This window comes from Syngnathus leptorhynchus, chromosome 9, assembly GCF_054491065.1.
Source record: "Syngnathus leptorhynchus isolate UIUO chromosome 9, UIUO_Slep, whole genome shotgun sequence".
Taxonomy (NCBI): Eukaryota; Metazoa; Chordata; class Actinopteri; order Syngnathiformes; family Syngnathidae; genus Syngnathus; species Syngnathus leptorhynchus.
Window position 1 is genome coordinate 1,275,776 of NC_141203.1, and position 241,106 is coordinate 1,516,881.

General features: G+C 44.3%; 4 protein-coding genes, 1 long non-coding RNA gene and 3 pseudogenes across 14 annotated transcripts in view; 4 read left to right on the plus strand and 4 right to left on the minus strand.

Moving 5' to 3' along the window:
• The window catches only part of LOC147050571 (interleukin-10 receptor subunit beta-like), a 38,326-nt gene extending 32,529 nt beyond the window's left edge, over window positions 1-5,797 (plus strand). For 3 of the 5 annotated variants that reach the window (XM_085920045.1, XM_085920044.1, XM_085920041.1), the window contains exons 7-9: window positions 62-162; window positions 1,482-1,531; window positions 5,302-5,797. In XM_085920045.1, the coding sequence (XP_085776171.1) occupies window positions 62-162; window positions 1,482-1,527 (147 nt within the window). In that variant the 3' untranslated portion in view covers window positions 1,528-1,531; window positions 5,302-5,797. The remainder of the gene's footprint in view (window positions 1-61; window positions 163-1,481; window positions 1,532-5,301) is intronic. The other 2 variants (XM_085920043.1, XM_085920042.1) reach the window with 2 other exon arrangements.
• A 3,155-nt stretch (window positions 5,798-8,952) lies between these two features.
• On the plus strand, window positions 8,953-47,968 carry LOC147050573 (interferon alpha/beta receptor 1a-like). 5 transcript variants are annotated; one of them, XM_085920036.1, is made up of 9 exons: window positions 8,964-9,138; window positions 23,365-23,494; window positions 28,038-28,064; window positions 28,182-28,225; window positions 29,200-29,360; window positions 30,734-30,887; window positions 32,020-32,177; window positions 35,353-35,519; window positions 46,508-47,968. In XM_085920036.1, the coding sequence occupies exons 1-9, from the start codon at window positions 9,063-9,065 to the stop codon at window positions 46,719-46,721; spliced, it is 1,131 nt and encodes a 376-aa protein (XP_085776162.1). In that variant the 5' UTR covers window positions 8,964-9,062; the 3' UTR covers window positions 46,722-47,968. The 5 variants fall into 5 exon arrangements, with proteins under 5 accessions (XP_085776164.1, XP_085776162.1, XP_085776161.1 ...); XM_085920035.1 differs by having other exon boundaries at window positions 8,965-9,138; window positions 28,038-28,225; XM_085920037.1 differs by lacking the exon at window positions 8,964-9,138 and adding an exon at window positions 9,184-9,321 and having other exon boundaries at window positions 28,038-28,225.
• Window positions 35,526-46,501, plus strand: LOC147050574 (uncharacterized; annotated as a pseudogene).
• A 33,237-nt stretch (window positions 47,969-81,205) lies between the features above and the next one.
• LOC147050575 (uncharacterized) lies at window positions 81,206-213,054 on the minus strand (annotated as a pseudogene).
• LOC147050576 (interferon alpha/beta receptor 2-like) lies at window positions 86,080-109,024 on the minus strand. The gene is made up of 6 exons (XM_085920054.1): window positions 108,562-109,024; window positions 108,174-108,259; window positions 107,730-107,859; window positions 102,172-102,347; window positions 87,332-87,480; window positions 86,080-87,253 (listed from the first exon to the last, which is right to left on the minus strand). The coding sequence occupies exons 2-6, from the start codon at window positions 108,220-108,222 to the stop codon at window positions 87,206-87,208; spliced, it is 552 nt and encodes a 183-aa protein (XP_085776180.1). The 5' UTR covers window positions 108,223-108,259; window positions 108,562-109,024; the 3' UTR covers window positions 86,080-87,205.
• Window positions 141,831-188,977, minus strand: LOC147050577 (uncharacterized). Of its 2 annotated transcripts, XM_085920819.1 has the most exons (8): window positions 188,767-188,977; window positions 186,534-186,636; window positions 176,330-176,450; window positions 169,379-169,542; window positions 168,579-168,745; window positions 163,516-163,672; window positions 162,361-162,488; window positions 141,831-142,570 (listed from the first exon to the last, which is right to left on the minus strand). In XM_085920819.1, exons 2-8 carry the CDS (start codon window positions 186,580-186,582, stop codon window positions 141,875-141,877), a joined length of 1,482 nt encoding a protein of 493 aa, XP_085776945.1. In that variant the 5' UTR covers window positions 186,583-186,636; window positions 188,767-188,977; the 3' UTR covers window positions 141,831-141,874. The 2 variants fall into 2 exon arrangements, with proteins under 2 accessions (XP_085776945.1, XP_085776946.1); XM_085920820.1 differs by lacking the exons at window positions 186,534-186,636; window positions 188,767-188,977 and adding an exon at window positions 175,759-176,000.
• On the plus strand, window positions 150,394-155,980 carry LOC147050578 (uncharacterized; annotated as a pseudogene).
• Window positions 213,055-222,291: 9,237 nt separating the features above from the next.
• LOC147050579 (uncharacterized) lies at window positions 222,292-227,718 on the minus strand. The gene is made up of 2 exons (XR_015067280.1): window positions 226,504-227,718; window positions 222,292-222,681 (listed from the first exon to the last, which is right to left on the minus strand). It is a non-coding gene; the product is annotated as an uncharacterized LOC147050579 (long non-coding RNA).
• Window positions 227,719-241,106: the final 13,388 nt, after the last annotated feature.

A 241,106-nucleotide genomic window follows, 5' to 3' on the forward strand; every position in this document is an offset into this window, starting at 1 on the left:
TTTTAACCATTTGTATGTTGTTTTAACTCCCAGTTTAACACAACGTGTTAATTCTGTCAAGAACCTGTTGGCGGCCCCCAGCTTACCTCTCTCCTGGGCCACGCACAATCATGACCAACTTGAGGAGATATACAATTCAGTCAACGTCATTGCAGAGAAAAGGTCTGTGGAAGAATTGTGAGCCATCTTCTGCAGAAAGCTTGTTACAGAGACAAGACAGAAAAACTACCTCTAGAAGCAAACGAAAACCAGATTAATTGTAACTGTGAGAGGTGTGAAGTGTTTTTCAAGACACCGATTTACAGTGAAACCCAATCACAAAAGCACCATTTTTTCATTCCATGGGTTTATCTGCCTATACTGTGTAAAACTTCCTGGCAACAGAATTTGATTCAAGCTGACTGAAACATACAAAAAAACGTCAACTATTCCTTAGAATATAAGTGCAAAATTTCACAAATGTTTGGTTGTTGCCAGATAAAGGATATTCCCCAATATGCTAAGTTTGTAATTTATTTAATGATGTATTTATTTTAAAGGGGCCACAATAAATTGACAATTAATGGATTATCAACTTAATAAGTATTATGTATTTGTAGACATTTGAAATTGTCCAACCGCTTGGAATTTGAACTTATCAACAGTATCAGGTTTCTGAAATCTTCAATTAAAGCGGACTGATTTACTGTGTTGAATTAAATGGGCAACATTTTTTCCTCTTTTCTCACATTACAGACCAAACCAGTAACTAGATCATAATTTGTTTGTGCACTCTTATTTTTTAATCAAGAGTTGGAAATGCACATTTAATTTTATTTGTCGATTACTTGACAAGTTAATCAATTATCATTAGTTGCAGATCTAACCTATATATATATATATATATATATATATATATATATATATATATATATATATATATATATATATATATATATATATATATATACACACACACACACACACACACATTATCTGTACCGCTTGTCCCCATGGGGGTCGCGGGCGTGCTGGAGCCTATTCCGCCAGTCATCGGGCAGTAGGCGGGGGACACCCTGAACTGGTTGCCCGCCGATTGCAGGGCACACAGCAACCATTCGCACTCACACCTAAGTACAATTTGGAGTTCTCAATCGGCCGACCAAGCATGTTTTCAGGATGTGGGAGGAAACCGTAGTGCCCAAAGAAAACCCACGCGGGCACCGGTAGAACATGCAAACTCCATATAGAGAGGGCCAGAGGTGGAATTGAACCTGCACCCTCATAATTGTGAGGTTGACGTGCTAACCAGTGCAAACCACTGTGCAACCCCCATTTATTAATTCTAAAACACAAATAAAAAAAACAGCTTCAGGGTTGTATTTTCCATTTTCTCATTTAAAACAAAAATCAGATTGTTGACCTTTTCTTCAAAAAAAAATGTTTTTTTTCCTCACATTTCCGTATTTATACATTTTCAATGTGCAATTTTCCATTTTTAGGCCATACCCCCTGGTTGATTCACAGTGCAAGAAGCTCAGGAAGTAGTGCGGTAGGTAGTCCTATAGTGTAGGTAAGGTTAACAACTTGTGTACAATGGACTTGAATTCTGAAAACAAAACTGTGCACATTCTCTCCTCACACTCATTTCTCTTATTACACCCTTAAAAATGCTTGGTTAAAACAACCCAATTTAGGTTCGAAATTGGATCAACCCAGAAGCTGGGCCAAATTGTTTAGCACAAAACAACCCCCCTCCGTGAGTCGTCACCTTATCGTGGTGGAGGGGTTTCCGTGCCCCTATGATCCTAGGAGCCATGTTGTCTGGGGCTTCATGCCCCTGGTAGGGTCACCCATGGCAATAGGGTTCTAGGTGAGGGGCCAGACCAAAGCATGGCTCATCCAAGCTTCTTATGATGAAAAACACGAATGGACCTCGTTTTCCCTCGCCCGGACGCGGGTCACCGGGGCCCCCCTCTGGGGCCAGGCCTGGAGGCTGGGCTCAAAGGCGAGCGCCTGGTGGCCGGGCCTTCGCCCATGGGGCCCGGCCGGGCATAGCCTGAAAAGAAAACGTGGGTCCCCCTTCCCATGGGCTCACCACCTGTAGGAGGGGCCAAAGGGGTCGGGTGCAAAGTGAACTGGGCGGCGGCCAAAGGCGGGGACTTTGGCGGTCCGATCCCCGGCTGCAGAGGCTGGCTCTAGGGACATGAAATGTCACCTCTCTGTCTGGAAAGGAGTCCGACCTGGTGTGTGAGGGAGAAAAGTTCCGTCCAGAGGGAGACGGGGGACATTGAGTCCGAGTGGACCATGTTCCGCGCCTCCATTGTTGAGGCAGCCGACCGGAGCTGTGGCCGTAAGGTCGTTGGGGCCTGTCGTTGCGGCAATCCTTAGACGCGCTGGTGGACACCGGCGGTAAGGGATGCCGTCAAGCTGAAGGAGTCCTCTCGGGCCGTTTTGGCCTGCGGGACTCCGGAGGCAGCTGACAAGTACCGGATGGCCAAGCGGAACGCGGCTACGGCGGTTGCTGAGGCAAAAACCTGGGCGTGGGAAGAGTTTGGCGAGGCCATGGAGAATGACTTCCGGACGGCTTTGAGGAAATTCTGGTCCACCATCCGGCTTCTCAGGAAGAGGAAACAGTGCACAGTCAACACTGTTTACAATGGAGATGGCGTGGTGCTGACCTCAACTCGGGACGTCGTGAGTCGGTGGGGAGAATACTTCGAAGACCTCCTCAATTCCACCGACACGCCTTCCATTGTGGAATCAGGGCCGGGAGACTCTGAGGCACACTCTCCAATCTCTGGGGTCGAAGTCACTGAGGTAGTTAAAAAAACTCCTCGGTGGCAAGGCCCCGGGGGTGGATGAGATCCGCCCGGAGTTCTTAAAGGCTCTGGATGTTGTGGGGCTGTCATGGCTGACACGCCTCTACAGCGTGGACATCGGGGATGGTGCCTCTGGATTGGCAGACTGGGGTGGTGGTTCCCCTCTTTAAGAAGGGGTACCGGAGGGTGTGTTCCAATTACAGGGGAATCACACTCCTCAACCTCCCTGGTATGATCTATTCAGGGGTGCTGGAGAGGAGAGTCCATCGGGAGGTCAAACCTCGGATTCAGGAGAGGCAGTGTGGCTTTTGTCCTGGCTGTGGAACAGTAGACCAGCTCTACACTCTCGGCAGGATCCTCGAGGGTGCATGGAAGTTCGCCCAACCAGTCCACATGTGTTTCGTGGACCTGGAGAAGGCGTTCGACCATGTCCCTCGGGAGGTTCTGTGGAGGGTGCTTCGGGAGTACGGGGTGCCGAGCCAACTGATAAGGGCGGTTCGGTCCCTGTATCACCGATGCCAGAGTTTGGTCCGCATTTCCGGCAGTAAGTCAGATTCGTTCCCGGTGAGGGTTGGACTCCGCCAAGGCTGCCCTTTGTCACCGATTCTGTTGATAATTTTTATGGACAGAATTTCTAGGCGCAGCCAAGGCGTTGAGGGGGTCCGGTTTGGGGACCTCAGCATTGCGTCTCGACTCTTTGCAGACGACGAGGTTCGCAGCCATGCTTAAAGCGACCCAAACCCTAACCCGAGTGTGAAGCGGTCGGGATGAGGGTCAGCAACTCCAAATCCGAGTCCATGTTCCTCGGTCAGAAAAGGGTGGCTTGCCCTCTCTGGATCCTGGATGAGATCCTGCCCCAAGTGGAGGAGTTCAAGTATCTTGGAATCTTGTTCACGAGTGAGGGCAGGATGGAGCACGAGATCGACAGGCGAATCGGTGCAGCGTCGGCAGTAATACGGACTCTGTACCGGTCCATCGTGATGAAGAGAGAGTTGAGCCAAAAGGCAAAGCTCTTGATTTACCGGTCGATCTATGCTTCTACCCTCACCTATGGTCATGAGCTATGGGTTGTGACCGAAAGAACGAGATCTAGGAATAAAGCGCCGAAATGAGTTTGCTCCGCGGGTGTCCGGGCTCTCCCTTAGAGATAAGGTGAGAAGCTCGGTCATCCGGGAGAGACTCGGAGTAGAGCCGCTGCTCCTCCACGTTGAGAGGAGCCAGATAAGGTGGCTCGGGCATCTCATCAGGATGTCGCCTGGACGCCTCCCTGGGGAGGTGTTCCAGGCATGTCCCACCGGTAGTAGACCCCGGGGACGACCCAGGACGCGCTGGAGAAACTATGTCTCTCGGCTGGCCTGGGAACGTCTTGGGATCCCCTGGGATGAGCTGGATGAAGTGGCTGGGGAGAGGGAAGTCTGGGAGTCCCGCTTAAAGCTGCTGCCGCCGCGACCCGACCCCGGATAAGCGGAAGAAGATGGATGGACAAAACAACCAGGTTTTTTTTCAAAAACACCCAAGAAATTGGTTTGTTTTTTTCAAAACAAACTAAGGTTGAGTCAATTTCTTTCTGGGTTCGGTCAATTTGTTGCTCGGCACTTCTAATGGTGGAAATTTTCATCGAGTTCGAGGGACGCTCTCTCGCCCTACAGTCTTCAAACACAGACATATAATGGGCCCATTCGGAAATTCATCCTGACGTCCGTACACTACTCTGAATTGGCATGTTCGGAGAGAAAAAGCGTGCATTGCTCCCGTTCATTTCCGAATGCAGCCAACACTGGCGCATCGATGCGTTAGCACGTTCAGAAATTCACTTTGAGCGTACGCAAGTTCAAGTGTGACCATTGGGAAATTCGGTGCGTTGTTCGATTTTCTCATTCGGAAATTCAGATTGCACTAAAAATGGAGCGACATTGCTTCCTTTTATAAAAGGACTGTTATAATACATGTGATTAGCTAGGTAGCTTGAGCTATGCTGTTATCTTGCTGTGACCCCTCTTTCACTGGCTTTCCCTTCTCCATGACACTCTTTGCACAGTCTTTGATGAGTTGGTCACACAGGCTAGGCAGAGTCGCCCCCTTGAAGGAAGGCGGCCAAGAGTAGTATAAGAATTAGGGGGACCTTGGTGGTGGGGGTGACCAGATGTCCTCTTTTTCCTGGACATGTCCTACTACTACGGGCATGACTTTACTTTTAAGCCCTAAAAAAATGTCCGGGTGGGGAATTTAAAAAATCGTCCAGGATTTTGTTGGACTGCATACATAATACAAACATAATACATGTACAGTACATTGTCAATAGAATTGCCTCTCCGTTCCATTTCACTCAATTCCAGGTTTTTCTGTATCGTTCGCAAAAAAGTCATGCCCTTCCCAAATCTAGTCACTTTGCTACAAAGTAGGGTGGGCTGGCTATTCTATACTGAGTGTTTACAAGCAATGCCGAAACAATGCACGTTCACGGAGTAGTTGAATAAAAATATTCCCTTGCTTTTGCCAGGGTCGTGATCCTTATGAAGCTGAGTGCTTGACATGCGAGGCAGGCACTTGCGTGTCTGTGGCAAGTAAAGGTGCCTACGCACCCCGCAAGAGGAGGACTGAAGAGGAGCCCTTCTTTTTTCCTTCAAATGCACCGATGGCCAAATTTATTTTCTTTTTTTTCGTAGTGTACCACTATAAAACAAAAAAAATGTCAGTGTACACATGTTTTTGTTAGTGTAAATGTTTTTGTTATTGTATATATGTTGTTTTGTGTTATTTGGGCCAATAAATGCAATAGGTATACAGAAACCATGTCATTTGTGTCACAACATGACACAAATGACCCCGTCCCCCCCTCCAGAAAATGACCATGCCCCCCTCCAAAAAAGGTGTCCTCTTTTTCAGAAACCCAAATCTGGTCACTCTAGGATAAACCTTCTTCCGCGACCTTGCAGAGAAGGCTCTACAGCTGTGTATCGATCTTTCTGGCATATATTAAATAGTTCAACTGAGAAGGCAGCCTCTTGGTGATTACTATTAGCATATTCAGCATTAAAGATAAAGAACTGGGACATAATCTAACAAATGGTGCCGTGACCCGGATGTTTTAGATTAAAGATAAAGAACTGGGACATACCGTATTGGCCCGAATATAAGACGATGTTTTTTGCATTGAAATAAGACTGAAAAAGTGGGGGTCGTCTTACATTCGGGGTCTAGACATGATAGAGACTCAATACAGGTCGGAGGTCGACCTTCTGGCCACGTGGTGCAGGGACAACCTCCTCCTGCTGAACGTCAGCAAGACCAAGGAGATTGTTGTTGACTTCCGGAAGGGTCACACCCAACACCTGCCGCTGACCATCGACGGTGCTGTGGTGGAGAGAGTGAGCAGCACCAGATTCCTGGGGGTGCACATCAGTAAGGACCTCTTCTGGACCACCAACACTGCGTCACTGGCGATGAAAGCTCAGCGCCGCCTGTACTTTCTGCGGAAACTCAGACGAGCAAGTGCTCCTCCTGCCATCATGACCACATTCTACCGTGGCACCATTGAGAGCGTCCTCTCCAGTTGCATCGCTGTGTGGGGTGGTGGCTGCTCTGAGTACAACATGAAGGCCCTGCACCGCATAGTGACCACTGCGAGTAAAATCGGGGCTCCACTCCCCTCCCTGAAAAAAAGTTTACGCCTTCCGTCTCACCCGCAAAGCGGCCGCGATTGTGTGTGATGTGAGTCACCCCGCTCACTCTTTGTTTGTACTTCTGCCCTCTAGGAAGAGATACAGATGCCTGCGCTCCCGTACCACCAGACTCAGAGACAGCTTCGTACTCCAAGCTGTCCGGATCCTGAATTCCCTCCCCCCTCCGCTACATGACGTCCTGTTCTTTTGCGCTATGATCTGGCTGTCTGCTATTAGTGCGCTTGCTCCATTTTGCTGCTCTTATTTGTCTATGTATTTATTTATTGTTTATTTATTTGGGTTATTTGCTTATTACTTATTCGTTGCTCTTGTCTGTTCGTTTTTACTCTTTGTGCTATTTGATGTGAGTGTTGTGTTCTGTGTCTAGTCACCGTGGGACGGTGGGAAACGTAATTTCGATCTCTTTGTGTGCCTTCACATGTGAAGAAATTGACAATAAAGCGGAGTTTGACTTTGATACTCCAGGCTGTCAGGATCCTGAACTCTCTTCCCCACTGCGCCCTCTGCTGCATAACATCCTCTACTTTTGTGCTATATTCTGGCTGTCTGCTGTATGCATGCTTGCTCCATTTTGCTCCTCTTGTTTATTTATTTATTTATTTGTTTGTTTAAGTTATTTGTTTATTACTTATTTATTCGTTGTTTGTGCCTTCTTGTTTTTACTCTGTGCTATTTGCTTGTATGTATTGTGTAATGTGTCTAGTCACCGTGGGACGGTGGGAAACGTCATTTCGATCTCTTTGTGTGTCTTGATGTGAAGAAATTGACAATAAAGCAGACTTTGACTTAACTTTGACTTTTATAACCATTCACAACACTAGATGACGCCAGATATCTTTAAAGTTAAGTTACGTCACCGCGCCTTGAGTCTCCCGTGAGTTACCTCAGCTTATCACGGTTGTTGGAGCTTGTGCGCAGCGGTAAGTTAAAGGTTGCAGGTATCGGACTGAGTATGTTGCTGTGATCGTGTGCATCTTTGACAAAAAGTGAGCATATACATTTCATTGTTACGACTGTCCACTGTTGTGCCGTTTGACCAATCGTGGTTTGCTTCGTGTGCACGCTGTTTGATTACACAGCGGCACGGCGACTAACGGTCGCCAGCAAATGTATTTTGTTTTCTCGATGACTTAAGTTTGATGTGTTGCCGAGAGTATTTCATTTATGGTTATTTAGTATTGCGGAACCGTTACGCGCAGTTAGTTATGTATTGCGTGCTGTCTACAAGCGTTGACTTACGTGTTGTATTTCTGTTTGTTGCAGAACCACACGCACACACCCCACAAACCACACACACCGTTCACACGCTTCACACAATACCCTTTTGCCAATTTGCTTGTATGCCCCTATGAGCCACAGTGCATGTTACCATTGTTAATTCAGTAAACCAATCAAAACTGAACCATGTATTCCCTTCTATGTTCTGACCAACACCCGGGGGCGAAAAAAGCATAACCATCCGAGCCAACCCCCTATACAGTCCTCAGGCTTCTTATTGTTGGGAACAACAATAGCGGTAGCAGTTTGCATTATTTTATTGCAATGTTTTTCCTTATTCAAATTTTTTTCAAGACTACAGTTATAGTTAGACTTCACTTTGATGGTTAATGCAGTTATTGCAATTTTGTTGTTTTATCACAGTAGATTGGTTGATTTACATTTTAAAAACCAGAAGCCATTCATTTACAAATGTGATTGCACTATAGTTTACATATTTAAATGTTCAGATATTAAGATGTGATAGACAGTTTTTGCATAATTTGAATGAGGCAAAATATCATGCTTTTTCTCTCGAATATATTGTTATAATGATTTGTTTCTGATGTACTGTTATTATTTTCTGTATAGAAATTAAATTTGGTATTTAAAAAGTAGTTTTTCAAACTTGATTCAAAAAGTCTTTTTTCAAACTTGAGTCTTGAAAAGGAGGGGGTCATCTTATAATCGGGGTCGTTTTATATTTGGGCCAATACGGTAATCTTACAGTATCAACGTCTTTGTCCAGACTTGTTTCATGAATTGAATTTATTATAAAGCAACGACGACTCAAATGTTTGATTTTCAGATAATTCTTCAATACTTTTTAACTACTTTAATTTAATTTCATTGTTTTATTTCTATTGTTTTTTGAAAAATATGTACCAATAACCTTTTCCAAGTGTTTGGATTGCATTTGTGAAATTTGGAACGTTGATTAATTATTATTACAGAACACTATACGTTATCTTTAGACGCAACGCTATTGCCATCTCCTGGTCAGTATGAGAAATGTGAGCAATATATCCCGGGAATCCAAGACAGACCAGCTGTTTTTTTTATTTGCGTCTTGTGTTGGATCCTATTTTATTTTCGAAATAAAAGCTGAAAATCAACCTGTTCCATGTTTGTTCAAGGCAAAAATTCATCTCTGTGCCGTTTTATCCTCAAAATAGTAATCCCACTCCAGTCCACACGGTGGTAACGCACCAATGTTAGCTCGCTTAAAAAGGGAGAAGACTTGTGCCGTCGAGTATAAACGAGGACGCAGTGGGATTTCCAAAATACAGCCACCTTGAACTTTAAGAGAACACTCGAATAGATGACATTCCTTAACGGCATGTTCTGTGACCATGTTTTCCTTCTGCTCTCTTTTGTGTGGATCAATGCAATCAATGGTAAGGTTATTTTGTTTATTAACGTGACGTTTGTGCGTCTGTATTGTGACTTAATGCTGGCACTAAACGTGTTTGGCTTTGAAAACAAAACAGGACCTACGCTTTGGGTATTTTTTGTACATTTCACATAATTTCGAGTTATATTTATCACGCTAAACAACCCGGACACGCTGATATCCAATGGTAAGGTTATTTTGTTTATTAACGTGACGTTTGTGCGTCTGTATCGTGACTTAATGCTGGCACTAAACATCTTTGGCTTTGAAATCAAAACAGGACCTACGCTTTGGGCGTAAAATCCCATTTCCAAAGTTTTTCGTTTTTTTTTTTTTGTACATTTCACATAATTTCGAGTTATATTTATCACGCTAAACAACCCAGACACGCTGATATCCAAAACCCCACTACAAGTTACCAGCTCAGTGGCCTAGTAGTAGAGTGTCCTCCCTGAGACTGGAAGGTTGTGGGTTCAAACCCCGGCCGGGTCATACCAAAGACTATAAAAATGGAACCCATTGCCTCCCTGCTTGACACTCAGCATTTAAGGGTTGGAATTGGGGGGTTAGATCACCAAAAATGATTCCCGAGCGCGGCGCCGCTGCTGCTCACTGCTCCCCTCTCCCCCAGGGGATGGATCAAAATCACATGGGGATGGGTTAAATGCAGAGGACAGAGCCCTTTGAGACTGCTTGTGATTTAGGGCTATATAAACTTGACTTGATTGATTGATTGATTGATTGAAGTGTCAAATGCGGGAAGCAATAACACGGAAGTAAATTCAATACGAGGTATGTCATAAAAGTTGCATGACTGAGCGAACAAAAGAAAGACGTGAAGGCTACTGTCGTTGGAATCAGAGCTACCGTTAAAATCTTCGAATTTCTTTTGTCTCGTGTACCCCCAAATCTTTTCACCAAACCACTAGCAGTGGTGAGTAAGGTTATTTTATATTAGTTACTTGAATTTGAAAATAAAATTTTTCCAATATTACTGTCTGCGTGGAGCAATAAGTCAGTTTTTCAATTTTAAGTTACTTGTAATGAGGAACTTTATCTGCGGGTTATATTAATGTGGTGGTTAATCATTGCCTTTGATTAATGCATACAGTGCCTTGCGATAGTATTCGGCCCCCTTGAAAACCCTTCAACATTTCGCTACATTTCAGGCATCAAACCTAAAGATATAAAATTTTACTTTTTTGTCAAGAATCAACAAGTGGGACACAATCGTGAAGTGGAACGAAATTTATTGGATAATTTAAACTTTTTAACAAATAAAAAACTGAAAAGTAGGCCGTGCAATATAATTCAGCCCCTTTACTTTCAGTGCAGCAAACTCACTCCAGAAGTTCAGTGAGGATCTTTGAATGATCCAATGTTGTCCTAGATGACTGATGATGATAAATAGAATGCACCTGTGTGTAATCAAGTCTCCGTATAACTGCACCTGCTCTTTGATAGTCTCAGGGTTCTGTTTAAAGCGCAGAGAGAACCATGAAGACTAAGGAACACACCAGGCAGGTTCGAGACACTGTTGTGGAGAAGTTTAAAGCCGGATTTGGATACAGAAAGATTTCCCAAGCTTTAAACATCTCAAGGAGCACTGTGCAAGCAATTATATTGAAATGGAAGGAGTCTCAGACCACTGCAAATCTACCAAGACCCGGCCGTCCCTCCAAACCTTCATCTCAAACAAGGAGAAGACTGATCAGAGATGCAGCCAAGAGGCCCATGATCACTCTGGATGAACTGCAGATAACTACAGCTGAGGTGGGAGAGTCTGTCCATAGGACAACAATCAGTCGTGCACTGCACAAATCTGGCCTTTATAGAAGAGTGGCAAGAAGAAAGCCATTTCTCAAAGATATCCATAAAAAGTCTCGTTTAAAGTTTGCCAGAAGCCACCTGGGAGACACACCAAACGTGGAAGAAGGTGCTCTAGTCAGATGAATCCAAAATTAAACTTTTTGGCCACAATGCAAAACGATATGTTTGGCGTAAAAGCAACACAGCTCATCACCCTGAACACACCATCCCCACTGCCAAACATGGTGGTGGCAGCATCATGGTTTGGGCCTGCTTTTCTTCAGCAGGGACAGGGAAGATGGCTAAAATTGATGGAAAGATGGATGGAGCCAAATACAGGACCATTCTGGAAGAAAACCTGTTGAGTCTGCAAAAGACCTGATACTGATACTGTTCGAAGATTTATCTTCGAACAAGACAATGATCCAAAACATAAAGCCAAATCTACAATGGAATGGTTCACAAATAGACGTATCCAGGTGTTAGAATGGCCAAGTCAAAGTCCAGACCTGAATCCAATCAAGAATCTGTGGAATCTGCTGTTCACAAACGCTCTCCATCCAACCTCACTGAGCTCGAACTGTTTTGCAAGGAAGAATGGGCAAGAATTCCAGTCTCTCGATGTGCAAAACTGATAGACATACCCCAAGCGACTTGCAGCTGTAATTGCAGCAAAAGGTGGCGCTACAAATTATTAGCGCAAGGGGGCTGAATAATATTGCACGCCCCACTTTTCAGTTTTTTATTTGTTAGTTTAAATTATCCAATAAATTTCTTTCCACTTCACGATTGTGTCCCACTTGTTAATTCTTGACAAAAAATTAAAATTTTATATTTTTGTTTGATGCCTGAAATGTGGCAAAATGTTGAAGGGTTCAAGGGGGCCGAATACTATCGCATGCGTGCGTATATATGTGTACGTGTATACATGTATGTGTGTATATATATATATATATATATATATATATATATATATATATATATATATATATGTATGTCAAAGTCCGCTTTATTGTCAATTTCTTCACGTTAAGGCACACAAAGAGATCGAAATTACGTTTCCCACCGTCCCACGGTGACTAGACACAGAACACAACACTCACATCAAATAGCACAAAGAATAAAAATGAACAGACAAGAGCAACGAATAAGTAATAAGCAAATAACCCAAATAAATGAACAATAAATAAATAGACAAATAAGAGTAGCAAAATGGAGCAAGCGCACTAATAGCAGACAGCCAGATCATAGCGCAAAAGAACAGGGCGTCATGTAGCGGAGGTGGGAGGGAATTCAGGATCCGGACAGCTTGGAGTACGAAGCTGTCTCTGAGTCTGGTGGTGCGGGAGCGCAGGCATCTGTATCTCTTCCTAGAGGGCAGAAGTACAAACAAAGAGTGAGCGGGGTGACTCACATCACACACAATCGCGGCCGCTTTGCGGGTGCGACGGAAGGCGTAAACTTTTTTCAGGGAGGGGAGTGGAGCCCCGATGATTTTACTCGCAGTGGTCACTATGCGGTGCAGGGCCTTCATGTTGTACTCAGAGCAGCCACCACCCCACACAGCGATGCAACTGGAGAGGACGCTCTCAATGGTGCCACGGTAGAATGTGGTCATGACGGCGGGAGGAGCACTTGCTCGCCTGAGTTTCCGCAGAAAGTGCAGGCGGCGCTGAGCCTTCTTTGGTGCTGCTCACTCTCTCCACCACAGCACCGTCGACGGTCAGCGGCAGGTGGTGGGTGTGACCCTTCCGGAAGTCAATGATAATCTCCTTGGTCTTGTTGACGTTCAGCAGAAGGCTGTTGTCCCTGCACCACGCGGCCAAAAGGTCGACCTCCGATCTGTAGTGAGTCTCGTCGCCACCGGTGATCAGACCCACCACAGTCGTGTCGTCGGCATATTTCAACACGCGGTTGCTGCTGTAGGTCGCAGTGCAGTCATGCGTCAGCAGGGTGAAGAGCAGCGGACTGAGCACGAAGCCTTGAGGGGACCCCGTGCTCAGCGTGATGCTGGCAGAGACATTGTCGCCCACACGCACTACTTGAGGCCTCTGACAGAGGAAGTCCAGTAGCCAGTTGCAAAGGGAGGTACTGAGGCCCAGCTTGTCAAGTTTGCAAATGAGACGCTGTGGAACAATGGTGTTGAATGCAGAACTGAAGTCCACAAACAGCAATCTCACATACGAGTCCCTGTTCTCCAGGTGGGTGAGGGCAGAGTGGAGGGCAGAGCAGATGGCATCCTCAGAGGACCGATTGAGTCGGAAGGCAAACTGGAAGGGGTCCACGGTGGGGGGAAGAACAGATCTGACGTGCGCCAAGACAAGCTCTGGGGGTCAGTGCCACAGGGCGGTAGTCATTGAAGCAGGAAGGAGCAGGATATTTTGGCACAGGTATGATGGTGGCAGCCTTGAAGCATGACGGGACAATGGTCTGCTGCAGGGAAATGTTAAAGATGTCCGTGAAGACATCCATCAGCTCCTCAGCGCAGTCCTTCAGCACCCGTCCCGGGATGTTGTCCGGGCCCGCCGCCTTACGGGTGTTGATAGCAGCAAATGCCCTCCTCACGCTAACGGCAGAGAGGCACAAGGGCTGCTCGCCCGAAGGGGAAGGGGTCTTCAGCGGGCAAGTGTTGTTCTGAGCGTCGAAGCGAGCAAAGTAGCGGTTCAGTTCGTTGAGCAGAGGGACGTCGCCCTCACAGCTCCGCGGTGCGGGCTTGTAGTCTGTGATGGTCTATATGCCTTGCCACAGGCCCCGAGCATCACTGCTGTTATTGAAGTGGGCAGTGATCTTGGAAGAGAACGCCTTTTTCGCATCCTTGATGCCCCGGGACAGCTTCGCCCTGGCTGATCTCACGCCCGCTATATCCCCAGCCCTGTAGGCTTTGTCTCTGGTCCTCAGGCGCCCGAGGACAGCCCCTGTCAGCCATGGCTTCCAGTTAGCCCGAGCGACGACGTACTTAGTGAGGGTCACATCATCAATGCACTTTGCGATGTAAGAGGTCACAGAGTCAGCATACTCCTCAATGTCCGTCTGATCGTTGCATGTGGCCGCCCGCTTAAACATTTCCCAGTCCGTAGTGCCAAAGCAGTCTCGAAGAGCATCAGAGGCCCCCTCAGGCCACACTCTAACTCGCTTGCGAACCGGCCTGGAAGTTCTTACTCTCTGTCTGTACGTGGGCGTAAGCAGAACAGTGACGTGGTCAGAAAGTCCGATGTGGGGGAGGGGGGTGTCCTTGAAAGCTCCTTTATGTGCAGTGTAGACCAGGTCCAGAAAGCTGTCACCACGAGTTGGAAAATTAACATGCTGGTGAAGCTTTGGAAAGACAGACTTCAGGTCAGCATGATTAAAATCACCAGCGAAGATGATGAAACAGTCAGGGTGCGCCGTCTGCTGGTCACTGACAGCTTGATACAGTTCACTTAGGGCCGTGATCCTGTCACCTCCAACGTTGGAAGGCGGGATGTAGACCGCGACATGCAGAATCGCAATAAACTCCCTTGGTAGGTAAAAAGGACGGCACTTAATGATCACAAACTCCGCCAGTGGCGAGCAGTATCTGTTAGGGATGTTCTGACTAACTTACTTTGCAAGAACCACACGGGAGACAGTATGCCCTTTGAACACTTGCAAGTGGAGAGTTTGTTCGTTACTGTCGATACAGCAATGTTCGAACAAAGTCTGCCGTTGGATTCATGCAAGAGCGTATTTATTGAAAGAAGAAGGGTGGGGGTGAGAGTGGCCAAGGTGGGGGTGACATTTGACATGTGTGGTGGTCACCTCAGCAAATGGTTAACCAGTGCAGAGGGTCCCAGTTTATTGTTGTACGAGGTCGTGGAAATAAAACCTAGTGGAGCAAAACAAGGATGTTTCCACACCATTTGGAAAGTTTCAACAACTGAATGGTTAAACTTTTCAGAGTCACGGAAAGGTAAAAGGTTCAAACAAAGTTCATCATTCTAGTCTACATCCCAACATAATCATACGATCAAGATAGTTTATAAATCCTAACATATCCCTCCTGTTTATCATATGATTATCCCCACCCCGATCAATCAAACACAAGTAAGAAAATATAATGAAGAAAAACAATAATAAAATCAGAACACAGAAACAGCACATCATTGTACCCATCACTTGCGAAGCATTTTCGATGGTCAAATCATTAAGCTTCTGTAAAACATGCACGGCTAAACATCTACGCAATCTACGTAGATCAATTTTTGTGTGTGAGTGAAAAACCTGCGGCAAGATGTTACAATGCAAGAAAAGTCTCACACGGTCCCTCTGCCTTAGGCAACCATAATGTTATCAATAACAACAGTCAAGACAAAAAATTGCTCGTGATTGTTCAGCCGTCCGGGGCTTGGCACGCCCACTGTTGGAGGGTGAGCACAATTCTCACCCCCTTTGCAGCACTGCTTCGTCGGGGGAGAACCTGGAAATGTCTGCCGCGCGGTTGTCGTCTTCAGTGGCCAGGGTAGACTACCTGGCCACCAAGGGGGAAGAGGATTTTTCTGCCTCTATTTGAACTGGGGGTGGGGACGCTGTCGATGGTGGATCTGCTTCCTTGCTGGAACCGTCGTGTTGCAGTCAACAAGTCCAGAACCATCCTGTTTTGCAAGACCATTTGGTCAATAGCCTGAATCGCTCTGTTTTGTCCATCACTGACCCCAGACAGGATCATGAGAGTCAAAGGTCACAACAGCCCTGCGTCGACGTCCAGAAGAGTTGCGTGCTGTCGTCAGCTGATGATGTTGTATCCTGTAGGTCTGGTCTGTCACCCACACTGGTGCACACACTCCTGTCCAGTTGGCAGGCAGCATCGGACAACCTTTTTGATCACAAAGCCACCAGCCATTCTGTATGAAGTAGGTTCTGTTTGATGGCGCAGCCATGTTGGTAGGAGAGCCCTCACCACTTGAAATGGCTCTCTCATCCTGACACTTAGCAGTGACATCCAAAGCTCCCATCCAGTTTCTTCCTGGAGAGCAGTCGTCGTTGATGCATTTGTGGGTCTCGTTTCCTTGGCTGTAACGTGTTGTTCACTCCAGCTAGTCTCTCTGTGTAGGCCACTTGCGGCAATGTTCATCCTTTAACAGTTGCGTTGACATTAATCCAAAAGAGTTCGATCACAGGTTCTTTTCTGTGAGTCCAGGGCGGAAGGGGTAGCATCACAGACTGTGAGAGCACGGTGTTGAAATCCAAACCCCTCCCACAAAGGCCATGCATTTGCTTCAGTGACAGTCATTGTTCTTGCCTCCAGGGAAACTTTTGTGGAGGAAGGGGGGGAGTTTGGAACACACACATAGCATCCCTCCTGTGTGTGAGCTCTCACAGTGAACTTCACATACCGGTACCAAGTGTTGGTTTTGTATGGGTTTCTGGGGTCCCATGACCAGTCCTCAAAGTTCTCATCATGTGACCATCTTTGTCCTTGGTCGACATTGACACATACTGATACCACATGTTGTCTGCATGTGGTATATCTGGGTTTAGTTTTAAATACTTTGTCAACAGTTCGGTCGTCATTCTCTTGATTCAAGCGGAAGTTCCACTTTCCCCTTTGGGATCCTGGACACTCCATGTTATTTGCAAGCATGCTACAGCCACAGCACAGACAAGCACTCCTCTGAGTGCCATTTTCTGTTCAGTTCCACAAAGACACCTGAACCCCTAGGTAGCTAAATGGCCAGGGTTCTGAGTGTTTCACTGTTTTGAGACTGATGCCAAACTATAATTGAAACCCCCTTTGTAGCCAGACTTCACCCTGACCAGGGCCTAGGAGCCAAGCACTCTCTGCAGCTTACAGTGGCTGAGATGTATCCAGCTGGGTCTTTCTGCAATCTTAACGGCAGTAGGGTTGGCGAGTACGGCTTGGAATGGTCCCTCCCACCATGGTTGGCCTAGTTTGTCCTTTTGACGACCTTTATGTCAACCCAGTCTCCTGGTTTGGAGCGGGTGTTGACCTGTGGGGAATAAAAATCAAGCGGCAGTAAATTTGCATTTAACACATCTTTCATTTTGAGCGTTCTGATCATGTAATCTGCCAAGGACTGTTCATCTGCTTTTTGCAAATCTGGAGTGAACACGGGTAGTCTATATGGTCTCTCATGGATGATTTCAAAAGGTGATAGCCCTTCTGAGTTGGGGGTGATTCTCATATAGAGTTTCACCAATTCAAGGCACTCCAGCCAGGCTCTGCCTGTTGATTCCATACATTTTTTTCAACCTGCTTTTGATAGTAGTGTTTGGTCGTTCAACCATGCCTGCACTGGATGGGTGCCAACACAGTGTTTTTTTTAACGTTATCCCAAGGTGTACAGCCATGTTTTGTACAACTTGGTTCACAAAGTGTGGACCATTGTCACTGTAAATGATCTGCGGGATGCCATGAACCGGTATGATGGTTTTGCAAATGGCTTTTGCCACTGTTCAGGCATTTGCCCGTTTAGATGGAACTATTTCAACCCATTTGGAAAACGCATCAATCATCACTAGGCAGTATTTGTGAGGTCCACTTTGTGTGAGTTCAATAAAATCCATGTGCATGATTTGGAATGGGTAAGACGGTTTTGGAAAAGAGCCTCTCTTAGGTCTCATGTTCCCTTGTGGATTATGTTTCACACAAACAGGACATGCTTTACAATTTTTTTTAAAGTAAGCATCTAAACCAAAGGTAGTGAATTGACCTCATCCCTCCTCTCGACACATGGCAAGGCCCATGTGTCGCAATTGCTGCTGCCTTAAAAAGTGTTTAGAAGCGTGTATGGGTCAGGCACATTAGGTGCTGCTTCATTTACTACTCGGAAATCTTGTATCATTCGCCAATCAATTTTATTGGCCTTTTGGACTGGAAAAACAGGAGTCTTGCAAGGAGAATCCAAGCACTTCCTAAAGATTCCTCCTGACAAAAGACCATTTATGACAGGGGCTATCCCATTTATTGCCTCCTGGTTTAAAGGAGATTCTCTGATCCCGGTTGGATTTGGATGTTAAGTCCTGTAACAAATGGTTCCTTTGACCAGTCAAACAAATGTTGATGAGCCAGGGAAGCGCATAAGCGCGTGCCCTTCTAAACACCCACACCACTTCCTCATAGCTTCGTTAGTAATTAGCAATCCAAAAACGACTTTTTCTTTGGGTTTTTTGTTTTCTTAGCATTTAACTTGCACAAAATCACTCTTTCGTCAAAGTTGCTCCACTAATTTCCCATAGTAGTCTCCAACAACTTCAACCATTCAACCTATATTTTCCTTTCATACAGGAAATCATTCGTCCCTGCTCATTTGCATCTCACACACAGTCACCAAAGAGGAGTCTTTTCATCACATTGGTCTCAAGTTATCCAAGTCCTCAACACAACATTCATATACCATTCGCAACACAATCCCTTTCGTAATTATTCCTAATATTCCCGATAGAACAGTTCACCAAAAAAAAGAAACTCAATACAAAAAAAAAACAGCTGGCGAATTAATCAGAATTTTTTTTTTTTTTTTTTAAATTAACCAACTCAATCTCTCGGATTTAACTAAAATATAGAAGTTTGTAGACTCTTACAACACAACTAATCTTTTTTTTTTTTAATTTAGTTTTGCAATGTGTGCAATCCACAATTTTGCTTCATCCAATTCCAGAAAACATGTTTTCTCTGTCTTTAGAATTTGTCATCAGGGTGAGACACTAATGAGCGCTAGTGTAAACCAGTTTCTGCCTACAAACAGATTTCTTTCTTTTCCTCTCTTTTTTATTTATTTTTTTTATTTTTATTCTTCAAAATAGTTTCTGTTTTGCGGTGCAAATTGGATAGACCACAGTCTAACAAATTTCTTTGTACACAGGTTTAGCCAATTTTATCAGTTTAACACGTATGCACACACATGCACAGCTCTCGGTGCGAGGGGAGGGGACCTGGCATCAATGATTCGTCACAAGCTGGCCATTTCTTGCGGTTGATCATGAAGCTGGTTCCACCCACGCACGCGAGGACAGCACGTTCTAATTTTTCAATTTATCTTTTAGAAACAAGTTGTATTTCTTTACCACTTGATTTGCAAATTTTAACTTCAGTGTGCACACATAACTTGACCCCTTGTCATTTGTCGTTGGGCATACAATCAGCATTGTCATACGTCTTGTATGTACAGGAGTTCTAATAACCTAAAAGAATGACATGTTTTGCTGTCGTATGGGGAAGGCTTCAGGTCTTTTAAATTTGGACACCTGATTTGCATAGGAGCGGAAGCTCCTTTTGCACCTCTGCTTGAGCCGCGCCTTGAGCTGCGGCCTTGCGCCTGCGCACTGGGGCCTTATTGTGTTCTGGTCTGACGAACACTTGTGTCCTCATCACTTTTCATCTTTCCATTTTTGGTCTTTTGAATTTGTTCTCTTAGCTCTTGTGAAGTTTTCAACCACACTCTAGCACATTGCAATTCTCTCTTTTCTTTCCTTTCTCAATCCCTTTTGTCTTCCTAGCCACACTCCTCCAAAACCTCTATCACGTCTTCCACATTTCAACTTTCAACTTCCCTTCTACTCCATACTTTTTCTTCCACTGTGGCATGTATCGCATACAATTAAGAAATCTACTTGCCATGTACTTCTCATCACCTTCAAGAGCTAGAGGTTTACCGTTTTTATTTCCCATCTTAACTTGGTATTTTTAGACTTTTCCAATTTTTTTCAAATTTTTTTTCAAATTTTTTTTTTTGAGGATCCTCAATGCAGGATTAAATTGACCCTTCAACAAAATTGCCTCTTAGTCAAGTTATCCTACCAGTCACACACTCAAACACACAACTTAGCGCTTTTTTACTTTACGGCCTATCTCGGATGGGTATAAAACCCTTCCAAACAGCTGGGAAAAAACGGACAAAAAAGAATCTACGCCCTTCTCCAATCAAGAAAAAGAAGCGCTGTCTTTTTTAACCCATTCCTTCCACTGGGTCTTGGACCCAAGCTGTTCTTTGGCTCGGAAAAACGTACAAAGAAAAATCTACACTCTTCTTTGAATCACAAAAAAGAAGCTCTGTGTTCCTTAGCACGTTCCTTCCACTGGGACTCCAACCCAAGCCAGATTCCGCAGCTTGGAAGAACAGACAAAGAAGAACCTACGCACCCCTTCGATGAACGAATAGGAAGCTCTGTTTTTCTTAGTCTGTTCCTTCCACTGGGACTTAAACCCAAGCTATATCTTTGTGCACTTTCCACTCTTACGCGTTTCACAACCAACACAATTTTAGGGCTTTAACTTACTTGTCCCCTGGTTCGTTGCACTGCCGGATCCCGTCAATCCACTGTTGTCAGACGAAGGCAGACCTAAGATGCTGGCCCAGCGAAGAATTTTCTTGCCAGGTCTTTTCTTTACCAGGTCCTCCTAATGGACGCTGGCTTGTCGACAATGCAGCACGTCGTCCTCCGTCGATCAGCAGTGGGTATGTTGGAATCCGGGTCACGGCACCAAAATGTTAGGGATGTTCTGACTCTAACTTACTTTGCAAGAACCAAGTGGAGAGTTTGTTCGTTACTGTAGATACAGCAATGTTCGAACAAAGTCTGCCGTTGGATTCATGCAAGAGAGTATCTATTGAGAGAAGAAGGGTGGGGGTGAGAGTGGCCAAGGTGGGGGTGACATTTGACATGTGTGGTGGTCACCTCAGCAAATGGTTAACCAGTGCAGAGGATCCCAGTTTATTGTTTTACGAGGTCGTGGAAATAAAACCTAGTGGAGCAAAACAAGGATGTTTCCACACCATTTGGAAAGTTTCAACAACTGAATGGTTAAACTTTTCAGAGTCACGGAAAGGTAAAAGGTTCAAACAAAGTTCATCATTCTAGTCTACATCCCAACATAATCATACGATCAAGATAGTTTATAAACCCTAACAGTATCTGCACACAACTACAGAGTCCCGGCACCATTCGTCGCGGATGTAGACACAGATACCTCCTCCACGCAATTTTCCCCCTTTTTCAATGGCCCGGTCCGCCCGATAGCACGCTAGCCGTTCCAGTTGCACAGCAGAGTCCGGAATGTTGACATTCAGCCAAGTTTCAGTGAACACAGAAGTTACTCACTGCCCGGTATTGCTGTGTGGGGTGGTGGCTACTCTGAGTACAACATGAAGGCCCTGCAGCGCATAGTGAACACTGCTAGTAAGATCATCGGGGCTCCACTTTTTTCCCTGAAGGACATTTTACGCCTCCCGTCTCACCCGCAAGGCGATCGTGATTGTGTGTGATGTGAGTCAGCCGTTGGATTCATGGCGGACCCCGCTCACTCTTTGTTTGAACTTCTGCCCTCTAGGAAGAGGTACAGATGCCTGCGCTCCCGCACCACCAGACTCAAAAACAGCTTCGTACTCCAAGCTGTCAGGATCCTGAATTCCCTCCACCCTCGGCTGCATAACGTCCTGTTCTTTTGCGCTATGGTCTGGCTGTCTGCTATTAGCACGCTTGCTCCATTTTGCTGCTCTTATTTGTTTATTTATTTATTTATTTGTTTAGGTTATTTGCTTATTACTTAGTCATTGCTCTTGTCTGTTCGTTTTTACTCTTTGTGCTATTTGATTGTAAGTGTCGTGTACTGTGTCTGGTCACCGCGGGACGGTGGGAAACGTAATTTCAATCTCTTTGTGTGTCTTAACATGTGAAGAAATTGACAATAAAGCGGACTTTGACTTATATGGCTCTGGAGGGCGGGACATTGCTGCGGAGGCTTGATAACTTGGTAGTCGTCTTCCCTCTCCTCAGTCCTCTGTTGAATCCCAACAATTGGGGAATTGTGACTTGTCATATGTTAATTGTTTCTTCTTTTACAGCAACTGTGACTAAATTGTGGCTTTTCAAATAAAGAGCGATCTGACATACCTGTTTCTAGGTGGTGTCATGTTGGTATGAACGACGGAAAGTCTTGTGTGCTTCCTCTTTGCCTGTATCGGAGCTGGGCATGTTAACTGTGTTAACAGCATGTCTTAAGACCACAAGTACCGACATTTTTGGTCTATAAGTCGCGTTTTTTGTCACTTATATATATATATATATATATATATATATATATATATATATATATATATATATATATATACGTATATGTATATACATATATACATATATATATATATATACACACACAAAATTCAAAAATCCACGATGTAGTGAAACCGCAAAAAACGAACCGCGATGTAGCAAGGGATTACTGTCATTTGAACTGCAAGTGACGTCACCCGTGCTGCGCGGCGGTTGTTTACATAAAGGCCAAAGGATTCGATCACGGGATGACGAAGATGACTAAGGGCCCCACGTACTACCGGCATCATTAGCGGCTTTGTTTGTAAGTGACACGGAGGACGAAGAGTTTGAAGGATTTAATGATTTGGAATGACACAGAAGGTTTGAAAAACTATAATGGCTTTTACGCACGCCCGGTCCTTCTCGACGGGAGCTCTCTTTCACCTCCGTGGATGAAAGTCGGGGGCCGGCGCTCGGCCGGGTGGCTGTCCGTGGATGGTGGATGAGGCTCGGACATGGCTTTTACGCACGCCCGGTCCTTCTTGACGGGAGCTCTCTTTCACCTCCGTAGATGGAAGTCTGGGGCCGGCGCTCGACCAGGTGGCTGTCCGGGGACAGTGGATGGGGCTCGGACGTGGCTTTTACGCACGCCCGGTCCTATTTATGGAGCCCTCTTCCACCTTCGTGGCTGGAAGTTCAGTAGTTGTTGGCTTGTTGAACTCTTGTTTTGTTAAATAAAGAGACGTTTACCAAACCCACGTCTTTCCTGGTACATTGTTAACGCTACAATATAGTTATATACTAGATCTCTGCAGCGCACGCACGGCGTTGTTGACATAAAGAACGAGGAATTTGATCAATGGATTTAATGATTTGGAGTGACACAGATGGTTTGATAATATTGTTTTAATATAATAGTTATTTGAAATATACTTTATATATCGTTATCGGTCTGCGGAATAATTAGAAATGCAACTTACATTGGGTCCGACCTGAGCATATGTGGCGCATACGCGGCATTGTTTACATAAAGCACGATCGAAGGATTTAATGAATTGGAGTGACAGATGGTTTGATAAACGTGTTATTTATGTAATACTTACTTGAATAACTCCGGATCTTACGTCAGGCCCATTCTCAGCTCCTTGTTTGTCTATATGTCACGTTAGCATACCGTATCGTTTAGCCTATTGTTGCTGGTTCATGTCGGTTTTTGGTGTTGGATTTTTACAAATAAATTTGCCCCAAAAGTGCGACTTATACTCCGGTGCGACTTGTATATGTTTTTTTTCACTTTATTGTGCATTTTATGGCTGGTGCGCCTTATACTCCGGAGTGACTTAAAGTCAGAAAATTACGGTACATAAAATGGGCTTTGAGGTCATGTGTTCTCCTTTTTTGTTTGTTTCAGTGAGTGAAGACCTGCCTCCGCCCCAGAAAGTTGACTTCATTACCTTGAACACCAATTACACACTTATGTGGGAATGGAACAGGGCGACTTCAAGGAGTCAAGCTGTTTCTTTCTCTGTACAATATATTTCGTAAGTAGTGCTGCACATCACAGTTTTGAGTCTTGTGGGTGTGTGGGTGTGTGCGTGTGTGTGTGGTTGTGTGTGCGCGTGTGTGTGTGCGCGTGTGCGCGTGGTTGTGTGTGTGTGTGTGTGTGTGTGTGTGTGTGTGTGTGTGTGTGTGTGTGTGTGTGTGCGTGTGCGCGTGCGCGTGCGTGTGCGCGTGCGTGCGTGCGCGCATGAGACATTTTTGTTGGCTACAAGTGGTATAGAAAATGGATGGATGGATGGATGGATGGATACACAACAAATAAAATAATAATTTTTGGGAACTCGAACATTTTTCATGCGAGAAAAAGTATTGCAGCTCGTCACAGTCATGTTTGTTGCGCCAGTGACCTTTTCCATTGATTTTTAGACTCAGTTTTAGGGTTTTACCGAGAAAGACAAAAATTCTAACTCTTTGGTTTGACAAGCAGAAATTTGAGACCTTCCTTGAGGGAAAACAACTCAAACTGAAAGAAGGTAAAGGTCATCATTCGTGCCATTGTACAAACATTGGCTGTAGAAAATACAAGTGTGGAGTGTGTAGAACCAATGAAAAGAAATTCTAGTGTACCAAGACATTGGAGAGCTACATTAGGGAAAACAGTATTTACGGCATTAAACACATTTTGAGTTGTCCCTATGAACCTAAAACAATGTCAGCAACTACCTCCAAGTTGAAGGTAATGAACATGAACTAAACTACAGATACTTCACGAGAAGATCCAAAATCCTTATTAGCAAGACAAATAAATAAGCTAGGATGAAAAGTCCAAAAGTACTTCAGGTAAAGTACAAAGCTGAGCTTAAAACTCAACCCAAAGTTTTCCACTAGTCTCGCAGCGTGAGCCGTCATTGGTGCCCTACGTCCTGAACAACTGTGATGTCATTTTCAGTCGCCAGCAAGTGGCAAAATTGCTGACTGCTTAGATGGATAAAAACAGGGACTTTTCTGCTTGATTCACATGACATTTCCGCAACATTAGTTAGAATGCCATGCTTAGGCTAGTGAGGGCACATACAGCATATTTTTGCAAAGATTTTATATTGTTCGCTTTCTCTTTAAAGAGACAAAGATTAGCATTTGAAGGAAAGTCCTAGGTTTGCAGAAAAAGGGAACATGAGCAGATCACATACAAGCTCAACTGTGAAACCCCTCGGAGGTGAAAATTGAAGCGTTTGGTGATTTCAGTGGGCGTGATGCATTGCACTTCACCATGAGTCTATACTTTAACTCCAGTACAAATGCTCACCTATAATTTTAGATTGTCGTGACAAATACTGATTCTGCAAAGCCAATGCTTTTGTTTCTTGTGTATCTGACACATGCCCATATTGCGGACAGATGATGTCAAAGTTGAAAAAAAATGGACTAAGCGCTGATCCAAGTGGATTTTCTCTGTAATTGTCACAAACTTTGTCAAGTACTGACAAACCTCTCAGTCAGTGAGAGATGCCCATTTCACTATGGCTGACAGGAACAGCCTGTCTGGCATGTGTTTGCTATAAGGGCAAGCTTACCCAAATAGACTGCACAGTACAGTATTGTACAGTAGCCGGTATGCACCAAAGAGAGAAGAAAGTATGCAGTAGTAGTAGTAGTAGGAGGAGTTTTGAGTTTTTCCTTGCCCTCCTGGGAGTTTAAGATCAGAGGATGTTTGAGAATATTTGTCAATTTTTGCACATGTCCTGGGTGTTGATAGTCACCTAAATGTTGAACAGAGGCTGAGATGTACCAAAGTCAAATTTCTTGTTTGGCATGATCAAACATGGCCAATAAAAAATTTTGGAATCTTGAATTAGTATCATGAGTACTGTGGGACAGGAACTAATTATTGCGCTATGTATGATGTACAAAAGTAGCTTAAAATACTCAGCATGATTCACAGGCATATTCTCTCTGCTTTGTTGGGAGCACAATGCGGCACTGTAGGAAACTGAAGATGCCCAGCTCTTAATGTGTGAGAAATGTGGCTGTAAATGGGAATTGGTCTTATATTTGTATTGTGCTTTTTTTCCACCTGTTGAGGCTCTCAAAGTGTTTTACACTGAATTCCTCCTTCATGTACTAATGACTAGATTGAGAGCAACTAGGGGTTCAGTATTTTGACCTTTGTAGACCTGCTCTATATGTAAAGTACCCTGAGCAGGGATGAACATTTTCCGTGGATTTCCGTGTTTTTTTCCATCCGAAGTATCATTTTTGTGAATTGTGTAGATCCGTTGAGAATTTTTTTTTTATATGCGGGGGGGCGGCTGGCAGCAGTATTGAGACAACATCCACCTTATTTTCGGCAGGATTTTGGCGCTACTTTTGTCACATCATTTGCCTACTCATTTGCCTAATCAGCAAATGTTTTCGCCAGCATGGCAAAAGTTTTAGAGAAAAAAGACAAGGATCATGGCAGGGAAATAGACAAGTCGAACGGGATCAAGAACTGCTTCAGATGCGCATGGCTCGAGAGCAGCGTCATCTTAGAACTCGGAACACAGTCCGTAACCACCTGCCTGACGGAACATATCCGTAAATTAGATGTCCCGGGGAAGGTTTTGTGCATTCTTTGTCAAGATGTGATAAGCTATGGAGGTCGCGGCGCTAGGAACATTCAAAAGCACATCGAAACAAAAAAAACACAAAGGTATGTTTTTACTACAAACGTGGGTTTAGAAAGTAACATGATGTTACATATAAGCTAAAGTTAGGCTATTGTCATGATATTGTTAAAGAATAAATCTTCAATGATTTTCTATCCTATCTATCTATCTATCTATCTATCTATCTATCTATCTATCTATCTATCTATCTATCTATCTATCTATCTATCTATCTATCTATCTATCTATCTATCTATCTATACTCCCTTCAAGCACAACAAATAGACACAAGAGGTTTTCTTTACAGTTGGTTTGTTCAATCTATACTCCCTTCAAGCACAACAAATAGACACAAGAGGTTTTCTTTACAGTTGGTTTGTTGAAGGCGTGCCTTTCCTCAAATCTACCAGTGTAAAAACTGAACAATACACACACCCATGAAAGTTTGATAGCAACAGGGATTTAACGTATCCACACTCTGATATTCATTGAAAATACATTGAATTATAAACAATATTCATCTTATAATGAATACTTAATGATCATACACTTTCAATGAGAACACCCTCCAAGGATGCCAAAAAAGGGTGACAAAAAGGGTGACCAGAGCCCAAGCTGTTTTTAAAAGGCAAGTCCAACTATGCGTAGTCAAAATTTCTCTGCCTAGCACACCAGATCGGGCTCCTTCCCTATCAGAGAGATGTTGTTCCATTCCCCAAGAGCAAGCTTCTGTAGCCGGGGATTGGACCACCAAGCCTTTGGCTGGCACCAGCTCACAAGGCATCCTACCCCCTATGGCCTCTCCCACAGGTGGTGAGCCTGTGGGAGAGGCCATAGCCCATGTTGTCTTTCTGGGCTGTGCCCAGACGGATGCAGTGGAGATTAGCCAAAGAGCCGCACCTCCAGGCCTGGTTCCAGAGGGGGGGGCCTGGTGTCCTGTGTCCGGGCAAGGAAAAAGGAAGCCCATTCTTCACAGTTATCATTAGGGGTCTTTTGAGCGGTACTTTATCTGGTCCCTCACCTAGCACCTGTTTGCCATGGGAGACCCTGCCAGGGGAATAAAGGCCCCCAGACAATGTTTTTCCTAGGATCATTGAGACACAGATGTATGTACAGTGATCCCTCCTACTTCGCGGGGGTTACGTTCCAGACCCAACCGCGAAATGGGAATTTCCGCGAAATAGAAACTAGATTTTTTTGAGCTATTCTTGGAAGATATTCTATTTTTATCGCTGACATCAACCAGCTCGCTGCTAGGGGACTTTCATATCAATGGACTGTGCGCTCCGCATTCATGCCTTAGCGACGAGACTAACAGTGTATTGCTATGTCCAGATGAAGGCCACCGCCGGTGGAGAGTGTTATATCTTTACTATTTTCCAGGTTCTGATGTAGCAAGCATGGTTCGGACAACGACGTGATGGGTACTGCTTTATTCCTTTCATCACAGTCAGTTCACTGGCCGTACATCGCGACACTGAACGTCCCCGAAGCTCCCCCTCCCACATCCGGGGTTTTCCCACTACGGAACATGAGTTAGTCCAAAATATACAACAGCGAGAACGCCCTGAAGTCACATGTGACGATAAAGTATACTGTACTGACTCTTTAATTTATTCATTTCACTTTTAAACGTAAGCTATCATTATTAAAGGAAAATGAAGAAACTCAAGTGGCCGCGAAACCTCGTGAAATGATGAAATTTCTGCGATAAAATAATTCATTTCCGCATTTTTGAAAACCCGCGATATAGCGAAGCCGCGATAGTTGAAGCCGCGAAGTAGGAGGGATTACTGTATATGTATGAGAGTACAGTCAGAATAATAAACTTAATTATAAGAAATAATAGCATGAACATGAACTTTCATTCACCAACTGCCAGAATGCTGCACTATTGTATGCAAACAGTAAATACTTTTTTGTTTTGTCTTTACAGGAAATACAAGCTAGAATCCAAGAAAAGGTACTACTGGTCAAATGCCTGTGACAGGACGTTTTCCAAGTCATGTGACCTTACTGCACATAACCTGCACTATTTTGGCTTCTACATGTTGCGTGTGCGCACCAATGACAACTTCAGTCACTCAGAATGGGTGCAGAAAGAATTTTGTCCTGAGAAGCATGGTGAGAAATTGTGGGAAAGTGTGGTAACGTTACAGAATACTCCAAAATTAGGACCCTTCAGTCCCTTGTATGTACTTGGTTTTGAGCTAGGCATAAATTTTTCAGGGCAGTGGTATGTCTGAATTAGATAACCATGCCCAGGAGGTTGAATGAGTGGACCCTTTCAATGGTTGTTCGGTAGAAGGTCATCGGCAGCTGCTTCTAAAGATAGTTTAGTGGCTAAACTTCAGCCACTTAATTCATTCGTGTGTGTACCACAAGAGTCCTACCTAGTACACACTTATGACGAGAGTCTCGCTATAAATTTAATTTACTAGATGTTCCCATGTCTTTGCTTTCTCATAGGCTACTTCTGTGTCATGCACTGATTTGCTAGTTAACGGCCAATGACATTTTGAATACTGTGATCAATGGCTCTATCATTCAAATCATACTTAAATAACCCAGTCATATAAAAAAACATTTATTCTTCACAGATTTGAACCTGCTTGTTGTTGAGCAAGATTGATGTTTGTGTATATTTTGTTTCATAAAACCGTGACAGTGTGATGGTATGATAGACATACAATGACTGCCATGTTTTTGGCCGACTGTAGAATAAATGTAATGTTTTTGATTGACATTGTAAGATTGAAATTACTTTTACATTTTGCAATCAGATCAATTGAAAGTTCATTATTTAAATATACAAAAGTAATTACTTCCACTTGTGGCAAATCAGTGTCAAGGGGTTGAAGAATGCTACATTCATGTGAAAATTGCAGAAAAATCATGATCCTAAATCTTCCCTTAAATTTGGGGATGGCCAGGGAGTGTGGCCATAGCATCGCCCCTGCTGTAACCCCATACTTAACTGCGGGTTGATTTCACAGTTCCTTGTGTTGACTGTATTTGTGCCAACGTGGATTTAATGTTCTAAATAACAATACTAATAGCCACCAATTCTCTGATTTCTTTTGTCTTCTGCCTTATAGCTGCAATTGGTCCACCATCCAAAGTGGAACTGGCTGTTGCTGTAAACAACATTGATGTTTTTATTTCCGATCCATTGACCAGTTTAAACCGCTCCATGAGGCAAAATCTTAAAAGGTTGTACTACTACATTGTGTACTGGGAACATAATGTAGACAAGCAGGTAGGAATTTAGATTTATTTATTTCTCTAATCCGCATAATTTGAAAGTTCATTAAAATCTGATCTTGAGGCAGCTGTGGTTCAGGTGGTAGGGCGCATCGTTTGTTCCCTGAGGGTCGACGGTTTGTATCTCGAGTCACATGTGTTTGTGTCCTTGGGCAAGACACTTCACACACCTTGCCACAAGTGTTACACTGGCAAATCCTTGGGTGTGAATCTTTGGTGGGAGTCTGAGGGGCCGTAGGCACACGCAGGCAGCCACGCTTCTGTCGGCTTGCAACAGGGCAGTTTTGGCTACTTGTGTAGTTTACCGCTACTAGAGGGTGAATGGGTGTTGCATATTGCACCTATTGTGAGCGCTTTGAGGCACACAAAATTTCTTGGCTTCTATAGAAATGCGCGCTAAAAATCCTATGCATTATGATAGTCATCTTATAGGCGCAAATTTAAAGTATTCTACAGCAGACACGCTAGTTTGTTCTACACTAATTTACCTTATCAGAATAAGATGGTTATTTTTTTATAGTAAAACCTCAAAACAAACCCTTTTGATGAAACTAAATATATGAGAACAATATTCAACGTCCTTGTTAGGTTTGTTCCCAATTCTTTATCTTTAATGCTCGCTATGCTAACAGTAATTACCAAGAGTCAACCTTCGCAGTTTAACTCTTTAATGTATGCCAGGATGATCGAGACACAACTGTGGAGCCTTATCTGCTGGATGCTGAAGAAGGTCTAACCCTGACCACTAGGGTTTCTGCTCTTGTACTACTCTGGGCTGCCCTCCTCCAAGGAGGCGACTCTGCCTAGCCTGTGTGATAATGTGTGACTTTGTAGTTTTAACTGAGAGCGACCTCTACGTATGTGCAAAGAGTGTCATAGAGAAAAGAAAGCTAATAAAGCAAGAGAAGGGTTACAGCGATAACAGCATAGCTCAAGCTACCTACATGTGCCAAAGAGGCCTATTCTAACATCCTCTTTTGTGGAACAAAAAATATATATACATACAAGTATTTACTTTGTATTTTTTTCACATTCAATTGACCTGCTGCTGCCATTTTTCTGCATGTAGAACAGTTGTATGTAACGGCAAACAATTTTGCCAAAGACTTATTATTCACTAACTATGTTTGTACCAATTTGTGCACAAAACGTACGTATGGTTGCGAACGACTAAAAAGTTGAGTAGTCTGAGAAGGCCATAACTTATAGGACGGGTGTCAGGAGTTTTTTTTTAATTCTGCATACGGTGTAAGCTGTTCTCTCCAGACAGAAAACAAGTGTGATAGCTTGCAGAAGAAATGCCATGCACTGTCTACTCTATACAGTACTCAATAACATAATGATAATTAACTGCTATCTGTCTTTCAGGTACTACAACCCCAAATCATAAACACAAGTGCTAAGATGGTAACTTTGCCAGACTTGAACTATTGGACATTGTACTGTGTTCGGGTCCAGTCACGCTCTGACCAACCCGATAAGAGGAGCAAATTTAACTTACCATATTGCATTCAGACTGATGGTAATCTTAATCTTAGATAGCTGTCCCCACACCCACACAATTTTGCATCTCATATCAATATTTTTGAGGCAAACTAACAAATATAACTACAAAAACTTGTAGAACCGTATTTTTCTAACTAAAAGTCGCTCCGGATTACAAGTCGCATCAGCCATAAAATGCACAATAAAGAGGAAAAAAACATATGTAAGTTGCACCGGAGTTTAAGTCGTATTTTGAGGCAAATTTATTTGACAAAATCCAACACCAAGAACAGACATGAACCAGCAACAACAGGCTAAACGATACGGTATGCTAATGTGACATAAACACAAATGAGGAGCTGAGAACGGGCCAGACGTAACATTAACAGTTATTCAAGTAAGTATAACATAAATAACACCTCTATCAAACCATCTGTGTCACTGCAAATTATTAAATCCATCGATCGAATTCTTCGTCCTTTATGTAAACAACGCCGCGTGTGCACCGCTGACGTCGACAGTTGCAGTTCAAATTATTCCACAGGCCTATATAAATTATATATCAAATAGCTATAATATAAACAATTTTATCAAACCATCTGTGTCACTCCAAATCATTAAATCCATCGATTGAATTCTTCATCCTTTATGTAAACGCCGCGTGTGCGCCGCGCCGCTGACGTCGTCAGTTGCAGTCCAAATTATCCCACAGGCCCGTATAACGATATATAAACTATATATCAAATAGCTATAATATAAACAACAATTTTATCTAACATCTGTGTCGCTCCAAATCTTAAATCCATCGATCGAATTCTTCATCCTTTATGTAAACAATGCCACGTGTGTGCCGCGCCGCTGACGTCGTCAGTTGCAGTTCAAATTAGCGAGTAATCCCTCGGTACATCGCGGTTCATTTATTAAGGTTTCACTACATTGCAGATTTTTTAATTTAGAAAATTTGGAATAATTACACATAGGTTGCTCCTGAGTATAAGTCGACCCCCACACAAACTATGAAAAAAAAAACATGATTTATACTCCGAAAAATACGGTACTCTTTATTTTAAAACTACTTTACAGCTAGAAACAACAGCATATATACTGAACATTTATATGATGCATGACAAAACCGTACAGTGATCATATTTGTTTCTTTTTTTCAACAGGCCATACACCTTGGTGGCAAACTGTTATGTATTTCTTGGGCTCTTTGCTGATGGCGTGTACAGTTGTGCTGCTAGTCTTGTATATTCTCTTTAGGTGTTACAGCATTTTCAAGGCAACCTTCTATCCCATGATCCAGCTTCCATCATTTTTCAATAAGGTATGAAATTGCAAGACAAAAAGACTAGAACAAACATTTTCTGATTTTCATTGTTCTTTCAAAAGTTTATATCACACACTCACACTTACCTTGTTACAACCCTGAACTGATCACAAGTCAATACCACCACACCCTGGTTTATTTGGTAACGGGCCGAAAAGAAAGATGAACCTTGTTTAAAATAATTTACGGGGATAGAGACTAAGCCATTCCATGAATAGTAAAAATTGGCACAGAATTGATGCCCATTGAAATTAATTTAAAAAAAGAACAGATCCTTTTCAAGAAAAGCTGATAAAAAAATGTTTCCCACAAAAAATAAGAACCTCATCCCCCAATTATATATAGCAATTTTTTGTTATTGTCAAGTTGTTGGTTATCAACTCATAAGTTGGTTATCAACTCTCAAGTTATCCTCTCTTTTTCCCCGGTTCTTTGCCCCAACTTGAAAAGTGCCTTGGTCCTTGGAACAAATTCTTTCTCTTTTCTTTTTGCAGTTTATTTCATAATAACTAGAATTTGCAATTTCTGGAGAAATTGCGTGTGAAGGCGAAGACACTTCACACTATTGTGGGAGTCGAAATTATGATAAAATGAAATAAAAATGGCAAATTAATTGATGATGATGAATGAAATAAATTATTAAAATGATGTTTTAAAATTAAAAAATGAATAACGTTAACGTTATAAAAAATAAATACCAAGTGAGATTCGAACCCACTCGGGAAAATGGCTCGTGTTGAATGTGCCATTCTTTACTAACTGAGCTAAGCAGTGACTTACTATTGAAGCGTTGGAATCATTCTAAATCATGAGAAATAAAATGATTAAATGAAATAAAAATGGTAAATTAATTATGATGATGTTGAATGAAATAAATTATTAAAATGTTTTAAAATTAAAAAATGAATAAATGAATGAATAAAGAAAAAACGGCCAAGTGAGATTCGACCCACTCGGGAAAATGGCTCGTGTTGAATGTGCCATTAAGAATGAGTGGGGGATTTTAAGGCACAAATTTGCTAATTACGCAAAAACTGTAAATGTTATGAACAAATAAAATGGTAGCAAACATGCCGTGAATTTTTGGAACGTGTGAAAGTTGGAATGGGGTGAATCGGTTAAAGCATGTGGGAGTAGTTAGGTGTCAAAAAAGTGGGAGGAATAAATTGTTTAATAATAATAAAAAAGACTAGAATTGGCAATTTCTGGAGAAATTGCGTGTGAAGGCGAAGGCACTTCACATTATTGTGGGACTCGAAATAATGATTAAATGAAATAAAAATGGTAAAGTAATAATGATGATTAAATAAAATAAAAATGGTAAATTAATGATGATGATGAAAATAATTATTAAAATGTGTTAAAATTGAATGAATGAAAAATTAATGAATAAAAAATAATGGCCAAGTGTGATTCGAATTCACTCCTCAATATTGCAAGCGTTCAAAGCACCATTCTCTTCTAACTGAGATAAACAGCGACTTAGTGTTGCTGTGGTGGAATAATGCTATTAAACGAGAAATAAAAATGGTAAATGCCGTTAAAACGGTAAAATGATGTTTTTAACTTAAAATTAAATGAATAACTAAATGAATGAATGAAAAATAAAAAAATAAAAGAGTTAAATAAATGAGTTAGGCAAAGAAATCATGAAAAAAGTTGTCAGATGTCAAAATTCGAACTCGGTCGTATACGTCGCTCGTGTCTAATACGCCATTAAGAATGAATGGGGGATTTTAAGGCACAAATTTGCTAATTATGCAAAAACGGTAAATGTTATGAACAAATGAAATACTAGCAGTCATGCCGTGAATTTTTGGAACGTGTGAAAGTTGGAATGGGGTGAATCGGTTAAAGCATGTGGGAGTAGTTAGGTGTCAAAAAAGTGGGAGGAATAAAGTAGGATAATAATAAGAAGAAGAAAAATAAAGTAGAATAACAATAGTGTGAAGGCCTTCGCCTTCACACTAATAATAATAAGAAAAATAAAGTAGAATAACAATAGTGTGAAGGCCTTCGCCTTCACACTAATAAGAAGAAAAATAAAGTAGAATAACAATAGTGTGAAGGCCTTCGCCTTCACACTAATAATAATAATAATAAGAAAAATAAAGTAGAATAACAATAGTGTGAAGGCCTTCGCCTTCACACTAACTAGAATTGGCAATTTCTGGAGAAATTGCGTGTGAAGGCGAAGGCACTTCCCACTATTGTGGGACTCGAAATAATGATTAAATGAAATAAAAATGGTAAATTAATAATGATGATTAAATAAAATAAAAATGGTAAATTAATGATGATGATGAAAATAATTATTAAAATGTGTTAAAATTGAATGAATGAAAAATTAATGAAAAAATGAAGGCCTTCGCCTTCACACTAATAATAAGAAAAATAAAGTAGAATAACAATTGCGTGTGAAAGCGAAGGCACTTCACACTATTGTGGGACTCGAAATAATGATTAAATGAAATAAAAATGGTAAATTAATTATGATGATGATGATGAATGAAATAAATTATTAAAACGAAATGATTAAATGAAATAAAATGGTAAATTAATTATGATGATTAAATAAAATAAAAATGGTAAATTAATTATGATGATGATGTTGAATGAAATAAATTATTAAAATGCTATTTTTAAATTAAAATTAAATGAATAAATAAATGAATGAATAAAAAATGACAGCCAATGTCAGATTCGAATCCAGTCGGGGAAATGCCTCGTGTTGAATGTGCCATTCACTACTAACTGAGCTAAACAGTGACTTAGTGTTGCTGTGGTGGAATGATGCTATCAAACGACAAGTAAAAAATGGTAAATTGATGATGTTGACTGAAATAAATTATTAAAATGATGTTTTTAAATTAAAATTAAATGAATAAATAAATGAATGAATAAAAAATAAATGAGTTAAGGAAAGAAATCATGATAAAAGTTGTCAGATGTCAGATTCGAACTCACTCGGGAACATGGCTCGTGTTGAATGTGCCATTCTCTACTAACTGAGCTAAACAGTGACTTAATGTTGCTGCGGTGGTATATTGATGATGTTGACTGAAATAAATTAAAATGAAATGAATAAATGAATGAATGACTTAGTGTGATAAAAATCTTGGATAAAAACGTTACCAATCAAGTATCCTAGTATGGAAATTTTTCTTCGCAGTATCCTCATGACTACTTTGGATCTGATAGTCCGTGTCTCTTGTCCATGGAATCTGAAGCTGAACTATTTTGTGATAGAGTCACTATATGTGAAAAGACAATGGATTGTCATTCTTCAAAAGTTCCACCGATGCCGTCTTTAGTTCTGGAACCAGCGAATGGGTCAAGGTTAGTTCACTTTACATTGTTTACATAATGATCACTTCAAGGCAAAATTGTTATGTACATGTCAATGACTAAACAAGTAAGCACTTGGATCAAATGAATGCTGAAATGTTGTGATCTCTATTATAGTGGTGTACGGTAAGGCTGAACGATTTAACAGTTTGGGACGGAAATTGCTATCCTAGATGTGATTTTTTTTTTCAAGTGCTACTATCCCCATCGCTCACACAAACCAGCGCTGAACTAGTTAAAAAAAGAGTCACTCTACATCATGCTCCCGGTCATACCCACGGTAGTCTTTTGATTGATGGCTGCTTGACGGTGGGTGGATGGATGGACGAATTCCACTTTCACAAAATAGGAGTCACGCACAATATGGATTGTGTGTGTGTGTGTGTGTGTAATGCTTGTTTATCGCAGATAATTGGTTCCCATAAACCACCCGCAATAAGTGAAATCCGCGAAGTAGGGTCACCCGCTCATCTGTACATTTTGTGTTTCAATAAATGTATATTAAAGCATTTAAGTGCATATTCTATTTTTAGAACATTAAATAATTATTTCAAACATGTAAGTATTACATTAATAGTATAAATAACAGATAATTTGATATAAATATTGAAAATATAAATATTATACTTGTGTGCGTGTAACATGTTAACAAGAAGTACTGGGCAGGCTAACGAGTTAGCGGAAAGATGCTAATTCGCGATCGTGCTAACACAAGAAAATGGACATCTAAAGGAATGTGAACCAACATTTGGAGCAATACTGCATTGTCCTAAAGGTTAGACATATGTGATCATTCATTTCTCTTGTTAGGAGACCCACTCACATCGTCAATGACTGCTATACCACTGTAACATGTATGTACACGAACATGAAACAGGAAGTGGTATCGCCTGAAAACAGCCTTCAAAATAAAGCACCCTACCTCAAATCAAAGCACGACTCCATCCATCCATCCATCCATCTTCTTCCGCTTATCCGGGGTCGGGTCGCGGGTGCAGCAGCTTTAGGAGGGACTCCCAGACCTCCCTCTCCCCAGCCACGAGATCCAGCTCATCCCGGGGGTTCCCAAGGCGTTCCCAGGCCAGCCAAGAGACATAGTCTCTCCAGCGCGTCCTGGGGTCTCCTACCGGTGGGACATGCCCGAAAGACTTCCCCAGGGAGGCGTCCTGATGAGATGCCCGAGCCACCTCATCTGGCTCCTCTCAACGTGGAGGAGCAGCGGCTCTACTCCGAGTCTCCCCCGGATGACCGAGCTTCTCACCCTATCTCTAAGGGAGAGCCCGGACACCCTGCGGAGGAAACTCATTTTGGGCGCTTTATTCCTGGATCTCGTTCTTTTGGTCACGACCCATAGCTCGTGACCATAGGTGAGGGTAGGAGCGTAGATCGACCGGTAAATCGAGAGCTTTGCCATTTGGCTCAGCTCTCTCTTCACCACGACAGACCGGTACAGAGTCCGCATTACTGCCGACCCTGCACCGATCCGCCTGTCGATCTCGCGCTCCATCCTGCCCTCACTCGTGAACAAGACCCCAAGATACTTGAACTCCTCCACTTGGGGCAGGATCTCATCCCCGATCCGGAGAGGGCATTCCACCCTTTTCCGACCGAGGACCATGGACTCGGATTTGGAGGTGCTGACCCCCATCCCGACCGCTTCACACTCGGCTGCGAACCGCTCCAGTGAGAGCTGGAGATCACGGACTGAAGAAGCCAACAGCACCACGTCATCTGCAAAAAGCAGTGACGCGATGCTGAGGCCCCCAAACCGGACCCCCTCAACGCCTCAGCTGCCTAGAAATTCTGTCCATAAAAATTATGAACAGAATCGATGACAAAGGGCAGCATTGGCGGAGTCCAACCCTCACTGGGAACGAATCCGATTTACTGCCGGAAATGCGGACCAAACTCTGGCATCGGTGATACAGGGACCGAACCGCCCTTATCAGTTGGCCCGGCACCCCGTACTCCCGAATCACCCTCCAGAGAACCTCCCGAGGGACACGGTCGAACGCCTTCTTCAAGTCCACAAAACACATGTGGACTGGTTGGGCGAACTCCCATGCACCCTCGAGGATCCTGCCGAGGGTGTAGAGCTGGTCCGCTGTTCCACGGCCAGGACGAAAGCCACACTGCTCCTCCTGAATCCAAGGCTCGACCTCCCGACGGATCCTCCTCTCCAGCACCCCTGAATAGACCTTACCAGGGAGGCTGAGAAGTGTGATTCCCCTGTAATTGGAACACACCCTCCGGTCCCCCTTCTTAAAGAGGGCAACCACCACCCCAGTCTGCCAATCCAGAGGCACCGTCCCCGATGTCCACGCAATGCTGTAGAGGCGTGTCAGCCATGACAGCCCCACAACATCCAGAGCCTTTAAGAACTCCGGGCAGATCTCATCCACCCCCAGGGCCTTGCCACCGAGGAGTTTTTTTAACTACCTCAGTGACTTCAACCTCCGAGATTGGAGAGTCCGCCTCAGAGTCCTCAGGCCCTCTACATCTCCACTCTAAACAGTGTTGACCGTGCACTTCTTCCCCCTCCTGATACGCCGGATGGTGGACCAGAATTTCCTCGCAGCCGTCCGGAAGTCATTCTCCATGACCTCGCCAAACTCCTCCCACGCCCGGGTTTTTGCCTCAGCAACCGCCGAAGCCGCGTTCCGCTTGGCCATCCGGTGCCTGTCAGCTGCCCCCGGAGTCCCGCAGGCCAAAATGGCCCTATAGGACTCCTTCTTCAGCTTGACGGCATCCCTTACCGCCGGTATCCACCAGCGAGTTCGGGGATTGCCGCCACGACAGGCATCAACAACCTTACGGCCACAGCTCTGGTCGGCTGCCTCAACAATGGAGGCGCGGAACATGGTCCTCTCGGACTCAATGTCCCCCGCCTCCCCCGGGACGTGGGAAAAGCTCTGCTGGAGGTGGGAGTTGAAGCTCTTCCTGACAGGGGATTCTGCCAGACGTTCCCAGCAGACACTCACAGAGCGTTTGGGTTTGCCAGGTCGGACCGGCATCTTCCCCCACCATCGGAGCCAACCCACCACCAGGTGGTGATCAGTTGACAGCTCCGCCCCTCTCTTCACCCAAGTGTCCAAAACATGCGGCCGCAAATCCGATGAAACGACTACAAGGTCGATCAACAAACTGCGGCCTAGGGTGTCCTGGTGCCAAGTGCACACATGGACACCCTTATGCTTGAACATGGTGTTCATTATAGAAAATCCGTGTCGAGCACAGAAGTCCAATAATAGAACACCGCTCGGGTTCAGATTGGGGGGGCCGTTCCTCCCAATCACGCCCTTCCAGGTCTCACTGTCATTGCCCACGTGAGCATTGAAGTCACCCAGTAGAACGATGGAGTCCCCAGAAGGAGCGCTCTCCAGCATTTCCTCCAGGGACTCTAAGAAGGGTGGGTACTCTGAGCTGCTGTTCGGTGCATAAACACAAACAACAGTCAGGACCCGTCCCCCCACCCGAAGGCGGAGGGAGGCTACCCTCTCGCTCACCGGGGTGAACTCCAATGTGCAGGCGCCCAGCCGGGGGGCAATAAGTATGCCAACACCTGCTCGACGCCTCTCACCGTGGGCAACTCCAGAGTGCAAGAGAGTCCAGCCCCTCTCGAGAGGGCTTGTACCAGAGCCCAAACTATGTGTGGAGGCAAGTCCGACTATGTCTAGTCGGAACCTTTCTGCCTCACACACCAGGTCGGGCTCCTTTCCAGCCAGAGAGGTGACATTCCATGTCCCCAGAGCCAGCCTCTGCAGCTGGGGATCGGACCGCCAAGGTCCCCGCCTTTGGCCGCCGGCCAGCTCACTATGTACCCCCTTTGGCCCCTCCTATAGGTGGTGAGCCCATTGGAAGGGGGACCCACGTTTTCTTTTCGCGCTATGCCCGACCGGACCCCATGAGCGAAGGCCCGGCCACAAGGCGCTCGCCTTCGAGCCTCACCTCCAGGCCTGGCTCCAGAGAGGGGCCCCGGTGATCCGCGTCCGGGCAAGGGAAAACTACGTCCATATATTTTACTCGACATAAGGGGTCTTCTGAGCCGTGCTTTGTCTGGCCCCTCACCTAGGACCCTTTTGCCATGGGTGACCATACCAGGGGCATGAAGCCCCAGACAACATGGCTCCTAGGATCATAGGGGCACGCAAACCCCTCCACGATAAGGTGACGGAGGACTCACGGAGGGGCACGACTGAATAACATAACATGGAGAATTCTTAACACATACTGTAAATATTTTTTTAGAACAGCTTTTATTATAATATTTTTTTATAACAAGGTACAAGTGTACATACTGTAAATATGTTTTTAAAACTCTTTTATTATTGTAACAATTTTTCTACAACAAGGTACAACACTTTAAATATGTTTTTAGAACTCTTATTATATAAAAAATTATAAAAAAGGTACAAGTGTAATCACTGCGATTGTATGGGCACTCCCTACCTTCTGTTGGCGTGTTGGCAACTTTCGTGCCGTAATTCCCCAAATTAGAAGTTTGATTTTGAATTTTCTTCTAATTTGGAAAAAATTCTGTGATGTAGTGAAACCGCAATAAACGAACCTCGATGTCGCGACGGATTACTGTACTGGGTTTTGAGAGCCACATAATAATGTCTCAATTATTTACGTTCAATTGAGCTTTGCTATCTGAGGTTTTTTATTTATATATTTATCTATTGATTTATATCTAATTTTTTTTAATAAAAGAACATGAAAATGCAAAAAAGAAGCTGAACATTATACTTTCTTATCCTTTATCAAAAGAAATATTTCCCTTTTCACATTTAAATTGTCTACAATACTCTCTTAATATTTTTTTTACACTATTACACTCACCATTGCCATCAGGACCAAAAGATTTAATTAATACAATGTTTTAAATTTCAAGCCATATCGCTAAGCCTTCAGTCTCTGGCGAGAGCGAGGTGCAATCCTATCTCCATAGGTTCAGGCCCACCTGGCTGGAGCGGAGCGCTGGCTGTCTAAGACAGTGTCCCCGATGGGCGACAGGCAGAGCGGAGTGACAGGGGGTCTTCATTACACCCGAGGCATTGAGCTGGCGTCACGGCAGCGGGGGTAGGGAGTTGACTTCATCTCCTTCTCATCCGCCGATCCACCCGTGCGGCCAAGTCCATGGCATCCTCGAGGGTCCGGGGGTGCTTGAGGACACGATTTTATGCTTGACGTATTCCGTGAGGCCGTGGAGAAAGGCATCCACCAGGGACGAGGAGTTCCAATTGCTCTGGTGTGCCACCGTCTGGAATTTTATGGAGTACTCCGCTACGAACCTGCTGCCCTGGTGCAGCGTCATTAGTTCCTCAGAGGCGTTCTCCAAGGCTGAGCCCAAGTCGAACATGCGCAGGACTTCAGCTGCGAAAGCGTTGAACAAAGAGCAGGCAAGTTCTTGCCGCTCATTCGGCGGTTCCCCACAGCCGCGCCTCACCCGTAAGGTGAGTGAGGACGGACGCCACCTTTGCTCATTCTGTGGCAAATGTGAGGTTGAACAGGATGCGGCAGTTTGTCAAAAAGGCCCGGTCATACTTGAAGTCGCTGTCGAACCTCTCAAGGTTGCCAAGTCTGGGCTCCGGGATGTTCACAAGCTGCCTGGGCTCCGGGTCAGGACGGGGGATGGATATGACAGCGGGCTGATCGGTGGGGCTGGGTGGGATGGCCGTGGACAAGGCTTGTGCAGATTGGGTCGCAGCAGCCAGAGGAGCGAAGACTTTAAAGACTGTGAGAGCTTCTACAAGCTCTTGGTGGAGCTGATGGTGCTGCTGGAGCTGCTGTTGCTGCAGCTGAATGATTTTTGTTCATGTCGTCATCTCCTCGGAGGTCCTGCTAATTAATGTCCCACTCAGCGTGGGACAGGCGGTCCAGGGCAGAAGGTCCGTGCGCTGCTCGTATGATGGGGAGTTTGTTCTATTAGGAACGGAGACAGGGCAACCAAATGCGGCACGGATCTTTATTGAAAGAGGGGAAATGGGAAGTGGAAGGCTGGACTGCCGGCTTGGCTGGTGTGGCTGGGCAGCGGAACAGGAACCGGCGGTGTGCTGGCCTCCGAGCGACAAAGTGACTGGAACCAACCTGACAGAGAGAGCAGTAGAGCAAGCGCGCCGGGCAAAAGAGCGCAGCGTGTGGTCGTGGTCAGGGGCAAGCAGGTGATCAAGGCAGGCGGTGATCAAAGCGTGGTCAAGGACGGGCAAATGGTCAGGACAGGCAGCGAGCAAGGCGAGTCATGTCGGTACACGAACAATGTCGGCAACAGGAATTGTTTGGACAGAGCACATGAGCACAGTGGTGGCGTCACAGGCAGGGTAAGGAGACGAACCGACAGCCCCTGGCTTGATTCCCAGGGTTTAAATAGGGCTGGCCTAACAAGCAGTGGCAGTTGCTGGTGATTGGCTTGATTAGGGGCAGTGGCTGGAAGGCAGATGACGCCACCACGTGACATGTCTTCTCATGAAAATGCTTTTGTTTATTTAATTTTTTTTTTTTTCTGGGTTTAGAGCTAATCATTCCACTGAGACAGCACTTGCTAAAGTGACTAATGATCTCCTCTTAGCTATGGATTCAAACACTTCATCGGTATTGTTACTACTCGATCTTAGTGCTGCCTTCGACACTGTTGACTTCGATATTTTATTAGAGCGTCTTAAAGGTTGTGTTGGTATTTCGGGGTCAGCACTAGGCTGGTTTCATTCGTATCTATCAGACAGGACGCACCGAGTGGTCCATGGCAATGCGTCCTCTGAGCTCTATAAAGTTACGTGTGGTGTCCCACAGGGATCGGTACTAGGACCAATTCTATTTAATATTTATATGACTCCGCTTGGGAACATAATACGTAAATATAATATTAGTTTTCAATGTTATGCGGATGACACCCAATTATATATGCCTTTATCAATGACAGATCCGCGGGACTGTTGTAATCTTGAGGCATGCCTTGCAGAGATCAAGCAATGGATGTCTCTCAACTTCCTTCGTCTGAACCCAGATAAAACTGAGATGTTGATAATTGGTCCAGCTCGTTATCAACATTTATTTAAGGAAACCGCTATTACTCTAGATAGCCGTACTATCACTCAGAGTGATACTGTAACTAATCTCGGGGTAATATTTGACCAAACGCTCTCCTTTCAAAAGTACATTAAGAATATAACCAGAATAGCATTTTTTCACCTTCGTAATATTGCTAAGATTCGCCCAATCCTCTCGACCAGTGATGCCGAAATTATTATACATGCATTTATCACGTCGCGCCTGGACTACTGTAATGCATTATTCTCTGGTCTTCCCAAGTCCAGCATCAAAAGTCTACAGTTAGTACAAAATGCTGCTGCAAGGCTGCTCTCACGGACAAGAAAATTTGATCACATTACCCCAATATTAGCCAATTTACATTGGCTCCCGGTCCATTTAAGATGTGACTTCAAGGTTCTTCTATTAACCTATAAATCATTGCATGGCTTAGCGCCTTCATATCTCGTCGACTTAGTTGTTCCTTATGTTCTGTCTCGTAACCTTCGTTCGCAAAACGCTAGTCTTTTAGTGACACCGAGGGCCAAGAAAATGTCTGCAGGGGCTAGAGCATTTTCCATTCGGGCTCCAGAGCTCTGGAATGCCCTGCCAATGGATATTAGAACTGTTACCTCAGTAGAAACATTTAAGACACGTTTAAAGACGTATTTCTATGATATGGCCTTTAATTAACCTCTCCCCGACCCCACTCCCCCCACCCCTCCCCGGCTGGGGAGGTGGTTAGGTGACACCCAAGCTGACGATGGCTATCTAGATTCTCGTGGACCAATTCAGCATGAGGGAACTGCAGCGGAATACCCTCCTGGAGGACACTGCCAGGACAGTCGAAGGCACCTCCGACAGCTCTTGGCTTTGGCCTGGACATCCACTTTTTGATTTCCATATTATGTATTTTATGTGCCCTCTTTGCATCCATTGCAGCCTGGTGATCCTGAAAGGGGGATCCTTCCATCTGTGGTCCCTTCTCAAGGTTTCTCATTTTTCCCCTGGTAGGGGTTTTTGAGTTTTTCCTTGCCCGTTTGGGAGCCTAAGATCAGGGGATGCTTTGAGAATTATTGTCAATTGATTGTCTATGTGAAGCCCTTTGAGACTGCTTGTGATTTAGGGCTATACAAATAAACTTGACTTGACCTAAAAAAAAGCATGCATGTGTACAATGTGCACTGTTGAGATGTCACTACAAAGTAAATATTTTAATTTTTTATTGATTTACTCTTTGTAGCATTAACATTTATCTGTTCAAACCAATGCCATGATCATAGCCGTTAATGCCATTGTACTATGGGGCGGCTGGAACTTAGCAGTGGAAGTTGCTCTTTGGATAAGACGTCTCTTGCTCTGTGGTTCATGTTCCTTGTTCAAACTTTTTGAGACACTATTATTTTGACCCAAATTGTGACCAGTGTGTCAATCGTGCACTTTTTTGATGTCAGTGACCGGCTCTCCGTTTAAAGGGTAAAATTCTGTACTGTAGCCCCTCTGTAGGAGAGACAAGAATTGATTTAAGCCGGCACGGAAAGAAGATTCGTTCCGAGTCTAACCGCTGTTCAGGTAACTAATATATTGTTAGATTAATTCCGTCATTTCCGGACGCCAGTCCCGCTGAAATCAAAGAAACCCAAGGGTTGAGTAACTACTTTGTCAAGACCCAGGATCTCCTCGATCGCGGACGTTTCATCGGAATAGTTTAGCTGTCTTTGTTAAGACCGCAGGAACCCGTTTATTTTGACTAGCGTGCACCCACACTAACTGAGCTCAAGTTAACAGTTTCGAACCAGATTCTGACACTCCCTGATGTCAAGGATTAAAGCTGTCTTCATTTAAAAAAGAACTCAACGGTTTAAAGTATGACTATGATAGAGAAACAAAAGATCAAAATAATCATTAATCCAAATTAAATGATTATAAAGTAGAAATTTAATGAATAAGCAAGAAAGAGAATTACAAGTCTTGATTGTTTGAACAACTAACAATAATTTCCACTCACCATTCTCAATACAGCAAAAATTATTCAGTCTCTAAGTTCTCTCAATTGAAAACTAAAAAATATAGTAAAAAAGGGTAAGAGGCTCGAGGTCTAAAATGCTGTTTGGTGGAAAAGTGGAGTGATCAGTTCTCCTTGTTCCAAAATTCGAATTCTGTTTAAAAGAACAGGCTGGCCTAAAGGATGGAGATGACGACGCCCTAAAAATGGCGCCTCTCTCCTGCAACAAGGTCTGCATCTCCTAGCCTGTCATTAAGCTTAAAATTTAACTAAGTCCAATTTGAAGAGAGTATAAATTCATTTTAACGGACCTTGGGTTAATCTCAGAAAGAATTAAATCTATCTTTGTCTAATCGGTGTTCTCGACCCACGGCATTAGCCGCAGGGGCCAAGCCTGATAGGGAGAACCCACCAAGGGAGAGCCCTGCTCTTTGCCCGAACGAACCTTTTATACCAGTCCAGTTCGTGGGTAGGTACGATGCCTGCTTGGTCACGTACATTAAGTAACACACATTAAGTAAATGTAAGGTAACTTGTATGCAGTTCCTTAAACAAACATTGAGTAAATATGGGATAACTTATATGCAACTCCTTCAAACTGTACGTCTTGTCTATAACACTTACAAAAGAAAACCGGTTCCGATCAACAACAATCTATGAATCAAAGCTACAGTTAACTAAAAGGAATGAAGTTCCTTTGAACTAAACAAAGAACATTTCGCCTATGCAAAGAAGCTCTGCTCATTGTTAGTGAAGGCCTCTTACAGTAACAAAACACTAAGATAAGATAAGATAAGATAAGATAAGATAAGGACAGGAAGGTTACATAAAACTGACGGGGATCAAAAGACATCCCTGGAGCTAGATAGGAAGAACTTAGTTAAACACAAAGATGTTCAACTCGTAAAAGATGAGGCCCCCAGGTCTGGCAGGCCAAGACTTCACCTAAATTATTCCAACAGTATCACGAACCCTTTTTGACTCCTTGTCTTTGCTCACATTTATACATTCATGTGTAAATGGGACATCAATATTACATACATGTTTGATACTGATTAAACATTATGACAATAATAACACATACTTTCAAAATAATCAGTTTAACACATAATCATAACTATGATCGTGAATTCTCTCAGTTAGCAGGTTACAACACTCAAGCATCTTCAAAACGTATTTTGACAAGCTGGTGACCTAGGTCAAGCTCAAGCGTGGGATTTCAGTCTTCCACCCACGGTATCACTGTCAACTCTTAATACATTCATGTGTAAATGAAACATCAGTGCTATGATGCTGCTCAAGTTGCTACTAACTATACAATATTGCAAAGCAGAATAAAATAAAGTATATTGGAGCTTACTCTAACTGTGATTAACATGTCTCATTCTCGTTACCGAACAATGAGCATGGGCTTCCCTAGTTAGCAAATTAAAATATTGAAGCAGTTTCAAAGTATATTATGGCAAAAAAAAGATATATAATCCAAAATTGTGTGTTGCTGTGCTTCAGAACAAGTCTTCATCTAATCGATGACTTTTTAAACTATTAATTTACTACGTTAGGTCAATCTGACTTTGGCACCATCTTTTGGTGAAATTTGGAACGGGAATGGAGGTTTACTGGTTCAACCAAAAAATTACCAATTTAACAATAGTTAATTTTGAAGAACTAACTTTTAAGTAACCCCTACTCAGGCCCCCTTCTTCAGGTCTTCCATGTCAAGCTTTGAAATTTGGAATTTCATCTTAGCCAATTCATCTGGGCCAAATGCAATACACACTCACGCACCATCTTTTACCATCCTATCCACCATGTAACTCAACAAGTGCAAAACGTGAATTACAGAAATCAGAATCAAGATCTTTGTGTAGATATTGATGTCGCGTACAGCAAAAAAATATAGTATGCAAGTTGTAAAAACGTGCATTATGTTCTGTGTCTCTTCCAGTGGTCTGTACAGCTATCAGGAAATGAGAAGAAACGAAGACTCTGGAGTTTACTCCACAGAAGGCAGCGAATGCCAACACCAAAAGCTAAACAGCAGTCATTCCTCCTTCATGGCCTGCCGAGGCCCTGATCTAGATTCTGTGAAAATGCATGACAAAAGGCACAACATTCTATGTGGGATTACATTTGAAGATTTAGTAGACGGGCTTTCCTGAAGCTATAAAGAAACTCTGAGGTGAAACAACTGATTTCCCAACCATGTCATGGCGTCTTATGTCAAAATGTGTTCATACAGTAGCAAGGGATTACTATTACTACTACATTGTCAGTTGCGGTTCCAATTAACAGCCCCAAAACATCACTGCTCGAGAGGAGATCTGCATGGAGGAATGGGCCAAAATACCAGCAACAGTGTATGGAAGACTTGTGAAGACTTATTGAAAACGTTTGACCTCTTGTTATTCCCAACAAAGGACATTCCTAACAAAGTATTAATATGAACTTTTGTGTGTACTTATGATGGAAATTACAGGCATCTCTCATCTTGTAAGTGGGAGAACTTGCACAATTGGTGGCTGACTAAATAATTTTTGCCCCACTGTAACGATATACAAGCTATATATCAAATAATTATAAATCCAAATCATTAAATCCATCGAAATCTTCATCCTCCATGTCACTTGTAAACAACGCCGCTGCTGACATCGGAAGTACATGCGGCACTGAGGTCAGACTCATTGTCAGTTGTGGTTCCAATTATTCCACAGGCCTAGTGCGCCCTCCTGAGCTTTAAAGTGAAAATAAAGTGAAGTGATCAACTATTCTAGTAAGTAAGTGACATATTAATGATCAAGTTATAAAGTCTTAATAATTTCTCATATACGTCACTCCTACTTATAAGTCGCACCCCTGGCCAAACTATGAAAAAAAACTGCCACTAATAGTCTGAAAAATACAGTACTTGTTTTTTATTGATATAATGTGGAAATGTGATTGTGTAAAATATTTTTATTGATTTCATATGTGATTATAATTTGTGCTTATGCACCTTAATGAGATGTAAGCATCTCTGGACTTTTTGGGACAAGAACCTCTGTTTGTTTTTTTGTTTTTTTTTCAGCGCTAAGGTTTACACGCTAGTCATTTAGCTCCGTAAGGTCCATTTCAAATACGACTTGAAAATGTATTCATGACAAAATGAAAATGGGATCCATGACCAAACTACAGACAGAAAGTTGCATGGGTTCAAAGCGAGGAAAATTGAGATTTAGGATGAATATTCATTTACACAACATTTAGACGAGCATGTTCATTTACATGTTGATTTTTTTAGAGGAATATTAATTTTATGTGGTGCATTTGCCTTATATTTCGATTCTTATAGAATCTACAGTACATTTATTGTCATTTTGTTTCTATGCAATATGATTGTACGTATTAAAATAATAAAACGTGGAAAAAATACTATTTTATGCTTCTGAAAATTTACCCATGAGAGAAAACAAGTTTTTCTATCAATGATTTTGCAGCTACTTTGACCAAAGTCCACTTTGGAGCTACTCTCACTTCAAAACTAAATACAGTGGAGCCTCGGTTTACGAACGTCCCGTGTCTCGAACAAATGGGTATTCGAACAAAAATGTTTAGATTTTTTTGCTTCAGATGTCGGACGAAATTCAGTTGTCGAACCTTGCGAGATGAGCAGAGAAGACCCGCATGCCAAGTGACTCCGTTCGTTATTACATTCTCGTTACTCTGAGGATTGCATCAACTCTAATCATGCCTCCATAGGAAGCAAGTGGGAGCAGTAAAGGCCCTGCAGTGCATAGTAAACACAGCTGGTAGGATTATTGGTGCTTCAATGCCCTCCCTGAAGTACATTTACGCCTCCCATCTCACCCGCAGGGTGACCTCAATTGTGAGTGATGTGAGTCACTCCGCTCACACTTTGTTTGATCTTCTGCCCTCTGGGAAGAGGTACAGAAGCCTGCGCTCCCGCACCAGACTCACCAACAGTTTCGTACTCCAAGCTGTTAGGATCCTGAACTCTCTCACCACTCCACCCTCGGCTGCTTAATGTCCTGGCCTTTTGGGACACGTTGGCTGCCTTACACTACTCCTCCTGTGCTTTTGCGCTATGTTCTGACTGTCTGCTGTATGCACACTTGCTCCATTTCAACTATGTTGCTCTTACTTATTCATTATTTATTTGTTATTTATTCATTGCTCTTATTTATTCACTGTATGTGCCTTTTTGTTTTTACTTTTTGTAAGAGGGGCTGGACTCTCTTCCACTCTGCAGTTGCCCACGGTGAGAGGCGTCGAGGAGGTGTTGGCATACTTATTGCCCCCCGGCTGGGCGCCTGCACATTGGGGTTCACCCCGGTGAGCGAGAGGGTAGCCTCGCTCCGCCATCGCGTGGGGGGACGGGTCCTGACTGTTGTTTGTGTCTATGCACCGAACGGCAGCTCAGAGTACCCACCCTTTTTGGAGTCCCTGGAGGAAGTGCTGGAGACCGCTCCTTCTGGGGACTCCATCGTTCTACTGAGTGACTTCAATGCTCACATGGGCAATGACAGTGAGACCTGGAAGGGCGTGATTGGGAGGAACGGCCCCCCCGATCTGAACCCGAGCAGTGTTCTACTGTTGGACTTCTGTGCTCGACACGGATTTTCTATAATGAAACACCATGTTCAAGCATAAGGGTGTCCATGTGTGCACTTGGCACCAGGACACCCTAGGCCGCAGTTCGTTGATCGACTTTGTAGTCATGTCATCGGATTTGCGGCCGCATGTTTTGGACACTCGAGTGAAGAGAGGGGCGGAGCTATCAACTGATCACCACCTGGTGGTGGGTTGGCTTCGATGGTGGGGGAAGATGCCGGTCCGACCTGGCAGACCCAAACGCTCTGTGAGTGTCTGCTGGGAACGTCTGGCAGAATCCCCTGTCAGGAAGAGCTTCAACTCCCACCTCCGGCAGAGCTTTTCCCACGTCCCGGGGGAAGTGGGGGACATTGAGTCCGAGTGGATCATGTTCCGAGCCTCCATTGTTGAGGCAGCCGACCGGAGCTGTGGCTGTAAGGTTGTTGGTGCCTGTCGTGGCGGCAATCCCCGAACCCGCTGGTGGACACCGGCCGTAAGGGATGCAATCAAGCTGAAGAAGGAGTCCTATAGGGCCGTTTTGGCCTGCAGGACTCCGGAGGCAGCTGACGGGTACCGGATGGCCAAGCGAAACGCGGCTTTGGCGGTTGCTGAGAAAAAAACCCGGGCGTGGGAGGAGTTTGGCGAGGCCATGGAGAATGACTTCCGGACGGCTTTGAGGAAATTCTAGTCCACCATCCGGCGTCTCAGGAGGGGGAAGCAGTGCACGGTCAACACTGTTTACAGTGGAGATGGTGTGCCGCTGACCTTGACTCTGGACGTCGTGAGTCGGTGGGGGGAATACTTCAAAGACTTCCTCAATTCCACCGACATGACTTCCATTGTGGAAGCAGGGCCTGGAGACTCTGAGGGGAACTCTCCAATCTCGGAGGTCGAAGTCACTGAGGTAGTTAAAAAACTCCTCGGTAGCAGGGCCCCGGGGGTGGATGAGATCCGCCCGGAGTTCTTCAGGGCTCTGGATGTTGTGGGGCTGTCATGGCTGACACGCCTCTACAGTATTGCGTGGACATCGGGGACGGTGCCTCTGGATTGGCAGACTGGGGTGGTGGTTGCCCTCTTTAAGAAGGGGGACCGGAGGGTGTGTTCCAATTACAGGGGAATCACACTCCCTTAGAGATAGGGTGAGAAGCTTGGTCATCCGGGAGAGACTTGGAGTAGAGCTGCTGCTCCTCCACATTGAGAGGAGCCAGATGAGGTGGTTCGGGCATCTCATCAGGATGTCTCCTGGACGCCTCCCTGGGGAGGTGTTCCGGGCATGTCCCACCAGTAGGAGACCCCGGGGATGACCCAGGAGGAGGGAAGTCTGGGAGTCCCTCCTAAAATTGCTGCCCCCGCGACCCGACCCCGGATAAGTGGAAGAAGATGGATGGATGGATGGATGGATGGATGGATGGATATGTGTGTGTGTGTGTGTGTGTGTATATATATATATATATATATATATATATATATATATATATATATTTTGTCACCGTGTGACAGTAGGAAACCCTATTTCGATCTCTTTGTGTGTCTTGACGTGAAGAAGTTGACAATAAAGCAGACTTTGAAAAGTCCACAAGTTTTTAGTACACTCAAAAAATTGTTGGTCTTAATCAAAATACATGCATTTAATTGTTTCTAGCCTATTGTTTTTTTTTAAATGGTATGCCTCTCATGGGAAATCATTTGTAAAAAATGGGCATGTATGGCTCTGTCCACCAAAAAGGTTCCCGACCCCTGGTCTAGTTCATTTGATCCCAGCCACAGGCAGACATTAAAAACTTCTAAGCCTGTGGTGAGGACTGTGAGGAAATGGACTGTGGAGTCAAAGCAGGACCTCCAAGCCTGCTTTGACTGCACCGATTGGGGTGTTTTTGAAGCTGCAACTTCAGACCTGCATGAACTCACCGTCACTGTGACATCATACATCAGGTTTTGTGAGGACTTCTGTGTGCAGACTTCTGCACGTATAACAACAAACCGTGGTTTAGACCAAATCTCAGGATGCTGCGCAAAGCCAAGGAGGGATGCCTACAGGAGTGGGGACCGTGACCTCTTCAGGCAGGCCAGGAACACACTGACCCGAGAGATCAGGAAAGCTAAGAGGAGCTATGGGCAATGCTTGGAGAGACAACTCTCTTCCAACCCTGGTCCCTTATCCGAGTGGAAAGGCCTGCAGAGCATCACAGGCTTCGAGACCAACTCTCTCTGCAGAGAACCCAAGGCTTGCAAACCAGCTAAACAGGTTTTACTCCAGGTTTGAATGGTCCAACCATACGACAGGACCTCCTGCTTCACAATCAACATCCACACCTCCCTCCACAACCCCCTTGTTCACACCTCTATCGCAGTTAACATCTACTCTCTCTCTTTCAGAACCCGTGCCCTCATTTCAGATCCACGAGGAGGAGTTGTGTCAGATGTATCGGAGACAGAAGATCAGGAAAGCCCCAGGCCCAGACGGCGTGTCCCCCTCCTGCCTGAAAGTTTGTGCTGAACAGCTGGCACCCACCTTTGCACGGATCTTCAACCGTTCACTGGAGCTGGGTGAGGTGCCCTCGTGCTTCAAAAGCTCCAACATCGTACCGGTGGCCAAGAAACCAGCCATCACAGGATTTAATGATTACAGACCTGACATCTGTGGTCATGAAATTTTTTGAGAGGTTATTGTTGAGCCACCTGAAGGACATTACAGGCCCCCTGCAGTTTGCCTACCGGGCAAACAGGTCGGTGGATGATGCGGTCAACATGGGATTGCACTACATCCTGCGCCACCGAGACATCCCAGGGACGTACGCCAGGATCCTGTTTGTGGACTTCAGCTCAGCGTTCAACACCATCGCACCCCATATCCTCCACCAGAAGCTCACCCAGCTTGCGGTGCCTGCCTCCACCTGTCAGTGGATCACCAGCTTCCTGACCAACAGGAGACAGCAGGTGAGGCTGGGGACCATCACATCCGACACCCGGACCACCAGCACTGGCGGCCCCCCAGGGGTGTGTTCTCTCCCCATTGCTCTTCTCTCTCTACACCAATGATTGCTCTTCAGGCGACTCTTCTGTGAAGCTCCTGAAGTATGCGGACGACACCACTCTCATTGGACTGATCCGGGACGGTGAGGAGACTGCGTACAGACAGCAGGTGGAGCGGCTGGTCCACTGGTACAGCCAAAACCACCTGGAGCTGAACCCGCTCAAGACCGTGGTGATGACAGTGGACTTCAGGAGAGACCCTTCGCCACTTCCACCTCTCACCATCCTCAATAATGCTATTCCCACCACAGACACCTTCAAGTTCCTGGGATCCACAATCACCCGGGACCTGAAATGGACCAGCCACATAGACTCCGTCCGGAAGAAGGCCCAGCAGAGGTTGTACTTTCTGAGACAGCTCAGGAAGTTCAATCTGCCACAGGAGCTGCTGAAAACCTTCCCTGCCATCATCCAGTCTATCCACTTCCATCACTGTCTGGTTTGGATCGGCCACCAAACAAGACAAGCACAGACTGCAACAGACAATTAGGTCTACGGAAAAGATAATCGGGACCAATCTCCCATCTATCCAAGACTTGTACCTGTCCAGTACCAGGAAACATGCAAGTAACATCTCCACAGACCCTTCTCACCCAGGACACAGTCTGTTCAAACTCCTCCCCTCCGGACGGCGTTACAGAGCGCTGTACGCCAAAACCAACAGACACAGCTTCTTCCCCCAGGGTGATGAACTCACGCCTCTCATAGAGACTCAGAGACATCACTGTGCAATAACATCCTGCTCTCGCCACTTAAATATTGTTAGTTACCTGAATGTTGTCAGTCACTTAAATGTTGTACAGAGGCTGAGCTCAACCGGAGTCAAATTCCCTGTTTGGCATGCACAAAGTTGGTCAATAAAGCTGATTCTGATTCTGTAAAGCATAATAACTTGAGGTGAAATGTAAAAATGGGGCTGCTTTGTTGAAATTTTGTAGCAGATGCTACTGAGCCATCTTTTAAAAATCACGTACTAAATTAATACATAATTGATGATTTAGGCAGCTGTGTGTGGAAAGTTTAATGTTTTCTTGCAAATTTCATATTGTCTTCTTGGGGAACACTGTGTGACATTCGCATTTTGTGAAAACGTGTGAACTTCATAGCCATTGTGTTCCTTTGTTCAGACAAATTGAGCAGGTCTTACCTTAACAAAAGTTCTTGACAGTTTCGGCAGCAACTTCCGCCTTCTTCTTGTGGTGTTACCATTCCTACGTTTTCTGTCTTATTGGTGGTTTTGTTTGGTTCTGTTTCTTTTTTTTCTCGTGCTGCTCCTTTTTTTTTTATTGCCAATTGTGGATATTGACATGTCTTTAGTGCTTGTTGAATGGGCTCTTCTGTTTTTTCTGTCTTCTGGGTCCGTGATTATTGTTGCGCGTTTGTGTAGTGTTCTGATGACTGAAATTTTGTGTGCTGTGGGGTCTTCTGATGTCCATAATACATATTGATCAGTGTGGGTGGGTTTTCTGTGAATTTTTATCTTTGTCTCTGCTGTCTGTGTGCTGTATTTTGGTATCTAAAAATGCAATGGTATTGTCTATTTCTTCTTCATGGGTGAATTGTATACTTGTCTATTGTGTTAAGGTAATCTGTGAGGTGCTGCGTATGGCCCGTTTTTATTTTTTCTATGATGTCGTCTACGTGCCTTTTCCACATTGTGGGTCTGAGTGCTTCGAGTGCTGTTGTTAATCGCTTTTCCCTCCAAGTCCTCCATAAAAGAGCAGCACATGATGGCCGGCAGGGGGTCCCCCATCGCGAAGCCTTCTTTTTGCCTGTGTATTTGATTCCTAAATGTGAAGTATGTGAATGTGGCAATAAACTGTAGTAACTATATTATGTACTGAGTGGTGAGATTGGTGCGTTTCTTGAGAGTCTTGTCTGTCTGCAGTCGGTCTCGTACAAATTTTAATGTTGCTTGTACTGGTGTTTTGGTGAAAAGGGATATGATGTCATGTGATATGAAAACTTTCTCCTTGCCCACCTTAATTTCTTAAGGTTGAGTTCTTTTGCTAGTTCTTTTGAATTCTTGCAAAAATTCTCTTCCGCTCGTCCGAGTATGGGTTTTATTATTTCAGTGATGGTCTGACAAATTATATGTGACTGATCCAGTACCGTCGACTATTGGGCGTAGTGGTGTTCCTGGTTTATGGATTCTAAATAAAATTGTATTTAAAATTTTAGATAAAATTATTAATTAAAATTATTGTTATTATATCACAACAATATAATGTTGCTGTGGGTAAAAGATGGTTGTATGTTTGTCTAGTTTGTTGCCGATTAGTAGTGGTTTCAATTGTGCCTTAAGTTTTTTTTTTCTTTTCTTCTGTTGGGTCTTTTTTGAGGATTTCGTAAGTGTTGGTAGCGTTCAACATGTCCTGCATTTGTTTTTCATATTTTTCTGTGTCCATGATGACTGTGGTTCTGCCTTTGTCTGCCGGTAAAATAGTGATATTCTCAATTGCTCTTGCTTCCTGTCTGGTGATGTTGCTGGGTGGCGGTCGCGCTGTTTAAAAAAAAAAAACGCTACCTCGTTGCGTAGTGCGGCTTTTTTCCCGAGTCCAGTATTTTTTCGCAAGTGAGTTCAGTTGCTAGAATGAAATCTTCATATGGGATGTTTTTGGGTGTGATTGCGAAGTTGAGTCCTTTCGATAAACTTTTCTTTCCGCTTCTGTCAGCGTGTGCTTTGATGCATTGTGTATCCAATTGTCGTTGACGGGTGTTTTTTGTTGCGCTTGTTTCCGTGTCTTTTCCATCAGTTTCTTCATCTTCTCTATGTGTCGCGTTTTTATGGCGATGAATTCATCTTCGTGCCCTTTTGTTGAGGTGCTCTTCTATCCGTTCTTCCGTCTCGTTATTTTGGGGTACCGGTGTTTGAAGTTCTCCAGCCGTTGCCGCAGATCCGTGCTGATGTTGTGTAGTTTGTTCGTTGTGCACCCAATTCGTTCTTTTACCAGAGTCATTCGCATTTTACTGATTAATTTTTCTGCGTTTTTTGTTGGGATGGTTTTTTTTTATGTTCAGGCTGTTTGAGATGAAGCCCTCGTCTCGACAACGAAGGTTGAATCTGAGGTGTTATATAGCGTGCTTGTTTTTTAAGGGTGGTTTCAATGCGGCGAAAGTCTTTGACGCTTTCTTCTCCATGAAGAAGGCGGAAGTTGCTGCCGAAACTGTCAGAAAGGTTTGTTAAGGTCAGACCTGCTCAATTTGTCTGAACAAAGGAACACAATGGCTATCAATAATGGAGACATAATGAACGGAATTCAACACGTTTGAGGACTTCCACTTATGTTTGGCAAATAGCTTTTTTTTGTTCTTTGGTTGTAACACAGCGCCACATTTTAATAGCTTGAGGTAAAATGTACAACTGGGGCTGTTTGTTGAAATTTTGTAGAGGATGCTCCTGAGCCAATTTTTAAAAATCACTTACTAAATTAATAAATAATAGATGATTTAGCCAGCTGTGTATGGATTCGTCCTTCCAATTCACAGTGAAGGCTTCATTCGTCATCTTTTTAACGTTACGTTAGTTTCGTATATGTAAATAGCCACCACAAATGGCAACTTCGTTGTTACGATAGCAAGCCATGCGGAAGGATCAGTACAGGGATGCAACTAATTCAATCTGGTTTGTTTGCAAATGCACGTATTGATAGGCAATTTCATTAATAAAAAAAATCAGATTTGCCTGCAGTCTGAACTGCATATAGACAAACAATCAATCAGACTCACACCTATAGGTGGGCAACTCAAAGTGTTCAATTAACCTAACATGCAAGATTTTGCAATGCCACAGGAAACCATTACAATCAGAAAGAACAAACTCCACAGAGAAATAGTCAAATTACATTCCAATGTGGAACCTCTGACCAAGCCATTTTGGGCCCTGTTGGTTTGGGGTCGACCTCTCACCATTGTTATGTCATCTCTATAAGTGATACAGTAATTGTCAGCTATTTTGTTTCTTTAATGTTTGATGTGTTTAAAAAAAAAACAACAAAAAAAAAACATTCTTTTTGGGTGTCCATGGGCAGGCTCTTCCTCCGACCGTGACAGATGCACTGCATATGGCACCATGCTGCTCAATAAAAGTGTACCGTATTTTCCGGACTATAAGTCGCAGTTTTTTTCATAGTTGGATGCAATTTATAATCAGGAGCAACTTATATGTGGAATTATTAACACACTATTACTTGATCATTAACACATTACTTACTGACTAGTAAAGTTGATCACCTCACATGTTATTTCCACTTTAAACCGCATGAGGTCGCACTAGGTCTGTGGAATAATTGGAACCACAATGAGTCTGAATCCAATCACTGACTTCAGGAGTTGTTTATAACACAGAGGACAGAAATTGACAGAGGAGGAAGATTTAGATGGATTTAATGATTTGGAGTGACACGGATGATTCGATAAATTTGTTATTCATGTTATAAATATTTGATATATAGTTTATTTAGTGTAGCAACTTATATATTGTTAGAGTTCAGTAGTTTGCTGAGGGAGGCTGTGAAGGCAGCAGGGGGGAGGAGACAGGAAGAGAGACGCTTTGTTAGAGGGAGGCACAGTATGTGTAACACTGTTTGTTGGCTTGTATGTTGAGCTCTTGTTTTGTGAAATAATCAAGCCCAAGACTTGTCTGGTACTTTGGTAACGCTACAATATAGTTATATAGATCTGTGGAATAATTGGAGCCGCAACTGACGACGAGTCTGACGTCGGCGTCGCATGTACTTCCGGAGTCAGCAGCGGTGTTTTTTTTGTTTTGTTTTTTAGGTGACACAGAGAATGACGAGTGCGATGGATTTAATGATTTGGAGTGAGATGAATGGTTCAATAAAATTGTTATTTATATTATAGTTATTTGATATATAAAAATGTAGAATTAAAAGATCAATGAGAAAACCAAACCTAAATATATACATAGTTATTGTTAGGGTTGACAAATTACTTTGATTGTATGATTATGTTGGAATGTAGGTTAGAATCATTAACTTTGTTAAAACCTTCCACCTTTCCTTGACTCGTTGAAACTTTCCACAATCAGTTGTTGAAACCTTCCAAATGATGTTGAAACATTCTTGCTGAGTTAGTTATCTAAAATCCTCCACGAGTATCTGTTTCCACAACCTTGTAGAACAAAGCGCTAAGACCCTCTGCACTGATTAACCAGTTTGCAGAGGTGACCCCCAAAACCTGTTCACTCTCACCCCCACCCTGCTTTTCCTCAATAAATATTCCCTTGCAAGAGGTAAAAGTTAGACTGGTTTCAAGCACCTCTGTACCACACAGGGGTGATGATGGCTTGCTCCGCTTTCAAGCGTAAAATGGGCTAACTGTCTCACGTGTGCTTCTTGCATAAATGTTAATAGAGTGGGCAAAATTATCTGTTATATAGGCCTATGGAATAATTTGAACTGCAATTGATGACGAGTCCGACGTCAGCGCCGCATGCACTTCTGGGGTCAGAAGCGGGATTGTTTACACAAAGGACAAAGATTTTGATGGATTTAATGATTTGGAGTGACACGGATGGTTTGATAAATGTGTTACATTGTTTGAATAATGGTTAATGTTACGTCAGGTACGTTCTCAGCTCCTCGATTGTGTTTATGTAACACTAGCATATCATACCGTTTAGCTTGTTGTTGACAGTTCATGTCTGTTCTTGGTGTTGCATTTTGTCTGATAAATTTCTCCCAAAAATGTGACTTGTACTTGCAGCTTATATGTTTTTTTTCTTCTTTATCATGCATTTTATGGCTGGTGCGACTTGTACTGCGGAGCGATTTATAGTCCGGAAAATATGGTGTATATATACACAGACCAAATAAGAAACGTGGTAGAAAATAACTAAAAATATAAAAACATATAAATAAGTGAATAAAGAAGGAGGGATATATTGTAATGCAGTCATTAATTATACAGAGAAATGTTTTATGGTGGTGACAGTTTTTTTATTTATGTACTATCCCAATCTGAGTTACACCGGGACCCCTGAAGAGAGTAAATCCACTTTCAAAGTTCCATTGGATTATCTTTTCGAGCTGTCACTCCAAGGCAGCTCGTTTTGGGATTCTTCTCTGTTCGTGTAAATTTAGGTTCCAGTGAGATTTTGACACCCAAAATGTGTTTCTTATAATTGTGTAAAACGAGTTTTTAAGTATTTGTTGAAATGGGGGGGGCACGGTGCCCACCGGTTAGCATAGCTGCCTCACAGTTAAGAGGGTGCGGGTTTGATTCCACCTCCAGCCCTCCCTGTGTTGAGTTTGCATGTTCTCCCCGTGCCAGTGTGGGTTTTCTCCGGGCACTCCGGTTTCCTCCCACATCGCAAAAAACATGCTTGGTAGAGCAATTGTCCCAAGGTGTGAGTGCGAATGGTTGTTTTGTCACTGTGTGTCCTGCGATTGGTTGTCAAATGATTCAGGGTGTTCCCCGCCTACTGCCCAATAACTGCTGGGATAGGCTTCAGCACGCCCGTGGGGACAAGTGGTGTAGAAAATGGATGCATGGATGGATGTTTAAATGGGTTTAGATAAATGCATTCACAAGCTGACATGAAACAGATCTACAGTCTATACAGAGTTGCCAAGAATTCCCTTCCATAGCAATTTGTCTGAATTTTGGTACTTTACTATGGGGCGGTTATTGTGAGTATACAGTGGAGCCTCGGTTTTCGAACGTCCCGGTTCTCGAACAATTCGGTATTCAAACAAAAAATTCGAGATCAGATGAAATTCGGTTGTCAAACCTCGCGAGATGAGCCGAGAGGACCCGCATGCCAACTGACTGTTCGTTATTACATTCTCGTAACTCTGAGGATTGCATCAACTCTAATCATGCCTCCAAATGAAGCAAGTGGGATCAGTAAAGCCATCCAAAGACGCTCCTAAAGCAATGAGACAGTGAGCGCCCGGCCGGCGTGCTGCGGTTGCGCGATCGGACCAAATTAAGTTCTCTGGACCCTGAGATCCACTTAAATTTTGGAAAGTCCATTAGGACTTTAAAAATATTTTCTAAATTTTAGCGACCAGCGCGGTGCAGTTGCGCGTTCGGCGGTGCGCTGCAGTTGCGCGATCGGACAAAATTAAGCTCCTTGCGCACTTACATCTTGGAAAGTACATCAGGACTTCAAAAATATTTTCTAAATTTCAGCAGCCGCTCTGTCACAATAATACGACCAGCGCGGTCTCGGCGACTTGCTACGGTTGCACGTTTGGCGGTGCGCTGCAGTTGCGCGATTGGACAAAAATGCGCAAATGAAAAAAAAAGACGTTTTTTTTTGTTTGGAACGGATTCAAGTCAAGTTTATTTGTATAGCCCTAAATCACAAGCAGTCTCAAAGACCTTCACATAGACAAACAATTGACAATTATTCTCAAAGCATCCCCTGATCTGGAGCTCCCAAAAGGGCATGGAAAAACTCAAAAAAACCCTACCAGGGGAAAAATGAGAAACCTTGAGAAGGGACCACAAATGAAAAGATCTTCCTTTCAAAATCACCAAGCTGCAATGGATGCAAAGAGGGCACATAAAATACACAATATGGAAATCAAAAAGTGGATGTCCAGGCCAAAGCGAAGAGCTGTCGGAGGAGCCCTCGATCGTACTGGCAGTGTCTTCGAGGAGGGTAATCCGCTGCAGTTCCCTCATCCTGAATCCGGTCCACGAGAATCTAGATAGCCACTGTCAGCTTGGGTGTCACCTAACCACCTCCCCAGCCGGGGAGGGGTGGGGGGAGTGGGGTCAGGGAGAGGGAGCAAAAACAAACTCCAGCCGAATCGGCCACTACAGGTTAATTAAAGGCCATCTCATAGAAATATGTCTTTAAACGTGTCTTAAATGTTTCTACTGAGGTAGCAGTTCTAATATTCATTGGTAGGGCGTTCCAGAGCTCTGGATTAAAAAAAAATCCATTATTTGTAATGGGAAAACATGATTCGGAATTCGCATGATTCACTTCTCGAACAACCTTCTGGAACGGATTGTTTTCGAAAACCGAGGCTCCACTGTATTTCAAAATAGGATAAAACAAGAGGTGGGCAATCACTCATTTTGGTGCTTTACAACATGTCACAAAAGACGGGCAAATTAGCATGGTCTCCATCGTTCTCCTCCCATCATGATAACGATGATAAAAGCGTAGCTTATTCACAGCCTATGATTCTGTGTCGACACCTGTGTTACAGTATTGGCGATTTGTAACATTTGGCAACTGTATAGTACCGTACGTCCTATATGACAGAAAATTAGTGCCTCATGTATGAAAACTGTACATCTTGTTGCTGTTCATCATCAGAGCAGGAGGTGCTTTGAATGGGTGCCTCTTTGGTATCCCAGGTTTCTGGCAGCATTGCTGAATTCCTGTCATGCTCCTCCAAATTAATGATATCCACATTTGATTGGTCAGAAAATGTTTTATCCCATTCCTCCACATACCTACCCAAAATTAGAGAGCTGAGATTAACATCTTGGTTGTCTCTTTTTTCAGCCTCCCAGTTTTCCACCTCAATTGGCTGTGTCCTCTCAGCCATGTAACTAGCTTGGTCTAAAAATGGACTGTGGTCTGAATTCACAAGAGTATCAGAAAGTGAGGCTGTTATTGTGGATGTATGGTTTGATGCAGCATTTAAAAGTCTGTCATTCCAAATCCATGTTTGAGGCAGGGAACTAAAAACATCTAAAGATAAAAAAATTGAGTTTGAAGTGTTGTTTAACCGTGATCCAGGCTGATATGAGAAAGGAAGGGAAGGAGATGATGATGAGAAGGATGGTAGGTTAGAATTTAAACGCATTTTGTAACCACTTTCATTTCTTGAAGTCCTTTCTCCGTCTTGAAGACCTGACAGTTGACGGTCCTTCTCTTCACATGGAGAGTACAGTGTTGGTCTAATTGCGAGGGAAGACAAGGATGCTTTGTGGGGCACAACAATCAGGACCTCCTTAGTGTGATGGACGGATGTCTAAAATAAAAAAGCAGAGAAGAGAATAGCATGAAAAAAGATTGAAGCAAAGGTCCCACATATAAGCTAAATAAAAGACACAAAACATTGTGACATTAACATATAAACAACCATTGTTAACAATAGGGTGGCTCGGTGGGGCAGTGGGTAGCACGTCCGCCTCACAGTTAGGAGGGTGTGGGTTTGATTCCACCTCCGGCCCTCCCTGTGTGGAGTTTGCATGTTCTCCCCGTGTTCGCGTGGGTTTTTCTCCGGATGTGTCCTCCCACATCCCAAAAACATGCTTGTTAGGCCGATTGAGCACTCCAAATTGTCCCTAGGTGTGAGTGTGAGTGCGAATGGTTGTTCGTCTCTGTGTGCCCTGCGATTGGTTGGCAACCAGTTCAGGGTGTCCCCCGCCTACTGCCCGATGACGGCTGGGATAGGCTCCAGCACGCCCGCGACCCCCGTGGGGACTAAGCGGTTCAGAAAATGAATGAATGAATGAATGTTAACAATATTTAGGAAGTGAACAATTGCCTAGAGTAACAGTATCAAAGTCAATGGCAGTGAAACTCCAAAGTAAAACAGAAAATTTGGACTTCGTGTGACATCACAAGGCATTCAGTAATGTTTTTAGACTCCATCCATCCATTTTCTAAACCGCTTTATGGGGACGGGGGTCGCGGGCGTGCTGGAGCCTATCCCAGCTGACATCGGGCAGTAGGCGGGGGACACCCTGAACTGGTTCCCCAGCCAATCGCAGGGCACACAGACCATTCGCACTCGCACTCACACCTAGGGACAATTTGGAGTGATCAATTGGCCTACCAAGCATGTTTTTGACAAGGCATGTTTTTGGAATGTGGGAGGAAACCCGGAGAAAACCCACGCGGACACTGAGAGAACATGCAAACTCCACGCAGGGAGGGCCGGAGGTGGAATTGAACCCGCACCCTCCCAACTGTGAGGCGGACGTGCTACCCAGTCCACCACCGAGCTGCCCTGTTTTTAGACTGACAAGAAAATAAGCATCTAACTCAGAGAATATTTTATCTTTACTTAGACATTTTTTGATTTTTGTGATACCAACCAGAATGGTGAGAGAAATGCAAAGACCTTGAAATAGCGCATGCAACATGGGAATGTTGTAACCAACACAAGTTATATACAGTACAGTAATCCCTCGCTACTTCGCGGTTCACCTATCGCGGCCTCACTCTATCGCAGATTATTTTTTTAAACAAATATTTTTTTTTTAAAGTCTGCCACACACACACATTCACAGTATGCAATGAAGCACACAAAACAGGCAACAAGACAGGCAAGTGCACCCCTACACCATCAACGAATCCCCGATGGTCGCGGCTTTTTGCGGCGTCGTTGGAGCACAGGGCTTTGTCTGCCCATATGACACTAATGGCCAGAGGGAACATATTGATCTGTGTCCTTGCAGCTGATTGGCTTAGCAGTTCTAACTAAACTTTATCTCAGCCTCCCGCAATTTATTCAGTCCGTCTGCGTCAACATATCAGCAGCACCTCAATCTTGCACTTCATGACACACATACAATCATGTCTCCGCTCCTCAATCGCCAAGCGGAGTAGAACTGCGTCTGCTTGTCACTCCCAATCGGATCGTCCTGTTTGCCCATCATAAAATTATTAAAGTCTTGTGCGGATGCCCTCGTGCTGGGCAGCAGGGGCGCGACAGCTGGTCAGCACGGCAAGAGCAGGGCCGTTGCACGTGTACACTTTAAAATGACGAGCCAGTCAGCGAGCTCGTGTCGTGCAGGCATCTTGTAACACAGCGGATCAGGCAAATGAGAATCAGGTGGGAGGCGCGCGTGTCAAAACAGACGAAACTGTGAGGACTAACGATCAACAGTTCCATATTGGCGACGCGCGTCTCAGAGGTCTAACGCGAAGGGCGCGCGATGCCATAGGCCAGCAGGGGAAGAGCGGAGACATGAAAGGAAAAATGCACTGCCGTGCAGAAACAGTCGGGACTACGGCAGTGAGCGTAACCGTGGACGTAGGAAAAAAAAGCACTGCCGTCCATGATATGGGACAGCGGCCGACAATGAGCACTAAGCGCAGGGCGTACTTCTGAGCAATGCCCTCGCGCTGGGCTGCCAGGGTGCGTCAGCCGGTCAGCACCGCAAGAGCAGAGGAGCCAGACACGTTTACACTTCAAAAAAGTCTTGTGTGGATATTGTAACAATATATTTACTCATATTTATTTTCTTATTTATATAAATGAATAAGAATGTTTCTGCAAGTCAGTTTGACTTAAAAAAATATGTGTTCAAAAATACAAAAAGTGTTATAAAAAAATTAAGTGTGTAAAACTACAAGAAAGGTTCATAAAAGTCTTGTGCGGATAATGTATATATTTACTCTTATTTATTTAAATAAAAAATGTTTATAAAAATCAGTTTGACTTTAAAATGTTTACTAAAGTGTTCAAGAATACAAAGAACATTTAAAAGTACAATATATAGTGTTTAAAAATACAATGAAATACAATAAAGGTTAGTAAAAGTCTTATGGATATTGTAACAATATATTTTCTCTACATCGTGGATTTTCACCTATCGCAGGTGGTCTTGGAACCAATTATCCGCGATAAACGAGGGATTACTGTATAACCACAATGTCCATCCATCCATCCATCCATCCATCCATCCATCCATCCATCTTCTTCCGCTTATCCGGGGTCGGGTCGCGGGGGCAGCAGCTTTAGGAGGGACTCCCAGACTTCCCTCTCCCCAGCCACTTCATCCAGCTCATCCCGGGGATTCCCAAGGCGTTCCCAGGCCAGCCGAGAGACATAGTCTCTGCAGCGCATCCTGGGTCGTCCTCGGGGTTTCCTACCGGTGGGACATTCCCGGAACACCTCCCCAGGGAGGCGACCAGGAGGCATCCTGATGAGATGCCCGAGCCACCTCATCTGGCTCCTCTCAACGTGGTTGAGCAGCGGCTCCGAGTCTCTCCCGGAGGACCGAGCTCCTCCTGCGGAGGAAACTCATTTCGGCCGCTTGTATCCTGGATCTCGTTCTTTCGGTCACAACCCATAGCTCGTGACCATAGGTGAGGGTAGAAGCATAGATTGACTGGTAAATCGAAAGCTTTGCCTTTTGGCTCAGCTCTCTCTTCACCACGACGGACCAGTACAGAGTCCGCATTACTGCCGATGCTGCACCGATCCGCCTGTCGATCTCGCGCTTCATCCTGCCCTCACTCGTGAACAAGACCCTAAGATACTTGAAGTCCTCTACTTTTTCAAAGTCAAAAGTCAAAGTCTGCTTTATTGTCAATTTCTTTACGTTAAGACACACAAAGAGATCGAAATTACGTTTCCCACCATCCCACAGTGACTAGACACATCAAACAATACATACAAGCAAATAGCACAAAGAGTAAAAACGAATAGATAAGCGCGATGAATAAGTAATAAGCAAATAACCCAAATAAATAAATAAATAACAAGCATAATAATAATAATATTTTGGGGCAGGATCTCATCCCCGATCCGGAGAGGGCATTCCACCTTTTTCCGACCGAGGACCACGGACTCAGATTTGGAGGTGCTGACCCTCATCTCGACCGCTTCACACTCAGCTGCGAACCACTCCAGTGAGAGCTGGAGATCACAGCCTGAAGAAGCCAACAGCACCATATCATCTGCAAAAAGCAGAGACGCGATGCTGAGGTCCCTAAACCGGACCTCCTCAATTCCTTGGCTGCGCCTAGAAACAATTATGAACAGAATCGGTGACAAAGGGCAGCCTTGGCGGAGTCCAACCCTCGCTGGGAACGAATCCAACGTACTGCCGGAAATGCGGACCAAACTCTGGCATCTGTGATATAGGGAGCGAACCGCCCTTATCAGTTGGCTCGGCACCCCGTACTCCCGAAGCACCCTCCACAGAATCTCCCGAGGGACACGGTTGAACGCCTTCTCCAAGTCCACAAAACACATGTGGACTCGTTGGGCGAACTCCCATGCACCTTCGAGGATCCTGCCGAGGGTGTAGAGCTGGTCCACTGTTCCACGGCCAGGACGAAAGCCACACTGCTCCTCCTGAATCCGAGGTTCGACCTCCCAACGGACCCTCCTCTCCAGCACCCCTGAATAGACCTTACCAGGGAGGCTGAGGAGTGTGATTCCCCTGTAATTGGAACACACCCACCGGTCCCCCTTCTTAAAGAGGGGAACCACCACCCCAGTCCGCCAATCCAGAGACACTGTCCCCGATGTCCACGCAATACTGTAGAGGCGTGTCAGCCATGACAGCCTCACAACATCCAGAGCCTTTAAGAACAGCAGGCGGATCTCATCTGTTAGGGTTTACAAACTATCTTGATCGTATAATTATGTTGGAATGTAGACTAGAAATATTAACTTTGTTTAAACCTTTTACCTTTCCTTGACTCTGAAAAGTTGTTGAAACTTTCCAAATGGTGTGGAAACATTCTTGCTCAGTTAGTCATCTAAAATGCTCCACTAGTTTCTATTTCCACGACCTTGTAAAACAATGACCTGGGACTCTCCGCACTGATGAACTGTTGCTGAGGTGACCACCAAGCATGTCCAATGTCACCCCCACCCTACTTGTTCTCAATAAATATGCTCTTGTAAGAGACTAACGGCAGAGTTTGTTTGAACATTGCTGTACCTACAGTAACGAACAAGCTCTCCACTTGCAAGTGCTTAAAGGGCATACTGTCTCCCGTGTGGTTCTTGCAAAATAAGTTAGAGAGGGAACATTTGATTGGAGAGTCCACCTCAGAGTCTCCAGGCGCTGCTTCCACAATGGAAGGCGTGTCGGTGGAATTGAGGAGGTCTTCGAAGTATTCTCCCCACCGACTCACGACGTCCCGAGTCGAAGTCAGGAGCACGCCATCTCCATTGTAAACAGTGTTGACTGTGCACTGCTTCCTCCTCCCGAGAAGCCGGATGGTGGACCAGAATTTCCTCAAAGCCGTCCGGAAGTCATTCTCCATGGCCTCCCCAAACTCCTCCCATGCCCGGGTTTTTGCCTCAGCAACCGCCGAAGCCGCGTTCCGCTTGGCCATCCGGTTACCTGTCAGCTGCCTCCGGAGTCCCGCAGGCCAAAACGGCCCAATAGGACTCCTTCTTCAGCTTGACGGCATCCCTTACCGCCGGTGTCCACCAGCGGGTTCGGGGATAGCCGCCACGACAGGACCCAACGACCTTACGGCCACAGCTCCGGTCAGCTGCCTCAACAATGGAGGCGTGGAACATGGTCCACTCGGACTCAATGTCCCCCGGGACGTGGGAAAAGCTCTGCCAGAGGTGGGAGTTGAAGCTCTTCCTGACCGGGGATTCTGCCAGACGTTCCCAGCAGACTCTCACAGACCGTTTGGGTCTGCCAGGTCGGACCGGCATCTTCCCCCACCATCGGAGCCAACCCACCACCAGGTGGCAGCTGACAGCTGACAGTTGACAGCTCCGCCCCTCTCTTCACCCGTGTCCAAAACATGCGGCTGCAAATCCGATGATACGACTACAAAGTCGATCATTGAACCGTGGCCTTACAATAAAGTGTTTAAAAGTATAATAAAGTGTTTAAAAATAAAAGTCTTGTGCGGATGCCCTCGCGCTGGGCCGCAGGGGCGCGTCAGCTGGCATGGTCTTTGGCACATAGCGTATTTCTCCTGTTTTAAAAATGTTTTGTTAAAAGGTGTCGAGCGTTTATATGTTTTCTTTACTGGCCTGTCATCACCTCCTGTAGCAACCTCGTCATCTGTCGCTCCACCCATTTTAACAATACAATTTCACTCTTTTTAGTCAGTGGATCATTTCCTTTGTGTCTCTCCTTATCCTACACACTCTGTTTCCACCTCACCATTTCCAATGAGCCGCTGCGGCCCGCCCACCCGACCCTAGCACAAATGAGTATGCCACGTCATTTTTCTAGAGCCAATAAGGCTGTGCACAAGTTTATGGTTGTAGGTACACTACAATTAAACTGAAATACACATTTTGCACAACACACACAAAAATCAGGGACTTCTCAGAGGCCCAGTTTTTATTTATTTTATTTTTTCCAGGACAGAGCATGAAAACATGTTCAACATGTTCCCATTGGTCTCCTACCGGCCAATAGTGTGCGGTTAAGTCATATGGGCAGATAAAGCGCTGCGCTCCAAGTGACCGAAATATTTGTTTACATAAAAATTAGCGATGCACCGAGGCCACGATAGGTGAACCGCGAAATAGCGATGGATTACTGTATGTATATGACAAAGTTGTGTTTGCTATCAGATAAACATTAGGTGTGTATGTGAATTTGTGTGTTTACTCATTGTTTTAGTTACAGTTTAACTTGTTCGCTCAATGCTAGCATTAGATGTAGTTGGCTGATTAGTATGCCAGTGGAGACAAGCTGTTGTGACCTTGCAATGCAGCTTTGGCGGCAGGTAATGCTGTGCCCCATGCAAACTTCCTTTGTTTGTGCTTTTTCCACACGGCTAACTTGAAATTGAAAGTTATCACAGTAACTGACAAATCTGAACCATAATGAAATTCTCGGACCCATTTGACTCCTGATTCTCGATGCTTCAATCCACTTTGGTGTACAGCTTTATGAGAAATGGTGTGACGACATGTGATGTGTGATTCCCATCCCAAATACAACGTAACATACCAGCACTGATGGTAGATGAATCTTTCTCAGACATAACAATCCAGTATAGATGAGAAGAATCACAATGATGATAACAGCAATGGATACAATACACAGCAAAGCTGAGATCACAGAGTCTAGAAAAAGGAGAGACAAAGGTTTGTGAGAAGCGTTTTTTTCTTTAGTAAAATAAAATCTAAAAAACTCAATTTATTGACAAATATTTATATGAAACAGATGGAAAACAATTTTGATAGTCCACCTGGGATAGCATTCAGAAATACCTTTCAAATACACACAAACGCTCTTCACACACACAACTCACAATCATCAGATTTTTTTTAAAATTCAATCTTGTTTTCAATTAATATGTTCAAAGGTAAAAAAAAAACTGAAATGAGTTGTTCAAAACAATTGATAATGATGGATAAAATTCGGTTCCACCTCCGGCCGTCCCTGTGTGGAGTTTGCATGTTTTCCCCATGCCCACGTGGGTTTTCTTCGGGCACTCCGGTTTCCTCCCACATCCCCAAAACATGCTTGATAGGCCGATTGAGCACTCCAAATTGTCCCTAGGTGTGAGTGGGAGTGCGGATGGTTGATCGTCTCTGTGTGCCCTGCGATTGGCTGGCAACCTGTTCAGGGTGTCCTCTGCCTACTGGATGGATGGATAAAATTTGAAAACGTGAACTTTTTTTTTTTTTTACAGATGCAGCTATTGACCATTCATTATTTCTTGTGTTCTCCACAGGTTATTTTAAAGTTGCAATGATGGCAATGATGAATTAATTAGGGATGATCCCATCAGTGGCTTATCATTATTGGCTGATATTTATATACGTGCTGCTTGAATTTGATCAAAGTCTTTCATGGCCAATCGTTCACCTTGTCTAATTCTGGTGAAGGAATGACCAGAAATATTGTCTAGCATTATTATATATGTTTAGAACGGTAACTGCGGCTATACTCTATTATTGGTAACTAGTGAAGAAATTTACATTTAAAGAATTTACATGTATGCCAACTACGTAGTTGCCATTTACAAAGTTAGTACTTTACATGTATGCTCATCATGTAGTTGCCATTTAGAAGACAAGTTAACTTAGTACTGCTTGCAATAATTGCTTTTCATTTCTCATTCACTGAGAAGGTCTGGAGAGGTTTGCGTGACCTCAGGTGGAGCTGTGGCAGGAAACACCCATGGCAGAGGAGAATGGGGCCCGGACAAACAAACCATGCACCAATTAAGACAACTTCAGCCTTATGAAGGGAGGACACAACCACTCCTGAATTTTCATCGCAGCAGGATCGGGCTGACCAATGCAGCCATAGGGGGGTACAAGGGAGTGTCTTTCTTGTGCCAGTCCCAAGCCCGAGTAAATGCAGAGGGTTGCGTCAGGAAGGGCATCCGGCATAAAAATTTGCCAAGATAGCTCATGATGTGTACTCAGTCTGTTAATTCCATACCGGATCGGTCAAGGCCCGGGTTAACCACGGCCGCGATCAGTGCTGTTAACCTACAGGGCATTGGTGGAAATTTGACTATCCGTAGATTCTTTTTTTCCAGACAAATTAAATAACTTTTTTTTTATTGACTACTGTAGGTCGAAAAAGGAGAGGAGGATAGCGTGTCCGTAGGCAGGTGGAAAACAGAAAAAGCACGAGTCTAGGACTGAGAGTTGGGACTTTGAATGTTGGGACTATGACAGGAACATTTAACTCCAAATGGACCCAAAATGGTACTGATTGTTTGTGCCGCAAAAATTTTTTGTTTGCGCTCAGTGAATCATTTAATTTGTCATTTATTTAACATTAATTTATTTTCTAGAGATGTCAAATCCTTGCTCCATAAATCATTAATTAACCATTTGTTTGTGCCATTGCAATTTTTCATTATTAAAATCATGCATCTTCATTAACCCCGTCATGTATTTTAGTCTAACAATTTTTCACTTGACATCCTGATAACTCCTCAATTCTTACACATGTACATATTATCCAACTAATTACCATGCAAAGTGACCTCTGCAGGGCGGTAAGACATATCGCAACAAGGTGGCAAATACAAAGACGTGCAACTTTTTCAAGCGACAAATGCACAACTATCTCCGAAGATTTATTAACAGTGAGTGACAGAAAGCGTTTTTTTTTCTGGGAAGTGACCATCTAAAAAAAAAAAAAAACGAATTAAAAACACCACATTTCATTTCAGCTTCATATTCCTTTTGACAAGTGGATGGAATTTATTCCGGAAAAAGCTGAATACAAAGATAAGAACTGTCGAACCCGAAAAAAGAGAATATACAATTTTGAAGCCTGGCACCTGGACCTACATCATAAATGAACAAATCTGGAAAACAGTCAAAATTCCTTGCACATTTGTTTTTAAAAGAGCCAAGGTCTATCCATTGGTCTCAAATAATTACATTGAAATCAGAGAATACTGCAAGGAGTGTCATGGCCTTCTCAACATTAATTGTGGCAGAGAGCCAGAAATTAACAGCCCAATAATATTGAACTGTTTCATTAAGAACAGTGATGACTCCCTACACACTGGTAGCTCAAAGCGGTTTCTATCTGGACAGTTGCGTGTGCAGATAGCCAAGGAACTTTGTGAGGGCAGGATGGAACCACATGTATGGCGAGCATCACAGGAAAATAAACTGATGGACTTTGGAGACTCTGAGCCAAGCCACCTGCCAAATTTGGCCATCCTGCGCAACGCAAAGCAAGAGAAAAATTATTTGGCATTAGGTGACAAAAATCCAATTTTCTCATTGCAGATGTTGAAATACAGTGCACTTCACAGTGACAACATCAAAGACATTGGACTTGACAAGTTTTTCTGTCACTATTGGAGTCAAACACAAATGCATGTGTACAAGAGCTTAAAGAAATCTCACCCAATATTATGTGTTGATGCAACTGGCTTAATAGTTAAAAAACTGATGAGACCGAATGGCATGTCTGGTCATATCTTCCTGTATCAGGGTGTTATGATAGGGCATACCAGCTCCAGTGTCCCAGTCGTGCAGATGCTGTCAGAGAAGCATGATGTTAATGCTGTCACACAGAAGGAATGGATCCATGCAGGTGCATCTGTTCCTAAAGAAGCAGTGAGTGACTTTTCTCTCACGATTCTTGGAGCTCTGTGAGGGCGACGTCCCTCTGCTCAACGATCTGAACCGCTTCTTTGCTCGCTTCGACGCTCAGAACAGCACTTGCCCACTGAAGACCCCTCCTCCTCCGAACGAGCAGCCCCTGTGCCTCTCTGCCATTAGCGTGAGGAGGACGCTTGCCGCTATCAACACCAGTAAGGCGGCGGGCCCAGACAACATCCCGGGTCGAGCGCTGAAGGACTGCGCTGAGGAGCTGATGGATGTCTTCACGGACATCTTTAACATTTCCCTGCAGCAGGCCATCGTCCAATCATGTTTCAAGGCTGCCACCATCATACCTGTCCCGAAAAAACCTGCTCTTTTCTGCTTCAGTGACTACCCCGTGGCACTGACACCCATCATCATGAAGTGCTCCACTCTGCCCTCACCCACCTGGAGAACAGAGGCTCGTATGTGAGATTGCTGTTTGTGGACTTCAGTTCTGCATTCAACACCATTGTTCCACAGCGTCTCATCTGCAAACTCGACAAGCTGGGCCTCAGTACCTACCTTTGCAACTGGCTACTGGACTTCCTCTGTCAGAGGTCTCAGGTAGTACGTATTGGCGACAATATCTCCGGCAGCATCACGCTGAGCACGGGCGGCCCCCCAAGGCTGCGTGCTCAGTCCGCTGCTCTTCACCCTGCTGATGCATGACTGCACTGCAACCTACAGCAGCAACCGCGTACTGAAATATGCCGACAACACGATTCTGGTGGGTCTCATCACCGGGGCGACGAGAGTCAATACAGGTCGGAGGTCACCCTTCTGGCCACGTGGTGCAGGGACAACAACCTCCTGCTGAACGTCAGCAAGACCAAGGAGACTGTTGTTGACTTCCGGAAGGGTCACACCCAACACCTGCCGCTGACCATCAACGGTGCTGTGGTGGAGAGAGTGAGCAGCACCAGATTCCTGGGGGTGCACATCAGTGAGGACATCTACTGGACCACCAACGCTGCGTCGCTGGCGAAGAAAGCTCAGCGCCGCCTGTACTTTCTGCGGAAACTCAGGCGAGTAAGTGCTCCTCCTGCCATCATGACCACATTCTACCGTGGCACCATTGAGAGCATCCTCTCCAGTTGTATCACTGTGTGGGGTGGTAGCTGCACTGAATAAAACATGAAGGCCCTGCAGCGCATAGTGAACACAGCTAGTAAGATCATTGGTGCTTCACCCCCCTCCCTGATGGACATTTACACCTCCCATCTCACCCGCAAGACGACCGCGATTGTGTGTGATGTGAGTCACCCCGCTCACTCTTTGTTTGAGCTAAGTCTGGAGCTAAAAGAGAAGACTTTTACTTTGAGAGCAGTAATTGCCTTTGAATCAGGACTGATCCAGGATTCTCTTGGGCATTATGTGGCATACTGCAGGAGGACTGCATATGCCTGAGACCTAATGGCAGTCAGACTGCCGTTCTCTAGCCTGTAGAGGTCTGTTCGTCCCTCCATGGAATTGCCTCCCCAGACCATCACTGACCCACCACCGAACCGGTCATGCTGAATGATGTTGCAGGCAGCATAGCGCTCTCCTTGGCTTCTCCAGACCCTTTCACATCTATCACAGGTGCTCAGGGTAAACCTGCTCTCATCTGTGAAAAGCACAGGGGGCCAGTGGCGGACTTGCCAATTCTGGTGTCCTATGGCAAATGCCAATCGAGCTCCACGGTGCTGAGTAGTGAGCATAGGGCACACTACAGGAAGGCCACCCTCGTGAAGTCTGTTTCTGACTGTTTTGGCAAAAACATTCACACCAGTAGCCTGCTGAAGGTCATTCTGTAGGGCTTGGGCAGTGCTCAACCTGTTTCTCCTTGCACAAAGCAGCGGATATCGGTCCTGCTGATGGGATGAGGACCGTCTACGGCCCTGTGTAGCTCTCCTAGAGTAACTGCCTGTCTCCTGGAATCTCCTCCACGCTCTGGAGATTGTACTGGGAGACACATCAAATCTTCTTGCAACAGCACGCATTGATGTGTCATCCTGGAGGAGTTGGACAATCTGCGCAACTTCAGGTAGGTTAAGAATAGCCTCATGCTTCCAGTCGTGATAATGACTCTTGCTAAAGCCAACACTTGTGGAAAAACAGTTAACAAAGATCAAGAGGGAGGAGCTTGAAATGGCCTCCACCTGCAAAACCACTTGCAAAACCAGTCCTGTTTTGGGGACCATCTTGTTGTTTCCCCTCTAGTGTACCTGTTGTTAATTCCATCAACACCACTGCAGCTGAAAGTTATTAACAACACCCTCTGCCACGTGCCTGACCAAAACCTTATCAGAAAAGTGTATTTGAATTCATGCCATACCCTGATAAAAAAAACTGTTCCTTTAATTTTTTTGAGCAGTGTAATGACCTGGGAAATGGAGTGAAAGCATCAGTAAATACTAAGATCTTCCCACATGCTGTGGTCTAAACAGTGCAGTGATGCATTGTTTGAATTGTTGGAAAAAAAAGTTTTGATAATGTACCCTTTGACAAATACAGTTATTTGTTCACGTTTTCAAGTTTCTTTTTCTGGCTGTAATCAACTTATTTTGGAATCGGGAGGGAGGTTATAAGTTAAGGGGGCATCACAACTTCAAAATCTTAAACATAAGAACAACTTTAAAACGTTTCTGTATAACTATAACCGGGGTCAAACTATGGAACAATCTAAGTGAGGAACTCAAGCAAAGTCCAAATATCCACAAGTTTAAAAGAATGTACAAAAATATGTTGTTTAGCGAGTACAAAGGCTAAAAGTGCCAAAGGGCTACATGCAAGTAAACATGAAACAGAAAATAAGTGTGAAAGTGTGTCTACTTGCGTTCTGTTGTAGAATTACAGTATATGTTGAATCACTGGTTTAATGGATAAAGTGAAAAAGGGTAGGAATCTAAAAAGCTATGCTTCCTCCTACTCCTTTTCGAGCATTCTTTATTGATCTATTTATTTATGTATTACTATTATTATTATTTATTTATTTAAAATAATTATTCTTTCTGTTTGTTGGTTTATTTTTTGTTTGTCTGTTGTATGGACTTATATATGGCACTTCAAAGTGTTATCTGTTTTGCTTAATTTTATTTTTGTTTTGTATGTTCGAAATAAAGATATCAATCAATCAATCAATCAATCAATCAATCAATCAATCAATCAATCAATCAACTTCACATACATGTATTAATTGTTGCATTAATATATGTTTTAGAACAGACAGACTCACCAGGTATTTAGGTTGCGGTGAACTTTTTTCACGTCAGATGTAATTGAAATGAATGATCATATAGGCTTATTGATGACAAGGAAATTAATCAATGACCACGATAAAAACATAATTACAGAAATATCCTCGTACTGAAAACCATTTCCCACAGTGAAAGTTTTCTGTAAGCTAAAAAAAGAAAAAAAAAGAAAAAAAAAGGCTAAGAACATATTTACCTTGTATTCGTCCTGCATCAGGAGCATTCCAGGAGCTTGAAATTCGCGACAAAATACAGTGACGTCATCGCTATAAATTAAATGTGTAATATCTGCAAAACCGTAGCAGCACAAACAAAACTTTTTGCAGCACAAACCAGCACAAACAAAGCACAAACGAACTGTACTACTTTGGGTCCATTTGGAAGTAAATAGGGGGGCGGGGCTGAGTGACGTCATCGCTATAAATTATTTGTGTAATATTTGCAAAACAGTAGCAGCACAAACGAAACTTTTTGCAGCACAAACCAGCACAAACGAACGGTACCATTTTGGGTTCATTAGGAGCAGATGGGGGGCTGGGTGAATTCTGGATGACCTATAAAATAATCTTTCATAACTAAAAACCGTAGCAGCACAAACGAAAGTTTTTACGGCACAAACCAGCACAAACGAAGCACAAACCTACGGTACCATTTAGGGTCCATTTGGAGGAAACTGGGGGGCTGGGTGACGTCATCGCTGTAAAATAAATGTATATTATCTACGAAACCGTAGCAGTACAAACGAATGTTTTTGCAGCACAAACGAACTGTACCATTTTGGGTTCATGTGAAGCAGATGGGGGGGATGGGTGAACTCTGGATGACCTATAAAATAATCTTTTATAACGAGAAAACCGTTGCTGCAAAAATGAAAATGTTTACGGCACAAACCAACACAAACAAAACAGAATTTTGCGTGGGGTGGGGGGCCAGCTTCACGCAGATCTAAATGCGGGTAACGATTCCGCTGTACTAAATAACCATGAATGAAATACTCTCGGCAACACACCAAACATAAGTCATCGAGACGTCAAAATACATTTGCTGGCGATCGTTAGTTGCCGTGCCGCTGGTAACAGCTGTAGTCATGCGTGTACGCTGCTCGTACAATGCGAGGCAAACTTAAAGGACCGTGCTGGAGTTGTCTATCAAACGGCGCGCACATGAAGCAAACAGTGATCAGACAAACGGCACAACAGTGGACAGTATCCATCCATCCATTTTCTGAACCGCTTTGTCCCCACGGGGGTCGCGGGCGTGCTGGAGCCTATCCCAGCCGTCATCGGGCAGCAGGCGGGGGACACCCTGGACTTCTTGCCAGCCAATCGCAGGGCACACAGAGACGAACAACCATCCGCACTCGCACTCACACCTAGAGGCAATTTGGAGTGCTCAATCGGCCTACCAAGCATGTTTTGGGGATGTGGGAGGAAACCGGAGTGCCCGGAGAAAACCCACGCGCGCTCGGGGAGAACATGCAAACTCCACACAGGGTGGGCTGGAGGTAGAATCAAACCCGCACCCTCCTAACTGTGAGGCGGACGTGCTACCCAGTGCGCCACCGAGCCGCCAACAGTGGACAGTAGTAACAATGAAATGTACGTATATACTCACTTTGTGTCAAAGACGCACACGATCACAGCAACATACTCAGTCGATACCAGCAACCTTTAACTTACCACTGTGCACAAGTGAATGGGTATAATGTCTAGATCCCGAATGTAAGACAACCCCCACCTTTTCAGTCTTATTTCAATGCAAAAATCATTGTCTTATATTTGGGCCAATACGGTAAAATAATACAGCTCAAGTTAAAAAAGATCAAGAGGGAGGAACTTGAAATGGCCTCCACCTGCAAAACCAGTCCTGTTTTGGGGACCATCTCGTTGTTGCCCCTCTAGTGCACCTGTTGTTAATTGCATCAACACCAATGCATCTGAAACTGATTAACAACCCCCTCTGCCACATCCATGACCAAAACCTTATCAGAAAAGTGTAATTAAATTCATTCCATACCCTGATAAAAAAAACTGCTCCTTAATTTTTTTGGGGAGCAGTGTAGTTTAAGAGTTATTGTCTAAATAAACATGTTCTGAGTGACACAGCAACACACAATCTTGGATTATTTCATATTATTTTGTTTTGCTATCATATACTTTGAAACTGTTTGAGTATTTTAATCTGCTAACTAGGAGAACCCATGATCATAGACAAGATATATGTTATTATTGATGCTACTGTATGTATTGATGGAATGTTTAATCGATGTCAAACATGTATTTATATTGATGTTCCATTTACACGTGAATGTATAAATGTGAGCAGAGACAGGAAAGGACAACAAGGGTTAATAGTGATACTGTGTGGTGGAAAACTGCGATCCCACGCATGAGCGTGACCTGAGGTCACGTTCACCCAGTTGAGGCCCGGGCAGATGTAACGTTAACAGTGATGCTACTTGGTGGAGTACTGCGGATGACTCATGAGCCTCACCCAGAGGTTACCTTATCCGGTTGAGGCCGGACCAGCTGCACCTGCAGTCTATTCTAGAAGCATTTTGGGTCGTATGAGGACAACATATGACCTAATGGAAAAAAACTGGTACATGACTTCACGCACATACGGCATGGTATATAAGGTTCGTTCTGAACGAGAGCAGGGCTCTCCCCCCCGTCAGGGCTTTGCCCTGCGGGCTGCCCGTGAGCCAAGAACGCTGATTAGACGAAGATAGATTTCTCATTCTTTTTGAGATTCAACCAAAATCTACTAAAATGAATTTCTAGTGTCTTCAAATTGGACTTTGTCAAATTTTAAGCTTCGAGATAGTCGAGGGGGAAGCTGATCCTGTGGCAGTAGGAGGGAGATGCCATATTAAGGCATTGGCTTCCTTCTCAAGACCGGGCTATCGTTTTGAACCGAATTCAGATTTTTGGAACAAAGAGAACTTATCACTCGACTTTTCCACCAAATAGCATTTTATACCCTGTGTCTTTTTCCTCCTTTTGCTATATTTTTTGAAAGTTGCAATTGAGAGAACTTCGAGACTGAATAGTTTTGCTTATTGAGATTGGTGAGTGGAATTTTTGTTGTTTGTTCGAACAATTGAGACGTGTAATTCTTTTTCCTGCTTATTCATTAAATTTCTACCTCATAATCATGTAATCTTCATTGATGATTGTTTGGATCTTTTAAACTTTAAATCTCTTTTGTTTCTCTATCATAGTCATATTGTAAACCGCTCAGTTCTTTTTAAAGTGAAGACAGCTTTAATCCTTAACATCAGGAATTGTCAGATCTGGTCTGAAATAGTGATATTAAGCTCAGCTGCGCACAGGTGTGCGCTAGTGTAAATAACGAATCCCCGCGATCTTAACAAAGATAGCTAAATATATAAGAAAAGCTCCAAATTGCAGGAAAATAGCCGGCAGGAGAAGGAACGCAATCATTCTGACATCGTGTCTTGACCTTAGTTACTCTACACGAGTGTCGCTTGATTTGAGAGGGATTGGCGTTCTGAAAAGATTAAATTGACTCCTTCAGAGTTGATTTCTTAGAGGCGGTCAGCACTCGGACTAATATTTTCAGAATTCCGGTTGATTTAACTCTCGTGTCCCCATGAGGGCTGTGTTACAGCAGCAGGGGTAAAGGAGAATTTTGACCCTTTAAACGGAGAATTGGTCGCTGTCAATTGTGCACATATCTTATGTAAGTGACCGGCTCTCCGTTTAAAGGGTAAAATTTTGTACTTTAGCCCCTCTGCAGTAACGCAGTCTGTAGGGGAGACGAGAATTGATTTAAGACGGTACGGAAAGAAGATTCGTTCTGAGTCTAACTGCTGTTCAGGTAACTAATCTATTGTTAGATTAATTCCATCATTTCCGGACACCAGTCCCGCTGAAATCAAAGAAACCCGAGAATTGAGTAACTACTTTGTCGAGACCCAGGGTCTCCTTGATCGCGGCCGTTTCATCGGTTCTCCTTTCCTATTAAGATTGTTGCTTTTGTTATCCGCTCGGAATAGTTTAGCTGTCTTTGTTAAGACCGCAGGAACTCGTTTATTTTCACTAGCGTGCACCCACACTAACTGAGCTCAAGTTAACGGTTTCGAACCAGATTCTGACACTCCATGACGTCAAGGATTAAAGCTGTCTTCATTTAAAAAAGAACTGAACGGTTTAAAGTATGACTATGATAGAGAAACAAAAGATGTTTCAAGTATAAAAGATCAAAATAATCATTAATGGAAATTAAATGATTATAAAGTAGGAATTTAATGAATAAGCAAGAACAAGAATTACAAGTTTCAATTGTTCGAACAACTAACAATAATTTCCATTCACCATTCTCAATAGAGCAAAAATTATTCAGTCTCGAAGTTCTCTCGATTGAAAACTCAAAAATATAGTAAAAAAGGGTAAGAGGCTAGAGGTCTAAAATGCTGTGAGGTGGAAAAGTCGAGTGATCAGTTCTCCTTGTTCCAAAATCCGAATTCTGTTTAAAAGAACAGGCTGGCCTAAAGAATGGAGATGACGACGCCCTAAAAACGGCTCCCCTCTCCTGCACCGAGGTCTGCATCTCCTAGCCTGTCTTTAGGCTTAAAATTTGACGAAGTCCAATTTGAAGATAGTATAAATTCATTTTAACGGACCTTGGGTTAATCTCAGAAAGAATCAAGTCTATCTTTGTCTAATCGGCGTTCTCGACCCAAGGCATTAGCCGCAGGGGCCAAGCCCGATGGGGAGAACCCACCGGGGGAGAGCCCTGCTCTTTGTCCGAACGAACCTTTTATACCAGTCCAGTTCGTGGGTACTATGCCTGCTTGGTCACGTACCAGTCTTTTCCATGATGTCATACATTGGCCACAGATGACCCAAATGCAACCAAATGTTTTTTCTCAGACTTGTGTTGCGTCAAACAGCATTTTGTTTAGTCTCCAACTGGATAAACGTGACCCCGGGTCACTTTCATGTGTGTTCCACCATTTAGTATCACCATTAACCCTTTCCGCCTCCTTCTCTTCGCTCACATTTATACATTCATGTGTAAATGGAGCATCAATATTACATACATATTTGATATTGATTAAACATTATGACAATAATAACACATACTTTCAAAATAATCAATTTAACACATAATCATAACTATGATCGTGGATTGTCTTAGCAGGTTACAACACTCAAGCATCTTCAAAACTTATTTTGACAAGCTGGTGACCTCTAGGTCAAGCTCAAGCGTGGGATTGCAGTCTTCCACCCACGGTATCACTGTCAACCCCTTGTCCTTACTCAACTCTTAATACATTCATGTGTAAATGAAACATCAGTGCTATGATGCTGCTCAAGTTGCTACTAACTATACAATATTGCAAAGCAGAATAAAATAAAGTATATTACATCTTCTGTGATTAACATGTCTCATTCTCATTACCTAACAATGAGCATGGGCTTTCCTAGTTACCAAATTAAAATATTCAAGCAGTTTCAAAGTATATTATAGCAAAACAAAATAGTACAACATAATCCAAAATTGTGTGTTGCTGTGCTTCAGAACAAGTCTTCATCGATCAATCGATCGATCCATCCATCCATCCATCCATCCATCCATCCATCCATCCATCTTCTTCCGCTTATCCGGGGTCGGGTCGCGGGGGCAGCAGCTTTAGGAGGGACTAACAGACCTCCCTCTCCCCAGCCACTTCATCCAGCTCATCCCAGGATATCCCAAGGTGTTCCCAGGCCAGCCGAGAGACAGTCTCTCTAGCGCGTCCTGAGTCGTCCCCGGGGCCTCCTACCAGTGGGACATGCCCGGAACACCTCCCCAGGGAGGCGTCCAGAAGGCATCCTGATGAGATGCCCGAGCCAACTCATCTGGCTCTTCTCAATGTGGAGGAGCAGCGGCTCTACTCCGAGTCTCTCCCGGATGACCGAGCTTCTCACCCTATCTCTAAGGGAGATCCCGGACACCCTGCGGAGGAAACGCATTTCGGCCGCTGGTATTCTGGATCTCGTTCTTTCGGTCACGACCCATAGCTCGTGACCATCGGTGAGGGTAGGAGCATAGATCGACCGGTAAATCGAAAGCTTTGCCATTTGGCTCAGCTCTCTCTTCACCACGACGGACCGGTACAGAGTCCGCATTACTGCCGACGCTGCACCGATCCGCCTGTCGATCTCGCGCTCCATCCTGCCCTCACTCGTGAACAAGAGCCCAAGATACTTGAACTCCTCCACTTGGGGCAGGATCTCATCCCCGATCCGGAGAGGGCATTCCACCCTTTTCCGAAAGAGGACCATGGACTCAGATTTGGAGGTGCTGACCCTCATCCAGACCGCTTCACACTCGGCTGCGAACCGCTCCAGTGAGAGCTGGAGATCACGGCCTGAAGAAGCCAAAAGCACCACGTCATCTGCAAAAATCAGTTTTTGCCTCAGCAACCGCCGAAGCCGCGTTCTGCTTGGCCATCCGGTACCTGTCAGCTGCCTCCGGAGTCCCGCAGGCCAAAACGGCCCTATAGGACTCCTTCTTCACCTTGACGGCATCCCTTACCACCGGCGTCCACCAGCGGGTTCAGGGATTGCCGCCACGACAGGCACCAACAACCTTACGGCCACAGCTCCGGTCGGCTGCCTCAACAATGGAGGCGCGGAACATGGTCCACTCGGACTCAATGTCCCCCGCCTCCTCCGGGACGTGGGAAAAGCTCTGCCGGAGGTGGGAGTTGAAGCTCTTCCTGACAGGGGATTCTGCCAGACGTTCCCAGCAGACCCTCACAGAGCGTTTGGGTCTGCCAGGTCGGACCGGCATCTTCCCCCACCATCGGAGCCAACCCACCACCAGGTTGTGATCAGTTGACAGCTCCGCCCCTCTCTTCACCCGAGTGTCCAAAACATGCGGCCGCAAATCCGATGACACAACTACAAGGTCGATCAACGAACTGCGGCCTAGGGTGTCCTGGTGCCAAGTGCACACATGGACACACTTATGCTTGAACATGGTGATCATTATAGAAAATCCCTGTCAAGCACAGAAGTCCAACAATAGAACACCGCTCGGGTTCAGATCGGGGGGCCGTTCCTCCCAATCACGCCCTTCCAGGTCTCACTGTAATTGCCCACGTGAGCACTGAAGTCACCCAGTAGAACGATGGAGTTCCCAGAAGGAGCGCTCTCCAGCACTCCAAGACTCCAAGAAGGGTGGGTACTCTGAACTGCCGTTTGGTGCATAGACACAAACAACAGTCAGGACTTGTCCCCCCACCCGAAGACGGAGGGAGGCTACCCTCTCGTTCACTGGGGTGAACCCCAATGTGCAGGCGCCCGGCTGAGGGGCAAAAAGTATGCCCACACCTGCTTGACACTTCTCACTTTGGGCAACTCCAGAGTGGAAGAGAGTCCAGCCCCTCTCGAGAGGGCTTGTACCAGAGCCCAAACTATGTGTGGAGGCAAGTCCGACTATGTCTAGTCGGAAATTTTCTGCCTCACACACCAGCTCGGGCTCCTTTCCAGCCAGAGAGGTGACATTCCAGCCTCTGCAGCCGGGGATCGGACCGCCAAGGTCCCCGCCTTTGGCCGCCGCCCAGCTCACTTTGCACCTGACCCCTTTGGCCCCTCCTACAGGTGGTGAGCCCATGGGAAGGGGGACCCACGTTTTCTTTTCCGGCTATGCCCGACCGGACCCCATGGGCAAAGGCCTGGCCACCAGGCGCTCGCCTTCGAGCCCCACCTCCAGGCCTGCCTCCAGAGAGGGGCCCCAGTGACCCGCGTCCGGGCTAGGGAAAACTAGGTCCATATATTTTACTCATCATAAGGGGTCTTCTGAGCTGTGCTTTGTCTGGCCCCTCACCTAGGACCCTTCTGCCATGGGTGACCCTACTAGGGGCATGAAGCCCCAGACATGGCTCCTAGGATCATAGGGGCACGCAAACCCCTCCACCACGATAAGGTGACGACTCACGGAGGGGTCTTCATCTAATCGATGACTTTTTAAACTATTCATTTACTATGTTAGGTCAATCTGACTTTGGCACCATCTTCTGGTGAAATTTGGAACAGGAATGGAGGTTTACTGGTTCAACCAACAAACTCCCTTTTACCAATTTAACAATAGTTAATTTAAAAGAACTAACTTTTAAGTAACCCCTACTCAGGCCCCCTTCTTCAGGTCTTCCATGTCAAGCTTTGAAATTTGGAATTTCATCTTAGTCAATTCGTCTGGGCCAAATCCAATACACACTCACGCACCATCTTTTACCATCCTATCCACCGTGTAACTCGAAAGATTAAATTGACTCCTTCAGAGTTGATTTCTTAGAGGCGGGCGGCACTTGAACGAATATTTTCCGAATTCCGGCTGATTTAACTCTCGTCTCCCCATGAGGGCTGAGTTACAGCAGCAGGGGTAAAGGCAAATTTTGACCCTTTAAACGGAGAGCTGATCGCTTATGTTTGCAGGATTTGACACTAGAAGGTGTCATGCTCAATGTTGTCAGTCGTTATGCCCCACAGGTAGGATGTGAATTAGAAGAGAAGGCAAAATTCTGGAGTATGATGGATGAGGTGATGCAGAGTATTCCCAGAGCTGAGAGGGTAGTGATTGGTGCAGACTTGAACGGACGTGTTAGTTCAGGCAACAGAGGTGATGAGGAAGTGATGGGCAGGTTTGGTATCAGGATAGGAACGCAGAAGGACAGATGATGGTTGACTTTGCAAAAAGAATGGATATGGCTATAGTGAATACTTTCTTTCCGAAGAGGCAGGAACATTTGGTGACATACAAGAGCGGAGGTAGGAGCACACAGGTGGATTACATGTTGTGTAGACGATATAACCTGAAGGAGATCAGTGCTGCAAAATGGTGGCAGGTGAAAGTGTTACCAGACAGCATAGAATGGTGGTGTGTTGCATGACCCTGGTGGTGAGGAAGATGAAGACGACAAAGGCAGAACAGAGGACGAAGTGGAGGAAACTAAAAAAGGAAGAGTGTTGTGTAACTTTCAGGGAAGAGTTGAGACAGGCTCTGGGCGGACAGGAGGCGCTTCCAGATGACTGGACAAGGACAGTTATGGTGATCAGGGAGACCGGCAGGAGAGTACTTGGTGTCTCTTCTGGAAGGAAAATCGATATGGAGACTTGGTGGTGGAACGAGGAAGTGCAGGAGTGCATACGTGGCAATAGGTTAGCAAAGAGGAAGTGGGATACCGAGAAGACTGAAGAGAGGAAACAGGGATACAGGGAAATGGGGCATAAGGCGAAAGCAGAAGTGGCATAGGCCAGACAAAGAGCATACGATGACCTGTATGCCAGGTTTGACGGTAAGGAGGGAGAGAAGGATTTATACAGGTTGGCGAGACAAAGGGACAGAGATGGGAAGGATGTGCGGCAGGTTATGGTGATTAAAGATAGAGATGGAAATGTTTTGACAGATACAGGAAGTGGGATAGGAAGATGAAAAGACTTTGAAGAGTTGATGAATGAGGAAAACGAGAGAGAGCAATGAGTGAAAGAGGTGGCCACTGTGGACCAGGAAGTTGCGAAGATTAGTAGGGGAGAAGTAAGGAGGGAACTGATGAGGATGACGAGTGAAAAGGCAGTTGGGCCGGATGATATACCTGTGGAGGTATGGAAGTGTCTTGGGGAGGTGTCTGTAGAGTTTCTGACCAGATAGTTCAATGACATCCTAGAGAATGAGCGGATGCCGGAGGAATGGAGAAGTGTGTTGATACCAATCTATAAGAACAAGGGGGATGCGCAGAGTTGTGGCAACTACAGAGGAATAAAGTTAATGAGCCACACAATGAAGTTATGAGAAAGAGTGGTGGAAGCTCTACTAAGAGCAGAAATGAGTATCTGTGAGCAGCAGTATGGTTTCATGCCTACAAAGAGTATGGGAGGAGGATTATGAGGATTCTGATGGAGAAGTACAGAGAGGGTCAGAAGGAGCTGCATTGTGTCTTTGTAGAGCTGGAGAAAACATATGACAGGGTGCCCAGAGAGGAACTGTGGTATTGTATGAGGAAGTCTGGAGTGGAAGAGAAGTATGCGTAAGTATGGTATAGGATATGTATGAAAGTTGCAGGACAGGAGTGAGATGTGCTGTCGGAATGACAGAGGAATTCAAGGTAGAGGTGGGACTGCATCAGGGATCAGCTCTGAGCCCCTTCTTGTTTGCTATGGTGATGGACAGGCTGACAGATGAGGTGAGAATTTCCATGGACCATGATGTTCGCGGATGACATTATGATCTGTTGTGAGAGTAAGGAGCAGGTGGAGGGAAATCTAGAGCGGTGGAGGTATGCCCCGGAAAGGAGGGGAATGAAGATTAGAGAAAAGAAGATAGAATACATGTGTGCAAATGAGAGGGATCCAAGTGGAATGGTGAGTCTACAGGGAGTAGATATCCAGAAGGTAGAGGATTTTAAGTACTTGGGGTCAACAGTCCAGAGCAACAGAGAGTGTGGAACTGAGGTGATGAAGCGCATCCAGGCAGGGTGGAATGGGTGGAGAAAAGTGTCAGGGGTGATGTGTGATAAAAGAGTATCAGCAAAAATTAAGGGAAAGGTGTACAAGACAGTGGTGAGACCAGCGATGATGTATGGTTTAGAGACGGTGGCACTGGGGAAAAGACAGAGGTGGAGGTGGCAGAGATGAAGATGCTGAGGTTCTCTTTGGGAGTGACGCGATTGGATAAGATCAGGAACAAGTACATCAGAGGGACAGCACATGTTAGGTGTTTTGGAGATAAGGCCAGAGAGGCCAGACTGGGATCGTTCGGACATGTTCAAAGGAAGGAAAGTGAATATATTGGTAGAAGGATGCTGAGGATGGAACCACCAGGCAGGAGGTCAAGAGGGAGACCAAAGAGGAGATCTATGGATGGAGTGAAAGCGCACATGAAGTTAGTTGGGGTGAGAGAAGAGGATTCACAGGATAGGATGAGATGGAAACAGACGGTTTGCTGTGGCAACCCCTGAGGGGAAAAGCGGAACGGACACGAAAAAGAAGAAGGATCGGGCTGACCAACTTCAAACACAGTTACCCACGTGGCAGCCAATAACAAAGAACACACATACAAACTGCAGAGTCCACCTTTTTTGGTGAAATGTCTTGTTTAAAGTCTGGGTCAGGGAAAGTCGTTCTTTGTCACTCTGCATCACTACACTCGCTGTTAGGGACGGACGGATGTGACCCACAGCTCCTCTTAGAGAACTGGCTTGCTTGCTGTTATTAGACAATTTTGGTAGGAATAAATACTTTGTTGTGTCGCTGACGCGATAGACGAGTGCGTGTGTTGATTCCTGTATCCACCTAACAAGCACCTCGAAACTCCACAAAGGGATAAGGCTTTTTTAGTTCATTGATCATTTAAAAAGATCGACTTTGACTTTGAAGATGCTGAATGTGGAGATCCTAAGCTAGTATGGTTACACGTGTTCTGCGGTTGTGAGGCTAGTTGAATGTACTGCCAGATTGTCTGAAACGTCTGTCTCTAAAGACGTTTCAGACAATCTGGCATGGTGTAGAAATGCTCTGGTGGACATTCCTGCAGTCAGCATCTCAATTGCACTCCCTCTCCACACCTTGCAACATCTGGGGCATTGTGCTGTGTGATGAAACTGAATATTTCAGAGTGATCTTTTATTGATTTTTTGGCCATCCAAAGGCACGCCTGTGCAATAAATATGGTGTGTAATCACTATCTTAAATACTCCTTATAAATTGTGCTTTGTAACCAATGTTGTAATTTGACACATTAAGTTGTACTGAATTTGCATACATCTAATTAGAAATTTAGAATGGAAATTGAACGCGAGAATGTCAAATCAAAAGGAGAGCCATTTACCTGAAGTATAAATCCCTGGGGTAACGACACAATGAGGCTGGCTGTAGTTGGATTGTCTTGGGATAAGGCTGTCAGAAAATCGAACTGAGATGCAGTAGTTCCCGGGACCAAGGTTCTTCAGAACAGTTTCCTTCAGAGATTCGGGTTCCTGAAAAAACTGTCCCCACCAGCATAGACCACATAGATACAGTACAGTACATGATTCGTGGAAGGAAAATAAAAGCTTTCACCCACATGAATGTAAAACTGTTAGGGATGGGCACCAAGCCAGTGCACTAAACTGTCATGGTTAGCAGTCTTGGATTACTTGATTTTTTTTATTTATTTGTTCATTTAGGCTACACTGGATATGCACTATTTTGCACCTTTGACCTCTCTAACCTAATTTCTAACTTAAAATAAAATTAAGATATTTGTTTAAGCATTTTTGTGAGTAGAGACGTGTGCCTGTGTGTGTACATACACACACTTTTGCATGTATTCGCATCAACCTCATTATCATGCACTGACTAGTAAAACAGAGAATCAAACATCCATTGTGGTAGTACTGTAGTAGTAGTAGTGAAGTGTTTTGGGAACCGTTTACATGTTCATTTCAAAGAGGCAGCAAAATTACTAATTGTCAAATACAAATTTTCAGATTTTCAAATTTGTCACTGACTGTACAAAGGCTATGTAATCAAAGAATAGTGAAGAAAATGAGGGACAGCAGAAAAAGAAGTCAGCTGATTAAAAACATTTTTGTTCTCAGTGCCAGTCTTAACTCGACAAAAGTTATCTGGATGCAGTTTTTGTTTTGTTTTATTTGTAAGATTTTTTGTTCTCTCTGTCTGCAAAGAGTAAATAAAGGCATACATTTTATTTTGTAAAATTAAATTACATAAGATTTTTTTTTAATCAATTTAGCTTTGCTTCTAGAGAAGAAAATTTAAGGAATAGAAACGGTTTATTCCCGGCGTAAAAAAAATGTTTATTTCTTGTCGCAATTTTATTGTTTAAAAAATTGCTCCACAAAGTTAGAAAGTTGCTCCTAAATAGGTTGTTCATTCACGAACTGCTCTGCAAAGAAAAACAAATTACAGTTTTGGAATAGGACAGGCGGGAAAGAGAGCAGGACAAGAGTACCTGCCCCAGCAGTTCAATTGGACTGTGGTGGGAGTGGCTATGTAATTTCTAAATATCTAGAGTGCAAGTGAAGTGCTAAGAGTGTACGGCAGATAGGAAGTGGCCCCACACCAAGCAACTAGCCTACAAACACATGAAAGCGAAACATACAAGTAAAAAGTAGATTCCTTAACACTTGTGTACGTTAGTTCTCAACATTACCGGAGTTCTGCCTGCGTCACTGTTCTCGATCCTGAGTTCATAGCTGAGTGAGTTGTAGAATTCCCATAGATGCTGCGTTTGAGGCAGAAGATCCACACACAGATTTTTTCGACATGGAGTCACAGCCACCGCAGGCAAGTCCAGATGAGCTAAATCATAAAAGTTGAAGCCAAATCAAATGTATTTATATCGCCCGAAATCACAGAAAAGTCTCAAAGGTTGTCACATGCACACAGTAGACAAATGTTAGTGACACAGTTGACTACATCCCCTGATCTCAACCCAGACATGGAAAAACTACGGCCCGCGAGCCGCATCCGGCCCACGGGGCCATATAATCCGGCCCGCCAAACCTGAATTATTAAAAATGTTTTTGGTCATTTTCCCTGCAATGACTGCAATTTCCAGTAGATTGGGAAGCACCCGCCCGCGCATTTACTCCCGGAAGCCGTGTCTGCACACTCACAAGTGCATATACGTACTCAGTAGTACATACCCGGCGCATTTCGCGCTCTACAATGGAGCCTCGGTTTTCGAACGTCCCGGTTTTCGAACAAATCGGTATTTGAACAAAAAATTCGAGATTTTTTTTGCTTCGGATGTGGGACAAAAAGGTTGTCGAACCTCGTGAGATGAGCCGAGAGGACCCGCATGCCAACTGACTCGGGTTGTTATTACATTCTTGCTTTTTCCCCTGGTAGGTTTTTTTTGAGTTTTTCCTTGCCCTTTTGGGAGCCCAAGATCAGGGGATGCTTTGAGAATAATTGTCAATTGATTGTCTATGTGAAGCCCTTTGAGACTGCTTGTGATTTAGGGCTATACAAATAAACTTGACTTGACTTGTTACACTGAGGATTGCATCAACTCTAATCATGCCTCCAAAGGAAGCAAATCCATCCTAAAACACAAAGACGCTCCTAAAGCAATGCGACAGTGAGCGCCCGGCGCGCTGCGGTTGCGTGATCGGACCAAATTAAGCTCCCTGCGCACTGAGGTCCACTTAAATTTTGGAAAGTACATCAGGGCTTTAAAAATATTTTCTAAATTTCAGCGACGGCTCTGTCACAATAATACGACCAGCGCGGTGCAGTTGCGTAGTCGGCGACGCGCTACGGTTGCGCGTTCGGCGGTGCGCTGCAGTTGTGCGATCGGACAAAAATGCGCAAACGAAAAAATGCTGAAACAAAGGCGTTTTTTTTGCTTGGAACAGATTATTTTTTTTCCCATTATTTGTAATGGGGAAACATGATTCGGAATTCAAACAATTCACTTCTCGAACAGCCTTCTGGAACAGATTGTGGTCGGAAAACCTAGGCTCCACTGTATTTCTATCAGTGCCGAATTTTGAATGTGGGCTGTGATGTTAGCATTCTTGTAATTCGTGCGCTGAGCTTTCAGACAGTTTTACTCTAAAGCCACCCACAAACCTTCCCCTGGAATCCTTTTATTAAAACGAGTGACCCAAGGAAAAGAATGGTGGACACTGAGTGCCAAGTGTTTAAAAAAGAGTGAACAGAAGTCAGATCAATGCCGGTTTGTCTGATATCCCAAGAAATGGTTGCAGTATTCAAAGAGTACAATATTAGCCGTCACTTTGCTACGAAACATGCTAACTATGCTAGCAGTCAACACATGAACGGGTGGCTACATCGGAGAAGTTGACAGCTAATTTGAAGACTCAGGAGAACCTTACTCATCGACAAACTGCGGATCAAAAGTCAAGTACAAAGGCAAGTTTTTGTTGCACCACCTGTTTCCGATTAATCTGAACTTTTAAAGTTCTTAAGGCCAACTTTAAGGAAGTGTTTCCCTTTTCCTCACCTCTGTCACCAGGTGTTTGTGAGTTAAAGCTCTGCTCTGATTTTCAGATATCCGTCACCATGTTGCCGTTTTGATTTCTTCATTACTTTATTTAGACGTATTCTTTCAGTGATTCTTCAACATGATGTATTTGCCGTTTGATGTGATTTCGCCTCATAAGATAAATATCTTTCATAAATCTGACCTGCAGGCTCTGAAGTGATGGAAACTCCATCCATCCATCTTCTTCCGCTTATCCGGGGTCGGGTCGCGGTGGCAGCATCTTTAGGAGGGACTCCTAGACTTCCATCTCCCCAGCCACTTCATCCAGCTCATCCCAGCTGAGAGACATAGTGTCTCCAGCGCGCCCTGAGTCGTCCCTGGGTTCTCCTACCGGTGGGACATGCCCGGAACACCTCCCCAGGGAGGCGCCCAGGAGGCATCGTGATGAGATGCCCGAGCCAACTCATCTGGCTCCTCTCAAAGTGGAGGAGCAGCGGCTCTACTCCGAGTCTCTCCCGGATGACCGAGGTTCTCACCTTATCTCTAAGGGAGAGCCCGAACACCCTGCGGAGGAGAATCGTTTCGGCCGCTTGTATCCTGGATCTCGTTTTTTCGGTCACGACCCATAGCTCATGACCATAGATGAGGGCAGGAGCATAGATCGACGGGTAAATCGAAAGCTTTGCCGTTTGGCTCAGCTCTCTTTTCACCACGACGGACCGGTACAGAGTCCGCATTACTGCCGACGCTGCACTAATTCGCCTGTCAATCTCGCGCTCCATCATGCCCTCATTCGTGAAAAAGACCGCAAGATACTTGAACTCCTCCGCTTGGGGCAGGATCTCATCCCCGATCCAGAGAGGGCATTCCACCCTTTTCCGACCGAGGACCATGGACTCGGATTTGGAGGTGCTGACCCTCATCCCGACCGCTTCACACTCGGCTGCGAACCGCTCCAGTGAGAGCTGGAGACCACGGCCTGAAAAAGCCAACAGCACCACATCATCTACAAAAAGCAAAGACGCGATGCTGAGGTCCCCAAACCGGAGCCCCTCAATGCCTTGGCTGCGCCTAGAAATTCTGTCCATGAAAGTTATGAACAGAATCGGTGACAAAGGGCAGCCTTGGCGGAGTCCAACCCTCACTGGGAATGAATCCAACTTACTGCCGGAAATGCGGACCAAACTCTGGCATCGGTGATACAGGAACCAAACCGCCCTTATCAGTTGACTCGGCACCACGTTTCCCCGAAGCACCTTCCACACTGCTCCTCTTGAATCTGAAGTTCGACCTCCCGACGGATCCTCCTCTCCAGCACCCCTGAATAAACCTTACCAGGGAGGCTGAGGTGTGTGATTCCCCTGTAATTGGAACACACCCTCTGGTCCCCCTCTGGAACCACCACCCCAGTCTGCCAATCTAGAGGCACCGTCCCCGATGTCCCAATGTTGTAGAGGCGTGTCAGCCATGACAGCCCCACATCCAGAGCCTTTAAGAACTCCGGGCAGATCTCATCCACCCCCGGGGCCTGGCTACCGAGGGGTTTTTAACTACCTCAGTGACTTCGACCCCAGAGATTGGAGAGTCCGCCATAGAGTCTCCAGGCCCTAGTTCCACAATGGAAGGCGTGTCGGTGGAATTAAGGAGGTCTTCAAAGTATTCTCCCCACCGACTCACGACGTCCCGAGTCGAGGTTAGTAGCACGCCATCTCCACTGTAAACAGTGTTGACTGTGCACTGCTTCCCCCTCCTGAGATGCCGGATGGTGGACCTGAATTTCCTCGAAGCCGTCCAGAAGTCAGTTTCCATGGCCTCGCCAAATTCCTCCCACGCCCGGGTTTTTGCCCCAGCAACTGCCGAAGCCGCGTTCCGCTTGGCCATTGGTACCTGTCAGCTGCCTCCGGAGTCCCGCAGACCAAAACGCCCTGATAGGACTCCTTCTTCAGCTTGACGGCATCCGTTCCCGCCGGTGTCCACCAGCGGGTTCGGGGATTGCCGCCATGACAGGCACCAACGACCTTACAGCCAAAGCTCCAGTCGGCTGCCTCAACAATGGAGGCGCGGAACATGGTCCACGCTGACTCAATGTCCCCCGCCTCCCCCCGGGACGTGGGAAAAGCTCTGCCAGAGGTGGGAGTTGAAGCTCTTCCTGACAGGGGATTATGCCAGATGTTCCCAGCAGACCCTCACAGAGCGTTTGGGTCGGAGCGGCATCTTCCCCGCCATTGGAGCCAACCCACCACCAGGTGATGATCAGTTGACAGCTCCGCCCCTCTCTTCACCCGAGTGTCCTAAACATGCGGCCGCAAATCTGATGACACAACTACAAAGTCGATCATCGAACTGCAGCCTAGGGTACTCTGATGCCAAGTGCACACATCAAACTCAAAGTCCGCTTTATTGTCAATTTCTTCACATGTTAAGACACACAAAGAGATCAAAATTACGTTTCCCACCGTCTCACGGTGACTAGACACAGTACACAATCAAACAATCAATCAAACAATCAAATCGCACAAGGAGTAAAAATGAACAGACAAGAGCAATGAATAAGTAATAAGCAAATAACCCAAATAAATAAACAATAAATAAATAAATAAATAAATAGACAAATAAGAGCAGCAAAATGGAGCAAGCGTGCTAATAGCAGACAGCCAGACCATAGCGCAAGAGAACAGGACGTTATGCAGCCGAGGGTGGAGGGGGGAGCGCAGGCATCTGTACCTCTTCCCAGAGGGCAGAAGTGCAAACAAAGAGTGAGCGGGGTGACTCACATCACACACAATCGCGGTCGCTTTGCGGGTGAGACGGGAGGCGTAAATGTCCTTCAGGGAGTGGACCCCGGATGATCTTACTAGCAGTGTTCACTATGCGCTGCAGGGCCTTCATGTTGTACTCAGAGCAGCCACCACCCCACACAGCGACAAAACTGGAGAGGACGCTCTCAACGGTGCCACGGTAGAATGTGGTCATGATGGCGGGAGGAGCCCTTGCTTGCCTGAGTTTCCGCAGAAAGTACAGGCGGCGCTCAGCTTTCTTCGCCAGCGACGCAGCGTTGGTGGTCCAGGAGAGGTCCTCACTGATGTGCACCCCCAGGAACCGGGTGCTGCTCACTCTCTCCATCGCAGCACCGTCGACGGTCAGCGGCAGGTGGTGGGTGTGACCTTTCCTGAAGTCAATGCCAATCTCCTTGGTTGACGTTCATCAGAAGGTTGTGTTCCCTGCACCACGCGGCCAAAAGGTCGACCTCCGATCAAGGACACCCTTATGCTTGAACCTGGTGTTCATTATAGAAAATCCGTGTCGAGCACAGAAGTCCAACAATAGCACACCGCTCGGGTTCAGATCGGGGGACCGTTCCTCCCAATCACGCCCTTCCACGTCTCACTATCATTGCCCACGTGAGCATAGAAGTCACCCAGTAGATTGATGGAGTCCCCAGAAGGAGCACTCTCCAGCACTTCCTCCAGGGACTCCAAGAAGGGTGGGTACTCTGAACTGCCGTTTGGTGCATAGACACAAACAACAGTCAGGACCTGTCCCCCCACCCGAAGACGGAGGGAGGCTACCCTCTCGTTCACTGGGGTGAACCCCAATGTGCAGGCGCCCGGCTGAGGGGCAAAAAGTATGCCCACACCTGCTTGACACTTCTCACTTTGGGCAACTCCAGAGTGGAAGAGAGTCCAGCCCCTCTCGAGAGGGCTTGTACCAGAGCCCAAACTATGTGTGGAGGCAAGTCCGACTATGTCTAGTCGGAACCTTTCTGCCTCACACACTAGCTCAGGCTCCTTTCTAGCCAGAGAGGTGACATTCCGTGTCCCAAGAGCCGGATTCTGCAGTCGGGGATCGGACCGCCAAGGTTGCCGCCTTTGTCCGCCGCCCAGCTCACTTTGCACCCAACCCCTTTGGCCCCTCCTACAGGTGGTGAGCCCATGGGAAGGGGGACCAATGTTTTCTTTTTGGGCTATGCCCTGCCGGGCCCCCATGGGCCAAGGCTCGGCCACCAGGCGCTCGCCTTTGAGCCCCACCTCCAGGCCTGGCTCCAGAGGGGGGGCCCCAGTGACCTGCATCCGGGCGAGGGAAAACTAGGTCCATTTATTTTACTCGTCATAAGGGGTCTTCTGAGCCGTGCTTTGTCTGGCCCCTCACCTAGGACCCTTTTGCCATGGGTGACCCTACCAGGGGCATAAAGCCCCAGACAACATGGCTCCTAGGATCATAGGGGCACCCAAACCCCTCCACCACGATAAGGTGACGACTCACGGAGGGTGTGATGGAAACTGTTATTCATAATAACGGTGTCTTATTTAATGAGAATCAGTGATAGTAGTTTTTTGGTGAAATATTTTTTAATGCTTTTAATAAACGCATTTGTTTTCAAATTTGTTTTTTTGAATATCCATGCTTTACTACCTACTAAAGGCCAAAACCTTTTATGCAATGACCTTTAAATGTCGTTTATATTACTTCACACAAACACTAAATCCATCTGCTCCTGGTTCGGCCCCCCGGTCAAAATTTAGAACCCAATTCGCCCCACAAGTCAAAAGGTTTGCTCACCCCTGTCTTAACCCAATGAGGTCAAGAAAAAAAGTCGAAAGATAAAATGAAGGTTGATTAAGCAAAACAGTGTGTTTCATCATGAACACTTCTGTAAAAAAAATAAAAATTTACACTCTTCCTAATTTCTGGTAGTCTTTTTTTTGGGGGGGGGGGGTAACACACTTGAATGTTTCAGTGTGATGAAACAGTGTGTTTTATCATAAACACTGTTGTGCCACTCATCCCCAGTTCCTCTTCTGCATGCCAAATAAGGGTAAAGGCCAATCCACTTCCTCCTCAGCCTGAAACCAGCCTCACCTGTGCTGGCTGCAGTCAGCCCAGCACAGGTGTGGCTCATCTCAATCAAACAAGCTGTTCCAGATCATCTCGTCAGAGGCTGTCTACAAAACCCCCTGAGAGACGGTGCTCGAGGCTTCGACGTTAAACCTCGGTGGTCAGCGCTCCCTCCACGTCAATCCAGTGTCTCCTCCCTCAAATCCACCTTTGGATCACCTTTCGTGAGAAAGATAAATATTTTATTTTTTCCCTGAAACCTCAGTCTCTGTGTCTTGTCTCCTGGGTCCTCGGCACTTTTGGCTCACCACTCCAGTTGAGCGTAACAAACACTTCTGTAAAAAAAAAATTACACTCTTCCTAATTTCTGGTTGTCTTTTTTTGGGGGGGTAACACTTTTCACAGTTTCAGCTCTTCATGTTATTTTAATATTCATTTTAATGTCTCACAAACAAAATACAAGTACAGTAATCCCTCGTTTATCACAGATAATTGGTTGCAAGACTACCCGAGATAGGTGAAAATCAGCAAAGGAGTGTCACCCTCATTTTTAACATACCTTATTTTTCGCACTATAAAGCACACTGGATTATATGGCGCACCGTCATTGAATTTTTCATTTTTGAAATATTTTCATATATAGGACACACTGGATTAAAAGGCGCATAAAATAGAAACTATACTGCATCAAACTGAGGTTAACTAGGGTTGCGGTATGTATTCACTAGATGGTGCTGTGCTAAAGGGTATGTCAACCCACTCGATGAGGTAAAGTTCAACTCCCTTTCTGTATGACACTGATACGCTTTGGCTTCTTGGTCGGGCAACCCCACTCATTTTTTTATGGTCATAAACTTGCTTTAATTTAATTTGTATCGTGATAAACCAGTCAAACTCAAACTTTATGCACAAAAATTGCACAATAACCAATGAGCCCTCAGTAAACAATAGCGTTTCTCAAACTAACTCGTATAAAAGTGATCGGGACTGACTAAAGTTCACATTTACTTATGTTTCCCTTCTATATCGATCCGTAAATTTACTCGAAAACATTAATGTAGTAGATACTTTTGAAATGAAAGAGCCTCGTGGGTATAGCACCTATCATGATAGCATTATCTAACCGCAAACTCCCATGAGCCTCAGCTCGCAGATTCCCATGAGCCTCAGCAAAGTGTCATGGCAGCCTCCTGTAAACAATCACGTTTCTCAAAGCCTCTCCCATAAAAGTGATCGGAACCAACTAAAGAGCGATTTAACACATTGGTGCTGCTTATTTATGATTCCGTTGTATATTGATCCGTAAACGTACTTGAAAATATCAACGGAACAGCCTATTTTGAAATGAAATAGCCTTGCGGGTAAAACAGCTATGACGCTCCCTGACCACTGGTGCCATAATGCTGCGAAGTGATGCGACCTTGTAATTTACTAGTCGTACTAAAACGTACTGAAACATTTGGCAGCGCGTTGTGTACTACCAGTATTGATCAACAAATTCATCATTTGATCCATATATGAGGCACTCCGCATTAACAGGCGCACGGTGTTTTTTTTGGAGTAGATTTTTAGTTTTTAAGTGCGCCTAATAGTGTGGAAAATACAGTACATACATTTTTTGTGTATCAATAAATGTATATTAAACCATATAAGTGGACATGTTATCATTGGAACATTAAATAGTTGTTTCAAACATGTGAATACTATATTAGTATAAATGACATACAGAAAATAATGTATAAATAATATAAATATGATTGTGTGTGTGTGTGTGTGTGTGTGTGCGTGCGTGCGTGCGTGCGTGTGTGTGAAGGCTCCAAGCGGTATAGAGGGAGGATGGATGGATGGATGGATGGATGGATGGATGGATGGATGGATGGATGGATGGATGGATACACAACAAATAAGAACATAATTTTTGGGGGAACATCAATTTTTCATGTGAGAAAAAGTATTGCAACTCATCACAGTCATGCGCCAGAGTGACCTTATCCATTGATTTTTAGATTCAGGTTTAGGGTTTTACCGACAAAGACAAAAATTATAACTGTTTGGTTTGACCTTGGGGGAAAACAACTCAAACTGAAAGAAGGTAAAGGTCATCCCTCGTGCCATTGTACAAACATTGTCTGTAGAAAATACAAGTGTGGAGTGTGTAGAAGCAATGAAAAGAAATACTAGTGTAGGGAAAAGAGCAATGAAAAGAAATACTAGTGTAGGGAAAACAGTGTTTGGGCATTAAACACATTTTGAGTTGTCCCTATGAACCTAAAACAATGTCAACAACTACCTCCAAGTTGAAGGTAATGAACATGAACCTTATACAGATACTTCACGAGAAGATGCAAAACTCCCACAAAACATGCAGATTGAGCACTCCAAATTGCCCCTAGGTGTGATTGCGGGTGCAAATGGTTGTTTGTCTCTGTGTGCCGTGCGATTGGTTGGCAACCGGTTCAGGGTGTCCCCCGCCTACTGCCCGATGACTGCTGGGATAGGCTCCAGCACGCCCGCAACCCCCGTGGGGACAAGCGGTACAGAAAATGGATGGATGGATGGACAGATGGATGGATTGATTTTGGGTTATGTGAGGTCAGCAGAGAAGGCCTTGATGGCCCCTTATGGCCCACTGGTGCTGTGACTGATTGTCTAACTGACTGGCAGACTTCAGTCCTCAACTATTTACATGCTTTAATGTCAATAATTTCCCCCTGGTGATCATAATTGGTTTCACCAATTTAAGCCGGGAAGGCACTACCTCGCTTGAACCATGAGAGCCGGGAGCGCTGTTATGCATTTCTACCTCTAAGACAGAGAATGCGGATGTGTCATTTTGTCTTACTTGACTCATTGATCTTGTAGCCAATGAAATGCATCAGAATTAAAACATGATGACGCCGTGGGCTACTCAAATTTCCGTAGATTTGTTTCAAGCATCGTAATAGCAGGAATTTCAAAATATGTGACAAAGTGCTTGAGGACTTTGAACCGGAGGAACCATTAGATCGGGTTTTGTGGCTAAAAAATATTTATTTGGACAACAGGGAAGAAGATTTTTAAGGCTTTGAGTCAGAATGGAGATCTATTTTTAATAGAGGCTGACACACTTGTTCCCAAAGGTAGAATCTTTTTAAATTATATTGAATGATATAAATCTAAATGTATTGAACGTTAGAAATTGAATGTACCGCATTTTTCTGACTCAAAGTTGCTCCGTAATACAAGTCGCATCAGCCATAAAATCCACAATATAGAGGAAAAAAACATATATAAGTAGCTCCGGAGTTTAAGTCGCATTTTGGGGGAAATTTATTTGACAAAATCCAACACCAAAAACAGACATGAACCAGCAACAACAGGCTAACGATACGGTAACGTGACATAAACACAAACGAGAAGCTGAGAACGGGCTTGATGTAACATTAACAGTTATTCAAATAACTATAACATAAATAACACGTTTATCAAACCATCTGTGTCACTCCAAATAGTTAACGCCATCGATCGATTTCGTCCTCCTTTTTGTAAACAAGTCCGACGTTAGTGGCGCGTTGCAGTTCAAATTTTTTCACAGGCCCATATAACAATATATAAATTATGTATGAAATAACAATAATATAAACAATTTTATCGAATCATCCGTGTCACTCCAGATCTTTAAATGTATCGGAATCTTCGTCTTGCGTCACTTGTAAAAAAAAGAAAAAAAAAAAAAAAAAAAAAGCACACACACACACCAACCGATCGGTGTTTTGTTCGTTTAATAAGTGTCTGTCAGACAGTTTTATGTGTTTATCTGATCCTACCGCGTCGTGCTACAAGTACAGCAGGCAGGTTCCGCTCAACATCGGCAAGAGCGAGTTTTGTGGCGTTTTGAACTTTGATACGGGGACATTAAAGGCAGTGGGACTACTCTGGCCTGAATCATCGCCGGACTCGTATGCTACTCCTTCCCCGGATAGGCAGCGTCGGAAGCGGTGTGCGAGGAGGCAGAAGAGGGGCAAGCGCGGAGGCGTCTGGGCCAGGCTAGCGGCGAACCCAACTCGCCCGGCCGTACCTTCCATTCTTCTGGCGAAGGTTCAGTCGCTGGACAACAAAATGGATTACATTCGTCTGCTGAGATCCACGAACCGGGCAGTGAGTAACTGCTGTGTGCTAGTGTTCACTGAAACTTGGCTGAATCTCAACATTCCGGACTCTGCTGTGCAACTGGAGCAGCTGGCGTGCTATCGAGCGGACCGGGCCATTGTAAAAGGAGGAAAATCGCGTGGAGGAGGTATCTGTATCTACATCCGCGACGAATGGTGCCGGGACTCTGTAGTTGTGTGCAGGCACTGCTCGCCACTGGCGGAGTTTGTGATGATTAAGTGCCGTCCTTTTTACCTACCAAGGGAGTTTACTGCGATTCTGCTAGTCGCGGTCTACATCCCGCCTTCCAACGTTGAAAGTGACAGGATCACGGCCCTTAGTGAACTGTATCAGGCTGTCAGTGATCAGCAGACGGCGCACCCTGGCGGTTTCATCATCTTCCCTGGTGATTTTAATCATGCTGACCTGAAGTCTGTCTTTCCGAAGCTTCACCAGCATGTTAATTTTCCAACACGTGGTGACAGCTTCCTGGACCTGGTCTACACTGCACATAAAGGAGCTTTCAAGGCCGCCCCCCCCCCCCCCCCCCCCACATCAGACTTTCTGACCACGTCACCGTTCTGCTTACGCCAGCGTACAGACAGAGAGTGAGAACTTTCAGGCCGGTTCGCAAACGAGTTAGAGTGTGGCCTGAGGGGGCCTCTGAAACTCTTCGAGACTGCTTTGGCACTACAGACTGGGAAATGTTTAAGCGGGCAGCCACTTGCAACAATCGGACAGACGTTGAGGAGTATGCTGACTCTGTGACCTCGTACATCGCAAAGTAAATTGATGATGTGACCCTCACAAAGTACGTCGTCACTCGGGCTGACTGGAAGGCATGGCTGACAGGGGCTGTCCTCGGGCTGCTGAGGGCCAGAGACAAAGCCTACAGGGCTGGGGATGAAGCGGGTGTGAGATCAGCAAGGGCGAAACTGTCCCGGGGCATCAAGGATGCGAAAAAGGCGTTCTCTTCCAAGATTACTGCCCACTTCAAAGACAGCAGGGATGCTCGGGGGCCTGTGGCGATGCATACAGACAATCACGGACTACAAGCCCGCGCCGCAGAGCTGTGAGGGAGACGTCCCTCTGCTCAACGAACTGAACCGCTTCTTTGCTCGCTTTGACGCTCAGAACAACACTTGCCCGCTGAAGACCCCTACCCCTCTGGACGAGCAGCCCCTGTGCCTCTCTGCCGTTAGTGTGAGGAGGACGCTTGCTGCTATCAACACCCGTAAGGCGGCGGGCCCGGACAACATCCCGGGATGGGCGCTGAAGGACTGCGCTGAGGAGCTGATGGATGTCTTCATGGACATCTTTAACATTTCCCTGCAGCAGGCCATCGTCCCGTCATGCTTCAAGGCTGCCACCGTCATACCTGTGCCGAAAATTCCTGCTCCTTCCTGCTTCAATGACTACCGCCCTGTGGCACTGACCCTCATCGTCATGAAGTGCTTTGAGCGGCTTGTCTTGGCGCACGTCAGATCTGTTTTTCCCCCACCGCAGACCCCTTCCAGTTTGCCTTCCAACCCAATCGGTCCTCTGAGGATGCCATCTGCTCTGCCCTCAGCCACCTGGAGAACAGGGACTCGTATGTGAGATTGCTGTTTGTGGACTTCAGTTCTGCATTCAACACCATTGTTCCACAGCGTCTCATTTGCAAACTCGACAAGCTGGGCCTCAGTACCTCCCTTTGCAACTGGCTACTGGACTTCCTCTGTCAGAGGCCTCAAGTAGTACGTGTGGGGGACAATGTCTCCGGCAGCATCACGCTGAGCACGGGGGCCCCTCAAGGCTGCATGCTCAGTCCGCTGCTCTTCACCCTCCTGATGCATGACTGCACTGCGACATACAGCAGCAACCGCGTGCTGGGGTGGTGGCTGCTCTGAGTACAACATGAAGGCCCTGCAGCGCATAGTGAACACTGCTAGTAAGATCATCCAGGCTCCACTCCCCTCCCTGAAGGACATTTACGCCTCCCGTCTCACCCGCAAGGCGACCACGATTGTGTGCTCACTCTTTGTTTGAACTTCTGCCCTCTGGGAAGAGGTACAGATGCCTGCGCTCCCGCACCACCAGACTCAAAAACAGCTTCATACTCCAAGCTGTCAGGGTCCTGAATTCCCTCCCCCCTCGGCTGCATAACGTCCTGTTCTCTTGCGCTATGGTCTGGCTGTCTGCTATTAGCACGCTTGCTCCATTTTGCTGCTCTTATTTGTCTATTTATTTATTTATTGTTTATTTATTTGGGTTATTTGCTTATTACTTATTCATTGCTCTTGTCTGTTCATTTTTACTTTTTGTGCTATTTGATTGTAAGTGTTGTGTACTGTGTCTAGTCACCGTGGGACGGTGGGAAACGTAATTTCGATCTCTTCGTGTGTCTTAACGTGAAGAAATTGACAATAAAGCGGACTTTGACTTTGACACACACACACACATATGCACACATACACAAACACACACACACACACACACACACACACACACAACTGCTGACGCCGGAAAAACTACGTGCGCCGCTGGCGTCAGACTAAATATATCATATAAATGTAATATAACGAACAATTTTAACAAACGATCCATGACACTCTAAAATTTAGAGTCTAAATCATTAAATCCATCGGAATATTGATCCTGTGTCAAAAAAAAGAAGAAAAATACACAGCTGTTGACGCCGGAATTACATGGGCTGCTGACATCAGACTAGATACGTACATCAAATAAATGTAATATAGCCAAGAATTTTAACGAACCATTCGTCTCACTCCAAATCATTAAATCCACCGGAATATTCATCCTCTGTGTCCCAAAAAAAAAAAACAGCTGTCGACCTATGTGTGACGCTGACGTCAGCGTCGTCGTCAGTTGCGGCCCCAATTATTCCACAGATCTAGTATATAACTATATTGTATCTTTACCAAAGTACCAGGCAAGACGTGGGTTTGGTAACCGGCTCTTTATTTCACAAATCAAGAGCTCAACATCCTCCGGCCCTCCCTGTGTGGAGTTTGCATGTTCTCCCCATGTCCGCGTGGGTTTTCTCCGGGCACTCCGGTTTCCTCCCACATCCCAAAAACATGCTTGATAGGCCGATTGAGCACTCCAAATTGTCCACAGGTGTGAGTGCGAATGGTTGTTCGTCTCTGTGTGCCCTGCGATTGGTTGGCAACCAATTCAGGGTGTCCCCGCCTACTGCCCGATGACGGCTGGGATAGGCTCCAGCACGCCCGCGACCCCCGTGGGGACTAAGCGGTTCAGAAAATGGATGGATGGAAGAGCTCAACATATGAGCCAACACACGCAAGCGCCCTGGATCGCTCTTCCCGCCCCTTCCCCCCTCCCTGCTGCCTTCACGGCCTCCCTAGACAATTGGAAACTACTGAAGTCTAACAACATACACGTTGCTACTCTAAATAAACGATATGTCAAATAACTATAACATAAATAACAAGTTTATCGAATCATCTGTGTCACTCCAAATCATTAAATCTCCCGACTCCGGAAGTCAGTGAATGGAACTCATTGTCAGTGAGGCTCCAATTATTCCACAGCCATAGTGCACCCTCATGCGGTCTAAAGTGAAAATAACATGTGAAGTGATCAACTATACTTGCAAGTAAGTAATGTGTCAAGTAGACATTTTTGAAAAATTTCACATGTACGGGAGTCGCTCCTGAGTATAAGTCGCCCCCCCCCAACCTAACTATAAAAAAAAAAACGCGATTTATAGTCCGAAAAATACAGTAATAGAAAAAAAAATTTTTTTACATGAAAGCCAGAAAGTGAGCTCTCAAATTTTTGGGAATTATCCTTCTATCTGCTACAGGGACTCAGACATCAATTATTTATTAGGCGTTGAATTTCCAAGAAAATCTGTGCAAATCTGTGTGCATTTCAGTCCCAAAAAATACAAGTCAAAATAAGTAATAGAGCCTTAGGTTTTAGAGACGTATTTTGCCCAACGCTTTAGGCCATAAAAGTTAACACATACTAAGTTAATTTAATTAAAATAAATAATTAAATAATAATTACATAATTAAATAAGTAAACAAAAATAAAGTGTCACTCACTGTCTTTGACAGGCTGGAATCCAGGGTGCGTCAATGGCCGAGAGGCCTGAGCTCGCAGCTTGGCTGTAACCTGGGTTATGTAGAACTGCCATGGGTCAGAGAAGGCTTCTGTCATGTTGCAAACCAATGGGTACTGGACATGCTGACAGGCAGCCACTGGGACCCAGGCAGTTCCCCTACAGGATCAAAACATAGGAATGCAAGCAATCTTTAAGGGAAGCCAAACAGCTTCTAGTTTTGGAAAAATAGAGACTCATGGCTCTGTGTATACAAATTCATGGCGCCGTGTGTTAAACGACAGAAAGGGGGGTTAATTTGGCAAATACAAGACAAGACAAAGAAATTATAACACCAAGTATTGTAGTACACTTCACAACCCTAACCCTTTCTCCATCAATACCTCAATGTGGGATTACCAGAGGTACACTTTAAGATGCCGTTGAGGGTCTGGTTTGGTGCAAGGTTTGGTGATAAAAATATACAAATCAACAAGAAATAAAATTATTTTGATGATATTCACCATTTCTTCATAATACGATAAACAGATTATTTTGTTCAGGCAATAACAATTTTAGATGTTACCTGCTAACAGTCCCCTCCATGAGTCGTCACCTTATCGTGGTGGAGGGGTTTGCGTGCCCCTATGATCCTAGGAGCCATGTTGTCTGGGGCTTTATGCCCCTGGTAGGGTCACCCATGGCAGAAGGGTCCTAGGTGAGGGGTCAGACAAAGCACGGCTCAGAAGACCCCTTATGATGAATAAAATATATGGATGTCGTTTTCCCTCGCCCGGACGCGGGTCACCGGGGCCCCTCTCTGGAGCCAGGCCTGGAGGTGGGGCTCAAAGGCGAGCGCCTGGTGGCCGGGCCTTCGCTCATGGGGTCCGGTCGGGCATAGCCCGAAAAGAAAACGTGGGTCCCCCTTCCAATGAGCTCACCACCTATAGGAGGGGCCAAAGGGGTTGGGTGCATAGTGAGCTGGGCGGCGACCAAAGGCGGGGACCTTGGCGGTCCGATCCCCGGCTGCAGAGGCTGGCTCTAGGGACATGGAATGTCACCTCTCTGGCTGGAAAGGAGCCCGAGCTGGTGTGTGAGGCAGAAAGGTTCCGACTAGACATAGTCAGACTTGCCTCCACACATAGTTTGGGCTCTGGTAAAAGCCCTCTTGAGAGGGGCTGGACTCTCTTACACTCTGGAGTTGCCCACGGTGAGAGGCATCGAGCAGGTGTTGGCATACTTATTGCCCCCCGGCTGGGCGCCTGCACATTGGGGTTCACCCCGGTGAGCGAGAGGGTAGCCTCCCTCCGCCTTCGGGTGGGGGGACGGGTCCTGACTGTTGTTTGTGTCTATGCACCAAACGGCAGCTCAGAGTACCCACCCTTCTTAGAGTCCCTGGAGGAAGTGCTGGAGAACACTCCTTCTAGGGACTCCATCATTCTACTGGGTGACTTCAATGCTCACGTGGGCAATGACAGTGAGACCTGGAAGGGCGTGATTGGGAGGAACGGCCCCCCCGATCTGAACCCGAGCGGTGTTCTATTATTGGACTTCTGTGCTCGACATGGATTTTCTATAATGAACACCATGTTCAAGCATAAGGGTGTCCATGTGTGCACTTGGCACCAGGACACCCTAGGCCGCAGTTCGTTGATCGACCTTGTAGTTGTGTCATCGGATTTGCGGCCGCATGTTTTGGACACTCGGGTGAAGAGAGGGGCGGAGCTGTCAACTGATCACAACCTGGTGGTGGGTTGGCTCCGATGGTGGGGGAAGATGCCGGTCCGACCTGGCAGACCCAAACGCTCTGTGAGGGTCTGCTGGGAACGTCTGGCAGAATCCCCTGTCAGGAAGAGCTTCAACTCCCACCTCCGGCAGAGCTTTTCCCACGTCCCGGGGGAGGCGGGGGACATTGAGTCCGAGTGGACCATGTTCCGCGCCTCCATTGTTGAGGCAGCCGACCGGAGCTGTGGCCGTAAGGTTGTTGGTGCCTGTCGTGGCGGCAATCCCTGAACCCGCTGGTGGACGCCGGTGGTAAGGGATGGCGTCAAGGTGAAGAAGGAGTCCTATAGGGCCGTTTTGGCCTGCGGGACTCCGGAGGCAGCTGACAGGTACCGGATGGCCAAGCAGAACGCGGCTTCGGCGGTTGCTGAGGCAAAAACCCGGGCGTGGGAGGAGTTTGGCGAGGCCATGGAGAATGACTTACGGACGGCTTCGAGGCAATTCTCGTCCACCATCCGGCGTCTCAGGAGGGGGAAGCACTGCACGGTCAACACTGTTTACAGTGGAGATGGTGTGCTGCTGACCTCGACTCGGGATGTCGTGAGTCGGTGGGGGGAATACTTCGAATACCTCAATTCCACCGACACGCCTTCCATTGTGGAAGCAGGGCCTGAGGACTCTGAGGTGGACTCTCCAATCTCTGGGGTCGAAGTCACTGAGGTAGTTAAAAAACTCCTCGGGGGCAAGGCCCCGGGGGTGGGTGAGATCCGCCCAGAGTTTTTAAAGGCTCTGGATGTTGTGGGGCTGTCATGGCTGACACGCTTCTACAGCATTGCGTGGACTTTGGGGACGGTGCCTCTGGATTGGCAGACTGGAGTGGTGGTTCCCCTCTTTAAGAAGGGGGACCAAAGGGTGTGTTCCAATTACAGGGGAATCACACTCCTCAGCCTCCCTGGTAAGGTCTATTCAGGGGTGCTGGAGAGGAGGATCCGTCGGGAGGTCGAGCCTCAGATTCAGGAGGAGCAGTGTGGCTTTCGTCCTGGCCGTGGAACAGTGGACCAGCTCTACACCCTCGGCAGGATCCTCGAGGGTGCATGGGAGTTCGCCCAACCAGTCCACATGTGTTTTGTGGACTTGGAGAAGGCGTTCGACCGTGTCCCTCGGGAGGTTCTCTGGAGGGTGCTCCGGGAGTACGGGGTGCCGAGCCAACTAATAAGGGCGGTTCGGTCCCTGTATCACCGATGCCAGAGTTTGGTCCGCATTTCCGGCAGTAAGTCGGATTCGTTCCCAGTGAGGGTTGGACTCCGCCAAGGCTGCCCTTTGTTCCCGATTCTGTTCAGAATTTTTATGGACAGAATTTCTAGGCGCAGCCGAGGCGTTGAGGGGGTCTGGTTTGGGGACCTCAGCATCTCGTCACTGCTTTTTGCAGATGACGTGGTGCTGTTGGCTTTTTCAGGCCGTGATTTCCAGCTCTCACTGGAGCGGTTCGCAGCCGAGTGTGAAGCGCTCGGGATGAGGGTCAGCACCTCCAAATCCGACTCCATGGTCCTCGGTCGGAAAAGGGTGGAATGCCCTCTCCGGATCGGGGATGAGATCATGCCCCAAGTGGAGGAGTTCAAGTATCTTAGGGTCTTGTTCACGAGTGAGGGCAGGATGGAGCGCGAGAATGACAGGCGGATCGGTGCAGCGTCGGCAGTAATGCGGACTCTGTACCGGTCCGTCGTGGTGAAGAGAGAGCTAAGCCAAATGGCAAAGCTCTCGATTTACCGGTCGATCTACGCTCCCACCCTCACCTATGGTCACGAGCTATGGGTCGTGACCGAAAGAACGAGATCCAGGATAAAAGCGGCCGAAATGAGTTTCCTCCGCAGGGTGTACGGGCTCTCCCTTAGAGATAGGGTGAGAAGCTCGGTCATCCGGGAGAGACTCGGAGTAGAGCCGCTGCTCCTCCACATTGAGAGGAGCCAGATGAGGTGGCTCGGGCATCTCATCAGGATGCCTCCTGGACGCCTCTCTGGGGAGGTGTTCCGGGCATGTCCCACCGGTAGGAGACCCCGGGGACGACCCAGGACGCGCTGGAGAGACTAGGTCTCTCGGCTGGCCTAGGAACGCCTTGGGATCCCCCGGGATGAGCTGGATGAAGTGGCTGGGGAGAGGGAGGTCTGGGAGTCCCTCCTAAAGCTGCTGCCCCCGCGACCTGACCCCGGATAAGCGGAAGAAGATGGATGGATGGACCTGCTGACAGTTTCGACTTCATGTAAAATTGACAGGTCTGCCAAGCCAGCTAATGGATAGATGACACGTCAGCAGCACGTCGGATGATGGCTCTGAAGACTGGAGTAGCAGTTGGAACTGTCAGCAGGTAACCTAAAATATGTATTGTCTGAACAAAAGAATCTGTTTATAAAGAAATAAATTTGATAAAACACTAAATTAATGAATTAATAGCGGCCTGTCCCCAGATATGCAAAAGCAAACGAATGGAACATGTGCTCATACTTAGGACTTACTTTAAATATTGTACGATCAACAAGGATGAGAAAGGCAAATGTGAAAAAGCGCGTAAAATTAGCGGGGGGGATATATATATATATATCAAAATATATATGCCATCGCAGCGGATGGGGGAATGCTCGTGAGTCGCAGAGGCTAACGTTGCTCCCCCATATATAAAAAATAATTTTCTCAATGGATTTACACGATTCACGAAAATACTTTCGACAGAAAAAAAACACGGAAATCAGCGGATCCGCGGAAGATTCTCATCCCTAGATCAATCGCAATCACGTCAACATTGATTGAGCAATAATTACATATCAATATAAATCGCAACAGATACCTAGTACAATATCAATAGAAATTGCACTCAATATTCATTCATTCATTCATTTTCTGAACCGCTTTGTCCCCACGGGGGTTGCGGGCGTGCTGGAGCCTATCCCAGCCGTCATCGGGCAGCAGGCGGGGGACACCCTGAACTGGTTGCCAGCCAATCGCAGGGCACACAGAGACGAACAACCATGAATCGCAGGGCACACAGAGACGAACAACCATCCGCACTCGCACTCACACCTAGGGGCAATTTGGAGTGCTCAATTATAAAAATAAAATTCAGAAGCAAACCCTGACCCTGAAATTTAGCGTGTTGTAGGAAGAGGCTACAGCATGACATTACATTCATGCCATAACTACAAGCACACCCAAGAGGAAATATGGAACACCAAAAGATCTTACTACCACCTACTATTTTGAATAGGTTTTTTTTTTATGGCTGTTTTATTTAAGATCAATTAATTAATCTTTAATCAATTGATTTGTTTTTAATTTATCTTTTTTAATTGTTTTTTTATTTTAAATAGATTTCAAAAAAATCAATAATTATCAAGACTATTATGAAATATGTACAATGTGATTTGCCCAGCCATACACTAAGCATATTTTGTGTAAAAAGATGTTTATTTAATCTTTGAATTGTCAAGTTAATTTGACATTTTCATAGTTGTGCTGCCCTCTTTTATGAGGTTAATTATTATGTTTTAAAATGAAATTACCTAAATTTGGCGGTCCTTATTTTAAAGAGTAAAAAGATTCAATATATATTGATAGACAGATATAAAATATTTAAATCATCACATACTTTTCAATCATATTGCAGAGCCCTATTGTCAACAGTTTGAGCTCGTGAACTAATGCTATCTAATGTTTTGAAAGACTGGTTGCAGTTATACATCAAGGTACCACTCACTGTACAGTGCTTAATACCCTTGAAGCTCGAATAGATCTGTGATTCATGTCATTGAACTAAAATATTACATTAAAATAAACAATGAAGAAACTCACATATTTGTACTGATACAGATTTGGTAATAAATATCCGCAGGTGTGCCTGGTCCATGTTCCCATGTTAACGTATGAAGGAAATTAGTGGAGGTGATTGCCACGTTGACTGGTTGGGGAAGTTCACTCAAAGCTGAAAAATAATAATAATAATAATAAATTATTGTGTAATTTATTGTGTATTTATTGTTACAAATTACAAGACTAATGTGATATTTCATAGGCTGTAGACATTAAATGTTGGAGCTACTGTAGATGGAAATGTTAAAAGCGTAATCAGCTCCCCACAACACCCCCATAATTTGTTTGTTACAGAACTAATCTAGGTGTCACAGTGCTGCTTGTCGTGGCTCTGAATATCGAGAGCGTGTTACTGTTTTACCTCATGTCACACAAAAACTAAAACATTTAAAATGCAAAACTAAAAAAACAATGTACAGTACACACCTGGGAGAAGATGGGGAAGTGACGTGAACGTCCAAAAGACAAAAATCATGTCGGGGCGGTGGCCTTTCCAGTGCTTGATATACTCTCTGAAGGGATTCAACAGTTGGGAGAATGACAGTGTTGTTGAGGTAAACCATAAAACCACATTATGTTATGTACATTTACAAGTAAATTTTAGACTGCTTGGACGACGACCCAATGTACCTCTCAACAAAAAAAGAAAATAAGAATAATTAATACTATTAAAAAAAACTCGTAAGCTTATGCTTAGTTAAACTTAGCGAATATAATATATAATATGACACGTTAGAAACAAAATGTTCATTACAAGTTTACGTCAAGTGGAGTGAAATATCAGTGAATAAATGAAATATGACATCGGAGCTACCTTCAATGGAAAACCATCCATGCAGAGTATATTTGTCATGGGGACCTTCACACCCTGGGTTGGTGCTCGTAAAATCACTGCATTTAAAAACGTACTATTCAAGGAAACTCCATAACTAGTTGATCTGACAAGATCCAGTATATATTTCACATACGTCAAAATACTGTTTGGTGGAAGAATAATAAACAATAATAAACAAATCAAAATATTACCGGCAATAATTAACGGCTTAATATACTGATAGCGACATTTTGCAGAGGTCCAATTGCTTGCTTGGTTGGTTCGAAGGCATAAAATAGGAAATCACATGAAATCAGGAAATCACGTCAATGTCGTAACGTGCAGACATACTCATCTACTAGATAACTTCTTAAGCGTGTTGGCCAGTTGCTGGAATACGCCATCGTATTAGCCGTATTGGATGTGGCACATCTTCCCGTGAATTAATGTAATGGACTTCCCCAAGAGCCCGATAACAGTCTCTTCAGACAAAGTCGCTCATTAAATAATTGCCAAATATTTGGAAATGAACGACATTGTCGTGATCATGTAATTTCCTATTGAGTGCCTTCACAAACCACCAAGCAATTGATCCTCTAAAACATTGTATGTTGTAACAATAGGATTTTTAGATTGTCTGCGTGTCCCCACATGCGAGGCGGTCGGTCGCCGTGTCCAAATTCGCAGGCCAGTTCGGAAGCTGGGTGCTTCGCTGCCCTGGAAGCTCTGCCTCCGTGGACCACATAAGCCGTGGAGAATTTGGGCAGGCAGACTTTATCTGCAAAAAATAAAAATCAAACATTTATTCAAACACAAACAAAATAGGTATAATAACATCCCTTAGCATCTATAAACAACTACAAACAGACAAAAACAAAATAAAGCATCCACGAAAACCAGAAAAACACATTACAGGGCAAGTGCAACTTATATCCAGAGTATACAGCCAGAGCAAACATCTTACAGAAAACGCCTTTCAATAAATGAAGCCAGTTTCACGGCATTCTTGGTATTAAGTATTTACGAAATGTTATAGGATTTCAGATCAATTTTCCAATGAAGAATGTTTTATTTTGTTTTAAAGAAGTGGCATTTGTGTATATAAATTGTTTTGCCAACAAAATATTCATAATAAAAAAAAATTACCATTGTGAAAAAAAGCCAAATTTAGCATCAGAGACAGACAGAGTAAGAAAGAGTAACCCTTTTGAACAAGCCCATTGATGAAACTCAAGCCAAAACCTTTGTACAGACTCACACCAAAACAAAATGTGGTCTAAATCTTCAATTTTACTTTCACAAAAACACAGTTCCCTACATCCAATTAAAATTTTGTCACCAAAAGTCATTGGTATAATTGATATGTTTAAATTGAAGTTCCTTTGTTTTTGGTGGGACGGGAATTCTGAAATACTTACATCTAATCACTTTTATAGCTCATAGTTTTAAATCTCAGAGTTATATTTGAATATATTTTATTTTGTTTAACCATGCTTATCAGGGATCATGGGAATGTTTTCACAATTTGTTTGTACTTGGCGCAATGGGTAGCACGTCCGCGTCACAGTTAGAAGGGTGTGGGTCGATTCCACCTCCGGCCCTCCCTGTGTGGAGTTTGCATGTTCTCCCCGGGCCCGTGTGGGTTTTCTCCGGGTACTCCGGTTTCCTCCCACATCCCCAAAACATGCTTGGTAGGATGATTGAGCACTCCAAATTGTCCCTAGGTGTAAGTGCGAGTGCAAATGGTTGTTTGTCTTTGTGTGCCTTGTGATTGGCTGGCAACCGGTTCAGGGTGTCCCCCGCCTATTACCCGATGACAGCTGGGAGAGGCTCCAGAGGTTCAGAAAATGGATGGATGGATGTTTGTACTTGTTTTGAGTTCAAGAAATTTTAAATCGCAAAAATCAGCATGGTGCAAAATTCCTCCATCCTCATCCATAAAGTCAGATATAGCCCACACTCCTCCAGAGGAACAAAAACAGATTTTCTATTAATCAAAATATACCTATTGTTCTGAATTGGTGTGTTGTGAGGTGTAAAATTATGTTTCAAAATAAGTCTCCAATAAAGTAGAACTTATTGATGAAAGTCTGATAGTTTTAAAGGAAGCTTTTGTGGATCAAAATCACATTTTAAAAGGAATTTGATTCCACCTATTTTTTTAAAGATCAGATAGGGTATAAGAAACCATATTAGTCAAAGTCAAAGTCCGCTTTATTGTCAATTTCTTCACGTCAAGACACACAAAGAGAACGAAATTACGTTTCCCACCGTCCCACGGTGACTAGACAAAGTAAGCAACACTTACAATCAAATAGCATAAAGAGTAAAAACGAACAGACAAGAGCAACGAATAAGTAATAAGCAAATAACCCAAATAAATAAACAATGAATAAATAAATAAATAAATAAGTGGACAAATAAGAGCAGCAAAATGGAGCAAGCGTGCTAATAGCAGACAGCCAGACCATAGCGCAAAAGAACAGGACGTTATGCAGCCGAGGGTGGAGGGGGGAGGGAATTCAGGACCCTGACAGCTTGGAGTATGAAGCTGTTATTGAGTCTGGTGGTGCGGGAGCGCAAGCATCTGTACCTCTTCCCAGAGGGCAGAAGTTCAAACAAAGAGTGAGCGGGGTGACTCACATCGCACACAATCGCGGCCGCCTTGTGGGTGAGACGGGAGGCGTAAACGTCCTTCAGGGAGGGGAGTGGAGCCCGGAAGATCTTACTAGCAGTGCTCACTATGCGCTGCAGGGCCTTCATGTTGTACTCAGAGCAGCCACCACCCACACAGCGATACAACTGGAGAGGACGCTCTCAACGGTGCCACGGTGGAATGCGGTCATGATGGCGGGAGGAGCACTTGCTCGCCTGAGTTTCCGCAGAAAGTACAGGCGGCGCTGAGCTTTCTTCGCCAGCGATTGTGGATTTTTATGGAATTGTTTCAACCAATTAGTTTTCAGCAAACTATTCACAAACTCAAAATCTATTGCATTACCATAGGGTCTGATTGAATCCTGCTTTGATATGTAGTGATATTTGTTTCTCCAATTAAAATCAAAATTTAGCCTATCAATATTTTTAGTTATGATGATGCTGATAGATGATGATGATAGAACTTTATTTATCCCACAGCGGGGAAATTTACTTGTCACAGCAGCACATACGAATGCAAGAATACAAGTGCCAAAATTTCAAAAAGGATAAATAACAGACAAGGACAAAGACAAGTGCCGCTAGCAGAGACAAAACACAATTTTATCAGCACAGCACCTAAAACCAGACATTGACACACTGGCAACGAGAAAACTGTGTCAGACATTTGGTCAGAAAACACAGGTAAGCTTTTTTTTTTTAAATTGAATGTAAATATAATAAAATGTAATTCAACCAAGAAGAAAAACAGTTAAACTGCAAATTATAATTTGTTCATTGTTCAAATGCAGACCTTCAATTGTGGATTTTTAACCAAAATGGACAAAATCTCTGCCACTATTATAATTAATAAAGGGGAGCTTCCACATCCTTGTCTGATTCTTCATTGTACACTAAGTCTTTTACAAGTTCCATGGCCTAAGGACTCACAATTATTTATATCAAAGTAGAGCATAATAATATCTTTAAAATGTTCCCCAAATCATAAATAAATAAATAAATAAATAAATAAATAAATAAATAGTGTTTATGAAATGAAAACATGTTCAACAGACTTTCACCGGAAACACTAAACACAGCTTTTTCATCTTCATTTTCGACAGCTAGGGCAAGTGGGCGCGTCAAGCACTATTAAATGCAGGGTATAAGAAAGCCAAAGGTCTGCTACGAAACCACCGTCACAAATATCTTTTCAAACTGGGGATCACTGATGGTGTCGGGGTACACTTGCCAGTGTGCCAACACCGTGAGTCCGATTTCAAATATGACAGTGTGCACGTGTGTGTGACCCAAAAAAAAAAAAAAAAAAAAAATATATATATATATATATATATATATATATATATATATATATATATATATATATATATATATATATATATATATATATATAATATAGACAGTGGAGCGTGTCCCTCGAAAGGCTTACACAATTAGTTAGTGCGGCTAAACAAACAACCCGCTTCCAGCCAAACTATTTAAAGAATTATTTCAAATCTTAGGACCGTCCGTTTTAAATATAATTAATCTGTCTGTCTCTTCTGGGATAGTGCCAACAGCCTTTAAAACCGCCATCATTAAACCGATACTTAAGCGACCAAATCTTGACCCGGACTGTCTCAGTTACTATAGGCCAGTTTCAAATCTCCCATTCATAGCAAAACTTCTTGAAAAGGTAGTAGCGCAGCAGCTTATTGATTACTTGGTCGCTAATAATCGATATGAATCTTTTCAGTCTGGTTTTAGAGCTAACCATTCCACTGAGACAGCACTTGCTAAAGTGACTAATGATCTCCTCATAGCTATGGATTCAAACATTTCATCGGTATTGTTACTACTCGATCTTAGTGCTGCCTTCGACAATGTTGACTTCGATATTTTATTAGAGCGTCTTAAAGGTTGTGTTGGTATTTCGGGGTCAGCACTAGGCTGGTTTCATTTGTATCTATCAGACAGGACGCACCGAGTGGTCCATGGCAATGCGTCCTCTGAGCTCTATAAAGTAACGTGTGGTGTCCCACAGGGATCGGCACTAGGACCGATTCTATATAATATTTATATGATTCCGCTTGGGGACAAAATACGTCAATATAATATTAGTTTTCAATGTTTCGCGGATGACACCCAATTATATATGCCGTTGTCAATGACAGATCCGCGGGACTGTTGTAATCTTGAGGCATGCCTTGCGGAGATCAAGCAATGGATGTCTCTCAACTTCCTTCGTCGGAACCCAGATAAAACTGAGATGTTGATAATTGGTCCAGCTCGTTATCAACATTTATTTAAGGAAACCACTATAACTATAGATAACCGCACTATCACTCAGAGTTATACTGTAACTAATCTCGGGGTAATATTTGACCAAACGCTCTCCTTTCAAAAGTACATTAAGAATATAACCAGAATAGCATTTTTTCACCTCTGTCATTGATAACGGCATATATAATTGGGTGTCATCCGCGTAACATTGAAAACTAATATTATATTTACGTATTATGTCCCCAAGCGGAGTCATATAAATATTAAATAGAATTGGTCCTAGTACCGATCCCTGTGGGACACCACACGTAACTTTATAGAGCTCAGAGGACGCATTGCCATGGACCACTCGGTGCGTCCTGTCTGATAGATACGAATGAAACCAGTCTAGTGCTGACCCCGAAATACCAACACAACCTTTAAGACGCTCTAATAAAATATCGAAGTCGACATTGTCAAAGGCAGCACTAAGATCGAGTAGTAACAATACCGATGAAATGTTTGAATCCATAGCTATGAGGAGATCATTAGTCACTTTAGCAAGTGCTGTCTCAGTGGAATGATTAGCTCTAAAACTAGACTGAAAAGATTCATATCGATTATTAGCGACCATGTAATCAAAAGGATGCTGCGCTACTACCTTTTCAAGCAGTTTTGCTATGAATGGGAGATTTGAAACTGGCCTATAGTTACTGAGACAGTCCGGGTCAAGATTTGGTCGCTTAAGTAGCGGTTTAATGATGGCGGTTTTAAAGGCTGTTGGCACTATCCCAGAGGTCTCATTAGGAGCATGCCGCAACATGTTAAGCATGCATACAAGCATGTGGGGGCTACACAAGATATTGAAAAGAGTTTTGAATTGCAGAAATTGAATTTAGGCAAAATGGACGAGCCTGCCACATCGCTTTTTCACTTTCATTTTTGGGGTGTAAAGAGAAATGTACTTTTAGGAGTTTGCAAACATATTTTTTAAGGTTGTGTTAAACTTATGATCATATCAATATAATATCTAGTATTGGAGTGCTTGTGTGGATTGGTGGGGGAGAAGAATGTGCAGGCACACTGCATGACCTTGCTTTCTTCAAAGAGTTGTGGAACAGGGAATACCGGACAAAGGGAGTGCCGGACGAAGGGAGTACGGGACGAAGGGAGTACCGGACGATAACACCTCAAGGTCGGTGAGGAACGAGAACAAAGAACAACACCACTTCCAGGTGGTTGGGCTTCGAGAGGAAAAATACCAACCGCCTGATAACACCTCGACGGGGAGGAGATGACCATCGACCAATCATCACACAATGTTATGCATGTTTTAATATTCATATTGTGTATCTTTAAAACTGGGCAACCCGGAAGAATGTGTCGTCTTTTGGTGGTCACAAAAACGCACGAGTTTTAGTGTGAGGGACCCGGGACCCAGGCCTGTATTAGTGCGCTTTGTTAGGAATAAACAATTAGTAGATTTGGTCTGATTGATCTACTGGTCTTCTCTTTGACAGAACCAACTCGCAAAATTGTTAGGTGCGCCAGTGTGTGGATTGGGACATAGCAACTTGTGTTAAGTGTTGATCGCAATTTGGAGTCAGATCAATAGCTAAAATCCGTAGCCTAACAATTTCTTGGTGACCCCGACGTGATGTCAAGAGAAGGGTAATTGACAACTCGTGGTCTGTATTCAGGACACCGGACAGCGTCTGGGACGCTGTCTCTCGGTTGGCGAACCGTTTGGAATAAGTGCACAACGTTGAGCTGGTACGACGTCTCCTCAACCCTGAGCGCTCATCACTGATAAGGTAAGCAGAATACCTGTTACTATAAGTCGAAATTCTGCAAATTGAAAGATTTTAAGAAATTTAAGAGGAGACTGTTCAGATCAAATAAGGTGTGCAAGAAGTTAAGATACATACGGTGAATAAGCTTGGAACTTACGTGTGTCGCGTGTACGGTAAAGTCAGGGACTTACGCGTACTACGGATAGGTCCGGGACCTAGCTTCGTCGTGGCGGACAAGAGTACGTTGACGAGCGTATTCAAATAGCTGGGGTTTTATTTAGAGATCCCCGAGGGGAAGTGAGGCCTCCTCAAAAAATATCCAGTGGTAACAGTTCCTCCTGTGAGAGATCAGACCGCTAAAATATCCAGAATGGACACAATTGGGGCGAGTGTGTGTGTGTGTGTGATAAAAGGAGTGTGTGTGCTGAGCGGAATGAATGGAGTGAGATTGTGTGTTTGATGAGAGGAGTGTGTGTGCTGAGAGGAATGAATGGAGTGAGATTGAATGAATGTATGCTGATGTGGTAGCGCAAATTGTGAGTGGCATTGACAGTAAGAAAGTGGCAAAGGAGCGTGTGAGACACCGAAAGGTTTTTGCGAAATTGGAAGCCGACAAATTGTTTCAGGGCTTTTCAACAACTTGGGACATGTTGTTGCCTGGCACGGCAGTTGCAGCAAAAAGAGACATGTTAGAGGACGAGCAGAAAGGCGCCGGCTGGCGTAAGCGCAAGGTGCTCGAGAAGCACATTAGGGAGAGGGAGGAAGAGCAACGCTCTTTGCACAATATAATATTAATAATAATACTTTTTATTTGTAAGGCGCCTTTCAAGGCACTCAAGGACGCCGTTCAAAGATAAAATAACATACACAATCAAGTATAAAGACAGTATAAAAATAAGGAAACATCTGCAGCAGAATGGGGGGGTTCAACTATATGCTTGCTTAAAAAGGTGGGTATTTAGGTGGGATGCAAACTGTAAAATGGAGTCGATGTTTCGAATGTCAGGGGGGAGAGAGTTCCAGAGACGAGGGGTAGAGCAGGTGAAGGCTCTAGCTCCCATAGTGGACAGACGGAATGGGGGGACGGTGAGGGTAATAGAAGATGCAGACCTAAGAGACCGGGTGGGAATGTTAATGTGGAGGTCAGTCCACCTGAGGTTATGGATGGCCTTAAATGTGTAGAGGAGGATTTTATAGTTAACGCGGTGTTTTATAGGAAGCCAGTGAAGTTGGAGCAGAACAGGAGTGATGTGATGATGGACTGGCGTTCTGGCGATGATGCGGGCAGCAGCATTTTGAACCAATTGCAGTTTATGGAGGAGTTTGTGAGGGAGGCCAACAAGGATGAAGTTGCAGTAATCCAGACGAGAGGTAACGAGGGAGTGGACCAAGATAGCAGTTCTGTTCGGAGTGAGTGATGGACGGAGGCGGTTGATGTTACGGATGTGGAAGTAGGACGAACAGATGACATTATTGATGTGAGTGCAAAATGATAGGGTGCTGTCAAGGACGACACCCAGACTCTTAGCCTGAGGGGAGGGAGAAACCAAGGAGTTGTCTATGGTGAGCATAAGACGGGGTTGTTTGTTGAGGGATGATTTGGAACCAATGAGGACTACCTCCGATTTGTCACAGTTGAGTTTGAGGAAGTTTGAGGTGAACCAGGATTTAATTTCTTGAAGGCATGCAGTGAGGGAGGAGGGTGGGAAAGTGTAGGGGGGTTTGGAGGCGACGTAGAGCTGGGTGTCGTCCGCGTAGCAATGAAAGTTGATGTTGTGTTTTCGGAAAATCGAACCAAGCGGAAGGAGGTAAATGGTAAATAAAATTGGACCAAGGACAGAGCCCTGGGGAACACCAGAGGACAGGGGGGAGGGATGTGAAGTCAATGATTTTAACTGGACAAATTGTGAGCGGCCGGAGAGATATGAATGGAACCACTGCAGGGGTGTGTCTGACAGTCCAATAGAAGCTAGCCGGTCAAGGAGGATAGAGTGAGAGATGGTGTCGAAGGCTGCACTTAAATCAAGGAGAATGAGAATGGATAAAAGACCAGAGTCGGCTGCAAGAAGAAGATCGTTTGTAATTTTAATAAGGGCTGTCTCTGTACTGTGACGGGGACGGAAACCGGATTGGAACTGTTCATATAAATTGTTACTGGAGAGGTGAGTGTGGATTTGTGATGCGACAACTTTTTCAAGTATTTTGAAGAGAAACGGCAGGTTGGAGATGGGGCGAAGGTTACTGAGGGTGTTTGGGTCTGAGCTGCGTTTTTTAAGGGTTGTAACAGCGGCAGATTTAAAAGGTAAAGGGACAGAGCCAGAGGTGAGGGAAGAATGAATGATGGCAGTGATCAGGGGCAGCAGAGAAGGGTGAGAGGCTTTGAGCAAGGAGGAAGGCATGGGGTCAAGAATACATGTAGATGGCTTTGAATTCCGGATGAAATTAGAAAGGTCAGAAGCAGAGGGAAGTTGGAAGCAGGAAAGAGGGGGGGGGGGGGGGTAGGATGGGGAAAGAAAGGAAATGGATGGCTAGACGAGTGAGGGATCAGTTGCTGGTGGATGGAGGCTATTTTATTGTCAAAAAAGGACATCAGGGTGTTACAGTAGTCGGAAGATGAGGGGGGAGGGAGTCACGGGGGCGGGTTGAATCATTAATCATGGCGAACAGAGCTCTGGTGTTCCCCGCACCGGCTGTAATTTTCTCCACAAAATATTGTGATCTGGCGGAGGAAATTGCATCCTTATATTGGAGAATGTGCGTGTGAAATAACTGTGGATAATGAGACCAGTTTTCCTAAAAAGACGCTCCAGCTGTCGTCCTTTAGCTTTCAGTTGGCGCAAATGATGAGAGAACCAGGGAGCAGAGTGGGTGAAAGAAACAGTCCGGGTGATCGGAGAAGCCTGTTCCCAGATCAACAGCAGAGCAGTTAAAAGGAGTGACACCAGAGCAGCAGACCAGATCTAAAACATGGCCTTTAGTGTGGGTGGGAAAGTCGATGTGCTGCTTAAGTCCAAAACTGTTCAGGCAAAAAATAAAATCCTTAGTAAGAGTGCTGTCAGTGTTGTCCATGTGGATATTTAAATCACCCAGCAGAATGATGTTGGGTGAGAGTAAGCAGATGTGGGTGAGAAATGTGGTGAAATCATTAATAAAATATTTGTTTGGTTTGGGTGGACGGTAGATATTAACTAAAATAGTTGGCGTGGGACCATTCAGCTGTAAAGCCACAGATTCGAAGGAACTGGACTCCGGCACTAAAACAGATGAAACCTTCCAGGACTCACGATGAAATATCGCAAGACCTCCACCTCGACCAGTGAGACGTGGCTTGCAGGTGTAAACAAACCCAGGCGGACTTGCTTCATTTAATTGGGAAAAGTCATCAGGATGTTGCCATGTTTCTGTTAAACACAAAAAGTCATACTTGTGGTCGAGGAGAAGGTCCTGTAGCAGTTGACCTTTGCTCGTGAGGGAGCGGATGTTGAGTAGTCCCATTTTGACGTCACAGTGTAGATTGGAATTTAAAAAATTTGCTGACCTAGCTAGGCTAGCTAATACACCGTGATCGACCTTCCTTTTTGTGTTTTTCGGTGGATGGGGACAAGTGGAGGACCAGATGGTGTTTATGGAAGTAGAGTCGTCGATGTAGTAGTTGTGTCCAGAGCCACGATGAATGTATCTGCGATGGTAAAGTCGAGCAATGTTCGGGAAACACTGCAGCACAGGTGGGGGAGCATACCGGCAGCGCCGGAGTTGGAGAAGCTCCGTCTTCGAGTACTGGAACATGAATGATGCTGGATAGATCATGGCGTACAGGATAGTCCACCAGAGCATAAAGCTCACAGCAAGGTTGTTGGACGCTTGATGCACGGGCAGAAAAAAGCTCATTTGGGCCGGCAAAACGGCGGCCAGGCGTAGAGCAACAAACAAATGTCCGGAGAGCAGCGGCTGCAATTCGTGCCAGCGTTCACTCACAACATCCGGGTCATTGTCCAATCCATTGTCCAAGCTGCAACAGCTTTGTTCGCCACTCAGAAGAAACTGCCCGTAGAAAGTGTTGTTAATGTGAGAAAAGCAGAGGAGGTAGAGAAAGTGGTGAAAATAGATGAGAAAAGAAATTAATACAAGGGCATTTATCCATCTTTGCATGATGTGACACACCCGAGTGCCCCCACACTCGGAGTGACCGATGTTGGACCGCCTCCATACGGCGACCGCGGAGTAATGGCTCCAGTGGTGACGTTGGGTGGCCGGCTGGAGTTGGATGTCGAAGGCGCGTATCAGAGTATTGTACAGCTGATTGAACTAGCAGTAAATAGGGAGGAGGAAACATCCCAGGCCTGTATTAGTGCGCTTTGTTAGGAATAAACAATTGGTAAATTTGGTCTGATTGATCTACTGGTCTTCTCTTTGACAGAACGAACTCGCAATTGTTAGGTGCGCCAGTGTGTGAATTGGGACATAGCAACTTGTGTTAAGTGTTGATCGCAATTTGGAGTCAGATCAATAGCTAAAATCCGTAGCCTACAAGGTGTCTATATACTGAGCCGTCTGTAGGCCGAAAACTTTTATTTCCATCAAAAGATGTGGGATTCTTTTGTTCCTGAGACATTAAACTGTCCATATCAGTACAGATATTCAACTTTTTTTTCACCATTGAAATCTGATGTGTTTTCAAAGTGTTCCTTTAATTTTTTAGAGCAGTGTATATACATACATACATATAAATAAATATACACATATCCAGAGAGAGAGAGAGAGAGAGAGAGAGAGAGAGAGAGAGAGAGAGAGAGAGAGAGAGAGAGAGAGAGAGAGAGAGAGAGAGAGAGAGAGAGAGAGAGAGAGAGAGAGAGAGAGAGAGAGAGAGAGAGAGAGAGAGAGAGAGAGAGAGAGAGAGAGAGAGAGAGAGAGAGAGAGAGAGAGAGAGAGAGAGAGAGAATTATAACACAGAACGCCTTATATATGGATCAATTGATGAATTTGTTGATCCATAGTGGTTGTACACAGCGCTCCACCAAAATGTTTCAGTATGTTTCAGTACAACTAATAAATTACAAGGTCGCAACCTTTTCAGCATTACGGCAACCGTGGTCAGGGGGGGTCACCGAAGTAAGCTACTACTGGTCAATCGCGAGACATTTAAAAGAAAAACATTTTTTGTAAAGACTAAAATCCATCCCATCGCTTGATTGACATACAGGTAAGCCTGTCGTGAGGCAATCACAGTGAACCACACATGCGCAATAGACAGCGACCACACCCCCTCACCGCAGCAATTTTGGTTGTGCATACACAAATCCGTCCGCAAAGCTAACAAGCTAATCAATGTATTATGCATCAACACACACACTCGCTTTTATTCTTATAAACTAAATAAAGTTTATCCATCCATTTTCTGAACCGCTTTGTCCCCACGGGGGTCGCGGGCGTGCTGGAGCCTATCCCAGCGGTCATCGGGCAGTAGGCGGGGGACGCCCTGAACTGGTTGCCAACCAATCGCAGGGCACACAGAGACGAACAACCATTCGCACTCGCACTCACACCTAGGGACAATTTGGAGTGCTCAATTGGCCTATTTGGCATGTTTTTGGGATGTGGGAGGAAACTGGAGTGCCCGGAGAAAACCCACGCGGACACGGGGAGAACATGCAAACTCCACACAGGGAGGGCCAGAGGTGGAATTGAACCCACACCCTCCTAACTGTGAGGCGGACGTGCTACCCACTGCCCCACCGAGCCGCCTAAATAAAATTTATGACCATCAAAAATGAGTAAGTAAGAAGGCAAATAGTATCACTTTCATACAGAATGGGAGTTGGACTTTTTTTCATTGACTGGGTTGGCATTCCCTTTAGTACAGCTCCATGTAGTGGATGCATAACGCAACACTAGTCAACCCCAGTTTGATTCAGTAGCTTCTATTCTATGCACCTTTTAATCCGGTGCGCCCTATATATGAAAATAAATTCTACAATAAAAAATTCAATGAAGGTGTGCGTTTATAGTGCAGAAAATACTGTAATAAAAGTGGCTCAAAAGAGTCTAGAATAGATTTTTGGCTTATATCTAAAAATCTTGACAATGACAGTATTGAAGTGGACATTCTACCAACTCTAACTGACAACAAGGCTATAGTTATTAAATTAAATACTTCTACCTCTCGGAATAGATCAGCTTGCTCAGTTTACTGGAAACTCAATGGTGTCAGGGTCCGGGAGTTTTCTCCTTTCTGTCCACAGGTGGCACCCGCGAGCAGGATGGCCGAGGAGGCACAGGTGGCACTGATGAGGCTTATCAAGGGCAAGCTCTTAAGGAGCTTGCGATCAACAACTCGTCGCCTGAGTGTTAGACGATGTTGGTCACCTCTACAGCTGTTGAAGCCACGTTCCCTACCCTGGTCGCCTATGCCATGACTCCCGGCTCTTCGGTCGGCCCGTTCATCCTCCGCCCCATACCATCGAACAATCTGACAGAGCAATTTTGTCTTTCAGCTCCTGGACCCCACTCGCAGATCTCCGATAAGATCCACTCCTCTCAGGTGATGCTTTACGTTGTCCCACATCAAGGAACCAGCCCGGCCACTTCTGGTTCGGAACCCGGCTCAACTCCTGACTGTATCTCAATAAATCCTTTACGATCACTTTGGTCTCTCTGAGTTCATTCTGCATGTGGGTCAAAACAATCGCCCGCACCATGACAAACAGTTTTACACTGACAAAGGAAACAACGTGAGGAATTTAATCTCCACATTTTAATAATGCCAAACAAGAAAAAGTATTTTGTGCGAATTGGGAATTATTGAAGTATGAGCTCGGCAAATACTGGTTGCAACTCACCCAAACCTAAAGGGGCTTAGGAAGAAGAGGTTGTGTCAGGAATTACCTGTTTGTCCGCCAAACTCCCTGATACCCTGCCAGTGGATGAAAGTTTTTAGCTACATAAATTACAAAGTGAATTACATGAAATCTATAATTGGAGCATTTATTAGATCCAGAGCTAAATGGTTAGAAGAAGGGGAACAAAATTCTCAATATTTCTTTAATTTAGAAAAACGTCACTCAAAACACAACATACAAATTAACATTGACGGAAAACTGAGAGAGTTTATATCAAAATACTGTAGCCTTTTGTACACTAACTTGCATCGCTCTAAATATTGTCCTAGGTTGTCTGAAGATTTTTTAAGCAGTCTTACAGTCCAAACTATCTCAAAGGAGGATATGCAAATGTGTGACAAACTCGTCACAATAGAGAATGTACGAGATGCTATGAAGTCATTGAAGAACTTGAAATTCCCTGGGACAGATGGTCTGACAGTTGAACTATACAAACAATTTGCTGATGACTTGGCTCCCAAAGTATATGAAGAAAGTTTAACGATCAAAGAGCTTCCTGTAACTATGACTCAAGGCTTGACTGCACTTAATCCCAAATCGAAAAAGACACCACACTGATTGACAACTGGCATTCTATCACATTACCGTAATTTTCGGACTATAAATCGCTCCGGAGTATAAGTCGCACCAGCCATAAAATGCACAATAAAGTGAAAAAAACATATAAATCGCACCAGAGTATAAGTCACACTTTTGGGGCAAATTTATTTGTCAAAATCCAACACCAAAAACAGACATGAACCAGCAACAACAGGCTAAAGGATACGGTATGCTAACGTGACATATACACAAACGAGGAGCTGAGAACAGGCCTGACGTAACATTCAGAGTTATTCAAATAAGTATTACATAAATAACACGTTTATCAAACTATCTGTGTCACTCCAATTCATTAAATCCATCGATCGTGCTTTATGTAAACAATGCCGCATATGTGCCGCATAAGCTCACGTCGGACCCGTTGTAAGTTGCATTTCTAATTATTCCACAGACCCATATAACGATATATAAAGTATATTTCAAATAAGTATCAATATTATCAAACCATCTGTGTCACTCCAAATCATTAAATCCATCGATCGAATTCCTCGTTCTTTATGTCAACAACGCCGCGCGTGTGCTGCAGAGATCTAGTATATAACTATATTGTCGCATTGATAAAGTACTAGGAAAGACGTGGGTTTGGTAAACGGCTCTTTATTTAACAAAACAAGAGTTCAACGAGCCAACAGCTACTGAACTTCCAGCCACAGAGGTGGAAGAGAGCTCCATAAATAGGACCGGGCGTGCGTAAAAGCCATGTCCCCGGACAGCCACCTGGCCGAGCGCCGGCCCCCGACTTCCATCCACGGAGGTGAAAGAGAGCTCCCGTTGAGAAGGACCGGGCGTGCGTAAAAGCCATAATAGTTTTTCAAACCTTCTGTGTCACTCCAAATCATTAAATCCATCAAACTCTTCGTCCTCCTTGTCACTTACAAACAAAGCCGCTAGTGATGCCGGTAGTACGTGGGGCCCTTCGTCGTTTTCGTTGTCCCGTGATCGAATCCTTTGGTCTTTATGTAAACAACCGCCGCGCAGCACGGGTGACGTCACTTGCAGTTCAAATGACAGTAATCCCCTGCTACATCGCGGTTCGTTTATTGCGGTTTCACTACATCGCGGATTTTTGAATTTTGAAAATTTGTGAAAAAAATCATGTTAGAGATGTTCTAACTCTAACTTATTTTGCAAGAACCACACGGGAGACAGTATGCCCTTTGAACACTTGCAAGTGGAGAATTTGTTCATTACTGTAGATACAGCAATGTCCGAACAAAGTCTGCCGTTGAAGTCATGCAAGAGAGTCTTTATTGAGAGAAGAAAGGTGGGGGTGAGAGTCAGCCAAGGTGGGGGTGACATTTGACATGTGTGGTGGGCACCTCAGCAAATGATTAACCACTTGGGAGGGTCCCAGTTTATCGCTCCACGAGGCCGTGGACATAAATTCTAGTGGAGCAAAACAAGGACGCCTCCACACCACCTGGAGAGCTTCAACAACTGAATGGTTCAACTGTTCAGAATCACGGGAAGGTAAAAGGTTCAAACAAAGTTCATCATTCTAGTCTACATCCCAACATAATCATACGATCAAGATAGTTTATAAACCCTAACATATCCCTCCTGTTTATCATATGATTATGCTCACCCCGATCAATAAAACATAAGTAAGAAAATATAATGAAGAAAAATAACAATAAAATAAAAACACAGAAACAGCACATCATTGTACCCATCACTTGCGAAGCATTTTCGATGGTCAAATCATTAAGTTTCTGTAAAACATGCTCGGCTAAACATCATCTACGCAATCTACATAGATCAATTTTAGTGTGTGAGTGAAAAACCTGCGGCAAGATGTTATAATGCAGGAAAAGTCTCACACGGTCCCTCTGCCTTAGGCGACCATAATGTTATCAATAACAACAGTCAAGACAAAAACTGCTTGCGTTTGTTCAGCCGTCATAGTCATCACATTTGACATGTCTGATATGTTGTATTTGCACTTGTGCTATGGTAGAAGACAAAAGTCTTGATACAGCAGACTTCAAACACGGGATAACACAAGTTGTAAATAAGCACATCAACACAAGCACAAAAAGCACAGGAGCCACAAATTTCAACAGCAGTTGCCACCAGTTGCCAGAGAATAGCCACGAAAAGAGATCCCATTGGTGTGGGACTTTGTCTTTTGACATGGCCTGCTGTAAGTTCTTCTGTGAATTCATGGCGTCGTTGATGTGCGTGTCATTTTCTCCTGGTATGTATGTGCAACAGGAGGTCCCAATAATGTGGCACACACCACCTTGCGCTGCAGTCATCAAGTCCAGAACCATCCTGTTTTGTAAGACCATTAGCCTAATAGCCTGAATCTCTCTGTTTTGACCATCATTGACCTGCAGCGAGAGATTCACAAACGATTGGAAACGATAGTTCAGTGTCTCGATGTAGAGTGCTTGTTTTCCAACTCCGATCCAAGGAAAAAGCGCATGAACAACTTTGTCTCCGACGGACCATATTTTATGATCATCTGGCACGTTCGCACCCCAGACAGGGTCATGAGGGTCAAAGGTTACAACAGCCCTGCGTGGACGTCCAGAAGAGTTGTGTGCTGTCGTCAGCTGATGATGTTTTATCCTGTAAGTGTGGTCTGTCACCCACACTGGAGCACACACTCCTGTCCAGTTGGCGGGCAGCATCGGATAAACCTTGTGACCACAAAGCCACCAGCCATTCTGTATGAAGTAGGTCCCGTTAGATGGCGCAGCCATATGTGTGGGAGATCCCTCACCACTTGAAATGGCTCTCTTATCCTGACACTCAGCGGTGATGTCCAAAGCTCCCATCCAGTTTCCTCCTGGAGAGCAGTCGTCGTTGATGCATTTGTGGGTCTCGTTTCCTTGGATGTAACATGTGTAGTTCACTCCAGCTGGTCTCTCTATGTAGGCCACTTGCGGCAATGTTCGTCCTTTAACAGTTGCGTTGACATTAATCCAAAAGAGTTCGATCACAGGTTCTTTTCTGTGAGTCCATGGCGGTAGGGGTAGCATCACTGACTGTGACAGCATGGTGTTGAAATCCAAATCCCTCCCACAAAGGCCATGCATTTGCTTCAGTGATAGTCATTGTTCTGGCCTCCAGGTAAACTTTTGTGGAGGAAGGGGGGGAGTTTGGAACACACACACATAGCATTCCTCCTGTGTGTGAGCTCTCACAGTGAACCCCACACACCGGCACCAAGCGTAGGCCCCGTATGGGCCTCTGGGGTCCCATGACCAGTCCCCGAAATTCTCATCATGTGACCATCTTCTTCCACGAATGACACTGTCCATTGGTCCATTCAGATGAGCCCACAAACCATAGCACACTCTGGTCTGATTCACAGCGCAGCATAGAATCCACCTGGCATATGGAATTCCGTTGCTACTAGGATGGCAAAGACACCGGGACATCTCCTCGCCTAGCGGAGTGGGGATCGCTGAATTCTTCACCAACGTTGAGACGTTCCACCCTAAGCGATGAAACTCCTTTGAAGTCGGCCTTCCCCACCACTCCGAATGAGGGGTCCAGCACTCTCTGCAACTTGCAGTGGCTGAGGTGAATCCAGCTGGGCCGTTCAGCAATCTTTACTGCAGTGTGGGTAGTCAGCAAGACTTGGAATGGTCCCTCCCACCGCGGGCTGGCCCAGTTCTTTCTTTTGATGACCTTGATGTAGACCCAGTCTCCTGGCTTAATGAGGTTGTCAACCTGTGGGGAAAGAAGACTAGGCGGCAGTAAATTTGCATTTAACACATCTTTCATTTTAAGCGTTCTGATCATGTAATCTGCCAAGGTCTGTTCTTCATCTGCTTTTTGCAAATCTGGAGTGAACACGGGTTGTCTATATGGTCTCTCATGGATGATTTCAAAAGGCGTTAGCCCTTCTGAATTGGGGGTGATTCTCATATAGAGTTTCACCAAGTCTAGGCACTCTGGCCAGGCTCTGCCTGTTGATTCCATGCATTTTTTCAACCTGCTTTTGATAGTAGCGTTTGCTCGTTCAACCAGGCCTGCACTGGATGGGTGCCACTGTTAAGGCATCTACTCATTTAGATGGAACTATTTCAACCCATTTGGAAAATGCATCAATCATCACTAGGCAGTATTTGTGAGGTCCACTTTGTGTGAGTTCAATAAAATCTATGTGCATGATTTGGAATGGGTAAGACGGTTTTGGAAATGAGCCTCTCTTAGGTCTCATGTTCTCTTGAGGATTATGTTTCACACAAACAGGACATGCTTTACAAAAAAAAATTTTTTAAGTAAGAATCTAAACCAAAGGTAGTTAATTGACCTCATCCCTCCTGTCGACACATGGCAAGGTCCATGTGTCGCAATTGCTGCTGCCTTAAAAAGTGATTTTGGTAAAACAGGTTTGTCATTGATGCGGTGAATATTATCTGTATCCACCAATGATTTGTTTTCTGGTTTTTTGTATCTGTCTTCCAGCAGCTGACAACGTGTGACCTAAATAGTTCACTTCCTGTTTGACCCATTGTAGTTTATTTTTGCTTACTTTATTCCCTGCTTTACAGAGATAGTGTAACAAAGCTAAGGAGTCTTCCTTGCAAGCAGCTTCAGTTTCAGAGGCTATCAAGAGATCATCTACATAAACTAGAAGTTGGCTTTTGTTTGAAATTTGAAAATCAGCCAAACATGCCATGATAGCTTGAGTGAAAATAGTTGAACTATCAGCAAATCCCTGTGGCAATCTGGTGTACGTATAACTTTGTCCTTTAAAGGTAAACGCAAACCAAAACTGTGAGTCTGGGTGGATTGGCACTGAGAAAAATGCATTGCTAAGATCAATCACTGTGAAAAACTTCTGGTTTGGTTTCAAAGTGTTCAGAAGTGTGTGCGGGTCAGGCACATTAGGTGCTCTTGTTTGTATTGCCTCATTTACTGCTCGTAAATCTTGTTTCACTCGCCAATCAATCTTGTTGGCCTTTTGGACTGGAAAAATAGGAGTGTTGCAAGCTGAATCTGAGCACTTCCTAATAATCCCTCCTGACAAAAGATCATTTACGACAGGGGCTATCCCATTTATTGCCTCCTGGTTTAAAGGAGATTCTCTGATCCTGGTTAGATTTGGATGTTAAGTCCTGTAGCAAAGGGTTCCTTTGATCAGTCAAACAAATGTTGATGAGCCAGGGAAGCGCATAAGCGCATGCCCTTCTAAACACCCACACCACTTCCTCATAACTTGGTTAGTAATTAGCAACAACTTTTTCTTTGGGTTTTTTGTTTTTGTTTTCTTAGCATTTAACTTGCACAAAAGCACTCTTTTGTCCAAGCTGCTCTACCAATTTCCCATAGTAGTCTCCAACAACTTCAACCATTCAACCAATACTTTCCTTTCATTCAGGAAATCATTCGTCCCTGCTCATTTGCATCTCACACACAGTCACCAAAGAGGAGTCTTTTCAACACATTGGTCTCAAGCTATCCAAGTCCTCCACACAACATTCATATACCATTCTCAACACAATCCCTATCCTAATGTTTCCAATAGAACAATTCACCAGTCCAAAAAAAACTCAACACATAAAAAAAAAACAGCTTGCGAATTAATCAGATTGATTTTTTTTTTTTTTTTTTTCAAAATTCAGTTTTGCAATGTGTACAATCCACAATTTTGCTTCATCCAATTCTAGAAAACATGTTTTCTCTGTTTGTCGAATTTGTCATCAGGGTGAGACACTAATGAGCACTAGTGTAAACCAGTTTTCTGTCTACAAACAGATTTCTTTCTTTTCCTCTCTTTTGTATTTTTTTATTTGTATTCTTCAAAATTGTTACTGTTTTGCGGTGCAAATTGGATAGACCACAGTCTAACAAATTTCTTTGTACACAGGTTTAGCCAATTTTATCAGTTTAACAAATATGCACACACATACAGCTCTCGGTGCGAGGGGAGGAGACCTGGCATCAATGATTCGTCACAAGCTGGCCATTTCTTGCGGTCGATCATGAAGCTGGTCCCACCCACGCACGCGAGGACAGCACATTCTAATTTTTCTATTTATCTTTTAGAAACAAGTTGTATTACTTTACCACTTGATTTGCAAATTTTAACTTCAGTGTGCACACATAATTTGACCCCTTGTCATTTGCCGGGCATACAATCAGCATTTTCATAATTTCATTGTATGTACAGGAGTTCTAATAACCTAAAAAAAATTTTTTAAACCAAAAGTAGGAGCATGAGCGGTCAAAGGAAGCCCGTTTTGCTGAAAATTTGGCTTTTCCTCTGCCCCTCCCTCCACCCTTTGATTGGTCTTGTTTTGCATGACGACACTCTCTTGCAAAGTGTCCTCGTTTCCCACAGTTCCAACAGTTGTCAGAATTTGATTGGTCTCGTTTTGCATAACGACACACTCTTGCAAAGTGTCCTCGTCTCCCACAGTTCCAACAGTTGTCAGAATCTGGTGGGGGTTTTGAACCATATGGCGGCCTGCAACCTTGTTGGCCTTGACCTCTTCCTCTGCCCCATTGGGAACTTTGGAAGAAGACTGTTGCATCTTCATCTACATGATTATCATCATCATCTAGATGAAATACATCGGACCTTTTGCCTTTCTTGATCACTTTGTCAGCGTCTCTGGCCCACTGCATGGTTGTTGTAACACAAGCAGTGTGTGCTTCCTCCAAGTGTTTCCGCACTCTGTTGTCTAATTCAGGTGGGGAACCATTGAGGAGCGCATATTTTAGCTGTTGCTGATAAGCACTCTTAGCTGCATCATTGAATGGGATGCCATTATGCACCCTAAATTCTTTTTCAAATGTTAATGGAATGGACTTCTCATCACCTTCAAGAGCTAGAGATTTGCCGTTTTTATTTCCCATCTTAACTTGGTATTTTTAGATTTTTCCATTTTTTATTTTTTTTTTTTTTCAAATTTTTGTTTTTGTTTTTCTTTTTTGAGGATCCTCAATGTAGGATTAAATTGACCCTTCAACAAAATTGCCTCTTAGTCGAATTATCCTACCAGTCACACACTCAACCACACAATTTAGCGCTTTTTTAACTTTTTTTTTCCAATTTTTTTTTCAATTTTTTGTTTTTCTTTTTTGAGGATCCTCAATGCAGGATTAAATTTACCCTTCAACAAAATTACTAGCCTGTTTTATTACCGTTGGTTTTTGCTAGTACTGTTTTTTTTTTTCAATTTATCCTACCATTCACACTCTCAACCACACAACTTTCATGCAAACAGCTTGGAAAAACAGACCAAAAAAAGAATCTACGCCCTTCTTCAATTAAGAAAAAGAAGCTCTGATTTTTCTTAGCCTGTTCCTTCCCCTGGGGCTAAAACCCCAGCTGTTTCTTAGCCTGGACAAACCAAACCGTAAACTTCATAGCTCGGACAAACCAAAGCCGTATCTCATAGCTCGGACAAACCAAACCGTAAACTTCATAGCTCGGACAAACCAAAGCCGTATATCTTGTGCACCTTTAACTTTTTACGCGTTTACACTTAGGGCTTTAACTTACTTGTCCCCTGGTTCGTTGCACTGCCGGATTCCGTCAATCCACTGTTGTCCGACGAAGGCAGACCTAAGATGCTGGCCCAGCGAAGAATTTACTTGCCAGGTCTTTTCTTTACCAGGTCCTCCTAATGGACGCTGGCTTGTCGACAATGCAGCACGTCGTCCTCCGTCGATCAGCAGTGGGTATGTTGGATCCGGGTCACGGCACCAAAATGTTAGAGATGTTCTAACTCTAACTTATTTTGCAAGAACCACACGGGAGACAGTATGCCCTTTGAACACTTGCAAGTGGAGAATTTGTTCGTTACTGTAGATACAGCAATGTCCGAACAAAGTCTGCCGTTGAAGTCATGCAAGAGAGTCTTTATTGAGAGAAGAAGGGTGGGGGTGAGAGTCAGCCAAGGTGGGGGTGACATTTGACATGTGTGGTGGGCACCTCAGCAAATGATTAACCACTTGGGAGGGTCCCAGTTTATCGCTCCACGAGGCCGTGGACATAAATTCTAGTGGAGCAAAACAAGGACGCCTCCACACCACCTGGAGAGCTTCAACAACTGAATGGTTCAACTGTTCAGAATCACGGGAAGGTAAAAGGTTCAAACAAAGTTCATCATTCTAGTCTACATCCCAACATAATCATACGATCAAGATAGTTTATAAACCCTAACAAATCACATATAAGTCGCTCCTGAGTATAAGTCGCCCCCACCCAAACTATGACAAAAACCGCGACTTATAGTCAGAAAATTACGGTACTTACCGTATTGGCCCGAATATAAGATGTTTTTTTCATTGAAATAAAACTGGAAAAGGGGGGGGGGGTCATCTTACATTCGGGGTCTAGACAATGGTTTTTTTCAAACTTGAGTCTTGAAAAAGAGTCATGTGCAACTTTACAATATACCGGTAAAAACTGAAGTAAAATATCTGGACATCTTAGTAAGTACAGATCAGGTTAAAAGAAGCTTTTCAAACATTAATCCTCTTATACAAACAACACAACGTAAACTGAACAAGGGTTAATGCGAGACTTGTCACTGAGAGGTAGAATATTGTTGGAATAATCTCGGGAGAAGCCTTGGCCTGCCAGACCAGAAGGCCTTATCTTTTACGAGTTTACGACTCTCCTTTAAACTAAATGCTTTGTATTTAGTTTAAGGAATGTCTTTTGATCCCCGCCAGCCTTATGTATCCTTCCTGTCCTTATGTTACTTTTGTGTTTGTTTTGTAAGAGGCCTTCACTAACAATGAGCAGAGCTTCTTTGCATAGGCGAAATGTTCTTTGTTTAGTTTAAAGGGACTTCATTCCTTTTAGTTAACTGTAGCCTTGATTCATAGATTGTAGTTGATTGGAACTGTTTTTCTTTGTTAAATGTTATATACAGTTTGGAGTAGTCACATATAAGTTATCCCATATTTACTCAATGTTCGTTTAAGGAACTGTATACCAGTTACCTGACATTTACTGAATATGCGTTGAAATGTTTAGGTAGGACTAGATATTGTTATTATTATGTGTTGTGTTAGTTTACTAAGAAGATAAACTTACCAAGGGTTTAGTTGCATTGTTCCACAGGTAAGCGGCATTCAACGTGCTTCAAGTTATCTGATCACAGTCGAGTAGGAGTCGGCCACCCATGGAGAAGACAACTGGTTGAGGGAAAAGAACAGACTCTGCAATCCCAATGCGGGGGTCGAGGGCCGACAATTAAGTGCTAAATCACACCACACTACATTCCTTAGCTAATTCCTTAGCTAATCAGCGTTGCTACAACCACTATCTCCCCTCCCTTTAGTGTAACAACGCCTCTGTAACCAGGGCAACCAGAACATTAAAAAGAGGAGCACGTGGAGGAGGAACTCCGAACTGATGGAGATTGTAACTGAGCTTCCTTTCTCTATCGTTCTTCTCGCGAGTAAACTCATCCTGGTTGTCTTCTCCTCTTCGTCCTGTTCTTTTGCGCTATGATCTGGCTTTCTGCTATTAGCGTGCTTGCTCCATTTTGCTGCTGTTATTTGTCTATTTATTTATTTATTGTTTATTATTTGGGTTATTTTCTCATTATTTATTCGTTGCTCTTGTCTGTTCGTTTTTACTCTTTGTGCTATTTGATGTGAGTGTTGTGTACTGTCTAGTCACCGTGGGACGGTGGGACACGTAATTTCGATCTCTTTGTGTGCCTGGCATGTGAAGAAATCGACAATAAAGCGGACTTTGACTTTGATGTGATGTGGTGTCTGATCATATTTAGACCCAACAAATATTGTTAACAAAAGCAGAGGGTATCTCACGCCTCTACAGCCTTGACATTACATCCAGATGACAAAAAAATTAAAGGAAATTGACGACATGCACTTTGACTTTGTTTGGAAGAAATAATTCACTATTTGAAAAAGTTTGTTGTGTTCTTATGAGGGTGGTTAATATTTTGGATTTTAAAACTTGGAATAAGACTTTTAAGATAAATTGGATGAGGCAATTGTTCATAAAACCCACCTCAATATGGAATATTATTCTAGCCCATGTAATGTACAAACTGGGTGGTATTGATTTCTTCCTTGTCTGTAAATATAACAGATCAAATCTCTGTTAAAATGTCTGCATTTCATCGACAGGCTTTTCTCTCATGGTCTCTCATGTACAAGCATAATTTCTCTCCTCACAGATATTTCATATAGAACAATTGGGGTATTCTTTACATGCACAAATCTCTATTCTTCCAAGACTAGTTTGAAAACAAAATCAAACAGGGAGATCACCTTTTCAATGATGATAGGCCACATCTCTCATATGAAGAATTTCTCAAGAAACATAACATTACTGTTACCCCAGGTGACGATGCAAATGTTTTCGAAGTCATTCCTTCTGGTGTTTGTATGTTGTTTAAGAGTCAACCAAGATTTAACCCTCGTTATCTCTCCTCTGGGGGTAAAGTTAACACACCGGTAGGCAATGCCTGTTTCTCTGGCCTGCCAGGCAATAACACTAGATCCATCCGTGCTTTATTCCAAAGAGACGTAATTTCTTTAGTTATTAGGACAACCTAGAGGATGGGATACCATGGAAAAAGGTCTGGCTATTATCAAATAGACACACGATCACCAACAAGGTCAGGGAAACTATATATCAAGTATAGATTTGAAAAAGAGATTGATGTAAACTGTACCTTCTGTAATGACTGTGCTTAAACTGCAGTACACTTATTTTGGCATTGCCCTATTGTGAAAGACTTTTGGCAGAAACTGTGATTTTTTTGTTAATAATATTGTGAAAGATTTTGCTATTTTGTGGAAGGATGTATTATTTGGTATGCACAAAAATAAACACATCAATGTGTGTCTGTTTATACTCTCAAAATTTCATATTTGTTGTTGCAAGTACTCAGGGAAGAAGCCATGCTTTAAGGCATTTCATTATATATTTAAACCAGGGGTGTCCAAACGTTTTGCAAAGCGGGCCAGATTTGGTTAGATGAAAATGTATAGGGGCCGACCATTCGCACCAACATTCCTCGAACCATTACCATTGTAAACGAACTTGCAAATATGTAACTATATCCTTTGCTTTGTCAGATAGGTTGATATTGCAAATGAGAATCTGTTTTCAATTGCAGTGCCAGAAAAGTTAAAGATTAAAATAATAATAAATATAAATGAACAATTTTATGAAAGTTGAATAAACCTTTTATTCGATGAATTAAGTTTGTTTTATTATTGTGTTCTCTATTATTATTATTATTGGTGTGAAGGTCACACTATTGTTATTCATGTCCTTTATTATTAGTGTGAAGGTGAAGACCTTCACACTATTGTTATTCCTGTCCTTTATTATTATTAGTGTGAAGGTGAAGATCTTCGCACTATTGTTATTCTACTTTTAATTATTATTATTATTAGTGTGAAGACCTTCACACTATTGTTATTCCTCTCCTTTATTATTAGTGTGAAGGTGAAGACCTTCACACTATTGTTATTCCTGTCCTTTATTAGTGTGAAGGTAAAGGTAGTGTGGAATTTAGAGGTGAAAAACAGAATTTTTGAGAATTTGGTGGACTTTTGGAGAATTTGGTGGAATTTCAAATTTGAAAATGTGGAACTTATGGTAAGTGGGAATTTGGGGAATAGGAAGGAAGAATATGAAGAGTTGAAAGTTGGAATGGGTTGAATCGGTTGAAAAATGTGGAAATTGGAGCTGAAAAACGGAATTGGAGAATTTGGTGGAATTTCAAATTTGAAAATGTGGAATTTATGGTAAGTGGGAATTTGAGGAATAGGGAGGAAGAATATGAAGAGTTGAAAGTTGGAATGGGTTGAATCGGTTGAAAAATGTGGAAATTAGAGGTGAAAAACCGAATCTTGGAGAATTTTGTGGAATTTCAAATTTGAAAATGCGGAATTTTTGGGAAGTGGGAAGTTGGGGAATGTTGAGAATCTTTCCCAATGTGATGTGAATGTGCTGAATAATATGAATTTCAAACTGGAACGACGTAAATGTGAAATGTTGAATGTGCCATTAAGAATGAATGGGGAAAATTTGGGAATTTTGCAGAAACAGAGTTTTCGGAATAAGAAAAATGGACGTGCTCATCTCGTGAATATTTGGAATGCGTGAAAAGTGGAATGGAGTGAATGGGTTTAATTGTGTGGAAGAAGAAGGACAGAAAAGTGAGGAGATTAAAATAGAAGAATAACTAGAATTTGCAATTTCTGGAGAAATTGCGTGTGAAGGCGAAATGTTTGAATAACTTTTTGGAACATGCTGAAGAATGATGTTGAAACGAGTTGAATTACTTGAGAAACGTAGAATTTAGAGGTGAAAATTTGAATTTTGGAGAATTTGGTGGAATTTCAGTTGAAAATGTGGAATTTATGCGAAGTGGGAATTTGGGGAATAGGGAGGAAAAAGATGAAGAGTTGAAAGTTGGAATGGGTTGAATCGGTTGAAAAATGTGGAAATTAGAGGTGAAAAATGGAATTTTGGAAAATTTTGTGGAATTTCAAATAAATATAAATATTCCGGTTTGATTTGGGTCACTTTCGGTTTATTTGGGTCACTTCCGGTTCAATTTAGGCCATTTCCAGTTTAGCTGTAGTCACTTCCTGTTTATTTGGGTTACTTCTGGTTCAATTGAGACCACTTCCGGTTTAGCTGAGGTTACTTCTGGTCTATTTGGGGTCACTTCTGGTTTATTTGGGTCACTTCCGGTTCAATTTAGGCCACTTCCGGTTTAGCTGAGGCCATTTCGGGTTTATTTGGGTCACTTTTGGTTCAATTTAGGCCATTTCCGGTTTAGCTGAGGTCAATTCCGGTTTATTCGGGTCACTTCCGGTTCAATTTAGGCCACTTCCGGTTTAGCTGAGGCCATTTCGGGTTTATTTGGGTCACTTTCGGTTCAATTTAGGCCATTTCCGGTTTAGCTGAGGTCAATTCCGGTTTATTCGGGTCACTTCCGGTTCAATTTAGGCCACTTCCGGTTTAGCTGAGGTCAATTCCGGTTTATTCGGGTCACTTCTGGTTTACCTGAGGTCACTTCCGGTTTGATTAAGGGCACTTCTGGTTTACCTGAGGTCACTTCCGGTTCAATCGGGGTCACTTCTGGTTTGATTCGGAGCACTTCCAGTTCATTCAGGGTTCATTGGGTCAATCCAAGATGACCACCACACTGGAAGTTATTCCAAGTTATATAGAAGGTTGAATTGTGCAAGCATAGTGGAAGTGGGGGTGAAGGGGGTGAATATGGGAGCATAAGGTGAATAAAGTTGGAATGGGTTGAATCGGTTGAAAAATGTGGAAATTAAAACGGAATTTTGTTGAATTTTGGTGAATTTGGTGGAATTTCAAATTTCACCTTCACACAATAAAGTGAATGGAGTAAAATAACATAAGTGTGAAGGGTGAATACATGAATACAGCCAGTTGCGCAACATCTGTAATATGCGTGCTTGGATCGATTGAAACTGAAAACGCCATAAATGACTGTCATTTATATAAATGAAATCCTGTCTGCAACACTGCGGTCAAGCCAGCCGTTTTTCCATTTTCTCGTGGTCAGGTCAGCCACTCTATAAAAAAAAAAAAAAAAAAAAAAAAAAAAAAAAAAACGCCCATATTTGGGACGTAGCAGTAAAAGAGAACGTAGAAAAAGAAGAGCAGTGCGATGTTAACACCGTAAAAGAGAGCAAAGGGAAAGCATAGCAGTGCGAAAGCATGTAAAGACATTCGGTTTTCAAAATAAAAGATAATTTCTAAAATGCCTCACAATGATGTATTTGAGTGTATTTCCAACATACTTCACTGTCAAGTCAAGTCAAGTTTATTTGTATAGCCCTAAATCACAAGCAGTCTCAAAGGCCTTCACATAGACAAACAATTGACAATTATTCTCAAAGCATCCCCTGATCTTGAGCTCCCAAAAGGGCAAGGAAAAACTAAAAAAAAACCTACCGGGGGAAAAATGAAAAAACCTTGAGAAGGGACCACAGATGGAAAGATCCTCCTTTCAAGATCACCAGGCTGCAATGGATGCAAAGAGGGCATATAAAATACACAATATGGAAATAAAAAAGTGGATGTCCAGGCCAAAGCGAAGAGCTGTCGGAGGAGCCCTCGATCGTACTGGCAGTGTCTTCGAGGAGGGTATCCGCTGCAGTTCCCTCATCCTGAATTCGGTCCACGAGAATCTAGATAGCCGCTGTCAGCTTGGGTGTCACCTAACCACCTCCCCAGCCGGGGAGGGGTGGGAGAAGTGGGGTCGGGGAGAGGGAACAAAAACAAACTCCAGCCGAATCGGCCACTACAGGTTAATTAAAGGCCATATCATAGAAATATGTCTTTAAACGTGTCTTAAATGTTTCTACTGAGGTAGCAGTTCTAATATCCATTGGTAGGGGATTCCAGAGCTCTGGAGCCCGAATAGAAAATACTCTAGACCCTGCAGACATTTTCTTGGCCCTCTGTGTCACTAAAAGACTAGCGTTTTGCGAACGAAGGTTACGAGACGGAACAAAAAGACCGACTAGGTCGACGAGATATGAAGGCGCTAAGCCATGCAATGATTTATAGGTTAATAGAAGACTCTTGAAATCACATCTTAAATGGACCGGGAGCTAGTGTAAGTTGGCTAATATTGGGGTAATGTGATCAAATGTTCGTGCCCGTGAGAGCAGCCTTGCAGCAGCATTTTGTACTAACTGTAGACTTTTGATGCTGGACTTGGGAAGACCAGAGAATAATGCATTACAGTAGTCCAGGCGCGACGTGATAAACGCATGTAAAATAATTTCCGGATCACCTGTCGAGAGGATTGGGCGAATCTTAGCAATATTACGAAGGTGAAAAAACACAATTCTGGTTATATTCTTGATGTGTTTTTGAAAGGAGAGCGTTTGGTCAAATATTACCCCGAGATTAGTTACAGTATCACTCTGAGTGATAGTACGGTTATCTATAGTTATAGTGGTTTCCTTAACTTGTGGTTTCTGAGGCTAGTTAAGTCTGATGAACTTGCCTTGGGGCACAGAAGTAACTAAGTTTTCAATTTCCTGGGGCAGTCCTGAGCCAGTTTCATCATAATGTTAGATGGGATTTGTGACTTTACATAATGATGGACTATCATATTTCTTAGCCTAGTTGAGAATATATCATTTAGCGATAGTTTTAGAACAATTTAAATCAGATTAGAACAGTACTCAAATAGGGACAATCATTGCATTGCAATTCTACATCTTCAACACAACTGATGGTCTTAAACACATTAAGAGGTCAAGAAATTCAAAGTATCAACTCTTGAAAATGCACATCTTTGAAGTGAACGTTTTCAGCATCCTTCCGTCTGAGAGAAGGTGGAGTAAATCTGTTCTACTGGCTCAGTGGCACCTGCAGGAGTGGCTGAAGAGCTCGACCTGTGAGTGACAGTCTCTATTACACGAAATAAGCATTGTTTAATTCTGTCTTGCACTCTCTTCTCTCCCCCCTTCTCTCCTCACAGGGAGGAATCGAACCCGCACCCTCCTAACTGTGAGTCGGACGTGCTACCCAGTGCGTCTGTGTCTGTCTGTGTCTGTCTGTGTCTGTCTGTGTGTCTGTCTGTGTGTGTGTCTGTGTCTGTCTGTGTGTCTGTCTGTGTGTGTCTGTGTGTGTGTGTCTGTGTCTGTCTGTGTGTGTCTGTCTGTGTCTGTGTGTGTCTGTCTGTCTGTCTGTCTGTCTGTCTGTCTCTGTGTCTGTGTCTGTCTCTGTGTGTGTCTCTGTGTGTGTCTCTGTGTCTGTCTCTGTGTCTGTCTCTGTGTCTGTCTCTGTGTGTGTCTCTGTCTCTGTGTGTGTCTCTGTCTGTGTCTGTGTGTGTCTCTGTGTGTGTCTGTGTGTGTCTCTGTGTGTGTCTCTGTGTGTGTCTCTGTGTGTGTCTCTGTGTGTGTCTCTGTCTCTCTGTGTGTCTCTGTGTGTGTCTCTGTCTCTCTGTGTGTCTCTGTGTGTGTGTGTCTTTGTCTCTCTGTGTGTCTGTGTGTGTGTCTCTGTCTCTCTGTGTGTGTCTCTGTGTGTCTCTGTCTCTCTGCCTCTGTGTGTGTCTCTGTCTCTGTGTGTGTCTCTGTGTCTGTCACTGTGTCTGTCTCTGTGTCAGTCTCTGTGTTTGTCTGTCTCTGTGTCTGTCTCTGTGTCTGTCTGTCTGTGTCTGTCTGTGTCTGTCTGTGTCTGTCTGTGTCTGTCTGTCTCTGTGTCGGTCTGTCTGTCTGTCTGTCTGTCTATGTCTGTCTGTGTCTGTCTGTGTCTGTCTGTCTGTCTGTGTCTTGTCCCATGACGTTCGTCTTGTTCTTGCAGGCATCAGAGATCCAGCTATAAAGTGAAAGTAATTCTGGCCATAAAGCATCATCCACATCATAAAGCTGACTGAGAAAATAAAAAGCATGAGAAACAAGATGGCCGCATCGTGAGTCAGCACGTCTGAAGCTGAGTCTGCCAACTGCTTCTATATTAGCATATTTAACCCTGAGCATCCGTCCGTCCGTCCGTCCGTCCGTCCGTCCATCCATCCATCCATCCATCCATCCATCCATCCATCCATCCATCCATCCATCCATCCTCTTCCACTTATCCGGGGTCGGGTCGCGGGGGCAGCAGCTTTGGGAGGGACTCCCAGACTTCCCTCTCCCCAGCCACTTCATCCAGCTCATCCCGGGGGATCCCAAGGCATTCCTAGGCCAGCTGAGAGACATAGTCTCTCCAGCACGTCCTGCACCTCCTCAGGGAGGCGACCAGGAGGCATCCTGATGAGATGCCCGAGCCACCTCATCTGGCTCTTCTCTCCCGTAGGACCGAGCTTCTCACCCATCTCTAAGGGAGAGCCTGGACACCCTGCGGAGGAAACTCATTTCGGCCGCTTGTATCCTGGATCTCGTTCTTTTGGTCATGACCCATAGCTCGTGACCATAGGTGAGGGTAGGAGCGTAGATCGACCGGTAAATCGAGAGCTTTGCCTTTTGGCTCAGCTCTCTCTTTACCATGACGGACCGGTACAGAGTCCGCATTACTGCCGACGCTGCACCAATCCACCTGTCGATCTTGCGCTTCCTCCTGCCCTCACTCGTGAACAAGACCCCAAGATACTTGAACTCCTCCACTTGGGGCAGGATCTCATCCCCGATCCGGAGAGGGCACTCCACCCTTTTCTGACCGAGGACCATGGACTCGGATTTGGAGGTGCTGACCCTCATCCCGACCGCTTCACACTCAGCTGCGAACCGCTCCAGTGAGAGCTGTAGATCACGGCCTGAAGAAGCCAACAACACCACGTCATCTACAAAAAGCAGAGACGCGATGCTGAGGTCCCCAAACCGGACACCCTCAATGCCTCGGCTGCGCCTAGAAATTCTGTCCATAAAAATTATGAACAGAATCAGTGACAAAAGACAGCCTTGGCGGAGTCCAACCCTCACTGGGAACGAATCCGACTTACTGCCGGAAATGCGGACCAAACTCTGGCATCGGTGATACAGGGACCGAACCACCCTTATCAGTTGGCTCAGCACCCCGTACTCCCGAAGCACCCTCCACAGAACCTCCCGAGGGACACGGTCGAACGCCTTTCTCCAATCCACAAAACACATTTGGACTGGTTGGGTGAACTGCCATGCACGCTCAAGGATCCTGCCAAGCCGAGCTGATTCGCTGTTCCACGGCCAGGACGAACGCCACACTGCTCCTCCTGAATCCGAGGTTCGACCCCCCGATAGACCCTCCTCTCCAGCACCCCTGAATAGACCTTACCAGGGAGGCTGAGGAGTGTGATTCCCCTATAGTTGGAACACACCCTTTGGTCCCCCTTCTTAAAGAGGGGAACCACCACTCCAGTCTGCCAATCCAGAGGCACCGTCCCCAAAGTCCACGCAATGCTGTAGAAGCGTGTCAGCCATGACAGCCCCACAACATCCAGAGCCTTTAAAAACTCTGGGCGGATCTCACCCACCCCCGGGGCCTTGCCCCCGAGGAGTTTTTTAACTACCTCAGTGACTTCGACCCCAGAGATTGGAGAGTCCACCTCAGAGTCTCCAAGCCCTGCTTCCAAAATGGAAGGCGTGTCGGTGGAATTGAGGAGGTCTTCGAAGTACTCTCCCCACCGACTCGTGACATCATTTTTGCCTCAGCAACTGCCGAAGCCGCGTTCCGCTTGGTCATCCGGTTACCTGTCAGCTGCCTCCAGAGTCCCGCAGGCCAAAACGGCTCAATAGGACTCCTTCTTCATCTTGATGGCTTCCCTTACCACCGGTGTCCACCAGTGGGTACGGGGATTGCCACCACGACAGGCACCAACCACGTTACGACCACAGCAATGGAGGCGTCTTTCCAATTCAACTAATCTACATAGGAGCCTTAATCAAACAGGACATTTCGTGGACTAATCATGGCATGATGGCTGAAGCAAATGATGCTACAGGGACTGTTGGCTGCAATTCAACAGGTGAGAGGTGATATGTTGCCTCACCTGGACGCAAAATTTGATCCAGTCCAGACCAGCTTGGATACGATTCAAAGCTCACTATCCACCCAGTCTGAGCAAGCCGATCTGCTTGAACAACATGTCTCATCTAATGAGGACAACGTAATGATCTCATGACCCACATTAACGACTGGAGTCGGACAAACAAACTCAAGAATTTTAAAAATCGCAGCAGACGTAACGACCTTTGTTTTGTTGGCATACCTGAGTTGCAGAATCTGGAGACATGGTCAGATTCATGACCCAGCTGATCCTCCACCTTCTGGGGCAGGAGAACTTCCCATCACCGCTTAAGATTGAGAGGGCTCACCGCACTCCTACCACTTCCGAAGTGTCCAGATCCCCTCGACAAACTAAGAAGCATCCTGATCAAACTTCTTGATTTTCAGGACAAGAATGCTTGTGTGAATGTTATGTATGTTGTACATGTTTGTTATTTTTTATTTGTTTACTTCCATTTTTGCTAAACCTTGTTTTTTCATTTTTACCTGGTACCCCTTCGAAAATGAGGTGATACACCTCAAACTGTTAATCCTAATAAATTTGAACAAAATGCCAAGATGTCCAAAGTTGTCTCAGTTAAAAAGTGCCTACTTTGAAAAAAATGAACAAGTAACTGAGGCAACATGTGTGTCTAGTAATTTTATCCATGACTGTATGTTGCAGAAACAAATCAGCGTCGCACATATCCTAAGAATTGTTCTTTGTCCAACTTAGCTTGTGTCTCAACGTCATCACACTTACTCTCATATCGAGTTTCACCAAAGCATGTATAGACCGTTGATGTCAAGTCATTGAAGTTTCGATGGACCAAAATTTCATTTGTGTCTCTGAACATTAAAGGTACAGAAAGCCTCAAAGAATCAGCAAGTTCTTTCTCGCATATGGTTTTACCAGTCAGAGTCACAGATGATAGGTTGACATTTTCAGACATGTTGAGAGTTTTCTCATTAATTTCCTCTTCCAACTCAAACATGAGTTGCTCCTTGACTTCCATTTCAAGTTGCTGAGACAAAAATGTGCCATTTTCAACTCCAGTCTCGAATTGATCCAGCTCTGCTGGAACAGTCCCAGATGATAAATTAGATGCATCTGCTTCAGCGTGTGACCTCACAGTCAAATTTGTCCTTAATACAGCACCAGAATAACGACAGGAACTTTCCTGTGAGGAAGTTTCAGCATCTCTGTTAATGTAGAAATCATTTCCTTCTTCTTCATCCACTTCCCCCTCATCCTTCCCTGAGCATGTGGTTCTGTGGGCAGGATATAATGCTGTGGGAATAGTGCACTTCTTCTGTTTGTACGTATCTGTGCAAACTGAGATGAAATCAGGGCTAGTTTCCTCTACTGCCGGAGATTTTTCATGCATCTACAGTGGGGGAAAAAAATAAATAGCAATTAGTACTTTTTTTCTCCCTTCAAACTTTGATTTCAGGTCACTCCACGTTAAAGTCAAAGTCAAAGTCCGCTTTATTGTCAATTTCTCCACATGCCAGGAACACAAAGAGATCAAAATTACGTTCCCCACCGTCCCACGGTGACTAGACAGTACACAACACTCGCACCAAATAGCACAAAGAGTAAAAACGAACAGACAAGAGCAACGAAGAAGTAATAAGTGCCCGGTCCGCTCGATAGCACGCCAGCCGCTCCAGTAGCACAGCAGAGTCCGGTGTCCAGCGACCGGACAGTCGCCAGAAGAATGGAAGGCACGGCCGGGCGAGTTGGGCACGCCGCTAGCTTGGCCCGGACGCCTCCGCGCTTCCCCCTCTTCTGCCTCCTCGCACACCGCTTCAGACGCTGCTGGTCCGGGGAAGGAGTAGCAGACGAGTCCAGCGATGATGCAGGCATTGTAGTCCCAGTGACTTTAATGTCCCCGCATCAAAGTCCGAAACGCCGCAAAACTCGCATTCGCCGACGTCGAGCAGAACCTGCCTGCTGTACTCGTAGCGCTACGTGGTGCGATCAGACAAACACATAAAACTGTCTGACAAACACTATGTATGATCACTGCACGGACCTTGGACACAAACCAAGGTTACCAGACAAACACAACAGCAAGAGAGGGGAAAAAAGAAGCGCAGAGAAAAAAAGGGGGTTAACGTCAAAGGCATAGTTAGATCAGGGCGTATTTGGAGAATGAAAAAATGTTGTGACATGGCCTTTATACAACACCAGAATGGATGTGATTTAAATGTAGATGGTCAGCTTTAATTATGGGATTTTGTGTTTTGTATTTTTGATGTATTTATTTATATTAACACTAGAACAGCGGTTGTTTTGATCTACCTCTAACAGCGTCATCGATGTTACTGTCGCACATCACATGTTGTTGCGCCCGTCATGTTACCGCGCAAGTCTTGTTTGCGCGCACGCCCCGAGAACGTAATTGTGTGAGGATATCGTAGCGGAGTGACGAGTGTAATCGTATCATAATAGAGATGAAGAGAACAAAATCGAAGTCGCATCAGTCTTCAAAAGAAAGTAAGCAGGCTGAAGCGCAAGGCGACCCGTGTTCATCACAGCTACAACAACAAAGCACGGGCCCACAGCGCTACACTGCCAAACAGGCTCTCGAACATTTTCAGAACCTGTTTGATACAGACGTCTCTGGTGACAAGTTTGAACACGTTTCAACAAACAGTGATACCGAAGAATATGCAGTAACATCTTTGAGCCCCAATGACGTCACATCAGACATAGAAGAAGGGGACGCGGTAGAAGTGGAGGCGGCACCGTCATAGAGGGAAGAGGGGGATGCTACAGAAGTGGAGGAGGCATCCTCTCACAGAGAAGAAGGAGACGCTATAAAAGGGGTTGCTGTTCCAGTCAGTGCTCCACACAATGAAAGTAGGGTGGGATGTAACGTTAGCAGCAAAGATGGCACAGAGTGGGATATTTTATGAGTAACAGCACCACTTGAACGAATGCAGGTACAGAATGTATTAACAGCAAAAGCATGTCCTACAAATTACACCAGAACTGTCCGAACACCTGTTGATGCATTCAAACTACCGCATTTTCTGGACTATAAGGCGCACCGGACTATAAGGCGCACCTTCAATGAATGGCCCATTTTAAAACTTTATCCTTATATAAGGTGCACCGGACTGTAAGGCGCACCATTAATGCATCGAGTCAGATTTTTAATCCAAATCAAATCATTCTCCATTTTATCTTTTTTATTTCAAATTCAGATGCAACAAATGACTTTACAATCACAAAATAATGATCCATAGTCTTTTTGATTCATGATTCATAGTCTTCAGCGGGCCACTTATGATTGATTTCATGACACAATGCTTCGGGCCATTATCATTTAGGAATTTGGTCCATATATAAGGCGCACCGGACTATAAGGCACACTGATGGCTTTTGAGAAAATGTTAAGTTTTTAGGTGCGCTTTATAGTCCGGAAAATACGATACTTGTTGATGAAGGCATGACTCATCACATCAAGCGCTGCACTGTTGAGTATGCCCGCACATCTGATCCGTTGTGGGATATATCAGATGATGAGCTTGATGCATTTATTGGGTTGCTGTACTTGAGAGGGTGTATGAATGCCAAGAACTTTCCACTAGATTTGCTGTGGTCAGAAAAATATGGATGCCAAGCCTTTCGTCAAGCAATGCCTCATGACCGATTCAGAAAAGTAAAGAGGTACATCTGTTTTGATGTGCGTTCCACTTGTGGAGAGAGGGTCAAGAAAGACAAGTTTTGTTTGATGTCACAGGTTTTGTTGAAAACAGTCAGAAGGCATATATTCCGCAGGATTCACTAACAGTGGATGAACAGCTGTTTCCAACCAAAACTCGCTGTAGATACACTCAATACATGCCAAATAAATCCGACAAGTTTGGAATCAAGTTTGAGCTGAAGTTGGAACAAAGTACTGCTTCGGTGTAAAACCATATCTTGGAAAGGATGAGCAGAGAGTCAACAGTTTGGGGTGATGACATGTAGTGATGACACTTATGGGGCTGTAATTTGGACGTGGCTACAACGTCACCACTGACAACAAGCAAAGACCTAGCACCGAAGCTTATGGAAAAGCAGACATCAATAGTTGGCACCATGCGATGGAACAGGAGAGAGATGGCCATTCACGAGTCAGTATTTTACAGGTCTGGCTCGATCCAGTTGGTCAGATACCAATCAAAGCCCTCTAAATCTGTTGTGCTGCTGTCAACTCTGCACAAAGGTTCTCTGTGCCAGACAGATGGCAAAAAGAAGCCAGAATCAATCCTGTATTACAACAGCAACAAATGCGGAGTCGACATGCTTGACGCAATGTGCTGACAGATGTCAACAGAAGATGGCCACTTGCAGTGTTCTTCAACATTCTAGATATGGCTGGAGTCAATTCATGGATAATCTACCGCCAAGTCACTAATATCTCATGCAGGGAATTCTTACGTCGGCTGTCTACAGAACTGACATCAGCTGAGATGTCAGTCAGGAATCCCGTACCAATGGCAGCGTTAACAGCAACAGTAGCCGCAACAAAACTGTAACCGTCTATGATGTTTGCAAACGTTCTGTATGTGGAAAATGTATGGCTAAAATTTGCATCACTTGCAAAGATAAGGCTGTGTGATATTAGGGACAAGCACAAACATGCAAGTCTGTGACTGAAATTCTTGCGAAACTACTTTGTTACACTTTATTGCACTTTGTTACGTGGATAACCATACTGTGCATGTTATAATGTTCAACTGTGTTTTTGTCTTTGTTTTTCTACTTAGCATGGTGAATTAAAAAAAAAAGTCAGATTTTTTTAGATTTTTCCTACAAACGCGTATTAAGTAGTCATGACGCAAAGTTGTGATGCGCGTCAATTGACGCGTCCAGCTGTTCTGCTGAGGCCACTCTATGCAGAGTTAGTCCTTTTTAGGGTCACAATAATACTCGGAAAAGCTACATAATTATATTTTTAAAAACTTGTAAAGATATATGTTTTTCAGTCAATGACTGAAGTCTGTATCCCGTTAACATGCATGCGCCAACATATTTAGACATTTGCAGCAACAATTGCCTTCACATTGGAGCGGCGACCGGGACCTGTTCAAGCAGACCAGAAACACACTGAACCGAGAGGTGAGGAGAACCAGGAGGTGTTACAGGGAGAGCCTGGAGAGACACCTCTCCGCCAATCCTGATCCCTCAACAGTGTGGAAAGGTCTGCAGGGCATCACGGGCTTCAAGAAACGAACCCCCCGTCCTGTGGAGAGCCCAAGGCTTGCTAACCAGCTGATTAGGTTCTATTGCAGGTCCTCACACACAACAGGACCTCCTGCAGCACAATCAACATACTCCCCTCCCCTCACAACCGCTCTGTCCACACCTCCATCACCGCTGTCACCTAATCTCTCTCTTGCAGAGGCCGTGCCCGCACTTCAGATCCGTGAGGAGGAAGGGCGCCAGGTGTTCCGGAGACAAAAGATCAGGAAGGCACCGGGCCCAGACGGCGTGTCACCCTCCTGGTTGAAAGTCTGTGCTGAGCAGCTGGCGCCCACCTTTGCACGGATCTTCAACCGCTCCCTGGAGCTGTGTGAGGTGCCCTCGTGCTTCAAAAGCTCCACCATCGTTCCAGTGGCCAAGAAGCCCACCATCACAGGATTGAATGACTACAGACCTGTCGCTCTGACGTCTGTGGTCATGAAATCTTTCGAGAGGTTGGTGCTGTACCACCTGAAGCATGTCACGGGTCCCCTGCTTGACCGCCCCCAGTTTGGCTACCGGGCAAACAGGTCGGTGGATGATGCGGTCAACATGGGACTGCACTACATCCTGCACCATCTGGACACCCCAGGAACGTACACCAGGATCCTGTTTGTGGACTTCAGCTCGGCATTCAACGCCATCACTCCTGACATCCTCCAACAGAAGCTCATCCAGCTCGCGGTGCCTGCCTCCAGTGTGAGGCTGGGGAGCATCACATCTGACACTCGGACCACCAGTACTGGCGCCAATCAGGGGTGCGTCCTCTCCCCACTGCTCTTCTCTCTCTACACCAACGATTTCTCCTCAGGTGACTCTCCTGTGAAGCTCCTGAAGTATGCAGACGTCATCACTCTCATCGGACTGATCCGGGACGGTGATGAGACTGCGTACAGACAGGAGGTGGAGCGGCTGGTCCACTGGTGCAGCCAAAATCACCTGGAGCTGAACCCGCTCAAGACCGTGGAGATGACAGTGGATTTCAGGCGAGATCCTTCACCACTTTCACCCCTCACTATCCGCAGTAATACCATACTCTCCTCAGACACCTTCAAGTTCCTGGGTACCACAATCTCACGGGACCTGAAATGGACCTGCCACATAGACTCTGTCCGGAAGAAGGCCCAGCAGAGGCTGTACTTCCTGAGACTGCTCAAGAAGTTCAACCAGCCGCGGGAGCTGCTGAAGACCTTCTACACTGCCATCATCCAGTCTGTCCTCTGCACCTACATCACTGTCTGGTTTGGATCAGCCTCCAAACAAGACAAGCACAGACTGCAACGGACAATCAGGACTGCAGAAAAGAACATTGGAATCAACCTCCTTTCTATCCAAGACTTGTACCTGTCCAGGACCAGGAAACGCGCATGCAACATCTCTACAGACCCTTCTCACCCAGGTTACAGTCTGTTTGAACTACTCCCCTCCGGACGGCGATACAGAGCTCTGTACGCCAAAACCAGCAGACACAGAGACAGCTTCTTCCTCCAGGCTGTTGCTCTGATGAACTCACACCACTCTTAGAGTCTCAGAGTCATTGCTGTGCTATAACATCCTGCTCTCCACACGTTTTTGGATTGTCTACACTGTTTGCACCATGTGTCTTCTCTGCATCCATTGCAGTCTGGTCATCCTGGAAGCAGGACCCTCCCATATGTGGTCTCTTCTCAAGGTTTCTCACTTCCCCTAGTCGGAGATTTGAGTTATTCCTTGCCCTATGGGAGTTTAAGATCAGGGGATGGCTGAGAAAATTGTCATTTGTCATTTTCACATGTCCTGAGTGGTGTTAGTCACCTAAATGTTTAACAGAGACTATGATGTAACAAAGTCAAATTCCTTGTTTGGCACGCTCAAACATGGCGAATAAATTCTTCTTGAATCTTGAATTTAAACCCCACTCAAGGTGCGGACAGATTGAGGGATTTCATTCACTTTTCACTCATGGTGGATTGCTCGAACATTGATTAGATTTCAAAGCTAATCTATCCACAACGTATAATTGCAAATTTCAACGATATGACTGGATAAATTTAACTCCTGTTCAAATGACCGGATTGGATTACAGAGGCCTTCAGCTTATCTCTGAGCAGGAGGCGGGCAGAGTTCAAGGTCTCCGCAAAGATCACAGCGTCGTCAGCAAAGTCTAGATCAGTGATTCGAACATTGCCGAACGACGCCACGCAGCCCGTCCTGTCTACAACACGGTCCACAATCCAGTGCTGAAAAGGGATGGGGCGAGTACGCACCCCTGGCTCACCCCAGTATTGACTGTAAAGAAGTCAGAGGTGGTGCCTCCGTACTTAATAGCACTTTCTGTGTCAGAGTATAGAGCAGAGATGAGATGGACAAGCTGTAGGGGGATCCCGTGTAGCCCCAGAAGTCTCCACAGAGCATCTCTACTGACTGAGTCGAACGCCTTCTTGAAATTGATGTACCGTTTCGGCCCGAATATGACAATATTTTTTGCATTGAAATAAGAATGAAAAAGTGGGAGTCGTCTTATATTCGGGGTCTTGACATTATACCCATTTTCACTTGTGCGCAGCGGTAAGTTAAAGGTTGCTGGTATCGACTGAGTATGTTGCTGTGATCGTGATTGACACAAAGTAAGTATATACATTTCATTGTTACTACTGTCCACTGTTGTGCCGTTTGTCCGATTGCGGTTTGCTTTGTGTGCACGCCGTTTGATTGACAGCTCTGGTGCGCCCCTTTTAAGTTTGCCTCGCATCGTACGAGTAGCCGTTACACAGCGGCACGGCAACTAACTGTCGCCAGCCAATGTATTTTGTTGTCTTGATCGATGACTTATGTTTGGTGTGTTGCCGAAAGTATTTGATTTACTTGTGGACTTCAGCTCGGCATCAGCAAGTCTTTTATTAAAGACTATAATAATTAGTCTTATTATATGCGTGTTCCGCATATAATAATGCGGAACACGCAAGCGGAGCGCGCGGTGTTGAGGAGCAGGGATCGTGTCAGATTCCTATCCAGTCGCTAATATCGTCGCCCAAAAGGCTCAAGGAATTCGCTGATGAGTAAAATACGACGAAGGTGGCTGTGTAACGATTCAAAAACGATCTCCCGTTCAAGCGTGAGCGTGTGTGTTTTCACCAGCTGATTGAGCTGTCAAATAGATAGCTGCGACTAACGTGAGCAATATGGGGCCGAAAAAAAACCTAACCATGTCCACGGAGGAGGTCGAGGACATAAAAAGGTCACTTGACTTCCTTTCGGAAGAAGTTTCTGCTTTGAGGATGCAGCAGAAAAACATCTTGACACTGGTGGAAGAGGTAAAGACGCTCCGTATGCTCAATGCTGAGAAGGACAAGCGGCTTGCCTACCTTGAAAGTCGGGTAGCGGATATTGAGCAATATACAAGAATAAATGACATTGTCATCACAGGAATAGCAATTAAACCTATATCTTATGCAAGGGCAGTGACGGCAGGTAACGATGGCTGTGAGCAAGATGCAAGCTCAGCCGAGCAACAGGTAGCTGCGTTTCTGCAAACTAAAGGAATAACTATGGACTCCAACCAGGTTGAAGCATGTCATCCACTGCCCAGAAGAAACAGTAATGACAAACCAGCAGTCATTCTGAAATTTGTCAACAGGAAGCACAAAGTTGCACTTCTCAAGCAGGGTAAGTTGCTCAAAGGCACAGAAATCTACATAAATGAACATTTGACAAAGACCAATGCGGATATTGCAAAGAAAGCACGTCACTTGAGAAGAATGGGAAAAATACAGAGTACATGGACCAGAAATTGTAAGATATACATCAAACTAAATGGATCACCAGAAGAGGCCAAGATACTGATGGTGAGGAGTATTGAAGAACTGGAAAAGCTTGAATAAGTATCCTCAATAGAAAATCAACTGGAGTGGACTTTGAACTGAATGGAGGTAACAACACAAAACATAAACATAATGCTCAGGGACACTACTCAACCTACATCAATCAACAATGGACATGTAACACAGTGGATACAAGAACATGAACAACAACTAACGTTTGATTACAGTGAAAGCAGCACTCTGGACATAGATCAGGACATTGACCCAGACAATAATTTCTTTTCCACCACAAACAACACGTTATTATTACAGCAATGATCAGTACAACAAGGACATCTTAACAAAAGATAAACTATCTATTATTCATTTCAATAGCCGGAGTCTATATAGAAATTTTAGTAGCATTCGGGATTACTTAAACACATTCAAACAACCATTTAATATAATTACTATTTCTGAGACCTGGATTACGACTGAGAAGGGAATGCACTTTGAGATGGAAGGCTATGAATTCATACATAATAACAGACAAAGTAAAGGTGGTGGTGGTGGTGTTGCAATTTATGTTGATTTGAATATGAAATTCAAGATTGTAGAGGCTATGACACAGGTGGTGGACAATCTTCTTGAATGTCTCACGATACAGATTTGTGTTAAAAAGAAAAAAGACATTATTATAAGCTGCGTCTATAGAGCTCCTGGTCCTAGCATTGAGACATTCACAGAATGGATAGAAAGTGTGATTGTACAAAAAGGCAACAAAAATATTTTTATTTGCGGGGATTATAACATTGATCTATTAAATCCAAACAAGCATCAAAATATTGCTATTTTTTTTAATTTAATGCATAGCATGAGTCTCTTTCCTACAATCACTAGACCTACTAGAGTAACATCACAGAGTGCTACTCTGATAGATAACATATTCACCAATATAATAGAAAACAGGACAACAAGCGGGATATTAATTACTGATATTACTGACCACCTTCCAGTGTTCACAGTGTATGACAATAATTTCAAATCTGAAAGTGGGGTGTATAAGCAACAAAGAAGGATTAGGACAGATGAGACAATTGGTACTCTAAAACATGAATTAATGGAACAGAACTGGGATGCAATATATAAAGAAAAAGATGTAAATAATGCTTACCATAAATCGATGACTACATTCACTTTATTATATAATAAGCATTGTCCAATCAAGGAATATAATAAAAAAACAGTCCATGGTTGACAAAAGGATTAGTAAATGCCTGTAAAAAGAAAAATTTACTCTATTGGAATTTCATAAAACAGAGAACAAAGTGCGCTAAAAATAAATATAAGAGATATAAGAATAAATTAACTAATATTATAAGATTAAGTAAGAAAGAATATTATAAAAATAAATTAGAGGATAATAAAAATAATATTAAGGGGATATGGACTCTCCTAAATCACATTATTAGAGAAGGTACCGAACAACACAAATTACCTAAATATTTTGTTATAAATAATACTGAAAATTATAATATGGAAGAAGTGGCAAACAGTTTTAATCAGTTCTTTGTAAATGTTGGGCCCCAAATAGCAAAAAACATACCGATTCCAGCACCAGATGCAGGCAACAGAGATAAATTAATAGAAAGGAATCCTTACTCAATGTTTTTGAAGGCAGTTGATGAAAATGAAATTATTAACACTGTAAAACAATGCAAAAATAAAACATCTACCGACTGCAATGGGATTGATATGATGTTAGTTAAGCAAGTCATTGAGGGGATTTCAAAGCCACTTGTGTACATCTGTAACTTGTCATTTTTAACTGGTACATTCCCAAAGAAACACAACTTTACAGACTACAGACCTATCTCAATATTGCCACAACTCTCAAAAATATTGGAAAAGCTTTTTAACAGTAGAATGGATGGATTTTTGGAAAAATATAAATTATTTGCTGAGAACCAATATGGTTTTAGAGTAAACAGATCAACAGCACAGGCATTAATGGAATCAATCGAGGAAATCACCGATGCAATAGACAACAAACGACATGCAGTAGGAGTTTTCATTGACCTCAAAAAAGCTTTTGACACAATTAATCATGATATACTATTTAATAAATTAGAAAAATATGGGATAAGGGGATTAGTATTAGACTGGATAAAAGATTATCTGCGAGAAGGGCAACAATATGTAAAGTTGGGTAATCACTGCTCTGGATATTTGGACATAGCCTGTGGTGTTCCACAAGGATCAGTTTTAGGCCCTAAATTATTTATTTTGTATATAAATGACATGTGCAAACTCTCTAAAGAACTAAAACTCGTAAATTTTGCAGATGACACAAATATCTTTTGTTCAGGTGACAACATTCAACAAGTGGAATCAGTGTTGAATGAGGAAATGAAAAAAACCAAAATGTGGTTCGATTGGAACAAATTATCATTAAATGTAAGTAAGACCAAGTTTATGGTATTTGGCAAAAAGAACAAAAAGATACGAATAGAAATAAATGGGACTGAAATTGAAAGAGTGCAGGAAAACAAATTTCTTGGGGTTATAATAGATGACAGGCTGAGTTGGAAGCCACACATCGAACACGTAAAGTCTAAAATTTCAAGAAGCATGGCAGTTATATACAAAGCAAAAGAATTACTGGATTATCATTCACTTCGTACACTATTGTTCTATTGTCTTGCCCTATTTGCATTACTGCGTTGAGGTTTGGGGGAATACTTATAAAACTTCACTACAGCCACTTATCATTCTGCAGAAAAGAGCAATAAGGACTATTCATAAAGTCAACTACTTGGAACACACAAATCCACTTTTCATACAATCCCAACTATTAAAATTCACCGACATAGTATCTTATCAAACAGCAATCATCATGTATAGGGCGAAAGCAAAACAACTACCAGAAAATATCCAAAACTTATTTTGGAATCGGGAGGGAGGTTATAAGTTAAGGGGGCATCACAATTTCAAAATCTTAAACATAAGAACAACCTTAAAACGTTTTTGTATCACTATAACCGGGGTCAAACTATGGAACAATCTAAGTGAGGAACTCAAGCAAAGTCCAAATATCCACCAGTTTAAAAGAATGTACAAAAATATGTTGTTTAGCGAGTACAAAGGCTAAAAGTGCCAAAGGGCTACATGCAAGTAAAAATGAAACAGAAAATAAGTGTGAAAGTGTGTCTACTTGCGTTCTGTGGTAGAATTACAGTATATGTTGAATCACTGGTTTAATGGATAAAGTGAAAAAGGGGTAGGAATCTAAAAAGCTATGCTTCCTCCTACTCCTTTTCGAGCATTCTTTATTGATCTATTTATTTATGTATTATTATTATTATTATTATTATTTATTTTATTTAAAATAATTATTCTTTCTGTTTGTTGGTTTATTTTTTTGTTTGTCTGTTGTATGGACTTATATATGGCACTTCAAGTGCTATCTGTTTTGCTTAATTTTCTTTTTGTTTTGGATGTTCGAAATAAAGATATTAATCAATCAATTTATGGTTATTTGTTATTATTTGTTGCCAATAGTTCAGTAAAGCAATCAAAACTGAACCACGTCTTCCCTCCTGTGTTCTGACCGACACCCGGGGGCGAAAAGAGCATAACCATCCAAGCCAACCCCCGAAAGAGTCCTCAGGCTCCCCAACAATAGCGGTAGCAGTTTGCATTATTTCATTGCAATGTTTTTCCTTATTCAGATTTGTTTCAAGACTACAGTTAGACTTAACTTTGATGGTTAATGCAGTTATCGCAATTTTGTTGTTTTATCACAGTAAATTGGTTTATTTACATTTCAAAATGTGACAGTCTCCACACCAACATTGGTCTCCATCTCTCCACACTGGACTGGTTCACCTCATACCTCACTGACAGGACAGAGTACGTCAGCCTGGGCTCCTCCAAATCAAATACAGCCCCTGTCACGTCTGGTGTCCCTCAAGGATCTGTCCTAGGACCCCTCCTTTTTATTCTGTACATGCTCCCCCTGGGTCAGGTAAACAGCCGACAGGGCATCTCTTTTCACTGCTATGCCGATGACACCCAGTTATCCCTCCGAACCGACCCCAATCCATGCTCCACTCCGGTCCTCTCATCATCACCCACTCAGGCCTTTTCCAACTGCCTGGAGGAGATTAGGGCGTGGATGAGTTAGAACTTCCTTCAACTGAACAGTTCCAACACCGAAGCCATACTAATTGGCATCCCTCACCAGATCCAGTCATCACCCATAACCCCCATCTCCTTCTTTGGTCAAGATATCCACCTTTCCACCTCTGTTACCAACCTCAGGGTGAAGGCCGACCCACAACTTACCTTTAACAACCACATCAAACATTTGTACAAAACCTGCTTTATCCATATCAAAAACATTTCTAAACTCCGCCCCTTCCTCACCTTCTCTGATGCAGAAAAGCTCGTCCACGCCCTAATCTCCTCCGGGCTGGACTACTGTAACAGCCTGCTCATCAGTATCCCCAACAAACACCTCCAGAAACTCCAATTCATTCAGAACTGAGCCGCCCGAACTCTGATGAAAATCCACAAACATGATCATATCACCCCTATTCTTCAGTAACTACACTGGCTTCCCAAAACATCAAGAATCCATTACAAGATCACACTCATCACCCACCTCTGCATCTACAGTAACACCCCTCAATACCTCAAAGAACTCCTTACTCCTCACTCATCCACCCGTAACTTCCGGTCACAAAGCTCCAACCTCCTCCATCTGCCCCGTACACGACTCCGCACTATGGGAGACCGAGCTTTTTGCACCGCTGCTCCCCACATCTGGAATTCTCTCCCTGCGCACCTACGTCAACCCCAGTCTGTGGGCAATTTTAAAAAGGGGCTTAAAAAGTTTCTCTTTAGAAAGGCTCCTCTTAGATGTCTCCTATCGTCTCTGTGCTTTTATGCCTTTATTCTTTTTTTTTTGTGTGTGTTTCTATTACTAGTCTTATTTCTGTAGCACTTTGAGATTCTTTTATGAAAAGCACTTTACAAATAAAATCTATTATTATTATTAAAAACCAGAAGCCATTCATTTACAAATGTGATTGCACTTTACATATTTAAATGTTCAGATATTAAGGTGTGATACAGTTTTTGCATGATTTGAATGAGGCAAAATAGACATGCCTTTTCTCTCAAAGATATTGTTAGAATCATTTGTTTCAGATGTAATTATTTTCTGTATAAAAATTTAATTTGTTGTTCAAAAAGTTTTTTTTTCAAACTTGAGTCTTGAAAAAGAGTGGGTTGTCTTATAATCAGGTTTGTCTTATTTTCGGGCCAATAAGGTACATAGGCTGCAAGCAGCTTTCTATCAAATTCTCGAAAGCGCTTGGTGAGGACACGAGGTGTGAGGATGTGGTATACAGTTGACCGTTTTGGTGTGAAACCAGACTGCTCAGGACGCTGGTGGTCTAAGAGCTGCTGACGTATCCGGTTTAGAAGTCAAGTCAAGTCAAAAGACTTTGCCTGGCACAGAGAGAAGGGTAACTCCTTGGTGATTGTTACACTCCCGGATATCACCCTTCCCCTTCCAGATAGGGACGACAACGCCCCTTTTCCAGTCTGTTGGGATGAGCCCCGAGCTCCATACGGAGCTAATCAGCGTGTGCAACCACCGGAGGGCGGCATCCCCTCCAGTTTTGAGCATCTCTGCACAGACCGCAGATTCCCGGAGCCTTTCTATCCCTCAGCTGGCCCACAGCCTTTTCGGCCTTCCTCAAGGGTAGGCACATCAATGCTGAGGGGTGGGTTAGGCACCAGGTTCTGGATGCCTACAGCAGAGACCTCGCGGCTGAGTTCTCGCATCGCCTCGTAAGCCGGGCGAAGTGTCACTTTTATCCAAGTGAACCTCGACCGCCTCACAGAGATCTCAAACCCGCCCCTCATGGTCCCGACCAGTAGCTTGAATGGCTTCTCGCCTCAGTTCCCTGTAGCGACCGGTTCTGCCATTGAATCTTGCCTTGCGCCACTCATTGATTATGTCCACCGTCTCCTGGGAAAGGGCAGTCCGACGATTCCTAGGGATCTCTGGAACGTGATCACTGGCAGCCGCCAGGACTGAGTCTCTGAAGCCCTCCCACAGTGCCTGCAGGTCCTCCGTTACGCCCATCCCACCAAGCCTCACTGCCAAGTTCCGACATACACGTCCGCCACTACAGGCTCCTACAGTTGACCGACGTCTAGCTGAATCTGGCCGGGGGCTGCTCTTCTCGGAGCTCGAAGGCATAGTTTCAGCGTTGCTACAAGAAGCCGGTGTTGAAGAACTGTGCACTTTGGAACACCCTGCAGTTCTGGAGCAGGGTCCACCGACTGTCTACAAGTACATGGTCAATCTCCTTCCTGATCAGGCCCTGGTATTTGAATACCAGGTCCAACGCCACGAATCCGACCTCTGGAACCATGATCCACAAACTCTCAAACCATGACTCCTGGCATAGTCAAGCATCATGGTGGAGTTGGTGTCACAATTTCCAGAGCCGTGAGGACCGACACATGCCTCATAGGTACCAGTGACAGCATTGAAGTCCCCAAGAACAATCAGCGTGTCCCTCCCAGGAACAGCGTCTACAACCCAGCTGAGTTCAGCGTAGAACTCTTCCTTTGCAGACAGCTTACTTGTCCCGGTGGTAGCATACACTGCGACAAACGATACTACGCACAAAGAGTGTGCGAGCCATAGTCACATACATACGTGACTTCCTTTATCTGCGACGCCACCCGATCGGCAACCGCAATGGCCACTCCGTCCTTGTGCTGACCGTCGAGTCGACCAGACCAGACCAGTGGTAGGTGTGTCCACCTGCCCTGATCTCGCCAGAGCCCCGCCGCCACACTTCAAAGAAAGTAGCCACCGCGATGCCCAGCTGAGCGAGCTCCGTCGACATTGCGCACATGCGGGAGTCATCATGGAGTGAGAATACGTTCCAGGCGGCCACCCGGACCAAACGCCTCAGGTTCAACTGAGGGTTTCTCGATTGGGTGAGCGACACCTCTGCACCTCCACAACGCAAGGCCCCGCCCGACCTGGTTGCTCCAGGGTTTGCCCTCAATCGGGCTGCGAGGGTCCCAAGGGCTTTGGCCCGCCGCCTTCATATGCCGCCATATTTTGCCGTCGGGGGTACTTCCGCGGAGCGGGTTTCTAGTATGGTTTCGTTGACGTTCTGCTGCGGGAGAAATTTAAGGCCCACTACCCCATGTCTACAAATGCAAGAGATGCCACCCTTTCAGCACCTGGGCAAGTACATACCACCAATAGCTAGCTAGTGTGTGTGTGTGTGTGTGTGTGTGTGTGTGTGTGTGTGTGTGTGTGTGTGTGTGTGTCTAAATTAAAGTTAGGGACTTCTAAGCTTTTCCAAACCAAATTCAATCAGTTAACTATAGCTGGCCTTTGTATCTAAGGACTGATTTCCGATTTCTGTTAGTTTAAAAACATATTAAACTAGAATTGGCAATTTCTGGAGAAATTGCGTGTGAAGGCGAAGGCACTTCACACTATTGTGGGACTCGAAATGATGATTAAATGACATACAAATGGTAAATTGATGATTAAATAAAATAAAAATGGCACGGCATTGATGATGATGATGAAAATAATTATTAAAATGTGTTAAAATTGAATGAATGAAAAATTAAAGAATAAAAAAATTATCGCCAACCGGGATCGAACTCCCTCGCGGAAGTGGCTCGTGTTCCAAACGCCATTGTATTCTTACTGAGCTAAACAGCGACATAGTGTTAGTGCGGTGGAATGATGGTATTAAACGAGAAATAAAAACGGTGAATGCCGTTAAAACGGTAAAATGATGTTTTTAACTTAAAATTAAATGAATAACTAAATGAATGAATGAAAAATAAATAAATAAAAAATAAAAGAGTTAAATAAATGAGTTAAGGAAAGAAATCATGAAAAAAGTTGTCAGATGTCAAAATTCGAACTTGAACGTCGCTCGTGTCTAATGCGCCATTAAGAATGAATGGGGGATTTTAAGGCACAAATTTGCTAATTATGCAAAAACGGTAAATGTTATGAACAAATAAAATACTAGCAGTCATGCCGTGAATTTTTGGAACGTGTGAAAGTTGGAATGGAGTGAATCGGTTAAAGCATGTGGGAGTAGTTAGGTGTCAAAAAAGTGGGAGGAATAAAGTAGGATAATAATAACTAGAATTTGCAATTCCTGAGGAAATTGCGTGTGAAGGTGAAGAAGTTGAATAAATACTCGGGGAATGCCGAAGAATGATGTTGAAACGAGTCGAATCGGTTGAAAAATGTCGAAATTAGAGTGGAAAAAGGAAATTTCGGAAAATTTGGTTGAATTTCAAATTTGAAAATTTGGAATTTATGGTAAGTGTGAATTTGTGGAATAGGGAGGAAGAATATGAAGAGTTGAAAGTTGAAACGAGTTGAATCGGTTGAAAAATGTAGAAATTAGAGTGGAAAAAGGAAATTTTGGAAAATTTGGTTGAATTTCAAATTTGAAAATGTGGAATTTATGGTAAGTGTAAATTTGGGGAATAGGGAGGAAGAATATGAAGAGTTGAAAGTTGGAATGGGTTCAATCGGTTGAAAAATGTAGAAATTAGGGTGGAAAAAGAAAATTTTGGTTGAATTTCAAATTTCAAAATGTGGAATTTATGGTAAGTTTGAATTTGGGGAATAGGCAGGAAGAATATGAAGAGTTGAAAGTTGGAATGGGTTGAATCGGTTGAAAAATGTAGAAGTTAGAGCAAATCATAAATCCCCATTGAGAATGAATGGGAATTTTAAAAAAAAATTGCGCCAAAAAGTTTTGAAATTTGGAACGAAACGAAATATACGGCTTTCTAGTTGTCACTTTCGGAGTTAAATGTTGAAACGGGTTGAATCGGACAAAAATTGAAAAAGTTAGCGAAAATGCATAAGTTGAACAAAGTGAATACAATTGGAATGGGTTGAATCGGTTGAAGAATGTTGAAATTAGAGTGGAAAAAGGAAATTTTGGTTGAATTTCAAATTTGAAAAATGTGGAATTTTTGTTAAGTGGGAATTTGGGGAATAGGTAGGAAGAATATGAAGAGTTGAAAAGTGGAATGGGTTGAATCGGTTGAAAAATGTGGAAATTAGAGTGGAAAAAGGAAATTTTGCAGAATTTGGTTGAATTTCAAATTTGAAAAATGTGAAATTTTTGCTGAATGGGAAGGTGTGGAATAGGTAGGGAAAAGATGAACAGTTGAAAGTTGGAACGAGTTGAATCGGTTGAAGTATGTAGAAATTAGAAGTGAAAAAGGAAATTTTGTGGAATTTTGTGGAATTTTGTGAAATTTTGTGAAATTTTGAAACGTGAATATGTGAAAATTTTGAATTTGCCAAGTTTGGGAATGTCCCCAATGTGATTTGAATGGGTTGAATGATGTGAATTTCAAACTGGAACAACGTAAATGTGAAATGTTGAATCTGCCATTAAGAATGAATGGGGAAAAAATTGCCGGAAATTTGTGAATTTTGTGAAAACGGAAAATTTTTTGAATGTATAAAATGTGAGCGCGCGATTCCTGAATATTTGGAATAAGTGAAAAGTGGAACGGAGTGAATTGGTTGAAGTATGTGGAAGTAGTTAAGCGCCGAAAAAACAGGCAGAATAAGTAAAATAATAATAAAGGACAGGAATAACAATAGTGTGAAGGTCTTCACCTTCACACTAAAAAGGACAGGAATAACAATAGTGTGAAGGTCTTCACCTTCACACTAATAAGAAAAATAAAGTAGAATAACAATAGTGTGAAGGCCTTCGCCTTCACACTAACTATAAAGAAAAAGAATGGTGCCCCTAGTGGTGGTTGAATATACTGCTGGGAGTTGATTTCCACTACTCATAACAAAATAATTATTGAACTAGCTAATTGATAATTATTTATTTACTTATTTAATTGATTTGATCCTTAATCACCCCATCTTTACTACACAGTCAATAACAAATGTTAGAGACTTTAGGAATTCTGGACAGATTTCATCACTCCAGGGGCTGGGACAATGAAGACCTTTTTGACTCCTTTGGCAACTTCAACCTCAGAGTCAGTAAATTCCCGGAGTCTACTTTCTCAAAGGAATGAATGTTGGTGTTATTGAAATACACGAGACACACAAATCTTCATATAAGGATACTGCCCACCACGCCTGCACTGACCATAGGGAGAACCAGGAGAATTCCCAAAGCACCGGCCTAGGATTAGCCTGCTGGCCTGCGTCTCTCTGTATTTTTTTATTTTTTATAAAGTCTGCCAGTGTGGCGGCGTGCCTATCAGAGAGACAGGCCAGGCCACTCAGGCCAGAAGCACGTAAGGAGGGAAAGGCGATTGGTCGATTAACACCCGCCCCCACACCACAGTCCGTATCAACCACACAGGAAGGGGTGTGTTACGTATTTCAGGTGCCGGCTGCTGTGTAGCTAGCGAGCGGTGCAAGTGAGCATAATGGACTTCGAACGTGGTAAAAAGAAGAGGAAAGGCGGTGCGGAGAAGGACAAAAAAGAAAGGTGCTGGAGGAGAACGCGCCCAAATGCAGAAAAGTTACGGATTTATTCAGCCCCCCCCCACACACACACACACACACGGTGCCATCAAAAACTGTGTGCCCGCGTGTGTATGCATGCCAGTTTGCATGTGTTGTGTGCATATGTGCCGCTGCCATGTAATAAGGCTGTCCCTCTGCTGATTTATTGTTAGATTTAGTTCGAGTTGATTTTGTAAGTTGAAGAGTTATTTATTATTCTTTCTTACTTATTCTTTCTTTCTTATTCTTCTTATGTGCATACATTCGTCAAAACTTTGTAATTGGCCCTGGCTAAATTACCGTAATTTTTGGAGTATAAGTCACTCCGGAGTATAAGTCGCACCAGCCATAAAATGCACAATAAAGTGAAAAAAACATACCGTAATTTTCGGAGTATAAGTCGCTCCGGACTATAAATCGCACCAGCCATAAAATACACAATAAAGTGAAAAAAAACATATATATGTCGCACCGGAGTATAAGTCGCACTTTGGGGGCAAATTTATTTGTCAAAATCCAACACCAAAAACAGACATGAACCACCAACAACAGGCTAAACGATACGGTATGCTAACGTGACATATACACAAACGAGGAGCTGAGAACGGGCCTGACGCAACATTCAGAGTTATGCAAGCAAGTATTACATAAATAACACATTTATCAAACCATCTGTGTCACTCCAATTCATTAAATTCATCGATCGTGCTTTATGTAAACAATGCCGCGTATGCGCCGCAAATGTTGACGTCAGACCCATTGTAAGTTGCATTTCTAATTATTCCACAGACCCATATAACGATATATATCAAGTATATTTCAAATAACTATCATATAACAACAATATTATCAAACCATCTGTATCACTCCTAATCATTAAATCCATTGATCAAATTCCTTGTCCTTAATGTCAACAACGCCGCGCGCGCGCCGCACAGATCTAATATATAACTATATTGTAGCGTTAACAAAGTACCAGGAAAGACGTGGGTATGGTAAACGGCTCTTTATTTAACAAAACAAGAGTTCAACGACCCAAGAACTATTGTATACAAGTTGCTACACGAAATAAAATATGTCAAATAACTATAACATAAATAAGTTTTTCAAACCTTGTGTCACTCCAAATCATTAAATCCTTCAAACATGGAGCCCTTCGTCATCTTCATCATCCCGTGATTGAATCCTTTGTCCTTTATGTAAACAACCGTTGCGCGGCACTGGTGATGTCACTTGCAGTTCAAATGACAAAAATCCCTTTCTACATCGCGGTTCGTTTATCGTGGTTTCACTATATCGCGGATTTTTGAATTTTGTGAAAAAAAATCACATATTAGTCTCTCCTGAGTATAAGTCGCCCCCCTACCCAAAATATGAAAAAAAACGCAACTTATAGTCCGGAGATTACGGTAACAATGATTGCAAAACGTGTTGTATTACTCCTGACAGCCTCTAGAAATGTATATTATACTTAACAGTTTTAAACAATTTTGATTCCTAATGCAATGCAACAGTTTTCATTCCATTTTGTCCATTTTCACAAAACATATTGTAAACCACACTTTTTTTTTTACTTACAATTAGTGCTCTTGGAAGAGTTGCTTGAAATTTAGAAGCAAATCCATTGTGGCACAGACAATATGTCAATGTCATCAAGGCACCAATGCAAAAAATCCCAAGACCTATCAATGCGCCGGGAACAGGTACTGTGGAAATACACACACATGCACACAGATGTAAAATGAAATGTTTGTTCCTTCAACTGCCCCTAGAATGTAAATTCATTCCATAAAGAGTCTGAAGGAAGAAACAAGCAACAATTGTATATGACGAATGATTAATTCAAAACAAAGGCCAAATTTTACACCTTGCACTTTCAATGTATAATTGAGGATGTCTTTTGAACATTTTGCTGGAATACACTTTGGGCAGTTCTTTTGTTTCCCACTTTCAAAAGTATATTTTGTTACATATGGGTGTTTGACAATATACTACAAAATGCCCCACTAAATACCTTTACCATTGTGACAGTTGCAAAAATTCAAGCATATTTGTGGCCTTGCTCAAGCACCGACACAGCTTGTATGTTACTGTAGCTGGTCACCAGTAGCAATAAATTGTCAGCACCACTGTGGGTATCAGAATGACAAGATCAGAAAATACAGATCAAATATTGTAGAAAGTAAAATATTAGTTCAATAACAAAATATACATAATAAAATAATCTAATTATAGAAATTGTAATTAATTAATATAGTAATAACGTTTTAAGTTGATATCTGGTAAAGGGTCCCAAATAAAGATTTTGGATTCTAGAACATTACAAAATTGCATCACTAATCACTTGAATACAGAAAAGAGAAGATTTTAATTCTACATTAAAATTGGTGAAGTGTGCTTGATAAATGAAGTTCAAAAGGAAAAAAGGTAACACACATCAGCAAACAAGCGCTGCATACTGTGCTCCAAGCTTTTCCTGTACTGTATTTTTTGGTTTTTGCGGGTTTTATGAACGACATTCTCATCGAGCTGAAGTTTCATAAAATATGCTGACACAGACGCCATCAGACACAGGCCATGTTTGACATTATTTGACAACTGAGGCATAATTTTCCCCTTTTGTTTGCTTTCAGTTTCCAAAATTATTCGGCTTTATGTGCATGACTGAAGGCTCCACTCTGTCAGAAAAAGTCACAATTTACAAACTGTTGTAGCTTTTACTGTTCACCTTACCTCTGATCAAATCTGCAGTAGTACTTGTGAAGGTGCATATCCAGGTTGATGGCTCAGTATTTTTATTCATGGTAATCTCAGTTTGAATCTGTATACAGTACTCTTTGCCCGTTTCCAAGTTGTCAATTTTAACACTACTGGCTTCAGTTGTTAAAACCTGCAAATCAGAGGTAAAATAAGTGAATACACAAATATTCAAATACAGATTGATGCATTTCAAATGTTCATTTATTTTAATTGTGATATTCATAAGTGACTACTAATGAAAACTCCAAATTCAGTACCTCAAAAATTTGCAAAGAATTAGAATCTAATTTTTTTTTGACATGCATGCGAGAGAGAGAGAGAGAGAGAGAGAGAGAGAGAGAGAGAGAGAGAGAGAGAGAGAGAGAGAATTATAACACAGAACGCCTTATATATGGATCAATTGATGAATTTGTTGATCCATAGTGGTTGTACACAGCGCTCCACCAAAATGTTTCAGTATGTTTCAGTACAACTAATAAATTACAAGGTCGCAACCTTTTCAGCATTACGGCAACCGTGGTCAGGGGGGGTCACCGAAGTAAGCTACTACTGGTCAATCGCGTGACATTTAAAAGAAAAACATTTTTTGTAAAGACTAAAATCCATCCCATCGCTTGATTGACATACAGGTAAGCCTGTCGTGAGGCAATCACAGTGAACCACACATGCGCAATAGACAGCGACCAGAGAGAGCGAGAGAGCGAGAGAGCGAGAGACGCACTGGGTAGCACGTCCACCTCACAGTTAGGAGGGTGCGGGTTCGATTCCTCCCTGTGTGGAGATTGCATGTTCTCCCCGTGTCCGCGTGGGTTTTCTCCGGGCACTACGGTTTCCTCCCACATCCCAAAGACATGCTTGGTAGGCCGATTGAAGACTCTAAATTGTCCCTAGGTATGAGTGCGAGTGCGGATGGTTGTTCGTCTCTGTGTGCCCTGCGATTGGCTGGCAACCGGCTCAGGGTGACCCCCGCCTACTGCCTGATGACGGCTGGGAAAGGCTCCAGCACTCCCGCGACCCCCATGGGGACAAAGCCGTTCAGAAAATGGATGGATGGATGGATGGATGAACATGTTACTGACATGTTAGATTTCTCAATTCAAGTAGCAGCAGTGGGACTAAATGCCATTTTGAGAAAACATTAATTCTTGAGTCTGCAATTTTTTTTGTTCTTCTTTCTCTTTTTAATTGTGGGGGGTAAAGTAATAAGTTGTGCAGGAGTTTGTTTTCTTTGGAGCCGTGTTTTGGAATTTAATATTTTCATGTTTTAGGTTTGAACTGATAAGTTCTCTATCCATGTTTTAAAATCCTCGAGACAGCCAAACGCATGAGCAACTCGTGAGGGGTTTACTAAAGTAACAAAATAAAAAGCATTTAAGTATTATAGAAGAGATAAATATGTGTTTACCAGTTGATAGACTAACTAGCTTGAATATAAATACCATTTGTGATTTGACATCTAGAACTTGTAACTTGTAATTGTAATTCGTAAGGATCTCATTTTTATAACATGCCAGGTTGTTAACAAGGTCATCTATGAGTTTTTTGACATCACAGATCCAGCGTTGTGAGCCATGTCCAGGAGGAACCAGAGAAGCTACGTCACAGAGACTGGAAGGGGAAAATCCTTTGACAGCGACAAGTGGGGGGAGACGCTAGTTGAATTAAACATGTGGTACCAGAAATTTGGGTGGAAATGAGGCGGATGGGCCATGAAAGGGGTTACAGTGAGGAGTTGGCCTCACCTACGTGTAAAGGTCGATGCAATTGGAGTGTATGTACAAATTGTATAAGGGACGGGCCCTAGAAATAACCCTAATTGGGGGGACCGACAAGCCCTCTTTACCACTAGAGATGCAATGAGCTGACAGGCCTGATCAACCTGAGCTTTCATTGCACTCATGGGGACTGATCATATGTTTTCCTTTTTGGAAACGCAATTGAACAATCAAATAATCCATTCTGAGAATGAATATTTGTTGTTATACCCAAAAGTAAGTGTTTTGGAAGGGAGGTTATTTACTCCATTAGTCCTGCAAGCGACACCCCTTTGGTTTCCTCCCCAGAGAAAAGGTAATAGGTGATCAGGGTGGTTGAAAGTCCAGCATCTGCCTAACATCGTCCAATGTGAAATCTCCAGGTATAGGTTTGTATAATTAACAATCAACAAGACAGGTAAACTTAAAATTGATTATTGGTGAAATTCGTGGACTGGATTCCCCATCATAATTTCTAATTTTATTAAGTGACATATTTGCTGAAACGTAAGAAAAAAAGACATTGTTCATTACTAATTGAATAGTAAAATGTGGAGTTTCCCATTATCTGACGTTAGAGAATAAAAAGAGAAAACAAAGTCTTTGGAAAATTGTAGGCGGCGTTTGACAATGTTGATGTGATATTTTTGATTTATTTTTATTTTTAACATTTGTTTGCATGTATTTTTAAGGCATGTTTTCAGTACATCATCAGACTAATGATGAAAATGAGTGTCTTTGTTATTATGATTACTTTATATGTATATATATTTTTTTATAAGACTCCCGCATTAGCGTTTCACTGTTGGGGTGCTGTCGTATAAGTTAAACTCATACTCTGGTGTGTCAAACTCGTTTACTGATATGTTGGAAAAGTGGTTTGGTAAATAGAATGGGGTAGGCCGTAATGTAATTTTTTCTGGTGGGATGGTATTGGGAGCGTTTGTGTTTTGAGGTTGCTGCTGTGTTCCTTGCATTAGGGTCTCGATCATTGGACCTGTTGAGCGTGCAGTGGGGAATCATGGAAGGGCCCCACCAAACCAGGCTGTCCAGCAAGGCAAGCTTGGCATTTTGCCAGTCCCTGCATTTCGCGGATTGGAGGATGACTCTGAGGAAGACGATTTGATGTAATTAGTCAGATTTGGGGTCCACGATAACTGATGTGTATATACCGTAATTTTCGGACTATAAGTCGCGTTTTTTTTCATAGTTTGGGTGGGGGGGCGACTTATACTCAGGAGCGACTTATGTGATTTTTTCCACAAATTTTCAAAATTCAAAAATCCGCAATGTAGTGAAATCGCGATAAACGAACCGCGATGTAGCAAGGGATTACTGTCATTTGAACCGCAAGTGACGTCACCGGTGCCGCGCGGCGGTTGTTTACATAAAGGACAAAGGATTCAATCACGGGATGACGAAGATGACAAAGGGCCCCACGTTTGAAGGATTTAATCATTTGGAGTGACACAAGGTTTGGAAATCTTATTTATGTTATAGTTATTTGATATATTTTAGTTCGTGTAGCAACTTGTATGTTTTTATCGTTACAGTTCAGTAGTTGTTGGCTCGTTGAACTCGTTTTGTTAAATAAAGAGCAGTTTACCATACCCACGTCTTTCCTGGTACTTTGTTAACGCTACAATATAGTTATATACTGCGGCGGAAGGACGAGGAATTTGATCGATGGATTTCATGATTAGGAGTGACACAGATGGTTTGATAATATTTGTATGATAGTTATGATAGTTATTTGAAATATACTTTATATATTGTTATATGGGTCTGTGGAATAATTAGAAATGCAACTTACAATGAGTCCGATGTCAGCGGCGCGGCACATATGCGGTGCATACGTGGCATTGTTTACATAAAGGACGTTCGATGGATTTAATGAATTGGAGTGACACAGATGGTTTGATTCACGTGTCATTTAAGTTGGCTTATTTGAATAACTCTGAATGTTACGTCAGGCCCGTTCTCAGCTCTTCATTTGTATATATGTCACGTTAGCATACCGTATCGTTTAGCCTGTTGTTGCTGGTTCATGTCTGTTCTAGGTGTTGGATTTTGACAAATAAATTTGCCCCAAAAGTGCGACTTATACTCCGGTGCGACTTATATATGTTTTTCTTCACTTCATTGTGCCTTTTATGGCTGGTGCGACTTATACTCCGGAGCAACTTAGAGTTAGAAAATTACGGTAATTGTTTATATCACGGGTCACCAAAGGGAGACATTAAAGTTGCAGGACATTGTACCCTAAGGACCGGAATTGGAGACTCCTGGTCGATATAATTTTGGGAAATCACATTAACCCCAAAAGTGCGTTATTTAGAAAGTTTAAAGATGGGAAAGATCCAAAAAAAAAAAGCTTACCTCTTACGTATACTGACCAATCAGGTTAGCGATCATGTAGGGACGTTCTATCCAATTAGCAGTCATAAAGATCAAACAGCCCTAACCGATCGCCATTTCTGTGGTCGCACAATAGAATGCTGTTCCAACTTCTTATCAAAAGCCTTTAAATTAGTCACGGAAATTAAGGGTGTATTCATCCCTGACTGTTTGGTCCGCTTTAAACGGACCAGCATTCGATTTGTGCAGGTGTGAATACACGCAAACGAATCCTGGTGCGGATTGAGAAAACAGACCAAGACCCACTTTTTCAAGTGATCTCGGTCCGCTTCCAAACAAACTCTGGTGCGTTTCGCTTCAGATGTGAATACAAACAGCAAAGATCCGAACCAACAGCACAAATATGTGCTCTGTGTGTCGCCCTGGTTATTGGTGTCCAATGGGAGCACAGATCGTCACAAGTGTGGATGTGTATACTTAATTTGCAAAATGTACAGTTCAGACTGTACCTATTCAGATAGGAACCGCACCAAAAGAAAAAAATTAAGTCCGCTTTTGGTCCGGACCAAACAAGGGGACTAAAGGACTTTTCTGGTCTGAATACAGCCTAAATCACTAGCACTAAGGTTTACACGTTATTTTCCAAATGTTTTAAGGTAAGTGGTCAAAGTTCAAAAGAAAATGCATTTATGACAAAAAAAAATTGGGGTCCATGACCAAATCGCGTTAGAAAGAAAATCGCGTAAAAACTGGGCCAGTTATATCAAGGTTTAGGTATCAGGTTATTCAAATGTATAGACTGTAATTCTCTCACTCTCTCCCGCTCCCCCTCCCTCACTCTCTCATTATAGAATATTAAATAAAAATTTAGTGAACCAAATGCAAGTTAGAAATACTTTTACAACTGTGAGTAGAATTTCTTACCTCAATTTTGTTAGATTTCTTCCACAAGACCCTGAACTTTCCTTTGTAGAAGGCCAGGATGTCATTGTTTGGTATTCCTGAGCTTTTGTCAGCATCGGGCAGGGATATGTTGATAAGAATGCAGTTTCCACAGTCAGTCACCATTACCTTTGGCGGACCTATCATAGCTAGGAACAATAAGAGAACATATTTTTCAACATAGACTACGTTCATACTGCAGAGCTTAATGCCCAATTTGGATTTTTTGCCAAATCCTATCTTTTTATGTGGTTATTCACATTACAAAATCAAATGTGATAATTTTGGAGAATGAATTAAAGCCATTATCTATTAAATTAAAGCCATCGCGCTGAAGCGTAATTACTGTCTATTGCTAGCGTATATGATGTACTTGTGCATTTGATAAAATACCTACATGTCACTTGTGAAGGCATATAAACTGAACCTTTGCGTTAACAAATGACCTTCCCAATCTCACAGCCAATGTGTCACGTGTTATTATTTTCCACAAAAACTTCTAATTGTGTACGCAACACATCCATGACATAACATACATGCGCACAAAAAAACATGTGACGTACACTGACAAAAAAAGACATCACGTGGCACAGTGTTTACAGTAAACAAGTAAACAACTAAAGAAACAAAACAACTAAAGAAGATGTCAAGCCCCAATGCTGCATCTAATAGTAAATGACTAAACTTGTAAACTTTTATCACCATATATGTGCACCATATGCTTCATGTTTTAAGTGGGATTAAACAAAAGTTTTAATGTAAAAATGTTCATGCTGACATACTTTGTTCAAAAGGAGTGAAGGAGATTTCTTCAGACTCTGGAGACCAGGTTCCATTGAAGAATGCTCGGACAGTCAAATAATACTTATAATCATCCAACCTCAGCTGTAAAGACGTTGCAGTTGTGTAGTTATTCTGTGCTTCTTTCACCTTTTCGCCGCTTAACCTGCACAAAGACATTTTTCAACGTATTCATTCATGTTTCCTGTGCTGCGTTTAACCTCAACATTATGACAAATAAGTAAATTAAGGCAATAATTACCACATTTACAATAAGTAATGTCAAGACATTTATTTAAAATTATTTCTAATTGGAATTCATAAGCGTCATGAAAGAATGGAATTCATAGTTGGAATAAATCCTGACTTGTAATATGTTCAAACGTCCTGATACTTAAAGATTTGAGGGCCATGAGAAGGTCAAATAATCAGAATGCAAACAATGCATAATGGCATTTAGGGTTGTTCATTTGATTTATGGTCCATCGTACGATCCGAATCTCAGAGTTTTTGATTGTTCCTCAGTGGAGAATTTAACTTTACAGCGTAAGACAACAATAATAACAGTCAAACAAATAGAGATACATAAATAAAAACACTTTTGAAAAAAAATATCATCCATCAATATCATGGAAAGTTTTTGTTGGTATTGCCAATAAAAAAAAAAAACATCAAGGAAATTATTCACTGTAACTATAACAAGGAATGGGTTTCCTGAAGGTGCCTCCATATGAGGTAAGGTAAGTGGTGTCGCCATCTGATGTGAATTAATTATCCTATCAGCCAAGATTAAGTTCTCTTGCTGCTTTTGTGTGCAAATTAGCTAGCATTACATTATCAGACCATATGATGTTATTTAGGCCCATTCATTGGATTTGATATGCCTTATATCATCTTTGAGAGTCATTGATGACTTTGACTTGTTCTTCTCTGTTCCAGAACCCACACAGAAACCTCCCAGACATACATCCCACATACACATACAAAAACCCATCCATACCTGTCGGTCGGCACAACCAGTCATCAGCTCACCTACGCAAATACATAATAACTTGCCTGATTGGAGACTGGACACTACTGAATACCAAACAGTGTGGACATATCATTAATTAAATATGGAATTCAATAAACCAATGTGTTATGAAATGTGTAAATTAATTAACTTTTCCTTGTATGTGAGATTGCGAATGGTTGTTGAATTGTGTGCTGTGCGATTGTCTGGCAACAAGTTCAGGGTGTCCTCCACCCACTGTCCAAAGTCAGCTTGCATAGGCTCAAGTGTGCCCACGGCCCTCATGAGGAAAAGCAGTTCAGAAAATGGATGGATGGTTTTAGGAAAACATAGCTACATAATTATCCCTCTCTTTCATTACAATTTTCATGGGCTGTGTTACAATATGCAATGAATTTATTTTCAAGTGTCGAATTCACCCATCAAAGTTTGTTGGGCAGGTCCTCACATGACTGGTTAGCCTGCTCATCAAGTCAGGGCAAATCAATTCCAGAATAATGGATTGATACAGAGCTAGTGGCATACTCTGATACGTTGGGTGGCGCTATTCCGTTCTTCGTTGGTGTGAATACATAAACCAACTAAGCGTCTTTGGGTACTTGAAAAGTGCTATATAAATTGAATGAATTATTATTGTTAGGGTGGACAGAGTGGTGCTCGCTCTAACTATTATTATTAGTGTGAAGGCGAATAAACTAGTGAGGAAGGCGGCTGCTGTAGTGAGCACGGAGCTACCTGATCTGGCATCTGCAGCAGGTGAGCAAGTGATGGCGAGGCTGCTGTCCATCAAAGACAACCCGAACACCCACTGTACAGCACAGTCACTGGGCGGATGAGCAGATTCAGTGACAGACTGCTGACCCCGTCTTGCTCCACGGAGAGGTTGAGGGGGTTCCTTCCTATCCTATGCCGTGAGAATTTTTAACTCGTCACAGGGTTTGGGGGCGCACTCATGATAGTGACACTGTTTATATATTTGATCCATTAATTACTAATCTATGTATTTATTTATTTATTTGATCTATTTATTTATTTATTTTATATATTAATTATTTATTTATGTGCTATCTTCTGTTATCGATGTTAGGAATGTCTATCTGATGCTCTATCTGTGTGTTACTGTATCTAACTGTTGGCTCCTGAATTTTCCCCAAGGTTCAATAAAGTGTCTGTCTGTCTGTCTATCTAATTGTTTCATGGCACATTTGTTTGATTTATTGAATTCAATTTTGATCAATAAATAAAACATTTAATGAACATTTTAATTAAACAACTCTGGCAACCAGTTCAAGTTGTCCCCCGCCTGGTTGTCTTACATCCTCATGAGAATTAGCGTCTTGGAATGAATAAATTTCATGTTTTGTTTGATCTTTTATCCACGCATGCGTCCACCACGCATGCGTTCATTTTGGCAGTTTTGGTTCTCCACACCATGTGATCTGAACAGGAAAGGCAATATTGACAAGGACGGGAGGGAGGGACTTTTGACGGTGCATTGAGACTCACTAAGCTCTCTATGGCAGCAGATCCTCTGTAGAATTAAGTTGTTCCATTAATCATGGGATATTGGTTTAAAGCACTGAGATATTTTCCACTAATATAGCACATCAAGATAGCTTTATCACAAACATAGCATCTGTTAGAATAATTGTATGGAGAAGCACTGGTCGGCCTGACCGGAGGCCTCACATCTTTGCTTAAACAAAGATCTCTGTCTAGCTCCGGGGAGTTCTTAAACTCCCTTCCTTTCTTATCTTTTTGTATGTGCCTGTGAGAGAACCTCACAAGTTATGAACAGAACACCTTAGTTCTTTGTTTTAGTTCGAAAGAAGTTCTTTCTCTTTAAATAAACCTTGTAGTTTTTATCTATGGATTGTCGTTGACTGAGACTGTTTGTCTTTAAGTATTATAGAAAAGACATATCTGTTGAAGTCGTTGCATATACGTTTCCCCATATTTACTCAATATTAGTATTGTGTGAAACGGCACGCAGGAGGCTTCGAGATATCTCATCAAGGACGAGTCAGCCAACCAGCAGCCAACCGGCTGAGGAGGAGCAGGATAGACTTCAACCTAACTGCTGGAGTCACGAATCGGCCAAGGCCTGGGACCACATAACATTCCTTAGCTAATCAGCGTTGCTACAGCCACAATCTCCCCTCCCTTTAGTGTAGCAAGGCCTTTTGTAACCAGGGCAACACAATATAAAAAGAGGAGATAGCGGAAGAGGACCTCAGAATTGGTGGAGGACTGTAACTGGGCCTTCTACGTAATTCTCCTTGCGAGTAAAACGAATACTGGTTGTCTTCTACTCTTTGTTATAGTGTGTAAAATAATACATTCATCCATTTTCTGAACCGCTTAGTCCCCACGGGGATCGCGGGTGTGCTGGAGCCTATCCCAGCCGTCATCGGGTAGTAGGCGAGGGACACCCTGAACCCATTGCCAGCCAATCGCAGGGCACACAGAGACAAACAACCATTTGCACTCACACTCACACATAAGGACAATTTGGAGTGCTCAATCGGCCTACCAAGCAAGTTTTTGGGATGTGGGAGGAAACCAGAGTGCCCGGAGAAAACCCACGCGGGCCCGGGGAGAACATGCAAACTCCACACAGGGAGGGCCGGAGATGGATGTGTAAAATAATGTCTGAAGGTATTAAGACCTGACAGCATCCCTCCGTTTTCTGAACGCTTATCCTCACGAGGTTAGACACCAAATTAATACGATGGCTAAACTTTCTCCTAATAACAAATATATATATATATATATATATATATATATATATATATATATATATATATATATATATATACACATATATACATATATATATATATATATACACACACACACACACACACACACACACACACACACACACATATATATATATATATATATACACACACACACACACACACATATATAATACACACTCACACACATATATATATATATATATATATATATATACATACACATATATATATATATATATATATACATATATATATACACACACCGTAATTTTCGGACTATTAGTCGCTCCGGAGTATAAGTCGCACCACCCATAAAATGCACAATAACGTGAAAAAAAACATATATAAGTCGCACCGGAGTATAAGTCGCACTTTTGGGGCAAATGTATTTGTCAAAATCCAACACCAAAAACAGACACGAACCAGCAACAACAGGCTAAACGATATGGTATGCTAACGTGACATACACGAGAAGCTGAGAACGGGCCTAACGTAACATTCAGAGTTATTCAAATGATTATTACATAAATAACACGTTTATCAAACCATCTGTGTCACTCCAAATCATAAAATACATTGATCATCGATCGTGTAAACAATGCCGCGTACGCGCGCCGTTGGACTCGTGATTTGCATGTCTGGCGTGATGTGTGCTCGCATGCTGTCCATCACAGGCAGAGCTTGCATCCTAAATTGCATTGCTGCCCTTACTGTTTTTTTTACATCACCACATCTCTTCACCAGACCTGTGCTTTTTAAAAACAGCGCTTTCCCCTCCCAGTTGTTGCGTCACCCTCGTTCAGTTTAGTTTGAAAATAACTATATTTCTTTTTCAGTTGTTTTTTTTTGTTTTGTTTATTTGTTTCATGAACTTGAATATTGTGCTTTAAAGTGTGAATTGCTTTATTCGTTTTTTCGGTGTATTAAAAATAATATGTGAGGTGATCAACTGTACTAGTAAGTAATGTGTTAATGATCAAGTAAATTTTTTTTGAAAAAAAACACATATAAGTCAGTCTTGAGTATAAGTCGCCCCCCCACCCAAACTATGAAAAAAAACGCGACTTATAGTCCGAAAATTACGATATATATATATATATATATATATATATATATATATATATATATATATATATATATATATATAAAAATTTCTTTAATTTATTTGCATTTCATATATGTATATGTATATGTATATATATATATATATATATATATATATATATATATATATATACACATATGAAATCTGTTCCAAGAAAAAACAAACACCTTTTTTAAGCATTTTTTCCATTTGCGCAGTTTTATCCGATCGCGCAACTGCAACGCACCGCCGAACGCTCAACTGCACCACGCTGGTCGCATTATTGTGACAGAGCCGTCGCTGATATTTAGAAAAAAAAATTAAAGTTCTGATGTACTTTCCAAAATTTAAGTGGACCTCAGTGCGCAGGAAGTTTAATTTTGTCCGATCGCGGAACTGCAACACACCACCGAGCGCGTCACCGATTGCTCAACTGCACCGGGCTGGTCGCATTATTGTGACAGAGCTGTCGCTGAAATTTAGAAAATATTTTTAAAGTCCTGATGTACTTTCCAAAATTTAAGTGGACCTCAGTGCGCAGGGAGCTTAATTTTGTCCGATCGCACAACTGCAGCGCACCGCCGAACGCACAACCGTAGCGCGCCACCGACCGCGCAACTGCACTGCGCTGGTCGCATTATTGTGACAGAGCGGTGGCTAAAATTTAGAAAATATTTTTAAAGTCCTAATGGACTTTCCAAAATTTAAGTGGACCTCAGTGCGCAGGGAGCTTAATTTGGACCGATCGCGCAACCGCAGCGCGCCGGCCGGGCGCTCACTGTCGCATTGCTTGAGGAGCGTCTTTAAAGTTAAAAGTCAAAGTCCCAATGATCATCGTCACACACACATCTGGGTGTGGTGAAATCTGTCCTCTGCATTTAACCCATCCCCATGTGATTTTGATCCATCCCCTGGGGGAGAGGGGAGCAGTGTGCCGCGCTTGGAAATCACCCTTAATGCTGAGTGCCAAGCAGGGAGGCAATGGGACCCATTTTTATAGTCTTTGGTATGACCCGGCCGGGGTTTAAACCCACAACCTTCCAATCTCAGGGCGGACACTCTATTACTAGGCCACTGAGCTGATCTTTGTGTTTTAGGATGGCTTTACTGCTCCCACTTGCTTCATTTGGAGGCATGATTAGAGTTGATGGAATCCTCAGAGTAACAAGAATGTAATAACGAACGGAGTCAGTTGGCATGCGGGTCCTCTCGGCTCATCTCGCGAGGTTCGACAACCGAATTTTGTCCGACATCCGAAGCAAAAAAATCTCAAATTTTTTGTTCGAATACCGAATTGTTCGAGAACGGGGACCTTCGAAAACCGAAGCTCCACTTTACACACACACGCACGCACACGCGGTCCGGCAATATAATCTGACACATTTGTAGGTTTAATAAAATGTAAATAAATAAAAGAAACAAAAACGTTTTTTTATTATTTTTGAAAGTACATATCATGCTTTTTTGTTTTGTTTCATTTCATTTTTATTTCATTTTTGAATAATGTTATTTTGGTCTTACCGCTGCCACATTTTCTGGAGTTCTGGCGATGCAAGGTCGGCCGATTGACTTTCGTTTCAGTGCTGATCCACTGGCTTTGAAGTTAGCAACCCATAACAAGATCGTGTTTCGAGCAGTTACGGGATCATGTCTATCAAGTCTGAAGCGCAAACGGAACGCTCGTGATGCAGTTACAGATTCGTTCTTGATAAACATTTCCACAATGAAAGAGCGATGCTCACTGGTCCAATTCATGTTTGCAACTGAAATGAAACGAAAATTACTTGAAACGAAACAAAGCAAAACAAAACAAAATTGCATTAAATGTACTTTTCAAAAATTAAAAGAAAAAGTTTTTTGTTTCTTTAATTTATTTGCATTTTATTAAACCTACAATGGGTCAGATCATATTGCCAGACCATGCATACAAATAAAGTTATAACAATGCTATGTTCAAACATCAAATGCTTCCTTGCAATACGAAGAGCGAGCAAATTTAAAATGCTTACATGAGACTCCTTACAGTTTCTACTCTATTGAAATTCTGTCATAGTTGGATTATGAAAAAATATGTTTCATGAATTTACTGTACCTTGAGAAGACCGTGTACTGTACACCTGGTGGGGTTCCAGGCCCAGGATCCCAATGCAGGATGTGAAGGAAGTTAACGGAGTTAACAGACAAATGAGATGGCGTAGGGAGTGTACCAAGGACTGTGTAAAACATGATAGTCGCAGAAAAAAGTTACAAAAGCACAAACACAAAAAAGCATCATAATTTTGGTTAGTATGTCGTAGATTTTAAGACTTCTGGTAGGGCTGGGGAATATATTGTAATCACATCAAAATCAAGATATTAACGTTTAGATATCATCCATCTATTATTCGGACCACTTGACCCCACAGGGGTCGCGGGCGTGCTAGAGCCTATCCCAGCAGTCATCGGGCAGGAGGCGGGGGACACCCTGAACTGGTTGGCAGCCAGTCGCAGAGCACACAGAGACGAATAACCATTCGCACTCATACTCACACCTATGGGCAATTTGAAGTGCTCAATCGACCTACCGAGCATGTTTTTGGGATGTGGGAGGAAACCCGAGCTCACACGGAAAACCCACGCAGGCACACGCAGACTCCACACCGTGAGGGCCGGAGGTGGAATCGATACAGTAACTGTGAGCCGGACATATGAGCCAGTGCTTCACTGTGCTGCCCATCTTTTTTTTGATTGATTGGTCACTTTTATCCATCCATCCATCCATCCATCCATCCATCCATCTTCTGAACCGCTGAGTCCCCACGGGGGTCGCGGGCGTGCTGGAGCCTATCCCAGCCGTCATCGGGCAGCAGGCGGGGGACACCATGAACCGGTTGCCAGCCAATCGCAGGGCACACAGAGACGAACAACCATCCGCACTCGCACTCACACCTAGGGGCAATTTAGAGGGCTCAATCGGCCTACCAAGCATGTTTTTGGGATGTGGGAGGAAACCGGAGTGCCCGGAGAAAACCCACTCGGGCTCGAGGAGAACATGCAAACTCCACACAGGGAGGGTCGGAGGTGGAATCGAACCCGCACCCTCCTAACCGGACGTGCTACCCAGTGCGCCACCGAGCCGCCTGGTCACTTTTATTTGGAGCTTAAAAACAGAAAAAGATATCACTAAAATATAAGAGGAAAAAGAAAAATGACAATAACAAAATGTCCCAAGCAAGTCGTAAATAACTATAGCAATAACAATTAGGACAGCTCGAAAAGGAGTAGGAAGAAGTTAAAGAACTTTTCAAATCCTACCCCCTATCTCTTTTATCTATTCATAATACAGATTTTTTTATACCTATGTACTTATATACCATAATTATATACCACACACATTACTACACTTATGTAAAAATGCACAATAATCAGAACAATACCATGCGCTAAAATCAATCAATGATATAATCATTAATACATTATGATCAATACCATATAATCAATACAATAATCAATCTTCTATATTTATATAATAATAACACAGATAGGACTGTTTTACAATACCCATGCTACCTTTCTTCCCCGTTTTTGGCCCAAATCGATAGTTAGTATTTATTTTTAAATTGGTTGATGGTTGGACATTGTTTCATTTCCGTGCTCAGGCTGTTCCATAGCTTCACTCCGTAGATTGTTATGCAATGTTTTTGGATTGTGGTCCGGCAATTTTGTACTCTGAAGTTTAATGGCTCTCTCAATTCGTAACCTTCTCTATCATGAAGCCTTATCTGTAGTTGTTTTGGCAAAAAATTATTTCTGACTTTATACATAAATTGTGCTGTCATTAAATCTATAGTATCTTGCAATTTGATTACTTTTGACTTTATGAATAATGGATTGGTATGTTCAATGTAACTGACTTTGTTGATGATTCTTATGGCTATTTTTTGAAGGATGAATAATGACTCTAATGAACATTTGAATGTGTTGCCCCAGACCTCTATGCCATAAATAAAGTACGGTGAAACCAGGGAATAGAACAGAGTGCGGAGTGATTTGCTGTTTAAATAGTGTCGTGTTTTAGCTATGACTGAAATGCATTTAGAGATTTTTGTAGATATATTTAATGTGAGGTTTCCAGCAGATTTTGTCATTTATTATCACATCAAGAAATTTGATTTCATGTAGTCTTTCAATGCAAACACCCTCTATCTGTACTGCTGCCTTGCTGTCAATCTTTCTATTACTGAATATAATGAATTTTGTCTTGCTTAAGTTTAATGATAATTTATTTGTACTGAAACGAGATTTTATTTTGATTCTGATGTGATATTATTCAAAGGCTGCTGCAAATTCTCACCTGTATCAAGGATGTTTGTGTCATCAGCAAACAGAATGAATTTGAGTAATTGAGAAGTTTTACATGTCATTTATTATGTTATTTTATTACATAAACAATTTTGGTCCCAACACTGATCCCTGTGGCACACCACAAACAATGTTCAACCAGCTTGACTGTACATCTTCTATTTTTACAAATTGCTTCCTGTCTTTTAAATAACGTGATCCAATGTAGTGCAGTACCTCTAATCCCATATTGTTTTAGTTTATGCATTAATATATCATGGTTTATTGAATCAAATGCTTTTTTTTTTTCTTTTAAATCGATAAACACCCCCACTGCATATTTCTTTTTATCCATAGAGTTAGTTATTTCTTCCATTAATTCAATTAATGCATGTGATGTAGATCGGTTGCCTCGGAATCCATATTGATTGTCTGTAAGTAAAACAAGTTTTTTCTAATTATCCAGCCTGCTGATGAAAACTTTTTCTGAGATTTTTGAGAATTGTGGAAGAATAGAGATGGGCCTGTAATTAGTGAAGAGGTGTTTGTCTCCAGTTTTGAACAGTGGAATGACCTTTGCTATTTTCATGTTGGGAAATTGACCAGTTTGCAGTGACAAGTTGAAGATGTGTGTTAATGGCTTGGAGATTCCATGAATGACTGTTTTTACTGATTTCCTGTCAAAGTCAGCTTTATTGTCAATCACTTCACATGCCAAGACACACATAGAGATCGAAATTGCGTTAATATCAATAGAATTCAAATCGGTGGATGTCTTGTTTTTGTAGGAATGTACTAAATCTATCATTTCTTTTTCTATTACAGGCTTCAGAAACATAGAATTTGTATTTCTATCTATTAATTTGTCATTATCTACTCTTGATTGTCTAATTTCCTCAGCTAGTTTTGGTCCAATGATTACAAAAAAGTTATTAAATCCATATACCTTTTATATTGTGCTTGTTATTTTCTAGTAAGTCTTTAGTAAGTAAGTAAGTCTAGTAAGTCTAGTCTTTTTTGCAATTCCGTAAGATATTAGTGAGTATATTTTTATACTTCTATTTTTCTTCCAATTCCTTAGTTCTATGCTTTATGAATTCCCTATATAATGTATTTTTCTTTTTACAGGCATTCCGCAGACCCTTTGACATCCACTGATTCTCATTGTACTTGTGTTTTACAGTATCGTTTAATTGGGCAATGTTTATCATATAAATGACTTAAAAATACTTCGGAATTTATCATATGCTTTGTTAATATCAATTTCCCTAAATATTGGATCCCGATTTTGCTGCACAAGCTCATTTTTAGCATATTCATGGAGTCTTCCGTTTTAACCCTTTGATACAGTGGCCTATTATCCTTATGCTTTTTATTGTCCATCTATCTTCTTCCGCTTATCCGGGGTCGGGTCGCGGGGGCAGCAGCTTTAGGAGGGACTCCCAGACCTCCCTCTCCCTAGCCACTTCATCCAGCTCATCCCGGGGGATCCCAAGGCGTTCCCAGGCCAGCCGAGAGACATAGTCTCTCCAGCGCGTCCTGGGTCGTCCCCGGGTCTCCTACCGGTGGGACATGCCCGGAACACCTCCCCAGGGAGGCGTCCAGGAGGCATCCTGATGAGATGCCCGAGCCACCTCATCTGGCTCCTCTCAACGTGGAGGAGCAGCGGCTCTACTCAGAGTCTCTCCCGGATGACCGAGCTTCTCACCCTATCTCTAAGGGAGAGCCCGGACACCCTGCGGAGGAAACTCATTTCGGCCGCTTGTATCCTGGATCTCGTTCTTTCGGTCACGACCCATAGCTCGTGACCATAGGTGAGGGTAGGAGCGTAGATCGACCGGTAAATCGAGAGCTTTGCCATTTGGCTCAGCTCTCTCTTCACCACAACGGACCGGTACAGAGTCCGCATTACTGCCGACGCTGCACCAATCCGCCTGTCGATCTCGCGCTCCATCCTGCCCTCACTCGTGAACAAGACCCCAAGATACTTGGGGCAGAATCTCATCCCCGATCCGGAGAGGGCATTCCACCCTTTTCCGACCGAGGACCATGGACTCTGATTTGGAGGTCCTGACTCTCATCCTGACCGCTTCACACTCTGCTGCGAACCGCTCCAGTGAGAATTGGAGATCACGGCCTGAAGAAGCCAACAGCACCACGTCATAAAAAGCAGTGGCGCAATGCTGAGGTCCCCTCAACGCCTCGGCTGCGCCTGGAAATTCTGTCCATAAAAATTATGAACAGAATCGGAGACAAAGGGCAGCCTTGGCGGAGTCCAACCCTCACTGGGAACGAATCCGACTTACTGCCGGAAATGCGGACCAAACTCTGGCATCGGTGATACAGGGACCGAACCGCCCTTATCAGTTGGCTCGGCACCCCGTACTCCCAAAGCACCCTCCAGAGAACCTCCCGAGGGACACGGTCGAACGCCTTCTCCAAGTCCACAAAACACATGTGCACTGGTTGGGCGAACTCCTATGCGCCCTCGAGGATCCTGCCGAGGGTGTAGAGCTGGTCCACTGTTCCACGGCCAGGACGAAAGTGACACTGGTCCTCTTGAATCCGAGGCTCGACCTCCAGACGGATCCTCCTCTCCAGCACCCCTGAATAGACCTTACCAGAGTGATTCCCCTGTAATTGGAACACACCCTCCGGTCCCACTTCTTAAAGAGGGGAACCACCACCCCAGTCTGCCAATCCAGAGGCACCATCCCCGATGTCCACGCAATGCTGTAGAGGCGTGTCAGCCATGACAGCCCCACAACATCCAGAGCCTTTAAGAACTCCGGGCGGATCTCATCCACCCCCGAGGCCATGCCACTGAGGAGTTTTTTAACTACCTCAGTGACTTTGACCTCCGAGATTGGAGAGTCCGCCTCAGAGTCCTCAGGCCCTGCTTCCACAATGGAAGGTGTGTCGGTGGAATTGAGGAGGTCTCCGAAGTATTCCCCCGCCGACTCACGACCTCCCGAGTCGATGTCAGCAGCACACCATCTCCACTGTAAACAGTGTTGACTGTGCACTGCTTCACCCTCCTGAGACGCCGGATGGTGGACCAGAATTTCCTCAAAGCCGTCCGGAAGTCATTCTCCATGGCCTCGCCAAACTCCTCCCACGCCCGGGTTTTTGCCTCAGCAACCGCCAAAGCGGCGTTCCGCTTGGCGATCCGGTACCCGCCGCCACGACAGGCACCAACAACCTTACGGCGACAGCTCCGGTCGGCTGCCTCAACAATGGAGGCGCGGAACATGGTCCACTCGGACTCAATGTCCCCCGCCTCCCCCGGGACGTGGGAAAAGCTCTGCCGGAGGTGGGAGTTGAAGCTCTTCCTGACAGGGGATTCTGCCAGACATTCCCAGCAGACCCTCACAGAGCGTTTGGGTCTGCCAGGTCGAACCGGCATCTTTCCCCACCATCGGAGCCAACCCACCACCAGGTGGTGATCAGTTGACAGCTCCGCCCCTCTCTTCACCCGAGTGTCCAAAACATGCGGCCGCAAATCCGATGACATGACTACAAGGTCAATCAACGGACTGCGGCCTAGGGTGTCCTGGTGCCAAGTGCACACATGGACACCCTTATGCTTGAACATGGTGTTCATTATAGAAAATCCGTGTCGAGCACAGAAGTCCAATAATAGAACACCGCTCGGGTTCAGATCCACAACATTGTGTCATTTTATTGTTTTGTATTGTTGTCATTATAAACTGTAAAGACTGGGAGATGGTCACTGATGTCATTCACCAATAGTCCACTTACTGTGTTGTAAAAATATTGTCAATTAAGGTCTAAATATCAATATCAAAATTAGGACAATATCAGTCATGTTGCCACGTGTTGCCACCGGGTGGAGAATGGCTGCGGCGCGGTCATTCGCATGAAATAGAAAGCATTGGATTCGATGACTCACACTGGCTGTGGTGCACCAGCCAAACGTCGCAGCCATTCGCTCGCCATTCGCTCGCCATTCGCAAGCCTTCTATTTCTTCCGGATGCCACATGCATATTTTCATGCTCAGACAGGAAATCGGAAGTTGGCATAGGACAGGGGTCGGCAACCCGTGGCTCTAGAGCCGCATGTGACTCTTTAGTGCCGCCCTACTGGGTCCTTGGAGCTTTTTTAAAACTGTATAAAAATGGAAAAAGATGAGGGAAAATGTATTTTCTATTTCAGGGTGTATTCAGACCAGAAAGCTCCTTTAGTCTGCTTGTTTGGTCCGGACCAAAAGCGGAGTTAATTTTTTTCGTTTGGTGCGGTTCCGATTCAGACTGTACATTTTGCAAGTGAAGTACATATACATATCCACGCTTGTGACAATCTGTGCTCCCATTGGACAGCAATGACCAGGGCAGCACACAGAGCACAAATGAAGGAAAACTTGTGACTCCTACGCGCTGTGTTCCTGCTATATATCTACATATTGGTGCTGTGGGTTCGGATCTTCGGTGTTTGTATTCACACCTGAAGTGAACCGCAACAGAGTTCGTTTGGAAGCAAACCGAGATCACTTGAAAAGTCCGCACCAGGATTTGTTTGCGTATATTCACACCTGCATAAAAGGTACGAACCAGCGTTATAATCGAACCTTGGTCCGTTTAAAGCAGACCAAACAAAGTAAAAATGATATTAAAAACTAATTTATTCATTATACATCAATGCAATGAAATATAATAAGCCAATATTGTTATGGAAGTTAAATTCATATCATCATACAGTATAGGAAAGTCAAGTGGTGCGTCATTCTCTCCAGGATGTGCTGCAGGAAAAATAGAAATCAAACACGAATGCTCTTAGCCATTGGTTAGTAGGCTAATTATAGCTATTATAGACACAGCCCATGTTGCGTTTATTATAAGGCTTATATTCAAGATTTAATAAGTCTTTTGGCTATGTTTTGATATGCCAAACAAGGAATTTGACTCCGGTAGATCTCAGCCTCTGTTCAACATTTAGGTGACGAACAACATTCAGGACATGAGCGAAAATGGACAATTATTCTCAAACATCCCCAAATCTTAAACTCCCAGGAGGGCAAGGAAAACTCAAAACTCCTACTAGGGGAATTAGAAACCTTATGAGACCACAGATGGGAGGATCCCTCTTCCAGGATGACCAGGCTGCAATGGATGCAGAGAGGACACATAGTACACGTCATATAGACAATTCAAAGATAGACTATTCTTTTTTTTTTTTCCAGCTCCAGACAGATCTGTTTTGGGGGTTTTTTGGTCCAGTATGGCTGTTTAAACATTTTGGGTTGCTGACTCCTGGAGTAGGAGGTGGATTCGGTATATAAACTCATTTTTTTTCTTTTAAGTCACAAAACGTCACAACCAACAGACCTTCCATTTTAGCTAACTATGTACATAATGTATTTTTGAATTGAACATTAAAAAAAAGACTATTTAAAAACAAAACGTGCTTAACCATGATAGAAGAGCCAAAGACCCCAAAAGCGTATCAATGTGAACAAAAGGATGGCTATTGTTTACAAATAGCTCTCTTTTAGTCTTTTTTTTTTTCTACCTGAAGTCAACTCTTCAGCATGCACCCCGCACCCTTCCCCCGTGATCTTGTGGTATCGTGGGCGGAGATTTCCGAAGCCGCAACGCAGTTGATTGGCGCCAATGTGAGTTGCAGTGCGCCAGTGTTCCGTGGATAAACCGCGCCGCAGCCATTTCGTATCCGGTGTGAGCGAGGCGTAAAACTCATTCTGACAATCATTTTGTGGCTGGAAGGAGGGAAGGACGGAGGGAGAGGGAGAGAGGGAGAGAGAGAGAGCGAGAGAGCGAGAGAGACATTGGGCACACGCTTGACACTTCGGTGTTAACAACCGTTGGGAGGCACATCCGGTGCTGTCAAGTAATGCATTTAGTGTACACGTGATCACCAGCCCATTCAAATGAATGGGAGCGAGTCTGACGCGATTCTCTGTGGATGTTCTTTTTCAATAAAAAGTCATACAATAACTGTATTGTATGAAGAGCCTCAAAACCTGACAGGTCAATGTACCATTGCTCATTGTGCGGTGGTGATGCTTTTTTTTGTCCCTATAGTAGTGTTTTCCAACCAATGTGCCACGGCAGAGATGTTATAGATGTACCGTATTTATCGGACTAAAAGTCGCTCCGGAATATAGGTCGCATTAGCCATAAAATGAACAATAACATGAAAAAAAAACATATATGAGTCGCTCCGGAGTATAAGTCGCATTTTGGGGGAAATTTATTTGACAAAACCCAACATCAAGAACAGACATGAACGGGTGACAACAGGCTAAACGATAGGTGTTGGCGACAATGTCTCCGGCAGCATCACGCTGAGCACGGGGGCCCCTCAAGGGTGCGTGCTCAGTCCGCTGCTCTTCACCCTGCTGACGCATGACTGCACCGCAACCTACAGCAGCAACCACGTGCTGAAATATGCCGACGACACAACTGTGGTGGGTCTCATCACCAGGGGCGACGAAACCCAATACAGGTCGGAGGTCGACCTTCTGGCCACGTGGTGCAGGGACAACAACCTCCTGCTGAACGTCAGCAAGACCAAGGAGATTGTTGTTGACTTCCGGAAGCGTCATGCCCAACACCTGCCGCTGACCATCGACGGTGCTGTGGTGGAGAGAGTGAGCAGCACCAGAATCCTGGGGGTGCACATCAGTGAGGACCTCTCCTGGACCACCAACACTGCGTCGCTGGCGAAGAAAGCTCAGCGCCGCCTGTACTTTCCACAGGCCCATGTAACGATATATAAATTATATATCAAATAACTATTATACACACATATTATATATATATATATATATATATATATAGATAGATAGATAGATAGATAGATAGATAGATAGATAGATAGATAGATAGATAGATAGATAGATAGATAGATAGATAGATAGATAGATAGATAGATAGATAGAGAGAGAGAGAGAGATTATTGTATAAGCAATAATATTATCAAACCATCCGTGTCACTCCAAATCATTAAATCCATCGATCAAATTCCTCGTGCTTCGTCAACATCGCCGCGCGTGCGCCCTGACGTCAGCCTTGTCGTTATTCCACAGATCTAGTATATAACTATATTGTAGCGTTAACAAAGTACAAGTCAGTTCACCGCAACAGGGCTCCAAGCACCGGCGTCTACTTCCAGGCGTGTGGCTGTGTGGACTTCCATCCCAGAGGGGGCATTTCCAGCCACGGAGGTGAAAGAGAGCTCCATAAATAGGACCGGGCGCGCGTAGAAGCCATGTCCGAGCCCCATCCACCGTCCCCGGACAGCCACCTGGCCAAGCGCCGGCCCCCGACTTCCATCCACGGAGGTGAAAGAGAGCTCCCGTCGAGAAGGACCGGGCGTGCATAAAAGCCATAATTGTTTTTCAAACCTTCTGTGTCACTCCAAATCATTAAATATTTCAAACTCTTCGTCCTCCGTGTCACTTACAAACAAAGCTGCTAATGATGCCCGTAGTACGTGGGTCCCTTCGTCATCTTGGTAATCCCGTGATCGAATCCTTTGTCCTTTATGTAAACAACCGCCGCGCGGCACGGGTGACGTCACTTGTAGTTCAAATGACGGTAATCCCTTGCTACATCGCGGTTTGTTTATCGCGGTTTCACTACATCGCGGATTTTTGAATTTTGAAAATTTGTGAAAAAAAATCACATATAGGTTGCTCCCCACGCCCAAACTATGACAAAAAACACGACTTATAGTCCGAAAATTACGGTAAACATTAGTTGCAGTAAAATGTGATTTTAATAGAATTTTTTATTTATTGACAACTTTATTTTATGTCTGTCAGTAAATACTCATAAAAACTACATTTTCACTTCATTTGTTTTTTTCTTTGTAGAAAATCTTAGTTTTTATTGAACCCATAGTAAAATTATTAGCGTAACCTGAGAGATGCAAGAATATCAAGAAAATAAATGTCACATAACCCTAGTTATGTACTGTGCTCGATTTTACTCACCTGAATCAAGCAGAAATACCACATTTAGAGAACAAAACACCCAGTTCATCTTGCCATATGTCTAGGCCATCGCAGTTATTCCTTGAGGAGTGCACTTTCCATCCTGAAAAAAAAGATGTCAGGCATAATATATATGCCATCTGTGTATATGTATCATCTATCAAAATGATACAGTCATGTGATACTTTTTTCTTACATGCAAGATACCACACTAACATATACTGAAGTTAATAATATGGCATGTGCATTTTTGAATAAGTAAGGCTATTCAAATCTAAAGGCTTTCTGTGCACCTGCCAAATTTGAACATAGATCGGTTGAGACAGTCCCTTGTGAAGTTACTCTGACATGCCATGATTGCATTACTTCCAATGCGTATAACCAACTGCAAATGCCTCTTTATGCTGCTACATTTCTTTCATGCAGTGTGTATTAACCATTTATGGAGTGTTGGTTTATTTGACTCAAAATTGCATTTTTCAATGAATGTCTTAGAGTATAACATTTTCTATAGCAATAAATCATTATTTTGTTTTATTTTATTTATTTGAGTAACATTCACATACAGTACTTGTTGGGAAAATGTTCTACATTATCATTAGATTCCATGGGTTTAATGCAAAATGTTCACTGTATGGCAGTTTGACCTTGTGTCCAGGGAGCTTCCAACCGTTATAGAATGTTAAGTGTCATGTCTACAGTCGAGTCATTAAGCAAGAACGTCCTGGATGTGAATAATGACACCGTTGAGAGGTCTATACTGCTCTCCTTAAGTAATAACATCTGGGTTTTCTGCGATCATATGTTCAACTGACTGCTGTGAACAAATGAGAAGCTATACATTTGTGTAAACCCCACCCATTGTATTTACTCAATAAAAAGTGGCCAGCCTGAAGAAGGGCACAGTTTTTGAGCAACACTTGTTTGAATGCTGTCCTTTTGCAAAAGCTTAGTAGCCATTGAAGACAACTTTCTGCCTCTGTGAAATTCTTTGTGAATGTTGAAGACCCAACAGTACTTTTTACATGATAGTATATTGTTTTACTTAATGGTTTTAGATTATATTCTGCTGAAAATTTCAGTTTTGTAGTCAATGTAGTAGTTTTCACATGATTTTTGTTGTGCTAAGATTTACTTTGAGACAGCTTGTGATTTAGGGCTATACAAATAAACTTGACTTGACATACTGTTTAGCATTGTGACTGAAATTGCGCAATTAACTCAATTAACGACTACAAGATGGCGGCGCGTGCACACGCAGCGGCCTCTCTCCGTCCCTGCCGATCGGTGTTTTTGTTCATTTAATGAGTGTTTGTCAGACAGTTTGTGTTTGTCTGATCGCGCCACGTAGCGCTACGAGTACAGCAGGCAGGTTCTGCTCGACGTCGGCGAAAGCGAGTTTTGCGGCGTTTCGGACTTTGATGCGGGGACATTAAAGTCACTGGGACTACAATGCCTGCATCATCGCTGTACTCGTCTGCTACTCCTTCCCCGGACCAGCAGCGTCGGAAGCGGTGTGCGAGGAGGCAGAAGAGGGGGAAGCGCGGAGGCGTCCGGGCCAGGCTAGCGGCGTGCCCAACTCGCCCGGCCGTGCCTTCCATTCTTCTGGCGACTGTCCGGTCGCTGGACACCGGACTCTGCTGTGCCACTGGAGCGGCTGGCGTGCTATCGAGCGGACCGGGCACTTATTACTTCTTCGTTGCTCTTGTCTGTTCGTTTTTACTCTTTGTGCTATTTGGTGCGAGTGTTGTGTACTGTCTAGTCACCGTGGGACGGTGGGGAACGTAATTTCGATCTCTTTGTGTGCCTGGCATGTGGAGAAATTGACAATAAAGCGGACTTTGACTTTTTGACTTTGACTTTGATAAGAAATAACATAATTGTAGTGCTGCATGTGCTAAGCAAGCTTTCCTATGACTACGAATAGACTACAGATTTAGAAAATTTGGAACTTGTAAAAAGGATTCTACAAAAAGGTCACATCAAAAATCTCAACTACCTCGAATGACTTTGGTCAGGAATTGGTACATTTCACTGTCTTTGAACAGTGACAACATGACTAATACAACAATAGTGCAATACGCAGAAGGTATATTGGAATAGTCTGATAATTGTGGGTACGTGTAAAATAACAGATCTCTGCAATTTTACACACATCTATATTAAGTACTCCAAAGACAATTCCAAACTTGCTGAAACATGTTTATGTATGCAAATGGTAACGTTCACTCACCCGATTTCCTAACAAACCAGAAGCTCTTTCCGGCTTATGAGCTGTAATGCCGTTCAAGTCTTCGAAACACTCGCTTTACAGCTAAATGCAAAATTAACATTCAAGACTGTCGCCACGAATTGACTAAAATCGCCCTCTTGTCTGAAGGTGGTTACCGATATGCAATTTTGTTGCGGTGTTGGCGTTTATCACTTATCACTGCGTTTACAGACAACATCCTGTTAGGTTTTCAAAGTAAAACCTAAAGCTTCGTTCCAAACGCTCATTCGGCGGCTGAAATACATTTGTTTTGGTTTCTGTTCTTGTGCTTTCCAAACGTCACGCGGTGGTTTCCAAGTTCCAACTTTCCAGTTTCTTTCATAAGTATCACAGGTATATGGGGGTTATGTTTTATACTTGGGGGAAAAAAACTCACATTTGAAAAAATAAATCTTGAAACTAAAATTAAACGTGTTGAGTTTGAATTTTGAAAAATAAAACAATAGTGTTGCGTGTTGTGCGGGATGTCCGTTGTTGAGCCAGGAAAGCAAAGGTGTGGAGTTTAGAGTTGGTTCTTTTATTGGCAAGATCTTGGGTTGTTTAATGGCGGCCAATACACATGGCACGGCAGCAGATGAAACAACAACTTCTGTCTCCAGGTCAGCTTGTTTTATACTGTCCGGAAAGGCGGGAACTTGTCACATGACAATTTCGTACCTGAGGCGGGAACTTGTCACATGACCATTTCGTACCTGAGTGTGGGGGGCGTCACCCCCCTGTGTGTGCGTGTGTTTGCCAATGTGTGTGTGTTCATACAATTGTGTGTGTTGTATTCATGTTCTGATTGAGCAGTTATTCATTCATTCATTTTCTGAACCGCTTAGTCATGTTTGCATAAAATAATAAAATAATTGTACATACATGAGCATCATATTGTACAGAGATTGTCCACCCTAATAGAAGACGTACACATTGCTCTTCAACAGAGTGAAACCTCGGTTTTTGAACGTCCCGGTTCTCGAACAAATCGGTATTCGAACAAAAAATTCTAGATTTTTTTGCTTCGGATGTCGGACGAAATTCGGTTGTCGAACCTCGCAGGATGAGCCGAGAGGACCCGCATGCCAACTGACTCCGTTCGTTATTTCGTTCTCGTTACTCTGAGGATTGCATCAACTCTAATCATGCCTCCAAAGGAAGCAAGTGGAAGCAGTAAAGCCATTCTAAAACACAAAGACGCTCGTAAAGCAAAGGGACAGTGAGCGCCCGGCGCGCTGCGTTTGCGCGATCGGACCAAATTAAGCTCCCTGCGCACTGAGATCCACTTACATTTTGGAAAGTATATTGGGACTTTAAAAATATTTTCTAAATTTTAGCGACCACTCTGAAACAATAATGCTACCGGTGCAGTTCCGCGTTAGGCGGTGCGCTGCAGTTGCGCGATCGAACAAAATTAAGATCCCTGCGCACTGATGTCCACTTAATTTTGGAAAGTACATCAGGACTTTAAAAATGTTTTCTAAATTTCAGCGACGGCTCTGTCACAATAATGCGACAAGCGCGGTGCAGTTGCGCGATCGGACAAAAATGCGCAAATGAAAAAATGCTTAAAAAAGGCGGGGTTTTTGTCTTGGAACGGATTAAATTGTTTTCCATTATTTGTAACAGGAAAATATGATGCGGAATTCGAACGATTCACTTCTCGAACAGCCTTCTGGAACGGATTGTGTTCGAAAACCAAGGCTCCACTGTATTTAAAATAAAAAATACTTGTATGAAATGTTTACTCGGGTTGAAAATAGTTTTGATCGATAGGCAGAGATTAAATCCATCCATCCATTTTCTGTACGGGGGACACGGGCGTGCTGGAGGTTATCCCAGCGGTCATCGGGCATTAGGCGGGGGACACCCTGAACCGGTTGCCAACCAATCGCAGAGATTAAATATTCGCGAATATTAACTTCTCATGTTGGCACATGAATTAAAGTAATATTGAGTCAAACATATAACTGTTAAGGACGTCCATTTGTTTTAGTTCCTATGTTCCCAAAGACACTGTCTCTGGGAGTGAGTCCAGCCAATCTTGTTCAGCTATCACACTTGAACCCACACCCTGTTCATCAAGTACCACGCCCCCCACGCCACATAAGTGTGAAACTTGAAAAAAAGATCCATCCATCCACCCATCAATCCATTGCTTATCCGGGGTCGTGTCACAGGGGCAGCAGCTTTAGGAGGGACGCCCAGACTTCCCTCTCCCCAGCCACTTCGTCCAGCTCATCCCTGGGGATCCCAAGGTGTTCCTAGGCCGGTTGAGAGACATAGCGCGTCCTGGGTCATCCCCGGGGTCTCCTGTCGGTGGGACATGCCCGGAATACCTTCCCGGGGAGGCGTCCAGGAGGCATCCTGATGAGATGCCCGAGCCACCTCATCTGGCTTATCTCAACGTGGAGGAGCAGGGGCTTGACTCCGAGTCCCTCCCGGATGACAGAGCTTCTCACCCTATCTCTCAGGGAGAGCCAAGACACCATGCAGAGAAAACTCGTTTCAACCGCTTGTATCCGGGATCTTGTTCTTTCAATCACAACCCATAGCTTGTGATCATAGGTGAGGGTAGGAGCGTCGACGGTAGTTTGGATAGCGGAACGAAGTGGGCCATCTTGCTGAAACGGTTGATACCTTCGGACGGAGGAAGGCAGACCAGAGGCACCGTGGGATGGGGAGCGGCTGAAGCATGTTTTGTTCCAATTACAGGTCGGACGGTCGCGGACGAACTCCTGGTTGTCATTCCTCTTGGTGGGTCACCAAAAACGTTGCTTGACCAGGAACACTCCACTCCCGAGTGACAGGCAAGGGCGGAGTCATGCCCTCATTGAAGCACCTGGGAACGGAGATTCTCTGTAACAAAAAGTCTGTCATCTGGACAGGTGTTGGGGCCCGGTTGGTCCATTTCACTTGCTCCTCAATGTCCCAGAAAAGGGCGGCGACCATGACTGACAACAAGGACCGGAGCTGGTAGCTCTGAAGTCGACCAGGCCGGTCCGTGTGTTGGTGTCATTGGCGAGCGTGAGACGGGCTAGCAATAAGGTCTCACACGGAGCCCTTGCTGCGCAAGTCTCTCCCTTTTAACTTGCACAAGGCCGCTTGATGACCCTTGCCTCCACAGTACAGGCATAGATTAGAGAGAAGCCGCCACTAGCACTCCTCCAGTGGAAGCATGGTCCGCCCAACCTCCATGGGCTCTACCTGAATGGACGGAGGTGCGGCTAAAGTAGGCAGAGTTCCTAACATTGTTGCTGCTGGCTCTGCTCCTCTCTCCGCGCCTGGATGCGGTGATCAATTCACGTGGTCAAATCAATAGCTTCGTCAAGCATGATGGGAAGCTCGTATTACACCAACCCATTGGCTAAACCGTAGTAGAGTACATCCACCACCGCTGAGTCGTTCCATTAGCTTCGTCGGCCCACTATGTGAAAGTCCAGGGCGTAGTCGGTCAGCATGCGGCTACCATGGCAGATCTTTAAGAGGTCTCGGAACTCATCTGCCTTGGAAAAGCCCACGTCGAACACTTTGATAATTGTCTGTGCAAATGAGTCAGAGGAGGTGCAGATGCCGGTCTGGCTGTCGAATTCCACGGTGTCCCAGAGGTAAGGCCTTCCGGTGATATGGGTAATAGTGTAACCCACTTTGGCGCCCTGTGTGGCAAAAGTTCGGGGCTGGAGGGCAAATTGGATCTGGCAACTAGACAGAAAGGCCCGGACCTGGCATGGATCACCATGAAAACGTTGCAGGCCCCCGACCTTGGGTTCCGGAGTCTCCAGGGCCGGCACCGGGGACACGGGAGGTGGTTCCTCGAAGGGTCGATGCAGTTGCGCTGGGCGGATGGAAATGGACGAAGGGTGGTGGCGCCAACACTCCGGAGCACCTGATAGTTGGAGCAGTTGTGTGAGGTGCTTTACCTCCTCTAAGAGTTTGCTTGTCCAAGCGTCCCTCGGCGCGGACAACACGATCCACCTCCGGCAGTGTGCGCTGGTCATGGGTATGGTCAGTTCATGCTGTCATTGATCAGACAGAACAGCCAAGTCCGTCATACTCTGTTTATTGTTCTTAGGGGAAAAGGGACGTGGAGATCGGGCGCAGCATGGCCGGAGGGCGAGGCGAAGATGTAGTCCAGGACATGCGTCGGTCAGGGCTGGCGGCATTCAGACATAGTCGGGGACGGGCATTCGGTCGGGGTTGGCCATGTTCAGGCGTGGTCGATCAGTTGAGACGGAACAAGGTCAGCAACTGGAAACAAGCATAGGCAACAAGCACAAGGCAGGAGGCATAGGAGCAAACAGGGGGCATACGGGGACGTATTGACAAAGACTGACTGGCGCGTGGGTTTTGAAAAGGGGAGTTAATGAGCTGGGAGTAGGAGTGGTGATTATTAACAAGAGGCAGACGTCAGGCAATGAGCGCTGATTGCTCTGTGACTGATGTAAACATTAACTGGAGATTGACATTGTGAGGAAAAAACATGCAATCACTCTATAAATCTTCAGAATAAAGGGAAATGTGCTTTCAGCGGTTTGCAAACATATTTTTTAAGGTTGTGTGAAACATATAATCATATCAATATAATATCTAGTATTGGAGTGCTTGTGTGGATTGGTGGGGGGTGAGGAATGTGCAGGCACACTGCATGAACTTGTTTTCTTCTAAGAGTTATGGAACAGGCCCAGGAAGGGAGTACCAGACGAAGGGAGTACGGGACGGTACGGAACGAAGGGAGTACCGGACGATAACACCTCAAGGTCGGTGAGGAACGAGAACAAAGAACAATACCACGTCCAGGTGGTTGGGCTTCGAGAGGAAAACAACCAACCCCCTGACCACAGTGATGACACCTCGACGGGGAGGAGATGACCATCGACCAATCATCACACAATATTTTGCATGCTTTAATATTCATATTGTGTTTCTTTAAAACTGGGCAACCCGGAAGAATGTGTCGTCTTTTGGTGGTCACAAAAACGCACGAGTTTTAGTGTGAGGGACCCGGGACCCAGGCCTGTATTAGTGCGCTTTGTTAGGAATAAACATTTGGTAAATTTGGTCTGATTGATCTACTGGTCTTCTCTTTGACAGAACGAACTCGCAAAATTGTTAGGTGCGCCAGTGTGTGGATTAGGACATAGAAACTTGTGTTAAGTGTTGATCGCAATTTGGAGTCAGATCAATAGCTAAAATCCGTATCCTAACAAGCCCCAAAACTAACACATGCATAAAATTAGATCTGCTCATTAGTCTGCCTCTTAAAAAGGAGTAATCACACCTTGGATAGCTGTTCCACCAAGTGGACTGACATGAATCATGGCTCCAACACGAGATATATCAATTGAAACAAAGGAGAGGATTATCATACTCTTAAAAGAGGGTAAATCACACAATTTCCATATTTTTCCCTCTGCTTGGTCTTACTGACTGCCACAATTATTTTTCTTGATTTTCTTGATTTATTGATTTTTTAAAAATTTCTCGTCTTAAAGCTAAAAGGTTGCCATTTGAAATGATTTCAGTTTTGTATCATGTCTGTAATCTGTTTTTCCCCCCCAACAAAATCAAACAACTGAATAAACATGTTCTGAAGCCGATGATCACATAATTTTTGCCAGGGGTTGGAGATGTTGAGCGAGCCTTAATTATCTCCTCGACCGCCTTCATGCTTGGCTGTTTCTGGCACAACTTGTTAGGGTTTACAAACTATCTTGATGGTATGATTATGTTGGAATGTAGACTAGAATTATTAACTTTGTTTAACCCTTTTACCTTTCCTTGACTCTGAAAAGTTCAACCATTCAGTTGTTGAAACTTTCCAAATGGTGTGGAAACATTCTTGCTTAGTTAGTCATCTAAAATGCTCCACTAGTTTCTATTTCCACGAGCTTGTAAAACAATGAGCTGGGACCCTCTGCACTGATGAACCAGTTGCTGAGGTGACCACCAAACATGTCCAATGTCACCCCCACCCTACTTGTTCTCAATAAATATGCTCTTGTAAGAGACTAACGGCAGAGTTTGTTCGAACATTGCTGTACCTACAGTAACGAACAGGCTCTCCACTTGGAAGTGCTTAAAAGGCATACCGTCTCCCGTGTGGTTCTTGCAAAATTAGTTAGAGTGGGAACATCTCTGACTCAACTCTTTTGTTGAATGAGCAGGGTTGATGAGGGCTTTGTTAGGTTCTCTCTCTTGCTCTCTCATGGGATACCTCACTGAATCCTGACGAAAGTGATTCACTTGCTCATTTGATCACTCATGCCGGCCGTTGTGCTTTTCCCCGAGCAGTTGTTTTGTAAAGGCAAAGGGTTTGGCTATCAACGCTGCCGGCTTCTTAGCTCCCTCTCTTCCTCGTCTCCAATACTACTCTACTCTGCAAAGGATTATCCATTTCTTCTGCAAGATGTATTACAGTTCTGCTAAAGGTCTAGCCTTTCCTATAGAAATCTGTGATAGGGATTTCCTGCAACTGGTGTGCATAATCCTGACTCAATGTGTGTGTGGATTTTCTTTTTTAAGTTCTTATCTTCATGCAGGAGGTGGCAAGAGACTCAAGTGAAGTAATAAGATCTTGTAATATGTATATTACCACCTGCTGGTCTTTCCGTGTCACGGCAGTGATTCCGGAAGTTGTGCCTCGAAGTTAAATGGTCATGGAATAGTAAATTCGCCAGCTCATGGGATTTAAATCTTTCATTCCTTCATTTTCTGAACCGCTTAGTCCCCACGGGGGTCGTGGGCGTGTGGAGTTTTGCATGTTCTCCCCGTGTCCGCGTGGGTTTTCTGCGGGCACTCCGGTTTCCTCCCACATCCCAAAAACATGCTTGATAGGCCGATTGAGCACTCCAAATTGTCCCTAGGTGTGAGTGCGAGTGCGAATGGTTGTTCGTCTCTGTGTGCCCTGCGATTGGTTGGCAATAGGCTCAGGGTGTCTCCCGCCTACTGCCCGGTGACGGCTGGGATAAGCTCCAGCACGCCCGCGACCCCCGTGGGGACTAAGCGGTTCAGAAAATGGATGGATGGATAATATAATATAATATAATATAATATAATATAATATAATATACGTATATGTGTGTGTGTGTGTGTGTGTGTGTGTGTGTGTGTGTGTGTGTGTGTGTGTGTGTGTGTGTGTGTGTGATATGTCTTGTCACTGTGGGATAGTTGGAAATGCAATTTTGATCTCTTTGTGTGTCTTGAAATGTGAAGAAGTTGACAGTAAAGCAGACTTTGACTTTGACTTCCAGGCACCTGCATATCGAAACATTGTGGCTGCGTCTTGTGAACATCTTGGACAGCTCTCCAGGTCTTGCTAAAAGACCGCCCAGGAACCAAGAAAAAGCTCAAGACTGGATGGAAAAACAACCATGCAGCGCTTGCGGGTACACCCCAAGGTTCTATGCCGCCACCTCTACGTTTGCACGTTTCTCTAAGTGCAATTTGCAATCAGCTGTCAAACGTCGCTCAGCATTTGTCAAGCTGATCTTGCTTTTTGAAAGTGTGCACTTCAGTTCTCTGAAGGCCTCCGCCAAATCTGAAAGGCATATAGTGGTGCATTGGGGAAGTGTTTAACTGGATTGAAACGGTGTTGCGTGAGGGGCTTCAGCAAAAATGTCAAAATCAAAATTTGGATTAAGGCCCTGTTTTCATCAGGAGCGCCCCTGTTCATTATTCATTGCATGGCCTAGAAGGCCATAGGGGTGTCATGGTGGATGCTTGGGCAGTCAGGGATCTCCAGTGCTCACGATCTTCTGTTGTTTGTAGCAGGGCTTGGAAGCTGCATCCAGTCTTTGATGTTATCCATCCAGGTCTTCCTTTGCCCGTCTCTTCTCTGCTTTCCATCTACTGTTCCCTGTAAGATGGTTTTTAAAAGGGTGGTGTGCCTTGTGACATGCCCATACCAGGTCAGCTTGCGACATTTGACTGTTGAGAGCCTTCTCCTTAACATTTTCTTTCAAAGGTCTGTGTACTGCGTTCAGCGTCCGCTGTGAGCATCCAGGTCTCACAACCATAGGGTAAGGTGGAAAGAACGAGTGACTTGTAAAGTCTGATCTGCACCTGGAAGCTGATGGTATGGCTTTTCCAGATACTGCTCAGTCTTGTCACGTATGATGTTGCTTTCTTGTTCTGATCTCTTTTGTGGAGCTGCCATCTTTGTTCACAAGGGACCTGAGATATTTAAAGTCCTTTACTTCCTCCAGGGTTTGTCCATTCAATGTGATGTTCGGTGGAGGTATTTGATTGTGACTGTTGACCAGGATCTTGCTTTTCTCTGCCCTTATCTCCATTTCGTAAGCTCTCACCACCTGTTCCAGTCTGGTGGTCAATTCCTGGAGTTCAGCCTCACTTCCTCCCATAAGGTCTATGTCATCCGCGAAACCAAGGCTGGAGATAGGTCTTCCTCCGATGGTAACGGAGGTGTGGAATTCTTGGAGTGCATTTTCCAGGATGTTCTCCAAGCCAGACACAGTCAAAGGCTTTTTTAAAGTCAATGAAGTTGTGGTATGAGTTGTGCTGGTATTGAAGGTGCTTCTCAATCAGTAGTCTGACGTTGAAGATCTGTTCGGTGGTGCTCCATTTTGGTCTGAATCCAGCCTGTTCCTCGAAGAGGATTTCCTCTGCCTTGTTCCTCAGTCTGTTCAGGATTATCTGCAGCATTACTTTGCTGGCGTGACAGATGAGACGGACAGCTCTGTAAATTTGGCACTGCCTTGAATTCCCTTTCATATGGAGGGGGATAATCATAGATTGGGTTAATTTTTGGGGCCACTGCTTGGTTTCCCAGATCTTTTGGCAGATGTGTGTCAGTGCTATTATAATGCCCCCCCCCCCAAGCTTCCAAAGCTCTGCTTGGATGATATCGATGCCTGGTGATTTGACCATTTCTAGGCTTTTTACTGCCTCCCCAACTTCATCTTGCAGTATTGTTGCAGCCTCATATTCTCCACTAGACTTCATGGCATTGGCTAGTATGGTGGGGTCTGGTGATATTGTATAGTTGTATATTTGTATAGTTGCAGTACTCTGTCCATCGTTGGGTTATTTTTGCTTTTTCTGTTAGTAGTGAACCATGCTTGTTTTTTATTATTGTGTACTTGTCAGTATCTTTAGCGTTGTGTAGGCTGCTTTACTCTTGCCATTCATCTGTGCTTCTCACTGTTCTGTGATCCACTTCTCTTTTGCTTCCCTCATCATCTACCTGATGTTTCTGTTCACAGAGGTATGTTGGTTTGCTGTCTTTGGGTTATCCTTCATTGTCTTTTTGAGGCCCCTTCTAAGGTCACATTGATTTAGGATGTCATCAGTGATCCATGATTTGTTTTTCTTTCTGTCCTTCCCTAGTACTTCGGTTGCTGATTCTACGATTGGGTTCTCCATGTTATCTGTCAGTGAGTCTACGTCTTGTCTTGCGGTAAGTTAAATGTTGCAAATTTCCCTCCAATATCAAATACTCTTGCAACTTGTGGGTCCTTAAGTCTGTCTGGACTAAACCTGATGCGTGGATTAGTGTGCATTTTTTTTTTTTGAGTCTTCAGTTTACGTTCAAGCGTCATTAGTACCATGACGTGGTCACTACCAGTGTCTGCACCGGGAAAAGTTCTGGTTTGGACTTTGTTGATGCTTGACTTAAACCTTTGTGGCCTGAGTATGGAGGCGATTTGGTGATATAGCTTTCTGTTTGGTGCATGCCATATTGCTCTCCGGGAGGTTTTATGTGGAAACAGCATATTGGCTACAGTGAGTTTATGGCTTTTAGCAAAGTCCAGAAGTTGCAGTCCTCTGTCATTCGTTTCACGTAGCCCAAACTGTCCCGCTGCTCCTCCTCAGTGGTCGTATGCATTGGTACCTGTTTTGGCTTTTTGGATGACTAGAAAGTCCTTCTTGTGAGTTTTCTTGATGGTGTTCTCTAGCTCCTCATAGAAGGTTTCAACTTCTTTATCATCATAGTCTGTCGTTGGAGCAAACACTTGAATTATGGTTATGTTCATGGGCCGCGTAACAATCCATATGCTGATGAGCCTGCTGGATAAAGGTGTGCAACTGATGACTGAGTTTATTTTTCTTTTGTTGACAATAAAGCCAACTCCATGATGATATCTACAGTCCTCTTCGCTATACCATAGCATGTGGCCTTCTTCTGTGATGGTCTCACCACTGCTCGTCCACCTGACCTCAGCCAGACCAAGGATGTGACCAAGGATGTCCCATCTGTATCTGTCTAGTTCACGAGTCAGTTCCTTCACTTTACCACAGGCATACAGTGTGCGGACGCTCCATGTCCCAATAATGGTGTCATTTATTGGGAAGCTGGGTGTTAACTTAGTGGCATCTCAATAACTGTTTCAAGATACAAGTGCTTTAAGTGGGCCGGTATGCAGGCATACAGAGAAATGGTACTTCTAGGTTTTAGCATCTAGCGTACCGGTGTTCTAAAATGCCTTCCTACCTGTTGAGATGTCCTAAGAATGCCCGGTGCACTTGTAGGAAGGAATTTTAGAACACAGGTCTCTCATATACATGGCTAAACTTCCCTTTCCCCAGCCACTTCTTCCAGCTCTTCTGTTGGATTTGGTCCACAATTTGGGAAACACACTCTCCACGCCTCACGGCAAAAGCCATAGCCAATCACCTGTTATCCAATTTACTCACTGCATGCTCGTTTTATTTCTTCAGTTTTAGGAAAAGGCAAAGACACCGAAACAAAATTTAGACTTACACAGGTTGGTTGAGTTCAATCACAATTCTTGTTTAGAAAGCTGTGTTTTTAGGAAAGTACAATACAGTGCTGGGCCTTTCGTGCAACCATGCTCAAGAGCAGAAAGTTCAGAAAAGGCAACGTTCAAGGTTCTTTGGTCAGCTTATATTCAGTTGCACATGTCAGTGTGGGCCGGGTTTGATGGGTGATGAGTCAGGGGGTGTGGCAAGTTCGCAGGAGAGTTTGATTTCATGGGAGTTTGGTGCTGGTTCAGTGAGAGCTGGTTCCGTGGGGGTGGGTGCTGATTATGGGCGATTCGGTGTGTGTGGGGGCTGTTGTTTTCAATCCCGTCTTTAGGCCTTGGGGATCACCTTTGGCCGGGTTCTTGGTTGTTTTCCTCCTGCCGCTCTCCCTCAGGCACCTCTACCAGTTTTATCTCCAAGTGTCTTTCCTGTAAACCATTCTTGCACATACATCCACTTTCGCCCACTGTCGCACACCGTCCATTCATCATCCTTTCAATTTTGTCATTTTGTATGGAATTATGTGAACTTTTGGGTGTGATATCATCAATTTGTTCATGTTCCCTGGCTATGGTAGGGTATGGTATGGCAGGTTCTAGAGCATTTTCTATTCGGGTTCCAGAGCTCTGGAATGTCCTACTGTTAGAGATGTTCTGACTCTAACTTATTTTGCAAGAACCACACGAGAGACAGTATGCCCTTTAAGCACTTGCAAGTGGAGAGCTTGTCCGTTACTGTAGATACAGCAATGTTCGAACAGACTCTGCCGTTAGTCTCTTACAAGAGCATATTTATTGAGAACAAGTAGGGTGGGAGTGACATCTGACATGTGTGGTGGTCACCTCAGCAAATGGTTAATCAGTGCAGAGGGTCCCAATTGGTGGTCACCTCAGCAAATGGTTAACCACTGCAGAGGGTCCCAGTTTATTGTTTTACGAGGTCGTGGAAATAAAACCTAGTGGAGCATTCCAGATGACTAACTAAACAACACACCATTTGGAAAGTTTCAATAACTGAATGTTTAAACTTTTCAGAGTCAAGGAAAGGTAAAAGGTTCGAACAAAGTTCATCATTCTAGTCTACATCCCAACATAATCATACGATCAAGATAGTTCATAAACCCTAACACCTACCAATGGATATTAGAACTGCTACCTCAGTAGAAACATTTAAGACATGTTTAAAGACATATTTCTATGATATGGCCTTTAATTAACCTGTAGTGGCCGATTCGGCTGGAGTTTGTTTTTGCTCCCTCTCCCCGACCCCACTTCCCCCACCCCTCCCCAGTTGGGGAGGTGGTTAGGTGACACCCAAGCTGACAGCGGCTATCTAGATTCTCGTGGACCAAATTCAGGTTGAGGGAACTGCAGCGGATTACCCTTCTCGAAGACACTGCCAGTACGATCGAGGGCTCCTCCGACAGCTCTTCGCTTTGGCCTGGACATCCACTTTTTTATTTCCATATTATGTATTTTATGTGCCCTCTTTGCATCCATTGCAGCCTGGTGATCCTGAAAGGGGATCCTTCCATCTGTGGTTCTTTTTCAAGGTTTCTCATTTTTCCCCTGGTAGGGGTTTCATTGAGTTTTTCCTTGCCCTTTTGGGAGCTCAAGATCTGGGGCTGCTTTGAGAATAATTGTCAATTGTTTGTCTATGTGAAGCCCTTTGAGACTGCTTGTGATTTAGGGCTATACAAATAAACTTGACTATGCAAAGTTCTTACTCACCACTTACCATGCATTTGTTTGTTTGTTCTTTTGACACTCCATGTACTTGTTTACATCGTCAAATTCTTAGTTTAATTATGCTTCCGACCGTATTTTTCATTATTAGTCAAAACATTTTCCTTCTGTCCAGAACCTTCAGTCGTAATCCAAGGCTGGCATTTAGCATTAGGCAAAATATGACGTCACATCAAGTATGAATCAAAACATAAGATATAATCAAGTACTGACCATTTTTAGGCGACTTTGGCAGTGTCCGTGATTTAGAAAAACATCAGGCATGCATTAACCTGTTCCTAAGCTATTTAGGCAATATATCAAAAAACATTTGTTATTTTAAAGTGCACAGAAATACATATCAGATCATAAAGTTATAAAAACCTTTGTCATTACCACCTATCAAAAATGTCTGGTTATGTCTTCTTTATTGATTTGCTGTGTAGGTATAATTATATGCTTAAAATGTTTCTTTTATTGATTTAATATGTGAATATACTTGTCTGCTTATGTACTGTATTCAACGAGGTTTGAGCACATCTGTTTTTGTAGCTAGGCATGACTTTTTGTATTTCGACCCCATTTCTTCAATCCAACGGTGTTTCCAGTCCAGCTTCGAGACATAGACACTTCAGCATGTCCTGGGTCGTTCCTGGGGTGCCCTGCCAGTGGAACATGCCCGTAATATCTCACCAGGGATGCGTCAAGGATGCATCCTAATCAGACTCCCAAGCCACCTCATTTGGCTGCTCTCAATGCGGAGAGCAGATCCACTCTGAGTCTCTCCTGGATGACCAAGCTTCTCACTCTATCTCTAAGGGAGAGCCCTGACACCCTGAGGAAGAAACTCATTTTGGCCACTTTTTTTTTTTCTATTGCTCACAACCCACAGCTTCTGACCATAGGTGAGAGTAGGAATGTGGTTCAACCATTAAATTGAAAGCTTTGCCTTATGGCTTATTTGCTCCTTCACTACAGCAGACTGGTACCGGGTCCACATCACAACAGAGCCGCCTGTCGTTCTCCTGTGTTTCGGCACCATTTGTTATATTTTGTCCGTTTTTTATCTTTAATACTTGTTATGCTAAAAGTAATTACCAGAAAGCTGCCTTCTCTTTTTAACTATTTAATGTATGACAGAAAGATTGAGACACAGCTGCGGAGCCTTCTCTGCATGCTTTGACTGATGGACCACACAGAGTTCTAAAATTTGACAGACGGGCTGGCTAAAGAGCAGATGGATGGAGTGTTTATTTGTACCAATGTAAATGATATGCAAAAACCATTATTTCAAAGGTTTTGGCCTTTTACAGGCAACAAAGCATACATATGCAAGGCTTATTTAAAAATGATTTTACAACTGGATTTATTTCAGAACATGAGATTTACTCACGTAAAATTTCATTGGGAACAGTGCTGCTGGTCTCCCATTTTTTTCCAGTGCATCAAAGTCTGGCGTTAGTTTTGTTGTGGCGATTCCCAGGATAGAGCTGAAGTGTTGGTCACTTAACTTGAATCTGTGACAGGATTTGTTTGCGTTCATGACGCTGAAGGTCTGTCCACACAAGTAGGTCAAGTAAAAAAAAAACAGAATCTGTGCCATTCTCCAAAGGTTTGGAAATGTCCCTTTGTTGAGTGAAGCATAAAAGTCATTCAGTTTAAGAGTTTAAACTTGAGGTGGAGTCAGACTGAATATTGATCAGTTCCAATTGCAGGTTCGGTGGTGCTGTTTCAGGGTCCGGTGACAGGGGACAGGACACTAGCTGAAGTGATTTTTCGATTCTTTCAAGATCAAAGAACCAATGGCAGAATTCTCTGTGCAGGTCATCCAGTGGTTTGCTGTACTTCTTTGCGTTTCAGGTGGCCTTTTTCTGCATGGTTTATGTGGGAAAATGAGAGAAAAACGTGTTTGAAATTTGTCTGGAGAATAAAGTCAGCTTGGATTTGAAGGCTCTCACATTTGTGTACAAGTCGTACACCAGGGGTCTCAAACTCAATTTATCTGGGGGCCGCTGGAGGCAAAGTCTAGGTGAGGCTGGACCACATCGGAATTTTCACAAGAAAAGCGCTGATAAAACATTCCAATGTTCTAAAATATCTTCATTTTATCACAAAATAATGAATTAACACAATTATTTTAACACAAAATAATGAATTAACCCCTCCGTGAGTCGTCACATTATCGTCGTGGAGGGGTTTGCGTGTCCTAATAATCTTAGGAGCAAAGTTGTCTGGGACTTCATGCCCCTGGTAGGGTCACCCATGGCAAACAGGTTCTAGGTGAGGGGCCAGACAAAGCACGGCTCACAAGAACCCCTTATGACGAGTACTACAAATGGATTTTGTTTTCCCTTGCCCGGACGCGGGTCACCGGGCCCCCCCTCCTCTGAAGCCAGGCCTGGAGGTGGGGCTCGAAGGCGAGCGTCTGGTCGCCGGGCCTTCGCCCATGGGGCCCGGCTGGGCCCAAAAAGGAAACGTGGGTCCCTCTTCCAATGGACTGACCACCTGTGGGAGGGGCCAAAGGGGTCGGGTGCAAAGTGAGCTGGGCGGCGGCCAAAGGCGGGGACCTTGGCAGTCCGATCCCCGGCTGCAGAAGCTGGCTCTTGGGGCATGGAATGTCACCTCTCTGGCTGGAAAGGAGCCCGAGCTGGTGTGCGAGGCATAAAAATTCCGACTAGACATTGTGGTATATTTTGCCGACATATGTCTCTGCATGAGGCCCAAGGACATCTGAGCCGACAGCGTGAGGGGGACCAGGGTTATTTGCGTTGAGCAAATGTGCTTGGTTTCAATAATGTATGGATGACAAGATGAATGGGTTGACAGGTGTTTTGGGCCACAAAAACAACCAAGTTGAGGGCCTTGTAAGGGCAGACAGCCAGCATGCACGGGGGTCTCAAAGAGTAGTTACTATTCAAAGCGATGAGATCATGAGTCTCGCCAGGTATAAGAAAGGCGTTGCCTGGCAGATGGAGGGCTTTTTGAACATCGTGTCTGGGGGGCGTGAGAGAACATCTTCTGACATCGGCTGAATAAAATCTTTTTCCAACCAGCCGTGTGTCCACGAAGCATTTCCTTCTTTAAAGCCAGCATTTTTTACCAAGTGTTTTGAGAAGATCAGCGAAGCCACGAAGACAATTCACCACAACATAGTCAGACTTGCCTCCACACACAGTTTGGATTCTGGTACAAGCCCTCTCGAGAGGGGCTCTCTTCCACTCTGGAGTTGCCCATGGTGAGAGGCGTCGAGCAGGTGTGGGTATACTTATTGCCCCCAGCTGGGCGCCTGCACATTGGGGTTCACCCCGGTAAACGAAAGGGTAGCCTCCCTCCGCCTTTGGGTGGGGGGGGGACGAGTCCTGACTGTTGTTTGTGTCTATGTGTTGCGGCTCCGAGTCACGACGAGGGCAAGTTTGGTTTTCAAGGGTGTTTTTATTCCTCTTCAACTTCTCTTGCGTACAGAGCCGCTTTTTCCACATGTCCGTACATCACTTTCCTCTTTTTTTACACACAAACTGATCGCGGCGCTGACTTTATGGGCCATCGGAGAAATCAACGTTAACAAAAAAAATACATCCAACCTAGTTAAGAAATCACCAGAAAGATCATAAATAAATGGAACATCACTCAAATATTGGTGATTCCATTGAGAGTCTCACACCCTCCCCTACTTAAAAGATGTCATCTTGACCTAACACTCACATCAAGGTAAACAATTTACAGCCCGAATAGCATGGAATAGACCGCTAAACCGGTTTGAAGCAATTTTTTTTTTCACATACCCCGAACAATATACATTGCAGTTGTGTATACTCCTGAAAAATTCAGTGTAAGCATTAAACACCAAGGTCGCCAGAAACCCCTAACATCTAAACATTGAGTAGCTACTGTCCTCTCTGTGAAAGTCGGTTGACCCAGCGTATTGTAAGTCAAAATTTGTGGCTTTTGTCTTTCCCTTTTTGAGTACCACCTTCCCTGCTCTACTGCTCTTGCGTCTTCGGAATCTCGCTCACCGGATATATCACCTGCATCTGCAGTGTACTCAACTTCCCTAACAGATGGAGAAGGGACCAGCTCAACCCGTTCCTCCTCAGCTTGTTCGGAACGCTCTTCCTGCATGGAAGCATCTCTCGCGATCTGTGGGACAAATTCTACTGCAGTGGAGTCCAGCAAACGCAAGCCGTGCGGCTCATGGACAGACCATGTGGCAGCATCCAATAAGTCCTCATCTGGATCCACCTCACTTTCCACCTGCTGCATCTGTTGTGCCTTTGTTCTCTCATTTTCATCAAAGTGTCCTTTTTTGTTTTTTTCTCTCCCACCATCTTATTTTCCTGTGGAGTTAGTGGAAGAAAGTCACAAGGCAATAACAAATTCCTGTGTAAGATTCTTGTTCTGCCTGTGCCATTTTCTGGCTCCAACTCGAAAACTGGACTGTCCTCACCCTTTTCTTCCCAATATGAGCGGATTTTTCCCGGACCTCCCTTTTCAACGACATTTCTGACAAGAGCACGGCTGCCCACCTGAAGTGGTGGACCATAGATGTTCCTGTCGTACTGTCTTTTACCTTTATCGGCTGACTTAACTGCATTCCTGGAGGTGATGTTGTAAGCCTCAATCATCCTGCTTCTCCATTTGCCAACATAGTCTTGGCAGGAGCCTGGGCTTTCTTCCTGCTCAATGCCAAATAGAAGGTACACCGGAAGCCAAAAAGTAAGAAGAATGGTGAATAACCCTTGGCCTCATTAGCAATACAGTTGAATGCATGTACTACTTTGGAACGGTGTGTTTTCCAGTCCAATTTTTGCTCTTCGGTGAGTGTTCTCAGCATAGAGAGGAGAGTCCTATTGAATCGTTCTGTTTGCCCATTCCCTTGAGGATGATATGGAGTTGTGTGAGATCGCTTTACACCGGACAACTCCTTCAGGTGACTTAACACCTTGTTTTCAAATTTTCTCCCTAAATCGTGATGGAGCTTTTCTGGAAAATCAAATCGAAGGCAAAAGTCATTGAACAGTCTTTCTGCCACAGTCTTTGTAATTTTCGGACTATAAGTCACGTTTTTTTCATACTTTGGGGATTTATATGTGATTTTTTTCACAAATTATCAAAATTCAAAAATCCACAATGTAGTGAAACTGCGATAAACGAACCGCGATGTAGCAAGGGATTACTGTCATTTAAACTGCAAGTGACGTCACTGGCACCACGCGGCGGTTGTTTACATAAAGGACAAAGGATTCGATACTGTCTGTTACGAAATCCTTTAAGTAACTTGACTTTCTCCTCTCTCTTACAGGATATCTCCCACTGACTAGTACTTGTCTCATTTATCTCTTCTTGGTCATATACCGTAATTTTCGGATTATAAATCGCTCCGGACTATAAATCGCACCAGCCATAAAATGCACAATAAAGTGAAAAAAAACACATATATAAGTCGCACCCGAGTATAAGTCGCACTTTTGGGGCATATTTATTTGTCAAAATCCAACACCAAGAACAGACATGAACCAGCAACAACAGGCTAAACGATACGGTATGCTAACGTGACATATACACAAACGAGGAGCTGAGAACGGGCCTGACGTAACATTCTGAGTTATTCAAGTATGTATTACATAAATGAAATTATGTCTATGTACATTTAATATGTAAATTAAATCCATCGATCGTCCATTATGTCAACAATGCCGCGTATGTGCCACATATGCTGACATCGAACCCGTTGCAAGTTGCATTTCTAATTATTCCACAGACCCATATAACAATATATAAAGTGTATTTCAAATAACTATCATATAACAACAATATTATCAAACCATCGGTGTCACTCCTAATCATTAAATCCATCGATCAAATTCCTCGTCCTTTATGTCACCAAAGCCGCGTGTGCGCCGCAGAGATCTAGTATATAACGATGTTGTAGCGTTAACAAAGTACCAGGAAAGACGTGGGTTTATATAACAACAATATTATCATACCATCTGTGTCACTCCTAATCATTAAATCCATCGATCAAATTCGTCGTCCTTTGTGTCAACAACGCCGCGCACGCGCGCCGCACAGATCTAGTATATAACTATGTTGTAGCGTCAACAAAGTACCAGGAAGGATCACCTCTGCAATCCCCTAACGCTAACCAACACCTTTGCACAAAGTGCCATATGCCAGCTCAACACAGTGCATATTTGGCTTGAATGAGTCATCAAAACTTTTAAACTTGGATACATCCGTGACAATATGAGAAGTAGCTCCAGTGTCGACCATCATCCCTTTCTCCGTGATGATGCGCGCTGGGTGCTGGTCTCTCCCAATGTCCGCGTCCTTGATCCTAAAGGCGTAGTCCGCTGCTTTCGATCATGATCCGTTGCCGCTGTCATCTGCGACTTTCCTTGCACCATCTTGCTTCTCCTTACGTCTGTCTACATGTCGCGTCGTTGTGGGTGTCTTTCTTGCAATGGCCGCACCAAGTCTTTCGTCAACATACTTTCGCCCAGTGACCCTTCATGCCACACTTGAAACATGTTATGTCGATATCTTCATTTCTCCTGTCTCGTGCATTTGGCTTTGCGGGTCCCCGTCCGGCTCGTGAAAGTGTGCATCACATTGGTGCTGGTCTCTGCTGTAGTGAGGTTCTCTGTAGCTTCATAACTACGCAGCTTTGTTTTGGGTTAGGGTTAATGACAAACCTTATCGTGTCTTCATGGTGGGCTATGTTTATTGCAAATGCTTTGAATTGTTCAGGCAGTCCCCTCAAAACCATAGCAATTAACAGGCCCTCTCTAAATGTCTCACCTGCGTTCCGCAGCGCTGTAATGGTGGCCCCCGCCCTTATGATGCCGTCCATTACCGTCTCTCTGCTCAATTTCTGGAGCGAAGTCAGCGTGGTGTACAGGTTGATAATGCGGGCCTTCCCGGCAAAAATACTCTTGCAAGATCTTCCAAGCTTTTCTTCCATTGTCCGTTGCATCTCTCATAATTAATGAAAGGCTTTTGTCATCCAAAAACTGTATTAACTCAGCATAAGCATTGGCGTTCTTCTTGCCGTCTGCTGCTCTCTCTTCTTCGCTGTTTGGTTCTTCCAGAATAGTTTTCTTCAATCCTAATAAGTGCCAATGTCCAAGAATTTTGGTCTCCCACAGCTCGTACTTCATTTCACCTCCGTCAAACATGAGTCGAGGCAGCCTGCTGGCTCCTCGAGCCTCCATGATGCTCTCTGTTAGCCGTTAGCACGTGGTGGTGGTGGTTGGATGATGGCACAGAGAAAGAGGAGTCCCGTTTGGAGCTTTTTTTACATGTGTAAACAAAACTACAGCAACGTGTGATGTTAGTAGAAAAGAAATAGTTAACTAGAAAATGCAATTTCTGGAGAAATTGCTTGTGAAGGTGAAGACTGAATAACTTCTTGGGGAATGCTGCCGAATGATGTTGAAACGAGTTGAATTACTTGAGAAATGTAGAAAATAGAAGTGTAAAACGAAATTTTGGAGATTTTGTGGTGAATTTTAAAATTGAAAATGTATAATCTTTGGTAAGATTCAAGATTCAAGAGTTTTTATTCGCCATGTTTGAGCATGCCAAACAAGGAATTTGACTTCGGTACATAACAGCCTCTGTTCAACATTTAGGTGACTAACAACACTCAGGACATGTGAAAAATAAAAAATATTCTCAAACATCCCCTGATCTTAAACTCCCAGGAGGGCAAGGAAAACTAAAAACTCCAACTAAGGGAAATGAGAAACCTTGAAAGAGACCACAGATGGGAGGGTCCCTCTTTCAGTGCAATGGATGCAATGGATGCAGAGAGGACACATGGTACAAACAGTGCAGACAATTCACAAAAGGTGTGGAGAGCAGGGTGTTATTGCACAGCAATGACTCTGAGACTAAGAGTGGTGTGAGTTCATCAGCCTGGGGGAAGAAGCGGTCTCTGTGTCTGCTGGTTTTGGCGTACAGGGCTCTATAACGCCGTCCGGAGGGAAGTAGTTCAAACAGACTGTAACCTGGGTGAGAAGGGTCTGTAGAGATGTGGCTTGTACGTTTCCTGGTCCTGGACAGGTACAAGTCTTGGATAGATGGGAGGTTGATTCCAATGATCTTTTCTGCAGTCCTGATTGTCCGTTGCAGTCTGTGCTTGTCTTGTTTGGAGGCCGATCCAAACCAGACAATGATGGAGGTGCAGAGGACAGACTGGATGATGGCAGTGTAGAAGGTATTCAGCAGCTCCCGTGGAAGGTTGAACTTCTTGAGCTGTCTCAGGCAGTACAGCCTCTGCTGGGCCTTCTTCCGGACAGAGTCTATGTGGCTAGTCCATTTCAGGTCCCGAGAGATTGTGGTTCCCAGAAACTTGAAGGTGTCTGTGGAGAGAATAGCATTACTGCAGATAGTGAGGGGTGAAAGTGGTGAAGGGTCTCGCCTAAAGTCCACTGTCATCGCCACGGTCTTGAGCGGGTTCAGCTCCAGCTGGTTTTGGCTGCACCAGTGGATCAGCCGCTCCACCTCCTGTCTGTACGCAGTCTCATCACCATCCCCGATCAGTCCGATGAGAGTGATGTCGTCTGCATACTTCAGGAGCTTCCACAAGTCCACAAACAGGATCCTGGTGTACGTTCCTGGGGTGTCCAGATGGTGCAGGATGTAGTGCAGTCCCATTTTGACCGCATCATCCATCGACCTGTTTGCCCGGTAGCCAAACTGGAGGGGGTCAAGCAGGGGGTCCGTGACATCCTTCAGGTGGTTCAGCACTAATCTCTCGAAGGATTTCATGACCACAGATGTCAGAGCGACAGGTCTATAGTCATTCAAACCTGTGATGGCGGGCTTCTTGATTATTGGAACGATGGTGGAGCTCTTGAAGCACGAGGGCACCTCACACAGCTCCGGGGAACGGTTGAAGATGCGTACAAAGGTGGGTGCCAGCTGCTCAGCACATACTTTCAAGCAGGAAGGTGACACGCCGTCTGGGCCCGGTGCCTTTCTGATCTTTTGTCTCCGGAACATCTGGCGCACTTCCTCCTCGCGGATCTGAAGTGCGGGCACAGCCTCTGCAGGAGAGAGATTAGGTGACAGCGGTGATGGAGGTGTGGACAGAGCGGTTGTGGGGGGTGGTGAGTGTGTAGATTGGGCTAAGTGGGAAGTTGTGGAATAGGTAGGAAAATGATGACCAGTTGAAAGTTGAAACGGGTTGAATCGGTTGAAAAATGTAGAAATTAGAGTTGAAAAACAAAATTTTGAAGAATTTGGCGTATATTTCAAAATTGAAAATTTTGAATATTTGGAAAGTGGAGAGTTGTGGAATAGGTAGGAAAAAGATGAACAGCTGAAAGTTGGAACGGGTTGAATCGGTTAAAAAATTTAGAAGTTAGAGCAAATGTTGAATCCCCATTGAGAATGAATGGGAATTTTAAAAAAAAATTGCGCCAAAATGTTTTGAAATTTGGAACAAAACGAAATATTTCGGAGCTAAATGTTGAAACGGGTTGAATCGGAAAAAAATTGCAAAAGTTAGCAAAAATGTAGCTATTTAGAGGACTTTGTGTTGAAATAAAGTCACTTCCGGTTTGATTTGGGTCACTTCCGGTTTAGAAAGGTCACTTCCGGTTTATTTGGGGTCACTTCTAGTTTAGAAAGGTCACTTCCGGTTTATTTGGGGTCACTTCTGGTTCATGTGGGGTCACTTCCGGTTTGCCTGAGGTCACTTCCGGTCTAATTAGGGTCACTTCTGGTTCGTCTGAGGTCACTTCCGGTTCATTTGGGGTCACTTCCGGTCCATTCACGGTTCATTGGGGTCACTTCAGGGTCAATCCAAGATGGCCGCCACACTGAAAGTGGGGGTCAAGGGTTGAATTGTGTAAGCATAGTGGAAGTGGGGTTGAAGGGGGTGAGTATGGAATATGGTAAGCATAAATTGAACAAAGTGAAAAAAGTTGGAATGGGTTGAATCGGTTGAAAAATCTAGAAATTAGAGTGGAAAAAGGAAATTTTGGAAAATTTGGTTGAATTTCAAATTTGAAAAATGTGGAATTTTAGCTAAGTGGGAAGGAAAAAGGAAATACAGTAATCCCTCCTACTTCGCGGGGGTTACGTTCCAGACCCACCCGCGAAATGGGAATTTCCGCGAAATAGAAACTAGATTTTTTTGAGCTATTCTTGGAAGATATTCTATTTTTATCGCTGACATCAACCAGCTCGCTGCTAGGGGACTTTCATATCAATGGACTGTGCGCTCCGCATTCATGCCTTAGCGACGAGACTAACAGTGTATTGCTATGTCCAGATGAAGGCCACCGCCGGTGGAGAGTGTTATATCTTTACTATTTTCCAGGTTCTGATGTAGCAAGCATGGTTCGGACAACGACGTGATGGATACTGCTTTATTCCTTTCATCACAGTCAGTTCACTGGCCGTACATCGCAACACTGAACGTCCCCGAAGCTCCCCCTCCCACATCCGGGGTTTTCCCACTACGGAACATGAGTTAGTCCAAAATATACAACAGAGAGAACGCCCTGAAGTCACATGTGACGATAAAGTATACTGTACTGACTCTTTAATTTATTCATTTCAAAACAAGAAAACGACTTTTAAACGTAAGCTATCATTATTAAAGGAAAATGAAGAAACTCAAGTGGCCGCGAAACCTCGTGAAATGATGAAATTTCTGCGATAAAATAATTAATTTACGCATTTTTGAAAACCCGCGATACAGCGAAGCCGCGATAGTTGAAGCCGCGAAGTAGGAGGGATTACTGTAGATAGGAAAAAGATGAACAGTTGAACGAGTTGAATCGGTTGAAGTATGTAGAAATTAGAGTAGAAAAACGAAATTTTGCAGAATTTGGTTGAATTTCAAATTTGAAAAATTAGAAAAAAAATTTAAGTGTCAAGGTGTGGAATAGGTAGGAAAAAGATGAACAATTGAAAGTTGGAACGGGTTGAATCGGTTGAAGTATGTAGAAATTAGAAGTAAAAAACGAAAATTTGTAAAATTTTGCGAAATGTGCAAATTCTAAACGTGAAAACGTGAAATTTTTGAATTTGCCAAGTTTGGGAATCTTCCCAATGTGATTTGAATATCTTGAATTATGTGAATTTCAAACTGGAACAACGTAAATGTGAAATGTTGAATCTCAAAGTCAGTCAAAGTCCGCTTTATTGTCAATTTCTTCACGTTAAGGCACACAAAGGGATCGAAATTACATTTTCCACCGTCCCACGGTGACTAGACACAGTACACAACAACACTCACAATCAAATAGCATAAAGAGTAAAAACGAACAGACAAGAGCCACAAATAAGTAATAAGCAAATAACCCAAATAAATAAACAATAAATAAATAAATAGACAAATAACAGCAGCAAAATGGAGCAAGCGTGCTAATAGCAGACAGCCAGATCATAGCGCAAAAGAACAGGACGTCATGCAGCAGAGGGTGGAGGGAATTCAGGATCCGGACAGCTTAGAGTACGAAGCTGTTTAAAGTTAAAGTCACACACACATCTATCTGGGTGTGGTGAAATTTGTCCTCTGCATTTAACCCATCCCCATGTGATTTTGATCCATCCCCTGGGGGAGAAGGGAGCAGTGAGCAGCAGCGGTGCTGCGCTCGGGAATCATTTGGTGATCTAACCCCCCAATTCCAACCCTTAATGCTGAGGGCCAAGCAGGGAGGCAATGGGTTCCATTTTTATAGTCTTTGGTATGACCCGGCGGGGGTTTGAACCCACAACCTTCCAGTCTCAGGGTGGACACTCTATTATTAGGCCACTGAGCTGGCTTACTAGGCCACTGAGTCTGGTTGTGCGGGAGCGCAGGCATCTGTACCTTTTCCTAGAGGGCAGACGTACAAACAAAGAGTGAGCGGGGTGACTCACATCACACAGAATCGCGGGCGCTTTGCGGGTGAGACGGGAGGCGTAAACTTCCTTCAGGGAGGGGAGTGGAGCCCCGATGATTTTACTTACAGTGTTCACTATGCGCTGCAGGGCCTTCATGTTGTACTCAGAGCAGCCACCACCCCACACAGCGATACAACTGGAGAGGACGCTCTCAATGGTGCCACGGTAGAATGTGGTCATGATGGGGGGAAGAGCACTTGCTCGCCTGAGTTTCCGCAGAAAGTACAGGTGGCACTGAGCTTTCTTCACCAGCAACGCAGCGTTGGTGGTCCGAAACAAAAACAATGGTAAATAACAGCTCACTGATTAGTTTATTTATTGAATCAAATCAAAACAAGGAGTCTGGACGAAAGAAATTTAAGAGAGGCAGAGACTGAAAAATGCAGATTACTATTTCTTTGTACACTGCAATCTAAAACAACAATTCTCTCCCCATACGGTGGCATTTCTCTTTATAAAGTTCATAGATGTGCGTCTTTTCGTCTATTCCACAGAATTGTGAGCACATTCCCTGGATTATACGCATGTAAATTCCCATCCAGTTGCTGTCTCCACAACGCTATAGTCAGTCCTCCATCACTCCATAAAGTAACTGAAGCAAAGGAATTGCAATAACAAAATTGAAGTGTAATAACAAGAACACTATTTTCCTTGGCTTGCTCGTTTTCTCCTCCATTTCGAAACAAAGAGGTTCAGCCTGAGCAACTCCCCTCCCTCTGCTTCCCATTGCTTTCAGTTATGACAATGTAGCTTCAGTGAGTGGGTGTGGGGGCTATATGAGAAGTGAAAGAGGAGTGGTCAGGATTTTCTAGCTCAGGGGTCAGATCTGTTCAACCCCACTTTACTGCAGGAATTGCATCAGCCCAAGGCCCAGTCAGGCACTGATGAACGGAACCAAAAAGGAGGGACATTACAGACAGGAAGGGTGATTAGCAATTACAGACAAAGATAACTATCTCAATTGTGGGGATTTAGTTTAATGTGGAGACTCTGATGTTGAAATGTTTGCAACAAGTCAAAGTGTTTGCAAACACGTTTGTCACCTGTTACTGACACTGACAAACCCCCAAATTTGCTACATTCACAAACACTCAAGGCTCAGTGAGTGAGATGAGGGTTTAAGAGATTAACCCAAACAATATAGTCAGTCAGTCAAACAATATATTGGAAATGACTACTGTACCTTAAGTTTGGCACTTGGTGTATCATCGAGCATCTTACTGGTATCATGTGAACATCTGTTAACTTCCAACACTGGCAAAACCTTATAGAGAACATTTGCGGCATTAGTTTGAGAAGTTAACCACCACAGCCCTTTCTGCAGCATCAACCTCAGAAGGACTCTCATCTTTCACTTTGCCCCTTGTCCTCATGAAGATTGTGGGTACACCATCGACAAGCAACCAATCACACTCACATCGATCAACAATTTTGAGTTTTTACTTCATCTAGCATGCATATTTTTAGATTGTCACTGGGAGTAAGAGTAACCAAACCAAACCGAACAAAGCAAAGGGAAAACGTGCAAACACCACAAAGGAAGACATGCTAATCAGTGCTACCAAAGCATACCATACCAAAACAAATCCAGAAAATCCAAATGAGCCCTTAAATTATCAACTGATCAATGTGAAATTGATTAGGCAGGATGAAAGTTGACCCCACAATAAAAACATAAAAGTAAATAACATTATTTATCATTCATGGCTGCCAGTATCGGCTGGTATGGCACTGAAATACTGTAAAACTATTCCAAAATATTTCAGTTCATTTACAAAACCATCAGTGTTCTTCATCTTTTACACGTCTATTGAACATGTCATACTATATATCCTAATAGGTTTCAGACATGCAAGGAGGGAATGATGATGACTGAAAATTAAAGAATGCCTGTGGGAAAGGATGGGGTGGATGTTGGTAAAAGGAGACCATTTAGAAATGGTCAAGAAGATAAGACGTGAGAGGAAAGAAATTAGAATATGAGATGTGTGGGCGAGAGGAGATAAAAAAAAAAAAAAAGACTTAAATCAACTCAACTTCAGTATACAGTAAATTCTGAAAAGATATATAGACTGATAAATAGCTTGATAGATAACACGACTTGGGCTCCAACAGGCCTGGGAAAAAGCAAGCTTCCTCATGTGTATGTTTAGTTTCGGCCTGAAACGCCTTTGTGCTTTTGTTGATCTTACACCGATAATGTCTGCCTGGACAGGAAGCAGCACAATGCCAGGCAAGCCCTGAGGAAATGCTGAATCAGATCAACTCAGACACAAACACATGTTCCCTGACTCTGACACAAACAAGGCAAAATGCATCTACATTACAGCAACATTCAAATAGATTTGCTAGATGCTGATAAATCTTAAGCGATCGTTACATGCCTTCACAATCACAGACACTCTTTCCCAACATATGCATAAAATATTAAACCGGTGTCCTGATTAATATATTAAATTTATTACAAGACTCCCTTCTAACGTTAGGGAACCAAAGTAGTGTTTTCCTTTGAAATACAGTATGCAACAATGCAATTATGTTGGCTTGAAAAAAAAAAAATCAGTATGTAGATAACAATGTAGTAAAAATCACTTTTGTCAGGAATAAGCGTAACAGGGCGACCAAATGCAGCTTGGACCAGGGTTTATTGAGGCAAAAGGTAGTTGGAAGGGAGTCAGGTGGGGAAATGAAGACTCACGGCCGGCAAACAGACAGACCAACCGATATGAAGTCCACTTGGACAAGGTTAACATTCTGACCATGAGCCTCCAGACAGACCGAGGGAAAACCAGACGACAAGAACAGGAACACTGGGCACGGACAAGAATGGACACAACGGTAGACACCGACAGGGATATACACACAGGCAGGGCTTAAATATATCGGGTAATAAGAGGAAGCAGGTGACAGACATTACGGTAACGAAAGGGGTGTGGCCGAGGGAAGTGCAGGCCGAGCGTGCTCTGGCACGGGCGTGACAACTTTAGCATTAAGAAATAATGTTTCGGCGTTTTTGTTAGCAAATCACTGTCTCAAACTATACTGTATGCGTTGAATGAAAAGAAGCAGAGAGAATAATGAATATTATATATTTCGGACCTTTTTTAAGAGAAAATATTTACCATTTCACATTTAAATAAATAACCCAACCAGAGATTTTCCCATTGGGACTTTTACATTCATTATTGCTGTTCGGACCAAAAATTCAATTAATAAACACATTCACAAACACTTGTACACTTTGTACACTCAGTCAAAATCTAATTGATTTTAAACCAAATCAACAGCAGGGAAATATTCCAATAAGAATAAACTGTTGTTACAAATTAGCAACATTAAGCCTTCAGCTTCTGTCTGAAAGCGTGACGTTTTAGTAAAGTTAAGTGTTTTAATGGTTATGATCTCATTCGCTGTCAGTTTGTAAATGTACATTGTTATCATTGTTCAAACCAAAAGATTCAATTAATGAATACCGTATGATGAATTTCAGGCCATATCACTAAGCCCTCAACTTCTGTTTGAAATAGTGACGTTTTAGTAAATTTAAATATATTTTAATAGTTATGATCTGTGTGGAGTTTGCATGTTCTCCCCGTGTCCGCGTGGGTTTTCTCTGGGCACTCCGGTTTCCTCCCACATCCCAAAAACATGCTTGATAGGCCAATTGAGCACTCCAAATTGTCCCTAGGTGTGAGTGCGAGTGCGAATGGTTGTTCGTCTCTGTGTGCCCTGCGATTGGTTGGCAACCAGTTCAGGGTGTCCCCCGCCTACTGCCCGATGACCGCTGGGATAGGCTCCAGCACGCCTGCGACCCCCGTGGGGACTAAGCGGTTCAGAAAATGGATGGATGGATTATTCCACTTATATATAGAGATATATACATACATAGGAATAGGACTTTATTTATATAGCATGTTGACAACGTCTTTCGTAATATAACAAATTTTATTATAGAAGCTGGTGTAATGCCTAACACATTTTTGTTGGTGGTGTGCCTTGAGATTTTTTTTTCCAATGAAAAGGTGTGGCGTGTATAAAAAAAGGTTGGGAAACACTGGCCTAAATCAAGAAACCCCCTCATGTCTGCGAATGACCAACGCGAGCGAGACCAACAACTGCTCTGGCTAGAATATGCCCATAACACACTGCCAAGCTCCACCACAAGCATGTCCCAGTTTCAGTGTGTGTTCGGCTATCAGCCGCCACTCTTCAATCTCCAGGAGCGGACCACTGCCTGCTCCAGGTGTTCTGGTGCCGCCACTCCCGGTTTCGGCTCCTGATGTCATGGATTCAGACACCTCTGCTGAGTATTGAGCAGCTCGGCGTTGGACCCCTGCTTGGGGATGTTGGCAGCCATCCTTTGGGGATGGGGTTCTGACACGTGCCGTGCTACTTGTCACTCAGCCGGTTAACTTCCACCACACTACCAGTCACAGCCACACCCACTCATCATCTCAATCACCTGCAACTGTCCTTGTTTGTCAGCCAGCTCCTATTTACTCTTCCATCGCTCCCCTCTTGGGCAGTTAGTACAGGCAGGATGGAACAGCGCCTGGCAACAGATCAATAACGCAGCCGAAGGAACGATGAGACGGCAGGGAAGTTGCCTTGGCCTTCCTGAACACCTCCACGAGGTCGTGGTAAAAAGATGGCACCTGAGAAAGTTCAGGTGCCAGATGGGAGGGATGGTAAGCAGTAGCGACTACAGCCCCCTTCAGGCAGATCTGATGGCAACTGGGATTCCATCCCAGTACCGTCCCGGTTTCCCAGTTAATGTGGGTATTGTGCCTACGTAGCCATGGGTGACCAAGTATGAGAGGCTGCCCCGGTGCATGGAGGAGGTGGAACTGAATCCTCTCTTGGTGGTAGCTGGACGGTATTATAGTCAATGGGGAAGTAATGTGCCTGACTGTGCCCAAAAGTCACCCATCTAGAGCCCGTGCAGGGATGGGAGTAAGTCGAGGCAGTGGGCTTACCTGTAGCTGCCGAGCGAGATTTATGTCCATGATGTTGGCCTCCGCTCCGGAGTCCACTAGGGCAGACAAATCGTGAGTTTCTTGGTTCAGCATAACGCGAAGTGGCAGCAAGGTCTTACAGCCAGAGGGAGCGGGGACCATGGGGATCCGTGTGAGCCCTTGCCTTTTTGACAGAGACTTCACCGCTAGGTGTCCGTCGCCTTTTTGACAGGGAAGGCACTCCCTCCACCTCCAGCATACAAACACTTCAAACATGCATGAGACAAGCGGTGCGCCGTGATATTTCATATTCAGTCTGAATTGGCAATTTACACACGCAAGACAGCCTGGGGTGTTTTTTTTTCAGTCGATCGGGTGGCGACGATTACAGTGATCCCTCGTTTATTGCTAAAAAGTGGTTCCAAGACCCCCAATAGGTGAAAATCAACGATGTGGAGTCAATATTTTTACAATATCCGCACAAGACTTTCACCCAAGTCCAAGTCATGACAGTTGGATTTATTGTTGGTCATATTGAAGACGGCGCATGCCAATCTTTTAACAAGAGCTAACGGGTAAACATTTGTACGCCCCAATCCAGAAATGGTACATGAAAATAAAGCAACTTTACTTATCATTACCTCTTACTTCTCTACTATTACAGGTTGCTTGGTGACACACTGGTTATCACATCCGCCTCACAGTGCAGAGGTTGTGGGTTTGATTCGGGCCTCGGCCTTCCTGTGTGGAGTTTTCATGTTCTCCCCATACCTGCGTGGGTTTTCTCCAGGAACTCTGGTTTCCTCCCAGATTCCAAAATCATGCATGGTTGGCTGACAATCAATACAGGGCATTACCTGACTACTGCCCGTCAGCTGTGATAGGCACCAGCACGCCCAGGGCTCTCGTGAGGACAAGAGCTTTAGACATTGGATGGATGTTACTGATAATAGTGATAGGTAAATGAGACAGAGCTTTGGTGCACTGAAGCACTGCCTCAAAGCTTGTCTCAGCCGCACACTTAATGTGTTGGTCCATCCTCCTAGTACTTTGCTCTGCGTGTCAATCGTTTCAGTGTATCAGAGTGTTTCATTGGCTCAGCGAATGTTCCACTCTGCGATTGGTTCAGAGTTCTTCAGAACGTTCAGCACACTTTGTGGTTTGATTTTGGTGACTTGACATTTGTTTAATATTTGACTTCAAATAGAGTTTACGGTTCCCAAATGATGGGATGTGTGCTCATTTGCAATGGCTAAATCTGTCCACTAGAGGTCAGTGTTTTCTAAGGCCTTAGACACTTCAAACCATTTGAGACAAAATTGAGAATAAGGTGTCAATGCTTCAGGAGGCTCCATTTGCCCATCACTAACTGTTATTATTTTTACTGAACTTTTTTGTCTTCATGGAAAGTGACTTGGTGACCACAGTCAGTTGTCAGGTGGTGCTTTTTACCACCCTTTATTGACCTGCCAGCATGGCCTGGCTTTATGTAAACCAGCGGGAATCTTAGTGTGAGATTGATACGTAGGTCATTTCTCATCCTCAAGACCTCACTCTGTTCTCAGTCCCTTCCACCATAGTATCACTTCCTCTCCCCGGCAAAAGGGTTATTTTAGACTACAATGATCTTCCTCCAATAGTGACAAAGGGGTGGGAACCAGGAGGGAAAAGACGAGCTAAAGCCTAAGCCTGTTAAGGGAAACTTAAAATTTTCAACTCTGGGCAAAGGTTTATTGTTTTACTATAGCACCTGTTTTATCCAATATCATAATTTTATCCCAAAGTTGGGCACACATTCATTTTATAAAAGAGGTACATTGGAAACTTGAATTAATGGAACTTTGGATTTAACTGACAAAATCAACAGAAATAGTAGTGTCTGGCAGGAACTCAAAATGCCCATGCATAGAAATCAAAATCCATTAGTTCCAGACCAACCCACTGTTGTTTGTTGACACAATCAACAGACAGAGCGTCATACTGTAGTTCTCGTTTCTGTTAGTTAACAGAAATTTCAATCAGACTTGTGTCTATACTGTATTCATTTGAGGGATACATGGTAGGGACACTCAATTGTTTCTAATTTTAGAGTACTTTCAAAATGAAAAAAAAAACCCATTGAACTTATACAGCACTTTTATGGATGCTTCACAATTGTACTCAAAGGACTCAGACACCCATTCACACAGGTGGTGGTAAGCTACACGTGTAGCCACAGCTGGCCTGAGCCAGGCTGACAGAGGTGTGGCTGCCAATGAGCGCCTCGGCCCCCTCTGACTACCACCAAACATTCGTACCCAATGTGAGTGGCACTGGAGGCAAGGTTTGTGGTGTGTTGCCCAAGAACACGACACGTGACTTAGACAGAGCTGAGTTTGAACCGCCGACCCTCCAATTACTGAACGACCCGCTCTATTGCCTAAGCTACGGCTGGTCACTTTTCAAAATAGAATTTAAAAAATCTGCCCAGCTATAAACAAACCCAGAAGTACTGTATTTTTTTTCTTTCTTTTCTTTGCCTGCCACCCAGTCCAAAGTGGCCCGTGGCCCGGTGTTTGAGAATTAATGAATTATATTATGTTTAGATTTTAGCTCAGATTTTTTTCTGTGTTTTTCCCACATCACTCCATCTTTCTGGTTCACATCTTATCTTTGTCATCCTGTGTTTGGCTTACTCCTGGTCTCCAATCAGCAATCCATCCACTTGCATCTTGTCCAGGTGTACTGCATTGTTTGCTGACTCAGTGTGTTTAGTTCCCTTGTTTTGATTCTGTCATACTCTGATCATCGTCATCCTTTGTCTTGTATGGTCTGTATTGTCTTGTTTTATTGGGACTTTGAATGATGTTTTTAACCCTCCATCTCCAGCATCCTTGTTTTTACCACAGTCGAAACATCGCAAAAATAGCACATTTGTGATCCCTTTGTACTAACACGCTTGTTATACGGCTGCTGGCTATGGGCCCCAATGGATGCATATCTATTGAAATACCTGTACATTTAACCCCACATGGGCTTTGAACCTGTTAGCTACCGAAGTAAAGGTTACACTCCACAGGGCCACTTACTGCACCCACTGTTCTAGTCTAACTATTGCTTTAACACATCAATCCATGACAACCCCTTTTCACACTGGCCATCAAAACAGGCTTTTCTTTTTCTTTTTTTGATTGAAAAGGAAAAATGGCTAAATGGTAGGTTTACTCTTATGTCTCTGTTGGGAAAGCAGCTAAGGTGTATTGTTACCTTTTGAAACACTCAAACTCTCTGTTCTTATTTCTTTGGTAGATTTAATTTGAACTATGTTTAATTTATTTTAGCTCCAACAAATACAGTACCTATGTTGAGAAAGCAAAGGACACACAGAAATATAGGGGCCCCATTTCATAAACTTTGATGTCGCACATAAAGCAGTGGTTCTTAACCTGGGTTCGATCGAACCCTAGGGGTTCAATGAGTTGGTCTCAGGGGTTCGGCAGAGCCTCCACTGCGGAGTTCCAAACACACTTGATTTATCGTGTAAATTTGTGATGACGCATATCTGAACTGTTCTCGCAAAGGCAACAGCAGAAGTCACATTGATTTGCAGGTATGTAATTTGTTGTGAGTCCGTGTTAGTTTTGTTGTTTGAACAAGGTGACTGTCATGCATGGCTCATTTTGGGCACCAGTAAAAAAATCAACAGTAAGTTTTAAATTTAAAAAGAATATTTTTATTTTTCACTAAAGAGCGGTTCGGTGAATGCCCATATGAAACTGGTGGGGTTTGGTACCCCCAGCAAGGTTAAGAACCACTGACATAAAGCTAAAACAGAATCAGCAGACCTAAGGCTCTGTGCAGCTGTGTGTATAGATTTGTGTTTTAAAACATGAAAAGATACACATCTCCAGAACCTTTAAAGTTTCCCATTGCACGTTCATCCAAGGTATTCATTGTGAGATGTGCCTCCTCAGGGTACCAATTGGGTTCAAAGTGAACCATAAAGGGAGTGATGTGAGGACAAGATATTGCCTGAGGATAAATAGTCAAGTGTTCTGAAAAGCAAGCAATAAAGAGCAATAAACTATTTCTACCTTAGGGCAATATGGGCCAATTCTTCGACGTTACTGTCATTCATGTAATTAAAATAAATTCAAATGTAGGTCTTTGTCAGTAAAAGGATAAGATAATTAATTTTCCTGTTGTTACAATGCAGTTCAAAGTCAATGTCAAAGTCCGCTTTATTGTCAATTTCTTCACGTTAAGGCACACAAAGAGATCAAAATTACGTTTCCCACCGTCCCACGGTGACTAGACACAGTACACAACACTCACAATCAAATAGCACAAAAAGTAAAAACGAACAGACAAGAGCAACGAATAAGTAATAAGCAAATAACCCAAATAAATAAACAATAAATAAATAAATAGACAAATAAGAGCAGCAAATTGAGCAAGCGTGCTAATAGCAGACAGCCAGATCATAGCGCAAAAGAACAGGACGTCATGCAGCAGAGGGGGGAGGGGGGAGGGAATTCAGGATCCGCACAGCTTGGAGTACGAAGCTGTTTCTGAGTCTGGTGGTGCGGGAGCGCAGGCATCTGTACCTCTTCCTAGAGGGCAGAAGTACAAACAAATAATGAGCGGGGTGACTCACATCACACACAATCGCGGCCGCCTTGCGGGTGAGACGGGAGGCGTAAACATTGAGGGTCATCAAAAGTGTTGCATTATTATATATTGAATAAGTCAACAGTAATCCAAGTGAACCCCTGATCAGGTTATTTTAGAGTTTCCGGGTTAACTTAAGTTCTTTTTTTTTTCTTTTTTTTTTGGTCACTCACACCGTCACTCAAACACATTCACGTATGTGGGAATCGAACTCACGGTGTCGGCACGCAAGACAAGCATGTGTACCCCTACACCAGGGAACGTTTTTGACTAAGAGAGCCATAAAAGCAAAATATGTGGAAATTTGTTTCAGTGAGAGCCATAATATATTTCAAAAGTATTTACAACTAAATTTCAGTGTAATAAACCTCTGAATTTATTAATTTAAAATAATGTTGTTATTACAGTGATATACCCGTCCGTGAGTCGTCACCTTATCGTGGTGGAGGGGTTTGCGTGCCGCTATGATCCTAGGAGCCATGTTGTCTGGGGCTTCATGCCCCTGGTAGGGTCACCCATGGCAAAAGGGTCCTAGGTGAGGTGCCAGACAAAGCACGGCTCACCAAAGCCCCTTATGACGACAAACAAAAATTGACTTAGTTTTCCCTCGCCCGGATGCGGGTCACCGGGGCCCCCCTCTGGAGCCAGGCCTGGAGGTGGGGCTCGAAGGCAAGCGCCTGGTGGCCGGGCCTTCGCCCATGGGGCCCGGCTGGGCATAGCCCGAAAAGAAAACGTGGGTCCCCCTTCCCATGGGCTCACCACCTATAGGAGGGGCCAAAGGGGTCGGGTGCAAAGTGAGCAGGGCGGCGGCCAAAGGCGGGGACCTTGGCGGTCTGATCCCCGGCTGCAGAGGCTGGCTCTAGGGACATGGAATGTCACCTCTCTGGCTGGAAAGGAGCCCGAGCTGGTGTGTGAGGCAGAAAGGTTCTGACTAGACATAGTCGGACTTGCCTCCACACATAGTTTGGGCTCTGGTACAAGCCCTCTCGAGAGGGGCTGGACTCTCTTCCACTCTGGAGTTGCCCACAGTGAGAGGCGTCGAACAGGTGTTGGCATACTTATTGCCCCCGGCTGGGCGCCTGCACATTAGGGTTCACCCTGGTGAGCGAGAGGTTAGCCTCCCTCCGGCTTCGGGTGGGGGGACGGGTTCTGACTGTTGTTTGTGTCTATGCACCGAACGGCAGCTCAGAGTACCCACCCTTCTTGGAGTCCCTGGAGGAGGTGCTGGAGGGCGCTCCTTCTGGGGACTCCATCGTTCTACTGGGTGACTTCAATGCTCACGTGGGCAATGACAGTGAGACCTGGGATTGGGAGGAACGGCCCCCCCGATCTGAACCCGAGCGGTGTTCTATTGTTGGACTTCTGTGCTCGACACGGATTTTCTATAATGAACACCATGTTCAAGCATAAGGGTGTCCATGTGTGCACTTGGCACCAGGACACCCTAGGCCGCAGTTTGTTGATCAACCTTGTAGTCGTGTCATCGGATTTGTGGCCGCATGTTTTGGACACTCGGGTGAAGAGAGGGGCGGAGCTGTCAACTGATCACCACCTGGTGGTGGGTTGGCTCCGATGGTGGGGGAAGATGCCGGTCCGACCTGGCAGACCCAAACGCTCTGTGAGGGTCTGCTGGGAATGTCTGGCAGAATCCTCTGTCAGGAAGAGCTTCAACTCCCACCTCCGGCAAAGCTTTTCCCACGTCCCGAGGGAGGCGGGGGACATTGAGTCCGAGTGGACCATGTTCCGCGCCTCCATTGTTGAGGCAGCCGACCGGAGCTGTGGCCGTAAGGTTGTTGGTGCCTGCCGTGGCAGCAATCCCCGTACCCGCTGGTGGACACCGGTGCTAAGGGATGCCGTCAAGCTGAAGAAGGAGTCCTATTGGGCCGTTTTGGCCTGCGGGACTCCGGAGGCAGCTGACAGGTACAGGATGGCCAAGCGGAACGCCGTTTCGGCGGTTCCTGAGGCAAAAACCCGGGCGTGGGAGGAGTTTGGCGAAGCCATGGAGAATGATTTACGGACGGCTTAGAGGAAATTCTAGTCCACCATCCGGCGTCTCAGGAGGGGGAAGCAGTGCACAGTCAACACTGTTTACAGTGGAGATGGTGTGCTTCTGACCTCGACTTGGGACGTCGTGAGTCGGTGAGGAGAATACTTTGAAGACCTCCTCAATTCCACCGGCACGCCTTTCATTGTGGAAGCAGGGCCTGGAGACTCTGAGGCGGACTCTCCAATCTCTGGGGTCAAAGTCACTGAGGTAGTTAAAAAACTTCTCAGTGGCATGGCCTCGGGGGTGGATGAGATCCGCCCGGAGTTCTTAAAGGCTCTGGATGTTGTGGGGCTGTCATGGCTGACACGCCTCTACAGCATTGCGTGGACATCGGGGACGGTGCCTCTGGATTGGCAGACTAGGGTGATGGTTCCCCTCTTTAAGAAGGGGGACCGGAGGGTGTGTTCCAATTACAGGGGAATCACACTCCTCAGCCTCCCTGGTAAGGACTATTCAGGGGTGCTGGAGAGGAGGATCTGTCGGGAGTTCGAGCCTCGGATTCAGGAGGAGCAGTGTGGCTTTCGTCCTGGCCATGGAACAGTGGACCAGCTCTACACCCTCGGCAGGATCCTCGAGGGTGCATGGGAGTTCGCCCAACCAGTCCACATGTGTTTTGTGGACTTGGAGAAGGCGTTCGACCGTGTCCCTTGGGAGGTTCTGTGGAGGGTGCTTCGGGAGTATGGAGTGCTGAACCAACTGATAAGGGCGGTTCTGTCCCTGTATCACCGATGCCAGAGTTTGGTCCGCATTTCCGGCAGTAAGTCGGATTCGTTCCCAGTGAGGGTTGGACTCCGCCAAGGCTGCCCTTTGTTCCCGATTCTGTTCAGAATTTTTATGGACAGAATTTCTAGGCGCAGCCGAGGCGTTGAGGGGGTCTGGTTTGGGGACCTCAGCATCTCGTCACTGCTTTTTGCAGATGACGTGGTGCTGTTGGCTTTTTCAGGCCGTGATTTCCAGCTCTCACTGGAGCGGTTCGCAGCCGAGTGTGAAGCGGTCGGGATGAGGGTCAGCACCGCCAAATCCGAGTCCATGGTCCTCGGGATGACATCCTGCCCCATGTGGAGGAGTTCAAGTATCTTGTGGTCTTGTTCACGAGTGAGGGCAGGATGGAGCGCGAGATCGACAGGCGGATCGGTGCAGCGTCGGCAGTAATGTGGACTCTGTACTGGTCCGCCGTGGTGAAGAGAGAGCTGATCTAAATGGGAAAGCTCTCGATTTACCGGTCGATCTACGCTCGTACCCTCACCTATGGTCACGAACTATGGGTCGTGACCGAAAGAATAAGATCCAGGATACAAGCGGCCGAAATGAGTTTCCTCTGCAGGATGTCCGGGCTCTCCCTTAGAGATAGGGTGAGAAGCTCGGTCATCCGGGAGAGACTCAGAGTAGAGCCGCTGCTCCTCAACGTTGAGAGGAGCCAGATGCGGTGGCTCGGGCATCTCATCAGGATGCCTCCCCGACGCCTCCCTGGGGAGGTGTTCTGGGCATGTCCCAACGGTAGGAGACCCCGGGGACGACCCAGGACGTGCCGGAGAGAGTATGTCTCTCAGCTGGCCTTGGAACGCCTTGGGATCCCCGGTATGAGCTGGATGAAGTGGCTGGGGAGAGCGAAGTCTGGGAGTCCCTCCAAAAGCTGCTGCCCCCGCGACCCGACCCCGGATAACCGGAAGAATATGGATGGATGGATGGATGGATGGATGGATGTTATAATACTCACCATTAATGTGACTTCTGGTGCTGCATGGATTTGCTGATGTCTTTGTAGTCTGGTTGGTTCTTGGTGAGGTTAAGCTTCATGCAAGTGTTGAGACTTTCATCTGTTAAATGTGATCGTAGATTGTTCTTGATGTTTTTAAGATGTGAGTATGACTGCTCACATGCATACGTAGAACCAAACATGGTCAATACACCAATACTCACACGCTGCAGTGTGTGGTATGTGACAGGAAGCGCGTTTCAAGTTTTGAGAATCAGCTGGCTTCGGGTTGAAGTTTTTTTATGAACGTTTTAGCATACTTGCCATTTTTGAATGGTTTTCCGTTCCTCACTATGGCTAAAGATCCAGCAAAGCTAGCGGAATTATAGTCACCTTGCCGGGTCCATACGGCGGAGTAGCTACTGGCGAGCTTGCACCCTGCTCAGTAGCTCTTGGCACACTTTCTTTCTGCTGTCTCCCGCAGGGTATTTTGATGAAAGGGTAGCATGGCGCGTGTAGAAGTGCCGCTTTACATTCGACCGTTTCATCGATGCAATTTTGTCATTGCAAATTAGACACACCTCAGAACCTGCTGTCTCTAGAAAAGCAAATTCTTCGGTCCATTCATTCTGAAATGTACGATACTCGTCATCTTTTTTTCTTTTCGCCATCTTATTTGTCTAAGGATTAGCTTTGAGCTAATGACCAGGCAGACTGATTCAAAAGGGGGCGTTTACCTGTAGGCTACTATCCAATTAAAACAATGGACAGTTGATCCTCAGCTCCTGAGCTAATGACCGAGCAAATAAATTCTAAAGGGGGCGTTTACCTATAGGCTATTATCCAATTAAAACAATCGACAGTTGCTCCTGCAGCCAACTGCATTCCTGAACAGGATTTAGCCACGGAATATCGATGGCTGGATTAAAACAAGTGATGTTTGATCTGAAGAGCCGAAATCTGCTAGCCAGAAGCAATCATCCATAGAGCCACATCTGGCTCGCGAGCTCTAGGGTCCCAATCCCTGCCCTACATCATCAGCCACTCCCTAACTTAAATCAGGAAGCAGCGTTAAGGCCAAGGCTGTGTTATTGTAGCCAATCAGAGACAGTGTTTTTGACGTGTACCGAAGCACACTTTTTTTTGTGCACACTAGTCAGTAGTCACACACAACACTAATGGAAGAGGCAAAAATGGCGAATTAGAAGCAAGCTGATAAAAAGGTGGCGATATAAAGAGGGGCCACGCTGTGCTAATACTGTCATGTAAACAATGGCGCTGTCTTGGTACAATTCAACAGCTGGGGAAAAAAAGGGGAAAAACATTCCCAATAGTTCTTCGCTCACAGTTCTCCCAGCCACCTACCATTTACTTGTATTCCGGTATTGTTACATGGGTGTGTTGTAGTTCTCGATATTATCATTTTTTTCCTGCATTTGGTTCTTTCCTTCTCTACACAATTTGTTGGTACACGATACAGTGCGTCACGTGGTACGTTCCCGAAGCTGATTGGCTGATGCAAAGCTTAGCGCGTCAAAAGTTAATTTTACTCAGGCAGAATAAGTGTTTTTGCATTGAGCGTTCCCACGTCTCACCCCCCAAACGAATCACTCTGCACTCACACGTTCCTGCATGCACGAACTCCCTTGACTGTGATTGAATCGCGTCGCCAGAAACGCTAAAAACAAATTTAGTGTGAACAAGGAATTAAAATTAGGCAGTGCATCTCTATTATTTTATTTATTTTACGCCCCCACCCCCCAGGAAGAAGAATTAGTGTTCACTGCCATTATAAATAGTGTCAATGAAAAATTTACTTGTGCTTTTCATATTTTAGGTGTCACGTGCCGTGCCACCTGTCACCAGCTGGTACACTCTGTCACTTAATCACCAAGGATACCATTCACAGCCACGCCCCTGCCATTTAGTCAATCACCCATACATGTTCCTGTTCTTAAACACCACATACATCAGTCACTCCCTTGTCAGTTCGTCCCAGTATGCCTTGCTCTGTGCCTTGTTGCTCTTGCCTCCCAGTTGCCGACCTGTTTCCAGGGTACTGACCGACCAAGCCCGAACAGTGCCACCCCTGACCAAGCGCCCGTCCAACAACCAAGCCCAAACGCCACCGACCCTGACCGAACATCCGATCACTGACCACGAGTGCGTCTCGCCCATTGAGCTTTACGTCCGATCCGCTCAATTCTCCATTAAACAGTGTGTCGAAATTGGTTGTCCTACCCGTCTGTTCTTGTTACGTTAGGGAAACAATGCAACCACATGGGAGCAGTCTGAAGTCTTGAAACTTGTGCAATAAAACATAAGTAAAATAACTTCCCCCCCTCTTTTCAATCTTTTTTTTAGTCAAAATTTGAAAGATTCGGATTCATACAATCCAGAAATTCGTGTCAGCTTCATATGCTGATTCTCTACTCATGATCTATGGCAGCGGTCCCCAACCCCCGATCCGCGGGTCACTTGGTACCGGGCCGCCAAGTCGCACAGGGAAAGAACAACCTTTTTTTTTTTTTTTTTTAATCGACGATCAATTCATGCCACGTGACATGTTTTCCCAGTCGAGCCCGCAAAAATGAGTAAGAATTTCATTCATTCATTCATTCATTTTCTGAACCGCTTAGTCCCCACGGGGGTCGCGGGCATGCTGGAGCCTATCCCAGCCGTCATCGGGCAGTAGGCGGGGGACACCCTGAACTGGTTGCCAACCAATCGCAGGGCACACAGAAACGAACAACCATTCGCACTCGCACTCACACCTAGGGACAATTTGGAGTGCTCAATCGGCCTATCAAACATGTTTTTGGGATGTGGGAGGAAACCGGAGTGCCCGGAGAAAACCCACGCGGACACGGGGAGAACATGCAAACTCCACACAGGGAGGGCCGGAGGTGGAATCGAACCCGCACCCTCCTAACTGTGAGGCGGACGTGCTACCCACTGCCCCAACGAGCCGCCCTTGAGTAAGAATTTCTTTTGAAAAATATAACAAATTTGGCAATTCTTTTCCAATTACATCCGTCGCTGTGTCCCTTAACGACGCTCGTCTCGGTCACGTGACGTCACCCCAGTCGAGCCCGCAAGGCAAGCAAAAATGAGCAAGAAACAGAAGTTTGGAAAGCTTCTTCGGAAAGGGAAAAAAGCCCAATGAGGAGACTGAAGAAGAAGAGGCTACCACTTCTAAGAAAATGAATGCTGCATTTAAAAGAACATTTCTGGAGTCGTACTTAAAATATGGATTTATCGCCACAGGTGACTCTGACGCGCCAAGCGCACTCGGCACATGTGGCGACAGGCTAGCTAACGAGGCAATGAAGCCTTCAAAACTGCTTTGGCACATGGAGACCAAGCATCCTGCATTAAAAGCAAACCTTAACCACTTCAGGTGTCATTGTTTCCGATTACACCTAAATGGGGTCGGCTCGTTTCTGAGAAGCGAGCTCAGTGCTCCCACTAATTCAACGTAATGGTGAGTTTTATTTTTGTCGTTTCTACTTGTTTTTATGCCAGTCATATCATTTTATTTCATCGTATTTATATATTTATTATACATGTATTATTTATCATGATGATGATGATACAACTTTATTCATCCCACAGCGGGGAAATTTACTTGTCACAGCAGCGCATACGAGTGCAAGAATACAAGAGCCCAAATTTCAAAAAAGGATAAAGAACAGACAAGAACATAGACAACTGCCGCTAGCAGAGACAAAACACAATTTCTTCAAGTGCCACGCATGTTGTAGAGTCTGACAGCAGAGGGAATGAAGGACCTGCGGAATCGTTGCTTCCTACACCTTTATTTATAGAAATTTATGACCGTATTTTCCGGACCAAAAGGCACACCGGATTGTAAGGCGCACCTTCAATGAACGGCCCATTTTAAAACTTTGTCCATGTATAAAGCGCACCGGATTATAAGGCGCATAAAATAGAAGCTATACTGCAACAAACTGCGGTTGACAAGGGTTGCGATATGCACCCACTAGCCAATAACCAATGAGCCCTCTGTAAACAATCGCGTTTCTCAAACTATCCTATAAAATGATCAGAACTGACTAAATTTCGATCTAACACCTTGGTACTGCTTACCTATGTTTCCCTTCCATATCGATCCGTAAATTTACTCGAAACATTATCAGAGCAGCTGATTTTGACATGAAATAGCCTCGTGTGTATAGCTGCTATCACTATAGCATTAGCCACCCGCAAACTCCCATGAGCCTCAGCAAAGTGTAAACAATCGCGTTTCTCAAACGAGGGCTTAAAAAATTATCGGAACTGACTAAAGTTCGATCTAACGCCTTGGTACTGCTTACCTATGTTTCCCTTCCATATCAATCCGTAAATTTACTCGAAACATTAACAGAGCAGCCTATTTTGACATGAAATAGCCTCACGGGTACAACAGCTATTCAGTGACGCCCCCTGACCATGGTTGCCTTAATACTGGTAAGCGATGCGACCTTGTAATTTACTAGTTGTACTAAAACGTACTGAAACTTTTGGCAGAGCACTGTGTACAACCAGTATGAATCAACAAATTCATAAATTGATCCATATATAAGGCGCACCGGACTATAAGGCGCACTGTCGGCTTTTGAGAAAATTTTAGGGTTTTAGGTGCGAAATTACGGTATTTATTTATATAAAGACCGGTCTGCAAAAATATTTCTGACGCGTGGCGCGAAAAAGGTTGGGGACCACTGATCTTTGGTATATGTAATTTAGTATTGTGAATTCAAGGGGTTAACTGGATGCTTAAGTATTTTCTGGCAAAACAGCAAAAACCAGAAAACATTGAGCTACAGTACTGTCAAATGTTAATGGAATGCGCATCAGTCAATAAGTAATTACAGTGTATATCATCGATGATTTCGTCATTTATTTGTTGATAAAAGCTATGTGGTTGTACAATTAGTCTGACATCTCTGGCGATGGCTATGGACCTGTGTCTCATGTCTGGATTTGTTGCCACTTCTCCACATCGGCTTCTGAAACCAGGAAACACTGGACTGGGCGTTGATCCTTGTAGCAGGGATGGACCAGCCATTTGTATTCTTTTTTTTCCCAGAGACTGCTATATTTATATCTATTGTTTAAGACAAGGATCAACCCTGTGACTCTCTTTGTGTGCGTGTGTGTGTGCGCAGGCGGGTGTGTGGGGGTGGGGGTGTGCGCGCATGTGTGTGTGTGCGCGTGGAGTGGATGGATGGATATTATGGAATATGTTGTGCAGTGATCCCTTGATTTTCGTGGGAGATGGGTTCCAGAACCACCTGCAAAAAGGCAACACCCGCGAAGTAGAAATGGTATACATATACAGTATACTATTTTAAGGTTTTAGCACGTTGTATTGAAATTTCCAACACATAGTGTTTCTAGTTGGCCGCGAGGGGCAATGGGTGTAATGCATGTGTTCTTCGTGCCAAGCAATCCAATCTGCTAACCTTCCAAAATACCACACTATTCCATCCTGGGGGGACATCATGCATAACGAAACCAACGTGAGTCGGTTGCGCATGAATCTTGTTGCTTTGTGGTCCAATATACAATATTAAAGCTTTTTAAACCCTACCCAATACTTTTACGCGACTTAAACCTTTCCCATTTCTTGAATAACTATTCCCATACTGTTCTTTGGATATATTGTACCTTTACACTAAATGAAAGAACACATTATATTGTCACATGTCCCGACTCCTTCTGCACCGGTCGGTGCTTCTTCCCTCCCGCTCTACCTCCACCGTATCCCCTCCAATAAACACAACACTCCTCACTCATTCTGGACTTCCGAGTTGGTTTTCTGCATGTGGGTCAAAACAATCGCGAAAACGATGACAGATTTAGAGAAAAAAAAGATCCAAGTCTATGGCAGTAATGGAACTGGTTGAAGAAATTGTTACCAACGTAGACAGAAAAGTTGGCAACTTTAAAGGTAAAACAAAACTTTACCTTTTTTTACCGGCCCCTCCGTGAGTCGTCACCTTATCGTGGTGGAGGGGTTTGCGTGCCCCTATGATCCTAGGAGCCATGTTGTCTGGGGCTTCATGCCCCTGGTAGGGTCACCCATGGCAGAAGGGTCCTAGGTGAGGGGCCACACAAAGCACGGCTCAGAAGACCCCTTATGATGAATAAAATATATGGATGTAGTTTTCCCTCGCCCGGACGCGGGTCACCGGGGCCCCTCTCTGGAGCCAGGCCTGGAGGTGGGGCTCGAAGGCGAGCGCCTGGTGGCCGGGCCTTCACGCATGGGGTCCGGTCGGGCATAGCCCGAAAAGAAAACATGGGTCCCCCTTCCAATGGGCTTACCACCTATAGGAGGGGCCAAAGGGGGTACATAGTGAGCTGGCCGGCGGCCAAAGGCGGGGACCTTGGCGTTTCAATCTCCGGCTGCAGAGGCTGGCTCTGGGGACATGGAATGTCACCTCTCTCGCTGGAACGGAGCCCGAGCTGGTGTGAGGCAGAAAGGTTCCGACTAGACACAGTCGGATTTGCCTCCACACATAGTTTGGGCTCTGGTACAAGGCCTCTCAAGAGGGGCTGAACTCTCTTCCACTCTGGAGTTGCCCACGGTGAGAGGCGTTGAGCAGGTGTTGGCATACTTATTGCCCCCCGGCTGGGTACCTGCACATTGGGGTTCACCCCGGTGAGCGAGAGGGTAGCCTTCCTCCACCTTCGGGTGGGGGGACGGGTTCTGACTGTTGTTCGTGTCTATGCACCGATCGGCAGCTCAGAATACCCACCCTTCTTAGAGTCCCTGGAGGAAGTGCTGGAGAGCGCTCCTTCTGGGGACTTCATCGTTCTACTGGGTGACTTCAATGCTCACGTGGGCAATGACAGTGAGACCTGGAAGGGCGTGATTGGGAGGAACGGCCCCCCCGATCTGAACCCAAGCGGTGTTCTATTATTGGACTTCTGTGCTCGACACGGATTTTCTATAATGAACACCATGTTCAAGCATAAGGGTGTCCATGTGTGCACTTGGCACCAGGACACCCTAGGCCGCAGTTTGTTGATAAACCTTGTAGTCATGTCATCGGATTTGCGGCCGCATGTTTTGGACCCTCGGGTGAAGAGAGGGGCGGAGCTGTCAACTGATCACCACCTGGTGGTGGGTTGGCTCCGATGGTGGGGGAAGATGCCGGTCCGACCTGGCAGACCCAAAGGCTCTGTGAGGGTCTGCTGGGAATGTCTGGCAGAATCCCCTGTCAGGAAGAGCTTCAACTCCCACCTCTGGCAGAGCTTTTCCCACGTCCCGGAGAAGCGGGGGACATTGAGTCAGAGTGGACCATGTTCCGCGCCTCCATTGTTGAGGCAGCCGACCGGAGCTGTGGCCGTAAGGTTGTTGGTGCCTGTCGTGGCGGCAATCCCCGAACCCGCTGGTGGACACCGGCGGTAAGGGATGCCGTCAAGCTGAAGAAGGAGTCCTATAGGGCCGTTTTGGCCTGGGGGACTCCGGAGGCAGCTGACAGGTACCGGATGGCCAAGCGGAACGCGGCTTCGGCGGTTGCTGAGGCAAAAACCCGGGCGTGGGAGGAGTTTGGCGAGGCCATGGAGAATGACTTCCGGGCGGCTTCGAGGAAATTCTGGTCCACCATCCGGCGTCTCAGGAGGGGGAAGCAGTGCACGGTCAACACTGTTTACAGTGGAGATGGTGTGCTGCTGACCTCGACTCGGGATGTCGTGAGTCGGTAGGGGGAATACTTCGAAGACCTCCTCAATTCCACCGACACGCCTTCCATTGTGGAAGCAGGGCCTGAGGACTCTGAGGCGGACTCTCCAATCTCGGAGGTCGAAGTCATTGAGGTAGTTAAAAAACTCCTCGGTGGCAAGGCCCCGGGGGTGGATGAGATCCGCCCGAAGTTCTTAAAGGCTCTGGATGTTGTGGGGCTGTCATGGCTGACACGCCTCTACAGCATTGCGTGGACATCGGGGACGGTGCCTCTGGATTGGCAGACTGGGGGGGTGGTTCCCCTCTTTAAGAAGGGGGACCGGACGGTGTGTTCCAATCACAGGGGAATCACACTCCTCAGCCTCCCTGGTAAGGTCTTGTCAGGGGTGCTGGAGAGGAGGATCCGTCGGGAGGTCGAGCCTCGGATTCAGGAGGAGCAGTGTGGCTTTCGTCCTGACCGTGGAACAGTGGACCAGCTCTACACCCTCGGCAGGATCCTCGAGGGTGCATGAAAGTTTGCCCAACCAGCCCACATGTGTTTTGTGGACTTGGAGAAGGCGTTCGACCGTGTCCCTCGGGAGGTTCTCTGGAGGGTGCTTCGGGAGTACAGGGTGCCGAGCCAACTGATAAGGGCGGTTCGGTCCCTGTATCACCGATGCCGGAGTTTGGTCCGCATTTCCGGCAGTAAGTTGGATTCGTTCCCGGTGAGATTGTGTCACTCCTAATCATTAAATCCATCGATTAAATTCCTCGTCCTTTATGTCAACAACGCTGCGTGCGCCGCACAGATCTAGTATATAACTATATTGTAGCGGTAACAAAGTACATGGAAAGATGTGGGTTTGGTAAACGGCTCTTTATTTAACAAAACAAGAGTTCAACGAGCCAACAACTACTGGTTCGCTTATCGTGGTTTCACTATGGTTTATCGCGGATTTTTGAATTTTGAAAATTTGTAAAAAAAAAATCACATATAAGTCGCTCCTGAGTATAACTCGCCCCCCCCCCCCACCCAAACTATGAAAAAAACGCAACTTATAGTCCGAAAATTACGTTATTAGACCTGCCAATGTGATAGAAAACAAGGGAGTGGTACTGTTTGAGTTTGGCTTTTCGTGCGACGTGTTTTTATGTTCAATGAATGAATGAATGAATGAATGAAAGAATGAATCAATCAATCAATCAATCAATCAATCAATCAATCAATCAATCAAAATACCACCCTTGATTTTGGATGACTTTGGAGGGTACAAAAAAAGTGTTATCCTCCATAAATGACAGTATTTTTTCGCAAGTTTAGTTTAGTGCCTACGTTATAATTGGTGTACAGAAGTCACTTCTGCCATGTTGTCAGCCTATTTAATATAGGTGTTTGAAGAAACTTGGCTTATGTATAAAGGTAAAACCACACGGATAATCCAAAGAAACCTTTTAAAAAAGGATTTCCAATTATTTGGTGTGAAAGCATTTTAAGTACATGTAACATATTTCAAAAACAAATTGGCAAGAGTCACAGTAGCTCTAGTTATCTCTCTGCAGAGGCCAACCCCCGCCTGCAGCGATGGGGTGTCTTCAACAAGTTAACCCAACCGTGAATAAGCTTTGTCTCTCAGACAAGGCCTCCATACAGTCGTCAGGGCCTCCTACTGTTGGGTGAGTGCCCCATAGGGGTGCTCAGGGAGACTACTATTTAACCCTATGTCTGTAAAATAGGTGATAAGGAAAACATAAAAGGAAAACTCGAAGACCTGTGAACATTTAGACACTTGGGCACCAAATTAGAGATCTTCCGGAATCCATATTGACTGTCAGCTAAAAGCGTGTTTTTTTTCAATGAAGTTATCTTGTTTTTCTGTAAACAGTTTTTCAAGGATCTTGGAGAACTGAGAGAGTAGAGATACTGGCCTGTAATTTGTGTAATGGTGTCTATCCCCACATTTATATAACTTTAAATTTTAAATTTACCAGATATAAGACATATTATATATGTGAGTAAATGGCTCTGCCCAAGAAATATAGATTTAGTGGTTTTCTCCGATTGAGTAGCCTCCATTCTGATGGGTCTGTCTTGATCCGGTATCTTTCCTGCCAGCTCTGGTTCCATATTTACAAAGAATTTATTCAATCCATTGACTACCTCTCTTATATTGTGTATTAATCAGTCATTTTCAATATAATAATCAGGGTAGCTTGTGTTTTGTTTTTGGCTCCATTCCTAATAACACAGTTTAATAACTTCCACATCCCCTTCATATTATTTTTATTACTATCAAATGTTTCAATTCTAATATTCCTTCTTACATGTCCTCATAATGATGGTTGATTTATTCTTGTATTTTTTTATATTTAACTTCTGCCTCTATATTTCAGTTTTTTTTTTTTTTTTATTAATTGTTTATACAGCGTGGTTTTCTTTTCGCAGGTATTTTTAAATCCTTTAATAACCCATGGACTGTTTGCCTTTTTTTGTCCAACCCTGTACCTCTTAACAGGACAGGTTTTATCATATAATGTTTCAAAGATATTTAGAAATCCACTGTATGCTATTACAATATCAAAGTCCGCTTTATTGTCAATTTCTTCATATGTTAAGACACACAAAGAGATAGAAATTACGTTTCCCACCGTGCCACCGTGTGTTACGCTCAACTGGAGTGGTGAGCCAAAAGTGCCGAGGACCCAGGAGACAAGACACAGAGACTGAGGTTTCAGGGCAAAAATGAAATATTTATTTTTCTCACGAAAGGTGATCCAAAGGTGGATTTGAGGGAGGAGGGAGGAGACACTGGTTTGACGTGGAGGGAGCGCTGACCACAGAAGTTTAACGTCGAAGCGTCGAGCACCGTCTCTCAGGGGGTTTTGTAGACAGCCTCTGACGACATAATCTGGAACAGCTTGTTTGATTGAGATGAGCCACACCTGTGCCCTAACCCTAACCCAGCCAGCACAGGTGAGGCTGGTTTCAGGCTGAGAAGGAAGTGGATTGGCCTTTGCCCTTATTTGGCATGCAGAAGAGGAACTGGGGATGAGTGGCACAACAGTACCCCCCCCCCCCTGAGAGGAGGCACCGGACGACCGTCCCGGGGCACCTGGATTGTCCCGGTAGAAGTCGTCCAACAACGAAGGGTCAGCAAGATAGGACCTGGGCACCCAGATACGGTCTTCAGGGCCGAAGCCCTCCCAGTCTACTAAGAACTGGAAGCCTCTTCCCCGGCGACGGATCACCATCAGCCAGTACTCGAGGTGGCGGGGGAGCAGAAACCGCTGGTGCCAGGGGACTGGCTTCAGCTGGGACACATGGAAAACTGGGTGCACTTTGAGAGCAGGAGGGAGATTCAGACGCACTGCGGAAGGGCCGATGATGTGGTCCACGGTGTAGGGACCGACAAACCGAGGGTTCAACTTGCGGGTAGACGTCTGAGAGGTTTGGAGGGGCAAGTCCCGGGCCAATAGCCAAACTTTCTGGCCAGGCTGGTAAACCGGGGCATGTCTCCTCCGCCGGTCAGCACCACGCTGAGATCGTACTGAGGCACGGAGTAGTGCAGCCCGGGCAGTCCTCCAGATGTGTCGACACCGGCGGAGGTGGGCCTTGGTGGATGGAACTGCCACCTCCAGTTCCTGCTGTGGAAACAAGGGAGGCTGGTAACCCAGAGAGCATTGAAATGGTGACATTCCGGTGGCAGAGCTCTCCAATGTGTTGAGGGAATACTCAACCCAGGCTAGGTACTTAGGAAGAGGGGTTGCTGGAGGCAACGCAGCGAAGGGTCTCTTCAACTGCCTGGTTGGCACGTTCAGTCTGCCCATTGGACTGAGGATAGTACCCGGAGGAAAGGCTGACCGTGGCTCCAATTCCCTTGCAAAAGGCCTGCCACACCTTGGAGATGAATTGGGGACCACGATCCGACACAATGTCTGAGGGAATACCATGGAGGCGTACGACATGGAGGGTGAGGAGGTCAGCCGTTTCAGCAGCAGAAGGAAGCTTGGGGAGGGGAATGAAGTGGACGGCCTTAGAGAACCGGTCGACCACAGTCAGGATGGTGTCATAACCCTGGGACATGGGAAGTCCAGTGACAAAGTCCATGCCAATGTGAGACCACGGCCGACTCGGAATTGGAAGGGGTTGTAGGAGGCCTGCTGGAGGGCGATGGGAAGGCTTACTACGGGCACAGACGGTGCAGGCAGCGACATACTCCTTGACATCCTTCTTAAGGGTGGGCCACCAGAATCTCCGGCCGACAAACTCCGCTGTCCGGCGCTCTCCGGGGTGACATGAAACACGACTGGAGTGACCTCACTCTAACACTTGAGGACGGGCAGCATCTGGAACAAACTGCCTGTTCGGGGGTCCATTTCCAGGGTCAGGTTGGGCTTGCAGGGCCTCCATTACAACATAATCTATGGGCCAGGAGATTACCCCAACCACATGGGCAGGAAGAAGGATGGTGTCGGATATCTCCGGGACAGCAGGGCCCTCATCAGGGAACTGACGGGAAAGGGCGTCAGCTCTGACGTTCTTTGACCCTGGGCGGTATGTGAGAGTGAAATCAAACCGGCTTAAGAACAGAGCCCAGCGGGTCTGCCTGGAGTTGAGCCTCTTTGCTGTTCTTAAGTAGGTCAGGTTCTTGTGATCTGACCACACAACAAAAGGCAGCTTTGCTTCCTCCAACCAGTGTCTCCACTCCCTCAGGGCATCATGGACCGCCAGCAGCTCCTTGTTTCCCACATCATAGTTCCTCTCCGCTGGGTCGTAACTTCTAGAGAGAAATAAGCGCATGGATGCACCTTCTGATCCTCCTCCGACCGCTGGGAGAGGACTGCCCCAACGCCCGTATCAGAAGCATCCACTTCCACAATGAATTGTCTCTCAGGGTCAGGGTGGATGAGCACTGGAGCTGTAGAGAACAGACCCTTGAGTCTGGTGAAGGCTGTCTCGGCTTCGGGTGTCCAGTAAAAAGGGCGTGTGATGGAGGTCAGGGCATTGAGAGGGGCAGCGATCTGACTATATCCCTTGATGAAGCGGCGTATGAAGCCTGCGAAACCCAGGAAGCGTCCGGTTGGTAGGACGCGGCCACTCCTCCACAGCCTTGACTTTGGAGGGATCGACACTCATCCGTCCAGCCTCCACTATGTTTCCCAGGTACGTTACAGAGTCAGAGTGGAAGACACACTTCTCGGCTTTAATGAACAGGCGGTTCTCCAACAGCCACTGGAGAACCAAACGCACATGCTGGTGGTGTTCCTTCAATAACCTGGAGAAGATGAGGATGTCGTCCAGGTACACCACCACAAAGATGTTCAACATGTCTCTTAACACATCATTTACCAGGCATTGGAAAACTGCTGGTGCGTTGGACAAGCCAAAAGGCATCACAAGGTACTCAAAATGGCCGAGATGGGTGTTGAAAGCTGTCTTCCAATCGTCGCCCTCTCTGATCCGGACTAAGTGGTAGGCGTTGCGGAGATCTAGCTTGGTGAACACCCGGGCATTAGTAAGAGGCTCAAAAGTGGAACTAATAAGGGGCAAAGGGTACTTATTTTTCACTGTGATGTCATTAAGACCACGGTAGTCGATGCAAGGTCTCAGGCCGCCATCCTTGGCCACAAAAAAAAAAAAATTGCCCCTAAGGGAGATGATGATGGTCTTATGAAACCTGAGAGCAGGGACTCTGCAACATAATTGCGCATCGCCTCCTTCTCTGGAAGGGAGATGTTGTAGAGCCGCCCCTTAGGATAGGGCGCCCCGGGAAGGAGGTCGATCGCACAGTCGTATGGCCGGTGAGGGGGAAGTAAAAGGGCTTTATCCTTACTAAATACTGAGGCAAGGTCATGGTAAATACTTGGAACTCCAGAGATATCAGGGGTTACGGGCATGGGTCTGGGACTACTTGGAGGTGAAAGGGCAGAGCGTAGACAGGTCGCATGACAGGCTGTGCTCCATCCCAAAATGTATGTAAAATCTATGTACAATTGGAAACAATGAGTCACTTCCTACAAAACAACCTGAAAAGTGAAATAAGGGTGGGTCAAATTGAAATCCTGTTGGACCCAAATTGGGTTGCTTCGACCCAGCTGTTTTTAGTGTGAAGGAAAAGTAAAAGGGGTTATCCAAAATCCCATCAAACAACCTCTCTCCTAAAATTTCAGCCACCCCCCCCCCCGCTCTCCTGTCTGCAGCCTGATGTAAAATTGTTCTTATTCAGGGAAGTGTGTGTGTGTGTGTGGGGGGGGGACTCTTAGGTCTGCTTACTCAATAGTATTTATGCCATGACCCCTGGGCTATCAACATGACAATGTGACAATGGCAACACTTTTCTAAAGAGATCCTGTGTTTGTTAAGTGTTTCCTGTGTGGCGATGACAAGAAGAGGATCAACTTAGATCACATATGTGACAGAAATGCATTGTACTTAACTTGAGGGTTAACTTGAGCCAGAAGATATTGTGTTTCTTTGGATTTGAGTGGAGGAATGATTCATCTGAATTGGAAGCACATTATTTCTTTAAGTGTATACCACAGTGCTGCAACGATAAATGTATGCACAACTGAAATCTTGGGTGATTATACATTTTTATATATTGTAATTTTCTGACAATAAGTCGTGGTTTTTGTCATAGTTTGGGTGGGGGGGGGCGACTTATACTCCATTTTCTATACCGCTTTTTCTATACCATTTTCTATACTGCTTGTCCCCACGAGGGTCACGGGCGTGCCGGAGCCTATCCCAGCAGTCATCAGGCAGTAGGCGAGGGACACTCACATCTACGGGCAATTTGGATTACTCTTTCGGCTCACCATACATGTTTTTGGGATGTGGGAGGAAACCGGAGTACCCGGAAAAAACCCACGCAGATACCGGGAGAACATGGAGGACAGGGATGACTGAGGGAGGGCTTGAACCCACAAGCGCTGAACTGTGAGGCAGACGTGC

Excerpts from the sequence above, each read along its gene's own strand:
- LOC147050573 (XM_085920035.1), top strand. The coding sequence starts at position 9,063 with ATGACATTCCTTAACGGCATGTTCTGTGACCATGTTTTCCTTCTGCTC. Across the intron at positions 23,495-28,037 it reads TTCTCTGTACAATATATTTC|GAAATACAAGCTAGAATCCA; the intron begins GTAAGTAGTGCT and ends TTGTCTTTACAG. Across the intron at positions 32,178-35,352 it reads TTCCATCATTTTTCAATAAG|TATCCTCATGACTACTTTGG; the intron begins GTATGAAATTGC and ends TTTTCTTCGCAG.
- LOC147050577 (XM_085920819.1), bottom strand. The coding sequence starts at position 186,582 with ATGAACTGGGTGTTTTGTTCTCTAAATGTGGTATTTCTGCTTGATTCA. Across the intron at positions 176,451-186,533 it reads GGTATTTCTGCTTGATTCAG|TCCTTGGTACACTCCCTACG; the intron begins GTGAGTAAAATC and ends TGTTTTACACAG. Across the intron at positions 163,673-168,578 it reads AGAAATCTAACAAAATTGAG|GTTTTAACAACTGAAGCCAG; the intron begins GTAAGAAATTCT and ends TCTGATTTGCAG.
- LOC147050576 (XM_085920054.1), bottom strand. The coding sequence starts at position 108,222 with ATGATTTTTGTCTTTTGGACGTTCACGTCACTTCCCCATCTTCTCCCA. Across the intron at positions 107,860-108,173 it reads ACTTCCCCATCTTCTCCCAG|CTTTGAGTGAACTTCCCCAA; the intron begins GTGTGTACTGTA and ends ATTATTTTTCAG. Across the intron at positions 87,254-87,331 it reads GTGACGCAGGCAGAACTCCG|GCTAGTTGCTTGGTGTGGGG; the intron begins GTAATGTTGAGA and ends ATGTGTTTGTAG.